The sequence below is a fragment of the Camellia sinensis genome, chromosome 11, assembly GCF_055761805.1.
Source record: "Camellia sinensis isolate YWXY chromosome 11, ASM5576180v1, whole genome shotgun sequence".
Classification (NCBI taxonomy): Eukaryota; Viridiplantae; Streptophyta; class Magnoliopsida; order Ericales; family Theaceae; genus Camellia; species Camellia sinensis.
Window position 1 is genome coordinate 105,776,572 of NC_138971.1, and position 288,358 is coordinate 106,064,929.

The following is a 288,358-nucleotide window of genomic DNA, read 5'->3' on the forward strand; positions in this document are numbered from 1 at the left end:
TATGTTATAGTATCATAAAAAATTGGACAAACGGTTTCATGATTGGGCAAGATATGAGGTAAGCTTAAAACGTCCTGAAATGGAGTTTAACACTACCTGTTATTGTGAATCATTGTCTTGTTTATTTTGGGATGTCTATACAACCTATGGCTACTTTGAATCGGTTGATCTACCCAAGTGCTAATGTTGTAGGGAGATTCTTTCAAAGATATTAGTCCTAGTGTGTTAGGGAACTAGCAACATGTCGTAGGAGGGAGAATTTTAAAGTTGTAGTGGGAACGTGAGTTGTTATAGTTCTAATTTTATGTTATAGTATCATAAAAAATTGGACAAACGATTTTATGATTGGGCAAAATATGAGGTATGGCCTTTTACAAGAACCTCAGTGGTGACAAGAAAAGTGCATTTTTGTTGGGGACTGAAATTTGTGGTGCTGTGATGTTTAGTGGGCTACTGTGGATAGGAGTGGCAACAAGTGTATTGAAATTTTCTTTGTAATGAAATGTGTTTCGAAATTTGTTTTGTTGAATTGTATTCTTTAGTTGACAATGATATTATAAAGGAGGACACTACTCATAAATTCGAGCCACACTCCCCAAAATTGTTATATTCCAGCCAGAGAAATCATTGTTTAATACAAAAAAGAATAACAATATCCACATCACCAATATAATCAAGATCGTCATTGACGAAATAACCCAATCTCCATTATCCCTTTCCTCTTCTTCTAAACCTTGACCACCATCTCCGTTATCCCTCTCATCTTCCCCTAATTTTTGACCCCCATCTCCATTGTATCCTTCTCCTCGTCTCCTAACTCTTAATCCTCATCTTGATCATCCATCCCGTCCTTTATATTTTCCATTCGATCATTAACCCTTTCGTTTCCATAATCTCCTGAAACAGTGTGCCTCATGCCAAGTTAGAGAGTGCTTAGGGTACCAAATGTTTCCCATACAACTGAATGATACCTAAGCCCTTATATAGTCCACCAAGGATCCTCTAGAGTGAAATTTCTCTAAAGTTTCCTAGAGTGCTACATTGTGTGGTTGAGATTTACTGGCAAGTCACATCGATATAGTCATACATCATGCCAACTACATCCACATCATCTTCAATTATTTCCAACTCATCATCAAACTCTATCGGAGTGAAAAAAGACAACTAGGTGACTTACTAAAATATCCATTATAGTTGATCTCAAAAATCAAATTGTGACATCACTACATACCATAAGTCAACAAAAATAAACAATTTCAATAAGCCAATAACAAAAGTGAACATATATGAACAACTCAACAAAAAAAAAGTGAATATATATGCACACATCAACAACAAAAGCGAACTAATATTTTAATAAAATCAAAATCTGCATTGGGACCACTACAAAATCTCTAATATTTATAAGGCTATATATACCCCATTACAAACAAAATCTCCAAAAAAGACATAATGCAGAAGCCTAACTCACATAAAAACAAAAGTCATGCATTGAAAAATCCCCAAATTTAACAAATTATATGCAAAGAGTACACAGATATATATAGACATATGTTCACATATAACATATATATACACACAATAGTTGTCAACTATGTACAAAATAAATTCTGTAAAAGATGCATACCTAAGATAAAATATGCATACTTAAAATGGATTCACTATTTCATGAACAATAGGATGGATTTGGGGGAAGAAACCCTAGTTCGATGGCAAGAACCACGAGCGAGAGAGAGAGAGAGAGAGAGAGAGAGAGAGAGAGAGAGAGAGAGAGAGAGAGAGAGAGTATTTGAAGGGGCAGAGTTTATCGAGCTAGGTTAGGCTCAGATAGGATGGTCAGCTTGGCCTAGAAGGGACGGTCTGCTTAGCCTGTGGGCGTGCTTCTGACACTACAACAAATTTGGGATTTAAAGACGAAACAAATTTGTCCCAAAATATATATATTTCGTCACTCAAACTAATTATGATGAAAATTTTTCGTCACCCGTTTTGTCGCCAAAGCGTCGTTGCTAAAGGGTCTTAGAGACGAAAAAACAAATTCGTCATTGAAAATGATAAATTTGTGACGAATTTTTTTGTCTCCAATACACTCTGTTGAGAACATACTTGTAAGCAATTAGCGACAAAATATTCTGTCATTAAAAGAAGAAATTAGAGACAAAAGTATTTTGTCATAAATATAAGAAATAAAGAATAAATAATTTTGTCACGTTTAATATAAACGAAGATGAAAAATTTTTGTCAAAGAAGTTACCAATAGAGACAAAAACAAATTCATCATTAAAAATGATAAATTTGTGACGATTTTTTTTGTCTCCAATACACTCTGTTGGGAACATACTTGTAAGTAATTAGCGACATTTTGTCATTAAAGAAAGAAATTAGAGACGAAAGCATTTTGTCATAAATATAAGAAATAGAGACGAAATAATTTTGTCACGTTTAATATAAACGAAGACAAAAAATTTTTGTCAAAGAAGCTACCAATAGAGACAAAAACAAATTCGTCATTAAAAATGATGAAATAATGTCAAAAAAAATTCGTCACTGAGGGTAATAGCGACAAAATGTGACAATATTTTTCATTATGACAAATTCATTTAGCGACGAAATAAATAATTCATGACAAAATTAATCTTCCACTTAAGCCAAATAAGAGACGAAAAAACCTTTTTTAGGGATGAAAAATTTTGTCACTAATTCCATAATATTTTTTTTCCACATTATATACATATTTTATCAAAATCTGAATTTTAGTTCAACAAATGTAACCCTGTTTATGTTGAAACCTGTTGAATATAATAATTCCATCACAACTTAACCTAACCTGTCATCAACACATTTACGAATTAACAAAATGAAAATATCCATTTATCATTACAAATAATTTCATCATAATACAATAAAATAGTGCAATATCCACAAAATATCCAAAAGTTATAACTTGTACAATTCCACCAAACATCCAACAATAACTAGTGCAACTCCACAAAGTATGTGTATCCTTATCAAACAAAAATGAACATGCAAGCAAATTACATCATTGTTGCACGTCAAAAATGCCACCCCAATCCAATCTGTAAAAAAATAAATTAAAAGCTTTAGTAATTAATTAATTAAATAAAAGATTAAAAGCATTAGTAACTCATCAATTCACAATTAGATCAATTATACAATTTATCCCTCTAACAGACTTTTTTTTTTCTCGAGATTATAAGAACAAAAAATTAATTTTAAGGCTAATTCACAAATGGTGCACCCCATTAATATGTCGTAAGTTTATACAACTTATATTGGTCCCTCCTAAGGTGTTTTTGTTGGTTCCTGTATAAATCTGTGGTTGTGTGATAATTTAGCCTTTCGACGGCCTTTTTTGAAGCTTTAAATATAGAGAAAAAGATTCACAATTTAGACTAATTCACAATTTATACATCCCGTGCACCTGTACAAATTGGATGTCCTATGCATGTTTCCATTACTTTCTAATTCTTCAAACATATATTCTTTTATAAAATTTGTTATATTAAAGTTAATATACTTTACCAAGAAGTATGTCCACTTGTGGATGAGTCCCCTCCACTTTCAAAGTGTCCAGTGAAACCTTTGGTCCTCAAAAAGTTGACAACATCAGCCATTATCTCCCCTTGCTTCTTCCTACCCTCTTCAAGATCTTCTATTTTATTGTTCTGCATTTGTATTTGTTCCTTCCGTGTCTCTATTTGCATCTCAAGGCGCTTCACATAATCATTTGTTTTAGCATATGTGGTAGTGGTCCTCCTAATAGAGGATGAAGGTCTCATGCCAAGTCCCTTTACATAGCCAGACCTTGGCTTTAGGACTTTGATTGACAGCTCTTTTGTAGTCAAAGGGGTTGATCCCGGCTGTGAGAGGTGATCAGCCTGTGTCTATATCATATTTTCCTATCAAATATTAAAAAATTAAATAATTATTAGAAAATTAAATAAGATTATAACAAATAGTATTCTAAAATTTTGTTAATAAAAATTACAATATATACTCACATAATTACACTGAGCTTTAGACGAGATCCACTGATGTGTTTTCTCATTATAGTGAGTTTCCTTATAAAACTTTGCTAGATCAGGTAGCATCTTCTTTTCTCGTGCCTAATTTGATAGACCAAATATTCAATAAATAAAGCTAAGAATCTAATATAATTTTTAAAGTGATACGTACCAGTTTTTCTACTCTAACAGGGATTGACCTAGAACCACACCCATGTTTTGTATACATCATTTTTCTGTTCGCGATGTTGACCTTTGATTGTTCCTATAAGGAAGAATAACCAATATAACAATGAAATGTATCATTCATAAGACAAATATGTTGGCTTTTGATTGTTCCTGTAAGGAAGAATGAACCAATATAATAATGAAACGTATCACTAGTAAAACAAATTTAAGGCTTGATAATAAAGAAATTGCATTGTTCCTATCTATCCTTTTCCTATATATCATTTCAACTTAAAAGATATTTCAAATTATTCACTAGTTTCATTCAATTCTTTGAAAAATAGATTAGAGGACTTGTTGAGATTTCATCATAAGATGGTTTTTCTAGGTGAAAAAAAGAAAAACGAGTAATTTACACCGTTCACAAATAGGGGGCATATAAGCATGGGTAAGATAGATTGTGAAAAAATCTATTTACATTTCACAATATATGGAACAATTACTGATACCAAACTCATAACCCTTTCTTTCTTCCACAACTCTATCAAATCTAAAGTTCTGTCTTAATACCCTGTATTAGTTACTCAGCTAGTTGCTTACCATTATCATGAAACTTCAGACCAAACTCAAGAACAAACAGAAAATACAATCATAGAAACTGAAATCTTAGTTCTTTATTCTATGATGTGAAAGATGCACTTTAAGGAACCATAAATTAATCTTCTATTATGTGAGCCTTCCAATCCATGTTTAATAGTTTCCCTTTCTCATTTTGCCACTTATTTGGTTTTTATTATGTTCCACTTACATGCCTAGAAGATAAAGGAAAAAGAACGCATATTGAATTTCACAGCAATTTGATTGTGTTCTTTCTAGTTTTTTTTGGAATCTCTCCCTATTCTAATCAAATTCTTTCTTCACTGATATAATAAAAAAGATGAAAATGTTACCAGAAATTCTTTAGTGTTCCACTTTTTATCAATAAGATCTATCCACTTGGTAGGATCAACATTCTTTGGTGTGTGGTTTCTTGCATACTCCTCCCCTTTAGCCTCCTTCAGCACCATGAATTATTTGTGCAACCTATAGGTATGGTTACTCAATCTCCGATCAAATTTTGTGTTCATTGCCTTCTCTATATCAACAGGATCTCCTTGTAAATCAAATTGATCTTACAAAAAATAGATAGGTCATAGATAATTCCTATAAAAAATAAAATAATTACAATAAATAATTAAGATTTCTAACCTATTATAAAAATGACTAAAATGTCCTATAATAGAGTAGACAACGAACTTACATTCAAGCGTTAAAACATTGCCTCCTTAACGGAGGCATCAACATACTTCCATCTACGAACACTTGGATCCGGTAAACGTGTTCGCACCTCTACACCAATCTTTGAGTCTAGTTTTGAGGTATAGTCCCCTATCGGCGCACGAAATTCTGGAGGGATAGGCACATTAAGCTTTCCATCTCTATCAACAAGGCCTTGAACCTCTTTGCCTGGAGTCGGGCCACGAACACGCTTAGCAGTTGATATTGTGAAGCCATAATATTGAAATAATATGTGAACAAATTTAATTAAGATCTCAAATCAATGTAAATAAAGAGTGTGCCTTACCAATAGTATTACCAGTAGTCACCTCAAGTTGAGGCTCCACATTGATAGGTGGTGGCGGATGGCTAGCCACCTCAGGATGTGAAGAGGTATCCCCCTCTTCTGATGCATGGGTCAATGCCTCAAGATGAGATTGTGAACGGGCTCTTGATGGTATCTCTAACAGCTGAATAACATAATAAAATATGAATATATGTACAAAGATATACATGTCTATGTGTGTATGAATTGAAAGTGACAAGAAAAAATATATTTCATAATGCATAAATATATAGTACCTCATGCTCAAACAAATCATAGGATTCAGTCTCATTGCCATCATCAGCCTCCGACGGTCGATAATCATCGTCATTTTCCTCAATTGATATTTGTTTTTCCTTCCTCAATTTCTTATGTTGAACCGCAGCCTTCAAACAAGTTGTTATATTTTTCACTCCTAGAGCATTCATTCTCTTACGATTTTTACTAATTGTTTTCATTCTTTGTTTCTCATAGTTCATTACCTTCTTAGTTGACCAAACCAAGTACCGCAACTAAGAAGGTAATGAACTATGAGAAACAAAGAATGAAGACAATTAATAAAAATCGTATGAGAATGAATGCTCTAGGAGTGAAGAATATAACAACTTGTTTGAAGGCTGCGGTTCAACATAAGAAATTGAGGAAGGAAAAACAAATACCAATTGAGGAAAATGACGATGATTATCGACCGTCAGAGGCTGAAGATGGCAATGAGACTGAATCCTATGATTCGTTTGAGCATGAGGTACTATACATTTATGCATTGTGAAATATATTTTTTCTTGTTACTTTCAATTCATACACACATAGACATGCATATCTTTGTACATATATTCATATTTTATTATGTTATTCAGCAGTTAGAGATACCATCGAGAGCCCGTTCACAATCTCATCTTGAGGCATTGACCCAGGCATCAGAAGAGGGGGATACCTCTTCACGTCCTGAGGTGGCTAGCCATCCGCCACCACCTCTCAATGTGGAGCCTCAACTTGAGGTGACTGCTGGTAATACTATTGGTAAGGCACACTCTTTATTTACATTGATTTGAGATCTTAATTAAATTTGTTCACATTTATTTCACTATTATGGCTTCACAATATCAGCTGCTAAGCGTGTTCGTGGCCCGACTCGAGGCAAAGAGGTTCAAGGCCTTGTTGATAGAGATGGAAAGCTTAACCTGCCTATCCCTCCAGAATTTCGTGCACCGGTAGGGGACTATGCCTCAAAACTAGCCTCAAAGATTGGTGTAAAGGTGCGAACACGTTTACCGGATCCAAGTGTTCGTAGGTGGAAGTATGTTGATGCCTCCGTTAAGGAGGCAATGTTTTAACGCTTGAATGTAAGTTCGTTGTCTACTCTATTATAGGACATTTTAGCCATTTTTATAATAGGTTAGAAATCTTAATTATTTATTGTAATTATTTTATTTTTTATAGGAATTATCTATGACTTATCTATTTTTTGCAAGATCAATTTGATTTACAAGGAGACCCTGTTGATATAGAGAAGGCAATGAACACAAAATTTGGTCGGAGATTGAGTAACCATACCTATAGGTTGCACAAACAATTCATGGTGCTGAAGGAGGCTAAAGGGGAGGAGTATGCAAGAAACCACCCACCGAAGAATGTTGATCCTACCAAGTGGATAGATCTTATTGATAAAAAGTGGAACACTAAAGAATTTCTGGTAACATTTTCATCTTTTTTATTATATCAGCGAAGAAAGAATTTGATTAGAATAGGGAGAGATTCCAAAAAAAAAAACTAGAAAGAATACAATCAAATTGCTGTGAAATTCCATATGCGTTCTTTTTCCTTTATCTTCTAGGCATGTAAGTGGAACATAATAAAAACCAAATAAGTGGCAAAATGAGAAAGGGAAACTATTAAACATGGATTGGAAGGCTCACATAATAGAAGATTAATTTATGGTTCCTTAAAGTGCATCTTTCACATCATAGAATAAAGAACTAAGATTTCAGTTTCTATGATTGTATTTTCTGTTTGTTCTTGAGTTTGGTCTGAAGTTTCATGATAATGGTAAGCAACTAGCTAAGTAACTAATACAGGGTATTAAGACAGAACTTTAGATTTGATAGAGTTGTGGAAGAAAGAAAGGGCTATGAGTTTGGTATCAGTAATTGTTCCGTATTTTGTGAAATGTAAATGGATTTTTTCACAATTTATCTTGCCCATGCTTATATGCCCCCTATTTGTGAACGGTGTAAATTACTCGTTTTTCTTTTTTTCACCTAGAAAAACCATCTTATGATGAAATCTCAACAAGTCCTCTAACCTATTTTTCAAAGAATTGAATGAAACTAGTGAATAATTTGAAATATCTTTTAAGTTGAAATGATATATAGGAAAAGGATAGATAGGAACAATGCAATTTCTTTATTATCACGCATTAAATTTGTTTTACTAGTGATACGTTTCATTGTTATATTGGTTCATTCTTCCTTATAGGAACAATCAAAAGCCAACATATTTGTCTTACTAATGATACATTTCATTGTTATATTGGTCATTCTTCCTTATAGGAACAATCAAAGGCCAACATCGCGAACAGAGAAAGGATGTATACAAAACATGGGTGTGGTTCTAGGTCAATCCCTGTTAGAGTAGAAAAACTGGTACGTATCACTTTAAGAATTATATTAGATTCTTAGCTTTATTTATTGAATATTTGGTCTATCAAATTAGGCACGAGAAAAGAAGATGCTACCTGATCTAGCAGAGTTTTACAAGAAAACTCACTATAATGAGAAAACACATCAGTGGATCTCGTCTAAAGCTCAGTGTAATTATGTGAGTATATATTGCAATTTTTATTAACAAAATTTTAGAATACTATTTGTTATAATCTTATTTAATTTTCTAATAATTATTTAATTTTTTAATATTTGATAGGAAAATATGATATAGACACAGGCTGATCACCTCTCACAGCCGGGATCAACCCCTTTGACTACAAAAGAGCTGTCAATCAAAGTCCTAAAGCCAAGGTCTGGCTATGTAAAGGGACTTGGCATGAGACCTTCATCCTCTATTAGGAGAACCACTACCACATATGCTAAAACAAATGATTATGTGAAGCGCCTTGAGATGCAAATAGAGACACGGAAGGAACAAATACAAATGCAGAACAATAAAATAGAAGATCTTGAAGAGGGTAGGAAGAAGCAAGGGGAGATAATGGCTGATGTTGTCAACTTTTTGAGGACCAAAGGTTTCACTGGACACTTTGAAAGTGGAGGGGACTCATCCACAAGTGGACATACTTCTTGGTAAAGTATATTAACTTTAATATAACAAATTTTATAAAAGAATATATGTTTGAAGAATTAGAAAGTAATGGAAACATGCATAGGACATCCAATTTGTACAGGTGCACGGGATGTATAAATTGTGAATTAGTCTAAATTGTGAATCTTTTTCTCTATATTTAAAGCTTCAAAAAAGGCCGTCGAAAGGCTAAATTATCACACAACCACAGATTTATACAGGAACCAACAAAAACACCTTAGGAGGGACCAATATAAGTTGTATGAACTTACGACACATTAATGGGGTGCACCATTTGTGAATTAGCCTTAAAATTAATTTTTTGTTCTTATAATCTCGAAAAAAAAAGTCTATTAGAGGGATAAATTGTATAATTGATCTAATTGTGAATTGATGAGTTACTAATGTTTTTAATCTTTTAATTAATTAATTAATTACTAAAGCTTTTAATTTATTTTTTTACAGATTGGATTGGGGTGGCATTTTTGACGTGCAACAATGGTGTAATTTGCTTGCATGTTCATTTTTGTTTGATAAGGATATACATACTTTGTGGAGTTGCACTAGTTATTGTTGGATGTTTGGTGGAATTGTACAAGTTATAACTTTTGGATATTTTGTGGATGTTGCACTATTTTATTGTATTAGGATGAAATTATTTGTAATGATGAATGGATATTTTCATTTTGTTAATTCGTAAATGTGTTGATGACATGTTAGGTTAAGTTGTGATGGAATTGTTATATTCAACAGGTTTCAACATGAACAGGGTTACATTTGTTGAACTAAAATTCAGATTTTGATAAAATAGGTATATAATGTGGAAAAAAAATATTATGGAATTAGTGACAAAATTTTTCATCCCTAAAAAAGGTTTTTTCGTCTCTTATTTGGCTTAAGTGGAAGATTAATTTTGTCATGAATTATTTATTTCGTCGCTAAATGAATTTGTCATGACGAAAAATATTGTCACATTTTGTCACTATTACCCTCAATGTGTGACGAATTTTTTTTGACATTATTTCATCATTTTTAATGACGAATTTGTTTTTGTCTCTATTGGTAGTTTCTTTGACAAATTTTTTTTTGTCTTCGTTTATATTAAACGTGACAAAATCATTTCATCTCTATTTCTTATATTTATGACAAAATGCTTTCGTCTCTAATTTCTTTCTTTAATGACAAAATATTTTGTCACTAATTACTTACAAGTATGTTCCCAACAGAATGTATTGGAGACAAAAAAATTCGTCACAAATTTATCATTTTTAATGATGAATTTGTTTTTGTCTCTACTGGTAACTTCTTTGACAAAATTTTTTCATCTTCGTTTATATTAAACGTGACAAAATTATTTATTTTTTATTTCTTATATTTATGACAAAATACTTTTGTCTCTAATTTCTTCCTTTAATGACAAAATATTTTGTCGCTAATTGCTTACAAGTATGTTCTCAACAGAGTGTATTGGAGACAAAAAAATTCGTCACAAATTTATCATTTTCAATGATGAATTTGTTTTTTCGTCTCTAAGACCCTTTAGCGACGACGCTTTGGCGACAAAACGGGTGACGGAAAATTTTCATCATAACTAGTTTGAGTGACGAAATATATACATTTTGGGACAAATTTGTTTCGTCTTTAAATCCCAAATTTGTTGTAGTGTGGTTTCCTTGTTTAATTATTATTATTATTTGTTTCTTTTTGTGGTGAGGTATTTACCGTGAGAAAGAATAGCAGCTTTGCACAAAATGTCTTCTTGGATAATAATGTTTGCATGCACAAACGACTTAAATGTGGAAGAGAATAGAGGAGCTTCAGTGCGAAATAGAAGAGATGGTTTACAGAGATTGTTTTCTCGAGTCACAGCTTCAATACTTGTGAGAGAGGAGACTCAAGTGCGAGAGAGAAATGAGGGTTTGTAGAGGGTGACTTTTCGGGTCACGACTTTAGTATTTGTGTGTGTGTGAAAGTAAGTGATTAAGGTGAGAGTGTCTCGACGACATTATAATAAAGAGAAATAATTAGTGATAAAATATTTTCGTCTTAAACTCATATGTTCGTTGCCTAATCAACAAAAATACAAAAACAACGTTGTGTAGGGATGGAGAATTTATTGGTGATGAAATATTTTCGTCTCCTTCAACTTAACCTTATGTGACGAAAATATATTTGTCGCGCAATCAATCAAAATGCAATACGACACATGAAGAATTTATTAGTGACGAAATATTTTCGTCTCCCAAAACATATCCTTTCGAGACAAAAATATATTTGTCGCCTAATTAACCGAAAGATAAAACGAGCATGAAGAGTTTATTGGTGACGAAATATTTTCGTCTCCCATAACTTATCCTTCCTAGATAAAAAATATATTTGTCACCAAATAAATAAGAAAATGAAACGACATCGTCTGATAAGTTTGGAATTTATTGGTGACGGATTCCTTTTGTCACAAAAAACTTTAAATTTTGTGACAAAAATGTTCGTCTCCAATGAGCCAAAATAATTGGCGCCAACAAGAAAAAAAATTGGCATCTCTTTTTTTTTTTCTGACGAATTTATTTTTTCGTCTCCTATAGTTTTGAGAAGAATTAAAAGAAACAACAAAAGTAATATTTGGCCATGTTTGGGTTACGTTCTAAAACGAAAATAAATTTTATCACCAAATTTTAAAAATTAATTATTGAAAACTCTATACTAAACAAGGTAATACTTTCTATTAATTTTGAAAATTACAAATTTTTTATTATTTGTTTCTCTGTATTTTTTCTCACAAAAAAATAGCTACATTAATTATCTTATTTTTTTTTTTTTTGGAGAGAGGTTTTGACCTTTGATTTTTCTGAAATGGGTGTTCTAGACGGAAATGATAGAGTTGGTTCAGACAATGAGAAAAACTACTTGCGTGCAAGAGGGGCCTTCATTGTGAGAAATAATAGTGGGTTTGCATAGGGTGCCTTCTTGGATAATAGCTTCAATGCTGGTATGCACGAAGGGCTTAAGTGTGAGACAGAAGAGAGGGGCTTTAGCGTGAAATGGTTTACAGAGTGTCTTCTTGAGTCATGACTTCAATACTTGTGAGAGAGGAGTAGACTCAAGTGCGAGAGAGAAATAAGGGTTTGTAGAAAGTGTCTTCTTGGGTCACGACTTCAAGGTCCGTGTACATGAAAATGAGTGATAAGCGTCAAAGTTTATCTCTTGGGGTCACAGTTTCAATGCTTCAAAACACAAAATCACGGCATTTTAATAAAGAGAAATCATTAGTAATGAATTATTTTTGTATCCTTAAATACTAGAACAAAGAATTTATTATTGGTGATGAAATATTTTTGTCTTCTACAACTTAACCTTATGAGACGAAAAATATATTCGTCATGCAATCAATTAGAATTTATTAGTTACGAAATATTTTTGTCTTCCACAACTTATTCTTCCGAGACGAAAATATATTTGTCGCCTATTTAATAGAAAGATGAAACGACATTGTCTGCATGATGGAGTGTTTATTGGTGACGAAATATTTTCGTCTTCCATAACTTATCCTTCCCAGACAAAAATATATTTGCCGCCTAATAAATGAAAATATGCAACGACATCATTTAATAGGTATGGAATTTATTGGTGACGAATTACGTTCGTCACAAAAAAATTATATTTTGTGACAAAAATGTTCGTTTTCAATGAGTTAAAATAATTCGCGCCAATGCAAATGAAATTGGCGCCTCATTTTTGCACATGAAATTTTGTTTTCGTCTCCTATACTTTTGAGAAAAATTAAAACAAACGACAAAATTAATATTTCGTCATCTTTGGGTTAAATTTTAAGACAAAAAAAAATTTTGTCACCAAATTTTGTCACAATAGCCTAGATTTCTTGTAGTGTGAGCCCATCATCTTTGCTCGGGGATCCATGTCCTTTTGTGAGCATGTAGTTTATCTAAGATGGACATGAGTGCTTCAATTGGGCCAGACTGTGTGTGCTGAACGGTTGACTGGCATGTTGATATCAATTACCAGCTTGGGTGCATATGGTGCAAACGACATACTAAGAAGCCCAATTAATCTTAGCTTGGTCATATACCTATTCTTTCATGCAAGTGTTTGTTGCGTGTACGACTCTATATGACTTGGATAAACTGGAATCTACTTAACGACAGTCATGGATAAATATTACTTTGAGTTGTACTCATCCACGTCAAGAAAAGCTATAAGAAGTAATGACCAACATGGAGGGGATTCAACCTATCTCACATGTACGTTACATTAAATCTCTTTTGCTTCCCTTACTATATTGTTCCAAGTTTGATTTAAACATCATAGGAGCTTTTCCGACAACACATGTTGAATTTGTTCACCATTTTTGTCTTTGTGTGTGCTATTCGTCCGTCAGAGGCTTAGAATGAGAGTTCTAGTCATATTACATCTACGCATGGAAATCTCCATGTTCAGTGCCAAAGGTTTCATTCATCAAATGATGAGATTGGTCTTAAAAATATCTCGGGTCATTTTGGATTTTTTTTTATCATTTTTGTTGCAGTTGTTGGCAATTGCAGTTTGGTATTAACCCCAAAGGGTTATAGCGTTACAAAATCAAACTACAGTTGGGACTCTGTATTTTGTTTTTTTAACAAGTGAAAGGAAAAGTTAGTTGTGAGGGGAAAGAAGGAGAATGGGACTCTGTATTTTGTTTTTTTTAACAAGTGAAAGGAAAAGTTAGTTATGAGGGGAAAGAAGGAGAAGGGGGAGGAGAAAAGGAAGTGAAAGTATCCTCCCTCTTGTTTGGTTAGACAATACTTAATTGAGGAGAGATATATTTAATTAGATATTTTATATATTATTATAAGAAGCACTTCACTTTCCTTCTATTTCCTCCCAATTTTGGAGGGGAAGTGAAGTGCTTAAAATACTTGTATCTTCCCCTCATAACACCTCCATGCACTTTCCTTCATTTAAAAGGATCCAAACATGATTTAACTAATTTTACCCTTCCAAATATTACAACCCCCTCCTAAACCATCAATCCAAACAAAAACATAGGGGATGGAGTGTAATTTACCCAATAGAAAGTCATTGTCGACCATTTCAACTTCACAAACAACAATACCTGCATTACATAACTCTATTGTATGAAAAGCCAAAGCTGTGTCACGTAAATAAAAGAGTTCATCATAATAGAATTATTACCAACAAGGCACCCATTATATAAGATTGAGAAATCTAGTATCTCTAAATAAAGTATTTTTTTTATTTTTTTATTTTTAGAGAAGGATCTCTAAATAAAGTATTTAATGCAATAAATTAGGGGTGAGTATGTTTTGAATTGGTTCGGATTGGGTAAAATCAGGATAAAATCAAGACCAATTCGTTATCTACTGTTCTTGAAATATTGGAACCAATTCAATCCGTTTAAAAATTGAAACCAATTCGAACCAATTCATTTAAACACAGATTAGATCGGTTTAGGACCATGGATTCACATAATTAAATAACCAAAAAAAAAAAATATAGAATATTTTAATTTCATAAAAATATAAATATAGCATCATATTAGTTTCACAATAGCAACATGTCTTTCTACAATAGCGACATACTATTCTAGAATTTAAACAACCATAAGAAAACTGGTTTCACCATAAGTATTTAGACCATTACAAATTAAAAATGAATAGATACTATGTGGGAGGATGTATAATATAAATATAGGCTATTTGTATATGGTCCGTATCGATTCCAATCTGGAACTGTGGTGTTCAATCTGGAACCAATCCATGGACTACGGGTTTTTAATTTTTCAATTCGGAACTGAATCACGGATTCAAAAAACCAATCTAAACGTATTGAATTGGACTGGATCGAATCGGATCACGAATTTTACAAATTCCTTACTCAGTTTTACAATAAACTTTCTACTAAATTACTATCATGTCTCTGCCACTGGCACTCCATCCTCTGATAAATAAATAAATAAATAAATAAAAAATGTGAAGATCTTCTATTTAGTAATAACTTGGTTTTTTTTACAATATTATTAAGCATATGAAATGTACTTTGATGACCTTGATTCTAGAACATGGTACATCTACCCTAGTATGAGTATTTTAGTCTTTAGATAATCTAAACAATGAAATGCAATTTATATTTTTTGTAGGCCTCTCTCTGGTTTGGGTATGAGTTTAGTTTGAGCTTTCAAATTGTATTAGGTTGACACTTTTATAAATTAAAGTTTAGATTTTGTTTACCCATGCATAACGGTTGCTTTTATTTTCACATACCACAAACTCTCGGTGCACATTTTCTCTCTATGCACACATTTAATGATTTTGTAACATCAAATTTTACCCAGTACACATTCATTTATGTCAAAAATACCCTTTACCACCCATTGCCATAGCTACCTTTACTGTCGTTGCCGCTCGCCCTGTTGCTACCACTTAGCTCATTTCCACCTTAATTTCTCTCTCGTCATTGTGATCATGATCTCTCTCACACCCATGATATCTTGATCTTGCAACCCTCATGCAACCTTCCTCCACTATCATACCATTCTCACGAAATCTTCCTCCTTGTTTCTGGTGAAGATGACGAGAGTTTGCCAAGGAGGTTTGTGGCAGTGGTTGCTCGTAGTAGAGGGTGTTCGTGAAAGTGTGTTGTTCGTGATGGAGGTATTGAGAATAAGGGTTCACGGGAGTGGGTGGTTCATGGCGGAAGGGGTGGTGGTTTTGCGAGAGGGGATGAGAGAAGATGGTGAAACAAATGTTGGCGTTGGTGATGAAGGCTGACGGTAGTGGTGGTGACAGTGATAGATGATAGTTGTAGAATTAGGGTTTGGGAGGTAGAAGATAAGAATATTGCGGTCATTCTGTTTTAGGATAAAATAGTAATAAAAAAATTCATTAAGTGCATGCACATATAGTATTTGGTGTGTGAAATAGCAGCTCCCATACTTATAATGATATAAAAGAATTCAAAATAGAGATAGAAGACCTCAAAATGAAAAGATTAATTATAGATAGTAATAGACCGCATAATAGTCCAACATTTATGGTTAGAAATCTTGCCGAAATAAAAAGAGAAAAAGTTAGAGTCGTAATAAATTATAAAAAATTAAACTATAGTTCTAAAAAAGATGACTATTTTATTCTTAACAAACAAGTCATTTTTAATAGAATATAGAGTGTCTCCTAGTTCTCAAAAATAGATTGTAAAAGTGGTTACCGACAAATAAAGATGGATAAAGAAAGTAACACCCTTTAATACTCCACAAGGACACTATGAAATGGTTATTTGGTCCAATGGCCTCTCATCTGCCATCAGTCCGAACTTAGGCAGATTGAAAAAAATCAATTCACATCCGTCCACTTAATAGCGGATGCGGATTGAGCAGACCGTGCGCGTTGGTGGGTGGATACGAATTGGTTTGACGGTTTGGGCTTTATTGTTTTGGGCATTTTTTCAAACTATTTTTCGGTAATTTTATACTATTTTGTGCCCAAATTTTTTTATTGTTTTTTTTTATAACAAAAATAAAGGCTCAACTTTCATATTTCATAAATAGCAAATATAATTACAAAAAAAAAGAGATTATTTTTTTATAACACAAAGCGTAAAAATATAATTTCATTTTCTTAAGAGTGTTGGCTGATCAGGTTAGGTCGGGTGGCATCCCATCCGACATCTGTTCAAACTTAGGCACATTGTGAATTTTTTTGAAAACCTTCGAAATATTGATTTGTGATTATCATTGAATTTTAAACAATGAATGACAATCTTAATCAAACAAACAACAATAAATAGGCACAACGATTTAGCGTGAAAAAAATCACAATTGGACTCCTTCAATTGTGATAAAAATCATAGGCCAAAACCACAAAACAATCCATTAAGAAGACAAAAAAGAATTACACATGAGAACTCTTAATTACTTAGTGAATCCACGCCCTAATTGAACCGAACCCGATGTGCCTCCTCCACCACTATCTTCATCTTGGAATTGCTTTGCCCAACACTGAATTTACTACGTCGATGTTGAATCCATGACGATGAGCCACTCTGGAATCCACCAAAGCTTTAGGCCCAAGTTTCCCGGAATTCACCGATGAGCACCTCTCTCTTTTTGTAAATGAAAGAACAAACCAACCCTTGATGATAGTCAATATGAAGCTCGTTGATCAATCGATCACCCCCAAATCATCAAGAAAAACAATACATAAACACCCTCTAATATAGAATACTTTGTTTTCTCTCCCTCTCTAAGAATTTGGGGGTTTAACCCTAAAAATAGCAAACAGCGTAGTTTATACTAAACAGAGCCGCAAAAACTGCTTGAGCGCTCACTTTATCGTTCGAGTAGCGTGACTAAAGGCGGTGCTTACTGTAGCTCGACTTTTCGCGCTCCCTTTCGGAAGAATGAATAGCCCGTACAGTTCAGACTCCACTTGTGTGTTGGTTCTGAATCTGATTTCACAAGTGCAATGTGAAACAGTAGAAACACAAAAAGAGTCCAAATCCGGCAATTAATTTTGGAAAATCGATGTTTGAATCAAATGCCAAAAAATGGATTGCTTTGGCAGATTTCAGAGTCGCCACCTAAATATTTATTTTGAAAAATTTAGGAAACTTGTGACTCGTGCCAAAGGCCATTAGTCCGTTGTTACCAAAGTGTCTTGGTTCGGAAACTCAGGTATGATAGGGGAAGGTCAATAATGAGCACCCCCACTCACCCGATCAAAGATCGGCCTCTACTAATTATGATGTGATTCTTATGTACAATATATGTTCTTATTCTGATTATTTAATAAATCCTCAAAATTTATTATGTGAAGCATACAAGGTATAGACTAGCTTGCTCAAATTGGAACAATTCAATTTCATGTTTGTTTCTTGAAAAGAGTTTGAATTTGCCACCTCAGGTGGGCTTAATTTACCACTTAACAAAGTGGGCTTAAAGTTTGTGAATTTGCCACCACAAAATGGGCTTAAAACGTCGATTTGTTGAATCATTTCAATTCAAACAACAAGCCTTCATCCACAGGCATTCAAACAGGTAATCATTTAAGCAATTAGTCTCATGGTAGGATGCTAAACATAATAAGAAAATTATATACAAGCGGGATGCTAAAACATAACAACTCACATATTTACCGACGTGCCGCGAACAACTACAAAAAAAAGTTAGAAAATATTCATGATTCCTAACTATACAACACATGTGATATGCAATTTACTAAGCTCGGCTACAAATATGGCATATGAAATGATTTGATCGCATGCGGTCTAAGCATGTATTTAGAGAAGTATTGAAACGACAATGTGAATTAGAATGATGAACCAAGCCTTGGTGTATGCAATACAAGTGGATGCAAACATGAAGCATGCTAAATTAAACATGATGTCCCTAATCTAACCATCGTAAGCTGGTAAATAAAAGGGAGAAAGACGTGGGATTGGAAGACATACACATTATTACAAGTTTGTTTGCCCTCGCTGTAGACGCGCCCGAACGTCTCAGGAAAATCCCGTTTTGTTCGTTGGGCTCACTATAGTTCGGACTCAATGTCATGGTTCTTAATCTAATCTCGCAAAGTGCAATACGAGATTGATAAATCACCAAAGAGTCCAAACTCGGCAAATCTGTAACGCCCTAAAAAAAACAACATTAAACCCATCTGATAAGACATGCATTTACATATAAACTAACCACATTCCTTTATTCCTTAGAGTTCCATTACATAAGTATTACATGTTAACATCATAACAAAATGCCCTACGGGCTTACAGCTTCCCAAGTTAAAACTTGGTTACAACAAAAGAGTACTAACTCATTTACACATTAAGCCCTTGGCTTGAAGTTACATGTAATACATCAAAAGTTAGGCGACAAAAGTATGTCCGCCTCTAGCCTCCAGCTATGTCCTTGGAGGTGGCATGCTTCCTGCACCTGAAAATGATATTCCCATATAGGGTGAGCCACAGCCCAGTAGAAATACACTAAACCAACCATGAACAATGATTAAAATATTAGCAATTGATAGATGGTCAACACTGATACAATCACATAAATCACATATTTATGTCATACGACTTATGAGTCCAAGTTTCCTTTCATTTTCTCTTTTTCAACAGATAAACATGCTAGCTCTATCATCATTTCCACAGATATGTATAAAAACTATATCCCACATTCAGATAAGCATATAAGCTATATCCACATTCTCAACAGATATGTATAACAACAATATCCACAGATAAGCATATGAGCTATATCCACACATCACAAAGATAAGCATATAAGCTCTATCTTCACTTCTTTAGACAAGCATATGAGCTGTATCTACGGAGTTCATCCCCTATCTTCTCCCATTACTATCCGGTTTAGAGGTACATCCCCTATCTTCCCCTAAACCACGGAGTACATCCCCTTTCTCCTCCTCTACACATAACGTATACAAACACAATGGTTCTATATACAATCACTCAATACATATAGTTAATGTATTCTATCAATCGTCAAGTTCCATGACACATTTAATTGATTAGTTTCAGTTTGCCTAATCATCTTGCATTGTCTACAACAATCACGACTATCCTCCACCGATAGCCCAAAGCAGTTATTTCTAAACAGAAAATAAATGCACAATGGATATTCAATCGACATTTCATTTCCACATTCTTCTCAATTAATTATCCCAATTAATTAAACAATGTAATTAGGTCAATTCCCATAATTAACATTTCAACCCTTAGGTCCCATTTTCATCAATGATTTAACACTCATTCAATTTCTCTATGCCAAACATGCATCCAGGTTTATGATGAATAAAACCCCAACTTTTGTAAAATTACACAAAAGCCCCAAACTTTCACGAAATTACCAAACCAAGCCCAACATCTCAAAATACCAAAATTTAAAGACAAAATCCATAGAGAGGAGTAGGATATCCCTACCTCAAAGTTTAAGCCCAAAAGGAGATGAAGACTCGAAGATCAACTTGCTCCAAATCCAAACTTTTTCAGATTAAATCGAAGCTCTCAACACCCTCTATCTTTTTAACAAAGGCCCTAGGCTAGATTCACACTCTAGGGAGATCAAATCTTAGAGAGAGTGCAAGTGTAGAGAGAGAGAGACTCGGATTTAGGTTTTGCTCAAAGAAAAGAGGTGAAAAAGTGATGTTTAAGACGCTGCTGTCCGCTGATATAAAACACGCTCGCTCAAGCGAAGGATTGGTCGCTCGAGCGACCAGACACAGAAAACTCTCGCTCGAGCCAAGAAGTTCTCGATCGAGCGAAGAAAAACCCAGACCGCTCGAGCGAAGGAAAGCTCGCTCGAGCTAAGAAAGACAACTCTCAGGTCCAGAACCAGGTGCAACCGCTCGTTCGAGCGAGCCACTCTGGCTCGACCCACCAAACACGAACCCCACTCTCGCTCGAGCGACCAACTCCTCGCTCGAGCGAAGGTCCAAAATTCTGGGCAGCAACATTAGGCTCCCGAACACAATCAACCTGTAACAAACCTGCCCAACACATCCTATAACTCAAATATGAAGAAAAAGGAATGTAAACACGATAATAACCAACTACCAACACCCACGGACACATGTCCGGATCATTGTACAACAAGGGTAAACCCGGGATCGCTATAAAATCATTTTGAAAAACTGATTTTTAGAAAGAAGTGCCAAACATGGACTGCTTTGCCAGATACAGAGTCGCCACGGAAATATTTTATTTTGGAGAAATTTAGGAAACTCTGACTCGTGCCTAAAGCCACGTGTCCGTCATCACCAAAGTTACCTCAGCTCGGGAACTTGGGTACAATCGGGGAAGGTCATTTCATGAGCACCCCCACTCGCCCGATCAAAGATCAGCCACTACTAAACATGATATCGAGTTTTTTAAAACACATGCGTTCTTATTCCGGTTTATTAACCTAGGATTACTATGTGATGCACACAACATACAAGTATAGACTGGATCGCCTAAGTTGGAACAAAACATCTCATGTTTATTTTTTTGAAAACGGTTTGCTACTCGCAAGTAGGCTAAAATGCAGATTTTGCCACCCTCAAGTGGGCTTAGAAAACATGGTGATTTGCCACTTTCAAGTGGGCTTAAAACTCACAATCGATGAATTGTTCAAATTTAAATAATCCAACATTCACCCACAGGCATTCAGGCAGTTATATCATATAAGCACATAGCCTTATGGTAAGCATGCTATCATGACAGTCACTCACACGCATGCAAGGATGCTAAAGCATAAACACTTACCGAGTACTCCGAGCCAAAGAAAGAAGCTAATTAGAAAACATGCACGAATCCTAACTATGTTGAGATGCCTAATGCAACACATGCAAGAATACAACTAAGATAGGCTCGGCTATTCTAAGATGGCATATGAGATGCTACAGGTAACATGTATTCAACTTGGAATTGAAATACAATGCAGTTAGTATGATGCGCCAAGCCCGGTGCATGCAAGACAGATGAATGGATGCAAACATGCGAGCATAAGAATGCTAATTAAAACATGCCCTAAAACTAACCATCGTAAGCAGGTAAGTAAAAGGGAGAAAGATGTGGGGTTGGAAGACATGCATCATGTCACGACCCAAACCCGGCCCTATGGGTTTAGCACCGTAACCGGCCAGTAATCCGAGATTACCGAAGGCCTGCTGAACAGTAATACAGTAAAACAGAGTACAGGGCTTGGCGGAAGCCAATACAGTAAGTAAATAGTGTCCATTGAGCTGTGACAGTCTGTATGCCAAAAAGATTTTTTATGCATTTATACATACACAAACAGTACAGTCTATACAGAATTTACAATCACACAGTACAGGGACATAATCCCTTGATAACAGTACGGTAAACATTCAGTCTATACAGAACAGTTAGACAGTATGAAGACAGGTGGGGGAAAACAAACAAAACACCCCCAAGCCATAGCATGGCAACTCGGAACCTCGCAGTGAGGCACAAAGGTTGGCTTGACAAAACTGGAGTAACCCTGACGCTCTTAGCCGCGGTCCGGTGCCTGTACACCTATATATATATATGAGCCGTGAGCTAAAGCCCAGTGAATAACATAATGCGTAAAGAGGTTAAGAATGAATGTCCTTACAGTATGAAAACAGTTCATTTCAATCAGTCATTCAGTTGTTCAGTACAGTAAACAGTCATATGTGGTACATCCGTTAGCATAACAGTAAACAGTAGGTCTAGAAGACCGAACAGTAATGATGGCCACCAATCAGTAACAGTAGTGGTTCCAACAAGGGAACCGACAGAGATCTCTGTAACAGTAACAGTAACAGTAAACAGTAGGTACTAAGGATGCCACAGTACAGTTCAGAAATAAAGGACATACATTCATTCAGTAATACCAGTTCAGTAAACAGTTCAGTTCAGTATTCAGAAGATATCAGTTGAACATATCTTTACACAATTGTTACTCACAGAGTTCGGCCTACAGTATGCTAGAGCGTGTCTCCCCAGTCGCCAACACTACACAGTTAACAGATTGAACACACTAAGCTATACAGTTGGGAAAGATAACAACTTAATCCCTAATGCCTCGGTGTGTTCTACCTCTATATTCTCAACAAGATGCCTTAAACTAGGCCTAAAAATGCCTAGAATGGGATGAGGATGCAAAGATGCACATTTAAAAGCATTTTCAGGATTTTCAGAAAAACAGAGTCCCGCTCGAGCGCATGTTTCCCCGCTCGAGCGGACATGCAACAAAGGTACACGCTCGAGCGTACTGTAAAAGTACTGGATGGGTAAAATCTCCGCTCGACGCCCGCTCGAGCTTGAGACAAGACTTCGCTCGAGCGCCCAATCCTCCGCTCGAGCGGACTGTAAAACAGTGCAGAGAGATGCTGGATGCTCGGATTCCACGCTCGAGCGGCATTTCCCCCGCTCGAGCGGAAGTGCGAAATCTGGAAAACCCAGATTGCACCTCCAAGCTCAAAACCAAGTTCAAAAGCATCAAAACTCGACCTCTTGGGCTAAATTTCCAGAAAACACATGTGAACTCATAGTTAAACATGGTTCAAAACTCAATTTGAGAAATCAAAGCCCAAGGGTGTTTTGTTCAAACCTAATTTCAAACCAATTTCAAGAACAATATGAACATGCAACATGCATGAATTCAAACCATTTTGAAGCTCCCATGTGATGCTCTAAGGAGCCAATTCTTTTCAAAACATGGTGAAAACATGGACCATTACAAAATTATGAACATGCATGTAACCTTTTGCCATGAACTCAACTCAAAATCCAACAATACTAACATGCATGCAAAGATTGAGCTTCAATTCACCATTAATGGACCAATTCATGACTTAGCTCTACAACTAGACATGAACCATGCAAGAACCAGTTCAAACACAAGAATGAGAAGATAAAATCCTTACCTAGAGCTTGTATTCAAGGTTTAGGAGTCCAATTAGGCAAATCTCCTATGATCTCTTCAAGCCTTTCAAGCCAATTCTCTAGAACAACTCCACTCTCTCACTTCCTCTCTCTCTAGTTCGGTGGTGTGCTCAAAATATGGCTGAAGAATGTTTTGATAAAGCATACACAAGGCTCAAATATGAGTAAACAAAGGCCTCACTAGATGGCAAAAGTGTACTTACGTCAAACTCTTTAATTGGCTTATTTTAATCTAATTTAATCATACATAATCGGTTTTCAGATAATTATACCATAAAATTACATTAATTATGAGGATCATAAAACACTGACCAATTCCGGATTCGGCCGCCGATAAGGCCTTCAATTAGCAGTTTAAACATATATGCATGAACAGATAATCATACAGTCAAACAGATAGAATGCAATTCAGACAGATGTATTCATTCAATTCAGTTCAAAGTTCGGTCAGTCAGTTCAGTACTTTAATCAGCTCAATTATCAGTCAGTTATCAGTCATTATCAGTTCCGTTTAGCAGTAATCGGTGATTATCGGTAATCAATCAGTCATTATTCAGTAAACAGCATGAGGGTTGTTACACATCACACACACGCATACTTATTACAACATTGCCCTCGCTTGGAGGGTCCGAATAAATAATACAGAATCGAATTAACTAATTATTACACAACACTAGCTAATTAACAAATTGACTAAACTAGCATGCAAACTATGTAAAATGGGTTGCCTCAGCTCTGCCTTGAATGATAAAGGATGCATGCATGCCCGAGTCGCCTTGTCGGGAAATCCATCGCGATGTCTCGACTTGCCTTTGTTTGCAATTGATTTCAGAAAGTTGCACGCGGCTCCAGAGAGATGAAACTCCACCCAGGGAAGCTGTGGGAAGGCTGCCGACCAGCTATGGGCAAGAGAGACCACCTGCCGACGACCCTTGGTGGTGAAGACCAGAAAAGGTGGTCGGCCTGCCAGAAAACCTGGTCGGCCGACCAGTTTATTCTCCTGGTTTCTGCTTTTTCTGCAACAAAGGGCAAGAGAGAGGCACGACAAAGTATTTTGCAGCAAATGTATGCACAACTATCCTCCCTATCATTACATAAGCTCAAGGGGGTATAGCTTTCGATCCTCGGGCGACCAATCACGCATCTCAATGCGTGATGGCCGAGGAGTCGAATTGTACGACTCAATAGGACATGAATGTACAAATAAGCAACTAAAACCAACGACTCCATCATGGATGGTCAAGAGTGCCGGTGACCGGGAATCGAGGCACGTTTCATTACTTGGAGTATGAAACGTTCCTCATTTCCTATGTTTGGACTAACTCCTATTCCAAACACAATGCAATAAGTAGAATAGCATGGCATGTACAAATACAACTCTAGTATGCAATCTTAAATGTAATGCGACTAAGTGATGCAAATATGCAAAGGATGACATGCAAGCATGCAACTAGCATACACAATGCTATGGACTAATCAAGGGCATACTCAATGCACGTGGATTATATGGCATGCATACACAATGCACTAACATACGCAATGTTATGAACGAGGCATACACAATGCAATGATCGAACATGCGATAACATGGATTATATGGCATACACAATGCAAGATGGACTTAAACCAAGATGGATGGACCTCAGCCGCACCCAAATCAGTGGCCAAACATGATGAAAACAAGGCAATGACACACACACAAGCATGCACAATGCAAGGGATCAAAGCCTAAGGTACGAGATACAACTCTACAAAAGCACTGAAATGATGAAATATGGCATACAATGGCACAAGTTCCAGCTCTGAAATAACATGCAACATGGTCCTGAATCATGCAAACAACTCATATAATGCATATTGGGAGGCTCAAATACCGAAATTAGTGAAGAACATTACACTAGAGGTATGCAAAGCGATGCTCAAATGACCAAACCAACCCCAAACAGTCCCTATGCAGGCCCAAAACAGTAGCAAAATGGACTAAGATGATGGTTTGAATGGTACAAAAATGAACCTCATGCAATGGCCCATAAATGAGGTATACAAGCACAACTCTCAAACACATTTAAAGAGTGGAAAACATGGGAACATGGCACAAGTATAGGCTCTAAAATAACATGCTCAATGATGCCAAGACATGGAAACACCTCAAGTTAAGCATGCAAGGGGCTCCAAAACTCAAGGCTAGGCAAGGATATTACACTACAAGTATGCATGGCAAGCATCATTTGACCAAGAGGCCTCAAAACAGAGCTAAGGCAGCCCAAAATATGAACAAAATCAGTTTGAAGTATGGCCAAAATATGCTAGAATCAATGGCCAAAACAACATGCAATGTAAGCTAGTGAGCATGGTTTACACTACAAGCATGTGAAGCATTCAAGTGGCCACTAAACTAGCCAAAGAAAGAGCTATGATATGCCAAATAATGACCAAAAATCCACTCTAACATGACCAATACATGCAAGAATGACATGCTCCTTTGATAAGCTATAAAGAGGATTATTCTACACATGCAAGAGGCAAGCAAAAGGGGACCAAACTAGGCATAGACAGAGTCTAGGCAGGTCCTAAAAGTCACTAAAAAGGGCCTGAACCAAGGCTAGGAAGTGTGAAAACAAAGGCTCCTTTGTAAGGCCAAAAATGCTAGTAAACAAGACAACAAGAGAGAGGGTCACCTCCCTCTGATCTAGGCCCTCAAAACTACATGCCAACCATTGAAAATCCACTAGATTTCAATGGCTAAAAGGCCAAGCAAAGATCAACACAAAGGCCCTAAGGCATGGCTCAAAACACGGCAAAATAGAGCATGCAAGGGGGGTAGATGACCCCCAATAACAAAATGGCATTAAACAACCATGAAAAACACTTAAAAATGAAGCTTTTTTCAGTTGACAACAAAGCTCAAATAAGCATGCAAATGAAGCTAAGAGAAGGATCAAAATAATGCTCAAAAGAGGGAAAAATGATTACCCTTGAAGCTCAGCAAAAACTAGCAAGTTTCTGGACCAAAAACCTAACCCTTGAGCTCTCTCAAGACCCTCCAGCAGCTTGGTAACAAGGAGAGGATGTTAGGCTTTTAGGTTGTGTGCAATAGGTCAAGAACAATGCCCTTTTTGAACCCAAAATGAAGAGATATAGAGAGGGATATATATTTTGACTTAAACAAATTTTTTTGGAACCTGGTATAAGGAGAGGGAGGCCCTCTCTTATAGAGGAGCAAAGGTTCAAGCTTTCTCAAGAAGCTAGAGCAAAGGTTCAAGCCTCCTCAAGAAGCTAGAACAAGGGTTCAAGCTTCCTCAAGAAGCTAAAGCAAGGGTGCAAATCCTTCATACATGTGTATGGAGGATCCAGTCTGTGCCTTCTAGCTGGCACAACTGGCATGCACTCAGACAGACAAAACATGAGGAATCTGGCCGACCAATTAAGCTGGTTGGCCGACCACTTCTCCTGGTCGGCCGACCAGGGCAAGTGGTCTTCCACACAAAAATTGGTCGGTGGTTCCATTTGGTGGTCTCCACTTTGAAAGCAAGCTAATGGTGTGGTGGGAGACCAGCAAATGTGGCCTAAAGACCAAGAAAACCAGCTTCCCGACAAGAAAACCGGCTGGCGGGGAGAAATTGGTCTCCAAGGACAAAAGGTGGTCTCCCACCCTTGTACCACCTTCCAAACAAGGAAAACAAGGTTCATGCCAAAAATGAACCAACACGAATGCAAAACGAGAGTTCGGGAGGGCAAAACGAGCGACCGGGTGCCCCGAAAACTGGCTGTTGAGCACCAAAAGTGGCGTACGGCCACAAAAGTGGTCTCCTGAACCATAGTGTCCCTCTAGACAAAGGAAACAAGGTATGTCCCAAAAACCGTGCCAAACGGAGAATGTTAAGCGGTCCCAAGTCGAGCCGTACGGTCGACAGCCTCGAAAATCGGAAACTAGTCTCCGAACGGGAACAGTGGCCTACGACCACAAAAAGTAGTCTATGACCACTGAGAGATGGTCTACAAGACCTCTCCCTCCGTTTGGGAAGAAAAAACAAGACCTGGTCCGTAAATCGAGTCAAAGCACAAAAAAAGTTCCGAGGCCCGGAGGCAAGGCTCTCAGCCGAGAACTCCGAAACTTCAGAACGAGCACAACACGCGCAATCACCGAGCGCTCAATCAATGACATCTGAGTCTTAAGGTCGGTCAAAAATGGGGTGTCTACACTCGCGCAGGAGGGTCTGAATGTCCAAGTGTCCGAATAAATAAATGTTACAAATCCGAATGAATAAGAATGAAAAGGGGGCTGTCTAATTTATTATAACAAATAATATGTAATGATCGCACGATGCTCCTCAGGAATTACTCTGTCTGCTTTGTTGAGATTTGTTCTGTTTCACCTTATCATTATTTTCAACCACAAGTGTATTGTTTGCAATTTATTGGAGCCTCACCGACCCAAAACAAGACTTAGTCGAGCCCCAAATAAATCCAAGCATACCTTGTTTTCTTTGCAGAAATCTATTTTTTGTGCCTGAGGTGAAATAGTGTAAACATGCAGACAGGGTATTCCTAGCCATGTTTGTCTCTGCTACTCTTCTCTATCATGGAAAATACTCAAGAGAGAAGCGATCTCAGTTCCCAAACCATCTATGGTTGCAAGTTGATTTGCAAGATGATTTTGGATACGATAGGACAAAGATCAATAAATACAATGCATAATAACCATCCCTCCCTCCTATCATGAAGCAAATTCAAGAAGGGAAGTAGAGACGCTTCAAGATTCATCAAAACATTATGGACTAATGTAAGACAAGTCTTGACACAATAAACTCGGGATAACATCCAACCGAATTCAATTAATCATATTGGTTCTTTATGTTGGTTGATTCATTTTTAACTCAATTTTATTAGTCTCTTTTATATTACCTTCAATTTTCTTTAATCCATTAAGTCCACAGTGATATTTACATCCACTAAGTCTGAAATGCAATAAAGGAAAATAAGTGTCGACTGAACCCGAATAAACCTTATTTTCTTCGGAGGAAACTACAAAGAAATAGTCAAACTTATGTACAAGTTTAGGGATTTCAAGTCAAACTCAAGATGCGCAACAAGAACTAGTCAAACTCAGAAGAGTGATAATGACTTAGAAAAACCCAAAGTGAGCGGTAAGGACTTGAAATCCAAACTTGATAATAAGTGATAATGACACTTTCCTTGGTGATTTCCAAGGGTCAATTACTTCCCGTAAACACATTGATGAGAAATTCTTCGGGGGAAATTACAAAGGAAGAGTCAAGCTTATTTACAAGTTAGGGATTTCAAGTCAAACTCAAGATTCAACAAAGACTAGTCAAACTCCAAAGAGTGATAATGACTTAGATAAACCCATAGTGAGCGATAATGACTTGAAATCCAAACTTGATAATAAATGATAATGACACTTTCCTTGGTGATTTCCAAGGGTCAATTAATCCCTTAAAAGTGGACACATTGGTGATAAAAAGAACTGAAAAATACATGATTGTACTTCACTATAAGAAAGTTTTTATGTCGTTGGTAATAAACCTCCAGAGAGATTAAACCATTAAGCATGAGAAAGTTTATGCCTTTGATAATGAACCTCCTAAGAGAGTAAACCATAAGCATGAGAAAAGCTTCTTTCTTGTACTTGAACCACAATCTTGTTTTTTCACAACTTTTTAAACAAAATCATTAAAGAATGGAGGGAGGTTGCAGAGGTGGTTATGCTAGGTTGATTAAGTGGTTAATATAACACAAACAAAATATGTAAAACTAACTTATTGAAATAAATTAAACAGCCCCCAAATAACATATAAATGTGCCGAAATTAAACTATAGAAGGTGTACAATTATAGAGAGATTACGACTAATGTAATTATGAGGAATGGTAGCTAACCCAATCAGCCCCAAAATGATGATAAAAATTAGAGAAAACAAGTGGGAAATACAAGGATTTAAGCTAGGAATAAGATTCAAACAAGGGTGATTAACCCCTCCACCTTTGGGTATCTTTTAATCACAAGTTTAAGCCTTTAAAACAGGTATCTTTTAATCACAAGTTTAAGCCTTTAAAACAGTCCCAAAACAATATAAAAATACGAGAAAAGATAAACAAAGATTGAAATAAAAGTTAGGAAACTTTACCTCAATATGAAGGTACAAGCTTGGCACGATGTGGATCAAAGCTCTCGTTCAAATTTTGAGTGGAAACACGGAAAGAAAATCAATGAGAGGGGCCAATGGCAAGCTGAATTGGCTTTGGTGCAAGCTGTCGGCGAGTGGGTCAACGAAGACGGCAAACCAGCTAGCGGAACGGCGGCGTAACAACGGTTGGAGCAGGTCAGCAGCACAGTGCCGACTGCCGTGAGCAAGTGGATGAGACTGGTAGGCCGCGGGTGGAGAAGGTTATGGTGGCGCAATGGTTGCAGCAGCGATGGAGGTCGCTAGAGGGGAGGGCACTGGTAGCGGCGGCACGGTGCTTCTGCGGAGGAGGAGCACGACTTGCTGACTGAGGAGCTGGATGGGGTTGATCATTAAACTGATGAGGGTGTTTTACGGTGGCAGATGTGGTGCTTCTGCGGCTGCTGTTGCGGTGATTATTGGCGGTGATTGGAGTGGTTGAGTTGGTCACCAGCTAGAGAGAGAGAGGTCTGTGTTGATCTATGTGTGTATCAGGAGCTCCGTGTATGTTTTGTGCGCTGGGTGTGTCTTAGAGAGAGAATAGAGAGAGAATAGAGAGCTGGGTTTGGTGTGTGCTGTGTGTTCAGTGGCGACTTTAGAAATTTTCCTGTGTGGTGTCATTTCAATATTTTTTAGTATTATTTTCAATATTTTCTTGATGAAAAACAATTAAAAAATTGAAAATACTTGTCATTGAAAAAATTATAAATAAGGGTAAATTGTAAGGTTGGTCCCTCTATGAAATTTCATTTTGAATCTTGAAGTTTTAATTTAAACCTTACATTTTAAAATTTTTTGTAATGTGATTCTTTCGTCTCTTGCAATTAGAATTTTAATCAGAAAAAATGCCACGTACAACTCACATGGAATTTTTAGCAATTTTCACACAAGAAAAAATGAATAAATTGCATTGGTGATCCTTATGATTTTTTTTTTTTTTTTTTATTTCTGCACCGATCCTTCTAGTTTTTCATCAAAATGTAAGTAGCGCATGATGGAAGAATAATATTGCAATAAAACTAAAAGTATAGAGTTCAAATTATTCAAATTAAAATTAAAATTCAATAATAAAAAACTTATAAGATTTATTAGTTTATATAGGCATTACTCCAAATAATATGACATAGTATTATAAAAACTAAATAATTGTGTTTTTTATACAAGTTATCCTTTATTTGGTCTACTGGATTGAGATGGAATGGAAATGAAATTATCATTCCTTAAGTTTCTCTATGGAATCATTATTTTTTTACAATAATAGATGGTGATTCTATTAAAAGTGTATTTTTAATTATTTTTTAATCAACTAAACATGTGAATGAATATTTTAATAAAATAATTATTTCATTCCAATCAACCAAACATTACTAAAAGATTTTAAGAATTCTCAAGAAACACAGGGTTCAAAGAATAAAATAAGAGGGTTCATTCACAACATTGCTGACTTTTATTGGTAAAACTTCACGGATCTAATAATCATTTTGCAAATTTTAGTGGGTTCACATGAACCCTCTGTGTTCAACGTGCAGTCGCCCCTGAGTGTGTTGTGTGTTACGTGCATGTGTGTGCCGTGCATGTATGGTGTATCAGTGTGTTCATGGCGCGTGTGTGTATGGTGTGTATGAGTGTGTGCTGGGTGTGTCTTAATGGTGTCTTGTGTGCATGGTGTCTTGTGTCTGTTAGAGAGAGGAGATATGTGTTTGTGTGCATGGTGTCTTGTGTCTGTTAGAGAGAGGAGATATGTGTGTGGCTGGGTCTCCATGTGAGAGAGAGGGAGAGAATCTTTTTTTTTGAGTCCCCCCCGACCCCCGAGAGAGCTCTTAAGAGAGAGATCCTTCTTTTTTTTTTAAAACCCATCCCCTTATCTTTTAAAACACCATCATCTGATCATCCTCCTTTTTAATGTCCCACCCATGACAATATATTCTCATCTTTTATGATTATATTCTCCATCACAATTCCACTCAAAAAAATACATTATGATTCCTCACTTTTCTTTATCTTCACCCAAAATCCCACCGACCTCTCTTTCTTTGTTGTTGTTTTTATTTATTTATTATTATTTTGTTATTTGTTTTTTGTTACTTTATATAAAAAAAACACCTAAAAATATATATACACATAGAAAATTATAAAATATTCTAATATACTACAAATCAATAATTTGGCCAAAATGGGTGAGGTTTAGGATTAAAGTTTCAATCTGATTTTTTTGCAGAGAAATTCATAAAATGACATATTTCAATTTTCATCAGCGGGTGTTCAAAAGAAGGTGCCCAAGTCTTAAGGGCGGTAAAAAATGAGGTGTCTACACTTACATATAGGCCAACTGCTCGAAGGCAACATCTACCGCTCGAGTGGTAAAACATGTTTCTAGAAATTCAGAATGCAGACAGAGATACTGGATGAACCACTTAACTGCTTGAGCTGACAAAATATTGCTCGAGTGGTTAATCAACTTTGACTTATTTCTTGGCTTCGAGGGCGTTGCCCCTGGACTCCGCCTCGGTGCTGCCCCAAACTTGCCAGGGGCATTGCCCTCTGGACCCCTATGATCCCCGTATGTAGTCAGCAAAATGGCAAGCAAAGAATAGAGATGGCAATTGGAACTCGGCCCGACAGGGACCCGACCCCTCGACCCCAAATTGAGAGGTTATTTCCCAAAAAATACCCCCGACGGGCCGGGGATGGTTTTTAAAAATGTATCCCCGGTGATGTTCGGGTCGAAGATGGAGATACATGTTTCAGTCCCGGACTCGGCCCGACCTCGACCCTGATCCCGATCCTCGCCCGGTATAAACCCTGATGTGAAATTACTATTTTGCCCCTCCCTATATATATGTGCGCGTATAGGGTTTGATTGAAACACTCTGCTCTCATCTCACACACAAAACACGCTGCTCTCTCTCTCTGTTGTTTCTGAGCTTAGGGTTTCGCCTCCCCCTCTCTCTCTCTCACACACACACAACGAATGACGGCTGACGCTCCTCCGTCACCGCCGATCATCCCTCACCGCTGCTTGTTGCTCACTGCCGATCATCCTCCCTCACTGCTCTCTCTTTCTCTCTCTCTCTCTCTCTCTCTCTCTCTTTCTCTCTCCGCCGTTGCCAAGAACTTTAGGGTTTCTCCTTCCCCTCTCTCTCTTAAACAACGAACGACGGTCTGTCACCGCAGATCCTCCCTCACCGCTGCTTGTACCTCACTGCCGATCATCGTCCCTCACCGCTACTGTTTAGGGTATCTCTTTCTTTCTCTCTCTCTCTAGGGATTTCGATATACTAGGGTTTGATGGTTGTATTGACAGATTATTGAAAATATGTACAGATTACAGATTTTCGTAATAGGTTGTTTAAATTTTTAACATATGTACAATTTCTCTTTTAATTTTACAGATTCTCTTTTAATTTTATGCTATGGGATTTTCTTAATTTTGCAGATTATGCTATGGGATGTACAGTTTTCTTTTAATTTTAAAATATATACAGATTCTGTTAATAAGATGTTTAAATTTAAAAAAAAAAAATTTGTAATTCGGGGATTTGGCGGGGTCGGGGATACCCGATCCCTAATCGAAGTCGGGGGCCCAAGGGGGGGCGATGAGGTCCCCACCGAGGATCGGGGGCTGGGACGGAGAATTTCTTACTATCGGGGATCGGGGATGGGGAGTGTGGTCCCCGGCCCCACCCGCCCCGCTGCCATTCCTAACAAAGAATGCTCAAACAAGATACGAAATGTCAGTACAAACTTCTCTACTTAGGCATAATTCGGATTGTATTTGCATCTAATCTCTCATAACTTATAGATACAATAGAGTGAATAAAAATACAGCCGAATGGTGTTTTTTCTGAGATTGCCAGTTACGAAAATCTAACAGATTGAAAAAAATTCATCTGCATCCGTTCACTTGGACCATTGAAACTGTCTATTTTGTGTCGGTTTGGTTTGGTCTTTCGGTTTTAGCAGATTAATTTGTAATGCCATTTGAATTAAAAAATTCCGCGCAAATATTTTAAGGAAGAATGAATCAGTATGTTTGGTTTGAGTTTTCTGTATTAAGTTTTTTGAAAACTGAGTTTTTTGTTTTTGTTTTTCGTGTTTTTTTGTTTTTAGTGAATATTTTTAAAATTTTAAACATTTTTTTTAGTTTTTTAGATGCATCCTACTTAGATGTATCTAAAAAGTAAAAAATTTGTAAAAAAATATTTTAAAAAATTAATAAATACATAAAAATACAAAAAATGTATTGAATTCTCGTATTTTTTTTTTATATTTTTGGTATTTAGTGAATTTTTAAAAGGTTTTTTTCACAATTTTTTTACTTTTTAGGTATATTTATGTTAGGTATATCTAAAAATTAAAAAAATTACTTAAAATATTAAAAAAATTCATTAAAAACAAAAAAAAAACACGAAAAATAAGAAGGTAAAATTTTCTGAAAACTGTTTTCAGAAAAACGAAACCAAACAATAATATTCTTAAAGAATTAAATAATATTATTTAATATATATAGATGATATTTTAATATTCTCTAAATCCACAAAGCAACACATGATAGACATCATGATTAATGTGAAAAACCACCGAATTGTGTTAGGCAAAAAGACATGTGTACATGTTCAGAAGAAATAAAATTTTTAAGATTAGAAATAAAAACAAGATCAATAAAATTGTAAATTCATGTCCTAGAAAAAATTAATCAGTGTGCTTGGTTTCGGTTTTTTGAAAATTGAGTTTTTTGTTTTTCGTATTTTTTTTTATTTTTGGTAAATATTTTTAAAATTTAAAGCATTTTTTTTTTACTTTTTTAGATGCACCTGACTTAGATGTATCTAAAAAGTAAAATATTTGTGAAAAAATATTTCAAAAAATTAATAAATACACAAAAATATGAACTGTATACTGAATTTTCATATATATTTTTTTGTATTTTTGGTATGTAGTGAATTTTTTAAAGATTTTTTTCACGAAAATTATACTTTTTATGTAGTGATGTTAGGTGTATCGAAAAATTAAAAAAATTGCTTAAATACGGAAAACAGAAAATAGAATTTTTTGAAAAATATTTTTAGAAAATCCAAACTAAACAAAGTGATAAATTTTCAGATAAAATCATTGATAGAAAACAATTAGATAATTTTTTAGGATATTTGACTTATGCATCAAACTTTATAAAAGACTTAGCCAAAAATAAGAAAATCGTTACAAAAGAAAATAAAAAAGGATGGAAATTTGATTTGGAACACAATTGACTCCACATTAGTAAAATTCCTTAAAGAACAATACACAAATTTACCTATACTAACACTTCCTAATGAAAAAGATAAATTAATATTACAAAGAGATGAAAGTAATAGTTATTGGAGTGCATTGCTAAAAATAAAATAATCAATCATATATATATATATAGATAAAAGTAGTGTTTTCCCTCTTTTTTTAAGCCTATCTTTTCCATTCACATATAAAATTCTATACAAACTGAATTTCAATTATAATAACCAATTTTATATAGACTCTATTTGAGAAATATTTATTTTTCATATATATATAATTATAATTTAATTATTATGATATTTGAAAAAAAAATCTTGATATATAAATAAATAAATAAATAAGATATTATGCGCTTAATTATGTGTATCGCACAAATGAAATTAATTTTATTTTACATTTTTATTTTTTGTCTATTTTATTGATGTCTTAATATTAATTTATATTTAATTTTTTATTTAACATGAAATTATTTATTACAAAAAATTTATTTTTAATTTAAATTTTATATACTTATATATAATATGTATGAATAGTTCAAAAAGAATATTAAATAAAAAATCAATACTCTACATAATTACTTTATGTATTTTCTTCTTAATCGAATCACAACATATTTATATTTAATATTTTAAATAAATTTTGTGTAGTTCTATTTCTATATATTTTTATTTTCCAAAGAAATATAAAAATAAAAATAAAATAAAATAATTAGAATCACTTTTAGTTTTTATATTACTATTTATCTTTATGATTTAACTATCATTTTTAATATCAAAATGAGTGTTTATTTTAATATATTTTAATTTAATATTGAGAAAATTAGTCTAAGGTCCCTCTCCCACTTTTAATAATGGAAGAGATCTACAATATTATTTTATGATGTTTAAAGTCCTTCAACCCCAAACTCATATATCACAGAGAAATTTAAAAAGAAACGAAAGGGCTTCAAAAATTGAGTTTGGTCTCTCTCTTCTCACTCGCTTTCTCTCTCTCTCTCTCCTACATCAACCCTAAACCCTAGCTTTTTCCTTCATCCTCGCGAGCTTTCTCAGAGCTATCAGACCTTGTTCTTGCTCAAACACGTCCAGACTCTTGAGCTTCACAACGAACTCTTGATCCTTAGAGATCCAATTAGGGTTTAGCGTTTCATCAGCAACGATCTCTGATGAATTCGAAGTAGACGATGGCGAGAAACACATCGGCCGAGTCGTGAATGGAAGTAGAGGAGTTGATTGAACGTTTACGATCACCGATTCCTCAGAACTTGACGAGTAGAAATGGTTCGCTCGGTGATTCAATTCAGTCACCGCGTGCAAGAACAAAACAGGTGGATTCTCAGCGACGCCCTTCAACAACTCCTTCTCAGAAACCCTAATTTTTGAATCATCGTTGTCTTCTCTCGCAGAAGCCATTAACCCACGAATCGTGGTCTCGATAGAGCTGTAATCCGGTAACCGAGGGCGTTCGGTACGGGAGGAGTCGTACCAGTTGGGAATTTTCGATTTGAGATTCAAATTGGGGATGACAGTGGAGAAATCGGGGTTAGAGCCGTTGGGAAGTAGATGAGCAAAACCTAGGTGTCTGCAGACTTGTACGCACATGCTCTCAAGGGTTTGGCCTGAAGAGACGACATCTAGATCGAACATCAAGGAACCAGAAATGGGACAGACGTACTCTGTGGGAGGTTCCTTGTTCTTGGACTTGGATGACGATGGTGATGGCGATGGTGATCTATATATAGAGATTTTCCACTTGCGAAGCTTGCCATTACCACCTATCTCTCTATATGGTACACAAGCTCTGTGGATCTAGAAGGTAAAATTGGAGGTGAAATTCATGAAGATAGGTGATAAAGCTCCGATTTTCAGGGGAAAATTATAGGAAGATTATCTGAATTTATCGATTGTTATGAAGATAGGAAGTGTGAGCTACCGGGGCTGGTGGTCCAGCAGGTGGCGTTTTCTTAGAAACCGCTGTCTCTGGTGGTGGATGATTCATATTTTATGAGGAATTGAAGAAGTAGAGGTAGATGATTGAATTGGAGAAGTAAAGGATGCAATTCGCTAAACATTTGGAGGTTAAGAGGATGCAGCTGTTCAAGGATACTCAGGTTCAGCTTGAGAAGATCAAGCAAGCTAAGAGGTCAGATTCGAATGGTGACAGAAAATGGAATTTCTGAGTTGTGAATTTCTCTGGGTTGAGTGATTTGGAGAGGGGGAATTTCTCTGATTTGAGTGAATTTCTCTGGGTTGGTGAGGAAAATTTCTCTGGCTTTGAGAAAAAATTTCTAAGTTGAAGTGAGTCTAGAGAAATTCTTCCCTTGTCTAGAGAAATTTCACAAGAGCTAAATTTTGTTTCTAGCATGCTGCTCAGGCGTCTGACCATCCTTGGAAATACCGGCTTCAAAACTACCAGTGGTGGAGTTGATGAAATCACGATGGCTAGGAGCATCAATGACAATACAGTAGTATTTGGTCGTCTCAAACTTCCACAAAGGAATATCAATATACACAGAGAAAATTATGAACAAATCATAGAGATATTTGTGAGCAAATTAGAGAAAATTCAACCCCAGAGAAATTTCAAAGTAAAGAAAACAAAAAAATTGAACAAACCAGAGAAATGGTTTGAAATTTCTCTAGGTGGAAATTTCTTTGGGTCGACTGCAGCGGAGGCGTTAGTGAAGTTGGCATTGATGGAGAGAGATTTGTTGATAGAGTTCAAGGTGTCTTGTTTGAAGATAGTTGATGTTAGAAATTTTGACAAGGTTTGAATTCATTTTGAGTTTTTAGATTATGGATTTGGTTACTTGAAATTGTGGATTGAAATTGAATGTGTGATTTGATCACAGTGGGAGAATGTGATTTGGCTAGAGAAAATCAACAAATTTCTCTGGCCATCACATAGAGAAAATTAACACAGAAAAGTAACAGGCACAATTTTCTCTGGTTTGGTTAAAACATAGAGAAAATTATGAGTAAATTAGAGAAAATTAGTCAAATACATAGAGTTATTTGTGAGCAAATTAGAGAAAATTCAACCCTAGAAATTTCAAAACATAAAAAATCAAAAAAATTAAACAAACTAAATTTCTCTGGTTTGAAATTTCTCTGGATGGAAATTTCTCTGGTTTGAAATTTCTCTAGATCAATTTGAGGGACCTTAGACATTATGAAAATATTAAATGTCCTTTATGCTATAAAATCTTAATATCAGGGACCCTAAAAAAAAATCCCCCGTTAATATTAGGGATGCAACTTGGGCGAGCTCAACTCGAGTAACCTGAGCCTAGCCCGAAATTTTTTAGGGCTTGGGCAAAATATTTTTAAATTCGGTACGAGGTTGGGTAAAAATTCAAAAGTCCGAATTAAATTTGGGTGGGCTTTGGCAAATATATCAAACAAACCGAGTAATCCGAAATTCAAAATGTATACATTAATATATAAAATATTGAATATTCATATAAATTATTAGCTATTATATGATATTAAGGTAATTTAGATTGTTAGATCATATATATGTATTATATTATATATACAACTAACACAATACAAAATTTTACTTATTTATTTTTTCTCGCTCATAAATTGTAAAGATAATCACAACGGCATCTCTCTTACATTATATAAATTATTTATTTTGATGTTATCAATGATTTTATGTAAAAAAAAACTGTAAATAGTCTAATTTTAACAAATTAATTAACTTAATTGCAGTAAAAAAAAGAAGGAAAAAAAAAAAAATTTATGTGCAATTCATACAACTTGGGCAATTTGGGTTTAACTCGGGTCAGGCTTAGGTAGGCAACCTTGGGTTACAATTCGGGCTTGGGCAAGCCTAAGCAGCTCTCAGTACAACTTGGATTGAACTTGGACAATCTCTCAACCCGCTAACTAGCCTGAGTTGCACTCCTATTTAATATATATCATATAAAATTATTATATGATAATTACACTTTTATAGCACAATAGAACTAAACTTATCAAAATAAAAAAATAATTTAACTAAATTTATTAAGTAACACTTTTATAGAACGATAAGGTTAAGATTATTAAAATAAATAATTTAAATTTAAATTTTGTTTTAAATTAAAATTAATATTATTCTTTGGTAACATATATCATAATATAAAATATCATTACATTAATTAAAGTTAACTCCATTGTGATTTTATGTCAGACATCATATTTTTAGTAGTGATTTATATACATGTGTAGCCTCCAATTTGATATTGATTGATTAAAATAATGCAATTCTATACTTTTTTTGTTAAGTTTTTAGAAGTAAAATTGACAAATGTCAAATGATAAATAGTGTGGAGTATTATTTTAAAGAATAATGATTCATCGAAAATGATTGTATATATTTAAGGCATCTATTGATGTTTCTTGAATAATTTTTAAATAATTTTTTTGAATTTATAGTATTAATGATAATGCACTTTCATAAGCTCTGCCAGAAAAGATATACAAAAATAATTTGGTTGGAATAAAAATTTACAGTTATTAGGATGTGTCACATAATTAATCAGAACCCCTCTGGGAACTGAAATTATTAAAATTATAGAGATTTTGTACTTGATTCCCTTGAAGGACACTGTTTATGATTTGAATTTGTAATTTTTTATGCTTTAATGTAAATATGTAACGCCATGAAATAAACACAATATACACATCTCATAACAACCAATAAATAGCAACATAAATGAATTGATAAGCTTTCATTAATTAGAGTTTGATATACAAAAGGTGACACATGCGATATACATTCATAAACAGTACATCATCAATCTACAGCATGTGTTATAAGGTTGTGAAAAGAAATGAAAGCTACACAGATAATCATATGCTCCAAAGGTTTACACCTTTACAAGTCAATGCTTGGGTACATCAAAAGTGAGTCTTAAGCTTAATACAAATAAAGCCTTAAGCTTGTACAAAATTAAATACAAAATAACGACACTTGATCTTCAGTTCCATAGTCTTCCCAAGCTAAGTTCTTGGTGGAGGCATATTACCAGCATCTAAAAATGGTTTTTCCCACATAAGGTGAGCCAAAACCCAGAAGAAACACTACAACACAATGTATAAATGTTAACAAAGCCATAAGGTTTTATGCATATGCAATGCCAGTACCAAAACATTTATATCTTTTTTCAAAAGCTGTGCAATACCAGGTTTGTATCACAATTCTCAAAAAAACCATGCTCTTTACAATAGAAAGAAGGGGGAAATCTCAAGCCAATATAATTTTTCACGGATATTTCATCCGCGAGAAACCGTCAAACGACACCCATGTAAACGTAGCCTATACAAACGCTACTATTTCCATTTTACGGATATTCCGTACGCGGGAATCGGCACCCATGTAAATGTAGCCTATGCAAGCGCTACTATTGCCATTCTATGGATATTCCGTCTGCGGGAATCGGTAACTATGTACACGCGCGTTTTTCGGGAGTTTCACCCTAGACACACAGGCCAACTTGATTTGGTAATACACACCTCATTTCCACGTTCACCCTTTTTTCTCAAAATCATATACATTTTCAATGTAATAAATAAATAAGCAACAATGTTCAATGCACAAGGATGAGAAATTAGTTTTAATTCACCAAATTCTCATGCAATTTCTACAACACTCATAGCTATTCTCTACCGATAGCCCAAAACAGATATTTCTAAACAGATAAATAAATTTCATTAAAGATACACTTTTCCAAAATATCAAGATGAGAGTGATAATACATATTCAACTCCGCCATCATCATTATCAACATTACTTCAATTTCATAATTCTCAACATCAATTCCATTTTCTCTTTACAATCTCAAACATTCACATTTTATGACAAAATCCTTTTCTCTTTGAAAATCAATTTCAATGTAAGAAATACCTCATTTCAACATATATCAACTCCAATTTCATACCCAAAAGCTTCTCCAAGAAAACATTTGAAAACCCCTCTTTTTCATTTTGATTTCAAACCCTAGGTTTTACCAAAAACTCCCAAACAACTATAATATTTTGAAATAGCAAATAACTAAGATAAAACTTATACAAGGGTGTGAAGAATCCCTACCTCGAGGCTAGAAGACGAGAGAAAGAATGAAAAGACTCTAACCACGCCGAAACCTAACTTTGTTTGGATCAAAACGAAGCTCTAGGTGAGCTCTACCTTTTTAACAAAGGCACAAGGGGACAAAGATCGACGGATCTAGATGGATTCAAGTGAATTAGATGAGTTTTAGAAAGAGAGTGAGAAATATCAGTGTTTTGAAATGTTTAGCGAGAGAGAGAGAGATGAAAAAGTGACTTTTACGAATTGATATACGCACAGTTTGCTCGAGTGCAGGAAGTGTCGCTCGAGCGACCAGACACAATAAGTTGTTCCGCTCGAGCGTAGAATACTATATCCCAGAAGTTTTATAGATAGAGGTCATCGCTCAAGCGAAGAATACAAACTCCCAATATTTTTGTAGACCTGCAAAAGTACTGGAGTTTCACAAAGACCGCTTGAGCACAAGAAGTGTCGCTCGAGCGAATGAACAAAAATCTAGGCAACACAAGTTTGAAAAAGAAGCCACCAACCTGTTCTAAACACAGTCAACACAACTCAATAGCCAAATTCAAAGAGGAATAGAGGGCAACAAGGCAAGAACAACTATATATAACAACGAAACCCGAATCCAAAACATCAAATGGGTCGGGTCCAAACCAGAATCGCTATAATCTTTCCTTCTTTAGGAATTTCGTCCCTGAAATTTAAACTAGACATTAAAAGCTAGTTTAAACCAGCCACAACAATGATAATAACTCAAATTCATCACCATGACTCATCTAGTAGTTGTTTATTCATATCAACATGATAAACAAGTTCTCAATATTGAATATGCAATTCACATTTCCAAAACATATATAATGTTTATAATACATTAACATAACAAAGTTTTCAATACATGCTCAAACATTAACAAATAGGTCCAGATACTTCTCACGGACTTCTAACTCACGTTCCCAAGTTGCTTCTTTGATCCTGTGATGCTTCCATAACACTTTCACCAAAGGAATTGTCTTGCCACGCAAGACTTGGTCTCGAGTATCCAAGACTCTCACCGGTCTTTCCTCATACGATGCATCCTTGTCTGCCTCTAACTTAGTCCAATCCAATATGTGCAATGGATCGGGTGCATACTTCTGGAGTATATAGATATGAAACACGTCATGAACCCTGGAGAGCTATGGCTACAATGCCAAATGATAAGTTACCTCCCCAATCTGCTATAGGATCTCAAAAGGCCCAATAAACCTAGGAGACAACTTTCGCTCTTCCCAAACCTCATCAAACCTCGTGTAATTGGGACATCTTTAAGAAGACGTGATCTCCCACCTCAAAGGATAATGGTCTCCTCCTACGGTCGGCATAACTCTTTTGACGACTCTGAGCCATGACTAACCTTTCACAGATAAGTGCAACTTTCTCCATCATTTTTTAGACTAACTCTAGATCCAACATAGGTGCATCACCCACCTCGGCCCAATACACAGGAGATCTACACGGTCGGCCATACAAGGCCTTAAACGGTGTCAGGCCAATACTCGACAGAAAATTGTTGTTATAGGCAAACTCTAATAAAGGCAAGTGCCTCTCCCACGATCCCTTAAAGTCAAGGACATAACCTCGAAGCATATTCTCAAGAATCTCATTAGTACGCTCTGACTGCCCATCAGTTTGAGGATGATAGGCGGTACTAAAAGTCAACCTAGTGCCCAAGGCATTCTGTAGACTCTGCCACAATTGAGTCGTAAAACGCAGATCTCTATCCAAAATAATAGTCACTGGGACCTCATGTAATCGAATTATGTCCCTAATGTAAAGGTCGACTAGATAATCTATCGAGTCACTCGTGCACATAGGTACAAAATGCGCTAACTTGGTTAATCAATCAACTACCACCCAAATGGTGTCATTACCTCGTTGAGTCCTCGAAAGGCCTACAACAAAATCTATAGTGACATGCTCCCATTTTCACTCGGCAATGGGCAGGGGTTGCAACAAACCCGTTGGCCTCTGATGCTCGGCCTTCACTTGCAAGTAAGGCACTTCGACACAAACACAACTACGTCCTTCTTCATTTCCTTCCACCAAAACTGATGATTAAGGTCGTGATGCATCTTTGTGCCTCCCGGGTGTGCAAGGCATGAATGGTGAAACTCTCGGAGTACCTTGTCTCGACAAGACTTTGGCACGAAAAGCCGGTCAAGGTACCAAGCACTCGTGTCGGAGTACACGTTCAAGCCTCTTTCTACCTTCCCACTAGAGATCTTCTCCCGGAGGGATTTTACCTCAACGTCACCCCTCTGTGCTTCTATACCTTGGTTCACAAGTGGGTCATGCAACTACAGAAAACAAAGCTGCCGACTCAACGGACTCGCCAAGACACAAGTCAAACTCACTGATAGCGCCCAACATCTCGTATTCCTGAATGGCAATACTAGTTACACTACTAATAGATTTCCTACTCAAAGCATCAGCCACAATATTGGCTTTCCTTGGATGATAATACAACTCAAAGTCATAATCTTATATAAACTCCATCCACCTCTTCTGCCTCAGATTCAAGCCTTTCTGTGTAAACAGATATTTCAGACTCTTGCGATCAGAAGATACTTCAAACTTCTCACCATACAAATAATGCCTCAAAATCTTCAAGGTAAAGATCACTGCTGCTAACTCTAGGTCATGAGTAGGGTAGTTCCTCTCATGTGTTTTCAACTGCTGTAAGCCATAAGCTACTACTTTCCCTTCTTGCATTAATACACAATCCAAACCTTCTTATGAGGCATCATCATACACTGAACAACCTAAACCCCCCTCGGGAATAATCAATACTGGAGCATTGGTAAGTCTAACCTTCAATCTTGAAATGACTTCTCATAGGTCTCACTCCACACAAACTTAATTCCTTTCATCGTTAGCCTAGTCAATGGTAAAGCTAATCTAGAGAAATCTTTCACAAACTGATGGTAATACCTGGCCAACCCCAAGAAACTACGGATCTCAAAGGCATTCTTAAGTTTTTCCCAATCTTGTACGGCTTCTATCTTGGATGAATCTACAGTCACTCCTTTCCTAGATATTATGTGGCCTAAGAACTTAATTTCTCTTAATCAAAATTCACACTTCCTGAAATTAGCATATAGTTTTTGGGCTCTAAGCAACTCAAGCTCCACTTGTAAGTGTTCCTCGTACTCCTCCTCAGATGGTGAGTAAATCAAAATGTCATCCACAAAGACGACTACAAAATGGTCTAAGAACTTACGAAAAATTTGGTTGATCAAATCAATAAACACGGTTGTTGCATTGGTTAACCCAAAAGGCATCACTAGGAACTCATAATGGCCATACCATGTACGGAATGCCATCTTCTGGATATCTTCCTCCCTTACCCTTAACTAGTGATAACCCGATCTCATGTCCATCTTAAAGAAACAACATGACCCCTTCAACTGGTCAAGCAAATCATCTATGCATGACATTGGGTACTTGTTCTTAATAGTTACCCGATTCAACTTCCGGTAATCAATACAAAGTAACAAGGCGCCATCCTTCTTCTTGGCAAAGAGAGTCGGTGCTCCCCAAGGCGAAGCACTAGGGCGGATAAAACCCTTATCTAATAATTCCAGGAGTTGAATCTTCAACTCATTCAACTCGGCGGGTGCAGATCTATATGGTGCCATAGAGATCAGTGTCGTGCCAGACACTAACTCAATAGAGAACTCAATCTCATGATGAGGTGGTAAACTAGTGAGATCCTCAGGAAAAACATCAGGGTATTCACAAACTACCCTTGGCAAATCAATTCGGACCCCGTCACACTCACTACCCAAGTAGTTTGCAAGAAGATAACTAAGCTCACTCCGACCACACAGATCATACACTGGTGATAAAACTTTATCGGCTCTGTCCTCCATGAAATAAAAACAATCACCGCTCAAGGTACATACAGTAACCCTCTGATGATAACAATCTATGACAGTCCGATACGATGATAACCAGTCCATACCCAATATAGCGTCAAAACTCGACAAGTTAATAAACACAAATACAAAAAGGAGCCGACGACTAGCAACCTCTATGTCACAACCCCGACACCCCTGTCCCAAAATAATCTCACCACCAATAGGTGACTCTACACTTAGTGGTGACGCTAACCGAGCCAATTCTAACCCCCAAAGCCGATGCAAATGTAGATGAGATAAATGAATGTGATGCACCCATATCAATCAACACATTAGCAATAGAATTGCATAACAAGAAAGTACCTCTCACTACCGAAGGTATTGGTACTTCGTCTAGCATGGCAACAACATACACACACCTTGTGGGTCTCTGCTCCACTTGCTCACCCCTCGAAGCATAAGTCGGATGCACTGACTGTGCCAAAAAGGCTCCCTGATTGGCCTTCGAGGCCTGTGTTGACTGTGCAGGCTGGTGGCTCTTTGTCTGCCTCGAACCAGATGCACCTGGTGTGCCACCTAATTGAGGGCAAAACCTCTTCAAGTGCCCTGCCTACCCACACTGATAACATGTGAGCAGCTGTCCTCTCCTTTGACTCTGGCTCTAAGAACGAGTCGTAGATGAAACTGATCGTTGCCCTTCTCCCTTTTGCGGGCAAGCTGGAGACTTGTAGCCTAACTGGCCACACTTAGAGCAAGTGAAATCTCCTTGACCACCTCTTCCAGAACCTGAGCTTGGTACTGGAAAAGTGGACCTCGACTGTGCTCCCTGGGACTGCTGTGGGGTAGAACCCCTCTGCCTCTTACTGTCCCCCTGAACATCCTGACTCCTCCTGGAGCCCCTCATCTGCTCTTCATCCATTTGCATCACGGTCTTAAGATGAGCTGCAGATTCCACAAGTCACTCGTAATCTCTAATCATCGAACTAGCTACCTTGAAAAAAAGCTTGGTCCTTAATCTTTTCTCGAACTCCACATAATGGCACTCCTCTGTCGCCACTAACTCTGGTGAAAACCTAGAGAGGCTAGTAAAGGCTACCTCAAACTCGGCTACAGGCGTGTTTAGCTACTTAAGTTTTGAGAATTGCTCCCTCAACTTCTCTCTAACCGTGAGAGGTAAGAACTTGTCCTGGAAGACGTTGACAAAGGCCTCCTAAGTCACCCCAATGTGCCCACGTGCATACTTCCACCACTAATCCGCATCTCCCTTCAGCTGGAAGGATGCCAAGGCCACTCTCAGTCCGTCGTCCTCGATGCCAAGCATTTTGAATGTCTTCACTATCTCTTTCTAGCCACTCATCCACCTTCAGTGGCTCCTTAGGGTCACCCAAAAACTTGTCCGGATTAAGAACTCCTCTTTAAGAATGACGACCCTGCCTCAACTAATTGGGGTTGGACTTGGATTTGATTTTTAGCCCTAAGAATGTCCATGGATTCCCGCAAAGCCCCGACCAATTCACGGGCTAAAGTGCCCATGGCTTGTTGACCAATTGGTTCGGCCATGTTGGCCTGACTAAACCTTTCCTCTTGCACGGGAATCTCGTCTGGTAAAGGCATCTCATGCCTTTTAGCGTACCACGCCTAACACCACCACGTTCACGTCCTGACATCCTAATGAAGGTAACGAAAGAGATTAGGACATTTACAAATGTACTGAAGCTAACTCATTCGCGCCCTAATGTAATGGACAACAGTAATTCACTCCACATAAGCACATAAACACATAAACGCATATGAATTTCCTTCATAGATAATGATCGTCCAGCAGCATTGTCAGAGTTCCAATTAGAAACAGCAGTGATCAAGTGCTCTTCTATAGGGCTTCTAGAAACCCGTAGACTCAATCAATATCTTAGGAACTAAATCCCATACCCATATAACCACATAAGCACGTTCACATATGCATACCATACATACAAATATCTCTATTAAGCGAGATAAACCCATTGTGGTAATAACCATTTCCCATGTACCCAAAGTATTCGAACCCAGTACGCTTTGATACCAAGTTGTAATGCCCTGAAATAAACACAATATACCCATCTCATAACAATCAATAAATAGCAACATAAATGAATGGATAAACTTTCATTAATCAAAGTTTGATGTACAAAAGGTGACACATGCGATATACATTCATAAAGAGTACATCCCGAATCTACAACATGTGTTACAAGATTGTGAAAAGAAATGAAAGCTAAACAGATAATCATATGCCCTAAAGGCTTACATCTTTCCAAGTCAATGCTTGGGTACATTAAAAGTGAGTCTTAAGCTCAATACAGATAAAGCCCTAAGCTTGTACAAAATTATATACAAAATAATGACATTGAGCCTTCAACTCCACAGTCCTCCTAAGCTAAGTCCTTAGTTGAGGCATATCACAAGCATCTAAAAATGGTTTTTGCCACATAGGGTGAGCCAAAGCCCAGTAAAAACACTACAAAACAACGTATAGATCTTAACAAAACCATAAGGTTTTATGCATATGCAATGCCAGTACCAAAACATTTATATCTTTTTTCAATATACTAGGTTTATGTCACAATTCTCAAAAAAACCATGTTCTTTACAATAGAAAGTGTCACACCCCACTTTTTATTACTCAAAATCATTACCAACTTCATTAATTTAATTCAATATCAGAGATAACATGCGGAAAAACTCTTTAGTTCTACGAGTAGAAATAAACAACAATCCTTTCATCCGAATGCAAATTAATTACAACATGAGCATACTCAATAAACTGCCCGTAGCCTTACAATCATTAAAGAATCAAAAGAAGGGTGTAACCCTCTTACAAAAATGGCACTCCGCCAACACAAAAGAGGCCCCGTGGCCAACAAATAAGAAGATCTGAATCTTGTAGCACATCCTGCTTAACACCTGAAAAAGATTCAACAACGCGGGATGAACATATAGTCCAGTAGGGATCTCAACATGATCCTCAACAATAACAACTTACAGATAGTTATGATCATGAATGCCCAATCTGATACTAGAATAGTAAGGTGACAGTTTATACAAAATATACATATGTATGAACTTTTCTAAAAAACAACCATTTTATTCAACGCTATAAGCGATTCATCTTTCTTTTCTTGTCATTATCCCTGGTTCCCAAACTTTTATAACAATAACAACATCTTAGAAAATAATTTCACTAAGCCTACTTCCTTTCTCCCATTTTCCATACTTACAACAGATTTTCCCTTTTTCAAAACATACTTTCAAATACCCAATTTTCCTTCACACTTTCCCAAAATCTCACAATGGCAATTTGGTTTGTTCCCAATACATTCATATCTATACATGCATACCTTTAATAAAAGGGAGATAACAAATCATCAACATGTATATAATCAACAAATGAGGCAACTCGGCCCTCCAAAGCTGTAACCATCACAATCCATGATATACTCAGATACACTGAGACAAAAACACTAAAACTCTGCTCTACCGGCTATATGCACAGTAAGCCAAAGATACAACTCTCACAACGGTATGCCATTTTACCAGGCGCTAGCTGGAAAGGTGTGGTACCTTAGATTCTCAGCGCAATCAGTTCTCCAGGCGCTAGCTAGAAGGTAACAGTACCTCTGATTAGAAGCGCGGTATATAACTCCAATAATCACAATACAACAGAACATAACCAATAAGTGTAATACATACACATAACTATTCAAGATACATAAGCAATGTGTTAAAGTATATGAACACATAAGTGTGTGTGTGTGGAATACATCCCTTATCTCCTCCCACACACTGGAGTACATCCCCTATCTCCTCCCTAACAATTATACATATAAAATGTATCATAGCACTTCATTACATACAATGTTCAATCAACACAGGTGTAATGCATACACGACAATTCAACACAACCATGTCATTCTCCACCGATGATCAAGGACAAAACCTCTAGATGCATGATTTTAATACACCTATTATAAAGACTCAACCCTCATGAGATCTTAAATCCAGCAACGACACTAGCACGATAAGTAAGGATAAAACCCCCAAATGTGTGTATTCAACACTCATGATACAATAATTCAATTCTCACATTTATTTTCTGAAACTCACATAGAGTCAACATTTTATTTCCTCTTTCCAAGGTCAAATTCCAGGATTTTCCAATTCCAAAACCCCCTTTTTTCATTTCACAAAAACCAATTCCATTCATTATAAAGCCATAACCCGACTCAATTCAATACATTCATTTCAAAACAACCCCAAAGCCAAAGTTAATACCTTAGGCATTAACACCTTTACCCAACTCATATTAACAATAGAGACTTACAAACATTGATCAACTACCCTCCATTTTAATTTACCAAATCAAAACATAATTTAGGGCTTTTTTTTCTTTCCACAATAACATGCTAATTTACATTCCAATTAGCCCAAAGAACTATCAATGATAAAAGTAATCATTCTCAAACAACCAATGTGACGCCCCAAATTTTGATAATATAATATAACGATGCACCGGGGTTTAGCTAGAGGATACACATCATTTTTAAGCACAAAATACAAATAATTACACTAAAATAAAATATTAATAATAGTTACAGATAAAATTCTTCAAGTCTTTAGATACATATCGGTTCCTTGATACAAAAAGATTATCCAAAATACAGGAAATATGCAATCTAATTTCTAAGACAGCCATGGTTCCACAAAGCTTTTAGGGATTCTGTTCTTGGTGTAAAACTCGCCTTCACCTGGCATAAAACGCCATGAGCTTGGAATGCCCAGTAAACACACACACCCCGACCCCTTTCCCATTCCAAATACACAAGAACATAACGGCATGATCATAACATACAATGAAAGTAATAATTAAGCAGAGCTTATAATTAAATTTCAGTTCTCATGAATAATAGTCAATTTTAGTTAGTTCTAGGCAACTCCCCACGGAATGCCGTTCCTACCCAACCACTAACACTGGCCACGGGCAATTCTGACTCCCCCTTGGTTAATACAATACCAATGCGTCGCTTACCGCACAATTTACCAATGATGCCCACGCACCTGGGTTACATACCCGAGTGGTGACATCACGGTCTGCCCCAAGGGAACGGGCTTCCAGGGATACTTTCCCTGTGTGAGACCCTCACTGCCGCCCTTATGCCTCCCATTTCCGTTAAGCAGCCAGAATACCTCCCGTGCCATGTTAGGGTTCGAAAACACACTTGCGCAAGACTTCACAAAAATGGAACACACTCCATTATATCATACTCTTGAATCAATCGTTCATTATCTCATAAAATTTAATGCAATGATTGCAACCCATTACCATCCCACTTGATTTCCCCTTTATTAAGTGCATTATGTTCTCAGTTATAGCAAAGCATGGTCAGTATAATTGTGAATCCAAACTAAATAAGAAGTAATTTATTCATGGTAAAGAAATTTACAATTTATCACAGATTACATATCAAGACTAAGACATTCAAGAAACATAGAATATAAGAGTTGCAAACCAAACAAGAGCATATTAACACAAATTTCTAGATTTCCAGATTTTGAACCAGTTCAAAAATAATTTTGAAAAAATACTTTTATTGGCCCTAAGTACCTGGCGTCATGTGAGTTTGTAGATAAATAAGTCTAGTTTCAAACTCAATTTACGAAAGTAGGATAGGTATTTTACATTTTAAGATAATTCAGAATTACCAAGATCTGTCCAGATTCGTTGACTGTTACGCAAATCGGTTTTTCTCTCAAACCCCTCACTCTCTTGAGCTCAAACAAATTTTAGTTAAAATATAACACCAAGATTAAGATTTTGACATAAAATTGGGCTCAAGATTATTTTTCTGGAATTTTCTAAAAATGGATAAAGTTGACTGTTTTTCTGGTTCTGTGAGTAACAAACTTAGAAAAATTGTTTAGGTTATAAAAACGCATCCTTAGGATCTACAAAAATTACCACATACTCTAGACATACCAAATATTGTACCATAAAAACAGATTTTGAGTTTATGGAGTTTTGATGGGAAAATAAATTCAAGAGAGGGAAAAGATTTGCTGTTGGAAATTTAAGAAAGAAAGTGAAGCACACCATTTCTTGATTAATACACCTTTATACAAGAGTATAGGCCTAGACTACAACAAATATATACAAATAGCATGTATTAGGAGGGGAAAAACAAGTGGTAAGAGAACTTGAGAGAAGAGATGTTGTATGTTTACCTTTGTTGTACAAGACTAACACAATTCTTCCTTTTCTTCTCCTCTTCTTCTCTCTCACTCTCTCCCTCTCTCTTTCTTTTCCAAGATCACTCTCTCTCACTCCTCTAGTGGATGGCTGAAAATGTATATAATGAGGGGGGAGAAGTGTGCATATATATATATATATATAGAAAAGATTGGAAAGGTTTCTTGGGGACTAAGTTCCCTAAGTGCAAATTGTCAAAGTTGCCATTATGGCCCTTTTCATCCATCACATGGTCAACAACTTGGGCTCCAAGACACACACACACACACACACACACATATATATATATATATAAGATATTTTTATGAGATATTTGCATTTATAAACATAATATAATACAAGTACATTAATTAATAAAATATTACAATTAAGGGTTGGAATGAAATAAAATAAAAGTATATATGGACCAAGTCTAAATATATGAAACCTTGATATATGTTATTAATATACTAACATTAGAAAATAGTTAAAATAATAAATTCGGGTCCCGTTAAATTAAAGCGCAAACAAATGCGAGAAACCGAGCAAAAACGGCATTACCGGGAATTAAAATTTTAGAGTGATTAATATCTAATGATAGGGTCTAATAACTAATAATATGGTTTTAAAGGTGATTATTAATTTACAGAATCGATTAGGGTTTACTCGAATTAATCCGCGATGCTTCCCGATTCTAGGGTTTAAAATACAAAAATTCAAGGGCTTTATTGAAATAAACTCAAGGTTAGGGATTTTATGGTAATTACAAAAATTAGGGTCTCTACAACCAACCCTAGGTTCCCTCACATGGTTTTCAAAGAAATTCAACATGATATGATTTTCATGCTGTACAAAACTACCACATGTCTATCCATAGACGAAGTATTGAAAAAGAACAAGGAGAATCCCTACCTCAAATGGAGAAACCTAAAGAGAAGAAGAGGAAAACTCGAAAGTGCTCCAAAGCCCAAGATTTTTGGATGAAAATGTAGCCCAAGCCAAGCTCTACACTTTATACAAAGGGACCAAGGTAGAAGATTACTCAAACTAGATCAAACCTTAGAGAGAAGTTGTATTTTAGAGAGAGAGGCTCTCAAAATAGGGTTTTGAAAAGTAAGAGAGAGAGAGAGGGAGTGTGAAAAGTGATTTAAAATATCACAGTCCAGATCTGATATACGTATGACCCGCTCGAGCGGATAATAGGATGCTCGAGCATCAAACACAAAAATTGAACCCGCTCGAGCGCCAAGACACAACTACAAAACACACCGGCTCGAGCATAGATTACCTTCTTCCAGTATTTTTACAGACATTGAACACCCGCTCGAGCGTGAAAAACAAACCTGCAATACCTTTGCAGACGCACAAAATGCTGAAAGGATGCAAACTCCGCTCGAGCGCTAAGGGATCCGCTCGAGTGGATCACTAAAAACCTGGGCAACAAGAATTGGGACAAAAGCTTAACCAACCTGTTCAAAACACGCCCAAGACAGTTCTAAACTCAAATACAAAGAGTTAAGGGACAGAAATGAAATACAAACAATAATAGCTATCAACGGAACCGAGTCCGGAAAACAGCAAACTAGAGAGGAAAAACCGGGATCGCTATAGAAAGAAGAGGGAAATCTCAAACCAATATAACCTATCATGAATATTTCATTCGCAGGAAACCCTCAAACGGCATCCATGTAAACGTAGCCTATATATGTGTTATTATTACCATTTTATGGATATTTCATACGCGGGAATCGGTAACTATGTGTATGCGCATTTTTCGGGACTTTCACCCTAGATACACAGGCTAACTTGATTTGGTGATACACACCTCATTCCCACGTTCACCCTTTTTTCTCAAAATCATGTACATTTTCAATGTAGTAAATGAGCAACAATGTTCAATGCACAAGGATGATAAATTAGTTTTAATTCACCTAATTCTCATGCAATTTCTACAATACTCATAGCTATCCTCCACCGATAGCCCAAAACGGATATCACTAAATAGATAAATTAATTTCATTAAAGATACAGTTTTCCAAAATATCAAGATGGGAGTGATAATACATATTCAACTCCGCCATCATCATCATTAATATTACTTCAATTTCATAATTCTCAACATCAATTCCATTTTCTCTTTACAATCTCAAACATTTACATTTTATGGCAAAATCCCTCTCTTTGAAAATCAATTTCAATGTAAGAAATACCTCATTTCAACATATATCAACTCCAATTTCATACCCACAAGCTTTTCCAAGAAAACATTTGAAAACCCCTCTTTGTCATTTTGATTTCAAACCCTAGGTTTTACCAAAAACCCCCAAACCACAATAATATTTTGAAATAGCAAATAACTAAGGTAAAACTCATACAAGAGTGTGAAGAATTCCTACCTCGAAGCTAGAAGACGAGAGAAAGAATGAAGAGACTCCAACCACGCCAAAACCTAACTTTTCCTTTTTAACAAAGGAACACGGGGACAAAGATCGACTGATCTAGATGGATTCAACTAAACTAGATGAGTTTTAGAGAGAGAGTGAGAAATATTAGTGTTTTGAAATGTTTAGAGAGAGAGAGAGATGAAAAAGTGATGTAAAAAGTGACTTTTACAAACTGATATATGCACAGTTCAGTCGAACACAAGAAGTGTCGCTTGAGCGACCAGACAATAAGTTGTTCTGCTCGAGCACAAGAATCATCGCCTGAGCGTAGAATACTATCTCCCAGAAGTTTTACAGATAGAGGTCATCGCTTGAGCGCAAGAAGCTTCGCTCAAGTGAAGAATACAAACTTCTAGTATTTTTGCAGACTTGCAAAAGTATTGGAGTTTCGCAATGACTGCTCGAGCGCAAGAAGTGTCGCTCGAGCGAAGGAACAGAAATCTGGGCAACACAAGTTTGAAAAAGAAGCCACCAACCTGTTTCAAGCACAATCAACACAACTCAATAGCCAAATTCAAAGGGGAATAATGGGAAACAAGGCAAGAACAAGTATATATAACAACGAAACCCAAATCCAAAACATCAAATGTGTCGGGTCCAAACTAGAATCACTATGGAATAACTCTTACGATCTTACTGATATAAGTATAAATCCTACTTTTGAGTCAACCCACCTTACGCTGTGTTTGGTTGGAGGATTTGGGAAGGGATTTGAAAAGGGAAAGGGAAAATGTGTGTGAAACCAGTTGAAATATAGGTATATTTTATTCACATTTCACTTACTTTTTCCGATTTTCATTTCCAATTCCCTTCCCAAATCTTCCATCCAAACACAGCGTTAAGCACTTTTTCATGTAATAAAGTATTTAATTATTGTTGTGTAAAAATATTATAATAGATCATAATCAAATACCACTTGAATTATAATTAAAGACCTAATGCACCATTTTAGATATAACAAAAAACATAAGAAATTAGAAAAAAAACCTTTTGGATTAATAACCAAAATAATACACCATGAGTTATAATCAAGTCATAATTGGTGTAACGCCCTCAAAATAATAACATTAAACCCATCAATATAGACATACATTGATATATAAAAACTCTACATTCTTCTATTCATCAGAATTCCATTACAAAAAAATATTACATGTTAACGACAAAAGCAAATGCCCTAAGGGCTTACAGCTTTCCAAGTTAACACTTGGTTACAATAAAAGAGTACTAACTCATTTACACATTAAGCCCTTGGCTTGAATTTACATGTAATACATCAAAAGAAATAAGACAACAAAAGTGTGTCCGCCTCTAGCCTCCCAAGCTATGTCCTTGGAGGTGGCATGCTACCTGTACCTGAAAATGATATTTCCATATAGGGTGAGCCACAGCCCAGTAGAGATATGCTAAACACAGTATGAGCAATGACTAAGACATTAGCAATTGATAAGTGTTCAATTTCCATAAACCAATTCATAATCCATTTCCATTTCTTATCAATTTCACAATTTCCATCAATGGCTCAGAACCTGACCAACCACTTATATGAGACCAAGACTCATATTAAACGTTTTCCATTTTTACAATAGATAAACACACAGGTTATATCAATATCTCAACAGATAAGCATACAAGCTATATCCACATTTCAACAGATATGCATATTAGCTATATCAACACTTCCCATGACAAGCATATGAGCTGTATCAACACTTCCAATGACAAGCATATGAGCTGTATCAACACGTTATCCGACAAACATATGAGCTGTATCAGTGGAGTCCATCCCCTATCTCCTCCCACACAACATCCGGTTTAGAGGTCCATCCCCTATCTTCCCCTAAACCGTGGAGTACATCCCCTATCTCCTCCCACACACACAATGCATATATACACAAAGGTCATATACACAATCAATCAATACATAACATTAATATATTCTATCAACCGTCATACTCTATGACATATCCAATTGATTAGTTTTAGTTTGCCTAATCATCATGCATTGTCTACAACAATCAAAACTACCCTCCACCGGTAGCCCAAGCAGTTATTTCTAAACAGATAATAAAAGCTCCAACAGATAAAGTATCAATGTTTTCAAAAGTGGGCGATTAACAAATCCAACTCCACTATTCTACCCTATAATGAGTCAACTTTATTATTTCCAACTCAATTACCAATATCAACATTTTTCCTAATTTAATATACCAATTAATTTACACAACGAATTAGGGCTTTCTCCCCCATTTTCCAATATTGACCCAATGGTCCATCTATCAACAATTAACATCAATATCGCTATTTTGAAACTCAAAATACTCATTTTAGAATCAAAATAATAAAACCCTCTTTGACATTTTGAAACCCTAAGTCCCAAAATTTCCCAAGTTCAACACTCTATCAAAACAACTAAAAATCTAGGTCAAAGACCATAAGAGTGAGTAGGAATCCCTACCTCAATTTCAGAGCCCAAGAGGAGAAGATGTAGAAAACTAAAATGCTCGAAACTCCAAGATTCACGAATCAAAACGAAGCCCTCGACGATCAACACAACTTTTACAAAGGGCAAAGGGAAGGAAAGCACTCTAACTAGATCAAACCCTAGAGAGAAGGGAATTTCTAGAGAGAGAGGCTCTCAAAATATCTTTTTAGAAAGTAGGAGAGAGAGAGGAAGTGTAGAAAGTGATTCAAAAATGCCTAGCTGCCCTCTGTTATACGACATTCCCGCTCGAGCGGAAAACAGAACGCTCGAGCGTCAAGAACAAAAATCTGGACATGCTCGAGCGCAATAAGGCCCGCTCGAGCGCCAAGACACAAGAGTAAAGCACATCCGCTCGAGCGCGAAAACCAGTCCGCTTGAGCGTAGATTTCCCCCTCCCAGAACTTATACCCAGGAAGTACTACCCGCTCGAGCGCCAACAAACCCGCTCGAGCGCCACCGCTCGAGCGTAAACAAACCCGCTCGAGCGCAAAAATCACAACTGCAGAAGTTTTGCAGGAACCCGAAATACTGGAGGTGTGCAATACCCGCTCGAGCGCAAGAAGACCCGCTCGAGCGGATCGCCTAAAAACTGAACAACAAGGAATTGAAACCAAGGCCTAACCAACCTGTAACAACCCTGTTCAAAACATCCTAAAACTCAATCAAGTGGAATTAAAGGACGGCAACAAGATAGATACCACTACCAACTTCACGGAACCGAGTCCGGAATACAACGGAACAGTAAAGGGACGACCGGGATCGCTATAACCTCCCCCCCTTAAAGAATTTCGTCCCCGAAATTAAACACAAGTTTCTCAATTCTCAATAATATTTCAACAAAATATTAAACAACCCGACCCATTACCGGTCAATTCCATCTCTTTTCAAGAGGCATTTCACAACAAATATTACAAGTGCATTATCAACATGCAGTTTTCTTCCATTTCCAACCATTTCCAACATACATGGTTCACAGTTCATATCATAATTAATATACGTGATACAACTTCCAATTCTATAATATAGCTAACATATGCAATATCATAATCAGCTCCCATATCAAGGTAAGTTCTACAACATACTTCCATTAATACCAAAACATTACCAATGTTTTACAACTTAAGACATATATAAAGCTCTTAAGTCCAACAACTTTACAAAATCTAGATACAAGATTATTCATCAATAAACAAGTCCGGATATTTCTCGCGGACCTCCAACTCACATTCCCAAGTGGCTTCCTCCACTCCGTGATGTTTCCACAAAACCTTAACCAAAGGGATGGTCTTGCCACGCAGGACTTGATCCCGCCTATCCAAGACCCGAACCGGTCTCTCCTCATACGAGGCATCCTCATCTACCTCTAAGTCGGTCCAATCTAACACATGCGATGGATCCAGCTCGTACTTCCGAAGCATACTCACATGAAACACGTCATGAACTCTGGACAACTGTGGCGGCAATGCTAAACGATAAGCAACCTCGCCAATCCTCTCAAGGATCTTAAAAGGCCCAATAAACCGAGGGGATAACTTCCCGCTCTTCCCGAACCTCATCAAACCTCGCCTAGGTGATATTTTCAAGAAAACATGATCACCTACCTCAAACGCCAAAGGCCTCCTCCTACGGTCGGCATAACTCTTTTGGCGACTCTGGGCTGTAACAAGCCTCCTATGGATAAGCTCAACTTTCTCCGTCGTCTCCCTAACCAACTCCGGACCCAACAAAGGTGCATCACCCACCTCGGCCCAACAAACTAGAGACCTACACGGTCGGCCATACAAGGCCTCAAACGGCGCCATACCGATGCTAGACTGGAAACTGTTGTTGTAGGAAAACTCCACCAATGGCAAGTGCCTCTCCCACGTCCCACTAAAGTCAAGGACACAACTCCGAAGCATATCCTCAAGGATCTGAATAGTACGCTCGGACTGCCCGTCAGTCTGAGGATGATAAGTTGTACTAAAGGTCAACTTAGTGCCCAAGGCACTCTGCAAACTCTGCCACAACCTAGCAGTAAAACGAGGATCTCTATCTGAGACGATCGTCATTGGGACCCCGTGCAATCTCACTATGTCCCGAATATACAAGTCGGTAAGATGATCTACTGAATCTCTCACGCGCATAGGAATGAAGTGCGCCGACTTAGTCAACCGGTCTACAACCACCCAAATGGCATCACTACCCTGCTGAGTCCTCGGAAGACCTACAACGAAGTCCATAGTGACATGCTCCCACTTCCACTCAGCAATAGGCAAGGGTTGCAACAAACCCGCTGGCCTCTGATGCTCGGCCTTCACTTGCTGGCAAGTAAGGCACTTCGATACGAAAACCGCCACATCTCTCTTCATACCCCGCCACCAAAACTGGCGACCCAAATCACGATACATCTTAGTGCCTCCTGGATGCACCGCAAGGCGCGAATGATGGAACTCTCGGAGTACTTCCTCTCGGCAAGACTCCGTCACAAACAAACGGTCTCGGTATCTCACACTCTGATCGGGATACACCGTCAAACCCTTCTCCACCTTCCCACTTGAGATTTTCTCTCGGAGGGATTCTACCTCAAGGTCACCTCTCTGTGCCTCTAACACTCTAGTCACAAGTGTAGGCTGCGCAACAACAGAAAACAAGGCCGCAGCCTCAACAGATTCGCCCAGATGCAAATCAAACTCGCCAATGGCTATACAAGCTATATCACTAATGGATTTTCTACTAAGGGCATCGGCCACAACATTGGCCTTTTCCGGATGATAGTGCAACTCAAAATCGTAGTCCTCAATGAACTCCATCCATCTCCTCTGCCTCAAATTCAAGTCCCTCTGGGTAAATAGGTACTTCAAACTCTTGTGGTCCGAGAACACCTCAAACCTCTCACCATACAGGTAGTGCCTCCAAATTTTCAAGGCAAAGATCACGGCTGCTAACTCTAGGTCGTGTGTAGGGTAATTCTTCTCGTGAATTTTCAACTGACGCGAGCCATAAGCTACCACTTTCACCTTTTGCATTAACACACAACCTAAACCCTCTCGTGAGGCATCACAATAAACCGCATAACCCAACCCTCTCTCCGGAATAATCAAAACCGGAGCGGTGGTCAATCTAACCTTCAACTCTTGGAACGACTTTTCGCAAGTCTCACTCCACACAAACTTAACCCCTTTCCGCGTCAATCTAGTTAACGGCGAAGCTAGCCTGGAGAAATCTTTCACAAACCGGTGGTAATACCCAGCTAATCCCAGAAAACTGCGGATCTCAAACACACTCTTAGGCTGTGCCCAGTCTTGCACTGCCTCAACGTTGGATGTGTCAACAGACACCCCTTCCCCAGATACCACATGGCCTAAGAATTTCACCTCTCCTAGCCAGAACTCACACTTCCCAAACTTGGCATACAGCCTATGGGCTCTAAGTAACTCAAGCACCACTCCCAAGTGTGCCTCGTGCTCCTCTTCTAAAGGCGAATAAATCAGGATGTCGTCCACGAAAACGACTACAAAACGATCCAAGAATTCCCGGAAGATCCGGTTCATCAAGTCCATAAAGACGACAGGTGCATTGGTGAGCCCAAACGGCATCACCAGAAATTCATAATGGCCATACTGCATACGGAATGCCGTTTTAGGAATATCCTCCTCCCTGACCCTCAACTGGTGGTAACCCGATCTCAAGTCTATCTTAGAGAAACAACGGGAACCCTTCAACTGGTCAAACAGATCATCTATACGGGGCATAGGGTACTTATTCTTGACCGTAGCCCGATTCAACTTCCGGTAGTCTACACACAATCTCAAGGCACCATCTTTCTTTTTAGCAAAGAGGGCCGGTGCTCCCCACGGTGAAACACTAGGGTGAACAAAACCCTTATCTAACAATTCCTAGAGCTGAATCTTCAACTCACTCAACTCGGCTGGGGCAAAACGATAGGGTGCCATAGAAATCGGCACGGTGCCGGGCACTAAATCAATAGAGAACTTTATCTCTCGATGAGGTGGCAAACTAACAAGGTCCTCGGGAAAGACATCCGAATACTCACAAACCACCCTCGGCAACACAACATGGGTCTCATCACACTCACCACTCAAAAAGCCAGCAAGTAGACCACCAAGCTCACTCTGCCCTCGCGAATCATACCCCGGTGGCAAAACACTACCAACCCGGTCTCCCAAGAAATGGAACCACTCCCCGCTCAAGGTACATAACGTGACCCTCTGGCGGTAGCAATCGATAACAGCCCGGTATGAAGATAGCCAGTCCATACCCAAAATAACATCAAAGCCCTTCATGGGCATGACCACAAATGGAAAAGGAAGCCTATGGTCGGCGACCTCTATATCACAACCCCTAACACCCTGTTTCAAGATCAACTCACAACCAATAGGCGATACTACACAAATAGGAGATGCTAACTGTGCCAACTCTAATTCCAAAACAGATGCAAATGCAGCAGATATAAAAGAATGAGATGCTCCCGTGTCAATCAACACACTAGCAACCGAGTTGCAAAACAGAAAAGTACCTCTCACTACTGATGGAGCCGGTACTAGGTCCTGCGCGGTAACAACATACACGCGCCCTGTAGGCCCCTGATCTACCTGCTCACCTCTAGGAGCAAACGACTGCTGCACAGACTGGGATGACGAAGCTCCCGGATTGGCCCTCGAGGCTTGTGCAGACTGAGCTGGCTGATAACTCTGCGTCTACCTAGAACCAGACGCTCCCGAAGTAGCACTCAACTGTGGGCAATACCTCTTCAGGTGCCCAGGCTGACCACACTGATAACATGACAAAGCCTAGCCCCTGCCCTGACTCTGGCCCTGAGGTCTAGCTGAAGAAGAAGCAACTCGCTGACCCCCTCCTTTCTGTGGGCAAACTGAAGACTTGTGACCCAGCTGGCCACACGCAAAACAAGTCAAGCCTCCCTGACTACCTCTCCCTGAGCCCGCACTCGGTACTGGAAAGGTCGATCTAGCCACACCACCCAGAGACTGCTGAGGGTTGGAACCCCTCTGTCTCCTGCCATCACCCTGACCATCTTGGCTCCTCTTGGAGCCTCTCTGCCCCTCATCCTCCTCCTGTATCATGAGCTCCATATGAGCTGCCGCATCCACCAAATGTTTATACTCCCGGATGAAGGATCCACCAACCCTCAACTTGAGGCCCCGCCTCAACTTTCGCTCAAACTCAAAGCAACGGCGTTCCTCAAACACCACCAACTCAGGTGCAAACCTGGACAGACTAGTAAAGGTAGCCTCAAACTCGGCCATAGACAAGCCTTGCTGTCTAAGCTGGCAAAACTGCTCCCTCAACTTCTCTCTAGCTGCTGAAGACAAGAACTTCTCCTGGAAAGCATTCACAAATGCCTCCCATGCACTACCAACACTGCCCTTCTCATACTTCCACCATTGACCCGCATCTCCCTTCAGCTGGAAGGATGCTAAGGTCACCTTCAAAGCCCCGTCCTCGATGCCAAGCATCTCGAACGTCTTCTCCATTTGTTCCAACCACTCGTCAGCCTTAAGTGGCTCCTTTGGATCCCCAACAAACTCGTCCGGGTTAGATCGGAAGAATTCCTTTTTCAGGAAAGAAGGCCTTGCCTCAGCAACCTGATTCTCAGCTCTGAGAATACCCAAAGCTCCCGCTATCTCTCGGGCCAAGGCGCCCATAGTCTGCTGACCCGCTGGCTCGGCCACATTGGCCTGACCAACTCCCTCCTGCACTGCCGGAACGTCAACCGGTACAGGTACCTCCTGCCTACCATGCCTGCCACGCCTACCACGCCCTCGTCTTGACATCCTAATAAAGGTAACCAAGACTATTAGCACATTCACAAATGTGCCGAAGCTATAGCACTCGCGTCCTAATGCATGGACAACTGTAATTCACTCCACGTAAGCACATAAACACATAAGCATTTACGAATTTCATTTCTGGAAAATGATAGTCCCGAGGCGTTACTAGAGTTCCGGTTAGAAACAACATTGATCAAGTGCTTTTCCAACAAGACTCCCAACAACCCAAGGATCCAATCAACATCCTAGAAACTACATTCCATACCCACATAGTCACATAAGCATGTTATTAATTAAGCACATAGCATATGACACTATATCTAAGTCTCTATCAAGCGAGACAAACCCATTGTGATCCTAATCACTTCCCACATACCCAAAGTATTCGAACCCGGTAAGCTCTGATACCAAGTTGTAACGCCCTCAAAATAATAACATTAAACCCATCAATATAGACATGCATTAATATATAAAAACTCCATATTCTTCTATTCATCAGAATTCCATTACAAAAAAATATTACATGTTAATGACAAAAGCAAATGCCTTAAGGGCTTACAACTTTCCAAGTTAACACTTGGTTACAATAAAAGAGTACTAACTCATTTACACATTAAGCCCTTGGCTTGAATTTACGTGTAATACATCAAAAGAAATAAGACAACAAAAGTGTGTCCGCCTCTAGCCTCCCAAGCTATGTCCTTGGAGGTGGCATGCTACCTGTACCTGAAAATGATATTCCCATATAGGGTGAGCCACAGCCCAGTAGAGATATGCTAAACACAGTATGAGCAATGACTAAGACATTAGCAATTGATAAGTGTTCAATTTCCATAAATCAATTCATAATCCATTTCCATTTCTTATCAATTTCACAATTTCCATCAATGGCTCAGAACCTGACCAACCACTTATATGAGACCAAGACTCATATTAAACGTTTTCCATTTTTACAATAGATAAACACACAGGTTATATCAATATCTCAACAGATAAGCATACAAGCTATATCCACATTTCAACAGATATGCATATTAGCTATATCAACACTTCCCATAACAAGCATATGAGCTGTATCAACACTTCCAATGACAAGCATATGAGCTGTATCAACACGTTATCTGACAAGCATATGAGCTGTATCAGTGGAGTCCATCCCCTATCTCCTCCCACACAATATCCGGTTTAGAGGTCCATCCCCTATCTTTCCCTAAACCGTGGAGTACATCCCCTATCTCCTCCCACACACACAATGCATATATACACAAAGGTCATATACACAATCAATTAATACATAACATTAATGTATTCTATCAACCGTCATACTCTATGACATATCCAATTGATTAGTTTTAGTTTGCCTAATCATCATGCATTGTCTACAACAATCAAAACTACCCTCCACCGGTAGCCCAAGCAGTTATTTCTAAACAGATAATAAAAGCTCCAACAGATGAAGTATCAATGTTTTCAAAAGTGGGCGATTAACAAATCCAACTCCACTATTCTACCATATAATGAGTCAACTTTATTATTTCCAACTCAATTACAAATATCAACATTTTTCCCAATTTAATATACCAATTAATTTACACAACGAATTAGGGTTTTCTCCCCCATTTTCTAATATTGACCCAATGGTCCATATATCAACAATTAACATCAATACCGCTATTTTGAAACTCAAAATACTCATTTTAGAATCAAAATAATAAAACCCTCTTTGACATTTTGAAACCCTAAGTCCCAAAATTTCCCAAGTTCAACACTCTATCAAAACAACTAAAAATCTAGGTCAAAGACCATAAGAGTGAGTAGGAATCCCTACCTCAATTTTGGAGCCCAAGAGGAGAAGATGTAGAAAACTAAAATGCTCCAAACTCCAAGATTCACGGATCAAAACGAAGCCCTGGACGATCAACACAACTTTTACAAAGGGCAAAGGGAAGGAAAGCACTCTAACTAGATCAAACCCTAGAGAGAATGGAATTTCTAGAGAGAGAGGCTCTCAAAATATCTTTTTAGAAAGTAGGAGAGAGAGAGGAAGTGTAGAAAGTGATTCAAAAATGCCTAGCTGCCCTCTGTTATACGACATTCCCGCTCGAGCGGAAAACAGAACGCTCGAGCGTCAAGAACAAAAATCTGGACACGCTCGAGCGCAATAAGGCCCGCTCGAGCGCCAAGACACAAGAGTAAAGCACATCCGCTCGGGCGCGAAAACCTGTCCGCTCGAGCATAGATTTCCCCATCCCAGAACTTATACCCAGGAAGTACTACCCGCTTGAGCACCAACAAACTCGCTCGAGTGCCACTGCTCGAGCGTAAACAAACCTGCTCGAGCGCAAAAATCACAACTGCAGAAGTTTTGCAGGAACCCGAAATACTGGAGGTGTGCAATACCCGCTCGATCGCAAGAAGACCCGCTCGAGCGGATCGCCTAAAAACTGAACAACAAGGAATTGAAACCAAGGCCTAACCAACCTGTAACAACCCTGTTCAAAACATCCTAAAACTCAATCAAGTGGAATTAAAGGACGACAACAAGATAGATACCACTACCAACTTCACGGAACCGAGTCCGGAATACAACAGAACAGTAAAGGGACGACCGGAATCGCTATAATTGGTATATTATAGAATTTTTTTGTTGTTTTAATTTTTTTTTTCAGAAAAAAAATATTTTGATACAAGTGAAATTTATGTTTTTTTTGATAAATTTGATTAACACAAATGAGGATTTGATTTCAGGTTGAGAATACATATATATAATTTTTAAGAACTTTGAAAGAAATTATTTTTATGAGCCTTTTACATCGGATCACACATAGTGACAAAAATTTTCACCAGCCATTACCCAATTTGCTTGTATTTAATGTTCAATTGTTAAAATTTTCTACACATAAAGTATTAAAACTCAAAATTAATTTTTCATTTAAAAAAAAAATTCCTGTGCGCAGCACGGGTTACCTACTAATTATGCAAATATTTAATGAAAATTTTAATCAAGTAGAATGTAATTATCCTACAATGAAAACAGAAATATTGGCCATAATTAAAAAAAATATATATATAAATTTTAAAATATTTTTTTACACAAACAACCATTTTCATAAGAATTAATTGTAAACACTTACTAGGTTAAAGGGTTATTTACACAGAAACTCTCTAAACCATTGAGAAATATCACTTTGACCCCCTAAATTATAAAAGCATACAAATGAAGTCTCTAAACTATTGGCATGTTTCACTTTAACTTGTTTCGTTACTACACCGTGAGTTGAACCAAACTTTTAAACATTTTTAGACGAAAATACCCTTCAACATGTCTGGAAGTAGGGGAAAACGTTCTTTTGCTGGTATTATTACCTGTATTCGATATTGGGTCATTCATAACAAAAATATACCTTCCCTATTTACTCGACGAATTAAGGGGATTGGTTATTCATCAGCATAGGTTTATCTTCATCTTTTGGTATAGTTTTGGGAGCCATCGGCCAAAGGAATATTTTACACAGAGCAAACAATGAATTCCATTCGATAAAATGCCATTTTTATTCTTTGCCACAACTCGATGAATTTAGTAAATCCTTTTAGGAGGCCCCCTATTAGTAAGCTTAGATCGAACCTATCCAATTTTTACAGTGCGATGGTTGGCCATTCATGGACTAGTTTATCCAATGATAAACCTAATCCGAACTACAGAGCTACAACACAATCAAACCTGAATGAATCAACACTCTATACATTTACAATTTCATTATTATTTAAAAAAAATTATAATCATTCAACCATTATTATTGTTTTATTATTATTTTTTAAATATTATTTGTAAAAATATTTTTGCAGAAAGAATATTTAAAAAAAATAAAAATAAAATAGAGAAATGAGGAAGATTGAGAATAAGCATTGTTGGATGTGTTATATAGAATGTTGAAGGGTAGTTTCGTTTAAAAATGTCAATACAGTAATGGAAGGGGACAAAGCGAAACACGCCAATAGTTTAGGGGGGGTCCATTTCTATGCTTTTATAATTTAGGGAGTCAAAGTGATACTTCTCAATAGTTTAGGGGATCTCCTTATAAATAACCCTTTTATAAATAAGAATTTATCTAATATGTAGGCGTAAGCGAGACTATTGCAATGACAACTCTGGTTATCGTTGATAAAGAACATATTAATGATAATAAAATTAGTTTAGTATATAGTCTTAACTCGTACTTGTGGCAACCTAGAAACTTACATCGCTAGAGAAGGAAACACTCCTGACAGAAATCCAAGAAACTCACATGCTGAACTTGGTGACATAAGACAATGCCACAGTCATTTTAAAACTACAAACAACTGGAAAAATCTGTCCCACGAATGAACTCATTAAAATTACTCATCTAGTTATACTAACCTTATTAAAATTAGAGATACTAACGTTAATTTATCAGCTCCCATGTGACGTATGAAATAAAATAAAACAATGTATAGTCATTAAGTTTTTTCTTGAATGGTACAAGGAATTTGTCACCCAATTGAAAACACAGTGGTGCTATTGGAATTGAAGAATGGTTGTGTATACCAAGAGGATGTTAAAAGTTGCACTCAATCCAAACAAAATCACTAGCGTAAATGATCCCATGATTCAAATGTGGAAATTAGGACTGATCTTTACATTCGACATTCCACCTCTTCAGAGTATTATGTTTTCTCAGTTCACAAATTTTCAACAATTTATGTTATGAAGTGATGTAGGCCGAAAGGTACCACATTGAGGTCGCTTAAATTACATTTATAGTCTTTCAATTTTGTTTATTTGGTGGAGATGATGTGTTTTGTGCACTTGTATAGATTTAGCAGGAAATATGCAAATTCAATCAAAAAGGGCGCGAAAGCAGACTGTCTGTGTGAGAAGCGAAAAATTCGAGCCAGCCACCTCAATGCACGTGCGGCCAAATTCCACTGCACGTGCGGCCCACCACTGCTCGAGCGGCCCATCTAGGGTTGCGTGCGTGAAAATTTTGGGCGTTTCTGCTGGGAATAAAAAGAAGAAAAAAAGGGGCTGAAGGGGGTTCAAAAATTATTCTAAGGAAAAGGAGGCTAGGGTTTGGAGAAAGTGATTTTCCTCAAGCTTCAAGGAGAACTTTCATGGGGGCTTCTTCCTCTTCCACCCCTTCCACTTCTTCCCACTCCTCCATGAGTGGCTAGGTTCCTTTTTCTAGGGTTTTGATAAAACCCTAGCTACGTAAATAGGTTTTCTTTTATGTAATGGTTTGAACAATTGTATGGTTCTCAAGAAATTTTCTAGTATATTTTCCATTATTTCTTCGAGTATTCTGCTTTTTATAAATGTTGAATTTTTTCCATACAATGGTTTTCTACTCTTTTATGTTCAAGGTATGAGACGAGCCATACTACGAGGGACAAGTCGTGTTGCTACCCTAGTTTAGAGCGAACGACTCGTACTACTTGAGATGGTTCGTGACTATACATTGAACGTGTTAATTTTCTTGATAAATGCTTCGAACTTGTAGTTGCGAAGTATTATTTCGTTCAAACCATAACATAATTGAACCTCAAATTGAAGCCTTATTTATATAACTAGTGGCAGACTCATTACCCTAGGTTTTTCCAAAAAATCAATAATTCTAATTTTATTTATAATTGCTAGTTTAATCGCTTCGTTTAATTTCATTATTATTAGTTGATGAATTCCTCAATATTTTTATCAAAATTAATTTAGGAATCTAACAATTAGGAAAAAGTACACTAAAGAGTCTTTATTTTTATTAATTTCATTATTATTAGTTAAATTTCACTAAAGAGTTTTTTTTTTAAGTGTCACATCATACCCGCTACGTTGTCACATTAGGAAAAAGTACACTAAAGAGTTTTTTATTTTTTTGAAGTAAAAGTTTTTGAGTGTCACATCATACCCGCTACGTTGTCACATTTAGAAAAAGTACACTAAGGAAGTTTTAATTTTTTTTGGAGTGTCACATCGTTGGAGTATCACATTAAAACTTGCCACATTGGAGTATATTTTTTTTAGAGTGTCACATCATATGTAACGCCCTCAAAATAAACCCATAATAACCATAACATTAACATGCATTTATAAAAGAAAATGAATCATTTGAGTTAGTCAACAGAGTATTCTTATTGACAGACTTTACTTGTAACATCCTGCAACATCAAAATAAATGCCCTAAGGGCTTACATCTTTCCAAGCTAACGCTTGGACACAAAAAGCATGAGTACTAACTCATTTACAAGTTAAGCCCTAGGCTTGAATGTTTACATGAAATCCCAAAAATAACAAAATAAAACATATAACTAAAGACAAGTCTTCAACATCCCAAACATCAAATCCTTCCAGGCTAAGTCCGTGGAGGTAGCTTATCACCTGAACCTGAAAATGATGTTCCCATAAAGGGTGAGCCACAGCCCAGTAGAAAAATACTAAACCAAATATAAGCATTGAATAAAGCTATAGCATTCAATAGATGGTTAATCAAGATAATCAATTTTATTAATAAACAGTCTCATGACACTAATGTCTAAGACACATTTCACTTTCCATTATTATCAACATGGCTCAGAACCTGGCCAAACTTACAACAGTGAATTATATATCATAATCACATTTCTTCCAATATCAACAAAACAAATGAGACTCATGCTCATATCAAAACACTTCATACTTCCCATTAGATACACATTTTAGTGCTGTATCAATAATCATGTAAAAACACTTCAATATAATAAGCACACATAAAAATGGTGCTAATGGAGTCCATCCCATATCTCCTCCCAAACAAAAATCCGGTTTAGAGGTCCATCCCCTATCTTCCCCTAAACCGTGGAGTACATCCCCTATCTCCTCCCACACAATATGCAAATGCAATGCTCAACCAATACACGTATTTTCAGTATTAATTCAATAGTCAAATTAATGACTTAACCAATGTGATTAGTTTCAGTTATTCCTAATCCACATGCAATGTCTACAACAATCACGACTATCCTCCACCGATAGCCCAAAACAGTTATTTCTAGACTGGAAATAAATATATCAACAATTTAATAGGTGAGTGATTTAAATCATCCAACTACACCATTTAATCTATGAATTCATCAATTTCATGAATTTAACCAAATTCCCCAATTCCCTTAAATTAATTTTACAAATTAATTAATTAATACAACTAGGGTTTTTCCCAAAATTATCTAAGTGACCTCATCATCTTAAAATACCAAAACTTAGAACAAAGCTTATAGAATAGAGTAGGAAATCCCTACCTTGAAGATCACAACTAAAATAGAGAAGATGGAGATGATGACCCAAAATCCAAAGTGCTCCAAATCCTCTCTTTTTCAGATTAAAAGAAAGATCTCGTGAAGCTCTACCTTTCTTCCAAAGGAACTAGGGTAGAAGACCACCGGAAATAGATCAAATCTTGGAGAGAAGGTAAGAGTAGAGAGAGAGACTCTCAAGGGGCGGTTTTTAAAAGTTAAGAGATGAAAAGGTAGGTCAAAAAGTGATCAGAAAAGTGAAATCACGGACTGATGTAGTCGACTCTACGCTCGAGCGTAGAAAGCCCCGCTCGAGCGTAAGACACAGAATCATGCTCGAACGTGAAGAAAGCCGCTCGAGCGTCGATTGCACCCTTTCAGAAGTTTTGCAGGCGCTGCACCCGCTCGAGCGTCAAACTCCCCGCTCGAGCGGAGGAGCAAAAACAAGGGATCACGCTCGAGCGTAAAAACTACCGCTCGAGCGGAAGAACTGCAGAGCAAAATACTGGGAGATGGAAAATCCCGCTCGAGCGTCAAAACTCCCGCTCGAGCGGAGAAGCAACAACGAAGGGCCCGCTCGAGCGTTAAAACCTCCGCTCGAGCGTGAAGGCCAAAATCTGGGCATCACCTATTGGCATCAACAATCAACCAACCTGTAACAGACCCGCCCAACACAACCTATAATTCAAATACTAAGAGATTAAAGGACAACAACAACCAATAAGTAATGACAGGATCCACGGAACCTAAGTCCGGATACAATAATCTAAAGAGAAAAGACCGGGGTCGCTATAACCTCCCCCCCTTAAAAGAATTTCGTCCCCGAAATTAAGCACAAGGTTTTAAAAAAAACAAGTTTTCTCAAATTCCAACAATATGTTAACTCAATAATAAACAACTTGACCCAACACCGGCCATTCCATCTCTCAACTAAGAGGCATGCCACAATATGCAAAACAAACATATATTTCAACCTGCATTAACACTATGCAATTTTCTTTCAATTTCAACAATTTTCAATATATTAAATATATACAATGTTCCATTAAACTTCCATTTCGAGGTAAGTTCCAAAATATTTCCATTAACCAAAACATTCTAAATGTTTTACAGCTTAAGACATATATAAAAAGCTTTAAGGTTTGACAATATTACAAAATCTAACTACAAGATTACAAATCATTAAACATGTCCGGATATTTCTCACGGACTTCCAACTCACGTTCCCATGTGGCTTCCTCCACCCCGTGATGTTTCCACAAAACTTTCACCAAAGGAATGGTCTTGCCTCGCAAGACTTGATCCCGCTTATCCAAGACCCTAACCGGTCTCTCTTCATACGAGACATCCTCATCAACTACTAAATTGGTCCAATCCAATACATGTGATGGATCCGGCTCATACTTCCGAAGCATACTCACATGAAACACGTCATGTACTCCGGATAACTGCGGCGGCAAAGCTAAACGATAAGCAGTCTCGCCAATCCTCTCAAGGATCTCAAAAGGACCAATGAATCGAGGGGACAACTTCCCGCTCTTCCCAAACCTCATCAATCCCCGTCTTGGTGATATCTTCAAAAAGACGTGATCACTCACCTCAAACACCAAAGGTCTTCTCCTACGGTCGGCGTAAGATTTCTGACGACTCTGGGCTGTAACAAGCCTCTTACGGATAAGCTCAACCTTCTCCGTCGTTTCCCTCACTAACTCCGGACCCAACAGAGGTGCATCACCCACCTCGGCCCAACAAACAGGAGACCTACACGGTCGGCCGTATAAGGCCTCAAACGGTGCCATACCGATACTAGACTGGAAGCTGTTGTTGTAGGCAAACTCCACCAAAGGCAAGTGCCTCTCCCACGACCCACCAAAGTCAAGAACACAACCCCGAAGCATATCCTCAAGGATCTGAATAGTACGCTCGGACTGCCCGTCAGTCTGAGGATGATAAGCTGTGCTAAAGGTCAACTTAGTGCCTAAGGCACTCTGCAAGCTCTGCCACAACTTGGTAGTAAAACGAGGATCTCTATCTGAAACGATCGTCACTGGAACCCCGTGTAACCTCACTATGTCCCGAATATATAAATCGGCCAGATGATCAACTGAATCTTTAACACGCATAGGAATAAAATGCGCCGACTTAGTCAACCGGTCCACAACTACCCAAATAGCATCACTACCCCGTTGAGTCCTCGGAAGACCCACAACGAAGTCCATAGTGACATGTTCCCACTTCCACTCGGCAATAGGCAAGGGTTGCAACAAACCCGCTGGCCTCTGATGTTCGGCCTTCACTTGCTGACAAGTAAGGCACTTAGATACGAAAGCTGCCACATCTCTCTTCATACCCCGCCACCAAAACTGGCGACCCAAATCCCGATACATCTTAGTACCTCCCGGATGCACCGCAAGGCGTGAATGATGAAACTCTCGGAGTACCTCCTCTCGATGAGACTCCGGCACAAATAGACGGTCTCGGTATCTCACACTCAGGTCGGGATACACCGTCAAACCTTTCTCAACCTTCCCACCAGAAATCTTCTCACGGAGGGATTCTATCTCAAGGTCGCCCCTCTGAGCCTCTAACACTCGAGTCACAAGTGTAGGTTGTGCAACAACAGAAAACAAGGCCGCAGCCTCAACGGATTCGCCCAGAAGCAAATCAAACTCTCCAAGTGCACCTAACATCTCCCACTCTCGGATGGCTATACTAGCTATGTCACCAACAGGTTTCCTGCTAAGAGCGTCGGCCACCACATTGGCCTTTCCCGGATGATAATGCAATTCAAAGTCATAATCCTCTATGAACTCCATCCACCTCCTCTGCCTCAAGTTCAAGTCTTTCTGTGTAAACAAATATTTCAGACTTTTATGATCCGAGAATACCTCAAATCTCTCACCATAAAGATAATGCCTCCAAACCTTCAAGGCAAATATCACAGCTGCTAACTCTAGATCATGCGTAGGGTAATTCTGCTCGTGAATTTTCAACTGACGTGAACCATAGGCAACTACTTTCCCTTCTTGCATTAATACACAACCCAGACCCTCTCGTGAGGCGTCACAATAGACTGCATAACCCAACCCTCTCTCTGGAATAATCAATACTGGAGCGGTAGTCAGTCTAACTTTCAACTCCTGAAACGACTTTTCACAAGTCTCACTCCATACAAATTTAACTCCCTTCCGAGTCAGTCTAATCAACGGTGATGCTAACCTGGAGAAGTCTTTCACAAACCGACGGTAATACCCAGCTAACCCCAGGAAACTGCGGATCTCAAACACACTCTTAGGCTGTGCCCAATCTTGCACTGCCTCTACCTTGGATGTATCAACAGACACTCCTTCACCGGATACCACATGGCCTAAGAATTTGACTTCTCTCAGCCAGAACTCACACTTCCCAAACTTGGCATACAGCCTATGGGCTCTAAGTAACTCAAGCACCACCCTCAAGTGTGCCTCGTGCTCCTCCTCAGAAGGCGAATAGATAAGGATGTCGTCCACAAAAACGACTACAAACTGATCCAAGAATTCCCGGAAGATCCGGTTCATCAAGTCCATAAAGACTGCCGGTGCATTGGTGAGCCCGAATGGCATTACCAAAAACTCATAATGGCCATACCGCGTACGGAATGCCGTCTTCGGAATATCCTCTTCCCTGACCCTCAACTGGTGGTAACCCGATCTCAAGTCTATCTTTGAGAAACAACGGGAACCCTTCAACTGGTCAAACAGGTCATCGATACGAGGCATAGGGTACTTATTCTTAACCGTAGCCCGATTCAATTTCCGATAATCTATGCAAAGTCTCAAAGCACCACCTTTCTTTTTAACAAAGAGGGCCGGTGCTCCCCACGGCGAAACACTAGGGCGTATAAAACCCTTGTCTAGTAACTCCTGGAGTTGGATCTTCAACTCAACTAACTCGGCTGGGGCAAAACGATAAGGTGACATAGAAATCGGCGCCGTGCCGGGCATTAGGTCAATAGAGAATTCAATCTCTCGATGCGGTGGCAAACGAACAAGATCCTCGGGAAAGACGTCTGAGTACTCACAAACCACCCTTGGCAACACAACCTGGGTCTCATCATCCTCACTAATCAAAAGGTTAGCAAGTAGCCCACTAAGCTCACTCCTTCCTCGTCGAACATACCCCGGTGGCAACACATCACCAACCCGGTCCCCCAGAAAATGAAAATACTCTCCGCTCACGGTACAACAAGTGACCCTCTGGCGGTAGCAATCAATAACTACCCGGTATGACGATAACCAGTCCATACCCAAAATAACATCGAAACCTCTCATAGGCATAACTACAAAAGAAAATGGGATTCTATGGTAATCAACCTCTATATCACAACCCCTAACACCGTGTTTCAAAATTAATTCACCCCCAAGAGGCGACACTACACAAATAGGAGATGCCAACTGTGCTAACTCCAACTCCAAAACAGATGCAAATGCAGCAGACACAAAGGAATGAGATGCACCCGTATCAATCAAAACATTAGCAACCGAGTTGCAAAACAAGAAAGTACCTCTCACAACAGATGGAGCCGGTACAAGATCCTGCGCGGTAACAGCATACACGCGCCCAGATGACCTCTGATCAACCTGCTCACCCCTAGGAGCATAAGATTGCTGCACCGACTGAGACGATGAAGCCCCCTGATTAGCCCTCGAGGCCTGACCCGACTGAGCTGGCTGTTGACCCTGAATCTGCCTCAAACCAGATGCACCAGGTGTGCCACCCAACTGGGGGCAATACCTCTTCATATGCCCTGGCTGACCACACTGATAACACGAGAGTGGTTGACCTCTACCCTGACTCTGGCTCTGAGATCGAGCCGAAGAAGATGCTGCTCTCTGAACTCCTCCCCTCTGAGGACAAACTGGAGACTTGTGGCCCAACTGGCCACACTTGAAACAGGTAATGTCTCCCTGACTGCCTTTCCCCGAACTAGCACTCGGTACAGGAAAAGTCGATCTCGAAAAGCTACCATGAGACTGCTGGGGATTAAAACCCTTCTGTCTCCTACCATCACTCTGACTATCCTGACTCCTCTTGGAGCCCTTCTGCCCTTCCTCCTCCTCTAGCATCATGATCTCCATATGGGCTGCAGCATCAACCATACGCCCATAATCCCGAATCATAGTTCCCCCAACTCTCAGCTTGAGGCCACGCCTCAACTTCTTCTCAAACTCAATACAGCGGCGTTCCTCAGACGCCACCAATTCAGGTGCAAACCTGGATAAACTAGTAAATGCAGCCTCAAACTCGGCCACAGAAGAATTTGACTGCTTAAGCTGACAAAACTGGTCTCGCAGCTTCTCCCTAACTGCCGGAGATAAAAACTTCTCCTGGAAAGCATTCACAAAAGCCTCCCACGTACCTCCTATACGCCCCTTAGTAAACTTCCACCACTGACCCGCATCCCCCTTCAACTGGAAAGATGCCAAGGTCACTTTCAACCCCTCGTCTTCGATGCCAAGCATCTCAAACGTCTTCGTTGTCTGTTCGAGCCATTCATCTGCCTTAAGCGGCTCTTTAGGATCACCCACAAATTCATCCGGATTGGACCGGAAGAATTCCCTCTTCAGAAAGGAAGGTCCTGCATCCGCAATACCAGCCTGAGCTTGATTCTCAGCTCTGAGAATGCCTACAGACTCCCTGAATGCCCCCGCTATCTCTCGAGCTAAAGCGCCCAAAGCCTGCTGGCCTACTGGCTCGGCCACATTGGCCTGGCCAATTCCCTCCTGAACTATCGGAATCTCCTCTGGCACAGGCACCTCCTGCCTACCCGGCCTACCACGCCTACCGCGTCCTCGTCCTCGTCCTGACATCCTAATAAAGGAAACAAAGACATTAGCACATTAATAAATGTGCCAAAGCTAAACACTCGCGTCCTAATACAATGGACAACAACAATTCATTCCACGTAAGCACATAATCACATAAGCACCTACGAATTTCATTCCCGGATAATGATAGTCCCAATGCGTTACTATAGTTCCGGTTGGAAGCAGCAGTGATCAAGTGCCTTTCCAACAAGACTACTAGAACTCAAGGGTCCAATCAACATCCTAGAAACTACATTCCATACCCACATAATCACATAAACATGTTATCATATAAGCATATAACGTTACACTAAGTCTCTATCAAACGAGACGAACCCATTGTGATACTAATCACTTCCCACGTACCCAAAGTATTCAAACCCAGTACGCTCTGATACCAAGTTGTAACGCCCTCAAAATAAACCCATAATAACCATAACATTAACATGCATTTATAAAAGAAAATGAATCATTTGAGTTAGTCAACAGAGTATTCTTATTGACAGACTTTACTTGTAACATCCTGCAACATCAAAATAAATGCCCTAAGGGCTTACATCTTTCCAAGCTAACGCTTGGACACAAAAAGGATGAGTACTAACTCATTTACAAGTTAAGCCCTAGGCTTGAATGTTTACATGAAATCCCAAAAATAACAAAATAAAACATATAACTAAAGACAAGTCTTCAACATCCCAAACATCAAATCCTTCCAGGCTAAGTCCGTGGAGGTAGCTTATCACCTGAACCTGAAAATGATGTTCCCATAAAGGGTGAGCCACAGCCCAGTAGAAAAATACTAAACCAAATATAAGCATTGAATAAAGCTATAGCATTCAATAGATGGTTAATCAAGATAATCAATTTTATTAATAAACAGTCTCATGACACTAATGTCTAAGACACATTTCACTTTCCATTATTATCAACATGGCTCAGAACCTGGCCAAACTTACAACAGTGAATTATATATCATAATCACATTTCTTCCAATATCAACAAAACAAATGAGACTCATGCTCATATCAAAACACTTCATACTTCCCATTAGATACACATTTTAGTGCTGTATCAATAATCATGTAAAAACACTTCAATATAATAAGCACACATAAAAATGGTGCTAATGGAGTCCATCCCATATCTCCTCCCAAACAAAAATCCGGTTTAGAGGTCCATCCCCTATCTTCCCCTAAACCGTGGAGTACATCCCCTATCTCCTCCCACACAATATGCAAATGCAATGCTCAACCAATACACGTATTTTCAGTATTAATTCAATAGTCAAATTAATGACTTAACCAATGTGATTAGTTTCAGTTATTCCTAATCCACATGCAATGTCTACAACAATCACGACTATCCTCCACCGATAGCCCAAAACAGTTATTTCTAGACTGGAAATAAATATATCAACAATTTAATAGGTGAGTGATTTAAATCATCCAACTACACCATTTAATCTATGAATTCATCAATTTCATGAATTTAACCAAATTCCCCAATTCCCTTAAATTAATTTTACAAATTAATTAATTAATACAACTAGGGTTTTTCCCAAAATTATCTAAGTGACCTCATCATCTTAAAATACCAAAACTTAGAACAAAGCTTATAGAATAGAGTAGGAAATCCCTACCTTGAAGATCACAACTAAAATAGAGAAGATGGAGATGATGACCCAAAATCCAAAGTGCTCCAAATCCTCTCTTTTTCAGATTAAAAGAAAGATCTCGTGAAGCTCTACCTTTCTTCCAAAGGAACTAGGGTAGAAGACCACCGGAAATAGATCAAATCTTGGAGAGAAGGTAAGAGTAGAGAGAGAGACTCTCAAGGGGCGGTTTTTAAAAGTTAAGAGATGAAAAGGTAGGTCAAAAAGTGATCAGAAAAGTGAAATCACGGACTGATGTAGTCGACTCTACGCTCGAGCGTAGAAAGCCCCGCTCGAGCGTAAGACACAGAATCATGCTCGAACGTGAAGAAAGCCGCTCGAGCGTCGATTGCACCCTTTCAGAAGTTTTGCAGGCGCTGCACCCGCTCGAGCGTCAAACTCCCCGCTCGAGCGGAGGAGCAAAAACAAGGGATCACGCTCGAGCGTAAAAACTACCGCTCGAGCGGAAGAACTGCAGAGCAAAATACTGGGAGATGGAAAATCCCGCTCGAGCGTCAAAACTCCCGCTCGAGCGGAGAAGCAACAACGAAGGGCCCGCTCGAGCGTTAAAACCTCCACTCGAGCGTGAAGGCCAAAATCTGGGCATCACCTATTGGCATCAACAATCAACCAACCTGTAACAGACCCGCCCAACACAACCTATAATTCAAATACTAAGAGATTAAAGGACAACAACAACCAATAAGTAATGACAGGATCCACGGAACCTAAGTCCGGATACAATAATCTAAAGAGAAAAGACCGGGGTCGCTATATCATACCCGCCACGTTGTCACAGAAGCTTTATAATTAATTATCTATGAAAAAAGTTTTGATTCTGTCTCGTCAACACGTTGGGTAAATCACTTCGAAGATTTAAATAATTCATTTCATAGAATTTTCTTGATTTAGTTAATTCATTAGAATTATTAATTTCAATCATTTATTTCATAGATTTTTCTTCATTTAGTGCAGTTAATAGTTTTATAATGAATTTACAACGATGTAATTATAGAATTTATAACAATTTATAACGATATATAATGAATTTAATAGTTATAGAATTTCTTGATTTAGAACGATGTAATTATTATTAATATATAATAATATATTCCATATAGGGGAGTTTACCCATAAATCTTAAATGTTGATCTTGTATTCCATTTGGTCCCAATTTTTTTTTTCTTGTGATCCATTTGGTCCTCCCTATTGTGGAGAAGACACAAGTGCCATTGGGTTAATCAAGGGCTACTTTACGTAAGGTTTTTATTCGGTGTATGCTTAAAACTTTCCACGTTATATGCGCGTGGTTGGGTAACACACAAGACAAAAGTACACTAAGGCCTTTTATACTTTTTGCTTTGTAGGTTGATGCATTGCACGTGACATAGAGACCACTCTCCCCCTTCATTACTAGATCCATTACATTTGAGTGTCACATTTGAAAAAAGTACACAAAATTTTTTTAAAATTTTTTAAAGTGTCACATCATACTCGTTACGTTGGAGTGTCACATGTCACGTTTGAGAAAAATACACTAAGGTGTTTTTAATTTTTTTTAGAGTATCACATCATACCCGCTACGTTGTCACATTTGAGAAAAGTACACTAAAGAGTTTTTATTTTTTTTGAAGTGTCACATTATATCCGCCACATTGTCATATTAGGAAAAAATACACTAAAGAGTTTTTAATTTTTTTTGAAAGTGTCACATCATACCTGCCATGTTGTCACATTAGGAAAAAGTACACTAAAGAGTTTTTATTTTTTTTGGAATAAAATTTTTTGAGTGTCATATCATACCCCGCCACATTGTCACATTTACGAAAAGTACACTAAGGAGTTTTTAATTTTTTTGGAGTGTCACATCGTTGGAGTGTCACGTTAATACCTGCCACATTGGAGTATATTTTTTTTAGAGTGTCACATCATACCCGCCATGTTGTCATGTTTGAGAAAAGTACAGTAAGGAGTTTTTATTTTTTTTGAAGTGTCACATTATACCTGCCACGTTGTCATATTAGAGAAAAGTACATTAAAGAGTTTTTATGTTTTTCAAGTGTCACATCATACCCACCACGTTGTCACATTTAGGAAAAGTATACTAAATTATCTAAATTATTATTTAAAATATATTTATAATATCATTAAAAATTATTAATTGATTTGATGATTTATTAATAAAATAGACGATTTGTTATGAAATTATAAATCTCAGGAGGTGAAATGTATGTTCTAAAATTACAAGGGCGATTTGTTTTTTAAGCAAATTTCAATAGGGGTATTTATAATTTACCTAATTGAAATGATGGTTGGCATTGTGGACTCAATGTAGGTGTTTTTGAAGGATTACTAAATATATTAATATGTAATTTTAAATTGAGTATTAAGAAAATTCTAAATCACATCAACGTGACACATTAAATAAATTATATATAATATAATACCCGTTATGAAATAATAGTTATAGAATTTTTATGAATTTAAACATTAAATTTATTTACATTAAATCCCATAAATACAAGATTAATTGCTGGGATTTAAATCTTGCATTAAATCTTGTCAGGAAAATGGAACCTAGGGTAAAGATGTCAACCAAATGAACTGAGAACTTCTTTAGCAAAGTTCATGCATTGATGTGCAGTTGATCATGGTTCTCTCCATCAATTTTCTCTTTAATAACATTATGAGTTTGATTGCCATGGGAAAGATGGGCTTTAGTGGTGTTGGTGTGATGAGGAATAAACCTCGAAACCATAATGATGAGTGCAAATACTATAGGAAGGAATGAAAATTTGATGGGGTCATTTTTTGCATAAAACTGTAGAAAAATAAAATGGACTAAAGAGGTTATTGTCTGAACTAGGGCAAAAGCAATATTAACCCACAAAAATTTGTAATTAACCCATCTTCTGGAACTTAGTGCTTTATGTATCATCTCAAGTAGTGCCAGGGCTAGTCCTAGGAGTGAAAATACATTGGCAAGAAGAGCCATGACATAGAGTCTTCAATCATTTGTTGCCTTTGGATGCTATTCTTTTGCACTAGAGATTTGCTCCATGATTGCTGAAGCAACCTCCATTCCAAGTGCTGAAATGGCAACCATTTGATCAATTATAAAGATTTCCTTCATCTGTTAAGTACATGAATAAGATTAGCTCTTTATATTAATCATTAAAAAAAAAGAAGACACTATCAATAATATTGACGAAGTAAAATGTCACCTACTTTGGTCCAAGTATTCTTTGAGAACCACACAATGATACTCAACAATGCCTTGGCCTAGTCCATGACGTTATTCCATTTGTTTCTCAGAAACATTGCCATGGTGTTGCAATAATTTCCAAACAACTATTTCATCTTCATGCATTGTATCTTTACTGTGTGCGCACAAGCTTTCCTACAGTTCATCAAACTCTTCAAACAGGAGGACCCAAGCGTAATACAGTTTGAAGCTTCAATAGTGGCCTATGACGAAATGAGAGAAGAAGAGAGGGAAAAGTAGAGAGACAATATGGGATTGGAAATTTGGGAGTTCGTTTTTGGTGTGTGGAAGAGAGGGAAGAGTAGAGAGACTATATGGGAGTGGAAATTTGGGAGCTTGTTTTTGGTGTTTGTCTCAATCACATTGGAGTATATTTTTTTTAGAGTGTCATATTATACCCGTCACGTTGTCACGTTTGAGAAAAAACACACTAAGGAGTTTTTATTTTTTTTTGAAGTGTCACATCATACCTGTCACGTTGTCACATTAGAGAAAAGTACACAAAAGAGTTATTATTTTTTTAAGTGTACCCGCCACGTTATCACATTTAGGAAAAGTATACTAAATTATCTAAATTATTTATTAAAATATATTTATAATATCATTAAAAATTATTAATTGATTTGATAATTTATTAAAAAAAATAGCGGATTTGTTATGAAATTATAAATCTCAGGCGGTGAAATGTATGTCCTCAAATTACAAGGGCGATTTGTTTTCTAAGAAAATTTCAATAGGTGTATTTATAATTCACCAAATTTGAAATGATGTTTAGGCTTTGTGGACTCAATTTAGATGTTTTTGAAGGGTTACTAAATATATTAATACGTAATTTTAAATTGAGTATTAATAAAATTCTAAATCACAACAACGTGACACAGGAAATAAATTATATTTAATATAATACCCGTTTTGAAATAATAGTTAAAGAATTTTTTTGAATTTAATCATTAAATTTATTTACATTAAATCCCATAAATACAAAATAAATTGTTGTGTGTCACGTGACAATGTTGATCTTGTATTCCATTTGGTCCAAATTTTTTTCTTGTGATTTATTTGGTCCTCTCTATTGTGTAAAAAACACAAGTGCCATTGGGTTAATCAAGGGCTACCTTAAGTAAGGTTTTTATTCGGTATATGCTCAAAACTTACCACGTTATGCGTGTGGTTGAGTGACACACAACACAAAAGTGCACAAGGCTTTTTATACTTTTTGCTTTGGCGGTTGATGCATTGCACGTGACACAAAGACCACTCTCTCCTTTCATTACCCGATCCGTCACGTTAGAGCACATTGGAGTATATGTTTTTTTAGAGTGTCACATTATATCTGGCACGTTGTCAAGTTTGAGAAAAGTACACTAAGGAGTTTTTATTTTTTTTGAAGTGTCACATCATACCCGCCGCGTTGTCACATTAGAGAAAAGTGCACTGAAGAATTATTATTATTTTTGAAGTGTAACATCATACCTGCCATGTTGTCACATTTAGGAAAAGTATACTAAATTATCTAAATTATTAATTAAAATATATTTATAATATCATTAAAAATTATTAATTGATTTGATAATTTATTTATAAAATTGCTGACTTGTTATGAAATTATAAATCTCAGGAGGTGAAATGTATGTTCTAAAATTACAAGGGCGATTTGTTTTTTAAGCAAATTTTAATAGGGGTATTTATAATTTACCTAATTTGAAATAATGTTTAGGCTTTGTGGACTCAATTTAGATGTTTTTGAAGGATTGCTAAATTTATTAATATGTAATTTTAAATTGAGTATTAAGAAAATTCTAAATCACATCAACGTGACACATCAAATAAATTTTATTTAATATAATACCCGTTATGAAATAATAGTTATAGAATTTTTGTGAATTTAATCATTAAATTTATTTACATTAAATCCCATAAACAAGATAAATTGTTGTGTGTCACACGAGAATGTTGATCTTGTATTCCATTTGGTCCCAATTTTTTTCTTGTGATCCATTTGGTCCTCTCTATTCTGGAAAAGACACAAGTGCCATTGGGTTAATCAAGGGCTACTTTATGTAAGGTTTTGATTCGGTGTATGCTTAAAACTTATCACGTTATGCGCGTGGTTGGGTGACACACAATACAAAAGTACACAAGTCTTTTTATACTTTTTGCTTTGTGGGTTGATGCATTGCACGTGACACACAGACCACTCTCCCCCTTCATTACCCGATCCATCACGTTAGAGTGTAACATTTGGGAAAAGAGCACTAACGGGTTTTAAAATTTTTTAAAATGTTACATTATACCCGTCACGTTAGAGTTTCACATGTCACGTTTGAGAAAAATACACTAAGGTGTTTTTAATTTTTTTTAGAGTGTCACATCATACCCACCACGTTGTCCCGTTTGAGAAAAGTACACTAAGGAGTTTTTATTTTTTTTGAAGTGTCACATCATATCCGCCACGTTGTCACATTAAGGAAAAGTACACCGACACGTATTTTTTTTTTAAGTGACACATTAGACTCGCCACGTTGTCACATTAGGAAAAAGTACACTAAAGAGTTTTTATTTTTTTTGGAGTAAAAGTTTTTGACTCTCACATCATACCTGCCACATTGGAGTACTTTTTTTTAGAGTGTTATATTAAATCCACCACGTTGTCACGTTCGAGAAAAGTACAATAATTTACAAGGGCGATTTGTTTTTTAAGCAAATTTCAATAGGTGTACTTATAATTTACCCAATTTGAAATGATGTTTAGGCTTTGAGGGCTCAATTTATATGTTTTTGAAGGACTACTAAATATATTAATACATAATTTTAAATTGAGTATTAAGAAAATTCTAAATCACAACAACGTGACACATCAAATAAATTATATTTAATATAATACCCGTTATGAAATAATAGTTATAGAATTTTTGTGAATTTAATCATTAAATTTATTTACATTAAATCCCATAAATACAAGATAAATTGTTGTGTCGTGTGACAATGTTGATCTTGTATTCCATTTGGTCCCATTATGCACGTGGTTGGGTGACACACAACACAAAAGTACACTTGGCTTTTTATAATTTTTGCTTTATGGGTTGAGGCATTGCACGTGGCACACAGACCACTCTCCTCCTTCATTACCCGATCCATCACATTAGAGCACATTGGACTATATTTTTTTAGAGTGTCACATCATACCCACCACATTGTCATGTTTGAGAAATACACTAAGGAGTTTTTATTTTTTTTAAAGTGTCACATAATACCCGCCACATTGTCACATTAGAAAAAAGTGCACCAAAGAATTTTTATTTTTTCCAAATGTCACATCGTACCCGCCACGTTGTCACATTTAGAAAAAGTATACTAAATTATCTAAATTATTAATTAAAATATATTTATAATATCATTAAATTTATTAATTGATTTGATGATTTATTTATAATATTGACGATTTATTATGAAATTATAAATCTCAAGAGGTGAAATGTATGTCCTAAAGTTACATGGGCGATTTGTTTTTTAAGCAAATTTCAATAGATGCATTTATAATTTACCTAATTTGAAATGATGTTTAGGCTTTGTGGACTCAATTTAGATGTTTTTGAAGGACTACTAAATATATTAATATGTAATTTTAAATTGATTATTAAGAAAATTATAAATCACATCAACATGACACATCAAATAAATTATATTTAATATAATACCCGTTATGAAATAGTAGTTATAGAATTTTTGTGAATTTAATCATTAAATTTATTTACATTAAATCCCATAAATACAAGGTAAATTGCTGTGTGTCACGTGACAATTCTGATCTTGTATTCCATTGGGTCCCAATTTTTTTCTTGTGATGTATTTGGTCCTCTCTATTATGGAAAAGACACAAGTGCCATTGTGTTAATCAAGGGCTACTTTATGTAAGGTTTTTATTTGGTGTATGCTTAAAACTTTCCATGTTATGCGCGTGGTTGGGTGACACACAACACAAAAGTACACTAAGTCTTTTTATACTTTTTGCCTTGTGGGTTGATGCATTGCATGTGACACACAGACCACTCTCCCCCTTCATTACCTGATCTGTCACGTCAGAGTGTAACATTTGAGAAAAGTACACTAAAGAGTTTTTAATTTTTTTAAAGTGTTACATCATACCCGCCATGTTGGAGTGTCACTTGTCATGCTTGAGAAAAATACACTAAGGAGTTTTTAATTTTTTTAGAGTGTCATATCATACCCGCCACGTTGTCACATTTGAGGAAAGTACACTAAAGAGTTTTAATTTTTTTGAAGTGTCACATCATACCCGCTACGTTGTCACATTAGGGAAAAGTACATTAAAGTGTTTTTATTTTTGTTGGAGTAAAAGTTTTTGAGTGTGACATGATACCCGCCACAACTCCGCCGGGGTTATTAATAATTCCATTGGTCCCAAGCTCGGGTTAAGGAAGAGGGTTGTGTGTTAGGTAGTTGACAGCCAACACATTAACAGTTGCTCAGATTCCTTATGATGATGAATCCTACATTGATTTGTTTAAATGCTAGGTCGTTCCCCTCATGTGACACGTTGCGCTTGCCTCCAGGTGTTTCAAAAAGTGAGCAAGGGGTGCCGCATTGACGCTTGGGTGCGGTGAAAAATAGGAAAAGGTTCTCGTGTTTTTTTGAAGAAGCGGGGTAAAGAAGCTAGTCCAAGATTATAGGTTTAGGGTAGCCACTTGAATATAGGAACCTTAACTGGTAAGACGATGGAGTTGGTACATGTTATGATTAGGAGGAGAGTTAGTATAGCTTGCATACAAGAAACTAAGTGGACAGGTAAGAAAGCTAATGAAATTGAGGATACCGGTTTTAAACTGTATTATAGTGGTAAGGATAGACGCAGGAATGAGGTAGGAATCTTGATTGCCAAGGGTCTTGTGGAGAATGTAGTGGCAGTTATTAGGAAAGGGGACATGATTATGTTAGTTAAACTAGTTATTGGAGGGAATATAGTGAACGTTATTAGTGCATACGCCCCTCAAGTAGGATTAGATGATCAGACTAAGAGGGATTTTTGGAAGCAAATGGATGAGATCTTATAGGAGATATCCGTATGAGAGAACCTGGTTATAGGTGGAGATTTTAATGGCCATGTAGACATAGATAAACTAGGCTATGAAAGGGTGCATTGTGGATACGCTTTTGGTGACAGAAATGAGGCTGGAGAGAGTATCTTAGATTTTGGTGACAGAAATGAGGCTGGAGAGAGTATCTTAGATTTTGGTGACAGAAATGAGGCTGAAAAAAAGCTACTGATATATATATATATCTATATTGATTTCCTCAGTCACATGCCTCCAAGTAATGGATAGCGAAAAAAGTCAAATTTACTGTTCACTATTCATCATAAAGTCAACATTACTATTCCTCATTCATCATGATTCATCCAACCGACAAATTCAACACAGTAAAAGGCAGCCATCAACTTTAGTCACTCACCGAAAGCAGCAGACAGCACCCATTTGCTCCTGATGCTTCTTTCAAGTCAAGATCCTTCACTCACAAGGCTAACAGTAGTCTCTTTTAATTATAAAAGAGCCTATTCAGTCAAGAATAAGGCAGAGTTAGAAAAAATTGAGAGTGTTCATTCCTTAAGAAAAATAGCTATCTCTGTAATTTTATTTTCAAGTTCATTTTCAAGTTATGTATTTTGAAGAACTGTTTGTTTCATTTCAGTAAACAATTGTAAGTTTTATTATTATTATTTAAACTGTTTTCTGTTTATAATTTTAGTGCTATTTCCTGCTATTTCCTCATTCCTGCTTCCGTTAACCTTTTGGTATCAGAGCCAAGTTATGTTGTATTCTGTTACTAACTGAATCATTATTTCTGTGTCTACCCATTCTCCTGTGTTGAAATTGTTTACAGTCTTTTGTCGGGTTTCAATTTCTTATAAGTTAATAAAGATTTTAATTTAGTAGTATATTTCTGCTTTAATTCTGGATCCTCTAATCGACTAATTAATTCAATAAGGGTAGTTTCTTCTTGATGTTGTTTGGTAAGGACATCGAGTTGTTTAATTGGTTTACAGCAAACATCATTACATCTTAATTCAATATTATTATCAGAATTATTACTAGGTGAATGGTAATCAGAAGATGTATCCTGAGGATTACTAGAATTATTATCAGAATTACTAGTAGATTGGTTTAATTGGAAGATTTCAAATAACTGATTCTTTGATTCATCATTGATTTGGAGTTGATTAACTTTTTCTTTTAATTTTTGTTTTTCTTTACATTTATTAGAATAATGACCTTTTTTTCCACAATTATAACAAGTAATATTCTCAGTGGATTTAGATTTTGGATGTGGTTTCTTATAATTTGTCTTTTTGACTATACTAATATTATTTTTATATGTATATGCTTTACTATGTTTATATTTTCTTAGGTGGATCCATTCTTGCATTTGGTGGAAGATTGCAAGTTACATGCAGTTGATAGTGGTTCACCCTTTCTAAAACTGTTTGTGGATCTAAGGAAGATGATAGTTCTGCTTCAAAATCTCTCTCTGAACTAAAAAATCACGGAGGACTAGTCTAGGGAATCCTTGGCATCTGTGATTGTGAAGAATTTGGATAAGTCATCATCAGATGTAAAACTTTGGCTTCTTTTGGGAGTATCATTTTTTGGCTTTTTAGTTCGACTTATTTTTGTGTTTAGTGATTTTTTTTAAAAAAATTATGTCAAAATTTTTAAATTAAAAAAAAGAAAAAATAAAAAATAAAAGTAAGCCAATTTTCATAATTATATATATACATATATATGTATATTTGGCTTATTTTTATTTTTAGTTAAACTTTTTTTCTTTCAAAATTGACTCAAATTTTGTAAATTTTGGAATGGTCTAGTAATGACGGACTTAAAAAATAAAACAAATTGACTCAAAATTTAAAAAAAAAATCAAAAAATTTATAAAATCTTTATAAGACATAAATTAGTGACAAAAATCTTTATAAGCCATAAATCTTTATATAATTATAAAAAGATCAGAATTATAAATGAATCAGTGATTTAAGGCTTATAAATCTTAAAATCTTTATAAGCCATAAATCTTTATAAAGATTTATTTATACATAATTATATGAATACTCATAATTAGTTCATTTATTTATAGATAATTAAAAAATAATTATAAAGATTTATGGGTATAAATAAAAATTTATGGCAACCATAAATCTTTATAAAGATTTATAAGCCATAAAGATTTAATTTAAAGATTTATGAGTGACAGAGAGTTTTCTTAAGATTTACCAAAAGATAAGAAAAACCAAGTTTGATAAGTATTGTGCAACCGCAAATGTAATTTTTGAAATTTTAAGTGCATCCTTCGAACAATTTGGGGAGGGATGAAATCTTTTTTCTTTTCTTGGTATTGGTACTGCTCTAGTGGTTGTGGTCTTTGCCGTTGGAGAAATTGTTTGGATGAAGAAGAAATACATTTCGGTTAGATTTCTCGATTTATTTGGCTTGATAAGTGCTCTCGTACAATTTTTCCTTTCAATGCTTCAACTGAAATGAAAGTATCACTCAAGTCTTAGTTTTCTCACTCTTAATCACGGCAGCCATCATGGGTCACAAGATTTTCTAGGAACCACGCCATCGTCGCCGTTATGCCATGTTATGTGATTACCATGAGTTCGATTTACTGCCATTGATTGAGGTGAGACAACAATACAAGAAGATCGTACTCGAGTGCCACTTCTGCACTATGTCCTGCCAGCCAGATCACAAGTGGTTGTATTTGCAAGATGTCATTAATGATCTTATTCACGATTCTATGGTTCATTCAGTTCCTCTTCCGTAGTCTGATACGTATACAGTCTAGCTAGGGTATGGTTATGTTATATACTGAGTTGCTTAGTATAGTCATATATATATGGTATATATATATTACTGATTATAGGATTTCTCATGATGTAAATGCTATATTGTACATAGTTATGCACATATACACCTGACTTCCATATTGAATGAATATCATTATATTATATATCCAGCATCTTTTATATATATTTGTTGCATACATGTTTCATATTGTTCTCAGTGTACTATTTTTCTCAAATCTCACTTTTATTTGTCTAAACTAAAATTTTAACCTTTTGATCCGTATAAATTTATTATTCTTGTACTAGCCAATCATTCTATTTCTCAAAATTTTTAACTTGTTTTGGGAATAGAAATATAGATGTATTAATACAAACTTAATCAATAATCAGTGGCTTTTATTTCAGTGCTGAACTTTTGTTAATTTTCCATTTTCCTTTTTCCTTCAAAACAAATTTGTCTACCATCTTAAGTTCTTTAACACATACAAGGTTAATCTAGTTTTGGAGAAAAAAAAAATGATCATATATAAAGGATTGTTTCTCAAGTTACTTGTTTTTAGATAAAAAATGTCAAAAAGTGGAAAAAATAAAAACCAAAAAACTTTTTGGTCACCAAAAAAGTATTGCCTTGTTTGCGAACTAAGGTTTTTAGCCAGAAAATCACTATAACTTGTCAAATTATTTTTCTACTTTTTTTACACATCTTTTCATAAAAAAATCAAAATGTTACTAAAAATATCAATTCTCAAATGAACCTTAAGTCATAGATCTATATGAAAATGAACACTAAACCCTAATATACAAAATGTGATTGGTCTAAAGATGTAAACCTCTTACGCAAAAAGTATAAATGACCCCATTCAAAATTATAGGTCTCCCTATTTCAACAAATCAAAATATATATATTGTTGACCCACTCTTTAAGTGTGACGCCACATATACTACTAAGAAACACATTTAACTTTTTCACACCTTATTAAAAAAAAAAAAAAACTAAAAAATAAAACCCCAAACAAAGTGTGGTTGATTTTAAATTATGAGTTTCATATATTTATTAGCATGGCCTAAGTCAAAAATATTGGGGAAAATACAATTATGTAAACCCATAATTCTGTTTAGATCATGATAATTTTAATTCACAGAGTAGCCTTCCCTACCTTTTCAAAGTTCATATTGATGTGATTAGAAGATCAAATTGCCAATTGTAATATTCATTTATTAGATATAAACCGTGTTTTTTCTGGTAAACATACACTTTTTGCAAAGGATTACTAAGTTGAGATCCTTGAATCAAAAGTTTGTTTTGAATTAATATGTACCAATAATGCTAAGAACACATAATAGAATAGAAGAAAAAATAATGAATGGCTGAGATTTATTTTGAATGTAGCCCTTCCATAACTAAATTTTATCCTAGCCCTCCATTGCATTTTATATGAATCATTCTGTGATCAGCCTTTTATATTTCATTTAAATTTTACCCTACAAATATCTTTCCAAATATTAATTCCAAATTAAGTCTTACTTTACTAAGGATTTCCGCTAGCTTTGGCTATCCATTATTAGAAAACTAAGATAAATATGGTTTGCTCCGTGGATTAAAATGGCCATCACAGATCAGTCAAGGTAAATCCTATTTTTCGGCTTCACGAATAGAGAGCCTTGTAAATGAAGCTATCCATTTCACATGTTGTGAATGATAGGAAATAATTTTAAAAATATGAATTAAAATAAGTGATACTTTCATTTGAAATAAAAGAATCATAAAAAATCACATCATTTTGTATAAAAAATAAGTACACAAATTCTATTATATATCATTACTTAAATTAAACTGTAAAACTCATAAACATGTTAATTTCTTGACCCTTCAGAATGTCTTTGGACTAAAGATTTGAGAAGAAATTGTAGAGGGAAAAAAAATGATGAAGAAGCTATATTTTTTTTTCACTTTTCTATTTTCTTTCTTTGTTTTTTGGTGAACCCTAAAAAAAAATGGCCCGTAGTTATCAACTTAAAGGTTGAACAATTCAAATGATAGAGCTAAGTCAGTGGTGGGTTGATAAAGTTTACCAAATCGGGACAATGTCTATGCTTTGACTTCTTTTCGCATACTTTATTATCGTAATAAAATAGAAAAATAATTCATACACAAAATTTCTTCTTTTAAATTCTTAAATGACGTGACAAGTAAAATTTGAAAAGTTGACGTACATTTAAATATTTCTTGAAAACTCTACTTAGATGCATTATGTCTTATCACCTTATTAAGGAATTATTGGGGAAAGAAATTGTGTGAATGAAGCACTGCTGTTAATAAAATAAAATTTTGATTAACAAGTACCTTAAAATATTGATTAATAATGTTTAAATTAATTGTATATTATGTATTACACGTGTAATGCCTCAAAATAAATACAACAAACCAATCTTATAAGTGGAAATATAATTGAATTAACATGCCTTCATTCATCAGAGTGGATATACATAAGAGACAAATACACGAAGAAATGAAGACTACACAGATAATCATTCTCCTTAATGGCTTACATCTTTCCAAGATAATTCTTGGTTACAACAAAAGTGGACCTTCAGTCCAATATATTTAAAGCCCTTTGGTAGCACAAAAGTTAAGGATAAAAATAATAAGATTGGGCCTTCACCTCCACAGTTCTGCTAAGCTAAGTCCTTGGAGGAGGCATATCACAAACACCTGGAAATGGTTTTTCCCAAGATAGGGTGAGCCAAACGCAGTAGAAACAATCTAATACAATATATAAACTTTAACAAGGTTATAAATATGATGCACATGTTCACTGCTCAAAGACAAGATTGTTTACCACTCTCTTTCCTTCCAAAACCATACTATGCCAAGTACTATATTCCAATCTAATTTATATCAATTCGTCTCCCGTCATTTCATATTTCCTCAATTCATGAGTCACACCCATTGTTATCCAGACAACCCAACTGAGGTTACAACTTAGTGGTTTTCCTACCACACAACCATTACATACAAACACTTTAATTTGTCATTTTACGAAAATTTTGTCCGCGGGATTCAACACCCATGTATACACAACGTTTTCGGGACTTTCACCCAGGACGCATAGGCCAACTTAATTCATTGGAGTCCATCTCCCTTCTTCTTCCAAATATGGAGTACATCCCGTTTCTTCTTCCAAACATCATACATATACAATGTATTAAAATACAGTCATATTCAATGACAATCAACAAGAGATTAGTTTCAATTTACCTAATCCTCATGCGGTTTCTACAGCAATCATAGCTATCCTCTTTCAATAGCCCAAAATAGATATTTCTAAACAGATATACAATCTCAAAGACAGATAAATTGTCCAAATCCCCATGAGTGAGAGGTAATACCTATCCAACTCTACCATTCCCATAAACACTCATCGAATTTCATATTCCCATTACCAATTTCATTATTTAAGCAAAATAATTATTTGAACGATTTACGACAAGACCCCATTTAGTAGTTTTGCAGAGAATAAACCACCGCTCGAGCTGAACCCGCTCAAGCGCAGAAAGAACCGTTTGAGCGTAGAATACATTCTCCCAGTAGTTTTGCAGACCTGCAAAAGTACTGAGAGTTTACAAAGCCCGCTCGAGCATAAGAAGTGCCGCTCAAGCGCAAGAGCAAAAACCTGGACAACAAAAGCTTGAAAACTAAGTAACCGACCTGTTCCAAACATGTTCCAACCAACTGAATAGCCAATCTTAAACAAGAATAAACGGGAAATGATATAAACAACATTAAGAAACCATAAACCCAAGTTCGGAACATAAAAAGGGTCAGGTCAAAACCGGAATCGCTATAACATGCATTTTTATGCATTATGTATAAACATTTTAAATTTCTAATCAAATGTTCTTAGCAATTCATTAACAAAATTCATAAAAGAAAAGGAAAGGAAAGTAGGTAATGAGAAGTGCAATTGTTTACATTTTAATTCTTCAATACATTACCAAAATATGTTTCCCTAGTGTTACACCTAAAATCTCATTTGTCTTCAATCCTTGATATTTGGTGGCTTTTTCAAGGAAAAAAAACTATTCTTTATTTACAATTTAGAGTGATCACAATTGGTACCATTTAATATAATTATATGATACTAATTACATCATTTAATAGGTCGTATTCTTGAGTAGAAGTATCCATAACAATGTAGTTACTCACACTAGATAATATCCATAATATCATAAAAGTAATATTAGATATCATGAAGGAAATATAGTAAAACATTCGATGAAGATTCTCTACCCTCGGATTACACACACAATACAATACCACATATTAATTAAATGATGAAAAATCTTCATGAAATATTTCATGATACGTAACATTATTCGAGATGTTTTTATGTAATTATAAGGGAATATGTTTGAGACTTAAAAAAAAGATTCACAATTTGACCTATGGTATGATTAGGGTCAATTTTTAATTTATTACACATCGACTTAACTCTCTTATCACATTATTATGTGTAAATTTATAATAAGTATGAATTTTTAGCATTTTGTAATTATAAGCATCCGATTAATTAAATTTGTTGTGGAAGTCATTCGTTCAAATAATAGGAAATAAATGATTAAAGTGATTTGAGATGGATTCTATGGTGGCTATCCAATCGCACCATGCAATTCGTTATGATTAGTAAAGGAAGAGAATCTCGATCCAAAACCAAAAACATAGCTCCAAACAAAAAGGCAACAAAATAACGGAGGCAAAATCAAGATATATGATTGGATCCATATGAAGCAAAAAAAAAATTCAAATTTGGGGCAACTTAAAAAAAACGTGAAACCGAATTTCTTTTCGAGCATTTCTTAGCAACAAAACAAAACAGAGGGGGAGGGAGAAATGTGAGTGGATTAAGCACATTTCAAGAGATTCCAATTTAGATGAAGCATACTCTTGAGCTAAATTTCAATCTTGGGAAGGAAAATTAAACAAACGTGAAAACATAAACTTAATTTTCTTTTTTTTTTCTTTTCCTTTAATTTCTTAAACATATTTTGGGGAATTCATGTCAAACCTTGTATTCGAAAGGACTAGTGGGGGAACTGTGTTGCCATGAATTTGATTTTAGAAGAAGAACCCTTCTTTCTAAACCATACAATTCTTAGTTCACAATAAGATTTTAAAGCTTGCATTACCAAATGGTTGAGGCATACTATGTACTAAGAAAGTAAATGATTTATCCCTTTACCCACAAAAAAAAAAAAAAATCAGTTCAAATAAACAATAGATGTTATGAGGCACCTATGGAAAAGCATTCATTACTCACTTGATGATACAAATTTAGGAGCTGAGATAATCAATTGGCACAGAAAATTTCGGGTAGCAGTTGATGAGTGCTTTGTGGAGTTATCACTCAAGGTATCATTTATCTCTTCATATTCCTTAATACACCTGCAATGTTGTGGACTCGTAGTTCTTGTGATCTTGAGTTGGAAATACTTGTGATGCTATATTTTGGTTTATAATTTGTATTTAAATTTTTAAATATTTCACTTGTTCTATGTGTCCTAAACTTTTAAAAGAATTTTGTAATTGTATTTTGAGAGATTTGATATTGAATCGCCATTGACAAACAGGTTGGAGAAGCAGGCCCAATTCTTGACACCATGGCTGTGATGTTGGAGAACATCTCAAATATTACAGTTATAGCCAGAACTATTATTGTTGCCATTTTTTGTACTGCTCAAATTGCAGCCACTATACCAAATTTGTCATATAAAAACAAGCCAAGGAAGTTAAATTTTTTTAATGATTATATTGCTTTCTCTTGTTATTTCAACCTTTTATCCAACCTTGCATCTGAGTTTATCTTTTTCTCCTCAGGCATTTCCTGAGGCTTTATTTCATCAGTTACTCCTAGCTATGGTCTATCTAGATCATGAAACTCGAATCGGAGCTCATCATTTTCTGTTGTTCTTGTGCCATCTTCAGTTTGCCCTCAAGCAATTTCAGCTAGTCCAAAGGCAAAGAGTGTTGCAGATCTTGCAAAAACTCTCTCAAGAACTGTTTCTATCTTTTTTTCTTCAGCTTCCCTGTTTTGGAAGATGGGAAATGACAGGTCTTCCGCAAAGGGAAATGTTAGTCTTGATAACAAAGAAAAACTAGTTACTGAAGGACAACGAACAAACAACAACAGCAGGATGCTGAATAGAATCAAGTCAACTTGCAATCAAGTCTAGAGCATCAAAAGTGTATCAGTACTTCCAACAATAGATGAAAATTTTGTCAACAATTTAAATAAGGATTTGGTAGGTTTTGGCATTTTCATTTCCGTTTAGAAATTCTTGTTAAATAGCTTAATAAACATTGTTAGGCCCAATTCTTAACAACCTAAGCCTTTGGCATAATTGATAACTTAAAATGGTATCATTTTAAGATTTGACTTTAGCCTTTAATTGAGACTCCTTATAGGTATCAAGTCACATATATTTTGGATTATTGACTCATATGACCATTGTTTTATTCTTTCAATACCAGGAAGTAACTTCTCTTAGGCTGAGTAGTCGTTGGATTAGCCTCCTACTTTCTTCAGTTTGGGCACAATCCATCTCTTTTGCAAATATGCCTGGCAACTATGAAGCAATTGCTTATACATACCTAGTGTTGTTGTTCTCTCGTGGCAAGGTAATTGTTGATTTGTATTTGGTTTTACAGTTTATTCTGATGTTCTTTTTTTTCCTTTTCTTTTTTTCTAGAATATTGTTTGGGTTGTGGAAGTTTTATCTTTGTTGATAACACATTTGTATCACAATTTCTATTAAAATCCTCAACAAGGAGGTTTAGTTTTCTGAATTTGTTTGGCCTCCCCTCAACCCTTGTAGAGACTTGGTTCCTTTAACTAGAGCATAAAACTTGCGCCATACAGCTCATCTAGTCTTCAAAACTAATTAATGTTATCTTGTAGATTTGGATTCGATTAGTTTTGTTAACAGCATGTATGCGTATTTACATGTTGTCTTGGTTCCCCTGTTTTTCCCTCTTGCCTCCCTTTTTTTCATCCTTCACTCTTTCCCTCGTCTTTTTCTCTCTGTAGTCTTCCCTTATTCACTCAGCAACACATGTCTTGATATTGCTATGATTTACATTCACATTGTGCTTTCATTCATCAGTGATTCATTACATCTTTAAATTTCATATTATTCAACTTTGCAATAATTTGCCTTTGTTATAAGAGAAACCATACAACGGCTTCTTCTTCTTCCTCTTTTGTAGTATTTTAACAATTATTTATATTTATTTGATAAAAAATATTACAAGCCATCCTGACCAACCACTGTCTGCCAAGTGGGAGTTGTTCCACTGCCATTTTTCTGCCCCGCCTGGTTGCCAGAAAACAAGTGCCATGGCAGCTTTCTAGGCTATTGTAGTACTTCCTTTATCAGATATAGTTCCCCACGAGATCTGTTATTTTGGAAATTCGTTCATTGGATCATCAGATATCTTAAATCAGATTTTCCATGACATGTGGTAATCTGGTAGTCTATGGTAGATTTTGTTAATTATGTTAAATTTGGTCAATTCACCATATGTAACAAGCATAATTATCCTTTGTTTGTTTGTTTGTTTGTTTGTTTTTGTTTTTGTTTTGTTTTGTTTTTTTTTGTATACGTTTACAGGCCTTTTCTTATTACAACTCATCATGTTTGCAGAACTCCAGTCAAGAGGCTCTAGTCCGAAGTTTTCAGCTAGCTTTTTCCTTGAAAATAATTTCTCTCATTGAAGAAGGTTAGCATCCAAACCAACTATTATGCTTATATTTTTGTAGGTTGGATGGAATTGCATTTAATATGCCTTTATATGGTGCTTCTTCTTCTTATTCTTCTTCTTTTTTTCTTTTTTTTTTTTAATTTTTACTTTTTATATTTTTGTATATGCTTTGTTCTTTATTTCCATTTTTGTTGTTTAATGAAATGCCATAATAGCGATGTAATGAATGAGTAAGATTGAGATAACGGGACATCAACTGTGCCAAGTCAAGACATGTCCTGTTGTTTCCATAGGGCCATTGCCACTATCACAATGCAGATCCCTCTTTACTTTGGTAACTTCGATGATTATCCTTTCATCGAAAGCCTACAATATACTTCCCCTTTTTCCATGTGTGAAGGCTGCTCTTACAGATAAAACGGTATGTGGTTCATTGCAGATCAGGGTTTTATTTCCATATCCTTGTCAGTTATTTCCTAAAGCAATCAATGCTGCTGAATGCAAATTCTTTCTGGGGTTTTTTTTTTTTTTTCGCATCGTCATTCTCATTTACATCATGAAGACTACCTCGTATTGTGAAAATAATATTAGTATAGTCTATACTATACTAATATTATTCTTATACGTATATGCTTTACTATGTTTATATTTTGTCCGGTGGATTCGTTTATGCATTTGGTGGAAGATTGCAAGTCATAGGCAGTTGAGAGTGGTTCTCCCCTTTCCAAAACTGTTTATGGATCTAAGGAAGATGATAGTTGTGCTTCAAAATCTCTCAGAAATAAAAATCACGGAGGACCAATCTAGGGAATCCTTGGCATCTGTGACTGTGAAGAATTTGGATAAGTCATCATTAGATGTAAAACTTTATCTTCTTTTGGGAGTGTCCTTTTTTGGTTGTTTAGTTCGACTTATTTTTGTGTTTAGTGATTTTTTTAAAAAAATTATGTTGAATTTTTTAAATTAAAAAAAATAGAAAATACAAAGGTAAGCAAATTTTTGTAATTATATATACACACACACACACACACACATATATATATAATTTGGCTTATTTTTGCTTTTAGTTAAACTTTTTTTTCTTTCAAAATTGACTCAAATTTTGTAAATTTTAGAATGGTCCAGTCACGACGGACTTAAAAAATAAAAAAATTGACTCAAAAATAAAAACAAAAAAATCAGGAAATTTATAAAATCTTTATAAGCCATAAATCAATGACAGAAACCTTTATAAGCCATAAATCAATGACATAAATCTTTATAAGCCATAAATCTTTGTATAATTATAAAAAGATCAGAATTATAAATAAATCAGTGATTTATGGCTTATAAATCTCAAATTCTTTATAAGCCATAAATCTTTATAAAGATTTATTCATAGATAATTATATGAATACTCATAATTAGTTCTTTTATTTATAGATAATTAAAAAATAATTATAAAGATTTATGGCAGCCATAAATCTTTATAAAGATTTATAAGCCATAAAGATTTAATTTAAAGATTTATGAGTGACATAAATCTTTCTATAATTATAAGCCATAAAAATTGACTCAAAATTAAAAAAAAAAAATCAGAAAATACAAAGAATTATTTATAGATAATTAACAAATAATTATAAAGATTTATGGGTATAAATAATTATGAAGATTTCCTTCAACCCCTTTATTGAAAATTTCCTATAAATATAAGCCAAAATTTTCCTATAAAGATAATTATAAGCCAAAAATTTCTTTCATTATTCCTTAGCCCCTGCACCATAAACAAATAGCAAGTTATAATTGGTGGAGAATGTGAAACGTATGATTTTGGTGGATGATGATAGGTGAAGGTGTATAGACACGTGATACTTCGAAAGTTTGCTGCATTGGGAGTGAGGCATTCATCATTCTAAGGGTGAGCTCCAGGTATACCTCTTTTTCTTTTCATTGTTCAAGCACAAACGGCAAAATAATGGAAATCATATTTATTTATTTATTATCATATGTGTGAAAGAGGGAGTGGGATTCGAAAATATACGAAGGGGTGGTCTACCATTTTCTCTTTTTTTCATGCTTGCTTTGCGTTTCACTCAACCACCTCTCTCTACTATCTCTTCTCTTTGATTTGGTTCAACCATTGATAAATCTCTAGCCTTTCCTTTCCATCTCCAACAAAATTCATCATTTTCAATGACGGTTACCTTCTCCGCTAAAATTTAGGTGAAATTCACCATTTTCCAGTGAACTTGAAAAACCCATTTCATACCAATATTAATCAGCCATGGAGCGAGAGATAAAAGAGATTTTTCTTAAGATTTACCGAAAGATAAGAAAAACCAAGTTTGATAAGTATTGTGTTGCTGCAAATGTAATTTTTGAAATTTTAAGTGCATCCTTCGAACAATTTGGAGAGAGTAGAAAGCTTTATCCTTTTTTGGTATTGGTACTGCTCTAGTGGCTGTGGTCTATGCCATTGGAGAAATCGTTTGCATGAAGAAGAAACACATTCCAGTTAAATTTCTCAATTTATTTGGCCTGATAAATGCTCGCGTGCAATTTTTCCTTTCAATGCTTTAATTGAAAGTATCACTAAAGTTCTCAATTTTCTAACTCTTGCACGCGGCAGCCATCATGGGTCACAAAATTTTCTGGGAGCCACGCTATCGTCACTGTTATGCCATGCTATGTGATTACCATGAGTTTGGTTTACTATCATTGACTGAGGTGAGATAACAATACAAGAAGATTGTACTCGAGTTCCCCTTCTGCACTAAGCCCAACTAGCCGGATCACAAATGGCTGTATTTCCAAGATGTCGCTGATGATCTTATTTAAGATTCTACGGCTCAATCGGTTCCTCTTCCGTAGTCTGATACGTATACAATCTAGCTAGGGTAGGGTTATGTTATATACTGAGTGGCTTAGTACAGTCATATATAGATGGTATATATTACTGATTATAGGATTTCTCATGATATAAATACTATATTGTACATAGTTATGCACATATACACCTGACTTTCATATTGAATGAATATCATTATATTATATATCCAGCATCCTTTATATATATCTGTTGCATATATGTTTCATACAGTTCTCAGTGTAGTATTTTTCTCAAATCTCTCTTTCACTTGTCTAAACTAAAATTTTAACCTTTTGAACCTTATAAATTTATTATTCTTGTACTAGCCAATCATTCTGTATTTCAAAATTTTTAACTTATTTTGGGAATAGAAATATAGATGTATTAATACAATCATAATCAATAATCAGTGGCATTTATTTCAGTGCTGAACTTTTGTTAATTTTCCATTTTCTTTTTTCCTTGAAAACAAATTTGTAACGCCCTCAAAATATTGTATAAATCAACCATCCATAAGATCTATAAACGTGATAGAAATGTTATATTTTCATTCAACAGAGTTTATATTAGAAAAGATATTACATGCATTACATTTTCATAAATGTTTATCCCTGAAACTATAGCATGTAACTCTGATTGATAACAACAAAATAAATGCCCTATGGGCTTACATCTTTCCAAGAGATAACTTAGTTACAACAAAAGAGAGTCATAACCTCTTTATAATTAAAGCCCTCAGCTTGAATAAACATTTATCATTAAAAACAAAATACCAAAATGGAGCTTTCAACTCCTACACCTCTTAAGCTAAGACCTTGGAGGCGGCATGTCACCTGTCCTTGAAAATGGTTTCCCAAGTAGGGTGAACCAAAGCCCAGTAGAGATATGCTAAACAATATATGAGATTTAATTAAAATATCAGCATCAGATAAATGTGCAATATTCTTAACCAACACATATTCTTTACAAGGCCATTCAACACAGATAACTAATACTTCAATTCATTTCCATTTCATCCATTTCAGGTAAATCTATCAACAAAATTCATTATTATCAAAACAACCAAAATGAGACTACAAATCAATGGTTCACAATTCAACACATTCATCAGTTCAACACTTCTATTTCTTGCCATTTTACGGAATCACATCTGAGGGAACCGGCACCCATATGTATATGAGATTTCAGGACTTTCACCCTGGACACTCCGGCCAACTTAATTTTCAATGGAGTCCATCCCCTATCTCCTCCCAAATAGTGATACATATACAATGTATTTAAATACGTTGTCATATACAATGACTAATCAAATCACATGTTCAATGGTTTAATCAAACCGTCATATTCAATGACATAATTTAGTTGACTAGTTTCAATATTCCTAATCCTCATGCAGTTTCTACAACAATAATAGCTATCCTCCACCGATAGCCCAAAACATATATTTCTAAATAGATAAATAAATCTATCAAACAGATAATTTATCAAATTTCTATAGGTGAGTGATTTATCAAATCCAACTATACCATTGATTTACATATCCCCCGATTTCATATTTCCCATACCAATTTCATTATTTATACAAAATATCTATTTAGTTCAAATTAGGGCATTTTTCCTCCTTTCCCAAATATTACACCCAAGACCAAATTTCACCAATTATACCCAAGCAATATCATGTTCAAGACCTCTCATACACATATGGTACCAAATATGGAAAACCCCTCTTTCAAATATCAAAACCCTAACCCTAACTTCACCCAAATCTTTGCAAATCCCACCATTTATACAAAATGACAAATATCTAGGTTAAAGCTCATATTAAAGAGTAGAATATCCCTACCTCAAGAGTAGAAGCTCAAAGGAGATGATGAAGAGCTTCAAAAATGCTCCAAATTTGGTTTTGCTCAGATCAAAGAAAAGCCCTCGAGATGCTCCAACACTTTAACAAAGGGACTAGAGTTGAGAGATGCTTAGATCTAGGGTTACTTGTAGAGAGAGAGAGAGAGTATTTTAGAGAGAGATGGAGCTGTGCTAGGGTTTGGAGTGAAAAAGAGACCAAAAGGTGATATAAAATATCATTGCTGCGAACTGATATACGTAGTCCTCGCTCGAGCGACCAGACACAACAGTGACCTTGCTCGAGCGCAAGAAGCGTCGCTCGAGCGTAGAATGCAAAGCTTCAGGTCTGCCACAAACGTAGACACACGCTCGAGTGCAAGAAGCCTCGCTCGAGCATAGGAACAACTAATACAAAGCTCGCTTGAGCGCAAGAAGTCTCGCTCGAGCGAAGAACTTCCCCCTTCCCAGAAAAGCTGTGTCTGGAAGGAAACTTGAAAACTCTTTATTCTCACTCGAGCGCAAGAATCCTCGCTCGAGCGAAAAAGCAGATTACACAAGGCTCGCTCGAGCGAAGAAGCCTCGCTCGAGCGAAGAAGCCAAAATCTGGGCAACAACATTCTAGACCAACTAGCAACCAACCCGTTCCAAACACGCCCAACATAATCCAAGACTCAAATACAAAGAGTCAAAAGAGAATAACAATACAATGATACGATGTTCAACCACAGAACCTAAGTCCGAGACACAAAGAATGTCAGGGCAAAACTGGGATCGCTATAACCTCCCCCCCTTAAAGAATTTTGTCCCCAAAATTTTATTACATGTTTCAAAAGCATGATTATCTCATTTTCAAAATGATTACCATTCCACTCTCATCACTATGACCCACCCACCGGTCAATCCATCTCTTCAGAAGAGAACAAATCCACTATATATACATAATCCAACATATTTTACCAATATGCATATTCCAAAAAAAAAAATTTAACTAGTTTTAACACATACATCTCAATTATTTTTATTTTTTTTTTCAAACATATTCAATGTTTTATAACAAGTTTACATTTCCATCAACTTAAACAACATACACAATAGTCTCATAACTTCAAAACATATACAGTGTTTTCATAGTTCATAAGCAAGATTAAAGCATCAACATATACTCAAACATCAACAAACCAATTCGGAAATTTCTCACGGACTTCCAATTTCATGCTCCCAAGTTGCTTCCTCAACCCTGTGATGTTTCCACAGTACTTTGACCAAGGGAATTGTCTTGCCTCGCAAGACTTGGTCCCGTCTATCCAAGACTTGCACCAGTCTCTCCTCATATGAGGCATCCTCATCTACCTCTAAGTCAGTTCAATCCAACGCATGTGATGGATCCGGCTCATATTTCTGAAGCATACTAATATGAAACACGTCATGCACTCTGAAAAGTTACAGAGACAACGCTAAATGGTATGCAACCTCTCCAATCCGCTCAAGGATCTCAAAAAGACCAATAAAACGCGGGGGATAGCTTCCCACTTTTCCCAAATCTCATCAAACCCCATCTAGGTGATATTTTCAAAAAGATATGATCACCTACCTCAAATGACAAAGGTCTCCTCCTATGGTCGGCATAACTCTTTTGATAACTCTGGGCTGTAACTAACCTCTTCCAGATAAGTGCCACTTTCTCCGTCGTTTCCTGAACCAACTCTAGACCTAACAAAGGTGCATCACCCACCTTGGCCCAATACACTGGAGATCTACACGGTCGGCCATACAAGGCCTCAAATGGTGCCATGCCAATACTCGACAGGAAACTGTTATTGTAGGCAAACTCCACTAAGAGTAAGTGTCTCTCCCACGACCCTTTAAAGTCAAGGACATAGTCCCGAAGCATATCCTCAGGGATCTGAATAATACGCTCAGACTGCCTGTCAGTCTGAGGATGGTAAGCCGTGTTAAAAGTCAATCTAGTGCCCAAGGCACTCTACAAACTCTGCCACAGCCTTGCAGTGAAACGCGGATCTCTATCCGAAATGATCGTCACAAGGACCCCGTGTAACTTCACTATGTCTCGAATATACAAGTCAGTAAGGTAATCTACTGAATCTCTTATGCGCATAGGAATAAAATGTGTCGACTTAGTCAGTTGATCAACTACCACCCAAATGGCATCACTACCCCGTTGAGTGCTTGGAAGGCCCACAACAAAATCCATCATGACATGCTCCCACTTCCACTCAGCTATAGGCAAGGGTTGTAACAAACCTGCTGGCCTCTGATGTTCGGCCTTTACTTGCTGGCAAGTAAGGCACTTCGATACAAACACTGCCACATCTTTCTTTATACCCCTCCACGAAACTGGCGACTCAGATCATGATACATCTTTGTGCCTCCCGGATGCACTGGAAGGCGTGAATGGTAAAACTCTCGGAGTACTTCCTCTTGGCAAGACTCCGGCACGAACAAACGATCATGGTATCTCACACTCAGGTCAGGATACACAGTTAAACCCTTCTCTATCTTTCCATTGGCGATCTTCTCCCAGAGAGGAAAGTCACCTTTTTGGGCTTCTAACACTCAATTCACAAGTGTAGGTTGTGCAACCACAGAAAATAAGGTTGCGGACTCGATAAACTCGCCCAGATGCAAGTCAAATTCCCCAAGAGCACCCAGCATCTCCCACTCTTGGATAGCTATATAAGCCACACTACTAATGGATTTCCTACTTAGGGCATCTGCCATAACATTGGCCTTGCCCGGATGATAATGTAACTTGAAGTCATAATCCTCTATGAACTCCATCCACATTCTCTGCCTCAAATTCAAGTCTTTCTGTGTAAACAAATACTTCAGACTCTTATGATCAGAAAATACCTCAAATCTCTCACCATGTAGATAGTGCCTCCAAATCCTCAAGGAAAAAATCACAGCTGCTAACTGTAAATCGTGAGTAGGGTAGTTCCTCTCGTGTGTTTTCAACTGCCGTGAGCCATAGGCTACTACTTTTCCCTCTTGCATTAGCACATAACCCAAACCCTCTTGTGAGGCATCACAATGACTTTTCATAAGTCTCACTCCACACAAATTTGACCCATTTCCTCGTCAGTCTAGTCAAAGGCAAAGCTAATCTGGAGAAATCCTTCACAAACTGACGGTAATACCCCGTTAACCCTAAGAAACTACAGATCTCGAAAACATTTTTAGGTTGTGCCCAATCCTGCACTGCCTTAATTTTGGATGAATCTACAGTCACCCCTCCCCCGGACACCGTGTGGCCTAAGAACTTAACCTCTTTTAGCCAGAACTCACACTTCCCGAACTTAGCATACAGTTTATGGGCTCTAAGCAACTCAAGCACCACTTGCAGGTGTTTATCGTGCTCCTCCTCAGAGAGTGAGTAAATCAAGATGTCGTCCACAAAGACAACCACAAAACGATTTAAGAACTCTCAGAAGATTCGGTTTATCAAGTCCATAAACACAGCTGGTGCATTGGTTAGCCCAAAAGGCATCACCAGAAACTCATAATGGCCATACTGCGTACGGAATGCCGTCTTCGGGATATCCTCCTCCGTGACTCTCAACTGATGGTAGCCCAATCTCAAATCTATCTTAGAGAAACAGCGAGACCTTTTCAACTGATCAAATAGGTCATCTATACGAATCATAGGGTACTTGTTCTTAACTGTAACCCGGTTCAACTTTTGGTAATCGATACAAAGTCTCAAAGGCCCATATTTCTTTTTAGCAAAGAAGACTGGTGCTCCCTAAGGTGAAGTACTAGGGTGAATAAAACCCTTATCTAGTAATTCCTGTAGTTGAACCTTCAGTTCACTCAACTCAGCTGGTGCAAAACGGTATGGTGCCATAGAAATCGGTGTCGTGCCACGCACTAAATCAATAGAGAACTCGATCTCTCGGTGGGGTGGTAAACTAATAAGATCCTCGGGAAAGACATCCAAGTATTCACAAACCACCCGGGCCTCATCACACTCACTATTCATAAAGCTAGCGAGAAGACAACTAAGCTCACTCTGCCCGTGCGGATCATACACCGGTGATAAGACTCTACTAACCTAATCTCCCAAGAAATGAAACAATTACCACTCAAAGTACATATAATAACCCTCTGACGGTGTAGACACCCCATTTTTGACTGACCTTAAGACTCAGACGTCATCGATTGAGCGCTCGGTGATTGCGCATGTTGTGTACGTTTCGAGGTTTCGGAGTTCTTGGCTGAGAGCCTCGCCTCCGGACCTCGAGACCCTTTGTACTTTGACTCGGTTTGTGGACCAAGTCTTGTTTTCTCTTGCCGAAGGGAGGGAGAGCTCTTGTAGACCATCGCTCAGTGGTCGTAGGCTACTGTTCCCATTTGGAGACTAGTTTCTGGTTTTCGGAGCCATCAGCCGTGTGCCTCGGCTCAGGACCGCTTAACGTTCTCCGTTTGGCTTGGTTCTTGAACCAAACCTTGCTTCCTCTCCCTAGAGGGACATTGTGGTCCGGGAGACCACTTTCGTGGTCGTACGCCACTTTTGATGCTCGGTAACTGGTTTTCGGTGTTCTCGGCCGTGCGTCTGGCCTCCCGAACCCTCGTCTTGCATCCGTTTTGGCTTGTCTTGTGTACAAACCTTACTTTCCATGTTTGGGAAGTGGTACAAGGGTGGGAGACCAGCTTTATCCTTGGAGACCACTTTTCTTCCCGCCAACCAGTTTTCTAGTTGGAAAACTGGTTTTCTTCGTCTTTGGGCCACATTTTCTGGTTTCTCACCCCACCATTGGCTTGCTTTCAGTGTGGAGACCACCAATTCCCCTGGCCGACCACTTTTTTTTTTTTTTTTTTTTTTTTTTTTTTTTTTTGGGAGACCACTTTGGGTGGTCGGCCGACCACTAAAAGTACCAGGCCGACCACTTTATCTGGTCGGCAGCTTTCTTTCTGTTTTGTCAGACTGAATGGATGCCAGCTATGCCAGCTGGAGGGCACAGACTGTATCCTGCATACACATGTATGGAGGGATTTAGAAAAGCTCTTAGCTTGTCCAAGAAGCTTGAGAGTTGTTTCTCTATAAGAGGGAAGGCCTCTCTCCCTTCTTAGGTTAGAGAATTTTGTGCTTGAGCTATACATATCATCTATATCTATAATCCTCCATTTCCCTCTTATTTTATGCCTTAAAGTGACCATTCTTCACACTTTTGTGCACACAACCTCCTATCCAAACATCATCCTTTTGTTGCTGAGGCACCTAGGAGTTATTTCTGGAGTTTTTGGACTAGTTTGAACTCAAAGAGGTTGCTGGAGTTGTAGCCTTGAAGAGGGTCATCAAGGGTGAGTTTCCAACCCTTAAATCCCCTATTTTTGCTTAAGATTTTAGCCTTATTTTCATACCATTTTGAGCTTAGCTCTTAACTGGAAAAAGTTCTATTTTTGTATGTTTAAAATTTTTTTTTAAAGTCACTTTTTCGTTTGGGGTTGTTTACCCCCTTTTAGGCCTTGTTTGGCCTTATTTTTGTGCCTCTTTTGTGAGCTTTGGGACCACCTTGTTTTGGTCTTCTCACCACTAAAATCCCTCTGGATCCCTCTGGATTTCAGTGGTGGAGACGGTGTTTTGAGGTCCCAAGAAGGAAAGGGTCCCCTCTCCTTGTTGTCTTCAATACTTGTCATATTTGCCTCATATTTGAGCACCTTTGTTAAGTGTGTGTTGACCATATCTTAGCATGTATTTGGGGTTATTTCAGCATGCCTTAGATCTGTTTTGACTTGTCTTGGTCACTCCATGCATGCCTTATACACTTGTAGTGTAAATCCCTCAAACTAGCTTTGGATGCTTCATGAAGTAGCATGTTATTCTAGCTTGATTTGAGTCTATCTCAGCATGTTTTTGATGATGTTTTTCCATATCATACCTCTGTTAGGGTTTGGTTTGGTCACCTCTTGCATGCCTCATGCACTTGTGGTGCAATTCCATGAAATAGCCTAACATACATCATGTTGTAACATATCATTCTAGCATGCTTTAGGCTTAACTTAAAGAAGATTTTGTTCATTATTTACCATGTTTAAGGTCTGATTTGTGTTGTCTTGGTCATGTATGCCATGCTTTGTATAGCTATAGTGCATTATAGCTTGTTAGCTTTGTATATCAAGGCCACTAGCATGCCTTACTTGGACTATTTGAATGATTTGGCATCATTTATTATATGATTTTAGTCCATGTTTCATGCTCATGCACTTGCATTTATCACTCATTCAATGCGTTGGAGGGTTGGCCCCTTTATGCCTTAACATGGGTCATTGCCTATGCCTTCATGCCTTAGCTTGGGAGCCATCATTTCAATGCTTATTTGGGGTTATTTTTGCTATAATATAACTCTAATTTTTTTTGCTTAAGTCATCCCATGCTTCGTCTTAATAGGTGTAGTGTAATCCACCTTATTTGCCTTGTATGCACCATGCCTCATGCCCTTTATGCTAGCTTGTTTTGGCTTTCTTCCATGTATGTTTTAGTATCATTTTGGCATGATCTAGGACTGTTTTGGGTTGCCTTTGCCATATCCTTCAAGCTTTGTATAGCTGTAGTGCAATTGGCCTTGCTAGTTTCGTGTTTTGTTGACTCATGCATGCTATCTTTGAGATATTTAGATGATTTGGCATCATTTAATACTTCATTTCAGAGCATTTAGCATTGCCATGTTCCCACTTCATTCATGCTTTGAAAGCCCTTAAGTGTTGTGCATTGTTGCCTTGTTTGCGGCCTAGCATGTATGCCATCTTGCCTAGGTCCTTGAGCTCTCATCTCAGCATGTTTTGGTCTTTGTTTAGACCTATTTGAGCTTTGTCCATGGTTGGTTTAATCATTTGTGCCATGTATTGCATGCCCCTTTGTATAGTCCCTTCAATGGCTTTGTGCCTTAGGCCCTCTTGCATGCTTTACTTGTGTTGTTTGAATGATTTGGCATCATTTCACACTTGATTTCAGAGCCTTTAGTGTTGTTACACTTCCACATTTGTCACTCCTTGAGCACTCTTGAGAGTTGTACTCTTATGCCTAGCCAATGGGCCATTGCATTGAGCATGCTTGCATTGCCTTTTTGTGCCTTAGTTTCATCATTATGGCCTCTATTTTGGGCATGACTGAGGTCTACCCATATTCGGTTTAAGTCCATTGAGCATTGTGTCTGCCATGTTACATTGCATTGTGTATGCCATGTTGTTTGCATTGTGTATGCCATGTTGTTGTTTGCATGCTCATGTTATTTGCATGCTTGTGTTGCATTGCATTATGACTAGCATATTTGTCCCTTGCATGTTTGCATGTCTAAGTTGTATTGCATTGAGGTGCATGCTTGAGTCACATTGTGTATGCCATGCTTGCTTTGTATTTGTGTTTGGAATAGGTGTTAGTCCAAACACGGGAAACAAGGGGCGTTTCATACTCGAAGTGATGAAACGTGATTCAATTCCCAGTCGCCGACACTCTTGACTGTACATGATGGAGTTTTAGGCTTTATGGGTTCATATGTGCATTCATTTCATATTGAGTTGTGCAATTCGGCCCCTCGGCCATCATTTATCGAGATGCGTGATTGGTGGCCCGAGGGTCGAGACCTACACTCCCTTGAGCTTATGTAATGATAGGGAGGGTGGTCGCGCATACATGTGTTGTAAATACTTTGCCATGCCCCCTGTCTTGCCCTCTGTTGTAGAAAACTAGAAACCAGCAGCAAAAACTAGTCGGCCGACCAGATAAAGTGGCTGGCCGGCCATTTTTTCTGGTTTTCACCACAAAAACTGGTCGGCCGGTGGTCTCTAAGGCCAATATCTGGTCGGCAGCATCCCGACAGATTCCCAAGGTGGATTTTTATCTCTCTGGAGCTTGGTGCAAGTTTCTGAAATCAATTGCAAACAGAGGCAAATCGGGGCGTCGCGAGGGATTTCTGAACAAGGCGATTCGAGCATGCATGCATCCTTTGTCATCCAAAGCAGAGCTGAGGCAGCCTACATCATATAGTTTATATGTTTATTTAATTGCTAACTCAGTTAATTTGTTGATTAGTTAGAGTTGTGTAATAATTAGCTGTAGCTTGTTATTCATTCTGTTGTGTAATAACTAGTTTCATTAGATTAGCTTAGATTAGCTAGTTAGTTCTATATTATTCATTCGAACCCTCCGTCGAGAGGGCACAACTGTTGTAAATAAGCGTGCATATGTGTGATGCATGTCTTCCAACCTCTAGTTCTTTCTCCCTTTTATTTACCAGCTTACGATGCATTCTTATGCTCGCATGTTCACATTTATTCATCTGTCTTGCATGCACCGGGCTCGGCACATCATACTAACTGCATTATATTTCAATTCCTGTTTGAATACATATATCAAGTTGCATTTCACATGACATTTTAGAATAGCAGAGCCTATCTTAGTTGCATTTTGCATGTGTTGTATTAGGCATTCTTGACATAGCTAGGATCATGCATGATTACTAACTATCTTCTGTTTTGGCTTGGAGTACTCGGTGAGTGTTTATACTTTAGCATCCTTGCATGTGTGTGAGTGACTACCATAATAGCATGCTTGCCATGAGGCTAACTGCTTATGACTGCCTGAATGCCTGTGGGTGAAGGTTGGATTACTTGAATTGAAACAATTCATTGATTGTGAGTTTTAAGCCCACTTGAGGGTGGCAAAATCCGCATTTTAGCCTACTTGCGAGTAGCAAACTGCTTTAAAAAACAAACATGAGATGTTTTGTTCCAACTTAGGCGATCATGTCTATACTTGTATGCTGTGCGCATCACATAGTAATTCTAGGTTAATAACCGAAATAAGAGCACATGTGTTTTCAAAAAACAAGATATCATGTTTAGTAGTGGCCGGTCTTTGATCGGGTGAGCAGGGGTGCTCATTGCATGACCTTCCCCTCTCGTACCCAAGTTCCCGAGCCGAGGCAACTTTGGTGATGACAGACACGTGGCCTTAGGCACGAGTCAGGGTTTCCTAAATTTTCCAAAAAATAAAATATTTAGGTGGTAACTCTGTATCTGGCAAAGTAGTCCATGTTTGGCACTTCTTTCTAAAAATTAATTTTTCAAAATGATTTGCCGAATTTGGACTCTTTGGTGATTTATCGATCTTGCATTGCACTTTGTGAGATTAGATTCAGACCCGTGACATTAAGTCCAAACTGTAGTGAGCCCAATGAACAAAACGGGATTTTCCTGGGATTTTCGGGCGCGTCTACAGATGGTAGCAATCTATAACAGCCCGGTATGACGATAGCCAGTCCATACCCAAAATAACATGAAAACCAGCCATATCCATTAATACAAAAGAAAACAGAAGCCGGCGATCGGTGACCTTAATATCACAGCCCCGACATCCCTATTTTAGAACTATCTCACCCCCAACAGGTGACACAACACAAATAGGAGATGCTAACTGTGCCAACTCTAACCCCAAAATAGATGCAAATGCAAAAGAAATAAATGAGTGGGATGCACTCGTATCAATTAACACATTAGCAACTGAGTTGCAAAACAAGAAGGTACCTCTCACAACAGATAGAGCTGGTACAAGATCTGGCGTGGTAACAGAATACACACGCCTCGTAGGTCTTTGATCTACCTGCTCACCTCTCGGAGCATAAGACTGCTGCACAGATTGAGCCGAAGAGGGTCCTTAAGTGGCCCTTGAGGCCTGTGCTGACTACGCTGGCTGGTGACTTTGTGTCTGCCTCGAACTAGACGCACCAGGGTGCCACCCAACTATGGGTAAAACCTCTTCAAGTGCCCCGCCTACCCACACTGATAACAAGTGAGTAGTTGGCCCCTGCCCTGACTCTTGCCCTGAGAATGAGCCGAAGATGATGTTGCTCGGTGCCCTCCTCCCCTCTGTGGGCAAGATTGAGACTTGTGACCCAACTGACTATATTTGTAACAAGTGATGTCTCCCTGACCACCTCTCCTAGAACCCGAACTCGGCACTGGGAAGGTAGATCTCAAATGTGCTCCCTAGGACTGCTGAGGATTAGAACCCCTCTGCTTCTTACTGTCTCCCTGACCATCTTGACTCCTCCTGGAGCCCCTCATCATTTCCTCCTCAGCATGCATAATAGTCTCAAGATGGGCTGTAGCCTCTACAAGGCGCCCATAATCCCTAATCATGGATCCGACAACTCTAAACATGAGACCGGTCCTCAGTCTCTTCTTAAACTCCAGACAACGGCATTCCTCTGTCGCCACTAACTCAGGTGCAAATCTAGAGAGGCCAGTAAAAGTGGCTTCAAACTCGGCCACTAGGGTGTTCAGGTGTACAAACTTGGAGAATTGATCCCTTAACTTCTTCCTCATTGTAGCAGGTAAGTATTTATCCTGGAAAGCTTCAACAAAGGCCTCCTAAGTTCCACCAATGCGCTCCAGTGCATATTTCCACCACTGACCGGTGTCTCTCTTCAGTTGGAAGGACGCCAAGGTCAACCTCAAACCTCTGTCTTCGATGCTGAGCATCTCAAACATTTTCGTCATCTGTTCCAGCCACTCATCAGCCTTCAGTGGCTCCTTAGGGTGACCCAAAAACTCGTCCAGATTCGATCGGAAGAACTCCCTCTTCAGAAAAAGAAGGCCCTGCCTCAGCTACATGGGCCTGGACTTGATTCTCAGCCCTGAGAATGTCCATAGATTCCCTCAATGCTCTGGCCATTTCACGAGCTAAGGCACCCATGGCCTGTTGACCAACCGGTTCGTCCACAATGGCTTGACCAACTCCTTCCTCCTAGGCCTACCACGCCTACTGCCACGACCTCATCCTGATATCCTAATGAAGGTAACAAAGAGATTAGCACATTTACAAATGTGCCAAAGCTATCTCACTCGCGTCCTAATACAATGGACAACTGTAATTCACTCCACATAAGCACATAATCACATAAACACATACAAATTTTATTTCCGGATAATGACCGTCCCGTGGCGTCGCTAGAGTTTCAGTTAGAAACGGTAGTGATCAAGTGCCTTTCCAACAGGACTCCTAGAGACCCATGGACCCAATCAACATCCTAGAAACCAAATCTCATACCCATATAGTCACATAAACATGTAATCATATAAATACATAGCGCCATACCTAAGTCTCTAACAAGCGAGACAAACCCATTGTGGTACTAACCACTTCCCACGTACGCAAAGTATTCAAACTCGGTACGCTCTAATACCAAATTGTAACGCCCTCAAAATATAATATAAATCAACCATCCATAAGATCTATAAACATGATAGAAACGTTATATTTTCATTTATCAGAGTTTATATTACAAAAGATATTACATGCATTACACTTTCATAAATGTTTATCCCTGAAACTATAGAATGTAACTCTAATTGATAACAACAAAATAAATGCCCTATGGGCTTACATCTTTCTAAGAGATAACTTGGTTACAACAAAATAGAGTAATAAGCTCTTTACAATTAAAGCCCTCGGCTTGAATAAATATTTAACATCAAAAACAAAATAACAAAATGGAGCTTTCAACTCCTACACCTCCCAAGCTAAGACCTTGGAGGCGGCATGTCACCTGTACCTGAAAATGGTTTCCCAAGTAGGGTGAGCCAAAGACCAGTAGAGATATGCTAAACAATATATGAGATTTAACTAAAATATCAGCATCAAATAAATGTGCAATATTCTTAACCAACACATATTCTTTACAAGGCCATTCAACGCAGATAACTAATACTTCAATACATTTCCATTTTATCCATTTCGAGTAAACCTATCAACCAAATTCATTATTATCAAAACAACCAAAATGAGATTACAACTCAATGGTTCACAATTCAACACATTCATCAATCCAACACTTCTATTTCTTGCCATTTTATGGAATCACATCCGAGGGAACCAGCACCCATATGTATATGAGATTTCAGGACTTTCACCCTAGACACTCCGTCCAACTTAATTTTCAATGGAGTCTATCCCCTATCTCCTCCCAAACAATGAAGTACATTCCCTATCTCCTCCCAAACAATGATACATATACAATATATTTAAACACGTTGTCATATGCAATGACTAATCAAATCACATATTCAATGGTTTAATCAAATCGTCATATTCAATGACATAATTCAGTTGATTAGTTTCAATCTTCCTAATCCTCATACAGTTTCTACAACAGTCATAGCTATCCTCCACCGATAGCCCAAAACATATATTTCTAAATAGATAAATAAATCTATCAAATAGATAATTTGTCAAATTTCTATAGGTGAGTGATTTATCAAATCCAACTACACCATTCATTTACATATCCCCCGATTTCATATTTCTCATACCAATTTCATTATTTATACAAAATAATTATTTAGTTCAAATTAGGGCACTTTTCCCCCTTTCCCAAATATTACACCAAGACCAAATTTCACCAATTATACCCAAGCAATATCATGTTCAAGACCTCTCATACACTTATGGTACCAAATATGGAAAACCCCTCTTTCAAATATCAAAACCCTAACCCTAACTTCACCCAAATCTTCCCAAATCCCACCATTTATACAAAATAACAAATATCTAGGTTAAAGCTCATATTAAAGAGTAGGATATCCCTACCTCAAGAGTAGAAGCTCAAAGGAGATGATGAAGAGCTTCAAAAATGCTCCAAATTTGGTTTTGCTTGGATCAAAGAAAAGCCCTCGAGATGCTCCAACACTTTAACAAAGGGACTAGGGTTGAGAGATGCTTAGATCTAGGGTTACTTGTAAAGAGAGAGAAAGTATTTTAGAGAGAGATGGAGCCGCGCTAGGGTTTTGAGTGAAAAAGAGACCAAAAGGTGATATAAAATATCGCTGCTACGAACTGATATATGCAGTCCTCGCTCGAGCGACTAGACACAACAGTGACCTCGCTCAAGCACAAGAAGCGTCACTCAAGAGTAGAATTCAAAGCTTCAGGTCTACCACAAACGTAGATGTACGCTCGAGCACAAGAAGCCTTGCTCGAGCGTAAGAACAAGTAACACAAAGCTCGCTCGAGTGCAAGAAGTCTCGCTCGAGCGAAGAACTTCCCCCTCCCCAGAAAAGCTGCATCTGGAAGGAAACCTGAGAACTCTCAATCCTTGCTCGAGCGCGAGCGCAAGAATCCTCACTCGAGAGAAGAAACAGATTACGTGAGGCACACTCAAGCGAATAAGTCAAAATCTGGGCAACAACATTCTAGACCAACTAACAACCAACCAGTTCCAAACACGCCCAACATAATCCAAAACTCAAATACAAAGAGTCAAAAGAGAATAACAAGATAAGGATACGATATTCAACCACTTACCAAGTCCGGGACACAAAAAAGGTCGAGGCAAAACCGGGATCGCTATAAAATTTGTCTACCATCTTAAGTTCTTTAACATGTACGAGGTTAATTTAGTTTTGCCAAAAAAAAAAGATCATGTATAAAGGATTGTTTCTCAAGTTACTTGTTTTTAGATAAAAATGTCAAAAAGTGAAAAAAAAAAAAAACCAAACATTTTTTAGTTACCAAAAAACTAATGCCTTGTTTGTGAACTAAGGTTTTTATTCAACAAATCACTATAACTTGTAAAATTATTTTTCTACTTTTTTTTCACATCTTTTCATAAAAAAATCAATATGTTACTAAAAATATCAATTCTCAAATGAACCTTAAGTCATAGATCTATATGAAAATGAACACTAAACCCTAATATACAAAATGTGATTGGTCTAAATATGTAAACCTCTTGCCCTAAAAGTATAAATGACCCCATTCAAAATGATAGGTCTCACTATTTCAACAAATCAAAATATATATATTGTAGACCTACTCTTTAATTGTGGCTCCATCTATACTACAAAAAAACACATTTAACTTTTTCACACCTTATTAAAAAAAAAAATATTAAAAATCAAACCCCAAACCAAGTGTGGTTGATTTAAATTATGAGTTTCATATATTTATTAACATAGCCTAGGTCAAAAATATTGGGGAAAATACAATTATTTAAACCCATAATTTTGTTTAGATCATGATAATTTTAATTCACAGAGTAGCCTTTCCTACTTTTTGCATGAAGAAGAAACACATTCCGGTCAAATTTCTCGATTTATTTGGCCTGATAAGTGCTCTCGTGCAATTTTTCCTTTCAATGCTTCAACTGAAAGTATCACTAAAGTTCTCAGTTTTCTAACTCTTGCTCGCGGCAGCCATCATGGGTCACAAGATTTTTTGGGGGCTACGCTATCGTCACCGTTATGCCATGCTATGTGATTACCATGAGTTTGGTTTACTACCATTGACTGAGGAGAGACAACAATACAAGGAGATTGTACTGGAGTGCCCCTTCTGCACCATGCCTAGCTAGTCGGATCACAAGTGGTTGTATTTCCAAGATGTCGTTGATGATCTTATTCATGATTCTACGGCTCATTCGGTTCCTCTTCCGTAGTCTGATACGTATACAGTCTAGCTAGGGTAGGGTTATGTTATATACTAAGTGACTTAGTACAGTCATATATATATGGTATATATTACTGATTGTAGGATTTCTCATGATATAAATACCATATTGTACATAGCTATGCACATATACACCTGACTTTCATATTGAATGAATATCATTACATTATATATCCAACATCTTTTATATATATCTGTTGCATATATGTTTTGTACAGTTCTCAGTGTAGTATTTTTCTCAAATCTCTCTTTCACTTGTCTAAACTAAAATTTTAACCTTTTGATCCTTATAAATTTATTATTCTTGTACTAGCCAATCATTCTATTTTTTTAAAATTTTAAACTTATTTTGGGAATAGAAATATAGATGTATTAATACAATCATAATCAACAATCAGTGGCATTTATTTCAGTGTTGAACTTTTGTTAATTTTCTATTTTCTTTTTTCCTTGAAAACAAGTTTGTCTACCATATTAAGTTCTTTAACACGTGCGAGGTTAATCTAGTTTTGCCAAAGAAAAAATGATCATGTAGAAAGGATTGTTTCTCAAGTTACTTGTTTTTAGATAAAAATGTCAAAAAAGTGAAAAAAAAAAAAACCAAAGAACTTTTTAGTTACCAAAAAACTAATGCCTTGTTTGCGAACTAAGGTTTTTATTCACAAAATCACTATAACTTGTAAAATTATTTTTCTTCTTTTTTTACACATCTTTTCAAAAAAAAAAAAAATCAAAATGTTACTAAGAATAACAATTCTCAAATGAACCTTAAGTCATAGATCTATATGAAAATGAACACTAAACCCTAATATACAAAATGTGATTGGTCTAAATATGTAAACCTCTTACCCAAAAAGTATAAATGACCCCATTCAAAATGATAGGTCTCACTATCTCAACAAATAAAAATATATATATTGTTGACCCACTCTTTAAGTGTGATTGCATCTATACTACTAAAAAACACATTTAACTTTTTCACACCTTAATAAAAAAAAAATACTAAAAAATCAAACCCCAAACCAAGTGTGGTTGATTTAAATTATGAGTTTCATATATTTATTAACATAGCTGTTAGGACCCTTATTGTCAAAATCCATGGAAAAACTGAGTGATGTGTTTTTACGCTCGAGCGTAGGATCTTCCGCTCGAGCATGAACCCTGGTTTGGAACACGCGATGTAGAGTCCCCGCTCGAGCGTCCATTCCTACACTCAAGTGGATCGCGCGATCTCTGCTTCTATAAATTCGCTTGTTGCTCTAACTCTAGGGTTACTTTTTCTAGATCTTCTTTAAGAGTCTTAGGGTTTTCTTTTGAGATATTTTTCTTGGTTTTCCTTGATGTTTGATGGAGTTTGAACTCATGTTCATATAAGCACACATCAAGGAGTTTGTTTGATATTTTTCTTTGAGAGTATTCTTCTTCGGTGGAATCTGAAGATTCAAGCACAGAGTAATCAAAGGAGTTTGATGTTGTGTCTAGTCGTTTATTCGACAATTGAAGTTATGGATTCAACATCAAGTTGATCAATTCCGTGTGAAGGTTGGGGTGAAAGACATGCAGAAGATTTGAAGACAAATTGGAAGCAGTTCTGGTAATTTGTTTGGTATCTTTGTAATCTTTCCTTCTTCAATAGTGGATTGATTTGTGGCATTTCACCCATGGTTTTTGGTCACAATTGAAGGTGCTTCAATTATGATTTTTCTACGTAAAAAATCGTTTGTGTTGATTCATAGTTTTTTTGAAAGAACAATCTAAATCACTTTCGTACGTGTTTGATGATTTAGATTGTGGGTTTTAATTGGTTGGGAATTTGAAACAATTAAATCTTGGGTCTAATCAAGAATCACTTAGGTTTTTCAATTGGTATCAGAGCGGGTCACTCTTTGTTTTTATCAAAACTATAGGATTGTGATTTTGTGTGATTGGTGATATGGATTCAATTCGTGAAGGTAACTCGACCCATAGACCTCCGTTACTTGATGGTACAAACTATTCTTATTGGAAAGCTCGTACGAGAGCGTTTTTATAATCTATCGATGAGAAAGTTTGGCACTGTGTGATCTATGGGTGGAGTGAACCTATTGTCACCATTGATAGTATTGATATTCCCAAACCCCTTGATAAATGGGACACATTCGATTATCAAAACTCGAGTTGGAACAGTAAGGCTCTCAATTCCCTTTTTGCTCTGTCACATCTGAAGAGTTTTGTCGTATTTGTACGTGTGAGGTAGCAAAAGAGGCTTGGGACATTCTTGAAACGATTCAGGAGGGTACTATTTCTGTTAAAAGGTCAAAACTTTAATGTCTCGCCTCTGGCTTTGAAACCCTTTTTATGTGTGATGATTAGACGTTCGATGATTTCTATGCTAAACTTAGTGACATCGTGAATTCCTGTTTCACACTCGGTGAAAAAAGCCTTGAAGCTAAGGTTGTTGGAAAAATCTTGAGGTCTTTAGCCTAGAGGTTCCAATCAAAAGTGACAACTATTGAGGAGGCTCAGAATGTTGATACGCTCAAGCTTGATCAGTTGGTTGGAAACTTGCAGGCTTATGAAGCCCCCAGATTTCTATGAAAAAACAAAAAGATAGTGTGGCTTTCACTAGTGCTCATGAGACTGCAAAAACTCCTGAGATTGAGTTTGATCTAGAGTTCGAGATGACGGCTATGTTTACTAAACAGTTCAAAAAAATTTTGAATAAAAAGAAGCCTACTTTTAGAGACCCTATTTCAAAAGACAAGAGTAATGATAAACCCAAAACTTTTCCACCAAAACTTGCTCCAAAAATTGAAAAAAAAAGATTGTAAAGGGCAAGGGGTCAAGTGTTATGAATGTTAAGGTTTTGGACATATTGCTCTTGAATGTCCATCAAAAAGGAATCGGAAGAAAGTCTATACTGTGACTTGGGATAATGAAAGCGGGTCAGAGCAAGAACCCGAAGAAATTGAATCCACTGAAGACGAGGATAGTGCTTTCATGGTATTTTGGTCCACTTTCACTCAACCTCCTCTGAAGTCAGTGGAATTTGCTCGTGGTCAGAATCTGCACCTAGCTCTTACCTTTGATGGGAGTAATTACTTGTATTGGAAGATCAGAATGAGGGCGGTTTTGAGAGCTTTCGACCCTGAAGGCTAGCAAGCCATTGAAGAGGATGTTGAAACTATTGTCAATCGGAGCAATTAGAGAGTTCTGATTACTATTCGTGAAGCTATTTCTGATGAAGAACAACAACGGGTTGCTCACTGCACAAAGGCCAAAGATGCACGGGACATTTTGAGCCAATTTCATGAAAGAAGAGAGTCATCTTCACCACCATTTACCACCGTTCCTACCTTAGTTGCTCGACTGGATGAGGTCAAGGAGAAAAAGGAGAAAAAAGAAGATGATGAAACATCAGAAGACAATGATGAGATTGATGGTGATGATCTACAACAAGCTTACGAAAAGCTTTATGATGAATCTTTGAATTTGTCCAAGATCAATGACAAACTCACTCTCAAGCTCAAAGCATGTGAAAGTGAGAATGTCAAACTAAAAGGAGAACTTGTAACAGGCAAGCAGAATGTCATCAAGATCTCTAGTGATAGGCAAGACCTATGTGAGAAACTTCTATCTTGTGAGATTGAAAGGAATGAACTCCTGAAAGTATATTCCGCATATGAAGAGAAGATTGAAAGCCTTGAGATGTCACAAACTACATTGGAAGAGATGGTTTGTCATAAAGATGAAGAACTCAGAATTGCTAGAGCCACAATTGCCATGTGGAATAAAGGTTCCAAATCATTAGAAGACATCCTTGGGTCTCAACAAATAGGTTGTGACAAAAGTGGGCTAGGCTATGGTAATGCAATAGCTCACAGGAGATAGGCCTCTACATCTCATGACTTGAAGACTCAAGCAAAGGGAAAGCTGAAGGTGCACCAGGGTGATCCCTCTCTTCATCTGCCTAATGAGGGTAAGATCAACAAAATGAAGGTAAAACCCGTTTTTGTTTGTCATCATTGTGGTAGGTATGGCCACATTCGTCCTTATTGCTTTGAATTGTTTGGTAAGGTGTCTCAAAATGGTAGAAATTCTAATACTTTTTGGGTTAGGAGACAACCTTACATGTCTAGGCAGAGCACCAAGATTCACGAGGGTGTTCACAATGCTAAGACATTTACCAAGACCGCCAGTCCTGATTTTGTTAAGACCAAAAAGATATGGGTGAGAAAAGATTACCTGACTTGTTTAGTTGTTCACACTGCTCTAAAAGCACGTGACTCACACATGTGGTATCTTAATAGTGGGTGCTTTCATCACATGTTAGGTGACAAATCCTACTTCACCTCCCTTGAAAAATATGAAGGTGGAATTGTTACCTTTGGAGATGGTGGCACTTCTAGAGTCACTAGTAAGGGCTCTATAAGTGTGGCTCGTCTTCCCAAGCTTGAAAATACATTACCTATTGATGGCCTTAAAGCAAATCTTTTGAGCATCAGTCAAATGTATGATTCCCACCATGAAGTATTGTTTTCAAAAAATAAATGTGAAATTTTGGATAAAAAAGGAAATACTGTCATGCATGGGTTTGCACATCTGATAACTGCTACAGGATTGTTACTACTAATGATCTCACTTGTCACTCAGCCATCATAAGTAACATTGATCTGTGGCATCAAAGATTAGGTCACATGAATTTCAAAGACCTAACTAGGATAACCAACAAAGAGCTTGTGAGAGGCGTACTGAAGTTGGGTAAGAATCTAAACCATGTGTATGGACCATGTCAACTTGGAAAGCAAACCTGTGCCCCTCATAAAAAGGTGAATAGCTTTACAACCAAACGTCCTCTTGAATTGGTTCACATGGATTTAATGGGACCTACTCGTACTAAAAGCATTGGAGGTAAAAAAATACATTTTTTTAACTGTTGATGATTTTACTCGTTTTTCATGGGTAAACTTTTTAAGAGAAAAATCTAACACGTTTGATGCTTTCCAAGCTTTAGTCCTTAAAATCCAAAATGAACAGGGTGTTTCCATTGGGCATATCATAAGAATCCGAACTAATCATGGTCGTGAGTTTGAAAACAATTCGCTTTCAAATTTTTGTGATATGCATGGAATTAAGCATGAATTTTCTGCACCTATTACTCCACAACAAAATGGAGTTGTTGAGAGAAAGAACAGGGTTGTTCAAGAGATGGCTAGGGTCATGCTTCTTAGTAAGAGAGTTCCTCCAAAGTTTTGGGCTGAAGCCCTAAATACTGTTGTGTATGTCATAAATCGTGTGTATTTAAGGTCCGAGACTTTACAAACTTTATATGAATTGTGGAAGGGATTGAAACCTAATGTAAAATACTTCAAAATTTTTGGGAGTATGCGTTACATCTTCAAAGATAGAGAGCATTTGGGAAAATTTGACTCCCAAAGTGATGAAGGTATTTTTCTAGGGTATTCAACCACTAGTAGGGCTTTTCAAGTCTACAACCTACGAACTTCATCTTTAATGGAATTGATCAATGTGGTTATAGATGACACAGGTTCTCCTACTTTAGTAACAAATGAGGAAGATAATGGCGAGTCTCTAATTTTGGATACTGAACCACAAAGTCAAAAAGATGATAAGGTCCAAGCACATGAAGTTGAGACAGCACCAACTTCTCAGGTAAGTCAGAGCCCAAAGAGTGCACAGAGAGACACTACTTCTGATGCTTTTGTCATCACAAGCCCAGAGTTCAAGCCATCAGCAAGGGTGAAACTGAATCATCCAGCTCAATAGGTGATTGGAAGTGTCTCGGATCGAATGAAAACCCGAAGACAAATTCGGGATGAGGTATCTCATATGTGTTATGTTTCATTAATTAAACCTAAGAATATAAAAGAGGCCTTACTAGATAATAGTTGGGTTAATGTTATGCATGAAGAATTAGGTCAATTTGAACGTAACAATGTTTGGACTCTTGTTCCCAGACCTAGAGACATGAACATGATAGGTACCAAGTGGATTTTTAAGAATAAATCTGATGAGAATGGTATTGTGGTTAGAAATAAAGCTAGGTTGGTTGCTCAAGGCTACACACAAGTAGAGAGCGTTGACTATGATGAGACGTTTGCCCTAGTTACACGTCTCGAATTTATTCGTATTTTACTTGGTGTTGCATGTTTTTTTTGGTTTCAAACTGTTTCAAATGGATGTGAAAAGTGCCTTTCTGAATAGGTACTTGAAAGAAGAGGCTTATGTTGAGCAACCGAAAGGGTTTGAAGACCCTAAATGTCTAAACCATGTCTACAAGTTAGACAAAGCTCTGTATGGATTGAAATAATCCCCTCGAGCTTGGTATGATAGACTTACTACCATCCTACTTGGTAATGATTTTCAAAGGGGTAGTGTGGATGAGACTTTATTTGTGAAACATACTAAGTCTCATATTCTTGTTGCACAGATTTATGTTGATGATATTGTGTTTGGATCCATTGTTGATCATCTTGTTAAATACTTTTTGGATTGCATGACACATGAGTTTGAGATGAGCATGATGGGAGAGTTGTCTTACTTTTTAGGTCTTCAAATTAAACAGTCTCCTTCAGGTATGTTTGTTTCCTAGACTAAGTATGCCAAAAACCTTGTCACAAAGTTCGGTCTTGAGTCGGCCAAACATGCTCGCACTCCCATGAGCACCAGTCTTCACCTTTCCAAAGACTCCTTTGGTACTGTTGTCGATCCCACCCTATATAGGAGTATGATAGGAAGTCTCTTGTACCTCATTGCCAGTCGTCCTGAAATTGCATGTAGTGTTGGTGTTTGTCCCCTTTACCAAGCTTGTCTTAAAGAGTCTCATCTAATTGCTGTCAAACATATCGTTAAGTATGTGAATGGGACATTGGGTTATGGGATTTAGTTCTCGACCGGCACTACAGCTGAAATCACTGGTTTTTTTGATGCCGACTAGGCAGGGTGTGCTGATGATCGTAAGAGCACATCTGGTGGGTGTTTTTATCTTGGGAATAATCTGGTTGTCTGGCATAGCAAAAAGAAAAATGCCATTTCCTTTTCAACCGCTGAGGCCGAGTATATTGCTGTAGGGAGTTATTGTGCACAAATGTTATGGATGAAGCAAATGCTTCATGATTATGGAATAGACTAGAACACTCTCACTCTTTTCTGTGATAACACAAGTGCCATTAACATTTCTAAAAATCCTATCCAACACTCTCGCACCAAACACATTGACATTCATTATTCGTTATTATTTTATCTAAGAGTTAGTGGAAGAAGGCCTTGTTGTACTTGAATATGTTTCCACTGAGCACCAAAAAGCTGATATTTTTACAAAATCCCTTGATCTTCTTAGGTTTGAGTTCCTTAGAAAGACCTTGGGTGTAGTGCTCAGTTGTTAGGGTGTTATTTGTTACTGGAGGGGGTGTGAGTTATTACTTTTCTGTATACTTCGATGCTATAATCTCATTCTCATTGATTCTTGTCATCCCTGCATTTAGACAAATATGAACTCTTTTGTTGCTTGCTAGATTTCATTTTTCTTTGTTCATAGCTCATTCTGAATGCTTATGCTCATTGATTTCATGATCTCATTCTGTACACATTCTTGAGATAAACAGTTGCAGGGGTTTCCACACAAGTGATCAAAGTTCTCTATGGACCACTAACAGTGTATCTTTTACATTTTTGGAGGAATAGACCTATACTGGTATATCATGGGTGATGTTGAGTCTCTTAACCATCTACCATCATTTTTTCACATTCACGGTTCCTCCCTCATCTCATTGAAGTCCGAGCATTAGGAAAAGGCTACCTCAGAGGCACCGATCGGGCTATGCTTTCTTGATTTCATGCTTCTCTGGTTTGGTTTCCATACTCTTGAGCGTGCAAGCCACCAGTGAGTGCCCACAGAAAAGAAAAATCTCCTGATAAAAAATAAAAGGGGACTCATTGACTGAGGGGAGCCTCCACGCTTACTCAACAAATACCCTTTGATTTCTAGTGGTTTGACTTTTCTAGATGATTGTTTCGCTACTCTTGCTAGAGGTCCAACCATCTAATCACTACAAGAATTAACTCTAGCTCTATTCCCTCTCAAGGATTGCACACACACACGTTCTTTATGTAAGCTCTCATGTTTGTTTTTGAGTTATGTTTTCTCATGTTGCTTATGATCATTGATTGAATATTATCTGATTTGCTCATGTTCTTGTGGTTCATAATTTCAAAATGTACAAGTTTACAGGCTTCATGGTTTGTAGATAATCTCATGTCAGTGTTGTAGTCTTGCAATTATACTCCCCTCCTTTCTACAGGTCACATTTCTCTGGTTGAGTTGTTTTTTTTTTATTCTTTTATTTAAAAATAAAATAAAAAGGGGGAGGGGGCTATTTTTGAGGTTTGGAGTTGTTTTGTCCTTGCTTGAGCGGAAACTCTTACGCTCAAGCGTGGATTTCATTAATCCAGCATTTTTTTTGCAGAGTTTTGTAGTTCTGTGTGGTTGTTTTTGGCGCTCGAGCGTCCATTTTCGTGCTCGAGCGTAGCCACGCATGTTTTGGCTCACGCTTGAGTGTTAAAACCCATGCTTGAGTGGATTGGTTTGAGATAAACTCTTTCCTTGGTCTCTTTAGTTCAATTTTTCCCCAAAATTCATTCTCTCTCCTAGGGCTTCTTGGCTATTCAGTACATTGCCCTTCCTTGGACTATTCCTTGGTGATTCTTGTTCTTCTTGCGCATCTAAGGTAGGTTTCTCTTCAATTTCACTATTCTTCTGTTTCTTTATTTTTGGTTGTAGTTTATTCCTCTCATGTTTCATTCTTCTCTATTGTTTACAATGTTTGGGTCTTATTGGTGTACGTGAATCTTGTTATGGAATATTGGGCTTTGGAATATTAGGTTGTGTTCTATATTATCACTGCTTTCAGTTCTAGGTTTTATTTACTTATGTGATCTATCTGGTTAATTGATTATATGACTATGTTGTCCGTGATTATTTTGTTAACTGGATTACAATGTGCTTCATACTTCTATTGACTGGTTAATTTTGCTACATTTAAGTCTATTACTAATGTTTTGTTTCTGTTTTTTTTTTCCTCTTTTGGTTTAACTTTTGTCTTGGGTTGGGGGATTGGTGTTTATTCTTTTGGTTTATTCTTGGTTTAGTCATGTCTTCCTCTAAGCGAAAGAAGTCCACTGCCACTTGATCCTCCTTTAACTCAGACCAGTTTCCCTCGGCTGATAAAGCCAAATTGTTTCAAGAGTCCTATCCGTCTTGTGCTGTTCATTTCAAATGAAATGTTCTCCCAAACACCTTTGAGTCTATTCATATCCGTCCACTGTTTGATTCTTTAGGTGGAGAGTTAGTAGTTTCTTTCTCGGGTCCTCAAAATCTCAGTTAGGTTAGAGAATTTTACTGTAACATGGAGAGTCCTGATGACATTGGTCCTTTATTCAAGACTTAGGTTCAGTCCAAATCTATTACAGTCACCACTGATCTCATTCGTGAGCTTTTAGGAATTAGTAAAGTCTTCCCTATTTTTTATCCTTTTCCTATGAGACCCACTTGTGATTTTAATGAGGTGGCCACTGCTTTATGTGGTACATCTCGTCCATGGCTCCCAGGCTTATTGATCAAGCAAAATGAGCTCCTTCACCATTTTTGGTTACTTAATCTCATTGTGTGTGCCAACATTATAGTGACCACCCATAGCTCGGAAATAAACCAAGAACAAGGGTTTGTTCTTCATTATATTGCTTACCATCGCTCCATTGACCTTGCTACCTTGATCATTCAGAAGATGGTTGCTGTGTTTGAGCGTAACAACCTCAGTCTACCTTATGGGTGCCTCATTAATCGGTTTCTCGCCAAGTTTGAGGTTTCCTCATTTAACGAGGATGAATTTGCTTCTCCTTCCTGGCCTTTCACCAAGAAGATTGTCTCCTAGAGTCAGTCTCATGTTAGGGGGGTCCTTATCGGGGTGGGTCATTCCAGTATAAGTACAGGTGATGCTGCTATGGCAGAGGAGGCTGAGTTTGATGCGGCTGCTGTCGGTGAAGCTGTTGGTGAGGGGTAGCAGCCATCTCTAGTCCGTACTATCCGCAGCCAGCTTCATCATTTCAAGCAGTCTGTTGTTTCTCATTTTGATCATCTTGAGAGCCGGATGGATATTTTTGAGGCTAGGCTTATGGATCTAGAGACTACTACTGATGCTCAGCTCACTACATTGGAGGCCTCATCCAAGCGCATTGAGGAGTCCGTTGCACAGTCTTCTGCTCCTTTGTCTCAGATCATGTCTCTTCTCCAGATGCAGTCATCTCCACAACCACCAGCTTCAAGATCTTTGTTGCACAAACATCTTTTTGGCTAGTATTATTCTTGCACAGAAATATCTCTTGTTGGACTGATTTCTATATTGGTGTTTTCTCTCCTGGACAAAAAAGGGGAGTGGATGTTGTTAGGAATATTTTTTGGTATTGGATTTTGGATGTTTATACTTGATGCATTGATGCATGTCTTATTGAGATACTTTGTTAGTGTTAGAAATCTTTTTGCATGCCTTATTATTTTAGGATGGATGGGTATTATACTTGGTTTTTTAGATATTGGGTTGTTTTTGTTTTAGATATCTATATATTTGGCTATTTATCCAGTTCCACAGTTTTGGTTTGTGTGATTGTCTCTTCAGGTGGATTATTCCGGAATTGCATGATTCATGGTCGTTGCTTTCAGTGGTTTTGTTTTTTGTTTAGTTTAATTTAGTTTAGTTTTGTGTGTGTGTGTGTGTGTGTGTGTGTGTGTTTTCTTTAAGTTGTTGATTATCTAAGAATGTTTGTATGTTGGGATTTGTTTGGAAAAATTGTTCAGAACAATTTTGTTTGGGATTTGACAAAGGGGGAGATTGTGAGGACCCTTATTGTCAAAATCCATGGAAAAACTGAGTGTTTAATCGAGTTTTAATTTTCCAATTTTAGTCTTCCCGCTCAAGCGGGAAAAGTGATGCTCGAGCAAAGTTTACACTCTCGTAGTATTTTGCGTGTCTGCAAAAATACTGAGTGATGTGTTTTTACGTTGGTTTGGAACACGTGATATAGAGTCCTTGCATGAGCATACATTCCCACGCTCGAGCAGACTGCGCAATCTCTATTTCTATAAATTTGCTTGTTGCTCCAACTATAGGGTTACTTTTTCTAGATCTTCTTTAATAGTCTTAGGGTTTTTTTTTGGGATATTTTTCCTGGTTTTCCTTGATGTTTGATGGAGTTTGAACTCATGTTCGTATAAGCACACATCAAGGAGTTTGTTTGATATTTTTCTTTGAGAGTATTCTTCTTCGGTGGAATCTGAAGATGCAAGCACAGAGTAATCAAAGGAGTTTGATGCTGAGTGCAATCGTTTATTTGACAATTGATGTTGTGGATTCAACATCAAGTTAATTAATTCCGTGTGAAGGTTGCGGTGAAAGACATACAGAAGATTTGAAAACAAATTGGAAGCAGTATTGGTAATTTGTTTGGTATCTTTGTAATCTTTCTTTGTTCAGTAGTGGATTGATTTGTGGCGTTTTGCCTGTGGTTTTTGGCCACAATTGAAGGTGCTTCAATTGTGATTTTTTCACATAAAAAATCATTTGTGTCGATTCATTGTTTTTTTGAAAGAACAATCTAAATCGCTTTCGTACGTGCTTGATGATTTAGATTGTGGGTTTTAATTGGTTGGGAATTTGAAACAATTAAATCTTGGTCTAATCATGAATCACTTAGGTTTTTCAATAGCCTAAGTCAAAAATATTGGGGAAAATGCAATTATTTAAACCCATAATTCTGTTTAGATCATTATAATTTTAATTCACAAAGTAGCCTTTCCTACATTTTGCATGAAGAAGAAACACATTCCGGTTAAATTTCTCGATTTATTTGGCCTGATAAGTGCTCTAGTGCAATTTTTCTTTTCAATGCTTCAACTGAAAGTATCACTAAAGTTCTTAGTTTTCTAACTCTTGCTCACCGCATCCATCATGGGTCATAAGATTTTCTGGGGGCCATGCCATCGTCGCCGTTATGCCATGCTATGTGATTACCATGAGTTCGGTTTATTACCATTGACTGAGGTGAGACAACAATACAAGAAGATTGTACTCAAGTGCCCTTTCTGCACTATGCTCAGCCAGCCAGATCACAAGTGGTTGTATTTCCAAGATGTCGCTGATGATCTTATTCATGATTCTACGGCTCATTCGGTTCCTCTTCCATAGTCTGATGTGTATACAATCTAGCTAGGGTATGGTTATGTTATATACTAAGTGGCTTAGTACAGTCATATAGATATGGTATATATTATTGATTATAGGATTTCTCATGATATAAATACTATATTGTACATAGTTATGCACCTATACACCTGACTTTCATATTGAATGAATATCATTATATTTTATATCCAGCATCTTTTTTATATATCTATTGCATACATGTTTCGTACTGTTCTCAGTGTATTATTTTTCTAAAATCTCTCTTTCACTTGTCTAAACTAAAATTTTAACCTTTTGATCCTCATAAATTTGTTATTCTTGTACTCGCCAATAATTCCGTTTTTCAAAAATTTAACTTATTTTGGGAATAGAAATATAGATGTATTAATACAATCTTAATCAATAATCAGTGGCATATATTTCAGTGCTATACTTTTGTTAATTTTCCATTTTCTTTTTTCCTTGAAAACAAATTTGTCTACCATCTTAAGTTCTTTAACACGTACGAGGTTAATCTAGTTTTGCCAAAAAAAAAAAAATGATCATATATAAAGGATTGTTTCTCAAGTTACTTATTTTTAGATAAAAATGTCAAAAAGTGAAAAAAAAAACAAAAAAAAAAAAACTTTTTAGTCACCAAAAAACTAATGCCTTGTTTGCGAAGTAATATTTTTAGCAAAAAAATACTATAACTTGTCAAATTATTTTTCTACTTTTTTTACACATCTTTTCATAAAAAAATCAAAATGTTACTAAAAATATCAATTCTCAAATTGACCTTAAGTCATAGATCTATATGAAAATGAACACTAAACCCTAGTATACAAAATGTGATTGGTATAAATATGTGATTGGTCTAAATATAGATGTATTAATACAATATTAATCAATAATCAGTGGCATTTACTTCAGTGCTATACTTTTGTTAATTTTCCATTTTCTCTTTTCCTTGAAAACAAATTTGTCTACCATCTTAAGCTCTTTAACACGTACGAGGTTAATCTAGTTTTGCCCAAAAAAAAAAATGATCATATATAAAGAATTGTTTCTCAAGTTACGTATTTTTAGATAAAAATGTCAAAAAGTGAAAAAAAAAAAAACTTTTTAGTCACCAAAAAACTAATGCCTTGTTTGCGAAGTAAGGTTTTTAGCTAAAAAATACTATAACTTGTCAAATTATTTTTCTACTATTTTTACACATCTTTTTATAAAAAAATTAAAATGTCACTAAATATATCAATTCTCAAATGAACCTTAAGTCATAGATCTATATGAAAATGAACACTAAACCCTAATATACAAAATGTGATTGGTCTAAATATAGATGTATTAATACAATCTTAATCAATAATCAGTGGCATTTATTTCAGTGCTATACTTTTTTTAATTTTCCATTTTCTTTTTTCCTTGAAAACAAATTTGTCTACCATCTTAAGTTCTTTAACACATACGAGGTTAATCTAGTTTTGCCAAAAAAAAAATGATCATATATAAAGGATTGTTTCTCAAGTTACGTATTTTTAGATATAAATGTCAAAAAGTGAAAAAAAAAACAAAAAAAAAAAAAACTTTTTAGTCACCAAAAAACTAATGCCTTGTTTGCTAAGTAAGGTTTTTAGCCAAAAAATACTATAACTTGTCAAATTATTTTTCTACTTTTTTTACACATCTTTTCATAAAAAAATCAAAATATTACTAAAAATATCAATTCTCAAATGAACCTTAAGTCATAGATCTATATGAAAATGACCACTAAACCCTAATATACAAAATGTGATTGGTCTAAATATAAATGTATTAATACAATCTTAATCAATAATCAGTGGCATTTATTTTAGTGCTATACTTTTGTTAATTTTCCATTTTCTTTTTTCCTTGAAAACAAATTTGTCTACCATCTTAAGTTCTTTAACACATACGAGGTTAATCTAGTTTTGCCAAAAAAAAATGATCATATATAAAGGATTGTTTCTCAAGTTACATATTTTTAGATATAAATGTCAAAAAGTGAAAAAAAAAAAAAACTTTTTAGTCACCAAAAAACTAATGCCTTGTTTGCTAAGTAAGGTTTTTAGCCAAAAAATACTATAACTTGTCAAATTATTTTTCTACTTTTTTTACACATCTTTTCATAAAAAAATCAAAATATTACTAAAAATATCAATTCTCAAATGAACCTTAAGTCATAGATCTATATGAAAATGAACACTAAACCCTAATATACAAAATGTGATTGGTCTAAATATAGATGTATTAATACAATCTTAATCAATAATCAGTGGCATTTATTTTAGTGCTATACTTTTGTTAATTTTCCATTTTCTTTTTTCCTTGAAAACAAATTTGTCTACCATCATAAGTTCTTTAACACATACGAGGTTAATCTAGTTTTGCCAAAAAAAAAAAAATGATCATATATAAAGGATTGTTTCTCATGTTATGCATTTTTAGATAAAAATGTCAAAAAGTGAAACAAAAAAAACCTTTTTAGTCACCAAAAAACTAATGCCTTGTTTGCGAAGTAAGGTTTTTAGCCAAAAAATACTATAACTTGTCAAATTATTTTTCTACTTCTTTTACACATCTTTTCATAAAAAAATCAAAATGTTACTAAAAATATCAATTCTCAAATGAACCTTAAGTCATAGATCTATATGAAAATGAACACTAAACCCTAATATACAAAATGTGATTGGTCTAAATATGTAAACCTCTTACCCAAAAAGTTTATGACCCCATTCAAAATGATAGGTCTCACTATTTCAACAAATCAAAATATGTATATTGTTGACCCACTCTTTAAGTGTGACTCCATATATTCTACTAAAAAACACATTTAACTTTTTCACACCTTATTAAAAAAAGAATACTCAAAAATCAAACCTTAAACCAAGTGTGGTTGATTTAAATTATGAGTTTCATATATTTATTAACATAACCTAAGTCAAAAATATTGGGGAAAATACAATTATGTAAACCCATAATTTTGTTTAGATCATGATAATGTTAATTGATAGAGTAGCCTTCCCTACCTTTTCAAAGTTCATATTGATGTGATTTGAAGAGCAAATTGCCAATTGTAATATTCATTTATCATATATAAGCTTCGTTTTTTCTAGTGAATAGACACTTTTTACAAAGGATTACTAAGTTGAGATCCTTGAATCAGAAGTTTGTTTTGAACTAATATGTATCAATAATGCTAAGAATACATAATAGAATAGAAGAAAAAAATAATGAATGGCTGAGATTTATTCTGAATGTAACCCTTCCATAACTAAATTTTATCCTAGCCCTCCATTGCATTTTGTATGAATCATTCTGTGATCAACCTTTTATATTTCATTTAAATTTTACCCTATAAATGTCTTTCCAAATCTTAATTCCAAATTAAGTCTTACTCTATTAATGATTTCTGCTAGCTTTGGCTATCCCTTTATGTACAGTGTTCCAGACTTATGTTCCGTAGTATTGGCTGTTGTTATATCTTGTTGTTATCCTTTAATTCCTTATTTACGAGTTATAGGATGTGTTGGGCAGGTTTGTTACAAGTTGGGTGTAATTGGGAGCAAATGGTTGCTGCCCAGATTTTGGTGTCTTCGCTCGAGCGAGGACTTTTCGCTCGAGCGAGCTCTTCGTTTTAAATCCTTCGCTCGAGCTAGGTTTGTTCGCTAGAGCGAGAGTTCAGTTTTGTATCTGGTGGCTCGAGCGAGAAGTCCTTCGCTTGAGCTTGCGTCTGCGTCTGATTCTGGACCTGAGAGCTGTGTTTCTTGGCTCAAGCGAGCTTTCCTTCGCTCGAGTGAGCGAGGTGTATGTTTTGAGTTTCTTTGCTCGAGCGAGCATTCTGTCGCTCGAGCGTGCGTCTGGGTTGCAGACCTGAAGCTTCGCATTTTTGGCTCAAGCGAGGCTTTCTACGCTCGAGCGAGAATTCTTTGTGTCTGGTCGCTCGAGCGACCATTCCTTCGCTCGAGCGAGCCTGTGTTATATCAGTAGGCAGCAACGAGTAAACACTTCACTTTTTCCTCTCTTTCATTTTGAAAACCCTAGAACCGACTCTCCCTCTCTCTCTACATATCTTCTCTCTAGGGATTAATCTACATAGAGTGTGTTTCTACCCTAAGTTCTTTGTAAGAAAGGTAGAGGGTTGTGTGGGCTATATTCTAATTTGAAAAATCTTGGATTTAGAGCACTTTGAGTTTTCATCATCTTCTTTTCTGAGCTTCTAATTTCGAGGTAGGGATATCCTACTCCATCTTATGAGCTTTGTCTTTAACTATTGGCATTTTGATGTGTTGGGGTTGTTCGGTAATTTTTTTGAAAAGTTAGGGTTTGTTTGTAATTTCTAAAAGAGGGATTTTCCATGTTTGAGTCATATTTGTGTTATAGACTTGAAATGGAGGTTGTTTGTAGATTATGGGTGAAAAATGAGCCTTAGGGCTATTATTAGAAAAAGGGGGTAAATGCCCTAATTGTAATAAATAATTAATTTGGGGAAATGTGAAATTAAGTTGAGAACAATGAAATTGGGAAATTATGTGATTAAATGGTGTAGTTGGATTAATTTATCACTCACCTATGGTAAACGTTGATATTATATATGTTGTTGCATTTATGTTCTGTTTAGAAATATCTGCTTTGGGCTATCGGTGGAGGATAGTCTTGAATGTTATAGACACTGCATATTGATTAGGGAAAATCGAAACTAATCACATTGAGTATGTCATCGAATATGATCGTTGGTATAATACATCAAACTTATGTATTGATTAACCTTGTATATGATTGTAGACGCCCCCCCGAACGCCCCGGGAGGGTTAGTCCCGTTCTGTTCATTTGGGGGTTATTACAGTTCGGACTCGACTTATGTCACGGTTCTTAATCTGAACCAAAGAGTCCAAATCTGGCAAATCGTTTTGAGAAACTGATTTTTGAAAAAGTAGTGCCAAACATGGACTGCTTTGCCAGATACAGAGTCGCCACCTAAATATTTTATTTTGGGAGAATTTAGGAAACCCTGACTCGGTGCCGAAGGCCACATGTCTGTCATCACCGGAGTTGTCTCGGCTCGGGAGCTTGGGTACGATCGGGGAAGGTCAGCTATGAGCACCCCCTTTCGCCCGGTCCGAAGACCGGCCTCTACTAACCGTGATATTCGTTTTTGAAAACTTTATGTGTTCTTAAACCAATTATTAGCTTAGAATTACTATGTTATGCGCACAGCAAACAAGTATAGACCAAATCGCCCAAATTGGAATAAGACGTTTCATGTTTATTTTGAAAATGGTTTGCTACTCGCACGTAGGCTAAAATACAGATTTTGCCACCCTCAAGTGGGCCTTTGGAAAAGAGGGTTTTGCCACTATCTAGTGGGCTTAAAAAAAAATCTCAGTTTTAACGCATTATCCCAATTTAAATAATTTGACCTCCACCCACAGGCATTCAAGCAGTTTATCTCATGTAAACACTTAGCCGCATGGCAAGTATACTATTATGGCAACATTCACACGCATGCTGGATGCTAAAGCATAGCTACTTACATTGTACTCCGTGCCAAAACAATAAACTAGTTAGCAAATATGCATGTCCTAGTTCATGTTATTTTGCCTAATGCAACACATACGAGATGTAATTTTAGTTAGGCTCGGTTAACCTAAGTATGGCATACGATATGCAACCAACTGATTCATGTATTCAATTTTGGAATTTGAAAATACGAATGCGGTTAGTATGATGTACCGAGCCCGGTGCATGTCAACAAATTCATGAATGCACGCATGCATATCATAAGGTATGCTAATTTCAAAAATGCCCTAATCTACCATCATAAGCAGGCAAATAAAAGGGAAGAAAGAAATGGGGATTGGAAGACATACACACACTCACACTCACCCACACTTATTACATGTTTACCCTCACTCAGAGGGTCCGAATGAATATTACAGTCCCAAATAATAATAAAAAAATTATTACAAAAAATTTCTAATTTAATTTAAAGGAAAGGTGGCGAAGGAAAGAAAAGGGGTGGCCGCAGCCTCTGCCTCGGGATGCGCGAATGATGCGTGCTCGAATCCGTCTCGTCCGGAAAACCCGTACTGTACTCCTGCCGCCTCTGTTTGTACTGCCTTGTCTTTCTGAAAATTGCCAAAGTACTGGAGCAAGTTCCTTGCGTCCTGCAGAGCACCATCGGCCGGACAGAATTACCACCGGAACTTCACAGTTCCCAACGGTATTTTATTGGATTCATCGGCACTCCAGATAGTGCCGGTCGGCACTAAATTCTGCCGGTCGACAGAAACTTCCTGCAGAAGACAATTTGACAGCAAACAGAGAACAGACAGTGCATGGCATGGAGTTCTTGGACACATGTAAGCATGGTCATACTTCTTATCATATTTTGAACTCAAAGAAGCATGACCTTCGATCTTTGAGCCATCAATGGTGCATGATGACTTCAAGGGATCAAATTTGCCACTTAATGTAAGGATGTATGCAACAAACAAAATGAAAACCGAGGCCTTATCAAGTTGGAGTCAAGGGTCCCGATGACCGGGAATCGAGGCACATTACATCACTTGAAGTATGAATGGTCCTTGATTCCCACACTTGGTTTGACACCCCAAACCGAGTAAATGCAATGCATGTAATGCTCAATAAGGCTCAAATGTATCATGCCACCAAGATGTAAAGCACAACAAGCATTATACAACCAACATGACAAATGTATAATGCCAAGCATACAAGGTATAAACATGATGCAAACATGGACCAATTTGACCATGGGATTGATATGCTACAAGGCTTAATGGAGCAACCATGCAACAAATATGGAGCAAGCATGCAAGAGGGCCTAAAGCGATAAAAGTGCAGACCTTTATTCACCTCAAAACAGCACCAAAAGTGCTCAAAATGATGGACAAACAACTCATGTTAACAAGCAAACTCATGGTCCCAAAGTTAAGGCACAAAAGGGGACAACTTTCCCCCACCAACATGACCTCTCATGGCATGATCAAAGCAAGTAAAAAAAGAATTTTTGCATGCAAAATAGGACCCCAAAAACTCCTAATATGGCAGCTAAAGTATCTCCTATGAAGCATATGCACTAAGGCTCATTCCTAGGCATAAGAGGACACACCCTCAAGGCATGAAAGAGGCCATGCATGCACACATACAAGCATGATTCTTGGACTAAAATGTGGTCCTTAGATGATGTTAAATCATGAGGGTAATCACAAACATACATGCTAGAGGTCAACATGCTCAAAGCTTTTAAGCAAAAATACAAAGCAACCCTAACACACATGTCAAGCATGACTAAATGGATAACCAACAAACCTTAAGCATGGAAAAACAACACCAAAAACTTCATGGAACTAAGCCAACTCTCACAAGAATCATGGCCTAATCATGAGATGGACTTCTAAGCAAAGTGGAGCAATACAAAGCAAGTATTACAAACATGCAAGGAGGCATAAATCTGGCCAAAAACAGAGGTTACATATGACCTAAAATACTCAAAAAAAAATCTGAAATGAGGCCAAGGATCATCAAGCACACATGCTACCCTTTTGAGCCACAACTCAAGGAAACAAAACCAAGAAGGGACAGGGGTGTCCCTCCCCTATGCAAGACTTCAAACCATCCTTTTTTGACACTAAAATACACTGATTTTCAGTGGTCAAAAGACCAAAACACTGAAGTGAACAAAACCTTATGAAAGGAGCACCAAAATGGATCAAACAAGGCTTAGAAGGGGGAGTTTGCACTCAAACCACAAAATGACCTTAATGAAAGTGTTAAAGCAGGAAAATACAAGCCCTTTTTATGTTATACATAAGAGCTAAAACAGCAAGCTAGATAGGTAAAAAACTATTGCAAGTTTGGGGAATATAAATCAAGATGCTCACCCTTGAAGAACCTTTGAAGAACAAATGGTCTAGCCTCCTTCTTTGGATCAAAACCAGCCCAAAACTCAAGAAACAACTCCTCCAAGTCCCTCAATCTCGGAGTAAGGTGTAATGGTGTGTGTAATGGTGCAAAAGTAAGGTAAAAACCACCTTTTGAGCTAAAAAAAACACACACAAAGGAGGAGAGAGGGGGAGGTATAGAGATAATATGTATCTATATCTCAAAGGCCTGGTTTTTGGTTCCAAGAAGCTGACCTAGATCAAAGAGGAAGACCCTCCTCTTATAAGACTCCCTCTTGCAAAGCTTATTCAACAAGCTTGGCTAGAGGGAAATCCCTCCATACACGTGTATGGAGGGGGGAAGAGTTGGTGCCAGCTATCACAGCTGGCACAAAATATCTCCATAAAGTGGATGAACAGTGGTCGGCTGCCCAAAAATGCTATTTCGGCAAAACACAGTGCCGACCGGCAACATATTATGCCGACCGGCAATAAAGTGTGCCGACCGGCAAACAAAAGTGCCGATGGAAGAAAAAGACCATCCGGTGGCCTCCAGCCACTGCCGGTGGTGTGTGGGGATGCCTCATAAGGCATTCCCTGCCCTTTCAAGGCAAAACACAAGTGTTCGGTGCAAAACCAGACACTAAACGGTCAAGTTCGGAGATCCCGAGGCAGGGCGCGCGAGCCGAGACCTCCGGGAACTCTGAACGAACACGATCATGGATAATCACCGTGTGTTCAAACAGTGACGTCCAAGTCTTGAGGACGGTCAAAAATGGGGTGCCTACAGTTGCCCCTCTTTGACAGAGCTCGAGAGTCATAACAATGACGGGAGTGAATGTCAAAGTCCAGAGACGACCCATTTTTGACAAGGCCGAAGACTAAGACAAACATGCAAGACAAACAAGATATGCGCCCGAAGGCAGGGGCAAAATGCAAGACAATGCAGAGAGCCGGACATAACTTATGATCATTCAAAGAAAGCTGTAACGAAGCATACATGCGACAGTTTTAAGCTAGTATACACCAAACTACACTACAATGCAGAAAGGATGTAAGAGAATTATGGAATTCTCAATACGTCTCACTCGGAGGATACAATACCTGTGCGGCTCGTCTGGTTGCACCAGCTTCAAATGAACCGTACATACAATATCGTGCCTGCAAAGAAAACAACTTAACAGGTACAAAATCGTTAGCAACATGCATGACAATGCAAAATGGATGCAAAACGATATGCAATATATACAAAACAATGTATAAACAATGCAAATGAAGATGCAATGTATTTGAAACAATGCAAGCTACATGCAAAGCACTTGGATCGTGATCCAATCACGAACGGTTCGAAACCACACCTATGTCAAATAGATTGATGGAGGTAACAAGTCTGTCTACCATAGAACGGTCAACTGAACTATGAGTATTGTAGACAGACGCATGAACAAGTATTGGGTGGAATTGACATAAGTGGGGAAACGACCCGCTGGAGAAAGGACTATGATCCTAATACCGGATGCAAAAATTACACTATAATGTAATACATGAATATGGCACGCAGGCCAAACCAAATCTTGCCTAGGAAAGGCATGTACACATACAAACCATGTGTAACACAGAAAAGGTGCCGCAACCCTCAACCAACATATCAGCGTGGAATCGGCGCGAACACATGCAGAACTGTGTTTTAACATGAAAAGTAAGGGCACATACCAGACCAAGCTCAACATGGAAAGGCGCAAGCCATAGGCGGAAGGCGATGCAATGAATGCATGCAAGCTACAATGCAATATCTACAAATATGCAATGGAATGGATATGGATACAATGGATATGGCACGCAGGCCAAACCAAATCTTGCCTAGGAAAGGCATGGACACATACGAGCCATGTGTAACACAGAAAAGGTGTCGCAACCCTCAACCAACATATCAGTGTGGAATCGGCGCGATACACATGCAGAACTGTGTTTTAACATGAAAAGTAAGGGCACATACCAGACCAAGCTCAACCTGGAAAGGCGCAAGCCATAGGCGGAAGATGATGCAATGAATGCATGCAATCTACAATGCAATATTTACAAATATGCAATGGAGTGGATATTTACAACATGCATGACAATGCAGTGCAATGCGACCTACTGGGGAAAATGCAATGGATGCATGCGAGCTACAATGGAAATGCATGACAATGCACTATGATGCAATGACTATGGTCGCAACTTTCCCTATCTTACCAACAGGGTGACATACTAGGTTGGTTCAGTATCCAGAATTGAGGCGTAGACATGCCGCCTCAACCTATGGGGCTTCCATACAGATTTCAAGCCGAGGGTAAACCCCTGGGTATTTAAACCAGACTTTAGTCTCGGAACTCCCGAACCTTTGCGTTCTAGGCATAAGCCGTTCGAACTCTAGTTTCCACCGTCCCAGTTGGTCTTCTAGGAACTCATCGCAAACATAGGCAGGTGGCTTTACCAGACCACCGAAAGTCGTTTGGGCACGACAAACACCAAAGGAATTGCACCTTTAGAGGATTTAAGGTCTCCTAGACCGTGATGCAAGATGTATGCATGACTATGCATGTTTTTTTTTTGAAATGCAAATGATGCATGAAATGCATGTTGCATGGAATGCGCGACAACACGCGGCTTAAGATATGTACAAAGCAATAGTGTGCACACCAATGCATTAAAGGTCTTGCACCTTCCAAGGATTTAAGGTCTCCTAGACCGTGCGTGTTTAAGGTCTCGCCAGACCGTGCGCGTTTAAGGTCTCGTCAGACCGTGCGTGTTTAAGGTCTCGCCAGACCGGTGTATTGCACGACGGTATGATGCGCAAAATAGCGCAATGCGTTAGGCAACGCGAGTGCACAGGAGAGTGCGATGGAATGCATGCAAAATGCAATGAGATGCGCAAAATAGCGCGAAATTCGAAATGCACAAAACAGTGCGATGCGCAGAACAGCGCGAGATTTGAAATGCACAAAACAGTGCAATGCGCAGAACAGCGCGAGGTTTGAAATGCACAAAACAGTGCGATGCGCAGAACAGCGCGAGGTTTGAAATGCAATGCACAAAACAGTGCGACGATTTTGAAATGCACAAAACAGTGCGACGGTTTGAAATGCACAAAACAGTGCGATGCGCAGAACAGCGCGAACAATTTTGAAATGCACAAAACAGTGCGACGGTTTGAAATGCACAAAACAGTGCGATGCGCAGAACAGCGCGAACAATTTTGAAATGCACAAAACAGTGCGACGGTTTGAAATGCACAAAACAGTGCGATGACGAGTGTGACACGCATGCCACACGGAATATAAACGGGCTTAAATGCGCAACAACGCACGTATTCCAGAATGCATGGCGATGCATGGAATGGAAATGCAATGATGATGCATGAGAAATGTGCACGACAATGCAAAGGTGTGCGTGTTGTAACGCATGTAACACGTGCATAACAATGCAAATGTGTGGCGCGCGACAGCGCGATGCAATGCACAGAAGTAGTGTGATGAACTCGTGCAACACACACATGGGGTAACTTTGAATTTAAAAGGATACAAAAAGGATACACCTTGCACGAATTCGAGCGCCACGCACTGAAGCCACGGTCTGCGGTCAGAACAGAGGCGGGTTGAGCGTCGGAGATGCACTTTCTTGCACTTTCTTGAGCTATGAAGACCAAAAACAACTCAAATGGCCTAAACAAGGCTGTGGGAACCCCACCGGCCGAAAGATGAGGCCACCGGCTGGCCATCGGCACAAAAACAATTCTATTGGCACAAAAAAGTGCCAGCCGGCACAAAACATTGCCGACCGGCAAACAGTTGCTGGTGCGGGGCAGTTTTGACTTTTCACCTTGGGTGTTATAAAATAGGGTTTGAAAACCCTATTCCTCACTTCTCCACCGCCGAAAACCTTCACACTCTCTCTCTAGAGCGTTTTTCCTTCCCCGTTTCTCCGTTTCTTCGCGTTCTACGCCCGTTTCGTCGTCAGATTCGCGTTTCTCTTCGCGTTTCGGACGTTTTCGACCGATCACATTCTCGTTTCGGTGCCTCGTTTGGCGTTCTCGCCTTTTCGGGGTTTGTTCCCCTCACTTTCCTCTTCATTTCCGTGCCTTTTCACATTCCGGCCTTCCCGGCCATTTCCGACCTTCTTGGGAGTTGACTTTCCGGTTGACTTTTCGTATTCCGACCCGGTTTTCCTTTTCCGTGCCATTTTCACATCATTCTCTACATGGCGGACGACATTCCACGTGGCGGGACTCCCCCGGACCACGAGATGGATCCCGGGGTCGAGCTCTTACCACTGAGCGAGCGCCCGTTCGACCCGGCGACCTACCGGTCGGCGATCCATGTTCTGCCCCCAGACGGCCTGCGTCAGTTCCGGAGCTTTGAGAGGCATGTGGCGCCTGAGCTACTGCTGCGTGAGCCTACCTCCCACCTTTCATTCGGCACTTCCGAGGTAACTCCCTTCTTTCTGCTTTACTTTCTGCAATGTAGGATACAAAACTGCCATAGTTAGTTGTATTCTCTAACTGCTGAAATCTGATATGCCGTAGACCGTAGTTGACTGTAAACATACATACAACTGATATCTGTTTGAGACTGACACATGCACACACACTGCACTAGCCCTGAATCACCCAAACACACGGCACACACTGTATTTCACTGCATACACACTGGCACCCAGTATTTGTCTGAATCTGTCAAACTTGCACACATGCCACATCTGTTCTGAAACACCGAAACACGCTGACACAGCACACGTATTTCACTGCAAGCACACCGGCACCCGGTATTTGCCTGAATCTGACAAACTTGCATACATGCCATATCTGTCCTTTCAAAACTGCATTTTGAATGTTGTCTTGCAATTGTCATTTTCTGTTTGTAGGAGGGTTCCCATACCATTCGCGGGTATGGGAATACTGGTGCACGGGAGTGGTATGATGAGCTCCCTGATGCGGTCCAACGCATCGTGGACCGGGCGGGCTTCGGCACCTTCTGCCGAGGGCTCTCTAGGTTGTCCACATGCAGACCTCTTCTTGCTGCTTTGGCAGAGAGGTGGTGGGACACCACCGATTCTTTCCACTTTTCTGCTGCAGGGGACATGACGATGACCCCTTATGACTTCTCGATGCTCACAGGCATCGGGGTAGGGGGTGATCCGATCCCCTTTGACACCGACATGGATGAGTGGACCGCCGCTCAGGTCCATCTACTGGGGGAGGCGCCACCCCTAGCTCGTCCAGGTTTTGTGCGGTATTCCTGGTTCGAGGTACAGTTTCGGGTCCAGCCCGCATTGGAGGAGGAGGCGCAGATGACCCCGGAGGACGAGGAGAGGTATGCTCGCGGCTTCCTCATGTTCCTGTTCGGGACTACCATCTTCACCGACCGGGCGAACACCGTGCCTCTCTGTCTTCTCAGCGCACTGGTGGACGTCCGGGACATCTTGCACTATGACTGGGGTGGCGCTGCTCTGGCCACTCTCTATGGGTACATGAGCTCGGCTTCTCGTGGCAGCGGCCAGCTCCTCGGAGGCTACTGGCGGGCTTGGGAGGTATACTTCTTCTCCGCTTTTCATTTCTGTCCGATATTCTCTGTACTCTGTACACTGCACACACTGTAATCTGCTTTACACTCGCTGTATACTGTACACACGGCACACACATACATTCTGTTTTACACTGACTGTACACTGCTCACACTGTACACTGCACACAATACACTGCACAACACACGGCTCTGCCATTTCTGCTTCATTCTGTATATCCTGCTTTATCTGATGGTCATACTGACATCTGTTTTGTAGCTGTGGGTTTATGCCTACTTCCCTAGGCTTGCACCCGTACCAGTCGCGGAGCCTCCTCCGGCTGTCCCGTTCTCGAGTCGCTTCGACGGGAGATGCACCCGGCGACCACGGGAGACATTCGGCGTCTTCCGTCGATATTTTGACACCATCACCCTGGCCGAGGTATGTTTTATTTTCAGTTTATTTAGCTTCGCTTTCCCACTGCATATTTCAATAACAGTAGATAACAAACTGTCTGTCACTTTCAGATCACTTGGCGGCCATGGGCTTCCTTGCCGTCGGCGATGCGGGGTCGGTTCCCTGGTGCTGAGGAGACCTCGCGTTTCCGGATCTTGCTAGAGGGCCCGGTCTATCGGGCATGGTACCTGGGGGAGCGTTTTCTATGCCAGACCCGCGGGTTACCTGAGCAGATAGTCCCGGCTCACCCTCCTGCAGAGATGAGGGAGACCGAGGGGCTTACCACTGAGCAGCTGGATGATTACTCCATCGGCTGGGAGGAGGCCGGCTTCCGAGGCACCGGCGACTATCAGGAGTACGTGCGGACGTACCTGATGCGCCCCCTGAGTGGTCGTCGAGCAGAGGGGGCCAGGCCTGTAGCATCGGCGGCTGGGGCCAGAGCGGGAGCAGGGGTTGGATCTTCGAGGAGGGCCCGGGTCCGTGGTAGGGGTGGAGCGCAGGGAGGACGGGGAGCTGGCTGGCCTGCCCTGCCTGCTGTACTGACTTTCCAGGGGCAGGGTGGGTCGACCTATCAGATCCCCTTCGCCCCTCCACCCGCTGGTCATGAGTTCATTGACGTCCCCGACTTACCGCCGGTATGTTCTACTGCATTTTGTACAGTTATTCAATTCAGTTTACTTGATATTCCACAGAATATTGATGCGTCTGATACTTTTGCAGGCTTCTTCGGGGTACACCCGTCAGTCGTTGGCGATGAATGCCTCGATGATGGGGATGCTCCAGCGGACTTTTGACCTCCTAGCCGTCTACAGCATACCGGTATGTCCTTCTGACACTGGCCTGAAACCATTCATACACTGCTTTACATAATCTGATGCACGGCACAACACCTGATACACTGATCTCACAGTATCTGAACACTGCATACACTGCATTCTGCACCGTACCCTACACTGATAAACTGCTCACGGCATTCATACACTGTACTCACACACTGCATCCTGCACTGATAAACTGCTCACGGCATTCATACACTGTACTCACACACTGCATTCTGCACTGATAAACTGCTCACGGCATCCCTACACTGTACTCTGCATTGCATTCTGCACTGATAAACTGCTCACGGCATCCACGCACTGATAAACTGTCTACAGTATACTGATGCATTTCCCTTTCGTGTACTTTTCAGCCTCCTTTCCAGATTCCCATGGCAGGAGGTGCTCCAGCTAGACCTTCTGTCCCTGCCCGGGGGAGAGATGAGGAGGGCTAGATATTTCCCCGTACCAGGGGAGGGCGTACTCATGTTGGGAGTAGCTCGCGAGCTCCAGTCCCGGATGATGACGACGACGAGGAGTCAGAGGCGGAGGCAGAGTCATCGAAGGAGGAGACCGGAGACGGTTCTAGTTCGGGCTCTGATGACGACGCTGATGATGCTCCTGGACCCTCGTCCAGGAAGAGGACTAGGACGGACTGACGGCCCCCCCCGGAGTCACTGGACATAGATGCAGATTTTTGCTATCTTTTCTTTCTTGTACTTTTCTTTTTGTTGGTAGATAGATTACCTTGTATTGCCGCAGGTAGATTTTTGTTTCCAAAACTTGTACATTTGAAAAGATAATGAAATGAAACGGACTTTTTATCTGAAAAAAGTGTTTACATTTACACATTTCATGCATTGCATCGCATCTCATCATGTTACACCTCAATGTAAATGAAATTGATTGGTTGTCTGAAAATTGAACACTCGCACTGTAATAATCAGATAATTAAACAGCCAACAGCAAAATAACCCAAGCAACCCACTGCCTGATTCTTGGACACACAGCCCTTACTCTACTGGGGATTAATCCGCATACAGCCCATAACACAACATTCGATTCATTCTGCACACGGCGATTCTCAAACAAACAGCCCAATCTGACAAGACAGAGCTCAAAGATGGAACTGGTTGGAGTCGAAACACGTTCAAATGTAGAGAATGGCACAACATTCCGAGTGTAAATGATTTTTGAAATCGAATGAGGGTTTTTCAAACCGGCATATCGAGCCTACAACTGAACACAGCAGGGAGGACTCAAATATAAAGGTACATGACCTAAACACAACGAGACACGCTCGAAAAAGACCTAAAACAAAGGTGGAGATATACAAAACAAAAGACACGACATACAGACGCGTTAGCGAAGATGGGGGACCTCGGACCACGAGGAGCCAGTTTCTCTAGGCAGTGTTTCTCGCCCTGTCTGATTTGTGATTCTCACATCACTCGGCTCTCGAGCTCGGATTTTTTTTTCTCAAAACCCTTTTCCTCACTTTTCTCTCAACTTACACCTCTCTATTCTTCATTCTCTCATTTTTCAATCCCTCCCCAGGTGTGGCTGATGGATAAATTACAGGTTGTGGACTCCTGCCCAGCATATTCAGCTCGCGGCTACTTCTTCCGGCATCGTCTAGTCAATGCCTTGGATGAGGAATGGTGGTTCGCTTGGATGTGCCACTTGTCCGCAGACCGTATTGCTTGGCGGTGCCCTTGGTTGAACCTTCCGGTAATGAGTTACAATATGCCTCGGCAGACTGGGATTCAACTGGTTGGTCTCACTCATTGTGTATTCTATTTCCCATTTCGGATTCGACGTCAATTTGGCCATGATCAGACTTGCCCGCCAGAGGGGATAGAGTATCCTGCTGCATTCCCAGCCTGAGGCGCGCAGCTTGCTTGGCAGGCCACTGCGTGGAGGATGAGAGAACTCCTGGCCCCCGCTCCTACTTTCAGTTGCACTTTGTCTGACGAGTGCATAGATTGGCTCAATGAAGAAGCACAGATCGGGCCCAGCTTGGCATCAGAGGCTTCGACCAGCTCTGGGAGGGGGCGCAGGAACACCTGACTTGACCATGCCCTAGATTTATTGCTTTATTAGTACTTTCAAGTTTTCTTTCATGAATGTAATAAAAAGCAACTTCAATTGTATGTAAGAGCAGGAGAACTCTGTTTTGAAATCAAAGAAATTGAAAGTTGTGGCACTGAAAATTTTCCACCTTGGTCCAAAAATGGTCAAAGTTGTAAAAAGATTATTTGAACAAAGTCAGCTTATGTTAAAACTTTTCAAAGGTATTTTTGATGTGGATCAGAACTGGACACGCCTGAGATCTGTCACTCGAGATGCACAACCCCAGATTCTTGTAACTGGAAAGTTGCCCCTAGTCTGAAGAGTGCCGCAGCACTGCATAGCAACGGAAAGTTGCCCCTAATCTGAGTGGCACTGCACCGGAGATTCCAACGAATGCTGATGAACAAAGATGGCTGAGATGATCAAATGGACAAAGTTGATCGGGGAAGTGTTATGGCTGAACTTCAGGATGAAGCTGCCTACGTATCCCAAACATGGGAATCAAGCCTTACGTAGTTCCGGCTTGGGTTCGCTCGAGTATTTTCACTCTCCTTTTGCGCTCTAACTTTTGCCAAGGCCGCCCTTTGCGGGTTTTCAGCCTTGCGAGCTCAGTTTTCATATTTTCTAAATTTTTTGTGCTCTAACTTTTGCCTAGGTCGCCCTTTCGGGTTTTCGGCCTAGCGAGCCTCTCAAGGATAGTATTTCTTCAACTTGTCCATATTGATCGGTTGAGAGAATTCTAAGCCATCTAAGTCCATCAGAACCACAGCTCCGCCTGACCAGATAGCTTTGATGATGTAGGGACCAGTCCAATTGGGTCTGAACTTGCCCCTCGGGTCGTGGATGGGAGCTCGGTTGTCTTTGAGTACCAAATCCCCTTCCTTTAGATTTCTGGACTTAACCCTCTTGTTAAAAGCCCGAGCAATCCTGCGCTGATAACTCTGAACGTGGTACAGTGCTTTCAGCCTTTTTTCGTCAAAGAGCATTAGTTCCTCGAACCTGCTCTGCTGCCAATCTGCCTCAGCTATCTGACACTCGGCCAATACCCGTAAAGACGGAACTTCAATTTCAATAGGTAGAACAGCCTCCATTCCATAAACTAACGAATACGGAGTTGCTCCGGTAGAAGTTCTAATTGAAGTCCTGTAGCCCCACAGAGCAAACGGCAACTTATCTGGCCAATCTCGATAGGTCTCCACCATTTTCCGCAGTATATGTTTGATGTTCTTGTTGGCGGCCTCAACTGCTCCATTGGTTTGCGGCCGATACATAGATGACTTATGAAAAGCCACGTTATACTTTTCCAACAAGTCGACCACTTCTTTCTTAAAGTGGGATCCATTATCCGAGATGATCTCATTTGGCACCCCGTAGCGACAAATGATGTTGTTTCTGATGAACTTTGCGACATGCGACGCTTTCAACACCGCGTATGATTGGGCCTCGACCCACTTTGTGAAATAATCTATCGCTACCAGGATATACTCGTGTCCGTTCGACCCCTTTGGGGTAACAGCTCCGATCACATCGATCCCCCACACGGAAAACGGCCACGGGGAAGTCATGTTGTACAACTTGGATGGTGGGATATTCATACGGTTTGCATGGATCTGGCATTTGTGGCATCGCCGAACAAAGCCGATACAATCCTCTTCCATGGTCGACCAGTAGTAACCCTGCCTGAGGATCTTTCTGGCCAGCATTACTCCATTCATGTGTGCACCGCACTCTCCTCCGTGGATGGCCTCCATTAGGCGCTTCGACTCTTCAGCTTCTACACAGAGCTTATGCATTCCCAGATGACCTCTTTTGTACAGCTTACCTCCGCAGATGATGAACTGAATAGCCATTCTTCTAATGGCCCTCTTATCCTTGGCGCTTGCCCCTAGGGGATACGTCTCATTTTCCAAGAAGTTCCAAATATCGTAATACCAGGGGTTGTCGTCTTGGGCCTCATCTATGGCGGAAATTGACTCGTATGCTGGCGCAAACTTCTGATCAATGATGACTGGACGCATCCGGACTCCCGACGGGATGTCTATCATGGAAGATAGAGTTGCTAGTGAATCTGCGAACCTATTGTTCTCTCTTACGAGGTGGGTGAAATTTAGTTTCTCGAACCGAGGAATTAACAAATCCAAGGTTTGGTGGTAGATTATCATCCTTTCCTCCTTGACCTTCCAGTCTCCTTTCGCTTGAGACACAACAAGATTCGAGTCCCCAATGACGTCCAACCGTCTTACCCCTAGCTCTAGGGCTGCTTCCAGACCAGCAATACACGCCTCATACTCTGCCTCATTGTTCGAGACTCTGAACTGGAGCTTGAATGCTAAAGGGATACGGGAATCGTCAGGCGCTATCAGCAACACCCCTATCCCATACCCATACTGGTTTGACGCTCCGTCAAAGTACATCGTCCAAGTTTCATCTTCGATGTGCAGAATGGCTTCATCTGGGAATAGGTACTCAACCGCTTCATCCCCCTCAACCGGGTGATCGGCAAGGAACTCCGCTACCGCTCTCCCTTTCACCGACTTGCGTGTTACATACTTCAAGTCAAATTCGGAAAGCAATAGCAACCAACGAGCTAGCCTACCCGTAAGTGCTGGTTTCTCGAAAAGATATTTGATGGGATCCAAACGTGAAACCAACATTACAGAGTGAGCTAACAGGTAGTGCCGCAGCTTCCTGGTAGCCCATACCAAGGCCAAACAAGCCTTCTCCAGTGGTGTATAGCGGGTCTCGTAATCCAGCATCTTCTTGCTCAGATAGTAGATAGCCCTTTCCACTTTGTCTTCTGACTCCTGTGCGAGCATGCAGCCCATGGTGGTCTCAGTTACCGAAAGATACAATATCAACGGTCTCCCCGGTTCTGGCGGTGACAACACAGGCGGGTTCTGTAGATACTCTTTGATCTGTTCAAAAGCTGCTTGACATCGGCCGTCCCATTAGAATTTCTTTCCTTTCTTCAGGAGGCCAAAAAGTGGTTCACAAGTCAAGGTTAATTTAGAGATAAACCGCCTTATGAATTGCACTTTACCTAGAAAGCCTCGCACCTCCTTTTCAGTCCTCGGTGGTGGCATTTCTAAGATGGCCTTGATTTTGGAAGGGTCGACCTCGATGCCCCTTTGCGTAATCAGAAACCCTAGCATCTTCCCTGCTGTAACACCAAAAGTACACTTCTGGGGATTCAGTCGCAGCCGAAATTCTCTGATCCTTTGAAAAAACTTTTGTAAGGCGGTGTAGTGGCCCTCTCTTTCTTTGGACTTGACAATCATGTCGTCCACATACACCTCGACCTCTTTATGGATCATATCATGCAATATTGTAGTTGCTGCCCGTTGATAGGTAGCTCCCGCGTTTTTCAGCCCAAATGGCATCACTCGATAACAATATGTACCCCACGGGGTAGTAAATGCAGTCTTCTCCCGGTCTTCGGGCGCCATTACTATCTGATTATAGCCTGAGAAACCATCCATAAACGAAAGCAAGGTGTGTCCTGCCGTGAAATCTATCAGTTCATCAATGTACGGCAAGGGAAAGTCGTCCTTCGGACTGGCCCTGTTCAAATCTCTGAAGTCTACACAAACCCGAATTCTGCCGTCTTTCTTCGGCACCGGAACAATGTTGGCCAGCCAAGTCGGATACTCAGACACCAACAGGAAGCCTGCATCAATCTGCTTGGTGACCTCTTCCTTGATCTTAATGGCCCAATCAGGGCGGATCCTCCTGAGCTTCTGTTTGACAGGTCGGGCCTCGGGATCAAGAGGGATCCGGTGCTGTACAATCTCAGGATCGATTCCAGGCATGTCTTCGTAGGACCACGCGAAAACATCTTTGAAATCTTTTAACAAAGCGACTAAGCGCTCGCATTCCTCAGAAGACAACATGGACCCCGATCTGGACCAGCCGCGGGTCCTTCTCAGTACCAACATTCACAGTAGTGATTTCATCCATTAAAGGTTTAACAAATCTTTCCTGCTCTTGATCAATTAACCGTTGCAAAACCGGAGGAATTTCTTCCTCGTTGTTTTCATCAAAATTTTGAAAATCCTGATTTAAGCAATAAATCAAAGGCACAGAAAAATACTCCGAAACCACATCCACGTCATTCTCATTAAATACTTCCGAGCCGTCGGATTCCTCTGTTACAACAGACTCAAAAGAAAATGAAAAAGATGACATAGACAGGACTGTGGCATCCGGGTTATCACCCCCGGGAATACCGGACTCAGACTCAGTTGAGCTGGAATCTGATTCTGACGTACAAGATTCGGTAGAATCAGATTCCGGCTCACTACCTGACCCGGTGCTGCTTGATAAAAAGCCTTCTTCATATTGCCAGATGAGAGAAGGTGCGATGGATGCATCCAAAATAGCTGATGGTAGGCCCGCAGCCGCTTCATTCCCAATCACACATACCGAGGAGCTATCCCCCAAGCAACTCTGTTCGATCGGAGGATCTGAAAGCAGACACGCCAGCGCTGCCCCCATTTCATTTTCGGCGTCCTCAGACTGCACTTCCTTACTTTGCTCAGCCTCAGCCGATAAATTTGCCTGCCCTTCGGCGGTGTCATCCTCAGGTAACTGTAAATCAAAGAAAATCTCAAATCCCGGTACGCGCTTCTTCTCCGCGTTGAGCCACGGCTCTGGGAAGCCACAGAACGGAAAGTCCTCCCCCTCCCGGACGAAACGTCAGTTCAGGGTCCCCCGAATGGGCTGGTGCATTAAGTCAAAGGGCTTCCCCATCTGTTTCGCTCTGGCCCTTCCGGCCATTTCCTTTCCTTTCCTTATCCAATCCTCTTTGGTGGGTAGGTAGCCCAAACCAAAGGTATGGGGGTTATGTGGCACTTCGGCCGATGCTGCGGCACCTTTCCTGCCGCTCTTGCCTAATCCCATCCCGGGGATGTGCTAGAGTTTGTTCATGAGATAAACTGCTTGGGCACTGACGTACACCCCTTCGTTAGCTGCCATGATGTTCTGTACGACCCGAGCCTCGGCCAAGGTAAAACCTGATATGAACACATCTTCTATACCGTGCTCAATTTCTAGAACAGACGTAGATACCTCTGGTGGCGGATGAATTGATGAGTTTCCAAAAACAATGGCTATTCCCTTCCCATAGGGGTATTTCACCACTTGATGTAGGGTAGAGGAGACCGCCTTTACCTGATGCAGCCACGGCCGACCCAAAAGCAAGTTGAACGTTGCAGGAACCTCCAAGACATGGAAATCTATCTCGTGCTGTCCTGGCCCAACCTTTGTTTGAATCTTAACTGTCCCCATCACTTCCCGGCTTGTGTTGTCATACGCCCGAATCACCTGGGCCGTTGGCACAAAATCCGCGACTTTCAAACCAATCGCATAAGCTGTCCTTGCCGGGCAGACGTTGATGGCGGACCCCGTGTCGACAAGTACCACAGGTATCCATTTATCTCTGCACTCGACAGAGATGTAGAGCGGCTTGTTATGGTTCGCACCCTCGGGTGGCAGCTCTTTGTCAGAAAAACTCAATGCTGGGGAACTTCCTCCCGAAAAGACTAAGCCCACCAGTTGTTCGGGCGTGGTATCTATGGAAAGTTTGGCCTTATCCATGGCTGACAGGACAGCCTGCCTATGTACTCGAGAAGCCACAAGCAGTCCCCAGATGGAGATATCTGCTTGTATCTTTTTCAATTGTCTCAATACGGCCTCATCTTCGAGTTGCTTCTCCTTTTGTTTTTCTGCTTCATTATCTTTTCCAGACGCCTCTGGTTGATCTAGGTGTGGAGGCTTGAAATACCGTCCACTCCTAGTCATGTGATCGACTTCGCCGATATACCAGGTATCATCTGGTTGGTTACCTTTCCAATCCTCGTCTGTGTGGGCAAGACATAGATCGTCGTCTTCCCACCACATACCATCTGCAGCTGACAAGCATCTATCTGGTTCTGGCACAACTATCCCGATACTTGCAGTACCTTTTATCCCTATGCTCGCAGCATCCTTCATTTCCGTACTTGTGGCGGTTTCGACCCCCACGTGGCCTTTTGCTTTCCTGATCCTCTCAGAATCCTCGAATCTTCCTTGTTCTGACTGTGTCAATGCAGTAGATGGCTCACTGATCCCTGTACTCAAAATGCTCCATTCCCGAGCGAAACTCTCGACACCGGCGCTTTCCGGCGATGTATTCTGCTCTTCGACACTCCCGGCCGTTGTTGACATTCCTGCCCCTGCCGAGCCTTGTTCTGACTGGAACTCCTCTATTACATCTGGCTGATCGTCTAACCACCCCGTGGCTTCTGCTAACTCTTCATAATCGAACCAGTTGATGGCTGAGTCTTGGTCATCGTGAAATTGGAACTTGACAACGTCCTTTTCCACGGCTGTCAAATCATCCGTTCCCTGTCCTGAATTGTCCCCTCGGATTACACACAGCTCTCCCCCGACTGGAAATTCGACATCTGGTCTATTCTGGCCCACTGGTGAAATGTAGTCACTCGGACTGTAAGCATTCCCAACATCATTCTCAGACTCCGCAGACTCTGGTTTGACAACCTCTTTCCTGTTCTCGATGGTCACCACCACTGGCTTGGGTTGGGTTATGGAGACGTCCATCATGCACAAATCGGTGCAATCAGGGAGGAAAACTTTAGGTTTAGGCAGGTAGGAGGGTGTGATGTAGATACTAGGATCGTAGGATGCGACCCCAGTGTAGATGAAGTTGATTCTTTTGGGTGGTGGAACTTGGTTATGTGTGGGGAGAGGATTTGTGGTAACATTGGGTTTCTCAGGAGGTAAAATCACCCCATTATCAATGAGATCTTGAATTTCATGACGTAAACGAAAGCATAGGTCGGTGTCATGACCGTGCTGCTGGTGGAACGCACAATACTTGGCTGGATTGTGGGTGGCGGGTAGTCTTTCAGGTAAGGGCCGCGGCTCTAGGGGCTTCAGATGCCCTTTTCTGATCAAAACCCCCAAAGCTTTGGACAGGGGCATATAAAGTGGAGCGAAGGTTCTGGTGTTTCTGGGAGGGTATTTGGCTGTTTGTGAGTTGCTTCCGGACGCACCGGAGAATGGTGTGGCTGCCGTGTTTCTTGGGGAAGGGTTAGTGGTGACCATACTCACTTCGGAGGTCCTGGCAGTCGTAGCGCCGCTCGGGCCTGCATTAGCACTACGATTGAAATTTCTGCGGGGTTGCTCCCGGTCATTATCAATCCAACCTTGTCTCAAGGCGTCCTCGATCTGCACCCCCATTTCATGCAGATCAGCAAAGGTGGGAAAGGGGACTACAATCATCTTTTGCATTAGCTTCGGTTGAAGATTGCGCACAATCATCCGAATCTGGTCTTTGTCTGTGGGTCTCAAGGTCATCATTGAAGCCTTAGCCCGCCATCTAGTTACAAACTCTGAGAAGCTTTCCTTGGGTTCTTGCCTCGTTGTCTCGAGATCCCGGGTCGTGATCTCGATTTGCGTATTGTACGAGTACTGCAGGATGAAGGCCTCAGCCATCTCGTCCCAATTTCTCTTGACGTCGTCCTCTAACTTGGCATACCATGCGGCCGCCACACCTGACAGGGTTCGACCAAACAAAGACAGCTTTTGTAATCTGGTGAGGCCCATTGGCCGCAAGACATCTGAAAATAATCGCAGGTGTACCATGGGATCCTCAGATCCGTCAAAACGATCAATTTGTGGCATCTTAAACCGATCTGGCAGCGTCACAGCTGTGTCGATGTATCCATCTCCAATGTCGGGAATGGACTTCGTACCTTGGGATTTCTTGAACAGCTTTTCAAGCTTGTGCATTTTCAATGTCACAGGGTCCACCTCGGACTCGAAGGGAGAATCCGATAGATTGATGGGGGTGGATGCCTTGGATTGTTGGGGCGGAATCGGGGGTGGAGCCGGCCCCGTTGGGATGTCTGTATCTTCTTGGACATTCCGGGCGTTTGGTGTCTCTTCGGGTATTGGAACCCTTAATGGAGGAGGGATTTGCTGTGAAGGTGATGCCCCAGTTTGCTGTTGCAATCTCCCAATTAAATCCGCTTGCTCACTCATGACTGTAGCTTGTTGTCTGGCGAATTTTGCCTGTCGGACAGCATCTTGCTGCATCATTTTCATGCTTTCCTGAAGTTGGCGCACCATCTCCTCTAAGCTAGCCATACTGTTCTGCTCTGGTTGAATTGCTGGTATGCGTTCCCTCTCTGTGGGTGAAACGGGATCCTGATCCCTACTGTACACAGGTGGGGTAGACGAAGCCCTTTGCACTGACTGTTGAACCGATGTCCTCTGCCTAGTTGCTTTCCGTTTAGTAACCAGGGGTAGAGAATGGTACACTGGTTGTCCTTCTATCAGATCCTCAGATCGATGGAGCCGGCGACCTCTGATCCAGAGTGCTTGGGGAATGTCTACTGGGTTAGACGCAATGATGCTAAACTACCTAGCAAAAATATAAATAAAGCAATAAATAAACCAACAACTGGACAGCACAACGACATAAAATAAACAAATAATATACAGTTGGATATTCAAAACACATAGTCGATAAGCCGAACACACTGTTCCTCGATACTGATCACTGTTCTCAAAATCTCTATTCCCAATACTGAACCTTGATACCCGCAGATAACTGATTCTCTTAAAACTGATACTGATGCCCTCAGGCCTGATGCCCAGACTTACAAACTGGTGTGTTCATTTCCCTGCAGAAATACATTCCTAAAAGCACATAGTAAGTAAAGAGAGCCAAAACACCCCTACATTGGGGTAGGGTTTCCCTGTCCTATTTTGTCAGGAGCTAGGGTTTCACTACGCACACAGCGGTTCTCAAACAACCTAATATCGGGTAAGCAGCCTGTCCTAATTTGGAATGGTCACTATGGATCCGAATATGCACTAGGTCGAATGGTCAAAAAGGGTGCCCCGGTAAACCGGGGTTTGTGTTCCCATGCTGTCAGAGCCCATAGCCGGTCAGCCTTATGGACATGCCTTGACAAGACAAGCCTCCGGCGAACCGTTCAGGAATGGCAGATGGCAAACACTGTGTTCCTAGGCGCACCAATGCACATGCAATGCAAAGAAACACATAAATGAGATCAAAACAGGATATCACGAGTTCGAGTCAAGCTCTCTAATTTTCCCCAGCAGAGTCGCCAGAAACTGTAGACGCCCCCCCGAACGCCCCGAGAGGGTTAGTCCCGTTCTGTTCATTTGGGGGTTATTACAGTTCGGACTCGACTTATGTCACGGTTCTTAATCTGAACCAAAGAGTCCAAATCTGGCAAATCGTTTTGAGAAACTGATTTTTGAAAAAGTAGTGCCAAACATGGACTGCTTTGCCAGATACAGAGTCGCCACCTAAATATTTTATTTTGGGAGAATTTAGGAAACCCTGACTCGGTGCCGAAGGCCACATGTCCGTCATCACCGGAGTTGTCTCGGCTCGGGAGCTTGGGTACGATCGGGGAAGGTCAGCTATGAGCACCCCCTTTCGCCCGGTCCGAAGACCGGCCTCTACTAACCGTGATATTCGTTTTTGAAAACTTTATGTGTTCTTAAACCAATTATTAGCTTAGAATTACTATGTTATGCGCACAACAAACAAGTATAGACCAAATCGCCCAAATTGGAATAAGACGTTTCATGTTTATTTTGAAAATGGTTTGCTACTCGCACGTAGGCTAAAATACAGATTTTGCCACCCTCAAGTGGGCCTTTGGAAAAGAGGGTTTTGCCACTATCTAGTGGGCTTAAAAAAAAATCTCAGTTTTAACGCATTATCCCAATTTAAATAATTTGACCTCCACCCACAGGCATTCAAGCAGTTTATCTCATGTAAACACTTAGCCGCATGGCAAGTATACTATTATGGCAACATTCACACGCATGCTGGATGCTAAAGCATAGCTACTTACATTGTACTCCGTGCCAAAACAATAAACTAGTTAGCAAATATGCATGTCCTAGTTTATGTTATTTTGCCTAATGCAACACATACGAGATGTAATTTTAGTTAGGCTCGGTTAACCTAAGTATGGCATACGATATGCAACCAACTGATTCATGTATTCAATTTTGGAATTTGAAAATACGAATGCGGTTAGTATGATGTACCGAGCCCGGTGCATGTCAACAAATGCATGAATGCACGCATGCATATCATAAGGTATGCTAATTTCAAAAATGCCCTAATCTACCATCATAAGCAGGCAAATAAAAGGGAAGAAAGAAATGGGGATTGGAAGGCATACACACACTCACACTCACCCACACTTATTACATGTTTACCCTCACTCAGAGGGTCCGAATGAATATTACAGTCCCAAATAATAAAAAAAAAATTATTACAAAAAATTTCTAATTTAATTTAAAGGAAAGGTGGCGAAGGAAAGAAAAGGGGTGGCCGCAGCCTCTGCCTCGGGATGCGCGAATGATGCGTGCTCGAATTCGTCTCGTCCGGAAAACCCGTACTGTACTCCTGCCGCCTCTGTTTGTACTGCCTTGTCTTTCTGAAAATTGCCAAAGTACTGGAGCAAGTTCCTTGCGTCCTGCAGAGCACCACCGGCCGGACAGAATTACCACCGGCACTTCACAGTTCCCAACGGCATTTTATTGGATTCATCGGCACTCCAGATAGTGCCGGTCGGCACTAAATTCTGCCGGTCGGCAGAAACTTCCTGCAGAAGACAATTTGACAGCAAACAGAGAACAGACAGTGCATGGCATGGAGTTCTTGGACACATGTAAGCATGGTCATACTTCTTATCATATTTTGAACTCAAAGAAGCATGACCTTCGATCTTTGAGCCATCAATGGTGCATGATGACTTCAAGGGATCAAATTTGCCACTTAATGTAAGGATGTATGTAACAAACAAAATGAAAACCGAGGCCTTATCAAGTTGGAGTCAAGGGTCCCGATGACCGGGAATCGAGGCACATTACATCACTTGAAGTATGAATGGTCCTTGATTCCCACACTTGGTTTGACACCCCAAACCGAGTAAATGCAATGCATGTAATGCTCAATAAGGCTCAAATGTATCATGCCACCAAGATGTAAAGCACAACAAGCATTATGCAACCAACATGACAAATGTATAATGCCAAGCATACAAGGTATAAACATGATGCAAACATGGACCAATTTGACCATGGGATTGATATGCTACAAGGCTTAATGGAGCAACCATGCAACAAATATGGAGCAAGCATGCAAGAGGGCCTAAAGCGATAAAAGTGCAGACCTTTATTCACCTCAAAACAGCACCAAAAGTGCTCAAAATGATGGACAAACAACTCATGTTAACAAGCAAACTCATGGTCCCAAAGTTAAGGCACAAAAGGGGACAACTTTCCCCCACCAACATGACCTCTCATGGCATGATCAAAGCAAGTAAAAAAAGAATTTTTGCATGCAAAATAGGACCCCAAAAACTCCTAATATGGCAGCTAAAGTATCTCCCATGAAGCATATGCACTAAGGCTCATTCCTAGGCATAAGAGGACACACCCTCAAGGCATGAAAGAGGCCATGCATGCACACATACAAGCATGATTCTTGGACTAAAATGTGGTCCTTAGATGATGTTAAATCATGAGGGTAATCACAAACATACATGCTAGAGGTCAACATGCTCAAAGCTTTTAAGCAAAAATACAAAGCAACCCTAACACACATGTCAAGCATGACTAAATGGATAACCAACAAACCTTAAGCATGGAAAAACAACACCAAAAACTTCATGGAACTAAGCCAACTCTCACAAGAATCATGGCCTAATCATGAGATGGACTTCTAAGCAAAGTGGAGCAATACAAAGCAAGTATTACAAACATGCAAGGAGGCATAAATCTGGCCAAAAACAGAGGTTACATATGACCTAAAATACTCAAAAAAAAATCTGAAATGAGGCCAAGGATCATCAAGCACACATGCTACCCTTTTGAGCCACAACTCAAGGAAACAAAACCAAGAAGGGACAGGGGTGTCCCTCCCCTATGCAAGACTTCAAACCATCCTTTTTTGACACTAAAATACACTGATTTTCAGTGGTCAAAAGACCAAAACACTGAAGTGAACAAAACCTTATGAAAGGAGCACCAAAATGGATCAAACAAGGCTTAGAAGGGGGAGTTTGCACTCAAACCACAAAATGACCTTAATGAAAGTGTTAAAGCAGGAAAATACAAGCCCTTTTTATGTTATACACAAGAGCTAAAACAGCAAGCTAGATAGGTAAAAAACTATTGCAAGTTTGGGGAATATAAATCAAGATGCTCACCCTTGAAGAACCTTTGAAGAACAAATGGTCTAGCCTCCTTCTTTGGATCAAAACCAGCCCAAAACTCAAGAAACAACTCCTCCAAGTCCCTCAATCTCGGAGTAAGGTGTAATGGTGTGTGTAATGGTGCAAAAGTAAGGTAAAAACCACATTTTGAGCTAAAAAAAACACACACAAAGGAGGAGAGAGGGGGAGGTATAGAGATAATATGTATCTATATCTCAAAGGCCTGGTTTTTGGTTCCAAGAAGCTAACCTAGATCAAAGAGGAAGACCCTCCTCTTATAAGACTCCCTCTTGCAAAGCTTATTCAACAAGCTTGGCTAGAGGGAAATCCCTCCATACACGTGTATGGAGGGGGGAAGAGTTGGTGCCAGCTATCACAGCTGGCACAAAATATCTCCATAAAGTGGATGAACAGTGGTCGGCTGCCCAAAAATGCTATTTCGGCAAAACACAGTGCCGACCGGCAACATATTATGTCGACCGGCAATAAAGTGTGCTGACCGGCAAACAAAAGTGCCGATGGAAGAAAAAGACCATCCGGTGGCCTCCAGCCACTGCCGGTGGTGTGTGGGGATGCCTCATAAGGCATTCCCTGCCCTTTCAAGGCAAAACACAAGTGTTCGGTGCAAAACCAGACACTAAACGGTCAAGTTCGGAGATCCTGAGGCAGGGCGCGCGAGCCGAGACCTCCGGGAACTCTGAACGAACACGATCATGGATAATCACCGTGTGTTCAAACAGTGACGTCCAAGTCTTGAGGACGGTCAAAAATGGGGTGCCTACAATAATACGTGTTTATATACATTGTGTTGTGTAGGAGGAGATAGGGGATGTACTCCACGGTTTAGGGGAATATAGGGGATGAACTCCTAAACCGGACATTGTTTGGAAGGAGATAGGGGATGTACTTCATTGATACAACAAATATGTGTATCTATTGAAGTATTGATATAGCAAATCTGTATATCATATATGATGTATGGAAGTGTTTGTTTGAGATTGATACAGCAATTATGTGTATGTATTGTGAAGTAAGAAGTGTTTAATAAGAGTTGTTATTAAATTATCTGACCAGGTTCTGAGCCACATTTATGAAATGAATTGATAAGTGAAGGAAAATGGAATGTAATATGGACACAAGTGTCATGGAACTGTATTGCAATATAATTGGTTTATGAGTGTTAACCATCTATCAAATGCTACTGTTTTAGTCATTGCTTATATTTGGTTTAGTATATCTCTACTGGGCTGTGGCTCACCCTATATGGGACATCATTTTCAGGTCCAGGTAATATGCCGCCTCCAAGGACATAGATTGGAAGGTCTTAGGAGTTGAAGACTAGTTTTTGTTATTTTGTTATCTTTTGTGGTATTACATGTAAATTCAGGCCAAGGGCTTAATATGATGTGAGTCAGTACTCTCTTTTGTGTAACCAAGTGTTGACTTGGAAAGTTGTAAGCCGCTGGGCATTTACTTTTGTTGTCAACATGTAATACATCTGTAAGGACTACTCTGATAAATGGAAAGTGTTTAATTCTCTTATATCCATGCTTGTCAAGAATGTGGGGTTTTATGTATTATTTTGAGGGCGTTACATATGGTTTGCTCCGTGGATTAATATGGCCATCACAGATCAGTCAAGGTAAATCCTATTTTTGGGCAACATGAATACAACGCCTTATAAATGAAGCTATCCATTTCACATGTTGGGAATGATATGAAATAATTTTAAAATTTTGAATTAAAATAATTGATGCTTTCGTTTGAAATAAAAGAACCATAAAAAATCACATTATTTTGTATAAAAAATAAGTACACAAATTCTATTATATATCATTACTTAAATTTAATTGTAAACCTCAAAAAAAATTTAATTTCTTGACCTTTCAGAATGTCTTTGGATTAAAGATCTGAGAAGCAATTGTAGAGGGAAAAAAAATTAAGAAGAAGAAGCTACATTTTTTTGACTTTTCTATTTTCTTTCTTTATTTTTTGGTGAACCCTCAAAAAATGGCCCATAGTTATCAACTTAAAGGGTGAACAATTCAAATGACAGAGCTAAGTCAGTGGTGGGCTGATAAAGTTTACCAAATGGGGAAAATTTCTATCATTTGACTTCTTTTCGCGTACTTTATTATTGTAATAAAATAGAAAAATAATTCATACACAAACTTTCTTCTTTTAAATTCTCGAATGACGTAACAAGTAAAATTTGAAAAGTTGACGTACATTTAAATATTTCTTGAAAACTCTACTTAGATGCATTATGTCTTATCACCTTATTATGAAATTATTGGGGAAAGAAATTGTGTGAATGTAGCACTGCTGTTAATAAAATAAAAATTTGATTAACAAGTACCTTAAAATATTGATTAATAATGTTTAAATTAATTGTATATTACGTATTACACATGTAACGTCCCAAAATAAATACAACAAACCTATCTCATAAGTGGAAATATAATTGAATTAACATGCTTTCACTCATCAGAGTGGATATACATGAGAGACAGATACAAGAAGAAATAAAGGCTACATAGATAATCATTCGCCTTAATGGCTTACATCTTTCCAAGATAATTCTTTGTTACAACGAAAGTGGATCTTCAGTCCAATACATTTAAAGCCCTTTGGCTGCACAAAAGTTAAGTACAAAAATAATAAGATTGAGCTTTCTGTTCCACAGTCCTCCTAAGCTAAGTCCTTGGAGGAGGCATATCACCAACACCTGAAAATGATTTTTCTCAAGATAGAGTGAGCCAAAACCCAGTAGAAACAGTCTAATACAATATATGAACTTTAACAAGGTTATAAATATGATGCACATGTTCACTGCTCAAAGACAAGATTGTTTACCACTCTTTTTCCTTCAAAAATCATAATATGCCAAATACTATATTCCAATCCAATTTATATAAATTCGTTTCCCATCATTTCATATTTCCTCAATTCATGAGTCACACCCATTGTTATCTAGACAACCCAACTGAGGCTACAACTCAGTGGTTTTCCTACCACACAACCATTACATACAAACACTTCAATTTGTCATTTTACGAAAATTGAAGTCCACGGGATTTAGCACCCATGTATACACAGTGTTTTCGGGACTTTCGCCCAAGACGCACAGGCCAACTTAATTCAATGGAGTCCATCTCATTTCTTCTCCCAAACATGGAGTACATCCCATTTCTTTTTCCAAATATCATACATATACAATGTATTAAAATACAGTCATATTCAATGACAACCAACAAGAGATTAGTTTCAATTTACCTAATCCTCATGTGGTTTCTACAGCAATCATAGCTATCCTCTTTCAATAGCCCAAAATAGATATTTCTAAACATATATACAATCTCAAAGACAGATAAATTGTCCAAATCCCTATAAGTGAGAGATAATACCTATATCCAACTCTACCTTTCACATAAACACTCATCGAATTTCATATTCCCATTAACAATTTCATTATTTAAGCAAAATAATTATTTGAACGATTTAGGGAAAAACCTCATTCAGTAGTTTTGCAGAGAACAAATCACCACTCGAGCTGAACCCGCTTGAGCGTAGAAAGAACCGCTCGAGCGTAGAATATATTCTCCCAGTAGTTTTGCAGACCTGTAAAAGTACTGAGAGTTTGCAAAGCCCGCTCGAGCGGAAGAGCAAAAATCTGGGCAACAAATGTCTGAAAACCATGTAACCAATATGTTCCAAACATGTTCCAACCAACTCAATAGCCAAAGTTAAGCAAGAATAAACGGGAAATGATATAAACAACATTTAGAAACCATAAACCCAAGTTTGGAACATAAGAAGAGTCGGGTTTAAATTAGAATCGTTATAACATGCATTTTTATGCATTATGTATAAACATTTTAAATTTCTAATCAAATGTTCTTAGCAATTCATTAACAAAATTCATAAAAGAAAAGGAAAGGAAAGTAGGGAACGAGAAGTGCGATTATTTACATTTTAATTCTTCAATACATTACCAAAATATGTTTCCCTAGTGTTACTCCTAAAATCTCATTTGTCTTCAATCCTTGATATTTATTGGCTTTTTCAAGGGAAAAAAAACTATTCTTTTTTTACAATTTAGAGTGATCACATTTGGTACCATTTAATATAAATATATGATACTAATTACATCATTTAATAGGTCATATTCTTGAGTAGAAGTATCCATAAAACAATGTAGTTACTCACACTAGATAATATCCATAATATCATAAAAGTAATATTAGCTATCATGAAAGAAACATAGTGAAACATTTCATGAAGATTCTTCACCATCGGATTACACATAAAATAAAATATCACACACTAATTAAATGATAAAAAATCTTCATGAAATATTTCATGATAGGTAACATTATTCGAGATGTTTTTGTGTAATTATAAGGGAATATGTTTGAGACTTAAAAAAAGATTCACAATTTGAACTATGGTATGATTAGGGTCAATTTTTAATTTATTATACATCGACTTAACTCTCTTATCACATTATTATGTGTAAATTTACAATAAGTATGAATTTTTAGCATTTCGCAATTATAAGTATCCGATTAATTAAATTTTTTGTGGAAGTCATCCGTTCAAATAATAGAAAATAAATGATTGAAGTGATTTGAGATGGATTCCATGGTGGCTATCCAATAGCACCATGCAATTGGTTGGGATTAGCAAAGGAAGAGATGTTGGAAAAAATGGTTTTTTGGTGACTTTAATTAAATATTAAAGTGGGTCCCAATCATCTATTGTGTTGGGTTCAAGTAGGTCTAGATACTTTGCAATAAGATCTTTACACCACAAATAGTATAACCAGAACCATTGGAAATTGAATGAGAAATTGCCCCATGAAGTTAGCTTCATGAAAGAGTTAATGGGGTTTGTAACTTCTGCCTTTATTGCAGAGTTTAATAGTGCATTAATGGGGTTTGTAACTCCTGCATTTATTGCAGAGTTTAATAGTGCATTAATGGGGTTTGTAACTCCTGCCTTTATCGCAGAGGTTAATGGTGCATTAGTGACCAGCCATAAAGGCTGGAGGCTTCTCCTCTCTCCCTTATACATGTATAAATTGAGACCCTCCTATCAAGTCTCTAACACAGTAATTGTTTATTCCATTCTTTAGTCAGTTTGTCAGAAAGTTCCTATTGTGAGAGAGTGCTACCACTGTTTTTGTTCGCTAAGCTAGAGAGAGAGTGCTTCTGTCGTAGCTGGTTTTTGACCGTCGTATCGTAGGAGACAGGCGCCGGGATTCCTCAAGCACTCGACCCGTGAGGCGGCGAAATCTGTTTTAAGGAAACTGCTACTGTGCAGGCTTCAGTTTGGTTTCTTTATCATTTTATTGTTTTGTGTATTTCTGTTGAAATTTTTAGTGGTAATTATCAGTATATGTTTTTGGTATATAATTTTGATTTCTTCATAAATTTATTTAATTAATTTCACAATTTGAACAACAAGCTTAAAACAGATTTCTATATATTTTTTGTTCTATGAAATTGATCGAATAGATTTATATAGACACTTGTATAATGTTACTAGGAACTGTTACGGAATTGCTCCCTATTTCAATGATTGTAAATTATGCAATGTGATTCTCTAATTGCTTAGTTTAATTAGAATGCTCTATCATAATTTGTATACTTAATTGTATTAATCTGATCTTATTTTGTGCGTATGGTTCATCATTCCCCTTTTATGATTTGCATGAATTTTAAGGTTATAAAATATAATTTTTGGATGTTGCAATTTTGACATGCTAATTCTATTTTGGGTTTTAATTTGTTACATGCTTATTATTTTCTAGATTAGATTACATGATTTAATCTTTAGAATTTTTTGCATGTTAAATGGTTATATACTTGAAGTGCTTGGTTATTAGTTTATTACATATAAATAATTCAAATTATTTACATAAACTGCATGCTACTTATTTGGTTTCATCCTATTTGACTAATGTTGCATATGTATATTTTGGTTTTGCATGCTTCTAGCTTTACTATCTAATTTGCATGTGAAATTGCTTCTAGTTTTCTAGAGTTATACACATAAGTTATTTCCATGTTTATTATTTAAATTCTTATATAATTTTTAAGATTTGTAATGTGTGGTTTTATTTCCATGAATAGTGTGTGATTTAATTGGATGAATTAAAGTTTGAATTAAATGTAGTTCTTTGGAGTTATAAAATTTGTATAACTTGCCTATATTTATTTACATGGTTATTGTGAATTAAATTCTTATATAATTTATGGCAATTAATTTTTAATTTAATGTAGAAGTCATAAGGTTTTGTAACTTGTATAGTATCTTAATTCCTTAGTTATTTTGTTATTCTATGATTTGCTAGAAGGTTAAAAAAATATATATTTGATTGTATGTACAATTGCTTTAGATTAGTTGCTTTATATTATGTTGTCGTTTGCTACTAACTCTCTTTGTAGGCATACCTAAGCGTGGAAAGGCTTTTGGATCGTTTGCTACTAATTCTCTTTGTCGGCATACCTAAGCGTGGAAAGGCTTTTAGACTAAATAGAATCCTTATGGATTGGCTATTTTATTTAAATGTTTGAAGCATGTTTGCTTGAGATGTAGCTGGTTTGTTTACCAATTTGTAGTAGCAAGTTTTATTTGCTTATATTGTTATAGCAATTATTTTACATTGCTTGTAAAAGTTTTGGACCTTGGTTGGTTTTAACCTAGTTCATCCCTAAGAAAATTTAATTCTTAAAATTGTTTATCACAGACTAGGAGTCAACATGCTCTTAAAAGGTTTGTCAAAAGGGTAACTGGGTTTCAAGTGGGACTGGTGTGACCCATCCAGTCTTCCTGGGAACTTTCTTGACCATGTTCGATTCCAGGTTTTTGTGGTGAGACTAATTTTGAATTAACTTTTCATCTAAGGGATTTTCTAAGGGTTAAGTTTAATTTCTGGAACACAAAAGTGATATTCTGGTGTAATTTTCAGAAATGGCAACTATCACTGATGCTACTATTAATGTTGGTGGGGATCTGAACCCCGGGGCAACTGGGTTGCAACCCCTACTGTTGTGACCTCTGTGGTCAACCCTGGCGTTACTTTGGCTGTTCTGGGAGGACCGTTTAGTCACCATGAGCGCCCAGAAAAGTTTACTAGGGAAAACTTTAAGAGATGGCAGCAGAAGATGCTGTTTTACTTGACCACGCTAAACCTTGCAAAGGTTCTGAGCGAGGATCCTCCAGCCGTGGCAGAGAATGAGCCTGACAGGCAGAAAGCCATGGCGCTTTACACATGGAAGCAGACAGACTATCTTTGCCGGAACTATGTGTTTAACAGCTTGGCAGACTCACTCTATAGAGTGTTTTGTTCCAAGAGCTCAGCAAAAGAGTTATGGGAATCTCTGGACAAAAAGTACAAGACTGAGGATGCCGGGGCAAAGAAATTTGTGGTTGGCCGGTTCCTTGATTTTAAAATGGTAGATTCAAAAACTATGATGAGCCAAGTCCAGGAGTTTCAAGTGATCTCGCATGAAATTCATGCTGAGGGGATGCCTTTGAACGAGTCATTCCAAGTTGCTGTGATCATTGAGAAACTTCCCAATGGTTGGAAGGATTTCAAGAACTATTTGAAGCACAAGCGCAAGGAAATGTTAGTTGAAGAGCTGGTTGTCCGACTCCGGATTGAGGAGCATAATAGAAAGAAAGGAGGGAGTACCTCCTCAGTAAAAGCCAACGTCATTGAGCATGGCAAATCTTCTGAGATAAGAAAGAAGCCCCCTGTGAACAAGGGCTCTAAGTTGGGACCTAGAGGTGGTGTTGCAAAGAAGCCGGCTTACAAGCCACCGGAACCAAGTTATCGATTCTTTGGGAAGTGTTATAACTGTGGTAGCGAGGGGCATCGGGCTAGTGACTGCCGCAAGCAGAAGAAGCCGTACAAGACTAAACCTCGTGCTCATATGGCAAATTTACAAGAGCACTCCCATGAGGAGGATGATATGCACTTGTCTGTCGTTGTCTCTGAGGTGAATCTAGCGGGTTCAAACCCAAGAGAATGGTGGATTGATACTGGGGCTACACACCACATCTACTTTGAGAAGAAGCTGTTTACAACTTTCGAGCCAGTTACAAACGGTGAGAAGTTGTTTATGGGAAACTCTGCTACCTCGATTGTTGAGGGGAAAGGAAAGGTGGTCCTGAAGTTGACGTCAGGAAAAGAGCTAACCTTGAACGAAGTCCTGTATGTTTCAGACATTCGTAAGAATCTTGTCTCAAGGTCTCTTCTCAACAAACATGGTTTTCGCATTGTTTTTGAGTCGACAAGGTCGTTTTGACCAAGAGCGGAGTGTATGTGGGTAAGGGTTATATGTTGGGGGTATGTTCAAACTCAATGAAATAACTGTTATCCCAAAGATGATTAAAGATGCATCTTCTTCTACTTACATGCTTAAGTCTTCCAATTTGTGGCATGGTAGACTAGGACATGTGAACTTTGAATCTTTACGTAGATTAATCAAGTTAGATCACATACCATCTTTTAAGATTAATCCAAAACACAAGTGTGAGACTTGTGTTGAAGCAAAGTTGACAAGATCTTCGTTTCATTCTATTGAAAGAAGTTCAGAGCCATTGCACTTAGTGCATAGTGATGTGTGTGACTTAAAGTTTATACAATCACGTGGTGACAATAAATACTTCATCACTTTGGTTGATGATTGCACTAAGTATTGTTATGTCTATTTGCTCAAAAGCAAAGATGAGGCTATTGACAAGTTTATTCTTTATAAGAATGAAGTTAAGAATCAATTAGGCCGCAAGATTAAGGCTTTAAGAAGTGATCGTGGTGGTGAGTATGAATCATCGTTTATTGAGATTTGTGCTCAATCTGGGATTATCCACCAAATCACGGCGCCTTATTCTCCTCAATCAAATGGGGTTACTGAGCGGAAGAATATGACGCTAAAGGAAATGATGAATGCAATGTTGATAAGTTCTGGATTGCCACAGAACATGTGGGGGGAAGCAATTCTCTCTGCAAATTACATTCTGAATAAAGTACCCCGGAAGAAGGTAGACAAGACGCCATATGAGTTATGGAAAGGTGTTAAGCCTTCGTATAAATTCTTACGAATGTGGGGGTGTCTTGCAAAAGTGACAATTCCTACACCCAAACGAGTTAGGATAGGCCTGAAATCTGTGGATTGTATATTCATTGGTTATGCACATAATAGTAGTGCATATCGGTTTCTTGTACATAAGTATGAAATTCCAGACATACACAAGAATACCATAATGGAGTCAAGGAATGCATGTTTCTTTGAAGACATTTTTCTTTGCCAAACCCATGAAAGGGTTCCAAGGTCTTTGGAGCAATTTGATGAGCTTGCTAGTGAGGATGATCATGTTAATGATTCAGGTGATAATCAAATTGAGGTTTTAGATGAGCCTAGAAGGAATAAAAGGGCTAGGATATCCAAATCTTTTGGTCAAGACTTCTTGACTTATATGGTTGAAAACGAACCTCAAAATTTTCACGAAGCTGTGACTTCTCCTGAGAGTCATCAAAAGTGAGATTGACTCCATCTTACAGAACCACACCTAGGAGTTGGTAGATTTACCTCCAGGTTGCAAGCCTTTAGGCTGCAAATGGATTTTTAAAAGAAAGATGAAAGCCGATGGGTCAATTGACAAGTATAAGGCGAGGCTCGTTATCAAAGGGTACAGGCAACGAGAAGGCCTGGATTACTTTGATACGTACTCACTTGTAACTAGGATAACATCCATTCGCATGGTGATTGCGATAGCAACATTGCGTAATCTAGAAATATACCAGATGGATGTAAAGACAGCTTTCTTAAATGGGGTTTGAATGAAGAAATCTACATGGAGCAACCTGAAGGGTTTTCAGCTCCTGGGAAAAGCAAGAAAGTCTGTAAACTTGTCAAATCTTTGTATGGTTTGAAGCAAACACCTAAACAATGGCATGAGAAGTTTGACAACGTAATGTTGTCAAATGGGTTTAGAATCAACGAATGTGACATATAGCGATCCCGGGTTTACCCTTGTTGTACAGTGATCCGGACTTGTGTCCGTGGATGTTGGTAGTTGATTATTATCTTGTTTACATCCTTTTTACTTCGTATGTGAGTTATAGGATGTGTTGGGCAGGTTTGTTACAGGTTGGTTGAGTTTAGAAACCAAAACTAGTTGCCCAGATTTTGGCCTGTCCGCTCGAGCGGGGGTTTTGGCGCTCGAGCGGGAATTGCACCCATCCAGTATTTCCTGTGCAGTGTTGGACGCTCGAGCGTGGAGTTGGCCGCTCGAGCGGGGTTGTGTGAGTGACGCTCAAGCGGGGAGTTGGAAGCTCGAGCGGAGACTTGGTTCTGTAAAATTTCTGGGAGTGTGTATTCGCCGCTCGAGCGGGATTGTTGGCGCTCGAGCGGGAGTTTGTGAGTGACGCTCGAGCGGGGTTTTTAACGCTCGAGCGGGTCGACTGGGTTTAAGTTCCGTGTTTTGACTTTTCAAATCACTTTTTCACTTTCTCTTCTCTCTCTTACTTTTCCAAAAACGCCATTGTTGAGCCTCTCACTCTAGAACTCTACCTTCTCTCTAGGTTTTGATCTAGTAGGAGTGATTTGCTCATCTTTGGCCTTTACAAAAAAGTTGTTGATCATCGAGGGCTACATTTTAATCTGAAAATTTCGGGATTTGGAGCACGTTGGGTTTTGACATCTTCTCCTTTGGGGCTCCGAATTTGAGGTAGGGATATCCTACTCCTCTCTATGGATTTTGTCTTTAAATTTTGGTATTTTGAGATGTTGGGGTTGGTTTGGTAATTTTGTGAAAGTTTGGGGCTTTTGTGTTATTTTACAAAAGTTGGGGTTTTATTCATAATAAACCTAGATGTATGTTTGGCATAGAGAAATGGAATAAATGTTGAATCATTGATGAAAATGGGACCTAAGGGTTGAAATGGTAATTATGGAAAATGACCTAATTACATTGGTTGATTAATTGGGATAATTAATTGTGAGAAATGAGGAAAAGAAATGGAATTGTCGAGATTGGGAATGTATGGGGTTAAAGGGTGTAGTTGAATTGTTTATCACACACCGAAATGAAATGTTGATTGAATATCCATTTGTGCATTTATTTTCTGTTTAGAAATAACTGCTTTGGGCTATCGGTGGAGGATAGTCGTGATTGTTGTAGACAATGCATGATGATTAGGTAAACGGAAACTAATCAATGGAATGTGACGGTTGATAGAATACATTAATTGTATGTATTGAGTGATTGTATATAGAACCAATGTGTTTGTATACGTTATGTGTAGAGGAGGAGATGGGGGATGTACTCCGCGGTTTAGGGGAAGATGGGGGATGTACCTCTAAACCGGATAGTATTGGGAGAAGATAGGGGATGAACTCCGTAGATACAGCTCATATGCTTGTCTAGAGAAGTGAAGATAGAGCTAATATGCTTATCTTTGTGAAGTGTGGATACAGCTTATAGGCTTATCTGTGAATATGAGATATTGTTGTTATACATATCTGTTGAGAATGTGGATACAGCTTATATGCTTATCTGTGAATGTGGGATATAGTTTTTATACATATCTGTTGAGAATGTGGATAGAGCTTATATGTCTATCTGTTGAAAAAGGGGAAAATGAAAAGTAACTTGGACTCATAAGTCGTATGACATAAATATGTAATTTATGTGAATGTATCAGTGTTGGCCATCTATCAATTGCTAATCTTTTAGTCATTGTTCATGGTTGGTTTAGTGTATTTCTACTGGGCTGTGGCTCACCCTATATGGGAATATCATTTTCAGGTACAGGTAGCATGCCACCTCCAAGGACATAGCTTGGGAGGCTAGAGGCGGACATACTTTTGTCGTTTTACTTTTTGATGTATTACATGTAAATTCAAGCCAAGGGCTTAATGTGTAATGAGTTAGTACTCTTTTGTTGTAACCAAGTGTTAACTTGGAAAGCTGTAAGCCCATAGGGCATTTGCTTTAGTTGTTAACATGTAATACTTATGTAATGAATTCTGATGAATGGAAGAAGGTGGAACTTTTACATATCAATGCATGACTTATTTGATGGGTTTAATGTTATTATTTTGAGGGCGTTACATGACAAGTGTATTTAGTCAAAGACACTGACAGAGGTTATGTCATTTTGTGTCTATATGTTGATGATATGCTTATTATAGGTAGTAACAATGAAATGATTAAAACTACCAAGAAGTTGTTAAACTCTAAATTTGACATGAAAGATATGGGTATTGCAGATGTTATTCTGGGAATTAAGATTACCAGAATCTCTGGCGGAATTGTACTATCTCAGTCTCATTATGTTGATAAGATACTTGAGAAGTTTAGTGGATCAGATACGAGTGTGTCATCGACACCTGTAGACTTAAGTCTACATTTTACCAAGAATAATAAAGAAAGTGTCTCTTAGTTAGAATATTCTCGGGTAATTGGAAGTTTAATGTATCTGATGAGTTGTACTAGGCCAGATATAGCTTATTCAGTTGGCAGGCTTAGTAGATACACAAGTAATCCCGATGCTTCTCATAGGAAGGGCATTGTGCGGGTGTTAAGGTGTTTACGCTACACTCGGGATTATGGACTGCATTATACTCGATATCCAGCGGTGTTTGAAGGCTATAGTGATGCAAATTAGATATCAGGCATAAAGGACTCAAAGTCCACTAGTGGATATGTGTTCAATCTTGGTGGGGCAACCGTGTCTTGGAAATCTTTCAAGCAAACGTGTATATCTAGATCAACGATGGAATTAGAGTTTATTGCTTTAGATAAAGCAACAGAAGAAGCTGAATGGCTACACCATTTCTTTGAAGATATTCCACGTTGGTCTAAACCTGTGCCAGCTATTTGTATTCATTGTGATTGTCAATCTGCAATTGGTAGGGCACAGAGTAATATGTATAATGGAAAGTCTAGACATATCCGTCGTAGACATAATTCCATACGAAAACTACTCTCGAATGGAGTTGTCTCTATAGACTATGTAAAGTCTAAGGACAACATTGCGGATCCGCTAACCAAAGGGTTAAATCGAGTGTTAGTTGAAACGTCGTCAAGAGGAATGAGGTTGAGGCCTTTGGAAGTTATCGGAATGGAAACCTAACTTAGTTGACTAGAGATCCCAAGATCTAGGTTCAATGGGACAACCTAATTGCGTGTAATGGTGGTATGTCACTGAGGAGGTTAAACCTCCAGCCATTCCTTCTATCAGTGATACCTGCAAGTGTAGAGGTTAAGCTAAGCTTTTAATGACTCTAGTGTGTTAAGCTGTTGAGCAGAGTATAGCAGGATACTCAAGTAGAGTCACCTATGTGAGTTTGAAATGGGGCCGCTTCTAGAAGAATTGGGCAGGCCAAGATTCTTTGAAACCACTCGCTGAACCAGGCTAGTGCCCAGGGCCACATAGGGCACATCAGTGAGAACAGAATGGTGGTAGGAGTAATTCCCATGTGAGATCTATTGTCTCAGTTTATATAAACGGCAGAGCAGTTCAAGATGTCTTATTCACTGATCAGCCAGTAAACTCGATAGGTTTTCATTGGGAGAGGTTCAAAGCCAAAAGCTACCTTCTTTGATATCGGGGCTAGTTCGTTGCACTCTCTTCGAGTCATTATTGTTGATCGATGTCCGTTTGTTGAGTCTTTTGGTCAATTTTTATTCATGTTGGGGATTGTTGGAAAAAATGGTTTTTTGGTGACTTTAATTAAATATTAAAGTGGGTCCCAACCATCTATTGTGTTGGGTCCAAGTGGGTCTAGATACTTTGCAATGAGATCTTTACACCACAAATAGTATAGCCAGAACCATTGGAAATTGAATGAGAAATTGCCCTATGAAGTTAGCTTCATGAAAGAGTTAACGGGGTTTGTAACTTATGCCTTTATTGCAGAGTTTAATAGTGCATTAATGGAGTTTGTAACTCATGCATTTATTGCAGAGTTTAATAGTGCATTAATGGGGTTTGTAACTCCTGCCTTTGTTGCAGAGGTTAATGGTGCATTAGTGACCAGCCATAAAGGCTGGAGGCTTCTCATCTCTCCCCTATACATGTATAAATTGAGACCCTCCTATCAAGTCTCCAACACAGAAATTGCTTCTTCCATTCTTTAGTCAGTTTGCCAGAAAGTTCCTATTGTGAGAGAGTGCTGCCACTGTTTTTGTTCGCTAAGTTAGACAGAGAGTGCTTCTGCCGTAGCTGGTTTTTGACCGTCGTATCCTGGGAGACAGACGCCGGGATTCCTCAAGCACTCGACCCGTGAGGCGGCGAAATCTGTTTTAAGGAAACTGCTACCGTGCAGGCTTCGGTTTGGTTTCTTTATCATTTTATTGTTTTTTGTATTTCTGTTGAAATTTAGTTGTAATTATCAGTATATGTTTTTGGTATATAATTTTGATTTCTTCATAAATCTATTTAATTAATTTCACAATTTGAACAACAAGAGAATCTCCATCCAAAACCAAAAACATAGCCCCAAACAAAATGACAACAAAATAACGGAGGCAAAATCAAGATATATGATCAGATCCACATGAAGCATAAAATTCAAATTTGGGGCAACTTAAAACAAACATAAAACATGAAATTGAATTTCTTTTCGGGCATTTCTTAGCAGCAAAACCAAAGAGAGGGAGACAGAGAAATGTGAGTGGATTAAGCATATTTCGAGAGATTCCAATTTGGATTAAGGATACTCTTGAGCTGAATTTTAGTCTTAGGAACGAAAATTAAACAAATGCGAAAACATGAACTTAATTTTCGTTTTTATTTTTCCCTTTAATTTCTTAAGCATATTTTGGGAAATTCATGTCTGACCTTGTATTCGAAAGGACCTATATTGCCATGAATCTGATTTCAGAAGAAGAACCCTTCTTTCTAAACCATACGATTCTCAGTTCACAATAAGATTTTAAAGCTTGCATTACCAAATGGTTGAGGCGTGCTATGTACTAAGAAAGTAAATGATTTATCCCTTTACCCACACACACACACACACACACAAAAACAGTTCAAACAAATAACAGATGTTATGAGGCACCTTCGAAAAAGCATTCATTACTTACTTGATGATGCAAATTTAAGAGCTAAGATAATCAATTGCACAGAAAATTTCGGGTGGCAGTTGATGAGTGCCTTGTGGAGTTATCACTCAAGGTATCATTATCTCTTAATATTCCTTAATACACCTGCAATGTTGTGGACTAGTAGTTCTTTGGATCTCGAGCTGGAAATACTTGTGATACTATATTTTGGTTTATAATTTGTATTTGAATTTTTAAATGCTTCACTTGTTCTTAGTGTCCCAAACTTTTAAAACAATTTTGTAAATGTATTTTGAGAGATTTGATATTGAATTGTCATTGACAAACAGGTTGGAGAAGCAAGCCCAATTCTTGACCCCATGGCTATGATGTTTGAGAACATCTCAAATATTACAGTTATAGCCAGAACTACTATTGTTGCCATTTTTCGTACTGCTCAAATCGTAGCCTCTATACTAAATTTGTCATATTAAAACAGGGCAAGGAAGTTAATTTTTTTTAATGATTCTATTACTTTCTCTTGTTATTTCAATCCTTTATCCAACCTTGCATCTGAGTTTATCTTTTTCCTCTCAGGCATATCCCGAGGCTTTATTTCATCAGTTACTCCCAACTATTGTCCATCCAGATCATGAAACTCGAATTGGAGCTCACCGTTTTCTGTTGTTCTTGTGCCATCTTCGGTTTGCCCTCAAGCAAGTTTAGCTAGTCCTGAGTCAAAGAGTGCTGCAGATCTTGCAAGAACTCTCTCAAGAACTATTTGTCTTTTCTTCTTCAGCTGCCTTGTTTGGGAAGATGGGAAATGAAAGGTCTTCCGCAAAGGGAAATATTAGTTTCGATAACAAAGAAAAACTAGTTACTGAAGGACAACGAACAAACAACAACAGTGGGATGCTGAACAGAATCAAGTCAAATTATAGTCGAGTCTATAGCATCAAAAGTGTATCAGTACTTCCAACAGTAGATGAAAATTCTATCAACAATTTTAATAAGGATTTGGTAGGTTTTGGCATTTTCATTCCATTTAGAAACTCTTATTTATTAAATAGCTTAATATATATTGTTAGGCCCATTTCTTAACAACCTAAACTTTTGGCATAATTAATAACTTAAAATGGTATCAGTTTAAGATCTGACTTTAGCCCTTAATTGAGACTCCTTATAGGTATACTCTTATCCATTATTGAATATACTCATTCTTAACTCAGTTTCTTCTAGTTTTGTCTAGGGCTGCAAACGAACCAAGCCGAGCCGAGCTTTGCTGAGCTCAAGCTCGGCTCGTTTACTTATCGACCTCCAGCTCAGCTCGGCTCGTTAATTTTAATGAAACTCGAGCTCGGCTTGACTCGGCTTGATAAATTTTTTTAATATTATTTATATTATTTAAACATAAATATTTAAATAAAAAATATTATTTATATTATTTAATATATAAAAGATGTATTTATATTATTATTTATATATATATATATTTATATATTTTTAATATATGAATAATATATTTATTATATAATTTAAATAAAGATAAACGAGCCGAGCATATGCGAGCTCGAGTTCGATTCGTTTACTAAACGAGCCTAATATTCGAACTCGAACTCAACTCATTTACTAAACGAGCTGAGCTGAGCCGAGCCCTTAACGAGTTGAGCTTGTTCATGAATAACTCGGTTCATTTGTAACCCTAATTTTGTCACACATCCATCTTAATATCATCATCTCAGTAACACTCATTTTATCTAATGTTGTTTATTAATTATCTAACATTCTCATTCATACAATATCACTGATTTAATAACCGTTTTATAGAATTTCCTAAATTTAAAAGGTAAGTGTTAGTATTGGAACATTGTTTTGTATGGGAATTAGAGTGAAAGTATTTTAAAAATATGTGAAAAAGTAAAAAAAGTGTTTTGCATTCAATGAAAAATATTTTGATTTCAATAGAAATCTCTCATATTCTTTATGTTTTCTGTTTTTAAAATAAAATCTTTTTCTTCAATCCCAGGTAGTAAGATTAAAGTCAGTGGTATAAACTTAAATTTGTTGACGTTCAAAATGAATTTGATGGGTGGGTACGTTCAAAATTTAATTACAAAATTATGAAAAATTTATAATTTTACGTTTTTTAGATTTATAAAAGTGATTAAATTTATAATTCTACCCTAAATTCTTACATGCATATCATCGATCATCGATCCAACAACACACCACCCCCTCTCCTCTCCCTCCGTGGCAGCCTATACGGTGTTTTGTACACACGGAGAAACAGAAAACAGCAAACCCAAGAAACACAATGTCGTCGTCGTCGTCGTCGTCGTCATCATCACCTATGTCTTTCAAGAACCTTTCTTTCTTTCTCTTCTCTCTCCTCCTCCTCACCACCTCTCACTCATTTCCCCTCAACACCACTACCACATTCCCAAACCCTCAAGAAACGACGCCGTCAGGTACCGGAGGAGGAGAATGGGTTCGGCTGCACGACAGCATAGGCGTCTCTGCCATGCACATGCAGCTCATGTACGACAACAAGGTCGTCATCTTCGACCGCACCGACTTCGGACTCTCCAACCTCTCTCTTCCCTCCGGCAAGTGCCGCTACAACGACGCCGTTTTAAAACTCGATTGCTCCGCCCATTCCCTCCTCTACGACGTCGCTTCCAACACCTTCCGCCCCCTCATGGTCCTCACCAACATCTGGTGCTCCTCCGCCTCCGTCCGTCCCGACGGAACCCTAGTCCAAACCGGCGGCTACCTCGCCGGCGACAAGAAAATCCGCCTCTTTACTCCCTGCTCCACCACCACCGACGCCGCCGCCGAACAGTGCGATTGGTTTGAATTGCCTCAACAACTCCTCGTCCGCCGCTGGTACTCCTCCAACCACATTCTCCCCGACGGCCGGCTCATCGTCGTAGGTGGCCGCAGACAATTCAACTACGAGTTCTTTCCCAAGAACTCCATCAATGGCTCCTTACCAGAGCTCTTTAATCTCCCCTTCTTGCACAACACAACCGACCGGTTCGAAGAAAACAATCTCTACCCATTTCTTCATCTTCTACCTGATGGAAATCTTTTCATTTTCGCCAATCGGAGATCGATATCGTTCGATTACGTTAACAATCGGGTTGTTAAAGAGTTTCCGGAAATACCCGGAGAGAAACGGAACTATCCGTCCACGGGTAGTTCCGTTCTTCTTCCTCTCCGGGGAAATTCACCGGCGCCGGAGGTCATGATATGCGGCGGTGCACCGGCCTTTGGCTTCTACCAGGCTGAAAAACTTAGTGTGTACGTGGCGGCTTCTAAGACTTGTGGGAGGTTAAAGGTTACAGACCCCGAACCTCAATGGTTGATGGAAAATATGCCAATGAGTCGGGTCATGTCGGACATGATACTGTTACCTAGCGGTGACGTGCTTATTATTAACGGCGCGTCGAATGGGACGGCCGGGTGGGAGGACGCGGTCGGACCGGTTCTCAACCCGGTTCTTTACTCCCCTACCCAACCCGATCCGAGTAAGAGATTCACTGTGCTCAGCCCTACCACAATTCCGAGAATGTACCACTCTGCTGCTATATTGTTGCCAGATGGCAGAATCTTAGTGGGGGGTAGTAATCCCCACGTACAGTACAACTTCACGGCAATGCCTTACCCAACTGAATTGAGCTTGGAAGCTTTTTTGCCACCTTACATGGCCAAAGAGTACTCTAATCTCCGCCCTTCGATCTTAACGGTGGAGGCTAGAGATAAGGTTGTATCGTACGGTCAGGGATTCGCTATCACGTTCATGGTGGCAACCTACCGTCTATATCAAGATTTTAAAGTGGCTGTGATTGCACCGCCGTTTGCCACGCACTCTTTCGGAATGAATCAACGGCTGATATATTTGGATATAATTGGTGGGGCCCAAAAACTGTCGATGTTTGGGTATAAGGTTAGTGTGGTTGCGCCTGTAACACAAAATATTGCACCGCCGGGGTATTATATGCTGTTTGTGGTTCACAATGGGATACCTGGAGAATGTGTTTGGATCCAGATTAATAATTGACAATCAAAACTACTTCTTGATTTTTCAGTTTTTACGGTAATCTTTTTTTAGTGAGATAGGAATAGATGTTAGCAAATGTAATTTTTTTTTTTTTTTAAAAAAGAAAAACTTCATTTCAAAATTTTTCCTTTCCTCAAAATGATTTTGATGTAATTAATTTTGAATTTAATGATAAGAAAAGTCTTTTTGTATTATTTTTATTTTCTTTTCTTACTGTAAAAATTCTATTTATGTGCCATGTTTTTTCATTAAATTGAAGTTCTGAAAAAGAAAATGAGTATCAATTGCCATTCATGGAGATGCGGGGTATCGATCCCCGTACCTCTCGCATGCTAAGCGAGCGCTCTACCATCTGAGCTACATCCCCAATGAGCATATTTGGTAAATTTACAGTAATATCGGCGAATAATTTATTTAGGTTCTTTCTTGTCCTGTCTTTTACTTCTGAGAGTAAAAATGACGTGCATAAATTGACATTGAAAATGGTTACATATTTGACTCTGATTACCTCTTCTGCTGGAGGGAGGAGCTTAAGTTTATTTATTTTGTATTCAATAACTTCCATTCCAACTTAGACTGAGTTAATTGAAAATCAATTTGAGAGAACTAAATTTTACAGTCTATGCTCTACCTATCTGATCAACCCATTAGTTCTGCTAGCTCAAGGTTGACAAAAAAACAAAAAGATAGTAGTTTCTTTGGAATAGAAAGCATTTTGGATCTTTGAGCATAAACCATTTGATACCCCATTCTTCTATTAACAGAGAATTATTCAAAGTATCCAAACATGGTGCTATCATCTCTTGTTGACAGGTAATGAAGAACACGAAAAAAAGAAAAAAAGAAAAGAAAGCAGTCTCATTTATGATTGGCTAATTGAGACGGGAAAGTTTACTTCGATCTAACATTGATCTTCAACTGCTATAATTTCAATTTCACTTGTTTGCCCTTTTTGATCTGTACTTGTATCGGTTAGCCCAGAAAAGGTAGTGCAAGAAATTCAAGCCACTTAGCACACACATTAGCCAGTAAAACCGGTCCAAATGATAGTGATTCAAGTTGCTACCGGAGAGCCATGGGTTGCAGTGCTTAGAGCTTCCCGTGATACCATTGACAATGGAGACAATCACAGTGCTGAGATAGTATCCCATAGCCAGAGACGCCCATGAGAGAGATGTTGCCAGAGACCTCATGCTTACAGGTGCCTCGGTGAAGAAAAATTCTAACAATCCAGCTAAGGTGAAAAGATCGGCCGAACCCAAAAACAAGTACTGAAAAGCAATCCAAAAGAATGAAATGGGTAATGGGTTGCGAGAATCAAGTAGGCCCAAGTCAAAAGCAACCCTTTTGCGTTTGATTTCAACTAGAGCCGCCACTGCCATGGCTACGATGGATAGCACTAGACCGACACCTATTCTTTGTAGATGAGTGATACCCATTTCAGATTTTGTCAATTTACGAGCAAATGGGATAATGAAATGGTCGTAGACCGGTGCCAGAATCATGATGAAGAGGATAGGGAAGATGGGAAGGGAAGCAGGTGGGACTTTTAAGGATCCAAGTTTTGTTTTCATGGTGGCGGCTTGTTGGACCGAAAAGGTGGAGAGTTGAGCTAGGCAGCAGTTGAGCATGATCGTGCAAGCGAATATTGGGAGAATTTTTAGCACAATCTTGACTTCTTCTACTTCTTGTAATGAACAGTCTAGTCCTCTGTGGACTGGCTTTTCCACCACTGCCCTGTTCAGGAATTTAAGGCTTTTTGTTGGGGTTTCAATGAGATCTATGGTTTTGGTGTTTGATTGCTCTTCTTCCTTGCTAATTGGGGTTGGAGGGGAAGGGCTTGTCCCCATGCTCGTGATTGCATTGCTAGAACTTCTGCTTAGGCAAGTGTCCAGAATGGCCGCTAACAGAACCTATCGAATTTCACACACACACACACCCCCCACAAAAACAAAAAAAGAAAAAGAAAAGAAAACTTGTCAGCTGTTTAATCAGGAGGATGAAGCTACAAACTTAAAGACTGGTGAAATTTCAATGTGCAATATTTATCATGGTACCAATTGATGATTATAATCGAAATTTTTCACTCCACTGCCGAGAGCTGAATATGTAGGGTGTTTTGCCTCTTTGAATGATAATATTTGGCATAAATAGATGCGCTAAAAGGTTATTATGTGCCCTTCAATACTTGATGTGAGATTGACATAAGCATTTTTTCATCTGTTTTTTAGACAGAAGTTAAGGAAAGCAACTTAATTTGATCTAGAGGAGTCCTGTTACCTTGCATATTGTTGTGAGTGGACTTCCACAAGGTACCTTGTTCCTGTAAAAACAAGAACCAGCAAGAAGAATTGGAATGGACAACAATATTGCCAAAGTGGAAATACCAAAGCCCCATTGCCAGCCCTTGTTGTCCTCAATCCATACCACAAATGTCACAGCAATTAGACCTCCACATGAGAGGCAGAAGACGAAGTAGTTGAAGAAAGTCGACCTCTGCTTCCTTCCATGTGGGCTGCTTTCGTCGAACTGCTCAGCTCCATGTGCTGGTAGTGATCCTTTTATGCCTCCGACGCCTAGTGCCACAAGGTATAGGCCTATGAACAGCATTGCAGCTTTGCCACCGCTGACTTGCTGGCATGGGATGGTAGGGGTGTCAACACTGCATGCTGGTGGCTTTAGGGAAGGTGAGTGAGCTTGCACTGCTAGTATGATCAAGCCCTGTTTTCATGGAACAATCAATCAAAATTGGATATTAATGAATGCTCTAGTTAAATCTGATAGGAGAAATAATGCACATAAATCTGTTTTTCTTTGGGTCTGAGCTTATGTTTATCTAAATTAAAGTTAAATTTCAAACCAACCCATTAACCTAGTAGATTCAATTATTATTTATTTCTTTTTCTTCTTCTTATCTTTCAGGTTACAATCTTGCATATAAGTTCGAGATGTACACCTCAATCATGAATTTTTTTGTACAAGAAATTTGTTTTTTTTTTGTTCGTCCAAGATTTTAGGATGTTAGTTAAGGCATCTCCAACAATATATCAAATATTTCATCAAATTTGAGTAAAAAATTTGAAGAATTCCCCTATCTAATATCCAGCTCTCCAACAGTGTATTTTTGGCTGTCAGCGAAATGCCGGTCAACCGAGAGGACAACGGGCAAGGGTAATCCGAAAAATCTGTTTCCCTTCATTTCTGGTCTTGGTCTTATGGTGACGATCTCTATAAACTCTGTAGACAGTCTTCAAGCTCTGGGGGGGTGTACTACTTGATCTTTCTTACCAACACAAACCCATCTTCTTTTCTCTCTCTCTCTCTCTCTCTCTCTCCAACTATATACACATACATACATACTGTGTTTCTATCTGTCCTTGGATCGCTTTGTATTTTTATTTTCTTTGTTTCCTCACATTAGAAATCGCCTTTTGAGATTGTTCGAAAGCATAAGAAGAGCTCGGGACTGTTCATTCACTCTGGAAAAATAAACCCAACAACAATTGCTTTGCTTTTCTTCTTCAACTACTCCAAGATTCTCAATTTGAGCCAGACCCACTTTTGCAAAGAACGCTTTTGCTAGAGAAATTTGTGGATTATTTGTTTGGGATCATAATGTTTTCTGGGTTGAATCGATTGTTGCTGATTTGTGGTGTCGGTTTTTTTTTTTTTGGTGCATAAGAAGAAGGGCTTGCATTAATTCTTGGATTTGATAAGCAAAATGCTCAGAGAGAAAAGTGATTCCCAGATTCACAAAGCATTTCAGAGACTCTGCCACAATTATGGATGGTCCTATGGTGTTTTTTTGGCACTTTGAACATAGAATCTGCATGCAATGCATTTGCCCCTACTACCCTCAAATGTGTTGTGGGAATTTTTCAACTAACAGAATGACCAGGTGGACATACGACCGGACGTTCGGCCGGTAGTCCGATAGGTCTAATACTCAACGGCTATGCACAATAAAATGCTAAAAGGTGCCAGACATCCTCCTTTTGGTGAAACGTATTTGATATTCTTAATTTGATATCTATTTGATGAAATTATTGGAGTAGAAAAAATGATACTTTGTACCAAATTTAAATTTTGAGATGAATTTGGTACACAGTTGGAGATAGCCTAAGTTAATAAAATTAGATTACAACTAAAAGGGTCACCGCTACTCCATCAGCTCAAATCCCAGTGACGACCCCTGCCCTCCCTTCACTACATTCTAAGATGTGACTATAAGACCACTAGACCAAACTCAAAGTCTTTTTTTGTACAAATTTAATACACAAAAAATACTTATATCAAACACAATATAAATTTATATTTCATAAAATAAAATAAAAAATAAAGATTGAGAGCTCTAGAGGAGCTCTAAATTCTAATGGGTGTGAGGCCCATATGTGCTATGATGCGTGTAAGTTCCTTTTTTTTAAAAAAAAAAAAAAAAAAAAAAAAAAAAAACCTTTGCTATATCACTAAAACCATCTTTAAAGTTTAAAATTTAATACTTTTTATAATTGTTGTAAAATAAGATTTTACAGTACCACGGATTTGAGATTTGTCCATACTAAAAATGTCAAAGAGGCAAACGTGTCAGCAAGTAGTAGACATGTTCATTCATTTAGGGTAAAAACTGGCACACACCTCAAAACATATGTGATTCCATTTCATTTAATATTCGTGCAAGTGGATGTAATATATATCCACACAAAGTAAAATATCAACACATTAAAGTTAAATTTCATATAAACAATAGAATTAATGGCATCATAAAAAAGATAGTTGATATGATGATTTTAAATAATAATATTATATAACATATCATGTTAATGATACAGTCAAATATCAAATTGTATTGAATAGCCACAGTTGATATATCGATAAATAATGATTATCAAAAGTCTTAAATATCAATACGTATGGACGACATTTAAGAGAGGGATGGGAAAACAGTACCAGAAACTCAACGAGGGCACTTGAGAGGTAGATGTAGTAAGAAGTGAAGAAAGCATCAGATAAGAAACCACCTAGGAGGGCAAGAAGGAAGGCAGTCCCCATGAAATTTGTGACAGAATTGGCTGATTTCGATGGAGAAAAATGCATGTATTCCGACATGTATCTCACCAAGTTGCTTGCATTTGCCAGAAATGCCAAGTTCTCCAGTACCTCCACAACTACAAGTCCAACATCATCAAAATAATCATTTTCACAATCATACATGTATTTTTATTACAACATGCAAAGAGGATTATCAATATTTGCAGAGAATGAAGAAGGAGTTGACTTACCAAGAACAAAGGAGGCAGCGAGCATGCCGCCATGGCGCCCATTGAGTGCAGGCCTGTTCCTCCAATCCACATAGCCTTGCCATGTTTCCTGCAACATGAATTATATGTGTGTTTGTGTTTTTGTTTTTCAAAAAGAAAAAAAAAATGAAAACAAGAAGTTGAGAGTGAATAAAAGTAGACAAGGGATGAGGAAGAACCCACCATTTTTTTTCCCTTTTTCTCCTTTGCTTTCAAGTTGAGGAAGGTGAGATGTGGATTTCTGGAATTGGGAACACTTTTGGATAAGAAACAAGAGGGATATAAATATATATCAATGGTGGGTGATTAAAAAGAGTGAGAGAGAAAGAAGATCCAACCTCAAGAGAATGGTCTAGACCCCTGAGTAGATGACTTTAATTTTGAGCAAGGATTGATTTTTTCCTAAAATTTCTTAGAGTGCTACATTGTATGGTTGAGATTTATTGATAAGTCACATCAATTTTTCTGATGTGATTTACCAGTAAATCCCAACCACACAATATAACAGTCTAGGAAACTTTAGAGAAATTTCACTCTAGAGGATCTTGGTGTTTAATTTTAGTGCGCAAGATTTTTTCTGTTTTTTATTGTTTAAATTTCGGTAGTTATAGCATTTTGTTTTCTATTGTTTAAATTTCGGTAGTTATAGCATTTTGTTTGTTTGTTTGGCACTCACTGACTTCGAGGAGAGAGAAAGAGATGGATCGGGTTGCTTAGGTAGTTTTATTTTGTTTTTTATGTTTATGTTTTGGAGAAAATTAGTTGAACATTTTTTTTTTCTAACTTGTATAGTAGGAGAAATTGAAGATTTTCTTTATTAGTTAAGGTATTTTGATAAAAAAAATTTATGATCATATCAAAGAAATTTTAAATTTTTTCATGAAATTAGAAAAATTTCTCTGTATCAAGACCAAAATTTTTTTAAGTTAAGTTAAAATTTCTCTGAGTCGGATACAAATTTCTCTAAGTCGAATTTTGTATGTGAAAATGTTGAAGAACTCTAACTACTATAAAAATATTGTATACTTTTTATCTAATAAAATTTTAATATCAAGAATCTTAAAAAAAAGTCTCCTATGTTTGTTTTTTTTTTTTTTTAACACCTGGATTCTCTCAATTCCCATTTTTTTAAAAACAAAATCAACACAAATATTTTGAATTTAAATAATTATTTTCTAAACAATTTAAGATGAATTACCCTAATCGTCCATATAATTTGAGATTTGTATCACTGTAGTTCCAAACTTTTCAATTAAACATTTGACTCTAAATTTTGAATCTTATTCCAAACAAAGATAATCAAAGATGTTTCTTTAATGGTCAATTTTAAAAGCAAAATCGTCATACAACTTATTTTGTGTTGGTTAACTTGTATGTTGTTTGAAATGTAATGGCTTTTTTTTTTTAATGAATAATGTTGAAACTTTCTTGGTTATAAAGTTCTGTTTGGTACAATTTTCAAAATCTATTTTAAATTTTTTTCGAAGAAATTAAAAATTAAATTGGTGAAAAAAATTAAAAAAACACTATTTTATATAATTTTATCTTTTAGGAGAGTAAAAATACTTTTTTTAAAAGAAATGTTTTTGATATTTATTTTCATTAAATTAGTTTCTATTTTATCAAAAGTCAAATATTGCGACAACTTTGATTTCATTATAAAACAAATCCATTAAATAAAAAAAATTAAAAATTATAAATATTTCATATATTAAACATATCAATTACCCAATAAAAACCTAATAACCATCTATTACATTATAATCATCCAAACCAACAAATACAATCATCTATTACATGATAACCATCTAAAAATATCAACAAAAATAACACCCATTACATGATAATAATATAAAAACATACTAAAAATTTATTTTGTAAAAAAATAAAAATAAAAATATATAAAAGAATTATCATTTTTATATAATTTTAAATTTGATGAGTACAAATAATTTTTTGACATTTATTTTTGTCAAACTAATTTATATTTTATTAAATTTGACAATTTTGCTCTTGAAATGGAGTAACAGTATCTTTAATTATCCTTATTTGGAACGTGATTCAAAATTTAAGATCAAATGTATCATAATTGAAACGTTAGGGACCAAAGTGACATAAATCTCAAATTATAGGGACTGTTTGTGTGATTCGCCCAACAATTTATTTATTTGTTTATTTTAATCTAATTTTAGCATGACATAAATGACTCAAAAGGTTCATATGCATGTTCCATTTAGTTATATTTTAAGAATTAATTTTTTTCAAATACGTAAACGTAGAAATTATTGTTACTATGCAAATTAAAGTAAGAACAAAATTTAGATTATATATTTGATTGAATTATAAATTTATTAAATCTTTATTACATGCAAAGATTAATAATTTTTTTCCCCTTATGGAGGTATTTATTTACTTCTTTATAGTGTTCTTTATTGTGTTGATAGTTTCACTTTTATCATGAGGTTCTTTGATATAGTGGTTATTGGAATTTATAATAATATGATTATGTTTGCTAATGAAAATAATCTCTATATTTGTAATTAATTGTTAAAAGAAATTATTCCTAAATATTGATTAGTGTACAACATATTTCAAACGTCAAATAATATTTTAATGACAACAATATTAACAATATAATGAGATTCCTTTACTTCGCTTACAAATTAAAAATGAATGCTCCCAATTTATTTTAGTGAGATTTTTTTTAATATCTATAGTTATATCAAAAAAAAAAAAAAAGTCTTTTGCTTCAGTTACATATTAAAAATGAATGCTCCCCCACCCCATCCTCACCCTAAAAACATAAAAAAATAAAATAAAATAAAAAAAGGTCTTTTGCTTCGGTTACATATTAAAAATGATTGCTCCCCCACCCCCACCCTGACCCAAAAAATAAATAAAAATAAAAATGAATGCTCCTCCACCTCCACCCTCAAAAAAAATATAAATAAATAAATACATAATTGGAATCACAAATGCAAAGAAAGGACTCGCATGTACACGTGTGTGTATATATATATATATATATATATACTGGTGGGTGGCACACACAATGTTTGTGAAATTTAAATAAGTAGGAATAAAAAAAATAATAATGAAATTAATATTATAATGTATTCTTAACTTAACTGGTATGAGTCCTCGTACTTAAACCCATGGTCATGGGTTCAAGCCTTACCCATCTCTTTGTTTAACTGTTTTTTTAAAAAATAAAAAATACTGCCACATGGCATGAGGAGAGTAAAGTTTCAGGACAGGTGTTCACTTTATAATAGTATAGATATCTTTGCATGAGAATGAAAAAAAGTTGATTTGATTTTTTTTTTTTTTTTTAAATGGAGATATTTTATATCTTTAAAAACTATCAGATAAAAAAATGAAAATTTATCCATAAATCCCATATGAGGGATAGTTATTCCATTTAGTCCTAAGAGTTTTCTTATAGACCAATCAGTCCTTTTTTTTTTTTTTGAAAGTCATATTTGGATTTGGCGAAATTGGAGTTTACATAATTACCTTTTTTGATCCTTTTTAGTCGAATTATTTTGTAATGGGTATTGATTGTTTGGCATTGTTGAAGATTTTTTTTTTTCCAATTAACTACAATGTTTGCCTCATGTTACCCAATATCACAAACCCAGATTTCGCAATTAACACTACACAGTTACACATTAACATTAGTAACAACATCCACATAAAAACTAGCACTGCTATGCCAAACAACCCCACCCACATCATACATCCTTTAGCATACACTCCAACCCCCATATCACTGTCACCTGATGTCGCCGTTATGCGACAATGCCATTCGTCAAAATTTTCCCATAAACACGAACCATATTGTCACATATATAACACATCACAGTAAGCTCCAGTTGGGTCTAACATTCTTGCATGGTATATTCACATTACGATGTACGTTAACAACAATTTTCTACATGTCAAATGCAAACACAGGGCACATACAACCACTTACTGTGGGTGTTGATTTCTGACGATACAACCAAACGGGGAACTTAGCTAGAAAGTACTGGCAGAATAGATTGAGCCAACTACTTGGCAACAAGAAGATGAGAATACCGTGGTGGTTCGTCCACTTGGGAGCACTCCGACGATCAAGTTAGTCAATCTTATCTCTCACAGATATCAAAACAATACTTGAACTCACAAGTCAAAAACTTTCCTCAAACCCACGAAAGTGCCTCACTTTTATAACCAACAGTGACCTAATCCTCTAGAAGCCTCACCTCATTGGACTCAAGCTCAATGCTCATCTTGGACTCTTGGCTAGATAGGGATAAACCCCTCATGAGCCTTATCATTTTCCAGACTGAGAGCCTCTTCTATTCTAGGACTCTTGTCCCTTATCCGAATACCTCGGGATTCTAGCATTACTGCAGAACATCTCAACAATGCCGTGGTCACCTCGGTAACAAGACTTATCCACGTGGCACCTTAGCCGACATATCAGGGCTATCTTGGCCACGTAGCATCATTCGTAAAATACTTCCCCACAACTGCCCCGTAGGTTCTATTATCTCGGCAACCTAAGGTGATGGAACCTATATCGTTCGATCATTCAATCATATCGGCCAAACAATGACACTATCCCGACTGAGATCAAAACTCGTCGGCTTCAAATAACCATAACTCGAATGCCCACCATATCAAGAATCAAGAACCGCATTCCTGGTGCACATGAGCTGTCACGTACCATCACTATTACCGTTTCTTCTACATGGCTCATTCCTATTGGCTCGTACCTGTCCCGCGCCATCAAATCACGTGGTTTTTGCCGCACCACCTGACAAGCACGTCATCCAAGGAAACATTATCAATTTTTTTCGCCCTTTCATTTTTTAACAAAATTTCTCTCCATCTCTCTGTCTCTTTACTTTGCAAGCACAATTCTCTCTCTTTCCAAATTTTTTCTCTCTCTCTCTCTCTCTCTCTCTCTCTCTCTTCACCATTGCCAAGCTTCGAAGCTTTCCCTACAACCGTTTGTTCATCACCTCTTGCGAGCCTTTTGTCGTTTCATTCCAGTGATCGTCTCCGTCTGACTCTGGTGATCTTCATTTCGGCGTCCATTTCGTTGGCTCCATTCGGTAAGTTCTCAATTTCCTCACTCCACTTTTAGTTCCTTATTGTTCTTGCATATGACATTGTTGTGAACTGTTTGTACATTTCCTGTTCCTTGTATCAATTTATTCATTTACTCCATGATTTGCTTGCCATTTTTCATGCTCTAGATATGGTGAACCAATTCTTGTTCTTGAATCTTTTTTTTGCTTCAAAGTTTGCCCCTGTGTTCTTGACTGTTATTTATACTGCTTATGGTTCTTGTACGTTGCCTTGCACACACCTACTCAATGTTTATGGATTTGTCATTCTCTATGTACTATTTTTGTATATGCAATTTTGTTGAAGCCCGAGTGTGTTCCTTTGTGTTCTTGGATCATTGTTTCTCACCACTTGCACTCATTCTTTTGCTATTATTTTCTGCCTTTTTCTTAGTTCTGAATCATGTCTTTTCCATTCTCTGGGTTTGTTTTTCCAAATTCTTGCCTTTGCATCTTCTTCATCTTCGTATATTTGGGCTTGGTGTTTGAATTAGAACACTGTTGCCTTAAAAAAATTGAAACGAAATCTTCTCTAAACGACTAGAACCCTTGCCTTAGAACCATTAGGGTCTAGCCTAGGTCTTCAAATCCTACACCAACTTCTTTTCTTTGAAATCTAGCACCAACCACTTCAAGCTGACATCATGGGGATGTTTAAGTGAAGGGTAGACACCCCTAGTATTTCTGCCAAGAGTTCTCTATCCCAGCCGATGTGCACCTTGGGTTGGCTAGGAAGGAGGACTCGATCATGCCAGGAGAGACCTTCTACCCATTTCTAGTAGTCTCTATAATTAAGTGTGGAATCAAATTCCCCCTTGACATTTTCTTTAGGAAAGTTATCCATTTTTACAAACTTAACCCTATGCAACTAGCAATCAACACCTTTAGGGTCATCAATGGTGTCGCCGAGTTGGCACACCAAGAGAAAGCTAGGATAACTCTGTCCGACCTTCAGTACTGCTACACCATTTGTGGCCTCAAATCCAAAAGCGGCTACACTTACTTCCTCAAGCCCATATCCACTAAGTACAAACTAATAGCCGACCTCCCTGACTCCAACAAAGGCACTAGAGATGACTACTTGATTGTCTCAGGTAACTGGGAATTCTCACCAGATAACGATCTTCATCTCTACCTTCTGCACCGAGGAGTCTTTAGGGAAGACGAGGATAAGAATTTAGTCATCCCATAGTTCTATTTCTATTAACGCTTGGAAACTTATTTCTCATATCTGTGATGATGTTTTTGTCTAGTTTTTGCAGCTCTTTTTCAGTTAGGCAAGTCATTTTGGCAATCTTACGTCTCGAGTCGAGATCTCATACGGCACTGTAGACACCCCATTTTTTACCGCCCTTATGACTTGGGTGCCACCACTTACGCACCCAATGATGAATTTGTATATGCTTGTTAGGTGCTCGAAGTCCTCAGCAGAATGCCACAACTTTGAGCCTTCAACCCTACACACCTTTTGCCTTGTTTTGGGCCAAAACCATAGTTTTTCAAACCTAAAAACCCTGGGACCTGCCGGCCACCACTGTAGGCTACTGGCCACCAATATAGGCTGCCAACCAATTGTGTGGCCTACCGACCAACATTGGTGCCCTGCCGGCCACTTGTGTGTTTTTGCAGATATTTTGGCCAACTGTGACAGCTGTTTTCACAGATGCATGCACATGTCTACACGTGTATATATAGATATTTTTCAGGGAGTCTCATGTTTTTCTATATATATAGAACACCTCCCCTTTCATTTTTGAGGATTGAACATTTTGGAGCAAAATTATTTCTCTCTCTCTCTACAATTCTCTCTCTCTCTCTCTCTCTTGCAAATTCTTAAGTATTTGCCTATACACTCTAAACCAAACCTTGTGGTATTGAAGCTGGGGTACTTTTGAGCTTACTTTGAGCTCTTGAGAGTGTGTAAGTGTTGGTTTGACACTTGAAAAGGGTTCTCTTCTTCAAGAGGTATAATCATTGGCTCATTACTTTGCTTTATTTGCTATTTTTCATACTGTTTTTGGACTATTTTTGGGCTGTTTAAACTCTGTATTTTTGAGCTGAAACTTGTGGTGTAAGGCTATTAGAGGTGGAGGGGTGGATTACCGTTCTTTGTACCTCACTTCTTTAGCCTTTGCCCTTGTGTTTCCCACCTTATTATCAACCTTTTTTGAGCTTTTTTTTTTATACTGAATTTCAGAGGATTTTCAGTGGCTAAAACTAGGGGTGTGCGCGGTGCGGGTCGGTGCGGTTTGAGAGAAAAATAGAAACTGTATGGGCGGTGGCGGATTGATAAAAGTGTCACTAGAATTTGCCATTTTCTTTATCAAAAACCGGCGGTTCAGTTGGCAAATAATGGCAAATTTGCCTTGGCGGTTCAGGCGGATTGGCGATTTATAAAAAATATAATTCAAATTACAAAACTTAAATCAAAGAGTAAAAAAAAGATGAGAGATATCGTGATGTTAAGCATCCCGCGAAGCTTTCTTCTGATACAGCAAGTGTAGCAACAACATGATAATATCAACGACTATGCCATCAGTTCATTACAAGCATCTGTGGAAGCTACAATGATCAAATACAATACATAAAATTAATATCATTCAGGGTTTACAATATATTGAAAATGTTTACTGTTGAAAAGTATTTAGATTGAAAAGTGAGCTGATCCAGAAAAAAAAAAAAAAAAAAGATTGAAAAGTGAATTGGAATCCAAGTTTATTTTGGATTACTGACATCTTGAATTCCCCTCGAGCTGTAATGTAATACTATATTCTAAGGTATAGAACGACAAGCAAACTAAGTAAAAAAGAATTTTTAGAATCTTATAAAACATGATTTAATAGCGGTGCGGGTCGGTGCGGTTTGGAAGAAAAATAGAAACCGGCGGATTGATAAAAGTGTCACTAGAATTTGCCATTTTTCTTACCAAAAACTGGCGGTTCGATTGGCAAATAATAACGAATTTGCCTTGGCGGTGCGGTTCGGTGCGGTTTTGGCGGTTTCGGCGGTATAATGCACACCCCTAGCTAAAACCATGTTTTGAAGTCCCAAAAATAGAGAGGGTAGCTTGTAGACACCCCATTTTTGACCGTCTTCAAGAGTTGGACGTCATCGCTTGTGCACTTGATGATTATGACTATATTTGCTCTCCAAGTGCTCGAAATCCTCAGCAGAATGCCCCAACTTTGAGCCTTGCACCCCTGTCACCTTGTTTTTGGACCAAAACCTTGGTGTTTCAAGTCTAAACCTTCTAGTGACCTGTCGGCCACCACCATGGGTTGTCGGCCATGTCTCCTGGTTATCAGCCATTGGTGTGGCCAGTCGGCTACCAATAGTGGCCGATGGCCACCAGTGTATTCTGCAGATATTTTATGCCAGTTGTGTCAACTATTTGCACAGATGTATGGATCTGCACCCACGTGTAGGGGTGGATCTCCTTGTATGGAATTCATGTTTTCTATATATAGGAGGTCTCCTGCTCTATTTTTGAGGGTTAGAATTTTTGGAACAAATCTCTCTCTCTCTCTTGCAAATTTGTGCATATTACTCTACATACACTACACTTTTGCCTATACCTCCTTAACCAAAGTTATTCATCTTTGAGCTGAGATTCCTTGAGACCTTCTTGGAACTCTAGAAGGTGGTTTTGGCTTGAATTGTTGCATAGAATTGATCTTTGCTTCAAGAGGTATAACATTTTCTTTTTTACCTTGCTTTGTATACTTGTTTTTCAATCTTTTTCCCATTGTTTTTGGGCTATAAAAACTCTGTTTTTGTAGGCTAAAATTGGTGGTTGAAGCCATTTAAGGTTAGGGGGCGGTTCACTCTTGTTTATTCCTTGTTTGCAAGGCCTTTCCACCTTTATTTCCCACTTTCAAACCATCTTTTTTTGGGCTTTTAAACACTGAATTTTAGAGTATTTTTAGTGGTGAAAATCATATTTTAAAGTCCAAATTTGGAAGGGTTAGCCTCTCATTCTTGTGTCTTGTTTGCTAGCCTAGTTAGCTCTATATGTTGGCTTATTTTTCTAGCCATTTATAGCTTAATTCCAACATGTTTTAACCTCTGTTTTGGACTATTTGAACTCTATTTTGGGTTAGTTAAGTCATTTAAGTCTTGTTTTGCATGCTTGTAGTATAAGTGTCCTCAGAAGCTTGGTGTTTTAGGCCTTTAGACACCACTTGTTTGAGTTGATTGCATTGTTTTTGTGCTTTTCTCACTTAATTTCAGCACTATTAATCTCTGCAACCTCCCTCATTTCTTAATTTTTTTTTTCATTTGCTTTAAGGGTTGTTTCAACCTTGGGATTGTGTAAGCTTCAGATTGAGGTACATGCTTAATAGTTTAATCCTCTTTGGGGGATTCAATACCAACGGCATGACACTTCTCTCTTGCCTTAAACCACCCCTTGTTTGACACTTCCTTCTTTTTTAGAGGACTTAACTCGCCAATGGACTTAATTGGTTAAAGAATGGAAGGGAAAGTTAAAATGAGTAACTAAAATGGAATCTAAAATTGTGCAAGATAAGAATTTGATTGTGTTTTGGTGTGTTCAATCGGACGTTAATTAAACACAAGGAAAATTGAGACATTTCATACTCAAAGTGATGGAAATGTGCCATGTTTCCAAGGTCTCCATTGCCCTTGACCATGCATGATAGGGTGAAGGCTTTTGGTCTTGTTTGTTCATTTATTGAACTTGCACATCTTAGTTCTTTGGCCATCATGCAATGAAATTGCCTGATTGATGGTTTAAGAGCTAAGTGTATCACTCAGTTGAGATGTTTTGATGATAAGGAGGGATACACAGTACAAACAACCCTTGAGAAATACACTGTCCTGCTCTATTTGCTCTCTGTTACAGCAAGGAAGCCCAAATCAGCAGTGGCCGATAGGCCATCATCAGTAGCCGACCGACCACCATCAGTGGCTAACTGACCATCAGTAGTGGCCGGCCGGCCCCCTGTCAGCCATCAGTGCAAATTCAACGGTGTCCTTTTAAGACAGAACAGAGTTGGTCCAAAAGTGGACATCAATGCAAAGGTTGTGCAACAGAGGCTTTCAGAGGCAGGTAGTGGACGTTCTTCGGGTGGAAACCGAGCATGCATGGGCCTCCCTCACTTCCCAGGACTAGTTAGTTAGTTCAATGCGCAATTAGTCATTTATTTGTTATAATTAATTAGTTGTAGCTAATTAGTTTGTTTTGTACTTATTTAATTAGTTTAGATTTCATTAATTAAATTAGTTTGTATTGTAAATATTTAATTAGCTTAGTCTAGTTAAATTATTTAATTGTTGCACTTAATTAATTAGCTTAGGGTAGTTAATTATTCATTTGGTTTGTAATAATTAGCGTAGCTTAATTAGTTAGCTAATTAGTTTATTTGGACTATCCTTCGTGAGAGCGCAATGCAATAATGTGTATGTCTTCCAATCCCACGTATTTCTCCCTTTTATTTATCCGCTTATGATGGTTAGATTAGGGACATCACGTTTCAATTAGCATATTGCATGTTTGCATCCATTCATTCGTATTACATGCACCGAGGCTCAGGCATTATTCTAACTGCATTGTTGTTTACACACTTCGTTGAATACGTGCTTAGACCGCATGTTACCAAATTGTTGCAAATAACATGTTTAGTAGTCGAGCCTAGTAATTACATATTGCATGTGTTACATTAGTGATATTGCATAAGTTAGGAATCATGCATTTTTCTAACTCATATCTTTTTGGCTTGGAGTACTAGATGAGTTTTTAGTGCTTTAGCATACTTGCATGAGTGTGAGTGATTTCCATGACAAGTATGCTTGCTATGAGGCTAAGTGCTTACTTGTTAAACTGCTTGAGTGCCTGTGGATGAAGGCTTGTTACTTGAATTAGAATGATTCAATGAATGTGCGTTTAAGCCCACTTTGTCAAGTGGTTAATTCGCAAACTTTAAGCCCACTTTGTTAAGTAGCAAAATCAAACTCTTTTCAAAAAGCAAGCATGAAATTGAATTGTTCCAATTCGAGCAAACTAGTCTATACCTTGTGTGCGCTCATTACATAGAAAATGCTAGCCTAATAAACCGGAACAAGAGCATATAATGTTGATAAAAATCATATCATGATTAGTAGAGGCTGATCTTTGATCGGGCGAGTGGGGGTGCTCAATTCATGACCTTCTCCTCTCATACCTAAGTTCTTGAGCCGAGACAATCTTGGTGATGACGGACACGTGGCCTTTGGCACGAGTCATGGGTTTCCTAAACTTTCTCAAAATGAAATATTTAGGTGGTGATTCTGTATCTGGCAAAGCAGTCCAATTTTGGCATTTTTGATTCAAAATTGATTTTCCAAAAGATTTACCGAATTTGGACTCTTTGGTGTTTATCAATTTCACATTGCACTTGTGAGATTAGATTCAGAACTGTAGGAGTCTAAACTATAGGGCTTATATTTGACGTTTCGAAAGGGGGTGGCACTAAAAAGTCGAGTAACACAGCCTCCCCTCCTTGTGCTTGTTTCCTAGCTAACCTTACTCCATGTTTTAGCTTATTGTTTTAGATATTGTTAGCTTAATTCCAGCATATTTTAGGACTGTTTTTACTTGTTCTTTACATTTGAGCCTTGTGTTGCATGCTTGTAATGTAATAATCCTCATAGGTTTGGTGGTTTAGGCCTTAGCCACCAACTTATTTGAGTTGATAGTATTTGTTTATGGCTTGTCATACTTGTTTTCATCTCTAATCACTGCTGCAACCTTCCTCATTTCTTGGATTTTTCTTTGATTTGAAAGTTGTTTCAAACTAGTTGCTTGTTTGAAGCATGAGATTGAGGTCTTGTGCTTAATGGTTTAATACCTTTAGGGGTTCATTACCAACGACATGACACTTCTCTCATGCCTAAAACACTTCTCTCATGCCTAAAACAGCTCTTAGTTTGGTGCTTATTTCCATTAGAGGACTTAAAGATCACTTTTAGACTTAATTGATTAAGGAATGATTTGTAATTAAAATGAAGTAATAAAATTGGAACTAAAATGATGCTAAACAATTTGGTGTTCAATCAGACGTTAATTGAACACATGGAAGCTTAAGGCATTTCATATTTGATAGTGATGAAATGGTTTAAGTTTCCAAGGTCAACCACTTCCCCTGATCAATCCATGATAGGGAGGAGGTTTTAGAGTCTTGTATGTTTCATTTATTGAAATTGTACAGCATGGTTCATAGGCCATCATGGAATGAAATTGCATCAATTGATGGCTTGTGAATTAATCTTGCCACTTCTTTAAGCTGTTTGATGATAAGGAGGGGTAAGGTGTACAAACATACCTTGAGAATATCCTGTTTATGCTCTGTATGCTTTCTGTTGCAGCAGGAGGAAACCAGGCTTCAATGGCCGACAGGCCACTTCTTCTGGACGACGTGCTACCTTTTGTGGCTGGCCAGCCACTATTTCTGGACTGCCACCTACTTTTGTCAAATTGAGTAGTAACCTTCTGGAGCATAACAGGGCAAAGGCTGAGGTGAAAAGATGTTGCACTGCGCAATAGAAGCATTCTGGCAACAGAACAGTGGCCTTTTCGTGTGGAAATCTGTGCATGCATAAACATTCCCCTCACTTGTCGAGGCTCGTTCACTTGTGGACTTGTAATAGCTAGCTGCTAGTTAATTTGTGTTGTAATTATTAATTAGTTAGAATAGCTAGTTAATTTGTTGTAGTTAATTAATTAGTTAGATTGATTAATTTGTGTTACAATTCTTCAATTAACTAGTTTATTCGGTCTGTAATAATTAGTTTGTTTTGTAATAGCTGGTTAATTAGCTTAGCTAGTTAATTTATTCGGACCCTCCTGCGCGAGGGCAAGCAATTGTAATAATGTGCATGTCTGACAACCCCACGTCTTTCTCCCTTTTATTTACCTACTTATGATGGTTAGTTTAGGGAATCATGTTTCGTTTAGCATCTATCATGCCTTGCATCCATTGTCTTGCATGCATCAAGGCTTAGCGCATCATCCTAACTTGCATTGTTAGTTAATACTTCTTTGAATACGTGTTTAGACCGCATGTTATCAAATTGATTCATATGCCATATTAGTAGCAGAGCCTAGTAATTGCATATTACATTAGTCATATTGCATAAGTTAGGAACATGCATTTTTCTAATTATTTTGCTTTGTTCGGCTTGCCTTGGAGTACTAGGTGAGCATTTATTTGCTTTAGCATATTGCATTGTATGTTACTGTTGCCATGTCAAAGCATGATCACCATGAGGCTAAATGCTTAAGTGACAAACTGTTTGAATACCTGTGGATGAAGGCTAGTTGTTTGAATTGGGATAGTTTGATTAATGTACCTTTGAGCCCACTTTTTCAAGTGGCACATTCACAAACTCTTTTAAAACACAAACATGAATCAAATGTTTCAATTTTTGCAAATTAGTCTATACTTGTGTACGCATCACATAGTAATGCTAGTCTAATAATCGGAACAATAGCATATAATGTAAATAAGATCCACATCATGATTAGTAGAGGCCGATCTTTGATCGGGCGAGCAGGGATGCTCAATCCATGACCTAAGTTCCCGAGCCGAGACAATCTTGGTGATGATGGACACATGGCCTTTGGCACAAGTCATGAGTTTCCTAAATTTTTCAAAAATATTTGGGTGGCGACTCTCTATCTGGCAAAGTAGTCCATTTTTTGACATTTTCATTCAAAATCGATTTTCCAAAAGATTTATCAGATTTGGACTCATTGGTGTTTATCCATTTCACATTGCACTTGTGAGATCAGATTTAGAACCGCGAGAGTTCGAACTATAGGGCTTATCGTCTTCCGAAAGGAGCGCGAAAAGTCAAGCTACAGCTTCTGGCGACTCTGCTAGGGAATTTAGAGAACTTGACTTGAACTCATTATGTGAAATTCTATCTACACTTATATGTTCTTTGCATTGCATTGCATTTACATTGGTGCATTTAAGTCACTTTGTTTGCCATCTGCTATTCCTGGACGGCTTGCTGGAGGCTTGCCCAAAAGCTTGCCAAAAGGCTAACCGATCGTGGGCTCTGCCATGTTGGGAACACAACCCTTGGATCTGGACTACCGTTGTACCGTTTGATCCTCCTTTCACTTCTCGGTGTTAGGTGTGAGAGGTATATTAGGTAGTCTTGCTAAGGTACCCTTTTTGGCCATTTGGCCTAGTTGCATATAGAAAAACCATAAAGACCGTTCCAAATTAGGACGGGAACTCTCCCATATGCAGGATGATGTGATGTCGCTTGTTTCAGTAGTAAAACTGTAGATCACTCCAAAAGATAGGACAGGGAAACCCTAACCTCTCATAGGGGTGTTTTGAGTGCTTTTGTGCAAAATGTGAAATCTTTGGAAATGCGTGATGCAATCCTAGGAGAGTCTTAATCTTGAGGCGATTCTTTTCAAAACTTGAGGGTCATATCAGAATCAGAATTTGAGTCAAAATCCAGGGGTTTGTGTTTGATATGGTGAATTTTCAACAAAACCAGAACCAAGGCCAAAAATAACTATATCTTGCTTTGCTTTGACTAGCATACCCAGTATCCTGATCTGGTGGGGCATTTTATTTTTAATGCTAGGTTTGATTGAGCCAAAGAAGGAGCCGTACCGAACTCAGCAAAGGCTCATCTATCCAATCCTAGAAAAGAAAAAAACATACTCAGCAAAGGTCAAGTCCATCTAATCCGCAAAAGGCCAACTCAGAAAAGATCTATCCACTTCCGAAAGACCCACTAAAAAAAAAAAAAAGAGCCTAATCCAGTCAAACCTGTCTAAGCTAATCTAGTTCAGATACATCAAGTATAACTAGGACGAAATCCTTATTAGTCAGCTCTCAGCTTACACCCATCCATTTCCCCACTCGCCAACTCAATAGACCCGTGATGGCACAGAGCCCAGAAGAAGTTGTGGCCATGATAGGGGCGTTAAACTAGGGAATTACCATGTAGGTGTAGACACCCCATTTTTGACCGTCCTCGAGACTTGGTTGTGCTTGCAGGTACACCCAACAATTAGTTCAACTGCTCGCCGAGTACTCGACTGTTGCGGCAGAACGTCACCGGTTCGAGCTTCCCGGACCTTGTATCCTTTCTGCCTCATTTTTGGACCTTGGCTAGGTCCTTTCAGAGTGACCCTTTTGGTGCACTGCCGGCCATGGCATGGAACTTCCGGCCATTGCTTTGCTCCTGCCGGCCACTGGTGAAGCCCTGCCGGCCATCAGTGAGCCACTGCCGGCCATTGATGATGGCTGGCACCCCCCTGTCTCAACTGGTTTTCCTCCAGATCTTTTGAGCCGGTTGGTTTTTTGTTTGCTCCCCTCCATACACGTGTATGGAGGGATGAAGCCCTTATAAAGCTTCTTGAAGAATCTTTGGCTTTGCATTCCTCTATATAAGCAAGAGGGCTCCCTCTTTGCCAGAAGTTCTGAGTTTTGGAGAGCAAAAACGCCCTTTCTCTCTATATTGTTTGTATTTTGTGCTTAGAAATTGGATTTCCTTGCACTTTTACACTACAACACCTAGATATACACCACCACCATTGAACCAAGATTCTTAGGAGGTGTTCTTGAGGTCTGAAAGCAAGCTTCCACCCCCTGAAATTGCTGGTTTCGAAGAGGGTCTTCAAGGGTGAGCATTTCTCCCATTTTTGCACTTTTTTGTACCTTGCTTTAACCCTCTTTTCATATTGATTTAGGCTTTTCTTATAACTAGAAAAAGTCTTGTTTTTAAGTACTTTTTAAGTTTGGTTAAGGTCATTTTTCTGTTTGGGGTGTGTAGGCCCCTTGCATGCTTTGTTTGACTTGGTTTTAAGCCATATCTTGAGGCCTCTGAGCTAGCCTTGGTTTGGCCATCCTACCACTGAAATCCAATGGGATTTTGGTGGTAGAGGTGTGGTTTTGAGTTCCTAAATCAGAGAGGGTAGTCCCCTCTCTTTGTGTCCCTCTTTACTTGCATTTTTGGCCTTCCAAAGGACCATCCTTCTATGTATTTTTGAGGCTTGGTTCAGGCCTATTTTTGTGACTTTTAGGACCTGCCTTGGCCCTGTCCATGGCTAGTTTGGTCATATTTTGCATGTATATAGTATGTGTAGTGTAACTCCATCCATAGCTCATCAAAGTAGCATGTGTGCTTAGTTTGTGTTGAGTCCATTTCAGTGGGTTTTTGGTGATGTTTTACCATGCCATGAACCTGTTTTGGGTTGGTTTTGTTACTCCATGCTTGCATGATATACTTGTAATGTAAATCTCCTAAACTAGCTTCATATGATGCATGCCATGCCATGTCATTTTAGCTTGTTTGGTTTACATTCCAGCATGTATTTGGTCATCATTTGGCATGTTATGACCCTATCCATAGTTGGTTTAATCATCCTTTGCATGCTCCATATAGGTGTAGAACAAATCTTGTTTACTAGCCATTTGTGCATGATGTTTTGACTCATCATACTAGCATATTTTGGCTTTACTCAAACTTGATTTTATGCTTATTTTGAAGTGTTCTAGGACTGTTTTGGGCTGCCATGGCCATATCACTCATGCTTTGTATAGCTATAGTGCAAATGCTTAGGCTAGTTTTGGGTTTTGAAGCTTCTATCATGCCATACATGTGATGTTTGCATGCCTTGCCCTCATTCCACAAACTATTTCAATCCATGAAATATTGTTGTTCACTCGCATTTGACATGCCTTGAATGCTTTGTATAGCTTGTGCTTTATGCTTCAAGAATGGATTTTTGCGCATGCTGCTTAGCCTAAGCCTTTGGCTCATTATTGCAGTACATTTTGGGTCCTAATACACCATGATGTAACTCTATTTTTGGTTATCCAAGTCATGCCATGATTGGTTCTCATAGGTGTAATGCATTGCCTCTTTTGTAGCCTTTCATGTCCTATGTTTTAGCATTGTATGCTAGCTTGCTTTGGCTTACTTCCATGCATGTTTTAGTCTCATATCAGTATGTACTAGGACTATTTTGGGTTGCCCTTTCCATGTCCTTCATGCTTCGTATAGCTGTAGTGTAATTGGCCTTGCAAGCTTCGTGTTTCGGTGATTCGCGCATGCTATCCTTGAGCTATTTAAATGATTTGGCATCATTTATCATCTCATTTCAGTGCATATAGTGTTGTTACGCTGGCATATTTGTCACTTCTTAGGCGCTTTTGAGAGTTTCCCTTTTAGGCCCCTCTGATGAACCTTTCGCATTTCGCATGCTTGAGTGTGTTGTATGGTTTAATTCATCGCTTTGGCTACTGATTTGGACCTATTTGAGAGCTGTCCATCTTTGGTATAAGCCTATTTTACCATGTTGTCGCATGCTTGTTTCATTTCGTATGTTGTCGCATACTTGTTTAAGCTTTGCATACCTTGCATGCTCACATGTTCATGTTGCATTTTGTCATGTTGTCCAAGGTCATCACCTCACATCATGCTTATATGCTTGTTGCATGCTTGGTTTAGTTGCATGTTTGCACATTTAGGTCATGTTGCATGTTTGCCATGCTTATGTGTTGCATTGCTTGGATTAAGTGTTAATTCGAGCACGAGGAATGAGGGGCGTTTCATACTTCAAGTGATGGAACGTGTCTCAATTCTCGGTCACCGAAGCTCTTGATGATTCGTGATAGAGTTCTAGGCTTTACTTGCTTTATTTGTTCATTCATTTTCATATTGATTGGCATAAGTTGGATCTTTGGCCATCATGCATCGGGATGCGCGATTGATGGTCGTGGATCCGACTAGGCCTCTCCCTTGATGTCTTGAGGTGATTTGGAGTGCCACGGTGCGTACATATCCTTGGGAAACCCTCCATTTTCTCTATTTGGTGCTTCGTTGCAGTTTGGTGTCACAGCACACCAGTGGCCAGCAGTGTGCCACCCTTGGCCGGTAATGGACCACCTTTGGCCGGCAGTGATCCTTCCATGGCCGGCAGGCCACTAGTGACTTCCTCTACAGTGTTTTGGTAAGGTCCAGCAACAAGCGCTGGAAGACACCCTGCAAACAGAGCCTCTAAAGAGCAACCGGAAAGCGTTTCGAGGCGAAGAACCGAAACGAGCATGCATGCCTTCCTTCTTCAAACAGAGCTGGAATAGCACCGTTTACTGCTTTCCCTACCTGCTTGTTGTCATTCATTAATTAGTTAATTGATTTGTTAATTAATTAAGTTGTGTAATAATTAGTTGTAGCTAGTTATTCAATTTGGTTCTGTAATAATTAATTAGCTCATGAGTTAGTTAATTAGGTGGCTTGTATTATTTATTCGGTCCCTCCGAGTGAGGGCAAATTTGTAATAAGTGTGGGTGCGTGTGTGCATGTCTTCCAACCCCATTTCTTTCTCCCTTTTATTTAAACCGCTTATAATGGTTAGATTTAGGGCATATTTCAATTAGCATACCTTATGATATGCATACATGCATTCATTCATCTGTATTGCATGCACCGGGCTCGGCGCATCATACTAACTGCATAGTATTTCAAATCTAACTTGAATACATGTTATCTGTTGCATTTCACATGCCGTCCTAGGATTAGCCGAGCCTATTCTAGACTGCATTCTGTATGCGATACATTAGGCAATTAACATGGACTTGGATCATGCATGATTGCTAACGAGTTCTCTATTTTGGCGCGGAGTACGATGTAAGTATTTATGCTTTAGCATCTCGCATGAGTGTGATTGTTAACATGACAGCATGCTTACCATGTGGCTATATGCTTATGTGATATACCTGCCTGAATGCCTATGGGTGAAGGTTGGATTACTTGAATTGGGATAATTCATTGAAATCTGCATTTTAGCCTACTTGCGAGTAGCAAACTTCAAACATTTCCAAACAAATGGATATGCAATGTTTTGTTCCAAATTAGGCGATCTAGTCTATACTTGTTTTGCTATGCACATCACATAGTAATTCTAGCTAATTAATCGGAATAAGAATGCATGTGTTTTTAAAAATGAGATATCATGGTTAGTAGAGGCCGATCTTCGGATCGGGCGAGAGGGAGTGCTCATAGCTGACCTTCCCCAATCGTACCCAAGTTCCCGAGCCGAGGCAACTTTGGTGATGACGGACACGTGGCCTTAGGCAACGAGTCAGGGTTTCCTAAATTTTTCAAAATAAAATATTTAGGTGGCGACTCTGTATCTGGCAAAGCAGTCCATGTTTGGCACTTCTTTCAAAAAAATCTATTTTCAAAAATGATTTTCTGAATTTGGACTCTTTGATGATTCATCGGTCTTGCATTGCACTCTGCGAGATTAGATACAGGACCGTGACTTTGAGTCCTGAACTGTAGTGAGCCCCATATGAACAAAACGGGAGATTTCCTCCCGGGACGTTCGGGGACGTCTACAGTAGGATGAGACCAATGCTGAAATGCAACACTCATCTGGGGCATCTACTACACATCCAATCCTGAGCCCCCAACCGAACTTTGACCCACCTCCACCAATTGAAAATTTGCACAGCCTAGATCATCGAGAAGGGTTGACTCAAGCTCGAGTTTTTAGACCCCTAGTGCAGCTTAATGAGGGGCTTTTTTCTCTTAGTATTGATGATCTCGACCCCACCTCGGTAAAAATTGCTAACCTTAAAAAGTAATTTAAAAGGACATAGGGACCTAACTCCATTCCCGACATTGAGGATGAGTACACCAAGGATGTCGTAAGACTCCCAGACATATTCAAAATGCCACACACTGATTGTTTTGACAGGTCTGGAGATCCTATGGTACATGTCCGGCTTTTCTTAGACGTTCTGAAATTGATGGGTCTAACTAAGCCTCGGAAACATGGAAGAACCCTGTCAGGTATAACAGCCACTTGGTATGCCAAGTTAGAGGAAAAAGTGAAACAGAACTGGAAAGATTTGGTTAAGGCATTTGTCAATCAGTATTCTTATAATACCCAAATTGAAATGACCACCCAAGAGCTTGAAGCAACCTACCAGAATCCTAAAGAGCCTTTAGTGGAATTTGTTGGAAGGAGGAGAGCAAAGGCAACACAAATGACAAATCAGCCTTCTAAGGGGGACCAAGTGCAAATAGTGGTGCAGAACCTTGAGTCTGATAAGTTGCAAAAGTTAATAGTTGCTCCACTATTCACTTTCAAAAATTTGCATAAATTGGGGGTTCAAATTGAGAGTACATTTAACAGAGGGATTATTCCTAGAGCTAGCGAATCAATAAGGAGGGTGTTTTTTGAGCATACCAATGCTAGCAGTAGCACTATTCCCAAACCCACTGAAATCAATACCGTTGCCGCCATTCCTAAAATTGCCGACTCGTTTGCCAATACAAGCCCACAAACAACTAGCCCAACTTGAGCTCAAGGCAGAACTTTCACCCCCCTCTATATGAGCCTAAACAGCGCACTAAAAATTTTGGTGGAAAGAGGGTATCTCAAATCCCTTGATCGCCAACCTCTTCCTGACCCACTCCCTGCTAGACATAACCCCACCAAGTACTGTACATACCATCAGCAATGCGGTCATGGCACCGATCGTTGCTACCGCCTTCGTCATGAGGTTCAGAATCTTATCAACAACTAGATAATAGCTCCACCTCAAGGGGCCAATGTTCTTACTAACCCACTTTCCATCTATGACCAAGTATCTTATCCACACTTTAACCTCATCCATACACTACCACCTCCCTTCAACCCCAGCATATACATCACCCCGGCCCATTTACCCAAGCCTGGGGTGTTCATTCCAAAAAGCACTGACTTGTGCATGATGGATGCACCTAATCCGATTTGGGTATGCCGAGAGAACCAAATGGCTGAACCCACTACTATTGAGATGTTCAGAATGATTGAAGACCTTCAAGGAACGATGACAGATTTAAAATTTAGGGTTTCGATCCTGTCAAAAAGTTTCCCAATCCTGGGGCGAGTTGTAGTTGAAAAGGGCCAACCCGAAGCTATCTCAAGTCTGGATTATGACAGATCAACAACAAATGGGCCTCTCTTCAAAATAGCCACCCAATCCCTTAGCCAAGTAGAAACAAGTGGCAAAAACAAAGTTGGGACAAGTATTGATCCCTATATACAACTTTAGTGGGCTATTAAGACTTTGAAAGTCAAAGGGTTGAACAAGTAGCAAGTACTGGAAGTTGTTGCAAAGACTGTGGATGACACTTTTGTCGCTCAAGATGAGAGCATTTTGAATCAGGGGGCAAACAATGAAAAGGGATGTTTTACCAGAAACGTCCATCTTGATTCCAGTACCAAACCCATGAATACTCGACCAACACCTGCCGACCCATTTGCCAATGTTTCTAAACCGAATGCTTCCTCCTCCCAAAAACGAACCTTCACCCAACTCCATATGAGCCTAACCTGTGCATTGAAGGTACTGATGGAGAAAGGGTATCTCAAACCGCTCAATCCTTGACCTCTCCCTAACACTCTCCCACCTAAACATGACTTTACTCAATATTGTGCATTCCATCAATAGTACGGTCATCATACTAACTGTTGCTTCCGCCTTCGCCATGAAATTCAAGACCTGATTAACAAAAAGGTCATCACCTCACCTGAAAATCCTAAAGCTGTCAATAACTCTCTCCCTGACCGTAATAGATTGCCATTCTGTTACATAAAACCCATACACAGCTTGCCACTAACCAACTATTCCCCTAGCCAACACATCATACCCGTCAATGAGCCTAAACCCATTGTGTTCATTCTTGAATCTTCTAATTCTGATCTGAGCAAAAGGAATAAAATCTTTGAAGAGATGGAAAGTTTACTCGATCTTGGAGAGTTCAAGCTTAATGAAGCAGTGATGCCAGCACTGGTGGTTGGAATGATGAATCTCAGTCTCAGCTAGGATAATTGTTGAAAGCACTTGGGAAGGACCTTCTGAACTAGGGGCATGGTGTGAAAAAGCAATTGTTTCAATCAAGAAGATGTGTGGGGACAACGTAATTATGAGATTCAATCTGTGAGACTTAGTTTAAAAGTCTGAAATCGATCCTACTGGGTGTGGATGTTAGTATTGTTGAATAGAAGATAGGTCTGGACCTTCCCGTGGGCTACTTGAAGTTGCTTTTGAAATTCTACAGATGGACTAGGAGAAGGGAAACCCCATTTTTGTCTCAGAAATGCTTGTTTTGTTTTGAGTTATGTCCTACAAATGGTTGTGTTGTGAGTTTTATTTTCTGTCTTTTCTTACGTTGTTGCGTCAATTGAGTCTTTTCCTTTGTGTCGCTCTCGTGTACCCTCAGGTCTTCATCTTTATAAGAAAGTGGGAGTCAAGTTTCTAACTATTTTATTGTGCCTATAGTGCGTGTGTGACCTTTTATAAATAGAAAAAGGTTTTGAGTTTGTTTTTTGAATGAGATTTTGTTAATAAGCTCGAATGTTGAGAAGGATCCCCTGAATGGTTTGAGTGAATTCTGACTTATCAGCGCAAAATCATTCATGATTCAAAAAATTTAGGTTGTTTCTTTTGCAATACTTGCGAAGATAGGTTCAGAATTGTGCATGGTATTTTACACTGTCCTGGGGATTCTCTTCGCCGTTAGGCAATCATTTTAGCAAGCACAAAGTGGCTTTCAAACCTGCAAGTACAATGCAGCTTTCAGACCTCATAATCATAGAATTGCTCCTCTGTTGTTTTCATTATTTCAAAGAGAAAAGGATAAAAGAAGCCTAAAAAAAATGAAAGAAAAAAGTAGAAAAAGAAGAAAGGAAAAAAAAAGAAAAAGAAGAAAGGAAAAAAGAAAAGAAAAAAAGAAAGAAGTCAACCATCAAGCCAGGGGCATCCATTGGAATGAAATCCAATCAACTGTAAGGAAGGGAGCTTTTGTCTGAATTCGGGGAAGCCATTGCAAGAAGGTGCCACATTGCAAGAAAAACCAACTCTGAAATTGGAGCAAAAGAAAGGAAGAGGACATGCATAAAAGAATGGAGAACCAAGCTCAAATCAAGGCGAAGCCAGTTCTAGTGTTAGGGCAAGGATGATTATTGATCAAATTCATCACAAGTATTGTAATGCTATCCTTGAGAGGCTCGCTAAGCCAAAAACCTAAAAGGGTGACCTAAGCAAAAGTTAGAGCATGAAAAATGAGAAATCAAAAAAATATAGCTCGTAAGGTTGAAAACCCCAAAGGGGCGACTTTTGCAAAAGTTAGAGCGCAAAAGGAGAGTGTCAACACCCGAGTGAACCTCAGCCATGAACTACGTTGACCTGATTCCCATTCTTGGGATACGTAGGCAACTTCATCATGAAGTTCAGTCTCAACCATATCCATCTCATTCATCTCGACCCAATCATCTTGTCTAATTCGCGTCGTCAGCTTTGCATCGATCCATGAGCTACACCGACTGATGTGCATATCACATGCTTGCGTTGGGTAAGGAAGAACTAACATGAATCAACAAGTGGAGAAATTTTCAATACTTGAACTTATCAGTAGAATCTTTATCTTAAGCAAAAAAGGGATCGAAACTCAAGTTTTGCGAATTTGAGTTCTAAAGGGAGCATAAGTAATACAAGGGGAACTATGAATGATCAGTTACCTTAAGTCTTTTTTATGCTTTTGAGTCAGTTGTAAGTTTTGTTGTGTCATGCCTGGTGTTTGTCCCAGTCTGCACTTTGTATCGAGTCACCATAGCATGTCGCTATTCATCGAGCCACCATAGTATGTATGTCACTCAAATTTCTTTTCATCAAGTCACCATAGCGTGTCTGTCGCTCATGTTCAACAGAGTGGCATGGTCAAAATTCCATACACAAATGTTCACTCCAAACTCAAAAACAAGTCCATGTATAGAATTCATAAACAAACTGAGAGTGCCCATACAAAGGGCATCGCATTCATAATCATTGCAAAGTGTACATGAGGAATTCGTCACTGCTTTGGAGGGGACTGGAGTAAATTCTCAACATGTCAGGAAAGAAGAGAAGCATGATTCTGATTAGTCGGCAACTGTTCTAGGATCTGATGATCCCCCTTACATGTGCCTGCATAATGTTGAAAACAGTGGCCAGTGATTGGACACTAGGGGCAATTTTTAGTATATCTGATCGGGTCATCCATCACACAAAGGGTATAAACTCGACCGGTAGCCAATGACTAGATACTAGGGGCAATTTTCAGTGCATCTGATCGAGTCATCGTCTGAACAAGGGGCATGAACCCAACCTTTCCCTCAGTCTGTTCAAAGCCTTTTGTTGGGCACTTTTCCCTAGATTAAAGTGGGCTCACCCCCATGATGATTCTGATATGATTCAGCTTTCGAAAATTGTCTCCAATCATTTCAAAACTCTTTTGGGATTGCTATCTTCCCTCTGATTAATACATGTGCTTTGGATTATGCCTGCATGCTTATACACTCTGATTGAGTTGAACTGCGTGATTGGTTGCTCTTGCTCTTGACTTTGTTCTGCACTTAACAGAGTTTTGTCGTGTAACCTCTCTTTGTGTTACATTTTAATGAGTTATGGCAAGTTGCCCTGCACTCATGTCATAAGGTACATGATGCACTACACTATGTACTGTTCATTTCCCACTTCATACCTTTGAACTTGCATCGCACTATTTTGTGCACCTTATATCGTACTGTCTTGTGCACTTTGTATCGCACTATCTTGTGCATTCTACCCTATTTCAAATTGTTTTGTGCCCCTTGCATCGCATTATCTTGTGCATTTCACTTTCACTCGCACTGTCTTGTGCAAACTTGCATAGCATTGTTTTGTGCATTTAACCTACATTGCACCTTCCACAACACTGTCTTGTGCATTAACTTGCATCGCACTGTCTTATGCACCTACCTTGCACTGTCTTGTGCACTTGCATCGCACTATCTTATGCACTCTGTATCGCACTGTCTTGTGCATTCATATCTATTTCGTGTATTCCACTTGCATCGCATTGTGTTGTGCACCCATTTAGCACTGTTTTGTGCATTCACCTTTTATTGCACTGTCTTGTGCACCCATATCGCACTGTTTTGTGCACCTTGCATCACACTATCTTGTATACATGTATAGCATTGTTTTGTGCATTCTCCTCACTCTCACTGTCTTGTGCACTCCCTAAGTCTAGGAGACATTAAATCCTCTAAAGGTGCAATTCCTTTGGTGTTTGTTGTGCCCGAACAACTTTAGGAGGTCTAGTATAGCCACCCAACTGTGTTTGTAGTGAGTTCATAGGAGATCAACTAAGACGGTGGAAACTAGAATTCGAATGGCTGATGCCTAGAATGCAAATGTTTGGAATTTCTGAGAATAAAGTCTGGTTTAAATACCCTGGGGTGTATCCTCGGCTTGAAATCTGTATGGCAGCCACATAGGATGAGGTAGCTTGTATGCACCTCAATTCTGGACACTGAACCAACATAGTCTGTCACCCTGTTGGAGAATAGGGAAAGTTGCAAATATAGCCAGGGAGAAAAGTAATACCTGTGGTTTAGAAGCGCAACCAAGAAGAAAAGGAAAAATCTACAACAGCATAAGGTGAGTCATCGCTAATTGCCCTTGTAAGGTGTTTTCTAAGGCCACATCCTAGCTGCTACATCATATCCATTATTATCTAGTACCTCTATCGCATTGCATATAGAATTTATTACATGTATCCACTGCACTATCTTTTTTTATCGCCTGCATCTTTTCCATGTTAAGCTTAGTGTGGCATGTGCTCATACTTTTCCCTCGTTGAAACATGGTTCTATCATGTGTAAGTACCCATGCTGTGCTGGGGCCAGTATTAAAGGTGTTAACACCTTTTCTACGTTAGATGCAGTCTATTTTGTGCCCATACTTTTTCTAGGTAAAATGTGGTTTAACCTACGCCTTATTCACTGCATCCATTGCATCGTACTTTATCTTGTTGCATTCAGCATTCAGCATTATCTTTCCCCAACAGATCATTCCTCACTTATATCATACCACCCAATTACTTGTACTCTCTCTTTCTACGAAAAACATAGTTTTGCATGTGCTTGCACCCCTTTCACGTTGAAACATGATTTTGTTATGTGTAAGCATTCATGCTGCGCTGAGGCCAGTATTAAGGATGTAGGCACTTAGCCTGTGTTAGGCGTCGTTTGGTTGTGCGCATTTCTTTTCTATATAAAACATAGTTTGATTTGCATCTCCATACCTTTATGGTATTCGTGTGTTTGGCACTGCTTGTGGTTTGATTATTTTGTTACATTGTATATCATTTGCATGATTTCGTTACATTGTGTATCATTTGCATCCTGCCCCTGAACTACGCTTGTTTGATTTCTTGCAACGGGATTCGTAGGCAACCCTTGGGTTCAACCAATTGCATCTGTATTTTGTTTGTTTACCCAAGTCATACGGCCTTGTCAAAATGAGTTGTCTTCGGGCTTTGACATTTACTCACGTCATTTCATGACTTTGAGTTCTATCAAGAAGGGGTAATTGTAGATACCCCATTTTTGACCGCCCCTACGACTTGGGCACCACCACTTGTGCACCTAATGATGAATTTGTAAATTCTTGTTAGGTGCTCGAAGTCCTTAGCAGAATGCCACAGCTTTGAGCCTTCAAACCCTACACACCTTTTGCCTTGTTTTGGGCCAAAACCATAGTTTTCAAGCCTAAAAATCCTGGGACCTACTGGCCAACACTGTAGGCTGTCGGCCACCAATGTAGGCTGCCAACCAGTTGTGTGGCCTGCCGACCACTTGTGTGTTTTTGCAGATATTTTCGCCAATTGTGCCAACTGTTTCCACAAATGCATGCACCTGCCTACACATGTATGTATAGATATTTCTGAGGGAGTCTCATGTTTTTCTATATATAGAACACCTCCCCTTTCATTTTTGAGGGTTGAACATTTTGGAGCAAAATTATTTCTCTCTCTTGCAAATTCTTAAGCCTTTGCCTATACACTCTAAACCAAACCTTGTGGTATTGTAGCTGAGGTACTTTTGAGCTTACTTTGAGCTCTTGAGAGTGTGTAAGTGTTGGTTTGTCACTTGGAAAGGGTTCCCCTCTTCAAGAGGTATAATCCTTGGCTCATTACTTTGCTTTATTTGCTATTTTTCCTACTGTTTTTAGCCTCCGTTTGGGAAGTTGGTTAGCTTTTTGGTTTTTTGACTTTTTTAGCTATTTTAGCCTGGGCTAAAAAGCTTGATTTGGGAAGGTTTTTTGACTTTTTTTGTGAGAGAGAAGAGTGTAATGATTATGGGTTGGATGTGACGTTTTGTTTGTTGTGGCTAAAATAGCCCCAAAAGCCCTTGCCATTTAAACTCTGTATTTTTGGACTGAAACTTGTGGTTTAAGGCTATTAGAGGTGGAGGGGTGGATTACCCTTCTTTGTACCTCACTTTTTTAGCCTTTTCCCTTGTATTTTCCACCTTGTTGTCAACCTTTTTTGAGATTTTTTTATACTGAATTTCAAAGGATTTTCATTAGCTAAAACCATGTTTTGAAGTCCCAAAAATGAAGGGGGTAGCCTCCCCTCTTTGTGCTTGTTTACTAGCTAACCTTGCTCTATGTTTTGGCTTATTATTTTACCTATTGTTAGCTTAATTCCAGTATGTTTTAGGACTATTTTAGCGATGTTTTAAGACTATTTTTAGTTGTTCTTTACATTTGAGCCTTGTATTGCATGCTTATAGTGTAATAGTACTCATAGGTTTGGTGGTTTAGGCCTTAGCCACCAACCTATTTGAGTTGATAGCATTTGTTTATGGCTTGTTATACTTGTTTTCCATATCTAATCACTCTTGTAACCTCCCTTATTGCTTGGCTTTTTCTTTTCTTTGAAAGTTGTTTTAAACTAGTTGCTTGTTTAAAGCATGATATTGAGGTCTTGTGCTTAATGGTTTAATCCTTTTTGGGATTCATTACCAACAGCATGACACTTCTCTCATGCCTAAAACAACTCTTAGTTTGGTGCTCCTTTCCATTAGAGGACTTAAAGATCACTTTTGGACTTAATTGATTAAGGAATGGTTGGTAATTAAAATGAAGTAATAAAATTGGAACTAAAATAATGCAAGATAATAAGCAATTTGGTGTTCAATTGGACGTTAATTGAACACATGGAAGCTTGAGGCATTTCATACTTGATAGTGATGAAATGGTTCAAATTTCCAAAGTCAACCACTTCCCCTGATCAATCCATGATAGAGAAGAGGTTTGAGAGTCTTTTATGTTGCATTTATTGAAATTGTACACCTTGGTTCATAGGCCATCTTGCAATGAAATTGCATCGATTAATGGCTTGTGAATTAAGCTTGCCACTTCTTTGAGCTGTTTGATGATAAGGAGAGGTAAGGTGTACAAACATACCTTGAGAATACCTTGTTTGTGCTCTGTATGCTTTCTGTTGTAGCAGGAGGAACCAGGCTTCAGCAGTCAGCAGGCCACTTCTTCTAGACAACAGGTTACCTTTTATGGCCGGTCGGCCACTATTTCTGGCTTGCTGATCACTTTTATCAAATTGAACTGTAACTTTCTAGAGCAGAACAGGGCAGATGCTGAGGTGAAAAGATGCTTTACTACGCAATAGAAGCATTCTGGCAGCAAAGTAGTGACCTTTTCGGGTGGAAATCTGTGCATACATAAGCATTCCCCTTACTCGTCGAGGCTCGTTCACTTGTGTACTTGTAATAGCTAGCTACTAGTTAATTTGTGTTGTAATTATTAATTAGTTAGAATAGCTAGTTAATTTGTTGTAGTTAATTAATTAGTTAGAATGATTAATTTGTGTTATAATTCTTCAATTAGCTAGTTTATTCGGTCTGTAATAATTAGTTCGTTTTGTAATATCTAGTTAATTAGCTTAGCTAGTTAGTTTATTCGGACCCTCCTGCACGAGGGCAAGCAATTGAAATAATGTGCATGTCTTCCAACTCCACATCTTTCTCCCTTTTATTTATCTACTTATGATGGTTAGTTTAGGGCATCATGTTTCGTTTTGCATCTCTCATGCCTTACATCCATTGTCTTGCATACATCAAGGCTCGGCGTATCATCCAAAGTTGCATTGTTAGTTAATACTTCTTTGAATACGTGCTTAGACCGCATACTATCAAATTGATTCATATGCCATATTAGTAGCCGAGCCTAGTAATTGCATATCGTATGTGTTGCATAAGTTAGGAACATGCATTTTTCTAATTATTTTACTTTGTTCGGCTTGCCTTGGAGTACTAGGTGAGCTTTTATTTGTTTTAGCATATTGCATTGTATGTTAGTGTTACCATGTCAATGCTTGATCACCATGAGGCTAAATACTTAAGTGATAAACTATTTCAATGCCTGTGGATAAAGGCTAGTTGTTTGAATTGGGATAGTTTGATTAATGTACCTTTGAGCACACTTTTTCAAGTGGCATATTCACAAACTCTTTTAAAAAACAAACATGAATCAAATGTTCCAATTTTTACAAATTAGTCTTTACTTGTGTGCGCATCACATAGTAATGCTAGCCTAATAATCAGAACAAGAGCATATAATGTAAATAAGATTCACAACATGATTAATATAGGCCGATCTTTGATCGGGTGAGCGGGGGTTCTAAATTCATGACCTTCCCCTTTCATACCTAAGTTCTCGAGCCGAGACAATCTTGGTGATGACAAACACATTGCCTTTGGCACGAGTCATGGATTTCCTAAATTTTCTAAAAATATTTAGGTGGTGACTTTTTATCTGGAAAAGCAGTTCATTTTTGGCATTTTGATTCAAAATTGATTTTCCAAAAGATTTGCCAAATTTGGACTCTTTGGTGTTTATCTATTTCACATTGTACTTATGAGATCAGATTTAGAACCGCGAGAGTTTGAACTGTAGAGCTTATCATTTTCCAAAAAGAGTGCGAAAAGTCGATCTACAAGCACCTGGACTTGCCAATCGCAAAACGTAAGGCTCATATTCTACTAAATTACATACTTACCTACCGTTTTTTGCTCCTCAACGTCCTTAAAAGAAGCTAAACATCAGCATCAAATCAACCAGCCACTTCTTCTTTAAGGCCAGATGAGGCTTCAACTGTTGATCCAGCGGACCAACCTTCCACCTCGGCTCCTGTCCAGCTTATTCCTCTATCTCAACGCCAATGCCAACGCGGACTTCTGGACGCCCTTGCAAGTAGAATGCTTAGCAGAAGGTGTCGAGATTCAGAGGCATCAGCTTACAATCCTGCAATCCTCTTATTGCTCTTTCTGCCATCAATTTCAGCACCAGAGTTACCATCACTGCGACCGTTAAGGAAATGCGACGGAAACCATCTGTTGCTGAGGACCTCCTTGCCGACATTCCTAGAGTTGTAACGGTCCAGTCTTTCTCTTCTCAATCCAAGCCCAAGCCAAAGCGAGTGAAAAAGGCCAAGGCCACAGTGACTCAAATTCCTTCTAATTCTGAGAAAGACCTTAAGGACTCCCTTCCCATATCCAAATTAGTTGACGCTAAGAAGAGGCTAGCCGAGGACATATCGTCAGATGCCCCACCATCGAAGAAGCCGATGTCAGACTGCCCAAAAGGTGGGAGCAGTTTTCCCTGCGATTAGACCTGGGCCCCCCGAGGTCACTATTGGAGAATAACCTCTAAAGGCTAGTGATAGCGCGATTGATAGCGTGGAGGTTAGCACCGCTCTCTCTACGGCTGTGCTTCTGCCAACCAACATGAACCGTATGGCCGAGCTCAATGAGTATGAGAATTTTGCCTTAATGATGCAGCACTCTATCTTAGTAAGTCTCCAATGCTAGTACCTTCCCCTTTAACTTTTATTTTAGTGGCTTATACTTGGCAAAATTTTCTAAATTGTTTGTTTCTTGCTTTCCAAGCCATCCAGCATGCGCACTTCTATGCGATTAAGGCCGAGTTGATGAAAAAGGACATGACAAAGAAAACCCAAGAGGTCGTCCGTTACCTCTCTTCACTAAACAAAGCCGAGACTCGCATCCACAATCTAATGGACAATGCCAAGGCTACTCAGACTGCTCAAAACCAAGCTGAGGAGAGAGCGGGGGCTGCGGAAGTTGTGGCCGAAGTAGCAAAACCTGAAGACAAAAAAACCGAGGCTAAGTTGGCCAAAGTCGAGGCATATCTCAAGGAGGCTATGAAGAATAAAGAAGTTGAGATTAAGGTGGCAGACGAAAAGGTCTACGTTGAGGGGCAGGCCGACATGAGGGATGCATACAAAAAACTAGTCAACCTAGACTTCAATAGAGGCTCTTACCTCGATTGGATGGCAGCCCTCAACAAGCTATCTGTCCTCGAGGATTTGCCCCTCCATGACATCGGCCAGCTTAACGTACCTTTCCATCCCACTTCTAATCAATGCAACGACGAAGCTGAAGAGGAGGAGGCCAACGCCGAAAAGGCCAACGAGGAGGTGGAGGTTGCTGTTGGGGCCAAGTCCCATACTTTGAATGATCAAGTTTTGGACTTGACTGAAGAAGATGGAAATGAGGTCTCTAAGAGCACCTCTCTGAACAAAACTGATGCCGAGGTGCTTGACACCGATAAGAGTCTGGAGGCCACTCTTCTTGAAATTGACGTCGAGGTTGGGGCCGAGAAGTTTGTCTAACTGTTTACTGAGGCCGAAACAACGCCAACTGCAGAGGCAAGACAGTCTGAGAAAAACGTTGAAGACCCTCGTAATTAGGAATTTTTTTTCTTTTTTTTCTCTGATTGTACTTTCCATTGAACTTTTGTAACTTTGTTGTTTTTGGAATAATTTCTGCCGAACAATTTTCTCTTTTGTCGAGCCGATGTGCCTTCTGCTGTAATCAAATTTCCTCAATGAATGCAAGTCTTTCTTTTTGCAAGTCTCCTCTTTTCTTCTAAGTGTTGAATATTGCTTTCATGCATGTTTACTGCCTTTCCTTTATGCCTTGTATATTTTTTCATTCTTGGAATTTTTCTTGTCTTTCTAAGTCTAACAACTTGGTTCCTCACCTCGGACCCTAATACCTCGAATATATCTGCACGTTAGATTACAACTCTTGTCAATTATCTTGGCCTAATTGCACTTATAACAAATTTTCATCACATTTTTACAAGTGTTGTTTCTTCACTTGTACTTGCTGTCTTTTGGCAAGTCTTCACCCTTCCAAGTCTAACAACCTAACTGGGTATCTCAAAGAATTACACTTCGAGTACAGTCCAGTACTGTCATCTCATATTAACTTATCCCGGATTGTATGTCTTGTCAATGATCTCGGCTAACTTCAACTCATAAATTTTTTAACAAATTTCACAAGTGTTATACTTATTCTAACTTCCTGCCCCCTAATGTAAACCTAAGTACCACCTATGTTCACATTAAGGACGCATCACATGGTTATCACCCAAGTCTCACTTAGACATTTTTGACCGAGGTCATCATGTTTGGCTAGCCCAAACGAAACACTTAAGGCTTAACCTTAGTGCACCGAGAGTACCATTCTCCTCGATTTTCTTTTCAAATTGACCAAGTCATGGCCAATTTTGCCTTGTTTCATGCCGAAATTTCGCAGACTTAGTTTAACTCTGCCATCATGGCAAGTTTAAGTTAATTGTCATGTTTCATACTGAAACATTGCAAACTTAGTTCAACTCTACCATCATGACAAGTCTAAGTTAATCGTCATGTTTTATACTGAAACATTGCAGACTTTGTTCAACTCTACCATCATGGCAAGTCTAAGTTAATCGTCATGTTCACCATGGGAACATCGTCTTAAGACTTTTCAGTCTTACCGCACAAATTTCAACAATATTTCATAAAACCAAAATTGAGCTAGTGTTTTATTAATACTTTGGCTAAAAAATAAACTCAAAAAATATAAATTAATGGTATAAAAACTTCAAATTGCTTGTATTCCAGGGTCTTGGCAGTTCTTTGCCATCAGTGTCCTCAAGCCGATAAGCTCCATTGTCTGCGATCGAGATTATGTGGTCCTTCCGAGTTTGGGCCAAGCGTGTCCTCCCTGGGGTCTTTCTTATTGCCGAAAACCTTCCTTTGGATGAGGTCCCCAACTTGAAACTCCATGGGATTGACCTTCTTGTTGTATGCCCTAGGAAGCTGCTGCTGCTGGAATACCCTCAGCCAAATTGTTGTTCTCTCCCTTCTTTCTTCTATCAAATCAAGATCTTGAGCAAGGAATGCCTTGTTTGTCCCATTTTCTACTCACTGGATTCTAATTCCAGGGATGTCGATCTTTAGTATGATGACTGTTTCAGTGCCATATGTCATGGCAAAAAGAGATTTTCCAGTAAATCTTTTCGGTGTAGTTTGATATGCCTATAAGACATTGGGCAACTCCTCTACTCACTTGCCCTTGGTAGCTTCTAACATTTTCTTGCTTCCATCCAAGGTGGTCTTGTTGGATGCCTCTACTTGTCCATTACTCTGGAGAAAGCTAGGAGTAGAATAGTTATTCTTGATCTTGTATTTCGTACATAAGTTTTTGATCAACTTGATGTTGAATTGGGTGTCATTATCTGTTACTATGTCTCTTGGGATTCCAAATTTGGTGATTATGTTTTTACAGATGAAATTCTTCACATCCACATCTCAGATTTTAGCTAGAGGTTCAGCTTCTACCCATTTTGTGGAGCAATCGGTTGCTACCGGTAGGAACTTCCATTGTCCAGTTGCCTGGGGCAGTTGTCTAACTAGATCCATACCCCACTGGGTAAATGGCCAAAGGCTGGACACTGGATTCAGATCTGTAGCTAGCTTGTGTATCAAATGTGCAAACCTTTGGCACTTCTCGCACTTTCTCACATAAGCTTTACCATCTTTTTGCATGTAGGGCCACCTGTATCCCTAAGATATGGCTCTATGAGCAAGTGATCTGCCCCTAGCATGGCTTCCACATACTCCCTCATGGATCTCGTACAGAAAATCCTCTACCTGGGATAGGTGCACACATCGCAGAAGTGGTCTAGTGAAGGATCTTCTATACAGATGGCCCTCTGCTGATAGGCAGAACCTGGCCGACTTCAATATGATCTTATGCGCTTCCTTTTTGTCTGTTGGTAGCCTGCCATCTCTAAGGAACACAACTTTGGTGCCCATTTAGCATGGACCCGTCTCCATACACATCAATTCATACTCTATTACCATTATTGTCCTTGCATTTCCTGACTTCATCGTGCCAGCAAGGTTAGCCAGTGCGTTGGCATGACTATTATCATTTCGGCTAACCTACTACAGCCGGCAGTTTTGGAAACATGTTAACAACTAGACAACCTCTTTGACATAGGCTATCATTCTCTAATCCTAGGCTGAGTACTCACCCGTCGCTTGGTTTACAATGAACTGGGAGTCACAAAAGATTACCACATCGTTAACTTCCACTATTGCTACCAATTTTAGTCCAACAATCAATGCCTCATACTCTACTTCGTTATTTGAGGCCTTGAAACCCAAACGGATAGATAGTTCTATTATTCGCCCATTTGGCGATACCAAAACCACTCATGCCCCCGCTTCTTGTCGATTTAAGCTGCCGTCGACAAAGAAGCGGAAAGAGTCACTGATGTAAATATCGCAGGGTTTTAGCCTTTCTTCCCCCTTCTTTTGTTCTGTCGATGTGGGGTTCCATTGCCCCAGTTGGTTTTCTTTTTCCTCTCTTAGACATCCTAGGCCATGGCTTACCAGTGCCTGCCTTGGAATCGCGCCATGAGAGAATTTTGCCACAAAGTTGGCCAAAACGTGGCCCTTGATTGCTGTTCTTGGTCTAAATTCTAAGTCATACTAACCTAGAACTATAGCCCATCGAGCTACCCTATTTGTCAAGTCTTCGTGCTGCAACAGGGACTTTAGTGGATGTTCAGTTAGCACTACAATCTTATGGGCTTGAAAGTAGTGGTTTAACTTTTTCGAGGCCATTACCAGGGCCAATGTTAACTTCTCCAGAGGTAGGTACCTAGTTTATGCATTTGCCAGGGTCTTGCTCACATAGTACACTGCTTTCTGCTCACCTTCTTATTCTCGGATTACCACGACACTCATGGCATGGTTTGAAACTGCCAAGTACAAGAACAATTCTTCTCCTAGTACCGGGTTCAACAACATTGATGCGGTTGTCAAGTACTTCTTCAAGTCGGCTAGGGCAACTTCACATTCTTCTGTCCACAAAAAGTTTGTGGCTTTCTTCAATAACTAGAAAAATGGTTTGCATTATTCAAACTTTGTCTAATGAACCTGTTCAGGGTTGTTGTCCTGCCGGTCAAAATCTGGACCTATTTCGTCGTTATCGGGCTCTTCAGATCCCGGATGGCCTTGATCTGATTTGGGCTCACTTCAATACCCTTCCTGGTAACCAAATATCCCAAGAACTTACCGGATCCAACTTCAAATGCACACTTTGAGGCATTAAGTCGAAGCCCATATGTTTTCAATATGTCAAAGACCGCCTTCAGGTCGGCCAAATGATTTCTAGGTTCTTTGGTTTTAATAACCATATCATCTATGTAGACCTCCACCGTCCTCTCAATCAAATGTTTGAACATCTTGGTGATCAGTCTTTGGTATGTTGCTCCTGCATTCTTCAACCTAAAAGGCATTACTCTATAGCAATAGAGTCCTTAAGGGGTGATGAATGTTGTCTTTTCTTCGTTCGAAGCATACATTGCTATTTGGTGATAACCTCTGTATGCGTCCAGAAAACTCATCCTCCCATGCCCCGATGTGGCACTTACTAGTTTATCAATCTTGGGCAGTGGGAAATTGTCCTTGGGGCAAGCCTTGTTCAGGCTTGTGAAGTCCACGCAGATGCTCCACTTGCCATTCTTTTTCTTCACCACCACTATATTTGACAACCAGGTGGGATAATTTACTTATCTGATGGTCTGTGCCTCTAGTAGCTTGCCTACTTCTTCCTTAACTGCCTACACATGTATCAATATTGGCCTTCATTCTCTCTAGATGACTGGTTTAGCCGACCTATTCACGTTAAGTCTGTGATAGGTGACCTCAGGGGGCTAATCCCCGACATCTCATAAGGTGTCTAGGCAAACACCTCCATGTTCTCCCTCAAGAAAGCCTCCAGTTCTCTTTCTTCTTCCTCGGCTAAACCAAAGCCACTGAGGAAGAATCGTTTATCATCTCTTTCTTGTACAAGAACCTTTTTTAAGGGTTCTTCACTCTTGTCAGCGGGCTCTTTGCCAACATCATCCAAGACCTCGTGGTCTTCGCTTTCAATCTCTGCACTTTCTACCTCCCTTACATTGCAGGTGTACTTCATTGCTGCCATGGAGCAATTTTTCGCCTGCACTTGGTCTCACCTTACTTCTTCAATCCCCTATTTTGTTGGAAATCATAACAGTTGGTGCAGCGTTGAGGGAACAACCCTCATTGCATGTAACCACAGTCTTCCCAGAATGATGTTGTACAGGGAAGGAGTATCTATCACAGAAAACTCCATTATTACTTTTTTACTCTCTACTTGCACCTCCAGACTTGTGGCTCCTACAGGCCATGTCGACGTCCTATTGTATCAGACCATTAGGCTGTCAGATTGCTCTAAATCATCCTTGTGTAGGCCAAGTTCCTTGTAACATTTGACATACATGATGTCACAAGAGCTTCCTTGATCATTCAGTATGCATCTCACCTAGCAATCTCCAATCTTCAAAGTTATTATCAGGGCATCATTATGTGGATGCTCCCTCAGTGAAAAAAATCGTCGATCCCTGATATTTATTTGTTTTGGGCTTCTTTTGCTGGACCTGATATACATGCTGCATGTGCCTTACTCTCTGGGTCTCTCCTTGAACTTTATTCTCGTTGACCTACGAGTGAATCACATTAATTACCCGAGGTCCATCCGCTTGCTATGGTGGTGGTGGTGGTGAGGGTGGTGCTACTAGTGCCTGGGGCAGCTTCACTTGCTCTTCCTTTGTCTTTGCCTTATCTATTAGGTCTCTCAGGTGACCCTGTCTGACCAGATCCTCCAAGTGTAACTTCAGAGCCCTGTATCCCTGAGTCATGTACCCATCCTCATTATGGTAGGTACAATGCTTCCCAGTGCTACTGCCTATGAACTCGCCAAGGATCCTCTTTGGTACTCTGTAGTATGGCTGGTTTCTAATCCTCTCCAAAAACTTATAGATTGGAATCCTAAAGACCATGTTGACTGCTTGCATAGCCCTCGTTCCTGTTTCTGGCCTGCCAACACTGGTATTCCGTCAGCCTCGCTTCGATAAGCCATTTCTCCTTTCTTTTTTTGGTGCCTTCGTTCATTGTGTGTCTTCCTCTGCTCTAGCATACTTCTCAATCTATGCCATGAGCTTTTCCATGCTCTTTGGTAGTCTTTTTGCTAGTGATTTTCGAAGCGGGCAATTATCATCCAGGCTGTTCTTGAAAGACACGACCGTTAGCTCCTGGTTACAAGCCGGAATTTGGTTGTACACCTCATAGTATCTCTTAGCGTAAGCCTTGAAGCCTTCGCCATTGCTAGTCTTTAAAGCCAATAGGGAGTCTACCCTCAGTGGCTGCAACTTATTCATAACAAACCTGGTCACAAACATTTTGGCCAGGCCTTCCCAACTCTTTACAATTTCTTTCGGCAATTTATGGAACCAATCCGACACTATCTCCCCGAACGATGATGGGAATACCTTGCACAACAATTGCTCATTCTCACTCCACAGAGCTGTTGAATTCAAATACAAACCAACATGAAATTTTGAATCAGACTTACCATCGTAGATCTGAAACCTCGGTATTTTGAATCTCTTTGGTACCTCAAACATATCCAACTCCACCGAGAATGGTGTCCTCGGGTGGATGTTGGACGTGATATCAGCGTTGAGTCTCTTTCTCTAGAGGTAATCTTGGCTACGAATAGACAGCAACTCTACCGAGAATGGTGTCCTCCTTCGTTCTACCAGGAGCCCGGCTACGAATAGACTTTAATCTCTTCGGCGTGCTGCTTTCGGTGTAGTTGTGCGTTCTCTTGGACTTCTCTTCGTCCACTACATCAAAATAGAGGCCCTTTCCTTGGATCTGCCGAGATCCCTTAACATAGGTCCCCTTGGTTCGTAGTGTCCTCTGCGACTCACATCGTACTAACTCTATTTGCCCGACATCCCGTAACGGCCGATGTGAGTTTTCCTGTCCCTTGCCATGTTGTGGGACAGCTAGGACTGTCCTCCGTCTTTCTTTTTGGGCATCAGTTTTGGCTGCTGGTGCCAGTATGTACTGCAACGAGAACGATGATTGCATTACGTTGTTTTGTGTTGTGAAGTTAACCATTGTCTACAGGTCTATCAACTTGTTCGCCATGTCTGTCATCTCCTTATCCCTTCTCAAGCATCTTTCCTTCCATACCTGGAGATTGCTTTCATTATAATACTCATGTTGGCCTCCCTTCTTTGGGTCATTATGCCCTTTGCCGACATCATTCGCCCCAAGATTTGGTTCCTGTGATCCTTCATTACGGTTCTCTTCTCTAGCATTAGGTTCTACACGCTCCTCCTCCTCATTATGGATGTCATCCTTTCTCACTTCGTGTTTGTTGTTAGCCATCTATCCTCCTTAAGTTCCCACAAACGGCACCAAATTGGGTGTGTTGATTTCCGACCACACAACCAAACTGGGAACTTAGCTAGAGAGCACCGGCAGAATAAACCAACTACCTGCCAACAAGAAGATGAGAATACCTCGGTGGTTCATCCACCTAGGGGCACTCAGACAATCAAGTTAGTAAATCTTATCTCTCACAGATATCAAAACAATACTTAAACTTACAAGTCAAAAACTTTCCTCAGACCCACGAGGGTGCCTTACTTTTATAATCAGTAGTGACCTGATCCTCTAGAAGCCTTACTTCATTGGACTCAAGCTCAATGTTCATCTTGGACTCTCGGCTAGATAGGGATAAACTCCTCGTGAGCCTTATCCTTATCCAAACTAAGAGCCTCTTCTGTTCTAGGACTCTTGTCCTTTATTTGAATACCTCGAGATTCCGGCATTCGCAGAACATCTTGGCAATGCCGTGGTCACCTCGGCAACACGACTCATCCGCGTGGCACCTTAGTCGACATCTCGGGGCTATCTTGGTGACGTGGCGTCATTCACAAAATACTTCCCCACACTTACCAAAACAGAGTATCAAACCAATGTCACACTCATACAAATGTATGCTTCATTTCACCATCAAGTCACACATAACATACGAGTATCAGACTACACATTCTATATTAACATTGACAAAACACACTAAAGTAATCTCCATCATAACCCAACAAACCCACCTACGCCACATACGTCAACAACATCAACACACACAACATCGAAAACAAATGACACCTGAAACCCCCATATGAAAACTATTCCCATATTCCGTAATCGACAAACGTAATAATGTAAATACACACCTGAAGGTGTCATCGTCGTGCGTCCACACCGCGATCGTAGGTGCTAATCCACGTATCGAAACACTCACTCCTCACTGTCGCCGATCGCTTTTGTCGTGCAACAATGTCACATTTGGGGTTGCGTTCTTTGGTTTTGGCAATGTATGTGTGGGCAACACAAATTCCTAAGTATACCAAATTAAAGCTGGGGAAAAATCATTTCCATCTACGTTGATCCCCATCCCACAATGTTCTTACCCAATGTTACACAAGAGTTCAGAATCTTTCCAAATTCTTTACCGTCAAATTTGAAAAAGCCTATAAAAAAGAAGCCCCAATTTTATAAATTCTCTCAGGCTGAAACACCTTAACTATCCCTTAATATTCCACACACGCCCTACTTACTTATTATCTTTATATGTAAAATACACTATAATAGGACTTAATGGTCTATGAAAAAAATTTCCGGACTAAACGGATCATAAGTTCTAATTTTAGGATTTATCGGCGCATCACCCATAAAAAAAAATATGATAAAAATTCTCAAAAGAAATATGACAATAATAATCTACAGTATTAAAATATCAAATTATAACAATCATACTCTAATGCACAAATACTATATTTTGGCATAATCAAATTTATCTCCACATTCACTCTTTCTAGTGTCGACACCATAACTCAATCTCATGAGTTTTAGTATCAATACTAGTATGGAAACTCATTAAATTGAGGTGTGGGGTCGATATTGGAAACTCATGAAATTGAGTTGTGGGGGTGTTGACACCACATATCTCAATTTCATAAGTTTTTAGTGACAACACTAGTGTGGAAACTCATGAAATTGAGTTGCAGTGTCAACAATAGTGTTGACGTTACATAATGTCGATAAAAATAAAAGTTAAAAAGATATTTTTATATTTAAAAAAAATTATTTTTACTTCCACAAAAAGATAAAACCGTATGAAATTATATATATACATTGCTTTTATTCATTTTTTTTTCCACCTAATTAGTTTGTATTTTATTTCCCTACAATTTTCATCTCTCAGATTTGAAAGTATGAATATATATATATATATATATATATATATATGCGTGTGTACATATACATGAATGTATATGTTTCTTTGTGTATATGTGTATTAGTAAATATTTTGTTTTGTTAATTTTTATTGGTTTTTATATGAAAAATGATGCAGACTACTAATTAGTGGTTGCACTAGGGATGTGGCAGTGAGTCTCACCCACTGCCACATGTGTTTTGTGTCTTAGTTTTTTTTTTTTTTACTTGCCACATCATTAGTGGTGATGTTAGTGGTAGAAATTTAGTGGTCTGTAGCATTGTTATTTTTACATAAAAATATGTGAATAGTGGTTAGTTGATGAGTTGGCATATTTGACAATCTGCCAAATCTTGTGTCAAATTTGACGCAAGATGCTAAAATTTGGTAGATTGAATGGCATTGCATTGGAGCTTTTGACCAAATTGTTATATTATAGCAATAGCTGCTCAAATGACAACTACATTACAGATGCTCTAATATTGGCTTTGAGAAAAGTTAAGGATCATGAAAAAATTTTCATGAAAATAATCATGAAAGATTTATGATCTTTGGATTACCTTGATTAGTGTGTAGTGCTTTATTCTAAGTGTAATTTAAGGGTCACAAAATTTTCATGATTATTTTCATGAAAGGTTTTTCATGATACCTAGCATTACTGATTTGTTTTTTCAACATGACCCACACTTTAAAACATCATAAGGGGGGAAGTATGGCAATGTAGAAGTACAAAACACACACACACAAAATTGAGGAAGAGACTACCAATACATAGGGGTGTCTGGTGTGGATTATTGTAAGGTAAAAACTGATAATCAGAAAGTTGTAAGTAGAAGCACCCATTCCCTAGCTTTTAAATAATCATTTTTTTTTCAACTTATTTAAACTATTTCTATCCAAAAAGCTGTAAACAAAAATTACACCAAACAGTCTGACACAGATTTCCAAATTAAAATAAGTTATAATCACTTCCTATAATCCACACCAAACACCCCCATAATCACACACATTGAGTAATAGATTAGCATAATATATACATCTATATTGACAAACCAATTTATAACATGAATAGATAAGAATTTGACTAACCTTTACTGACATTGAAAAAGAAATAAGAATTTGACTAACCTTTACTGACTTGGAAAAAGAAATCAGAATGGTTGAAAACCAAAGTCGATTGTGAAAGGTGCAGAGAAAGTATTTGTATTTGTATTTATATATATATATATATATATATTTTTGGTGGTATATAATATATACATCTATATTGACAAACCAATTTATAACATGAATAGATAAGAATTTGACTAAACTTTACTGACATTGAAAAAGAAATAAGAATTTGACTAACCTTTACCGACTTTGAAAAAGAAATTAGAATGGTTGAAAACCAAAGTCGATTGTGAAAGATGCAGAGAACGTATTTGTAATTTTTTTTTTTTTTTGGTGGTACATGAATTGTCAAAGTAGAAAAAAATAAACTTTAAGGGCCAAAGTGAGAAAGTGGCCGAACATAAAAGGAACAAATTTTAATTTATCCAAGATTTATTTAAATAATTGAGTGCACAAATCATTTCTACCTTTATCATTTTGTAATTATTTTTTCACTCTCCAATTTTGTTTTTATTTTTTTTATTATCCCAATTTCCAGTTGAGTTCCAAAATAAAATTTTAAGTGGGGTCTTTTATATATTTTTACATTATAATTTATTTAAAAAATAAAATTTTCTCACTTTTGAGATGCATCCTAAGGATTAATTACATTAAACTAGAGTATCACTTTACTTTCTTATCAATGAATTAGTATATATCGACTATCTCAATTATGAAAATAGTATAAATACACATTTTAAAGGTGATCTGGAGGGATAAAAGTGATCTATATTAATAATTGAGGAGCTCAAAATATACGAATTTGTAGATGAAGGGCATAAAATGATATTTTTTAATAATTGAAAGAGTTTAAATATAATCAACCGTTCATCCTATTAAGCTTTATTTTTAAGGTTCATTAACGTATCATTCTGATAGAGAAATACAATTTATATTTTTAGATTTTAGCGGATGTTGATGAGCGCTTATTAATTTGACAGAAAAGTCAATAAGCCAAGGAAAAAAAATTCAAAAAACTCTCATAATCTCAAATTTATGGCGTATATTCGAAAATTTTAAAGTGGGACAATTTCATTCATAAATCTTGGCTTTTAATTCTACATTGTGGACTATTTTCTCATGCGTTTTTCTGAATTCGTAGAATTGTTATAAGGGAGATTGATCAATAAGTCTCATATTTTGAACTTGTAATCTATATAGTCTCATATATATATATAAATATATATATATTTGTAATACGTGTAATCTTTTTGGATATACAATGGCTTATGTACCCGCCACATTAGAGTATTATGATTAGAAAAAATACATTAAAGAATTTTTTTGTGTGTTTCATTTTGGAGTGTTATATTTGTGAAAAATACATTAAGACGTTTTTTAGTATGCTACGTTGAAGGTATTTTTTAGTGTGTTACGTTGGAGGAGTATTATGTTTGGGAAGAGTATACTAAGGAGTTTTCTGGTGTGTTACGTTAGAGTATTAGAGTGTTACGTTTGGGAAAAGTATATTAAGAAATTTTTTTGAAGTGTTACATTTCAAAAGGCAAAAAAAAAAAAAAAAAACGCTAAATAGTTTTTTAATGTTGGAGTGTTACATTTAAAAAAAAATACACTAAAAAGTATTTTTAGAATGTTACATTTGAGTGTTACATTGGAGTGATGGAAACGTGATCCAAAAGTTGGATCCAACTTCCTTAAGATGGCGTCGCATAATGAGGAATGGTAGAAATATCTACCAAATCACACCAAAATTTAAAATATGATCTTCCGGTAAGACTATCAAAACAAGCAAGATCTGTTAGTATATTAGAAAAATCTATGGGACTGATTGAAATACCTAATTCTCATATAATTTGACTATATGAGAAAGAAGTGTATAGTTAAGGGTTTTCTCCTTACTTTTTCATAGAGATAGAGATGGTGATAGTGATAGAGACAAGGACTTTAAATACAAATGTAATTGGATTTGTTCTAAAAAAGTAAATGATAAATATGAAGTACAAAAATTAAATACAAAATATAATTTGATAAAATAATTAGTGATATTTAATTAATTTAATTTTTTACAAATATATTCTATTGATATATCTTAAAAAATAAATATTTTAAATTATCAAGATAAAAAATTGGAAATAAGTCCCATTATGCACACAATACCCCAATTTCTAGAGATAGAGATAGAGATATAATAACGAGGGCCTTCTAAGATACAGATAGAGATAGAGATGTAATAATGAGGGCGTTCTAATTACAAAACCTATATATATATATATATATATAAATCAAGGAAAATGAGATTTCTATTGAGAAGTCCTCCAATATTTCCAAAGTCTTAAACTAAATTTTTTGAATTTCGGTAAGGGCTTTTAGTCTAAAAATCCAACATCAAACTTTTTTTGCCCAAAGATCTAGGTGCAAAAAAACTTTGTCCATAAGAACATGCTAATGTAAAATGTCCAAATTACCCCTACATATACATATACCTAGTTGGGATCTTTCATTTCTCTCACACACTATCCTTCTCATCTAACCCTAATCAATCTCTCTCTCTCTCTCTCTCTCTCTCTCTTAACTTCTTCAAAGTTGCCCTCCCCCCGTTGTGCCTGTCAGTCTCTCTTTCGCCCTTTATTGTCGCCGTCTGCACCAATCTCGATTAGAGATTTCAATTCTTCCACGGCGGCAGAGCCAGAGTTAGTCACGACAGCGCTGCCCACTGACTAAGTTCACTGGCTCATCCATAGATAGAAATCCGTAGTAGAGTTGGCGTCATCGGTGGTGGTGCTGTCTTTGACAACGATGTGTTAAGGAAGCGAGTCAACACCAGTCTCCGACAAAGACATCTGAGATCTGCTATATCTCTACCACCATCCAGATCTACAAATAGTTGAGGCCCATCATCTTCTTTGTTCGGCGATGGAAATGACTTATCATGTGAACGATGAGAAGGTTGATTGTGTGGTACCAAAATTAAAGCTTCATTCGCTCTTTTATTTTATGATGTGTTCAACACAAGATCTATATCTATTCACCTTTGACGATCTCTAAGTTCGGCATAGCTGAATCATAGACAACGGTGGTATTGCCTTCGATCTAAAATGGAAGTGAGATTAGGTTTCTGAAGACGCCTTGGAGAAAAATTGCAGATTCAAGTCCATCTCCGATCACACCAAGAAGTCTCAGAAGGTACAATCGGACTCTCTCTGTCAGGCTCCTAACCTTTGTAAAACCTATTAAAGTCCTTGACTTTTGAATTCTTTCAATAAAGTCCCTCAAATCCTTATTTATCTTCAATTTTAGTTATAGAGTTGAAAATGCGCACCAACCGAAAACTCAAAAACCTTGATTGAATCCAGAACTTAGGAACCATTTCTAAAACCCTAATAATAATTAAATTAATTTTCTAAGTATATTTTTCATACAAGAAGCCCTAGGTTTCCGATTCTCAGTATAATTCACCGTTTAATTCAAAACAAAGAATTTTTAACCGAATTGAATTTCGAAACTTTAAATAAATTAAATACTACACTTAGTTAAATGTTCAAATTCATAAATTATGATTTTGGTCCTCACATTTTTCTTGAATCACATGTTGACCTCAAACTAGTACCATTACATATATATATATATATATATATAGACTTGTACCTTTATTGAATAAATGATTTTGTACACAAAATATCTTCAAATTGTACACAAAAAATAAAACAAATTCCCTCAAATCCACTAGAATAGATATATATATATATATGTACTTTGGAGACCAATTTGCTTGATTTTAGGGAGAATATTTGATCAAGGTACAAGTTTGAATATATATATAGATATATAGATATATATTGGACTTGTAACCAATTCAACCTTGATTAATCAAAACCTTAACTAAATCGTGTTTAAAGGTGTAATTAAGGCTCTAATCATCATACATTTTCATTCCATCCTAACTAAATCTAAGCATATTCAATTGAATTAGAACTAAGGACATTTTGGACTTTTCACCATTCTTCACTACAACAAATTTGGGATTTAAAGACGAAACAAATTTGTCCCAAAATGTATATATTTCGTCACCCAAACTAATTACGACGAACATTTTTCGTCACCCGTTTTGTCGCCAAAAGGTCGTCGCTAAAGGGTCTTAGAGACGAAAAAAAAATTCGTCATTGAAAATGATAAATTTATGACGAATTTTTTTGTCTCCAATACACTTTGTTGGGAACATACTTGTAAGTAATTAGCGACAAAATATTTTGTCATTAAAGGAGAAATTAGAGACAAAAGTATTTCGTCATAAATATAAGAAATAGAGAAGAAATAATTTTGTCAGATTTAATATAAATGAAGATGAAAATTTTTTGTCAAAGAAGCTACCAATAGAGACAAAAACAAATTCATCATTAAAAATGATAAATTTGTGACGAATTTTTTGTCTCCAATACACTATGTTGGGAACATAGTTGTAAGTAATTAACGACAAAATATTTTGTCATTAAAGGAAGAAATTAGAGACAAAAGTATTTTGTCATAAATATAGGAAATGGAGACAAAATAATTTTGTCACGTTTAATATAAACGAAGACGAAAATTTTTTGTCAAAGAAGCTACCAATAGAGACAAAAACAAATTCATCATTAAAAATAATGAAATAATGTCAAAAAAAAATTCGTCACACATTGAGGGTAATAGTGATAAAATGTGACAATATTTTTTGTCATGACGAATTCATTTAGCGACGAAATAAAAAATTCATGACAAAATTAATCATCCACCTAAGCTAAATAAGACACAAAAAAACCTTCTTTAGGGATGAAAAATTTTGTCAATAATTTAATAATATTTTTTTCCACATTATATACCTATTTTATCAAAATCTAAATTTTAGTTCAACAAATATGACCCTGTTCATGTTGAAACCTGTTGAATATAACAATTCCATCACAACGTAACCTAACCTGTTATCAACACATTTACGAATTAACAAAATGAAGATATCCATTCATCATTACAAATAATTTCATCCTAATACAATAAAATAGTGAAATATCCACAAAATATCCAAAAGTTATAACTTGTTCAATTCTACCAAAAATCCAACAATAACTAGTGCAACTCCAAAAAGTATGTGTATCCTTATCAAACAAAAATGAACATTCAAACAAATTACATCATTGTTGCACGTCAAAAATGCCACCCTAATCCAATCTGCAAAAAAAATAAATTAAAAGTTTTAGTAATTAATCAATTATGCAAAAGATTAAAAACATTAGTAACTCATCAATTTACAATTAGATCAATTATACAATTTATCTCTGTAACAGACTTGTTTTGAGATTATGAGAACAAAAAATTAATTTTAAGGCTAATTCACAAATGGTGCATCCCATTAATGTGTCGTAAGTTCATACAACTTATATTGGTCCCTCCTAAGGTGTTTCTATTGGTTCCTGTACAAATCTATAGTTGTGTGATAATTTAGCATTTCGATGGCTTTTTTTGAAGTTTTAAGTATAGAGAAAAAAATATATTTTTTAGACTAATTCACAATTTATACATTCCGTGCACCTGTACAAATTGGATGTCATATGCATGTTTCCATTACTTCCTAATTCTTCAAACATGTATTCTTTTATAAAATTTGTTATATTAAAGTTAATATACTTTACCAAGAAGTATGTCCACTTGTGGATGAGTCCCCTCCACTTCCAAAGTGTCCAGTGAATCATTTGGTCCTCAAAAAGTTGACAACATCAGCCATTATCTCCCTTTGCTTCTTCTTACCCTCTTCAAGATCTTCTATTTTATTGTTCTGCGTTTGTATTTGTTCCTTCTGTGTCTCTATTTGCATCTCAAGGTGGTTCAGATAATCATTTGTTTCAGCATATATGGTAGTGGTCCTCCTAATAGAGGATCAAGGTCTCATGCCAAGTCCCTTCACATAGCCAGACCTTGGCTTTAGGACTTTGATTGATAGCTCTTCTGTAGTCAAAGGGGTTGATCCCGGCTGTGAGAGGTGATCATCCTGTGTGTATATCATAATTTCCTATCAAATATAAAAAAGAAATAAATAATTATTAGAAAATTAAATAAGATTATAACAAATAGTATTCTAAAATTTTGTTAATAAAAATTGCAATATATACTCACATAATTACACTGAGCTTGAGATGAGATCCACTCATGTGTTTTCTCATTATAGTGAGTTTCCTTGTACAACTCTGCTAGATCAGGTAGCATCTTCTTTTCTCGTGCGTAATTCGATAGTCCAAATATTCAATAAATAAAGCTAAGAATCTAATATAATTCTAAAAGTGCAAGGATACGTACCAGTTTTTCTACTCTAACAGGGATTGACCTAGAACCACACCTATGTTTTGTATACATCCTTTCTCTGTTCACGATGTTGGCCTTTGATTGTTCCTATAAGGAAGAATGACCAATATAACAATGACATGTATCATTAGTAAGACAAATATGTTGGCTTTTGATTGTTCTTGTAAGGAATAATAAACCAATATGATAATGAAATGTATCACTAGTAAAACAAATTTAAAGCTTGATAATAAAGAAATTGCATTGTTCCTCTCTATCATTTTCCTATATATCATTTCAACTTAAAAAATATTTCAAATTATTCACTAGTTTCATTCAATTCTTTGAAAAATAGATTAGAGGACTTGTTGAGATTTCATCATAAGATGGTTTTTCTGGGTGAAAAAAGAAAAACGAGTAATTTACACCATTCACAAATAGGGGGCATATAAGCATGGACAAGATAGATTGTGAAAAAATCCATTTACATTTCACAAGATATGGAACAATTACTGATACCAAACTCATAACCCTTTCTTTCTTCCACAACTCTATCAAATCTGAAGTTCTGTCTCAATACCCTATATTAGTTACTTAGCTAGTTGCTTACCATTATCATGAAACTTTAGACCAAACCCAAGAACAAACAGAAAATTAATACAATCATAGAAACTGAAATCTTAGTTTTTTATTCTATGATGTGAAAGGTGCACTTTAAGGAACTATAAATTAATCTCCTATTATGCGAGCCTTCCAATCCATGTTTAATAGTTTCCCTTTCTCATTTTCCCACTTATTTGGTTTTTATTATGCTCCACTTACATGCCTAGAAGGTAAAGGGAAAAGAATACATATGGAATTTCATAGCAAATTGATTGTGTTCTTTCTAGTTTTTTTAGAATCTCTTCCTATTCTAATCAAATTCTTTCTTCGCTGATATAATAAAAAAAAAATGAAAATGTTATCAGAAATTCTTTAGTGTTCCACTTTTTATCAATAAGATCTATCCACTTGGTAGGATCAACATTCTTTGGTGGGTGGTTTCTTGCATACTCCTCCCCTTTAGCCTCCTTCAGCTCCATGAATTGTTTGTGCAGCCTATAGATATGGTTACTCAATCTCCGACCAAATTTTGTGTTCATTGCCTTCTCTATATCAACAGGGTCTCCTTGTAAATCAAATTGATCCTACAAAAGATAGATAAGTCATAGATAATTCTTATAAAAAATAAAATAATTACAATAAATAATTAAGATTTCTAACCTATTATAAATATGAGTAAAATGTCCTATAATAGAGTAGACAATGAACTTACATTCAAGCGTTGAAACGTCGCCTCCTTAACGGAGGCATTAACATACTTCCACTTATGAACACTTGGATCTGGTAAACGAGTTCGCACTTTTGCACCAATCTTTGAGGCTAGTTTTGAGGCATAGTCCCCTACCGGTGCACAAAATTCTGGAGGGATAGGCACGCTAAGCTTTCCATCTCTATCAATAAGGCCTTGAACCTCTTTGCCTCGAGTCGGGCCACAAGCATGCTTAGTAGCTGATATTGTGAAGCCATAATATTGAAATAGTATGTGAACAAATTTAATTAAGATCTCAAATCAATGTAAATAAAGAGTGTGCCTTACCAATAGTATTACCAGCAGTCATCTCAAGTTGAGGCTCCACATTGATTTGAGATCATCGTCATTTTCAAATAGCCACCTCAGCCACCTCAGGACGTGAAGAGGTATACCCCTCTTCTGATGCGTGGGTCAATGCCTTATGATGAGATTGTGAACGGGCTCTTGATGGTATCTCTAACAGCTGAATAACATAATAAAATATGAATATATGTACAAAGATATACATGTGTATGTGTGTATGAATTGAAAGTAACAAGAAAGAATATATTTCACAATGCATAAATGCATAGTACCTCATGCTCAAACGAATCATAGGATTCAGTGTCACTACCATCTTCAGCCTCTGACGGTCGATAATCATCGTCATTTTCCTCAATTGGTATTTATTTTTCCTTCCTCAATTTCTTATGTTGAACCGCAGCCTTCAAACAAGTTATTATATTCTTCACTCCTAGAGCATTCATTCTCTCATGGTTTTTATGAATATTCTTCATTCTTTGTTTCTCATAGTTCGTTACCTTCTTAGTTGCGGTACTTGGTTTGGTCAATTGCTTTTTTGTAGCGTCCATTTTGCCTAACTATAAAGCATAATTGAACATTTTTTTGGTGGATATGCATAATTGAACATTAGATGTAAAGAAAAAATAATTATATATTTCTATACATAAAGCATAAAGCAACAACAATCTCAACAAGTGGATATGTCATATAGGCTCTAAATCATTGAAATATGGCTAGAGTGAGATGGATGATTTTTGTTTTTACCATTTACTTATCATAGAACAAATTAATTATAAAGCCATCAGACAAATAATATGACCAATCAATGATAAACCTACATAACAGTGGATGAACCCAACAACTGAAATTCAACTACATTAATTAAGAACAATGTTCATATAGAAAGTGCAAAATAATTACAAATCCTAGTCTACATCAAGATCCATATCGTAATCCACATCAGGTTCGTCACACTCTTCATTTTGTTTGTCAACTCTATTCTCTATCATTGTTTCATCAGATGACCTAACCCTTGTAACAACTTCTGCTTCAACACCATCTCTATAACATTGAACATTAGGGCCGATGTCGATTGGAACAACATCGATAATATTTTCTTGTTGGAACACATCATTTTCTTCTGGTTCATCTAATGATTCTCCATCACCTACCTCTGGTACATCAAAGACACCCCTATGTTGCACTTGTTGAACGACTTGCCAAGGTTGTCCCCATTTGGTATCATTTAGGTAAAAGACTTGCTTAGCTTGGCTAGGCAAGATGAAAGGGTCGTGTTGATACCACCGACTTGTGACATCAATACTTATGCAATAATCATCGGTTCGCAATGTTCTACTTCAACCTGTGTTTCCTGTGTTGTACCATTCACACTGGAATAATACAACTTTGTTATGACACATGTACTCCAATTCCCAAACATTGCACAAGTGACCATAAAATTCATGCGTCACTCCCTTATGATCCCCTTCCGTAAGCACACCACTATTCTGACTCTTACGGCGATTGTCTACTTCTCTTGTACGAAATCGTACGCCATTGATTATGCAACCTGAGTACTCTTTTACTAGCAAATTCGGGCCATTTGCTAGCGACCATAAATCATTGGTTGCCTCTGGTGACTTTTCTTCTCTCAATATATTTATCTATAATCACATATAACGTACATCAAGATAGTAAGAATAAATTCATAAATGATCAAATCTTATACAAATTTTTAATCATGTCTTAAAATTGAAAATGCCTTACCCGCTCTTTGAACCACTTGGGAAACTCTTGTTGTTGTATACGGGTTATGCCTTGGTCAGATGGAGTCCGTAATAGATTTTTGTGTATCCTGCTCAAAAGAATGTGATTATTATGCACTGCTAACTACATTAACAAAGCTAAGAATACACATATTTAAATGAAAAACATACTCTAGATACTTCTCTATCTCGGGGCTATTGTTCAACAAGAACCAATGAGCCATATCACGATATTCTTGTGACATATCAGCATCTCTTGTGATTAGGCCAATAGGACGAGCAATTTCTGTGAATACAGTCAACCCTTTACAACGTTCGCCACGATCTTGATTTCGTTCGGGTCGATTATGCACTATTTCGATCCCATCAACATACATTGAACAAAAAGTAATGCACTCTTTGACAATGTAAGCCTCTGCGATTGAACCTTCTAGTCAAGCTCGGTTTGTAACAAACTCTTTTAAAGCTCCGAGAAACCTTGAAAAGAGAATTAGTTAAGAGCAAGGTTACACATGCAACATATAATACGAACCTTTCAATTTAACAATTACCTTTCAATCCGGTACATCCATCGATATTGCACCGGTCCTCCAAGAATAGCCTCACGCGGCAAGTGAACGGCCAAGTGAACCATCACATCAAAGAAGGTTGGAGGAAAGATCTTTTCAAGCTTGCATAATATGTGTACTATACGTTCCTCTAATTTCTCAAGTTCATTACGGCGCAGTGTCCTTGAGCACAAATCCTGGAAAAAGCCACCTAACTCAAATAGTGTTTTACTAATCTCTTTGTCTACGTAACCACGCATCCCAATTGGAAGAATCCGTTGTATGAGTACATGGCAGACATGACTTTTCAAGCCTGTTAATTTACCATTTCTCACATTCACTGATCTTGATATGTTTACAGCATAGCCATCCGGATACTTCACTGATTTCAAGAATTCAAAGAAACCCTCTCTCTCTTCAGGGGTCAATGAAAAGATTGCCCTAGGTTTGACATAAGTTCCATCAGGACGACGTGTTAACCACAACTCTTTCCTTATACCCATTTCTTCCAAGTCCATCCATGCTTTGTCGGTGTCTTTGTTCTTTCCATCAATGCCTAACATAGTTCCAAAGGTATTTTCACTAAATTCTTCTCGACGTGCATGACATCAATGTTGTGTCGAAGCTTCCGTTTCTTCCAGTATGGTAACTCATACAAGATGCTTACCTTTGTCCAATTTGGTGCCTGACGGAGTCTTTTCTTGTTTCTTGGATGCTTTCCATATGTGACACCTGTCACTCTATCCAATTGCTCTAATATCTTTTCCACTGGTAACTCTAAAGATCTCTTTCACTTCTCATGCTTACCATTGTAAGCCATACTCTTTCTCCTTTCAGGGTGGTTTTGAGGCAAGTAGCATCGATGGTTAGTGTATGCAGTCTTACCTTTCAAGGATTGAAAATATGGTTCATCATTGCAAGTGTAGCAAGAATAATGACCCTTTGTTCTCCACCCAGATATGTCACCAAATGCGGGCCAATCATGTATAGTCCACATCAAAGCTGCATGCATCTGGAAAGACTCACCAGTTACGGCATCATAAGATAATGCACCATTTTCCTACAACTCATTCAACTCATCTACCATAGGTCTCATGTAAACATCAATATCGATCCCTGGTTGTGATTCTCCAGGAATAAGTAGTGACATCATAAGAAAGGGATTTTTCATAACCAACCAAGGTGGCAAGTTATAAGGAATGAGTACTACAGGCCATAAACTATACGAGTTGCTCATGTTCCCGAAAGGATTGAACCCATCAACAGCCAACCCTAGCCTTACATTTCGAGGCTCCAGGGCAAACTGAGGATGTTGCACATCAAATTTCTTCCATTCATTACTAACGGCAGGATGTCTCAATACTCCGTCATCTATACGTTTGTCCTTGTGCCATCTCATGTCCTCAGCAGTCTTCCTTAACATGTACAATCTTTTCAACCTTGGTGTTAATGGGAAGTACCGCAACACCTTATGGGGAATCTTCTTACCCCTGCCATGGTTGATCTTGTATTTGGATGCTTTACATTTTGGACATTTATCTAACCTTGCATTTTCCTTCCAAAAGAGTACACAATCATTTATACAAGCATCAATTAACTCATATGACAAGCCCAAATCACGAAGTATTTTCTTACCTTCATAAAATGACTTTGGAACCAAATTATCTTTTGGTAAAAGTTTTGTTAAAAACTCCAATAATGTATCAACCGACTTATTGCTCTAGTGGTTTGTTACCTTCATATTAAGCAGCTCGATGACAAACTTCAACAGAGTGTAGTTTGTGCAACCTAAGTACACCTCACGTTTGGCATCATTCAATAGTTTATCAAACGTTTGTACTTCCTCATTCTGGGGTGCATCATTGGGTTCTCCTTTTATTCGATCTTCCACTAAGGCATCAATACCACCTAAAACCTCATCTTCATCAATTGCCATTTCATGGTAAGCCTCATTTGATACACGTGGTCCCCCTTGCTCGTGCCAAATAGTGTATGTTTGCATAATCCCATATTGAAGCAAATGAATTTGCACATTTCAAAGATTTTGGGAATAATAGTTCACACAGTTCAAACATGGGCACGGAATTTTACCTTCCTGGTTAACAACTGCCATTGCAAATTTAATAAATGATGTCACCCCATCAATAAATGGCTAACTCATCCTTCCATCAGGTGTCTTACCCAATGCAATCCAACTCTTGTCCATGTCTGATCACAAATGAAAGATCAAGTTTTTTTAATTTGTGTGTCATAAAACGCATCATGTATACTATTAACCTATTCCATTTAGGAATGCACAATGTGTATCATACAAAGAAAATCATATGATGTCGTCTATCTCTAATCTTTCCTTAATTCTCCAAGTATATAACATAGATTGAGATGGAACATATTTAAGTAGTAAAGTTGCAAAGTACAATGTAGACTAATGTATTTTCAAATTGTTTGAATTTCGCCATCTAAGAAAAACTGTTTTTTTTTTTTTGGTAATTAAGTCATAAAATAGATTAGCGAAAACCCCACTACACAGCTACCAAACGAACTAAACTAAGCTAACAACTAAACTACGAGAAAAATGAAACTAACAACTAAGAGAAAACCCTACTACTGCATGGTATGACTTAAATTTGCATCATGTTATTAGTCTCTATCTCTTTCTTAGTTGATCCTTAAATAAATTCTAATTTATCTCAAGTATACAATCAAATTATTAAAATATTTTTAAATGTAGAATTCATTACCTATTTTGATATTATATTAGATTGTTAATTACCAACTCATTCAAAAGATTAAACTATTCAAATGTGACGCATGCATGGTGTGACTTAAATTTGCAAAAAAATTAATTACAGAATAAGATATAATCGTCTTACTTAAGTCTAAAAATCAAAAATAAGAATAAAAGGTTGATCTCAAGAACTTGAGAGGAAAATGGGGCCTACCACAGTCTCATTTTGATAATTCGAACAGTTCATTTTGTAAAACATTTCGTGTATATTATACATTAAAAAAATTAAGCTAATTTGATAATCATATTCTTTTTATTTTATAACGTTTGTGAATGACTTAGATCATCAAAATAGGATATGTGATGCCCTCGGACCATTGGTAATCCCTTGTAATCCAATCCTAGCAAATAAAGTTAACAAATGACTCCGCCCATGGCCAACATGCAATGTCAACCCAGGGTTTTGACCACTTGTGTTTGGACCAAGTACTAGAGATTCTGTCAAAAGTCACTCTGATGAAATACCAGAATGTACCTAAGATGTTCGTCATATTTTTCCCAATTAGAAGATGTGAAATCAAAAAATAGAATTAAGATTACAAACAAAATTATAATGAACCAAATAAAATATTAGAGACTCGAACACCCAAATCAGATAGTGCTTTTTTTTTTTTTAAAGCCAATTAGTATGAAATTAATTACAAATGTGCAAAATATATTCTATTAAACCAAACAATAATAATCCAACACCATAAAACTAGAACGCCAACAAACAACCACCATGATATAATGGTTTACAAAATAAACAACTTAATACAAACCCTATAATTAAAAGAAAATGATCAATCTGTCTTGAACACATTCACCCTTAATCTCCTAAATAAGAAAATGCACAACCAATTAAGTTCTCAATTAATTTCCTAACAAAAATGACCGATATGATTCAATGATCAAAGAAATAAACAAAATTAAATTTCCCGGGTTGATTACTGATAACCTTAACCTAAACCTTAATCAACCAGAGCACCAATACCTTACCTTGTCATTTCACAATTAACTTTTCTAGTTAATTTTTTAAAAAATATTTTAACTTAACTTGTTTTAAAAAAGTAAATTAAAAGTTAATTTTTGACCTTTTAAAAAAAATATGCAAAAAACATAACATTTTATTTTATTGACTGTGTTTTATACTTTTTAACCAATATTAAAGACTAAAATTATATGACAACCTTTAAGGAAACAAAATAGGGAAAATTTCACAACAGGTTAAAATTATAAAAATAATTACAAATTAATGATAAATTTTACCATTATTAAGGAATAAAATTATCAAATTCTCCATGTACATGTAATAATTTTTTCATTAACACACTGGGGTAATTTAACCAAAACAATTAAACAACACATATAATCATAGTATATATATTATATATATATATACACACACAACACATATCTGACAATGTGTTGTATAATTTAAAATATATATATATATATATATATATATATGATAAATTACATTAACCTCTTAAAATAACCAAACCATTTGTGGTTCTATCTCTCACTGGACACGCTTTTTTTAAAAAAAATTATTTACTATGGCCTTCAAGTTCTCTTCTTTAGTCTTCACCCGAGAAAATAATAACTAATTCAATAACATTAGATTCTTGTTCTTTATCCGTGTTTCTCTCTTCACTTCCTTTTTTTTTTTTTGGGTGTGATATTGACCCAAAAATTCTGAATGTGATAAGATAACCTTTAATGCAGTATAGATTTGTTTTCCCTAATACGTTTTGTTTTGTCTGCTTTTGAGTTCTATGATGGACATCAGAAGTGATGTCCAAGTTCGTGTCAGTGGAGGGCTTCTGGCCATATTGGAGAATGAAAGGATCGTAGATACAATTGAACAAAACGAATGTGGGACAATTGACTCTGTTATGGAGATTTCTCTGTATTTTCCTACATGTCTTTCATTCTAAAATCTCCGAGTTAAATAAGTCTATAAATTCAAATCCTTCAATACATGTAAGACTTTACAAAAAAATCTAGAAACAAGTTTCTTAAAGTTGATGCAGCTGCTCATGAGGCATTGCAAATATTTCAAATAGACAAACATCCAAGCCATATGGGCATTGGCAGAGCAAAAGAAAGGTAAATGCTGAATGTTGTATCCTTTCATCCCCTCAAGATTACTTTAATGTTATGAGGACTAAATCATTAGTTTGAAATGCTAGAACATGGCATAGTTAACCTGAAAGCATTGTAAAAATACAGAACCAACCTAATCTCTTCCATTGAACAAACACTCATGTTATGTAGATGGGCAAACTTAGTAAAACAAATAACATGTGTACCGTGAGAGTCCTTCCAGTCAGATTGTGGAAGAATGCTTCAGCAAAGAACCGATCGCTCAGTCGTGGTAAGCACACCGGAGAAAGAGCAGAGGAAGTTTGATGGTCTTGAAGATCACAGCCTTTCAACTTCTCAGCCTTTAGATATGTATTGATTGTGAGCAAGTTTTTTTTGTCTACAATGGGCCCAACTTCTCAGCCTTTCAATTTTATTTGGTTTCATTTTTTGAAAACGATTTTTAAATTAATTGCAAGCCTTAGTGATTTTTTTTAGTTGTACATCTACAAAGTTTAACAAACTAAAAAAATCAACGTTTCGTTCTAATTTATTTTAGCAAAACTAACTTTTTAACAATTTGAGCCAAAGATATTCTTATTCTTTATTTTGATTTCTTTAATTGACAATTGAAATTAATTTTTTTTTAAACAAAATCCGCCATGTTTGGTAAGTACTAAAAAAGTTATATTTTTTTCTTTTGTTAAAAAAAATTATATTAAAAAATATTATTGTTTAAGTCTTTATAGTTTAGAAGGATATAATTAAGTGATAGATATACATAAAAAAAAGAAGATAATTATATTATTTGTCCTATTAAGTGATTTAAAATTTTGATAGATATACATTAAAAAATAGATAATTATATTATTAAATCAAAATTCAAATTTAGATATTGTTATATATTTTTGAGATCCATATCTAAATTCTTATCTTCTTTATTTTTGTGTGGTTTTTATTTTTATTTTAGATAGAGTTGTGGGTTTTTAATTTTTGGGATTTTTATTGATAAGTCCAATTTAGAAGTGTTTTAACCCAAGAAGTCCATGAAGGAAATTTTTAACCCATTTAGTTCCATGTATCTATAGTTTTATTCCATAAAGTCCATTTTCTTGATTTACACTATTTTCTTGGACAGTTATGCCCTTATATTTAATTTTGATACCCTTATAAATATTTTTTGAAGGATTAGCAATTTAATGATGTGAACATTCATATTTTAAAATTCACATTGGTAGGAATGTAAAATTGGCCCGTGGACGGCCCGAAACCCGGCCGCGAGCCGGGGCGGGCCCGGGCCGTTGCCAATGTGAATATTCACATTGACATATTAACATTCACATTAATAGAAGTGTAAAATTGACTCAAGTCCCGTGGCGGCGCGAAACCCGCCCGCAACCCATGGCCGGCCTGGGGCGGTCCCGGTCCGGCCCGTCGACAATGTGAATATTCACATTGACATGTTAACATTCACATTGATAAGAGCATAAAATTAGGCCGCGGCCCATGGGCGGCCAAAAGCCAGCCCGCGGCTCGGGGCGGGCCCGGCCCGACCCGGCCCGTTGACAATGTGAATATTCACATTGACATGTTAACATTCACATTGATAGGAGTATAAAATTAGCCCGCGCCTCACAGCCCGTGGGCGGGCCCGGCCCGGCCTGTTGACAATGTGAATGTTCACATTGACATGTTAACATTCACATTGATAAGAATATAAAACTGGACAGCAGCCCAAGGCGAGCCCGACCCGGCCCGGCCCGTTGACAATGTGAATATTCACATTGACATGTTAACATTCACATTAATAGGAGTGTAAAATTGGCCCCTGTCCCGTGACGGCGCGAAACTCGCTCGCGGCCCATGGACGGCCCGGGGCGGGCCCGGTCCGGCCCATTGACAATGTGAATATTCACATTGACATGTTAACATTCATATTGATAAGAGTATAAAATTGGGTCGCGGCCCATAGGCGGCCAAAAGCCCGCCCGCGGCCAGGGGCGGGCCCGGCCCGACCTGTTGACAATGTGAATATTCACATTGACATGTTAACATTCACATTGATAAGAGTGTAAAATTAGCCCGCACCTCATGGCTGCCCGAAATCCGCCCACGGGCCGTGGTCGGGCCCGGCCCTGCCTGTTGACAATGTGAATGTTCACATTGACATGTTAACATTCACATTGATAAGAGTATAAAACTAGACAGTAGTCCAGGGCGGGCCGACCCGGCCCGGCCCGTTGACAATGTGAATATTCACATTGACATGTTAACATTCACATTAATAGGAGTGTAAAATTGGCCCCCGTCCCGTGGTGGCACGAAACCCGCCCGCGGCCCGGGGCGGGCCCGGCCCGGCCTGTTGACAATGTGAATATTCACATTGACATGTTAACATTCACATTGATAAGAGTGTAAAATTGGCCCGCAGCCCGTGGGCGGCCCGAAGCCCGACCGCAGCCCGAGGCGGGCTTGGCCCGACTCGTGACAATGTGAATATTCATATTGACATGTTAACATGCACATTGATAGGAGTGTAAAATTAGCCCGTGCCCCGTGGCTGCCCGAAACCCGCCCACGGCCCGTGGGTGGCCCGGGGCAGGCCCGGCCCGGCCTGTTAACAATGTGAATATTCACATTGACATGTTAACATTCACATTGATAAGTGCGTACAATTGGCCCGTGACCCGTGTGCAGCCCGAAGCCTGACCTCAGGCCGGGGCGGGCCCGACTCGTTGGCAATGTGAATATTCACATTGACATGTTAACATTCACATTGATAGAAGTGTAAAATTGGCCCCCAGTGGGCGGCTCGAAGCCTGATCGCAGCCCGAGGCGGGCTTGGCCCGACCCGTGACAATGTGAATATTCACATTGACATGTTAACATTAACATTGATAGGAGTGTAAAATTTGTCCGCTGCCCGAAGCTCGCCTGCGGCCCGGGGTAGGCCCGGACCCAAACCCGGGCCGCCCACGGGCTTCAAGCCACCCGTGGGACGCGAGTCAATTTTACACTCTTATCAATGTGAATGTTAATATGTCAATGTGAATATTCACATTGTCAACAGGCCGGGCCGGCCCGCCTCGGGCCGCCCACGGGCCGTGGGCGTATTTCGGGCAGCCACGGGGCACGGGCTAATGTTACACTCTTATCAATGTGAATGTTAATATATCAATGTGAATATTCACGTTGTCAACGAGCCGGGCCCGTCCCGGCCCGGGGCCGGGCTTCGGGCTGCTCACGGGTCACGGGCCAATTTTACACTCTTATCAATGTTAATGTTAATATGTCAATGTGAATATTCACATTGTCAACGAGCCGAGCCGGGCCCGCCTTGGGCAACGGGCGGGTTTTGGGCCGCCTACGGGCCACGGGCCACGGGCCAATTTTACACTCCTATCAATGTGAATGTTAATATGTCAATATGAATATTCACATTGTCAACGGGCCGGACCGGGCTCGCCCCGCGCCGCCCACGGGCTTCGTGCCGCCCATGGGACGCGAGTCAATTTTACACTCTTATCAATGTGAATATTAACATGTCAATGTGAATATTCACATTATCAACAGGCTGGGCCGGGCCCACCCCGGGCCACCCACGGGCCGTGGGCTAGTTTCGAGCAGCCACGAGGCGCAGGCTAATTTTATACTCTTATCAATGTGAATGTTAACATGTCAATGTGAATATTCACATTATCAACGGGTCGGGCCGAGCCCGCCCAGGGCAGCCCACGAGTCGCGGGCGGGTTTCGGGCCGACCACAGGCCGCGGGCTAATTTTACGCTCCTATCAATGTGAATGTTAACATATCAATGTGAATATTCACATTGTCAACGGGCTGGGCCGGGCCCGCCCCGACCCGGGCCCGGGCTTCGGGCTGCCCACGGGTCATGGGCCAATTTTACACTCTTGTCAATGTTATTGTTAATGTTAATATGTCAATGTGAATATTCACATTGTGAACGGGCCGGTCCGGGCCCGCCCTGGGCGGCGGGCTGGTTTCGGGCCACCCACGGGCCGCAGGCCAATTTTACACTCCTATCAATGTGAATGTTAACTTGTCAATGCGAATATTCATATTATCAACAGGCCGAGCCGGGCCTATTTTTTTGGCCTGTGGGCCGGCCCGGCCCGACTCGAATTTTTCCGGGCACCCACGAGGATCGACATGGGCGGGGCCCCTACACATTGACGATATGAACATTTACGTTGACGGTGTGAACATTCACATTAAGGGTATTTTGGTAATTATGTCACCCATAGGACTTATTGAAATATAAGAAAATAATGTGAACTAAATGGAACATAAGTAGATGAAAAGGGTATTTTGGTCTTATCCCAAATTGGACCTAATGGAATAGTCAAAAAGAATATGGATTAGATGGAATAAAACTCTTAGAAAATGGATTTATCAAAAAAACTCCCTTAATTTTTTTAAAATTTAATTTATCTATGGTTTATATTTGTTTTTAATTATTATTATTTAGGTAAGCTATGATGCGAGTTAAATATGTGATAGATATTTGAGTTTTATTGATTTAAAGTATGATAGTGGAAGATATTTTCAAATCAGATTTGTTTAGATAGACTTTATAGATATTTAAAATTTAAAATTGGATAGTGGGAGAAGCAAAACAAATATTTTAACTGAATAAATAAAAATGCCCACAACTTTCATGAAAAATATTATCTGATTTTTTGGATGAGAGAAAAGGAATGTAAGTTTTAATTTTTTTTAAAAAGAAAAATGGTGAGAGAGATTATGAAATATTTTTGTTATCTTCCCATTATTATTTCTAAAATAATTAAATAAATAAACCAGCCAATAGGTTTTTTTTTTAATCTATTATATAAATTGAAAAATAGATTAAAAACCCCCTTTTCTTATATAATATATAGATATAGATATTTATATTTGTTTTATATATTTTTTTAATATACAAATTATTTTTTTTAGATTTTTTATAAAAAATAATTTAACGATCCTATCACTAACCATAATGTATGAGAGAAGTTGAAAAGGGTGTTGCACTAACTATGAGAGAAGTCAAAAGGTTTGGGGGTTGAGAGAAGTCAATAAATGCTGAGGTTATTTTTTTTTTTAAATAAAAAAATTAAAAAATTAGAATTGGGATATTGGAGGTTCCACAAAGCTTGTGGGTTCGAACTCTCTTTTCCTTATACAATAACTAGCATATCGCCCGTGCTATCCACGGGTTGTGTTTCACCACTTTGTCTTTTTTTTTTCTTTTTATATACTATCTTAAAATTTAATATTTTGATACTAATCATATGTATTGGACTTTTCAAGGAATTCATATGTGATGGACTTTTCAATGAATTTTTTTCATGCTTGTTCTTAATGCATTAAAATTTTATTATGATGGATAATAATCATGTATTAGCTTTTCAAGGAATTCATATGTACTTCACAATTATTTATATATATGTGAATTGTGATTTTTAAATGTCTTTTTTTTTTTATATTATATTAAAGTGTAATATTTTGATAATAATCATATGTGTTGGACTTTCAAGAAATTCATATGTATTGGAATTTTCAAGGATTTTTTTTTTATGATTGTTCTTAATGTATTAAAGTGTTATTATGAGGGATAATAACCGTATGTGTTGGGACTTTTCAAGGAATTTATATGTGTTGAACTTTTCAAAGAATTTTTTATATACTTAGGGGTTGGGAGAAGTTAAAAAATGCACATTTTTTTTAAAATAAAAAATCAAGAAATTTAGATTGGGATACTGAAACTCCCACAAGACTTGGGGGGTTAGAAACCCCATTTTTCTTAATATATATATATATATAGATAGATAGATAGATAGATATATCTTTTTATTTTTATTTTTATTTTTGTGTGGTTTTTATTAGGGTATTTTTTTTTCAATTTATTTAAGATGGGGTTGTGGGCATTTTTTTTTAATTTAATTTATCTGTGGTTTCCATTTGTTTTTAATTATTATTATTTAGGTAAGTTACGATGTGAGTTAGATATGTGATAGACATGTGAGTTTTATTGATTTAAAGTTTATTTAGATAAACTTTAAAGATTTTTTTTTTTAGTTTTATAGTTTTTTTTGTTATGTTATAATATAATATATAAAATATAGGTAAATATCTACAACTTTAATAAAAAAATATTATATGATTTTTTTGGGAAGAGAAAATGAATGCAAGTTTTAATATTTTTTTTTGAAAATTTGTGAAAGAGATTAGGAGGGAGAGATTATGAAATATTTTTGTTATTAAATAAATAAATCAGTCAATAGTTTTTTTTAATCTATTTTGTAAATTAAAATCCAATAATTTTGGAAAATTGATTAATTTTTCTCATTAAGTGATTTAAAATTTTGATAGATATACATAAAAAAATACATAATTATATTATTAAATCATAATTCAAATTTAGATGTTATATCTTTTTGAGATCGATAGTTAATTTTTTTTATTTTTTTTTTTTGTGTGTGTGTAACCATAGTGTATGGGAGAAATTGAAAAGGGTGTTGTAATATTTATGAGAGAAGTCAAAAGAGATTGTGGGTTGGGTTGGGATCTACAACTTTAATAAAAAATATTATCTGATCTTTTGGGGAAGAGAAAATGAATGCAAGTCTTAATATTTTTTTTTTGAAAATTTGTGAGAGAGACTAGGAGGGAGAGATTATGAAATATTTTTGTTATTAAATAAATAAATCAGTCAATAGTTTTTTTTAATCTATTTTGTAAATTAAAAATCAATAATTTTGAAAAATTGATTAATTTTTCTCATTAAATGATTTAAAATTTTGATAGATATACATAAAAAAAAAATACATAATTATATTATTAAATCATAATTCAAATTTAGATGTTATATCTTTTTGAGATCCATAGCTAAATTCTTTTTTTATTTTTTATTTTTGTGTGTAACCATAGTGTATGGGAGAAATTGAAAAGGGTGTTGCAATATTTATGAGAGAAGTCAAAAGAGATTGTAGGTTGGGAGAAGTCAATAAATGCTGAGGTTGGGTTTGGAGAAGTTAATAAATGCTGAGATTTTTTTTTTAAATCAAAAAATTAGAAAATTAGGATTAGGAGATTAGAGCTCTCACAGGCCTTGGGGTTAAAAACCTCCTTTTGCTTAATATATAGTATAGACTAGCCTATCACCCGTGCTATGCACGGTATAATTATAAATATTTACATTTGTGTTTAAATTTTTTTTAATATATAAATTATGTTTTTTAAGATTTTTTATAAAAATAATTTAACAATCTAAGGTTTAAATTTTTTTTTTTATATACTTATACTTAATGTATTAAAGTGTTATTATAAGGGTAAGGCTTGGGGGTTGTGAAAAATTAATAAATGTTAAGGTTTTTTTTTTAAATCAAAAAATCTAGAAATTTAGATTGGGATATTGGAACTCTTACAAAACTTGTGGGTTAGAGATAAATATTAATAAATAGATAGATATAGATATAGATATAGATATAGATATTTATATTTAGGGTTCCGGTGTAGCTCCTATTGGCAGCAGCGGCGGAGTTGATAATCAACTCCTTTGCTTGAAGCAAGCGATTGTATGGCTTCGAAAGAGCAAGAATGGCGAACGAAGCACGTGGCTCGTAAACCCTAGACGAAAGACAACAATGCAGGTGGGTGGGTTTATAGATCCATGAAATCAAGTTGAGAGATCTAGAAAGTACAGAAAAAAAACAAAAAAAAAAAGGAAGAGAAAGAGATTGGGAGGTTCTGCTAGAGAGACAGGAATGAGAGTGATATGCAGATAGATCTTGATAGGTGGTATGGAGAGAGAGAGAGAGAGAGAGAGAGAGAGAGAGAGAGAGAAGTGAGACCTCAGCAAATTGAGATGAGAGAGAGGGGGGGTAGAGAGGAGTGAGGTGGGTCACTTTATTGCCGGAATTGCTCCAGCGGGACACTCGTGTTTCGGCACTTGATGCTGTCTGTCCACGCTCTTATTTTGCGCGTGACAAACTCAGTTCTTTGGAAATTTGTTACACAAAATGACAACGAGGACATGCAATAAATTTTTAGGAAAAATTACCTTTTTGGAGTAAAGCAATACTAGCTTATCACCCGTGCTATGCAGGGTATAATTATAAATATTTATATTTGTGTTTAAATTTTTTTTAATATATAAATTATATATTTTAAAGATTTTTTATAAAAATAATTTAACAATCCAAGGTTTAAATTTTTTTTCCCCCTATAAATATACCAATTCTCTCTACACTTTTGAGCACATATACACACCCACACTACACATTTCAGTTGAGGGATAGAAAAAGAGAGGAAGAGAGCTTTGGTGGCAGAGAAAAGGAAAAAGAGAAGAAATTGTGCAAACACTTCATTAGGCAATCAAGTAAGCCACATCACCATCTCTCCTGCTATTTCCTTTTTCAAATACATGTTATTAGAAGTTTAGAATCATATTTTTAGATGTGTTGTAATGGTGTTCATGCGTTCAAAGTTGATGAATTGGACTTTGATCCTTTTTGTACTCATATTTCCTCGTAATAGATGCAAAATTACATTTTTCTTCCCATATTATACATTATGTCCAAAAGCATACCATCACTCTAAAAATATAAGTTATTGATACATTATTTAGTATGTTTTCATCACAAAGGAAGTGAAAAGTTTTCCTTAGTTGGCCTCTTTTCTCACCAATCTTCTTATTTTGAGTGTACATGAAAAACCTGTTTTACAGCCAACTTTCGAAAATTCTAGAAACATGTAAAAAAATCTCCTGGACCTTGGTTTTATGTCAAAAACTTTCTTAAAGAGTTATCTTTCAAGAAAATTTGGTTTCATTGAAAAAGAGTGAGCTGTTTGTAAGAAAATCTAATTTTCGTAACGGTCGACAAATCTAGACAGCGCTGGAGTGTTTCTTAAATAACTAAAAATATAGAAAAGCTATTCCATTTCTGAAAAGTGTTCTGAAAATTAGATAAAATTATCTACGAACCATAGGAAGGCCAGACTCAGGGAAAATCTAAAATGGTCGTTTTGATTTTAATCTTTAAATGGTACTGAATATGAAAATTTAGTTTTGCATTGATATTCTAAGCTCTTGTCTTAATGAATATACTTAGTGGTATATGATCATGTCTTGGCATGATATTGCATTTGTTATGGTTATGTTCCTTATCTTCTTTATTTGAGGATGCTCATGCTTATGTGAATATTACTATCTTGTTGAGTTGTTCTAACTTTAATTGAAGACATCTAACTTAACGGAAACCTTAATTGGGGTGGTATTCGATTTTCGATCACTTGAATAATGAAGAGATGATAATGTGTTATGTATGGATTGACAGGATGTGCTTCCTAATTAAAGGTTAAGTCTTGCGCAAGCAGTTATTGCGTAAACCCTAGAATGGAACAGACGTATTCGGACTCTTTGTGAAGATTTGATTTGGTGAGATAAGGTTGGATTCAGATGGGACATTCAAGAGGATAAAACTTTTTTTGAAAGGATAAGGTTGGATTCAGGATGATATATAAAACCTTTTTTTTGTTTGCCATCCCTTTTGAGGTCCACTGATGGCGTTATACGGTATGTAACCGTTGCAAGTATCCGTGATAAGGTCTGCAAAGTAGCAAAAGAGGAAGTTCCGAATAGTCTGGTGTCCAACTTGAGGTTGGGAGAATGAAATCTCTTTGGAGGATTTCTAGATTACTAATATCTAACCTTGTAATCCTTTATTATTGAATGATTATCATGTTTCATTACTTGCTTGTTATAATTGTGATGGTATATTAGATTGGGAAAAAAGAACGGGGTGCCTATGCATTTACTGGGCATTTAAAACTCATAGCGTTTCATGCCGGCTATTGAAGACTATTAGACTGGTCAAAGGTAAAGCTGAAGTATTTGAAAACGTATGGCTACCCTATGAGAGTTATGAACTAGTTTTGTAAATGCGTTCTGAGATTGTAAGTGATTAATCACTCGTTATATTTAAAACATGATCTTGTAATTATATATATATATATATATATATATATATAAATTGTAACATATCCTTATACTTCGTCAACTCATATAGGCCTTATGTTAATACCTTGTCAATATTTGTCAAAAAGGTAGTTTTGCTATCTAAGGTAGTTGGACTTAGAAGGGAGGCTTTATTGACTCCTCCAACCTTCTTAGGATCTTACTTGGTTATTATCCAAAGGACTCATTAGTGTCGTTTCCTACTCTTGTAACCATAGATAAACCCTGTATTTATTTGTTAATATATTCTCGGATGTTCTCGATATTTGGGACATCACACTCTCGTTCTTTCTCTCTCTCTTCCTCTGCCTGAGAAGGTAAAATCGCAGATGCTACCTCTGTCTCAGAAGGCAAAATCGCAGATACTAGTTGATTTTGGTAATTTTGTGTTTCGTATGTATGAAATAGTGATTGTGAGTGTTTCTATTACAACCTCAAGCGTCTTAGAGGAGTGAGAAGTATCGACTATTGTTTCGTCTTCTACCCGAGGAACCCTAGAGCTCGTATTTAGATCCTAGAATTTATTTATTTATTTATTTGATTTTTTTTATTGTTGTTGTGGTTGTAATGGAACAAATAGTGGAATGGAGTAATTTTTTTTTTGGTTGAACAAATTTTTTACATCTTTGTTCAAATTTGTAACAAATTTGTTCCAAAAATTGAATAGATATGTAAAATTTTGAACGGATTTATAAAAATTTGAACATATGTGTGACAGATCTAATCAAAATTTGAACAAATAAAAAAATTAAAAATTGAATTCGAGAAATAAATTTGAACAAATAAATTTAAACTGATAAGCAAGAAAATTGAACAGATAATAAAACTTGGACAAATAATTAAACAGATAGGACAGATAAGGGGCAAAATTGAATAGATAGTCAAAAAATTTGAACAGGTAGATATAAATTTGAATAGATAGTCAAAAAATCTGAACAGATAGGCAAAAACTTCGAACAGATAGATATAAATTTGAACAAATAATCTATAAAAATTCAACAGATAAATTAAGGGGTAAAATTGAAAATAAAATGTCCTTCAAAATAATCAAAATGACTTCTCACCAAACTATTTCACAAATGGTGGATCTCTCACTATCCATTGGACCTAATGATTTATATCCTCCTTAGGGTAGACTTTTCAACAATTATTTCTTTAGGTAATTATAAATTCACTCTATTTTTTACGTGGTTTATTCCTACCACTCAATCCTTATTTTATTTTTAATTTTTTGACTTTTTGAATTTTAAAAAACTCCACCAAAGGCACAATCTCTTTACTCTTTCTCAAATCACGGTTCTTTCTTCTCTTTCATTTACGTCTATTTACCTTTCATTTTCTTCTCATCCTTTTCTTCAATTCATGCTTCCAAGTTTTCATAGGCTCTTGTGTTGTAGTGATAAAGCAACAAAGTTGAGGACTGTAATGGGAGCACCAATGTATATATGTGTAAACTGTGCATTTGAGTTTTGGAGAGTAGGATAGGATTAGGTTCACTGTGCAATACCATTGAAAATAAATGGCTTGGGGGCTTTGTGTGCAAGGGTGATTGATATGTATTCTTGTCGATTAATCCAATTATCTCATTGGGTTCGTTGATCATACACCAAGTAGTAAGTATTCTTTTCTCCTTTTTTTTCCCTCTTTCTGTGGGGATATATTTTCTAAGTCCCAACACGTGGCCAGGGTGACACCGACGTTTCAGCCGAGGTGCCATGTGTCCTGGTCATGACGTCGAGGTGATCTCGGTTAGGTCGAGGTTATCTCCGAAGATATCGGAATCCGAGATAAGCGGATAAGGCACAAGAGTCCTAGAATGAGGAAGGACTTTAGCATGTATAAGGATAACACTCTTAGGGAGTTTATCTTTATCTCTTGGAGAGTCCAGGATAAGCACTAAGCAGAAGTCCATTGAAGATAGGCTTTTATGGGGACTAGGATTGAGTTAACTATAAAAGAAAGGTACCCTCGATGGGTCTAAGGTCAGCCAGGTGCCATCTATTCTGCCAGTGCTCTCTAGCTGAATACTGAGTTGGCAGTGTGGTCGAAAAATCACTCACACAATTTGGCGCCATCTGTGGGAAAGAAAGGAGAATAGATGGCCAACGACGGACAGAAGGATAAGGTTAGGAACGAAATCCCTGCTGGGAGTGGAAAACACGTTGACCCAAACGTAGAAGAAGATGGTCGCAATGAGGAGACTCAGAACCAGAATCACGGCAAGAAAGACGTCGGCCAGGATGGCGACGTGCCAAAGAAACCAGATCAAAGTGGATACTACAACGAGGACGACCTCTAGGAATGGAAGGATAGATGCCTGCAGAGGGACGAAGAGGTGAAAGAGATGGCAAACAAATTGGCAGATCTGCAATCGGTCGTCAATTTTATGATGCAAAATAACGTCATGCAGCCACCATTCCTGCTACAGGACACGTCGATTCCAGCGGCCAATGCCCAGAAGGGAGGGCAGAAACCAATCCTAATAGCCCCTCAGCACACCAGAAGCGAGAAACACTCTCACCGGCCTTCCAGGGAGGTCAAGCAAGGAGAGTCGGGGAGAGAAGAGTCACGAAGGACACATCGCACTAAAGAAGCAAACCCAAGAGAACATCGGCACGTTCAAAGGCAGGAGCTGTGCTTTGACACAACTCATGGAGAAAGGTCAAAAAGGGCCTATAACGAAGCTGAGAGTAGTATGTCGAAAAGACTGAAGTCGGGAGATAGCTAAGCTCCTGGGCGGACAAAGGAGGACTTGAGAGATTACCTCAAGAGGAAGCAACAGAATGCCGATGCCGAGGTAACCTTCCCTGATAAGCCGAGAACACCTTTCTTAGTGGAATTGGACAAATTTGAGGCGCCGAAGAGATTCAGTATGCTGAGGTTGTAAATATACGATGGTAAGTCAGACCCCAACTTCCACGTTGGATTATACTTGAACTCAATGGCACTATATAGTGGGAACGAGCCGTTGCTCTGCAAAGTGTTCCCCATCCTTCGAGGAGATTGCATCAGATTGGTTTCACAAACTACTGAAGGGAAGTGTGAAGACCTGGGAAGGCCTGGCCGAGATGTTTGTGGCCAGGTTCGTGACAAACAAGCTACAGCCATTAAGGGTGGACGCATTGATGGCTCTGAAGATCAGTAAGGAGGAAGGTCTTAGGGCCTATGTAAAAAGGTATTATGAGGTGTTCAACCGAATACCAGAGTGTAATCAAGAGGTGGTAGTCGTATCTTTCAAGAATGGCCTAAAAGACGACTGCCCACTACGAAAATCTTTGGCAAAGACGTTGCCAAAAAGCATGGAAGAGCTCATGGCTTGAATCGAGAAGTATGCCAGAGCTGAGGAAGATACATTGGGGACTAAGGAGACAAAGCAAGAGAAAGGAAACGGCTCGCCGAAACGAGGCCGAGGTAACAATGGATCTAGCAAGCAAGAGATAAGACTGCGGACTACACAGGCAGTTACGACTATGTTCCGAATCCCAATTCACAAAGTCCTGGACAAAATTCGGAACCAACCCTATTTCAAAGCACCAGCAAGGGCACTAGGAGAGTTCATGGGAAAAAACCTTGGCAGACATTGTGCTTACCACAATGAAGATGGGCACATGACTTAGGGTTGTCGAGCCCTGAAAACACACTTAGAAGACCTGGTGAGGCAAGGCCATCTGAGAGACCTTGTCGATGAGGCTAGGACAAGGGAAGAGCAGGCAAGATTGCCTCAGGCACCAGTAGACCCGCCTCCTCCAGCACAGCAACCTTAGGCAGGAAAACCTCGGGTAATTAATGTAATTCACTCGAAGGTTAACGAAAACGAGATTCAGGGGGAGACCCAGAAGGTAAAACACCTACAGCATGCCTACCAAGTCGGGGAGAAGAGACATCGGGCAGAAGAGTGCCAAGGACCAGTAGTATCCTTTACTGAAGCTGACCTTGAGATGGTACAGCATCCACCTAACGATGCCTTGGTAGTATCCCTCCAGGTTGGGGAATGCCAAGTGAAGCGCATCTTAATCGACCAAGGCAGCTCTTGTGACATCATGTACGTCAGATGTTACAAGGAGCTTGGCCTTCACCCAGACGATATGGAACAATCCAATAGCCCAATGGTTGGGTTCAATGCAACGCCGACATGGCCACTGGGAACGACAAGCTTGGAGGTGCAGGCTGGCACCAAAAAGATAAAACAGAGTTCACCGTAATCGACACACCCTCCCATTAAAATATCATCTTGGGAAGGCCATGGTTGCACGCGATGGGGGCTGTTCCCTCAACATTGCATCAACTCTTGCGGTTCCCAACAGAACATGGGATAGAGGAGATCAGAGGAGATCAGCTGCAGGCAAAGAATTGCTCCATGGCAGCGATGAAATCCATCTGCAGCATACGAGAACCAGGAAGGCAAAGATTGAAAGTGAGGACGTGGAGGTCCTAGAATATGTCGGCAAGGAGCTAGCCGAGAAGAGTGAAGAAGCACTAAAGAAAATCCTCGTCCAGGAGGGAGGTGAAGAACGCGTTTTTCTTCTCGGCTCGGGCTTAGCTGAAGAAGAGGAAAAATAGTTAGAAGCTTTTTTGAGAGCAAATATTGAGGTGTTTGCTTAGACGCCTTACGAAATGCCTGGCATTGACCCCGAGGTCACTTGCCATAAACTGAATGTTGATAGGCCGGCAAAACCCGTAATCCAACGAGCAAGAAGACCGACGTTGATACACGTCGAAACAGTGGAAGAGGAAGTAGACAGACTCCTGGAGGCCAGGGCCATTCGAGAGGTAAATTATCCAACATGGCTATCAAACACAGTGGTGGTGAAGAAAAAGAATGGTAAATGGAGGGTCTCCGTGGACTTTACCAGCCTGAACAAGATCTGTCCCAAAGACAGTTTTCCTCTACCCAAGATTGACCAGCTGGTAGACGCCACTTCGGGGCATGGAAGGATGAGCTTCCTGGATGCCTACAGGGGATACCATCAGATAGCCTTGCATCCTCCAGATGAGGAGAAGACTGCGTTCATCACCCTAAAAGGTCTGTACTGCTACAGAGTGATGCCTTTTGGGTTGAAAAACGCAGGAGCAACTTACCAAAGACTGGTAACCAAGATGTTCAAACACCTGATTGGCGGAACGGTGGAAGTTTACATCGATGACATGGTCGTGAAGACCAAGGAACCTAAAGGTCATCTGGCCGACCAGAAAGCAATCTTTGACATCCTTAAAACATTTCGGCTCCGACTCAATGCAGTGAAGTGCACATTTAGAGTGAGATCTGGTAAGTTCTTGGGATACCTGGTGACTAGAAGGGGCATTGAGGCCAGCCCAGATCAGATTATGGCCATCCTGGAATTGAAAAGCCCAACGTCGGCCAAACAAGTACAAATGTTGACTGGAAGGGCCGCAGCCCTATATAGGTTCATAAGCAGAAACTCAGACAAGTGCAAACCTTTCTTCAACTTAGTGAAGAAAGCCACAGATTTTTTATGGATAGAAGAATGCGAGGTCGCCCTGGCCGACTTGAAGAAGTATTTGACCACAACTCTAGTTCTTTCGAATCTAGAACCTGGGGAGGAGTTATTTTTGTACTTAGCAGTCTCAGAACACGCAGTAAACGCAGTGGTAATCCGAGAAGAAAAAGGGGAACAAAGGGCTGTTTACTATGTAAGCAAAACCCTATCCGACGCAGAAACAAGGCACAGAAGCTGTCATATCTTCCAGGCACAGAAGCTGTCATTCCGCTGGAGGTCAGTATACCAGGGATCAGAACCCAGGGAGTAGAGAACGGGACTAATGATGTACTCTTAGCCCGAGACCTGGATCTTCTAGAAGAAAGAAGAGAAAGAGCTGCAATTCAGTTAACAGCAGCTTGCCAGGGCTTACAATAAAAAAGTTAACCCAAGGGAGTTCCAAGTCAGAGACCTAGCCTTGAGAAAAGTCGTCGGCAACAAGAAGGATCCTAGGGGGGGGCAAGCTTGGCCCAAACTGGGAAGGACCCTACAGAATCACTTTGGTATTAGGCAATGGGGCATATCAGCTTGAAGATAATGAGGGCAAAGAGTTGCCAAGACCTTGGAACACTTGCAATTTGAAATTTTTCTATCATTAAAAATTGTTGTTCTTTTGTCATTTGCCGAAGCACATAAATAAAGTTTTCACTTGTTAATATGTTTATAAACTTGTGGCTAATAAAGATACATAACGTTGTTTCTGGAATACATGTATAATGAGAACCCAAGTGGAACTTAGGTTCACATTAGGGGGTAGAGAGACGAAAAATGGTTTTAACAATTGATTGAAACTTGAGAAAAGTTTACAAGTTGAAGTTAAACCGAGATCACGTTTAACACTTGTTGAAACTTGAGAAAATTTTACAAGTTGAAGTTAAACCGAGATGATGTTTAACACTTGTTAAAACTTGTGAAAAGTTTACAAGTTGAAGTTAAACCGAGGTCACGTTTAACACTTGTTGAAACTTGAGAAAAGTTTACATGTTGAAGTTAAACCGAGATGATGTTTAACACTTGTTGAAACTTGAGACAAGTTTACAAGTTGAAGTTAAACCGAGATGATGTTTAACACTTGTTGAAACTTGAGAAAAGTTTACAAGTTGAAGTTAAATCGAGAAGGTCTTTAACACTTGTTGAAACTTGAGAAAAGTTTACAAGTTGAAGTTAAACTGAGATCACGTTTAACACTTGTTGAAACTTGAGAAAAGTTTACAAGTTGAAGTTAAACCGAGATGATGTTTAACACTTGTTGAAACTTGAGACAAGTTTACAAGTTGAAGTTAAACCGAGATGATGTTTAATACTTATTGAAACTTGAGAAAAGTTTACAAGCTGAAGTTAAACCGAGATGGTGTTTAACACTTGTTGAAACTTGAGAAAAGTTTACAAGTTGAAGTTAAACCGAGATGATGCTTAACACTTGTTGAAACTTGAGAAAAGTTTACAAGTTGAAGTTAAACCGAGATCATGTTTAACACTTGTTGAAACTTGAGAAAAGTTTACAAGTTGAAGTTAAACCGAGATCATGTTTAACACTTGTTGAAACTTGAGAAAAGTTTCCAAGTTGAAGTTAAACTGAGATTATGTTTAACACTTGTTGAAACTTGAGAAAAGTTTACAAGTTGAAGACTAAGGTTAAACACTTGTTGAAATTTCATGTAAAAATTTACAAAGGTGAAACCAAGGTTATGCCAAGAAAGGTACTTTTGTATTTGCCGAGGTTAATCATCAGTTTTTATAACCGAGATGTGTCACCCCGAGAAGGTTGCACAAGGATTGAAGTATATATTAAAGATATGCAAAACATTCTAAGTATAGAATCATGCAGAAGCAGTAAAGAGAAGACAAAGATACAAGCATTCAGAGAAGGAAAGTTGTATTAACATTCAAAATAAGGCACATCGGCCAAAACTTACTAATTGTTCCAAAAAAAAGAGAAGAACAAAAGTACACAATACAAAGGAAAAACACATCAAAGTAAAGACTCTTCGGCAACAACAGATGGTTGGGTCTGAAGTTCGAACGACTGCTGGGAAGACACCTCGGCAGCCTTTTCCATCGCAAGTTCGACATTAATTTCTTGAAGGGTTTCATCAAGGCTCTTGTCGGCAAGAATTACATCGGCTGATGCCTTCTTAGTTGTAGCATCTTTAGGAACCTCCTCACCTTCCTCATCTTGAGTCAAGTCCAAGACTTGCTCATTCAGAGAAAGGGACTTGGTCCCAGCAGCCTCCTTTGATTTCCTCACCAAGGTCTCCTCCTCAGACTTAGATTCGTCGTCGGATTAACTTGGAGTTGGAGGGAATGGAAGAGGAATGACGCCGACGTTCCTGAGGGGCGAGTCCTCGGGGACTTCAAGATTTTTTAGAAGAGACATCTAACCAAGGGTGAAACCTTTGTTGCATGCCTGCTTCACTTGCTTTTCATTGTCCGCCGTGACATCAGCCACCCCCTCATTATAGCCCTTCTCATCGGCTGCCTTGAGCTCGGTGTCCTTCCTGGCCAAGGCCTCTTGCAATTCTTTTTGGGCCTGAGCCATTTTCTTCTCGGCCTCCTTCTTTTCGGCCTCAAGGACCTTCTTGATGGCCTCAACAGATTCCGCCTTTTCTTTGGCTACATCCTTAGCTTTAATAGCAGCCTCAGCTTGATCCTCCAAGGTCTTCATCTTGGATTGCAAGTTTTTATTAATCTTCTGAAGACTGGAGACCTCCCTCTTCTTATCGGCCAGCTTCTCCCGGTTCTCGAAAGATTGTACTGAGAAAGAATGGGCATGATGTATCGCCTGAGAAAAAATAAAACAGAGCAGAAGTTGTTTCAAAATTTTCTAAAAGTATAAAAAAGAAAGAAAGAAAAACGACCAAATAAAGACACTTACTTGAACGGGGCGCTGAAGCAGCAGAGCATAGTTCTCATATTCACTCAACTCGGCGTTTCTGTCGAGATCGCCGAAAAGAAGAAGAGCGGTGCTAAGGGTAACACCGACATTAATATCATCGGCACTATCACTGGTCATAACTGGCTTATCTTCCAGAGTGATTTGGGAGGCCCATGGGGAATCGTGCTTTCGAGACCCCAAGGTGGTTATAGTAGATTGCGTCGGCCTCTTTGATCGGATAGACTCGGATGGTTGGGCCTCGGCATACCTCTTTTCGACAGCAGATGTGGTCTTCTCACTCTCAGCCAATTTCGAAATTGGCAAAGTATCTTCAGTGTCAACCTAAGTCACCTTTGCTTTTAGCTGAGCCTTCTTTATTCTTTTCGACTTTGCAAGGGGCTGAGATTGCGTTGGTGGAGCGTCAATGGTTGATGGGATGCTGGCCAAGAGATCTTTGGCAACTGCTTTCTGGCGACCCATACCGGCAGGAAAAACAGTTCGTCGCCGACGTTGGCGCTAGGATATTGGAATCAGATAAGGAGCCGAGGTTGACGGCTGCTCGGCTGGATCAGAAGTCGGTCCTTGAACTTGCCAAGATGTGGAGGCAGCTTGAGGAGTTGTGGCCGAAGGACGAGACAAACTTTTCTTCTTCTTTTTCTTGGGGACGTCGGGAAGAGCTGACTTGTACGTAGGAATGAATTTAAGTAGAAGAGGGGCCTTCCGTTTGTGGACTGGCAGATCCAAAAGTTTCCTCAAGTCTTTGTTGGGAAAGAAAGACTGACGGAAGCCCTTTGGTGGCTGAGGGAGAGCTGCAAGAAAAGCAGACATTAGATACTTTAAAAAAAAAGTTAGTATGAACACAAGGCTCTTACCATTGCCCTCTACAAAAACTGATCGAGAAAGAGGGTAGAGATGGAGGTCCTCATCTGGAGCGAACTCCCAGTTTCCCGAGGTAATGAAATAGTCATCCCTAGCTCCTTTATTGGAGTCAGGGAGGTCAGCGACAATTTTGTACTCTGTGGACCTCAGCTTAAGGTAGTAAACGTAGCCCGTATCTTTTTTGAGGCCACACATGGTGTAGCAGTATTGGATATCAGCTAAGGTAATCCTAGCGTTTTCCTTGTTTGGCTAAGGCTATGATGCCGTTAATGACTCGGTAGGAGTTGATGGTAAGATGCATTGGGTTCAACTTATAATAATGAATGATCTCACAAAAAAGGATATTGAGTGGGAGCCGAAGTCCGCACTCGATGAAAACTACAACAAGAGGGGGCATGGAATCAGCTGTGGGCATGATAGAGTCATCCTCCCCACCCAACCTCAGATGGACGTTAGCCAAGATATCAAACTCATGCCTAAAATGATCTAACTTGGTCGGGGTGTCTACCCTATGCTTCCACATACCCATAACGTCGGCTTCACTTAGAGGAGTTGGATTTCAGAAGGAAGGAGCTTTTGGAAGGTTTTAGGAACCTCGGCTAAAGCCTAAGAATACACAGAATCTGTGGGGAATCGTTTCAGTTTTTTCTAAAATAGGTTCTACAAACAAGTCCCAAACCTAAAACTATGGGGATGAAGACTGGAGGCACGAATCTGGAAAACAAAAATAGGAAATGCGATTCAGAGTCAAGAACAGTGAAGGATCATAAAGAAACACAAGACAGGTGTAACAGGCCAAGAACAGTAGCAAAAGTGCAGAAAAATTGTGAGCAGTACGTATATTCAAGACATGAGCAAGAACAAAGTCATGAAATAATCACATTCAGATATATGATTCACAAATCGAATGTTTGAACAAAGCAGTAAAGGCAACGAATAATGAAGAGCATCAAAAACTGAAAACGGTAAACTCACCGAAGAAAAGAAGCCCGTGTTGAGTTCGCCGCAGTCAAACGAATGGCAGTTGCAGAAAAGATTAGCAAGAACCTCGCCGGAGGAGGTGGACAGTACAAGTCGCAGAGCTCTATAAGCTTGAACAATGGAGGATTTGGAAGAAAAAGCTAGAGAGAGAGAGAAAGCCTCAGAAACAATGGAGAAAAATGAAAAAAATAAGGAAATGGGGAAAAAGTTTTGTTAAAACTTGAAACGGCGGCAAAACAGAATTAATGAACCTAGAACGACGGATCTGTCAGACGGCGCACGCAAGCAGAATTCGAATTACAAGCGCGTACGGAGTACGATCCAGTAAAAGGAAGACGCGTGGCTGAAACGGTTGAGTAATTTTGCATGACAGCTCATACGCGTAAAGGAGATCTTGGAATCTTTAAACCTTAAAGAGACATGTCGGCCTATATAATGATCTCGGCATAGAGACTTTAAACCGATGTATTAACAGGAAGTTCTGGTATAGGTTCCATCACCTCAGAATGTTGAGATAATAGAACCTAGGGGGCAGTTGTGGGGATATATTTTCTGAGTCCCAACACGTGGCCAAAGTGACACCGACGTGTCAGCTGAGGTGCCACGTGTCCTGGTCATGACGCCGAGGTGATCTCGGTTAGGCCGAGGTTATCTCTGAAGATATCGGAATCTAAGATAAGCGGATAAGGCACAAGAGTCCTAGAATGAGGAAGGACTTTAGCATGGATAAGGATAACACTCTTAGAGAGTTTATTTTTATCTTTTGGAGAGTCCAGGATAAGCACTAAGCAGAAGTCCATTGAAGCTAGGCTTTTATGGGGACTAGGATTGAGTTAACTATAAAAGAAAGGCACCCCCGATGGGTCTAAGGTCAGCCAAGTGCCATCTATTCTGCCAGTGCTTTCCAGCTGAATACTGAGTTGACAGTGTGGTCGGAAAATCACTCACACACTTTCTATGCTACAATTATTTTTATTAGAGTAAATCTATGTGCATAGAAATTAAAAACATAATGGGACACAACCCTTTCACAAGAAGTGGGGTCCACATGTATGGGACTCACATATATGTGAGACTCATGCCTTGTAAGAGGATTGTGTCCCATTCTGCATTTGATTTCTATATTCTTAACACTACTATTTTGATTATTTATTTATTGATTGATTATTTCTTTTTATAATGAAACATATGCACCCAAGGAAGTAAACTCCGAGATTGTAAACCTATGTACACTTTATTTTCATTTTTTTTTTTGGGTTTAATCTGTTTGGATAAAAATTAAATTTAATCCTTTTTTTTTTTTTTCTTTTTTGACTTTGTTTTGAACAAATTCTTACAAAATTGCATTTGAAATTAAGTACACATGTTAAAAATTTAAAATCCGAAAAAAAGTGAAAAAAAAAACCATTTCTAATTTGAAAGTAAAAAACTTTTAAAAGGAAATTCCAATGTAACTATAGTCTTATATAATTTCACATTTTAAAAATGTTTACTTCTAAATTTTTTTGTTATATTTTTAAAAACTAAATAATACATTTGGCGTCCAAAATATTAAGAACTTATTAGAAATTAAGAACTTATTTGGCGTCAATATATTTACGACACATTTATTAATAAAAAAGAAAATTTAGCGTGACACATATAAAAAGAAAATTATATTTATGTGTGTGTGTTTTCAATGTATATTTTTACGTTGGAAAACATTATGATGCACACCTTTCAAAGAGTATGTACTATATGCACCTTATAATTAAAAAGAAGAATGGCATAACTTTAATTTTCTGAGTCATAACTAAATATATATATATATATATATATATATATATATATATATATATATCGTAACTAAATCCAACATGAGGCACAACCAAAATAATGTTATAATTAAAGGGTGTATGCTAGAATTTGCCTTTAATGTTACATCGAAAATTACATGTGTCAATTCAGTGCATAAAAATACATTAAATAATTTTTGAGATTTAAATATACTTTAATATTGATCTATTTATTAGATATATTTTAAAAATAAATATATAATTTCTTAATTAAAATTTTAAATTTTTAATAAATATACCAAAATAATATATGTATATATATTTTCTATTTATGTTATAAAAAAATATTTAAAAATATACTTACAAATTAAAATTTAAATAAATATGTTGGCCAGGTAACTTATGGATTGGATATAAACCAAGATAATTCTTTAAGGATTAGGCTTGAGCCAAGAGTTGTTGTCATAAAAATTGGCTCAAATTTAGTTTTTAGGCTATTTTAAGTATGTAATTTGATACTGAAAATCCCAAACTAATTCATACTCATCACAACCTGAGAACTATGATATAATATAAATATAAAGTTCAAATTTATTATTATTAAATATTTTTACTAATTAACCCATCAATTTTTTATATTAGTTGTAAGGCTAGGGATAGAATATGGCTCGAAATTTAAGACAACCTTATATTAGGCAGTTTTCATATATAAATATACAACAATGCTAGATAACTCAAAATTTTGTGGTTCAAATAGCTCAAATCACTCAAAACGATGTGTTTTGAGCGTAAAACGACGTCGTTTTGACAGATTTGAGCCATATGAGCCACAAAATTTTGGGCTACCAAACATTTTTCATAAATATAACTAGCTATTCATTTAATAGCTCTAAAGATAAATACACATTTTTTTAAAATTTTTTTTACCTAAGTTCAATGCTTTTAATAAATATGCATAAACGTGTAAATAGTTTTATTTTTATTATATAAAACTGCTTACAAATTTCAGTTTAATACTCTAATATAATGGATCAAGTGATTCATGACGATATTTTAATGACTAAGTCAGGCGAAATTGGCAAAAAAGTTTGACAAACTTCTAATGTCTAGCCTAACTCCACGAGTTAACCCTAATTCATATTTAGTTATAAGTTATGACATGAGGTAAATTATAATTTTATGCCTAAGAGCATCCACATCTGGCTCAACAAATTTTGAACTAAATTATAACTAAAAAGTTAATTTTTCTATTTTATCTAGTATTTTTTTGTATGTACACATCCATCGAATTTTCTATTCTAAAATTTAATTTGATAAAATATTCATTTTTAATTATGCAAACAACCTTCTAGAAGGTTCTAGGATGGTTTTGTCCATATTCCTCGATAAAAATAAAATAAAATAAAATAAAATAAAGTAATGGTGCATAGTTAGTCATTCAGCCGGATGTCTGATTGGATATTCGATAATAAATGATAAAATATTGCATTTCATATTCCAAAAACAAACAAAAAAATGTGTAGCAACTGGTCATCTAGTAAGATGTTCAGTCACTCTTAAAAATAAATGATAAAATATTGTATAACCGATGTTAAATTTAATTTTGGTCTATAGTGAGGCTGATGGAGGAGTGATTTTGCACCTTACGCCTCCGTTTGGGAAGTGGGTTGGCTTTTGACTTTTTGGCTTTTTTAACTTTTTTTGTGAGAAAAGAGTGAAATGATTATGGGTTGGATGTGATGTTTTGTTTGTTGTGTCTAAAATAGCCTATTTTGTTTTTTGTGACTATTTTAGCCTCAAAATCACTTGCCAAACACCAAGCAAATTTTGTCCTAAAACCATAATAGCTAGTCTGATGTGAATGCTCTAAGTAGGTAAACTTTTAAGCTTTACAAATTTGACAGTGTGTAATTAGTATATTGATAAATGTGATTTACTAGCAAACTCTATCATACGAAAAGTTAAAATCATAAAACTCATAAGACGAAATTTATTTATATTTTTTGATAAATGTAACTTTTGCAATTTCTTTAATTTTTACTAATTAAGCTATAACATGTATTTTTTTATTAAGAATTTAGAGCACATATTAACAACATAAGAATAAATATAAAAATAAAAAAAACTAATTTTTGAACAAAATTTATGTTATTATTTAATTTAAAAAATAATTTTTGATTATTTATTTGTATTCGTACATAGCATCGGTATTATATTAGTAAAAATAATAAAGAAAAACGAAATCTTTAGATTTGATGTTGCTTTATGAGAAATGTTGTTTACTTTTGCATTTACTCTTTCTTGTTTTGACCAGAAGAATAGGATCGATATAATTACAACGTCAAGAAGAAAAAAGGAAAAGTATTTTTATTTATTTATTATTTTTTTATGTGAGACCAACACTGTATAATGAAGGTAAATAAAAAATAGAGAATTATTGTTCAGCGTAAAGTTAGAAAATAAATTACACAAAAATGATAAATTTTATAAATATTAATAATTAAAATCATAAAATTTTCATGTTCTGATAAATTATTTTTATTTTTACTTTAAAACCATTGTGATGTAATCCTCCCAATAAAAAATATTACCTTTTGTGCGGGATCAAATCAAGCAGCTAAGCTATTGTTGCTATGTTTATTCCTAATCTTGCTGGTGTATAAAAGTATATTATTATAAAATTATGTTTGATTCGTGAATTCATATAAAAATTTAGAAATACAAAAAATATGTGTCAAATAATAATAAAATATAATTATATTTCATTCACATTTCACTTATTTTTTTATCTTTATATTTCACTCACTTGTTTTCCTTTCTCTTTTCAAATTTTTACCTAAATTTATGAACTAAACACAGTATGAGAGATGTGACCTAAGAATTTTTGTTAATAAATTCAAAATTAGCACTCATTTTTTTTTTTAAAAAAAAGTAAGTTTCATAAAAATGTAAAATAATCTTGTCAGCGTTAATCTTTCAATAAATATACGAGACTTTGTACTAAGGCCTCGTTTGGAACTGGCTATTTTAGCCAAAAAGCCAACTAAAACTAGTCACATCACCTCTCTACTTTTCTGCACATCTTTTCGTAAAAAGCCAAAAAGTTACTAAAATAGCCTGTTTCCAAACGAGGCCTAACTATGGGTGTAAACGGTGTGCTTTGGTACAGTTTAATGGTAAATTTATAAATCAAACCTGTAAATCAGCAGTATAACGCAGCGGAATAAAAATTATGGTCATACCTTTCCTGCAGAGTCCGAATAGAAAAGATCTCGTGGGTAAATCACGTGCTTCCTGAATCTGATCAGTCAACCCAACAGTGGGGTGATATTACAACAGTGAATATCACCCACACAAATCACAGTGCAAACGGCTTTGATCGTTGTTTTGGGGAGAGAGTCAGAATATGGGAAATTTCTGTGTGTTTTAGACTTGACAGGAGGGTCTCAATTTATACATGTATAGGGGACAGAGGAAAAGCCTCCAGCCTTTATGGCTGGTCATTAATGCACCATTAACCTCTCCAATGAAGGCAGGAGTTACAAACCCCATTAATGCAGGAGTTACAGTTATAAATTCAAAGCATTGAAATGGTCATGCCACATGGGCGCCCATTTCAAACAAAACCGTAAGTAAAAGACACCAAACAATAGTTTGGGCTGCTTGTGTTGTTTTAATTTGCTAGTTGATTGAAGAATAATCTTAAACAATTATCAAGCATTTACATAATATATAAAATACTAATTTACATAATATTTTTCATACATATAACATTAATTTGTAACAAAGTCCACATCTTAAATATCTCTCACATTGATTTTTATTTTAATATTTTATTAGAGGTAAAAAAATTATATATGTATTTATTATAGCGGAGTGAGACATTTTTGAAGACAGATTATAAATTTCAAACTATAAATCAAATTAACCTATGATTAACAGGTGAATCGATACGAATTGAGTGATTTTTTTCACAACCATAATACCAACTGTCATATTTATAAAATTTTGGCCATATCATCATGGCATTGTTAAAATGAAGCCAATTCCCTTTTTTTTTTTCTTCTTTTTTTTTTTAATTATTTATTTAAATGCTGCTATTTTTACAAGTTTTCGCAGAGTCCACTCACAATCACAATGGGAGGTGTACGGGAAAGAAATAAACCTTTTCGTATAATCCTCTTGATCAAGTCTGCGCTCCTCCGAACGTCGTCGCTTTATTCCCTAAAAACACAAATGTGAGCTAGTCGGCGGGTGTGTGCCGGATACCTCTCCGATGCCTAAGTCAGCAAACAGACAAATAGACAAAAAGCTCTGTGTATTTGAGGATCAAAGTTGTGTTACCTCTCCATAGGTGATATTGGTGAGCTTTTATAGGTTCCGTGTGGCACAATCCAAGTAGGACTCTTACTTCTCCATGTAGAGTCCTCCTAGGATTCATACTCCTAAAAGATAGTGTCTATCCTTTAACACCCCCCTCACTGTTTAAACCAAGTGAGATGGTTTTACCATGGTCGGACTCCAATGTGGCCGAGGTACGCATGGCTATGCTTAGCCGTAGAACGGACCGAACTATCCTTAGTTCGGTTCGTCCTTTTACTGCCCTTACCTTAGTTCCTCCTGTACAAGCCGTGGTAGGTCTAAACCGAGCTAACTTTTAGCAAGGTTTAGACTGAGCTAACCATACTGTGCCATAACCGGTATAAGTTTTAGTATGGTGACCGAGCTAACCTCCTTGGGACCGGAGTAACTTTACACCTCTCTTGGGCCGGAATAACTTCATGGCCTTTTTACTCAGCCCTTCGCACTGTGGCCCATTACCCAGCTCGGCCCAATTTTCATATAAATTACCCTCTCAATTGCCCCTTAATTCCATCTGCGCAGCATGATAGGGATTACCAGTACCCAGCCGAGCTAAAAAAGTTTCTGCCTTTTCAGCCGAACTAAACCCCTTTAGTCCTTCCAGCCGAGTTAAGAACTCTTAAGCTCTTCAGCCAAACTAAATTCCATACCGAGCTCAGCTTGTCCGGTCAAAACGTCCATTCAATCACAGCAACTGAATCGATTCTTATTTCAATGACACGTGGCACGCTCTGATTAGCTAAAGGCAGCTGTCACGCTGCCCTCGTACCTCGCATAATTTGAACAGTTCCCGCCTTTGTCCCATTGTATCAAAACAAAAACTCTTTATTTGGATCAAACACTGCACTATTCATCTTCTCTCCTCTTGTGCTCTCTCTCTCGCTTGCATCTCTACTGTTTTGCATCTGTGAAGCTCGCGTTTGTGGCTGCTTTCTACTTCCCTTTCCTTCCTCTTAACTTGGTGAGTAACACAAATCTGTTCTATTTTTCTGGCTTTCGTACTTTTTTAGCCCATGACATTTGTTTTATGTGTTTTTTCACAAAACATTTTTTACTTCCATTTTCTGCCTTGTCTTTGCATCTTCTGTAAAAACTCAGTAGTAGAGCCCCTTTGATTCAAGAAAAAACATGAAAAACACTAGTTTTGATTCAAAATCACAATATAACCGAACTAGGAAGTTGTTTGTAGTGGATGTCGGTCTAGCCGGACCAACCAACCGAGCTAACTCTTTATTGTTATATTTGTGGTTCTAACAAGTTAAGCCTTGAAAAACCTTAACTATGCCCGAGCTGAGTCTAGGGGCTAGACCAGCCTTCCAAGTTCAGACCGAACTAAAAAAGCTGCCCTTTGAGGCCCAACTGGGCTATCAAATGCCTTGCTTAAACCGAGCTAACAGACCCCTTGCCGAAACCGAGCTAACACTCGTCGTTCTTCACTTAACCGAGATAGGACTCCATTTATTTTACCTTGATTTCTTTGCAGCACGGTCCATCGATCTGTGCATAACCCCTTTCTTTTTTCACTTTGCAGACTTAGGCTGCTAGGCACTCCTTCGCACGCTCAACCGAGCTACTCAGCGTCATTTTTTAACCGAGCTATCACAGTAAAATTATACATAACTTAAAAGTAAATGGGTAAATATAGGTTTTTGGTAGAAACACCTGGCGACATAGCCGAATTCCGAAGGGAGTACAACATTCCTGACGACGTCCACCTTACCTTAGCCGAACAAGATATCATAACCTGGGAAACCCTGATTTTGTTCCCTTTACCCTCCTTTCCATTGTAGAAACTGGCCTAAGATTCCCTGTACAGCCTTTACTCTGTGAATTCCTTAGGCAAACCAGGATATGCCCAACTCAGCTTTCCATAAACTCATACCGCATAATAAATGGTATAGCTGAGCTAAACCGCCGTGCTGGTATTAACCTCGGCTTAGCCGAACTCTTTCACCAATATTCTATAGACTCAAAAGAAGACGAGTGGGTGTATTATCTAAGAATACGCCGTCATCGAGAGAAAATAATAACGGACACACCAGATAAAGACTTGAATAACGATGATTTCTTCTGGGTTTCTGGGAACTTCGAAGACCAAGAAGCCCAGATTCCTGGTGACCGAATAAACTGGAATAAAAGGACCCCCGGTATAATTACCTCGGTTTCCTTGCATGCTTCTGTTTTGTTTTGGTATTCTATTCCTTAACCGAACTGGCAGTTGTCTTCTTTATGCAGATTCAGCCCACTTCAAGTCACTGTACAGTTACCCCAACTTAAACACACTTCGCGCCGCACTTCGGTATTCCGAAAGAAGTTGGGCCAAGCTACTGAATTTCGAGCCGACGTACAGATACAGCGGCCGACATAAAGCCAGAGTAACAGACTTCTTACTAGAAGCCTTTCCCGAACCGGACCCCAACTTGCCATGAATTAACCTGATTCGCACTACCGAAGAAGAAGAAATGGCGAAGCGGTCTTAACCGAAACCAACCGAGCCGAAGTACCACCATCCAACCAGACTTAGGAAACAGTGGTGGCCCTTCCATCTCAACAACCTTCTTCATCACGCCCAAACAAACGCGCCCGGACTACCCAAACCGAGCAATGCCTTGTCGATGAAGACGAAACCACGCTTCCACTAAGCCCTCTCAACCGAAACCAACCCGAGGGCTCTGACTGGGCTAGCTTCTCCAAGTGGGCACCCAAACTTACATTTCAAAACCGAGATATACAAGACATAGACTTAGTGGTCACTGAGAAAGATCACTTAATGGCGTTTAACCTTGCCAAGAGTGTCTGCCTTCCAGCAGACATGGAACATCACAAAAATTTGACCGAGCTAAAGGCCATCCACTCGGCCACCAAATCCATGGTGCTTGTAAGTAGCTGTCTCTGTTTATTCTTTTTGATTTGTACGTCTTTTATCTCGGTTTTGATTTCAAGTCCCACTCTTTTTGCAGGCCATGCAGAAGAGTCACATCGCTCATAAGCGAATGCTTGAACTCCGTAAGACTACAAGGCAAGTGCTGGCCGAAGTAACATAAAAGACTGCCAAGATGGAGCAAGCCAGGTAGCAAATAGCCGAGCTAAAATCCGAGAACGGTCGCCTGACCGGTCTTGTTAGCTCGGCTGAAGCAGAAAAATAAAAGGTTGTAGCCGTTATCAAAGACAAGTATCTGCGCGAACTTGCTAAACTTGAGCGCAAGAAAAAGGCCGAGATAGAGCAGCTGAAGAAGGATGCTGATGACGCCGAGCTCCGGGGTTTCAAGGAGGGGGAGGCAACTTACATTAAACAATGTGAAGCTGCCAAGGATCTCTTCTTCAAGTGCGGTTAGAGGGCGGCTGTAGAGCAGCTAGGTCACGCTCTAGGGACCGAGGTCTTCAACGCTCCAGCATACTTCATTCCGGGCTCTATGACGGAATATGCTGCTGCTCTTCAGCAACAGTTTCTTGAGGACTCAGATAATGATGAAGAAGAAGCTGCGCCAAAGGATACTCCGGTTGTCAGTGACCCTGACGAACAATCAGTTCGGTTGGAGCCATTGGTGGAAGACCTGACCGGCGAGCTGCCTACTGAAACTGTACCTCCAACTGACACCGAGCTCTTAACCGAGGCCGTGCCACCGTTCGAAACCGGGCTTCGTGTTGATATTGATGCTGATCTTGACACCGAAATAGATGATCTTTTTAACTGATTTTGTATTTTTCTTTTCTTGTTTTTGGTCTTGTAACCGGGCTGAGGCCCCTCCTTTGTATTTTCTTTGAATTTGATCAATGAAGATCATCTTTTGTATTTGACACTTATTCCGGTTCTGATCTGTATGATTGCACTTGTAATGAGTTTTTCAATGAATTCTTTTGCTCCAACTGTTATCTCGGTTTACTTTCCTGTTTGTGCTTGCTTTCTAACTGCAACTTGAACGAAACACAATATTTTTTGGCCGAGATACTTTATTCCGGTCTGAGCTGAGCAATCTGACTGAGCTTACTAGCCAACCACTCTTTAGCCGATATCCTTACTTCGGTTGAAGAGTGATAAGGGTTTAATCTAACCAACCTCTAGGTTTTTTTCCAGCCAACCACTCTTTAGCCGATGTCCTTACTTCGGCTAAAGAGTACTAAGAGTTGATTTAATCCGGCCAACCACTCTTTAGCCGATGTCCTTACTTTGGCCAAAGAGTACTAAGAGTTGGTTTAGTCCAGCCAACCACTCTTTAGCCGATGTCCTTACTTCAGCTAAAGAATACTAGGAGTTGGTTTAGTCCAGCCAACCACTCTTTAGCCGATGTCCTTAACTTCGGCTAAAGAGTACAAGAGTTGGTTTAATCTAGCCAACCACTCTTTAGCCGATGTCCTTACTTCGGCTAAAGAGTACTAAGAGTTGGTTTAGTCCAGCCAACCACTCTTTTAGCCGATGTCCTTACTTCGGCTAAAGAATACTAGGAGTTAGTTTAGTCCAGCGAACCACTCTTTAGCCGATGTCCTTAACTTCGGCTAAAGAGTACAAGAGTTGGTTTAGTCCAGCCAACTACTCTTTAGCCGATGTCCTTTTCTTCGGCTAATGAGTACAAGAGTTGGTTTAATCCAGCCAACCTCTAAATTGGTTATTTCTACCAATTTAGAATAAAATGTTTGGTTATTCCGACCAAACGTTCTGCAGCCTGGATCCTTATCCTAGGCTTAGGAGGGGTGTTGGTTTTTCCAGCCAACCTTTAGATTGGTTTTTCCGGCCAACCTAAAGTAAAGTGTTTGGTTGTTCCGACCAAACGTCCTGCAACTTGGATCCTTATCCTAGGCTTAGGAAGAGTGTTGGTTTTTCCAGCCAACCTTTATATTGGTTTTTTCGGCCAACCTAAAGTAAAGTGTTTGGTTATTCCGACCAAAACGTCCTGCAGCCTTATCCTAGGCTTAGGAAGAGTGTTGGTTTTTCCAGCCAACCATGTTTTCAATACCCCTAACTTACTAAAACAATTTTTACAGAATAAAACTTCTTATGTTGAAAAGAAAACTACTTGTTTTATTGGGGAAAAAAGAAAATTACAAGCATTTTGAAGAAAAGCTAAAAATAAAATAGTTTGAGATTGGCAGTGTTCCATGGCCTAGGAATGGCTTTGCCGTCCTCGTCTTCCAGGTGGTATGCCCCTTTACCCGCTAACCTGACCACTTTGTAAGGTCCTTCCTAATTAGGCCCTAACTTGCCATCTCCTGGTACTAAGGTGTTTCCCATCACTTTGCGCAGCACCCAATCTCCGATCTTGAATTGCCTTGGATGTACTGTTTTGTTGTATTTCCTGGATAACTCTTGTTGGTATGAGGCAATGTGAACCAGTGCTCTTTCTCTTCTTTCTTCGGTGAGGTCGAGTTCTAATGCTATGGCTTCTCCATTCAAGTCTGGATCAAAATTTTCGCTTCTAATTGTGGGAAGGCCAACTTCTAGTGGGATTACTGCTTCTATGCGGTAGGCGAAGGAGAATGGTGTTTCTCCTATTGATCGTCGAGGTGTGGTGCGGTAAGCCCATAAAACATGAGGAAGTTCCTCCGCCCATTTGCTTTTTGCCTTCTCTAACCTTTTCTTCAGTCCATCCAAGATGACCTTGTTTGATGCTTCTGTCTGGCCGTTGACTTGGGGATATGCTGGTGTAGAATTGTAGAACTCTATTTTGTATTCTTCACAAAAGCCTCTAAAGATTCTGCCATCAAACTGGGTACTGTTGTCTGATATTAGGGCTCTAGGTATGCCAAATCGAGTAATGATATTTTGCCATATGAATTTCTTCACATCATTTTCCTTGATTGATGCCAATGCTTCTGCTTCCACCCACTTTGTAAAGTAGTCTGTTGCTATGAGAAAGAACTTCCTGTTTCCGGGCGCTGTTGGAAGTGGTCCTACTATGTCCAAGCCCCACATTGCAAAGGGCCATGGGTTGGTCAATAGTAGGAGTTCTCTCGCCGGCTGATGTATTTGGTGTGCGAACTTCTGACATTTCTCGCACTTCTTCACATACTTCTCCGAGTCTGCCTGCATGTATGTCCACCAGTATCCTTGTGAAATGGCTCTGTAAGCTAACGATCTTCCTCCTTGGTGGCTTCCGCACACCCCTTCGTATATTTCAAACAAGAATGCTTCTACTTTGCTGGGGTGGACACATTTTAGATAAGGTCCTGAGAATGACTTTTTGTATAATGCCATAGATGGGGAGAGCCAAAATCACTGTGACTTTGCTCTAATTTTGTTGGCTTCTTTCTTGTCTTCTGGTAGAATACCGTCTTTTAAGAACAGTATAATGGGATCCATCCATGAGGGGCCTAATTCGGCGCAACACACCTCTTCTATTTCAGTGTCCTCAATGCTTGGTCTTGGTAGGTAGTCAATTAGTAGTGAGTGAGGGATGGATGTATCTGCAATTGATGTAAATCCTGCTAGTTCGTCTGCTCTACTGTTTTCCTCCCTGCTAATCTGTTCTATTCTTACTACTTCAAATTTCTTGATCTCTGTTCTGACCAATTCTTGGTATTTGGCCATCCTGTCATCCTTTGCTTCATAGTCGCCAGAAATTTGGTTTACCACCACCTGTGAGTCGCTGTAGACCATCAGTTCGGTGGCCTTCATGTAAAATGCTGATTTGAGTCCTGCAAGAAGTGCTTCATACTCCGCTTCGTTGTTTGAAGCTGGGAAGCAAAGGTTGATTGCTTGCTCCACAACCAGGCCGTCTGGTGAGATGAGGACTATGCCAAGTCCTGTACCATGTCGGTTGGATGCTCCGTCCACAAAGAGCTTCCACATCTCTCCAACGAACAACTTCCAGCAAGTGGAGGGATCAGATGATGCCGTGGGGTCTGAGATGTTGCTGGTGTTTTCTTCAAGGTCCATACTGGCTGTCTGCTCCTCGCTATCTGATTGAACCAAGTCTTTATTTGTTGGTGAGGCTTGGCTTGGTGTAGCATGGTTTGCTTCTTCCTTGTTCTCATTATTCTGGTCTGCATTAGGGTCCGACTGAGTATCCTGCACCAAGGGTTGCGCTATTCCGGCGTCAACTTCCTCCCCTAGTACGTTTATGTTAGTCAGGTCGACTGGGTAGATATGATGATTTCCTGGGGTAAATTCTGCGACAAAGTCTGCCAAAGCTTGGGCTTTTATCGCGGTTCTGGGTTGGAACTTGATGTCGAATTGTCCCAACTCTACTGCCCACTTCAAGATTCTCCCAGAAAAGTTCGCCCTTTCAAACAGAGCTTTTAATTGGAAAGCTGTAAGGACAACTATGGTATGGGCGTGAAAGTAGTGCGACAACTTCCTCGATGCCATCATTAAGGCTAAGGCCAGTTTTTCTAGTGGCAAATACCTTGTTTCGGCACCCAGTAATGTCTTGCTGACATAATAGATGGGCAGATGTTGGATTCCTTCCGCACGAACCAACACTGCACTAATTGCGTGCTGAGAAACTGCCAGGTACAGGAAGAGTTCTTCTCCAGGTATTGGGGTCACCAGCAGTGGTGTATTCTTTCAAACTTTCTAGAGCGCGGTCGCATTCTTCGTCCCATTCGAACTTGGCTTTTAATACTTGAAAAAATGGTCGTAGTTTGTCTGACGACCGACTAATGAATCGGTTGAGTGCAGCTGCCATGCCGGTGAGATGCTGCACTTCTTTTACTGAGTTAGGCCTCTCTAGATTCTAAATAGCTTTGATCTGGGAGGGGTCTGCCTCAATACCCCGATTGGTCACTAGGAAGCCCAGGAATTTGCTAGATCCTACATCGAACGTGCACTTGGATGCATTAAGGCGCAACTTGTGCTTCTTCAGGATCTGGAACATCTCACCTAGGTCCCTTAGATGGTCATTCTCATCCTTGCTCTTGACCACCATGTCATCGATGTAAGCCTCCATTGTTCTGCCTAACAACGGCTCAAACATCTTGGTGACCATTCTCTGGAATGTTGCCCCTGCGTTCTTTAGGCCAAAGGGTAGGACCTTATAGCAGTACAGTCCTCTTGGAGTGGTAAAGGACGTGACCCCCTGGTCTGGTTCGTACATGGCAATCAGATGGTAGCCTCTGTACGCATCCAGAAAGCTAAGTCGGTCGTGCCCCGCCGTCAGGTCTACCAGCTGATCTATCCGTGGTAGGGGGAAGCTGTCCTTTGGGCATGCTTTGTTGACTGTCTTATAATCAACGCAGACACGCCATTTCCCATTCTTTTTTGGCACCACGACCGTGTTAGAAATCCATCTGGGGTTGTGCACCTCTCTAATAGCTCCTGCCTCTAGTAGATTTCCCACTTCTTCTGCCACTATTTCGGCGTGGTGCAGTGCCGATCTGCGAGTACGCTGAATGATTGGTCTGGCGGATGGGTGGACATTAAGTTGGTGACAGATGAAGTTTGGATCGATGCCTGGCATGTCGTATGGCGTCTAGGCGAACACTTCGATGTTAGAGGTCAGGAATTCCAAGACCTCTAATCTCTCAGTGCTGGACAACGACGAACCGAGAAAAAAGAACTTATTCGGGTTCTTATCATCTATTCCTACCTTTACCAAGTCTTCCACTGCTTTTTGGTTAGCTGCTTTGCCGACATCCGCGAACAATTCATTGCTCTCAGGTTCTTCCACCGAATGAACATATCCCTTGACAGTGCGGCTGCCATTAACCGTGATAAAGCATTGCTTGGACATAATCTGGTCTCCAAAGACCTCTTCAATTACTCCGGCTCCATTAGGGAACCGCATTACTTGATGATAGGATGACGCTACTGATTTCATGGCATGGAGCCATGTTCTTCCCAAGATTATGTTGTAAGTGGAAGGGACTTTTAACACCCAAAACTCCACTTGTTTTGTCACGCTTCCTGCCCTGACTGGAAGAATGATTTTGCGGAATGGCCATTCTGGCATTGAGTTGAATCCGATCAGGGGGGATACAGCCGGTGCCAGGTCTTTGTCCTTCAATTTCAGTTGTTTGAAGGTGTCGTAGTACATTATCTCATACGAGCTACCTTGGTCTATTAGAATTCGCTTGACGTCATAGTCCTTGATGCGGAGGGTGACGACCAGTGCATCGTTGTGGGGGCAATATATTCTTTCCAAGTCCTTGTCTGAAAAAGACATGACGTTCGTGGCCTCTGTTCTCTCATTTTTTATAGTAGGTTGGGCACTTAGTACCTCCCTTAAGTGCTCAGCCTTCTTGATCGATCATCTGAGCTCGCATACACGGTCAGGTTCGAATACTCCATGTATCACATTGATCACACCTTGAGGTGGGGCGTCAATTGGCATTCCATTGGGGTTATTGTGGTTCTGGGGGGCTGGTTGCGTCCCTTCTTCAATGTATTTATCCAAGTGACCGGCTGCCACCAACTCCTCCAGATGCTGTCTCAATGGCATACAATTTTCAGTGCGGTGCCCCTTTTCTTGGTGGAAGGTGCATCGTGACCTTTCGTCGTAGTCTTTCTATGCTTCTCCTAGCTTAGCTAGCCATCTGACAAAAGGTTCGTCGCGTATTTCACTTAGAATCCGGTAGATCGGTTTCTTGAATACCGTGGTTATGGCAGTGCGGACTCTCAACCATCTTTTATCCTAGTCTTCTCCGTTGTCTCGCCTACCTCGTCCATTTTTGTTCGGACGTTCTATCGCGTTGATCTTTGCTGTGGTCTTTTTATCTGGTACTGCGGTCGTGCCAGATTTTGTTTTGGCACGGGCGCCATCCTCTTCCACCCTAATGTGCTGATGCACTCTTTCCATCAAGGCCTTCATGGTGAGGGGGCGGTGTCATGGTGATTGAGTCCCTTAGTCTGTTTCCGACTAGAAGGCCTTTTTTGTACTGTGCAATGGCGAGATTGGTGGGGCAGTCCCCAATCTGGTTGAATGTTTCCCAGTAACGACTATTGTAGGATCTTAGTGTCTTCTTTTCGCTCATGTCGATGGAGAGTAACTGGTCAATCTCCACTGGGGTTTTGGTGTTTGTTCTGAACCTCGTGACGAACGCCTCCGCCAATTGTGCCCAAGAGGCTATACTGCCTTTTGGAAGTTTTTCGAACCAAGTCAAGCCTAGGACACCAAGGCTTGATGGGAAGAGGATGCACATCAAAGCCTCGTTTTGCCGATATACCGCCATAACCTGGCGGAAGTGGCTTAGGTGTATGTGGGGGTCCGTCTTCCCCTCGTACGTGGTGAATTTGGGTTGAAGGAATCCTGAAGGAACGGGCGCGTTTTCGATTGCCGGAACAAACGGCGATGTCTGCAGCCTTGCTAACGCTTTGTCCGTCGGTTCGTAGGCAGGGCGTGGTAACGGCATTCCAACCTCGACGCTTTCTTGCATCCGAGGAGCCAACTGCTGAAGGGCAGATACCCTATGAGGGTTGCGCGTCCTAGTATCCTTCTTCCATCGTGCCTTTTCTTCTAGCATGATCCGCAAATCTGATGATCTTGGCAACTCCGTCTGCTTGGATGATGTTTGGTGCGAGTGCGAGGGTCGATAGGTACTTCCTTCAGTGTAAGACCTCAATGATCTCGTTCTCTCAGACCTGGAGTAACGAGTTCTGGAGGTTCTGGACTGAGTATCGCCTATCCTGAGGCTTCTACTCTCTGCTTGTGATTGTGTGGAATGCCTTCCACGGTCTTCTGAGCAGCGAGGAGGCGTCTTGTTTTTGCGCCCCTCTCCTATCGCCACTCCTTTTCCCTTCATCTGGCGTTTATGGCCTCCATGTCCGCCGCCATCTTCCTTATTAATTCATCTTGCTCCTTCACGCGGTCCTCCAGAACTTGAGGATCAATCCTTCTCCTTTGTCTGTCAGGACTTTGTGAACTAGAGTGACGGGGGCTGTTAGTCCGCCTCCTCCCCCTTGTATCCCTCCTGGGATTTTGTCGCTGTGGCTCTAAGTCCACCATGGGAGGGATAGAAGGTAGGCCTTCGCACCTTGCACCTCCTTCTGGTGTTTGTCCATCGATGGCGGACTGTGGCAAATCTTCGTTATGCGCCATTGCTTTTTTAGAGGAAAAGCTTGATCAAGAGGTCTTGTTCTAGTCTGTAATTCCCACAGACGGCGCCAATTGTACGGGAAAGAAATAAACCTTCTCGTATAATCCTGTTGATCAAGTCTGCGCTCCTCCGAACGTCGTCGCTTTATTTCCTAAAAACACAAATGTGAGCTAGCCGGCGGGTGTGTGCCGGATACCTCTCCGATGCCTAAGTCAGCAAACAGACAAATAGACAAAAAGCTCTGTGTATTTGAGGATCAAAGTTGTGTTACCTCTCCATAGGTGATATTGGTGAGCTTTTATAGGTTCCGTGTGGCACAATCCAAGTAGGACTCTTACTCCTCCATGTAGAGTCCTCATAGGATTCATACTCCTGAAAGATAGTGCCTATCCTTCAATACCCCCCTCATTGTTTAAACCAAGTGAGATGGTTTTACCATGGTCAGACTCCAATGTGGCCGAGGTACGCATGGCTATGCTTAGCCGTAGAACAGACCGTTCGTCCTTTTACTGCCCTTACCTCAGTTCCTCCTGTACAAATCGTGGTAGGTCTAAACCGAGCTAACTTTTAGCAAGGTTTAGACCGAGCTAACCATACTACGCCATAACCGGTATAAGTTTTAGTATGGTGATCGAGCTAACCTCCTTGGGACCGGAGTAACTTTACACCTCTCTTGGGCTGGAATAACTTCATGACCTTTTTACTCAGCCCTTCGCACTGTGGCCCATAACGGCCCATTACTCAGCTTGGCCCAATTTTCATATAAATTACCCTCTCAGGAGGTCCACTCTTATTCATGAGTAGACAATGTCAAAGCTATAAAAAAAGATTTGGGGAAATTATAAAATAAAATAAAATAAAATAAAAAACTTAGGTTCAACCCTTATAACAAAATAAATTTTAATTCTTTAATTTTAATTTTAATAATTTAAATTCTAAACTTTTAATTTGTTTTCAATTTAAATCATTTGCGTATTTTCATTAAGCAAAATCGATGAAAAAAATAGGCTCATTAAACTTAATAAAAATAATATTTTAAACATTTTATGTATACTAGTGGTTGGGTATGTGTATTGCACGTGATATGTGATTTTTCATCAACTATTAATATTGTAATTATGCACGTTTCTTAAATTAGTGTGTGATATGTATACAAAGTATAGAGACCTGTATGGGTAAATTGATCTGTATCCGAAATACAATTAAGTAAAAATGAATACATACTCGACTGAAGAATTTAAAGGATAAATGAGAAATTTTATAAACATAAATATTAATTTATAACTAGATTGTTGAGATTACAATCTTATCTTAAACAATAAGTAAGTCTTTTAAATATATAGTATTACACAATTCTTTTTCTATCAACTTCCCACTTCAATTTTTCATAATCCGTACATGTAATACAATTAAAGATATGAAATTAATTACATAATTACACAATTTTGTTTAATAGTTCATCTCATAATATAAATTCATTAAACCCACTATTACATATTATTTACATACTATTGGTCTAAGAATGCATTAATATCAATATGTAATATATTTTTATACATTAGTTTAGAGTTGTTAAGTCTCGTTTCTTGTGCCACGAATATCTTGCATGATGAAAAATATAACATTAGTCATTAATATATTTTCATTTATGTAGAAAATGGAATATATATATATATATATATTTTAAAGAAAATGGAATGATATTGTAACTTAATATTTCAATGGATATAGGAATTTCATAACTATTTTCACGATATTTATAGATTCATGCTTATAAGTGTTTATAGGGTTGCTTTCATGAAACTGTTAAGTAACATAGTTTATTACGGCATCTGTAAGTAATCAATATATAACAAAAATTGATTAAAATTTTTTATTTGATGTACTTACTTTTTGTATCATTGAGTTGCTAGATAATGTTTGGGTATTATTTATTTTTTTTCCTAATAATTTAACTAAAATGTGTGCATGAGGTACATTTTTTTTTTTTTGAATTTCACAACAAATAGGACAATTCATGTTTCAACTCCTCTAACTTCGCTTAAAGAGTATGTAGTAATAGATCTTCTGTAGTTTTTTTTTTTTCCACTACAAGAAAATACACTTTTGGCGACTAAAAAATTAGTCGCCAAAAGTATTGATTTTAGTCGCCGAAACACTTTGCCTACTAAATAATTTGATCATTGGATTTTTTGGGAATACATAGTCGCCGAAGGAATTAGCGACTAAAAAACATTTAGTCGCGAAAAGTAGTACAAAATACCGACTAACGTTTTAGTAGGCAAAAGTAACAGGTATTAGCGACGAAAAGAGTGTTAGTCACTGATAACTGACATTAGCAACTAGCACATTAGTCGCCCAAATGGTATATTAATTCGTTTAACTCACATATTTAGCTACTAAAGTTTTTGTCGCCAAAAATTTAAATATCTACGGCGACGAAATTATTGGTCGCCAATAGTGCAACTTCAGCTACTACATGTTTAGTCGGCCATGATTCTTTTATTATGTTTTGGCGACTAAAAACGTTAGTCGCCAAAAGTCTTGTGAGTTTTAGCTACTAAACATTTAGTCGCCATAACTGTTTTCGAGTTGTTTTGGCTACTAAATATTTAGTCGCCAAAAGTCTTGTGAGTTTTAGCTACTAAACATTTAGTCGCCAAAACTATTTTTGATTTGTTTTGGCTACTACATATTTAGTCGCCAAAAGATTTATTTCTTTTTGGCTACCAATTGTTTTGTCACCAAAAGCGTCATTTTATATTATTGTTTTGTTTGTTTCATTTTACTAAATTTCATCCGAACTTGTATGTATCCACCGCAACCTGTAATACGTATACAACCTATATATATTATCACCTATTCCGTAATGCATGTTTCACTTGCAACCATGAAACAAATAACAACACCTGCTATATATATTCCAACTACAAATAATAATGTAGACTTATGTACGAACCAACTATATATGTTCCAATTACAAATAATAACGTCATACATTCCACGTACGTTACCAAAACAATGTCCTCTGTACACAACATTTTTACTATACTATGCAGTAATGACCATTTGACAGGGCACAAATTACTATGGTAATATGTACCACGACAAAAGGTAATCTATATTAATTAATACTAGAGCCATTAATACAAGCTCCAAAAATACTATGTACCCCACCAGAAATTATAAGTACGATGCATCCAAATTCCACGGTTCATTGATTCTATACCACCAGAGCATTTAATACAAGCTCCCAAAAATTTTGGGGAATTCCCACCATCTTCTTATTTTTCTTCTTGCTCAATATTATAACTGATTGTAATAAAAATATTTTGATAAGTAAGTGTTTAAGGCGATATCATATTGTTATGAATTTCAAAATTTGTTTTTTTCCAATAATTTGATTTTTTCCATGAGGAAAAAAAAGTAAAATTATTGTTGTGATGGAAGTATTTTGCAATGCCTTGGTTTGTTATTGAAAGTATTTATTGTGTATACTTATTTGTATGACATGTATATATATGTATTGTACATAAGTTTTGTAACGCCCCAAAATAATCCACTATAAATTAGATACAACAACCAACATCCACTAATGATTGATAGCAAGTTTCCCAACCTTTACATCATTAATCAGTAAGGTTCGTACAAAATCCCACATGCGAGTTATACATTTAATGATATATAAATACATGAATCTATAGCATGTAGAACATCAAAACCCAAAATAAACAAAATGCCCTTAAGGGTTTACATACTCCAAGGCTTAAGCCTGGTTATACAAAAATGGTCTCTCGGACTCATACATGAAAAGCCCTTAGCTAGCAAAATAAATCACAACAAAACTTAGAGTCATTTTATTCTTCACAAAGTATGTCCACGCCCTCAATTCGACAGGATCATCACATATTTTCCTGCACCAAATCCCATAGGGGTGAGCATAAAGCCCAGTAGAGAATCCTTAACAAAGTATATACATTTATGCGAAATTTTCAATATTAAATGCAAATGCCATGCAAAGCCAATTAAAAGAAGATTTCAATTATATGCTCTTTGAAAAGTCACCATGTTCAACCAAAAGCTTGAAATCTCAACAATTCTAAAATTTACAATTTTATTCAATGGGACGGTAAATACGACTCAGGTAATCTCTAGGTTGGTGTCTGCAAGTAGGCTTAACTAGCACTACCAATACCCCACTTTACCGGTTGCTAACCGGAAGGGAAGTGGTACCTCCTCTGCGCGTGTTTTCGGTCTTTCACCCCAGACACACAGGTCAACTTAATCCGTTTCCTCTACACCCCCTATCTAGACTTACCAACGTATTTACCCCAAAACATTTTGATAATTCTCAATTCTCAATAATTCTTTCTCAATGCAAGTTTCAAATCTCAATTCAATATTTATAACAAGTGACATAATAAAATGTCAATACCATTGTTACCCATGCAATGCCGCAATTACCTATGCCATGTAGTGATTATTCATGCAATGTAACATCCAACCATCTACAAGATTTCCCCACAATTGTACCATTTACGTTTACAATTTCCACTTCCTTTTTCCAATACATTCGACATGTATAATTCATGAGTTTTTACATCTATCCAAATGTTGCAACATATCCACAACCCATATGGTCTCAACATTTGTCATTTCAAGATTTATGTACATACCTACATAAACAATAGATTTCAAGGAAATTTTCTAACTTCACATATATTAAGAAACTTGACATTTTTCATCTAATGTTATGAAACTTTTATTTGAACATTCATTTAACACAAACAAAAAAAATCATAATTTCTCAACTTCCAACAAAACCCCCAAATTTTATGGGTTTTTCACCCAAAAACATTGCATTCCTTTATTTCTTGGTGGAATCCCATCAAAACATCATTTCTATGCCAATGTACTTCAATTATTCAAGAAAAAATCTTCCAATGACACAAAGGATGCATTTCTTCAACAAGCTGCCAATTTCTTGAGTCAAAAATCAAAACCCTTGCAACATCTTTAAGAAAAGTTCAAAAACAACATCAATCTTGCATAATTAAGTATATATAACTCAAAGAAAACCCTACCTCAAGCTTGATGAGGAGATTTGATGAAACCCTAGGATCCAAGGTTGAAGAAATTTGATCTCTATCGTTCAAGGTGGAGTTCTTGTTTTGCTCTCCGAGATTTGTAAAGGATGGTGGATCAAAACTCAATAGATTGCTAGAAATCAAAGGTTCTAGGAGATTTGGTGCAAGAGATGTAGAGAGAAGGGAGAGGAAATGATTTTTAGAGAGAGAGAGAGAGAGAGATGAAACAAAAGTGATACATACACAGCTCTAACGAGAAAAAAAATTGAGATTCAGATTGCCCAGCGTCCAGCACGTGCGGCACGTGCAGCCTTCCCATGTCGCACCTCCTCCAGCACCTGCATATATTGTAGTATGCTGCCCAGACATCCCCTGAATTCTGCATGTGCAGCCTCACCTCCCATACGTGCGGCCCCTCTTCCGCACGTGCGGCCCTGGTTCTCTAGCCCAGAATTTTCTCAGCGCAATTCTAAGCACTTCAGACCTGACCTCGCACTCTCCGGAACAAGTGAAAATCAACACTGAATAAATAAGAACAAGAATTTATTTGAGAAAAACTTCCGGACACCACAAACCCAAACGATTAACAAGGCTGCAAGTCAAACCCGACACTCTAATAAGGCATACCCAAAGTTAAACAAAGGAGAACGGAGCGAATAATACACCCGGTCATCACAAGTTTATAGGAGAATAATACACAATTTTACAATTTTTTTCCTAACAAATATAACTATATGCGATACATGTTAGAAAATTAAAGTATCCGATGATAATATAGCACTACAAATTGACAGTGTATGAATATAGTAACATATATAAATTTATATTTATATTTTTTTTATATATTTATATATGTAGACATTAACATATGTAAGATATCACAAAAGTAATATCACTACTACAAAAATAGTTAAAGATCACACTTTCATAAATGAAAATATCTCACTTTTATTGGAAGTGTGATAAAAAAAATTAGATTGACATTTTAATCACACTTAATTGATATAATACAGTTAATAATAAAAAGTTAATTATTCATAATTAAATAGTTGGTCACAATGTAGATATTTATTGTTACATTTTTGTTTGCATTCGCCATTTTTTTAATTACATTACTAAATTCATAAAAAAAATTGAAAGGAATTTGTGGATAATTTGTGTAAAATTAGATAATAGTGTAGAAAGATTTTCAAAAAGTGAAGTTTATAGTGTTTGGTTTGATTTGATTCTTCTAACTTTTGTTTTGAATTTTTTGATTTTCATATTTTTTTTGTCTTTGACACTGTTTTTTTTTTTTTAAATTACCATTTTATTTTCTTTTTAGATTCACTAAATTTAATACTTTTTTATTTTTTAATTTTCCTTTTAGATTTAGGTTCACTTAATCTAAATACACTTAGAAAATAATTTGTTGGGTATTCTTTTTGAAAATAATAATAATAATAATAATAATAATAATAATAATAATAATAATAATAATAATAGTACATATTTGAATTTATAAATTTTTTAACCAATGTTTTAATTTTTAATTCCATTTAAATTATTAGATATTAGATTTTTATGTGAAAGTATAATTTAAATATAAAATATGAAGAAATCCTAATATTTTTAATCACCAAATCTGAGATAATATGGAAAAACCAAAAATTGAAAAATATATTTAAAAAATAAAACCGACAAAAGTGATTTTTGTTTAGAATTTTGACATTATACATTGGTTATTAAAATACCATATAAAATATTACAATTAATAAAATATAATCTAATCAAAAAGAAAGTCTACGAAGATAATTGTGAAATTTGAGATACAACACAAATTTCTATTTAAAAAATGCATGTGCTTTCCTCTACCTAGATTCAAACAAATGCATATAACTTTAAGATTTAACCAAAATTATTCACAGTAATTTGATCCATGATAGAAATAAAAAAGAGTAATTATTTTTTGTTCTTCAATTGTCATCAATGTAAAACATAGTTTTTTTTTTTTTTTTTTTTGGGGAGAAGAAGGAAAACGGTTTTTTTATATTTATATAGGACTCTTGGAAACAGACATATCGTTTTTAAGTATTCAATTCAAAAAATAAAGAGATATTTAGTTTATATAGAACTTTTCATGATTTTTAGAAAATATAGTAGATTTGAGAGAGTAAAATTAGAATTTACAAAAAGTAAAAAATATGACAAACTCTTCACACTTTTATAATAATAGTAGATATCTACTTTGAGTTTAATAACTAAAATATTCTTTTTTAGTCGGTTTTACTTAACAAAATTAAACAAATGATTTAGATTGAAAACAAATTAAAATATTAAGGTTTAAATTGACAAAATTAAAAATTTATGATTTGTTTTGTTAGAAGGCTTAACCTTGGTTTTTTTTGGTAATTGTCCCAAAAGATTTATTTATTTTTTTTTCTTAGTACTTTTTTCTGTCATCAAGATGGCCAAATGTGAATATAAATAATCTTATAAGGGATTAGTTGAATAATAAAATCTTGAGAATAAAATTTAAGATATCGAGTACCCTCAATATTTATCTCATCTTTAATTTTAGAATTTCCAGGGATCAATTTTCAGCTATCCTGATGCAAGTTCAATAAAAAAAAAAAAAAAAAAAAAGTGAATAGAAATAAAGAATTGATTCTTTAATCCTCAGTACACGTGTTGCAACATGACCCTTTGAAATAAACTTGACTTGTCACATGGGAGTCCTCAGGGTGGTTGATGATCATAAAAATTGAACTTACATGTGTTGGCAGAGTGCGTAAGGATTCTCTAGAGTTAATCTTTTAGAGTGATCTCTTAAAGTGTTTAATCCGATGGATGAGAATAAAATTCATCAAAACGACGTCGTTTTGGTGAGTATTTTTTAAAAAAAAAAAAAAACTTTAATTCGAAATTTCTGCAGATCTCATATGAAGCAGTACAGAGACACACATAGAGACAGAGAGAGAAAGAAAAGGGTTGTGTTTCAGATTTTCATCTCTTCACTCTCATCTTCTTTTTCTTCTTCTTCATGAGTATTGGCATTCTTGATCTACTGGTTTCTTCATGGATCTTGATTTGGGTTGTTTATTGTTTTGGTCTGTTTATAGTTGGGTTGAAATGTTCTTTGGGTTTCTCTGTTTATTGTTCTCAGGAAGTTCATGGCCATGGATAACACCAAATCAATTTTCATGTGGGTTTCTTTGCAAATCCACCCATTTTCTTCTTCATCTCTCAAACCCATCAAAATCTCTGCAAAATCTGTCCTTGAAGCTTCTTGAAAAATAGAGATTAAAGTGAGTTTTTTGAAGAATAGAGATCAAAAAACTAGAGGACATAGAGATTTCAAAAAATTAGATGAGTTTGGGAAATGAGTTTTGAATCAATCTCTAACAATGAAGTTGAGAAACTCTTGATTTGGGTTTCGAATACGCAGACCGTGGAATTAATCTTCGTCGAGTAACATTTTCATCTGGGATTTTGAGAGGCCTATCTGGTGTTGTGCATGATTTGGTTATCTCTGAAGAAGAAGAGTTTGGAAGTGTAGATATTTGAAGCTCTGTTAATCCAGCATTAGGAGAACCTGTTTGGGCATTCTTTGGAAAAGAGGATGACCCAGATTCCAGTGTTGTGAAACTTTTAGAAATCCCACTTTGTCTTGGTCTCTCCTTGAAGTTTCTTCAATACCCAAAATGGAGACTACAACTTCATTGTTACCCACCTTCTGTTTCTCACCTTCCATGGGAAATGAGTTTGGAATCAATCTCTGCAAAATGAGTTTAGGAAATGAGTTTCTCAACTTCAATCTCTTCAATACCCAAAATTAGATCTTTGCCAAAAAAAATCAAAATCTCTGCAAAATGAGTTTGGGAAATGAGTTTGGAATCAATCTCTGCAAACTGGATCTGCAAACTGAGAAGAAAAAAAAAAAAAAAAATTGGGATGGCAACCAAAACGACGTTGTTTTGGAGAGGGATCATCTCAGCGATTGGTTCCATCAATAGAACACGTGTCGGGCCATAAAAGAACACTCTAGGGGATCACTTTAGGAAATGACTCTAGAGGATCCGGACGCTGGGAGAGTAGGATTCAGGTGTCCATGTCAGCCTGCTTTATTGTTGAGATTTCAAAATTTAATGTCCAATATTATAATCAAATATATATATTTTTTTATTAAAAGTATAGAAACTAAAATAATACAAGAAATAAAATATATGGATTACCAATACAATTTATTCTATATATCAAGACAATTTTTTTTTTTACTTTTTAATCTATATAGGATGTAATACTCTAATAATATTATGTGTTCACTTTTGACTGTTCGATCCATAAAAATTTTACTCCAATTCAAAATCATGACCTAAATGGAAGCTTACAAGTTCGATTTCGTGTTCCCTGAAAAGAGTTGGCTTCATTTAGAAAAACAATTTAAAAAGTAGTAATTAAAAAAATTAGGCAATATAAATTTAATGTGATATACCTCCTCTTAAAATGAATCTCATATAAACATTTTATTGGCTACTAATTAGGGAAGCAATGTTATATATAAAATAGTTTTCTATGAAGGGTCATAATTAATAGAATGGTCATATCTATGGAGGGTCATAAAGGTAAGTCAAAATATGGCTTTTGAAGGACAGACCCACCCACCACCTTCCACTCAAATCCACCAGATAGTGGCAATACCGCGGAACTCTCTTAGCACTAAAATAGCTATGAACATATATTGGCTCCGCTCCCGTCCATATTGAATTGGACGATGTTAATTGGTCTCTATAAATTTATCATAAAGTTCAAATTAATGATCTAAATCATTTCACATATAGGACTTATCAAATATTTCATTATTGTAAAAAAATCATGTTAATCAGATATCGATAGTCATTTGATCAGAATACATTTGTATTAACAATAACTATAATTTTTAAAAATAAATCGTTGACATAAATGTGATCTGATCAAGTGACTATTGATATCTGATTCATATGATTTTTTACAAGAATGAAATACTCAATGATTCATACACATTGAACAATTCAGATTATTGATGTAGGCTCCATGATGGGACGCACGGAGACTAACAACACCTAATTAGTTTTCTCAACGGGAGAGAAGCTTGTCATGATTAAATATATATACATTCCAAGCTCATCTTTCGGTGTGATGATATAAATCTCATGAACCTGATCTTTCATATCTTTTATGTTGGCCCTTCGTGGGTTGACAATTTATATTTAGATTGATGGTTTAAAAGGAAAGTGAAGGATTTGAAAGGATAAAGTTAGTTAAAATCATGTTTGGCCTAGTTTTAATATGGAAAAGGGAAGTATATAGAGAGGTTATGAAGGGAAGAAAGTACAAATACTTTAAACACTATTTCTCTCCCAAATTTGATATAAAACAGAAAGAAATTGAAGTACTTCTCATAATAGTATAATAAAAATTTAATTAAATACATCTAATCAAAATAGAGGACGGAGACCTCCCCTCCCTTTCCTTTTCCTTTGTTTTCTTCCCATCCTAACTAACTCTTTTTCGCTTCCCCTCTTCTCAATCCAAACATATTGTACTTTCTTCCATTTAATTAATTTTTAGTTTTTTATTTTTAACATTACAACCCTGTAATGTAAAACTCATCTTTCCTTCTATTTTTGTAATTAAAATTTGGAGTTCAATTTATACCATTTATTACCACTACAAAAAATTAAAGTTTTAGAAACCAAAATTTAGGAACAAAATTATTTTTTAGGGACCAAATAATTTTGTTGCGAAAGTGTCGTCATTATATTTTTAGCAACAAAAATTAGATATTAGTGATGAATTATTATTTTTTTGGGACCAAATTTTTTGTCTAAAAAAATAAATCATTTTGAGACCAAATTATTCTGTCCCTAAAAATCTATTTATTAGTGACATTTTCAAAATTGTCGCTAAATGGCTTATTTTTGACTTTTCAGAATGAGCTTTTAGCGACTATTTATCATGACGATGAAAATTGATTCCTAAATGTCTTTTGCAAAAAAATTTTTTACTTTTAAAGACCAAAATATTTGGTCTCTTAAACTGTTATATGCTGTAGTGTACTATGGGTTTTTGGACAATGAGAGACCCTTCTTCTTTTTATTTTTTTATTTTTTATATATTTATAAAAAATAAAATAAAATTTTTTGATAAGAACATTTTTTTATTTTTATTTTTAGTGGGGCATTTGAACAAGAAACGTTCTTTCAAACTTTTAAAATCAAGGGTTTTGGTTTTGGCTTAGAACTGTTTATCCGATTTACTATTCGGACCTTGAACAATGCATGTTTTTTTCAGGCCTTTCCACAATGAATACCTTTCATTTTATTTTTTCTTTTGACAAAGATTTTTATTTTTATTTTTATTAGGTTTTAGGCAATGAGCTTTTCTATTTATTTTTTGCTGAGTATTTAAACAAATAATTTAAAATTTTGGGGTCTTTAAAAAATGTTAAGGCTTAGGCGAACAAGTTGGGACTAAAAAAAACGTAAAAGACAAAATAGACTAATAAGTTAACAAGACAAAATGTAACATCCGAATCATAATTATTTTATTTTTTCTCGAACCAAAAAAAAAAAAAGCCAAAAAATCAACTCAAACGAATTTTTTAGTCCTAAGCTATAAAAAAGTCCTAACTCAAAAAAGCAAACTAAAAAAGCCCTAGCCAAATGACACTTGAGCCAATTCTCCATATTTTATTCAATAGAAATTGTGCTCTAACGCTGTGTTTAATTAAGGAATTTGAGAAGTAATTTGGAAAGAAAAAATAAAAACGTAGGTAAATATATCTACATTTTACTTAATTTCACACATATTTTTCTTTTTATTTTATTTTATTTTTAAAATTCCTTTTTAAATTCCCTAACTAAACACAACATAAATGAAAAGTAGAATATCAATAGCCATAACTTTCTCATCATTTGCGAGAAACGTTGTAGGTGCCACATATTCTCTTTTACAATAACATAAATGGAAAAAAAGATGCTATTTTTATAGTATACATTAGTATTTTTCTTGACACAATAGGAAATAAAAATGTTATCCGTGAACTCTACAAGAAAGGTAAAGAGAAGAATCTTGATTTTTATTTTTTTTTTTTGTGTGCAATTTGCCAATAGTTGGAGAGGTATCCTTTTATTATTTCCTTTTAATTTTTTTCTCAAATTTTTGACAATGACTAGTGATATAATTGTTGGCACCAAAATTCAAAATTCTCTGTGGCCGACACTGACACTGAGAGACAAAGGTTAGGGGGGCGAATGGGATTAGATACTCCAGTAGTCTTAGCCATAAACGATGGATACTAGGCGCTGTGTGTATCAACCTGTGTAGTGCTGTAGCTAACGCGTTAAATATCCCGCCTGGGGAGTACGTTCGCAAGAATGAAACTCAAAGGAATTGACGAGGACCCGCACAAGTGGTGTAGCATTTGGTTTAATTCGATGCAAAGCGAAGAACCTTACCAGTGCTTGACATGCTGTGAATCCTCTTGAAAGAGAGGGGTGCCTTTGGGAACACGAACACAGGTGGTGCATGGCTGTTGTCAGCTTGTGCCGTAAGGTGTTGGGTTAAGTTCCGCAACGACCGCAACCCTCGTGTTTAGTTGCCATCGTTGAGTTTGGAACCCTGAACAGACTGTCGGTGATAAGTCGGAGGAAGGTGAGGATGACGTCAAGTCATGATGCCCCTTATGCCCTAGGTGACACACGTGCTACAATAGCCAGGACAAAGGGTCGCGATCCCGTGAGGGTGAGCTAACTCCAAAAACCCGTCCCTAGTTTAGATTGTAGGCTGCAACTCGCTTGCATGAAGCCAAAATCACAAGTAATCGTCGGTCAGCCATATGGCGGTGAATTCGTTCCCGAGCCTTGTACACACCGCCTGTTACACTATGACAGCTGGCCATGCTCGAAGTCGTTACCTTAACCGCAAGGAGGGGGATGCTGAAAGCAGGGCTAGTGACTGGAATGAAGTCATAACAAGGTAGCCGTACTGGAAGGTGCGGCTGAATCACCTCCTTTTCAGGGAGAGCTAATGCTTGTTGGGTAATTTGGTTTGACACTGCTTTACACCGCAAAAGAAGGGAGCTATGTCTGAGTTAAACTTGGAGATGGAAGTCTTTTTTCATTTCTCGACGGTGAAGTAAAACCAAGCTCATGAGCTTATTATCCTAGGTCGGAAGAAGTTGATAGGATCCCCCTTTTTACGTCCCCATGCCCCCTCTCCCACGTGTGGCAATATGGGGGCGAAAAAAGGAAAGAGAGGGATGGGGTTTCTTTTGCTTTTGGCATAGCTGGCCTCCTACTCGCAGCATGTCAAAGAGCAAGAACATGAGCAATGAGGGTCCAAGAATCGTGGACATGAAGATGGTGATCTGGAACAAGAGATCACAGGCATGACACGTGGCTGTTCCAAGGAGAAAAGGAACTGAAAGCAAGTTACAACAGTTATAGATCATGGACAAGCGAGAGATGCTAGCAAATAGACACATGACTGTATTCCATGGCCACTGAAGCAATATAAAAGCTGGGAATTCAAAGAGAAGCGAACTTTCAACCCAATTCACAACACTTGTGAAAGCTAGGTGTAAACCCCGCATTTTTGACCGCTCGTAAGACTTGGGCACTTTGTCCTGTGCACTCGATGATGAAAG

General features: G+C 38.0%; 3 protein-coding genes, 3 long non-coding RNA genes, 1 other non-coding gene and 1 pseudogene across 9 annotated transcripts; 4 read left to right on the top strand and 4 right to left on the bottom strand.

Moving 5' to 3' along the window:
• Positions 1-2,849: 2,849 nt before the first annotated feature.
• Positions 2,850-228,552, bottom strand: LOC145802065 (uncharacterized). 2 transcript variants are annotated; one of them, XR_014344298.1, is made up of 3 exons: positions 5,144-5,274; positions 4,198-4,290; positions 2,850-3,077 (listed from the first exon to the last, which is right to left on the bottom strand). It is a non-coding gene; the product is annotated as an uncharacterized LOC145802065 (long non-coding RNA). The 2 variants fall into 2 exon arrangements; XR_014344299.1 differs by lacking the exons at positions 4,198-4,290; positions 5,144-5,274 and adding an exon at positions 228,454-228,552.
• Positions 6,896-9,822, top strand: LOC145802064 (uncharacterized). Its single transcript, XM_082894440.1, has 4 exons — positions 6,896-7,528; positions 8,385-8,477; positions 8,548-8,652; positions 8,755-9,822. Exons 1-4 carry the CDS (start codon positions 7,352-7,354, stop codon positions 8,767-8,769), a joined length of 390 nt encoding a protein of 129 aa, XP_082750566.1. The 5' UTR covers positions 6,896-7,351; the 3' UTR covers positions 8,770-9,822.
• Positions 27,780-30,342, top strand: LOC145802066 (uncharacterized). Its single transcript, XR_014344300.1, has 2 exons — positions 27,780-29,576; positions 29,613-30,342. It is a non-coding gene; the product is annotated as an uncharacterized LOC145802066 (long non-coding RNA).
• On the top strand, positions 93,156-124,713 carry LOC114315009 (uncharacterized; annotated as a pseudogene).
• Positions 173,362-175,413, top strand: LOC114314978 (aldehyde oxidase GLOX). Its single transcript, XM_028261554.2, has one exon. The coding sequence runs from the start codon at positions 173,471-173,473 to the stop codon at positions 175,217-175,219; it is 1,749 nt and encodes a 582-aa protein (XP_028117355.2). The 5' UTR covers positions 173,362-173,470; the 3' UTR covers positions 175,220-175,413.
• TRNAA-AGC (transfer RNA alanine (anticodon AGC)) lies at positions 175,514-175,586 on the bottom strand. Its single transcript has one exon. It is a non-coding gene; the product is annotated as a tRNA-Ala (tRNA).
• LOC114315181 (protein NRT1/ PTR FAMILY 4.6) lies at positions 175,940-180,872 on the bottom strand. Of its 2 annotated transcripts, XM_028261771.2 has the most exons (6): positions 180,855-180,872; positions 180,700-180,757; positions 180,499-180,586; positions 180,167-180,384; positions 177,500-177,940; positions 175,940-177,132 (listed from the first exon to the last, which is right to left on the bottom strand). In XM_028261771.2, exons 2-6 carry the CDS (start codon positions 180,700-180,702, stop codon positions 176,155-176,157), a joined length of 1,728 nt encoding a protein of 575 aa, XP_028117572.2. In that variant the 5' UTR covers positions 180,703-180,757; positions 180,855-180,872; the 3' UTR covers positions 175,940-176,154. The 2 variants fall into 2 exon arrangements, with proteins under 2 accessions (XP_028117572.2, XP_082750557.1); XM_082894431.1 differs by lacking the exon at positions 180,855-180,872 and having other exon boundaries at positions 180,700-180,836.
• Positions 227,132-227,931, bottom strand: LOC145803199 (uncharacterized). Its single transcript, XR_014345322.1, has 2 exons — positions 227,793-227,931; positions 227,132-227,331 (listed from the first exon to the last, which is right to left on the bottom strand). It is a non-coding gene; the product is annotated as an uncharacterized LOC145803199 (long non-coding RNA).
• Positions 228,553-288,358: the final 59,806 nt, after the last annotated feature.

Bases quoted from the DNA above. Each gene is read 5' to 3' on its own strand.
- LOC114315181 (XM_028261771.2), bottom strand. The intron at 180,385-180,498 runs GTAAGTCAACTC...TTGGACTTGTAG, and splicing joins CGCTGCCTCCTTTGTTCTTG to TTGTGGAGGTACTGGAGAAC. The intron at 177,133-177,499 runs GTAACAGGACTC...GAAATTCGATAG, and splicing joins CACTCACAACAATATGCAAG to GTTCTGTTAGCGGCCATTCT.
- LOC114314978 (XM_028261554.2), top strand. From the start codon at position 173,471: ATGTCGTCGTCGTCGTCGTCGTCGTCATCATCACCTATGTCTTTCAAG.
- LOC145802064 (XM_082894440.1), top strand. From the start codon at position 7,352: ATGAACACAAAATTTGGTCGGAGATTGAGTAACCATACCTATAGGTTG. The intron at 7,529-8,384 runs GTAACATTTTCA...TCTTCCTTATAG, and splicing joins GGAACACTAAAGAATTTCTG to GAACAATCAAAGGCCAACAT. The intron at 8,478-8,547 runs GTACGTATCACT...CTATCAAATTAG, and splicing joins CTGTTAGAGTAGAAAAACTG to GCACGAGAAAAGAAGATGCT.